The following is a 243793-nucleotide window of genomic DNA, read 5'->3' as shown; positions in this document are numbered from 1 at the left end:
GGTTGCCCTCAGATGCCCTGCCCCTGCTGCCACGTCCTGTGTTGGCCCCTCCCCAAGGCATGTCTGCAGTGGGGAAGCTCGATGAACATGCATGCACTGGAACTTGCAAATATGTTCAGAGAGAGCATTCAGGAGGGGCTGGTGCAGGGTGTGACACTGGGGTCGAGGCAAGTGAATGCAACCCCACTCTTATGTTTATTGTTTTGTAGCCCTGAATGCCTGCATAAGGTCTTTCCAATGTGGCCTGATTTTCCCTAGTGTGCCAGGGAGCATTTGGTTAAAATGGTGCTTAGCTGGCATAGATCAACACTGGCCTATGTGGCAGGCAGTAAGTCTGTTCTATGATCAGAAGGTAGTAATGAACTATGGGCACTTCCAGCTGTTGCAACACACACACAACTACATTGGTCCCTTATTTGTCTGACAAATGCAATGAAAGCACACACAGAGCACACTGCCTTGTTTGCGAGCGGTCAGTGGTGTGCATATTCTTTGTTTTACACACACAAACACATTGAGATAACACAAATTTCTACACACACAAATTTTGTGACGTGCCGACATTTTGCAACTTATGCATATTACTGTATTCTTTTTTGTGTTTTGAGACAGGGAAGGGGAGAAGTGTCTAAGGCAGCCTTCTATCTGTGTAGGTGACACATTTCACTAGTGTTATTCACAAATTAAAGAAGAGATGACACCACCACTGTATACATGAACTGACGTGGTTTTACTGTGTTGGCCACTCACTTAATTTGTATATGCTAGTACAGAATAAAAATGCAAATTTCTGTCTCTGCCCCACTGGCAGTTTTACACACCTGCTCCACCACTTTTTGTCCTCTGAGATGAGGTTGCCATCCTTTTCTACTTTTCGCGGTCAGAATGCAGTTATTAAAAACACTCAGTTGATGCGAATGAGAGATTGATGCAAAACACAGAATGAGGTGTCGATGTGTTTCACACAATAGAGAACAAAGGGGGGAATGTGTTTCTTGGAAGCAAGGTGCCTCTTCAATCAACGAATGGCAAGGGAAATCAAATACCATCACTGCTTTCTCTAGTAGCGTATTGTGACCGGTCATTAACGTTCAAGCAAATACTTGTCATGATTTAAACTTCAGTTTGCAAACAACTTGGAGTCGTGCATCTTACAGGCATAATGTATTCCGTAAGACTATGAAGAATGCATAATGTTGGCATAGAAAGAGAAGCTGTATGACTATATATGAAGACAACAACTACAACTCCCACAGCACTGTCAGTGATTAATTTAAAAATATTCAAGCATAATTAAAAAAAAGAGAGGAAAGCTGAACTTATTCTACACTATAAAGGAGTCGTATAACTCAACCTAATGTTGACTTTCCTTTCCTCCAGAGTATTAAGCAACTGTATACTTAATTTCTCCAACCAAGTCTTAGTTAATTATTTGCTGTTTAAACCTCCAGTAGTTTTTTAAGGTTTGGAGGGGAAACAGCCAGTTTTATTTATTTCTCCACCATTCAATAAACAGTACCATGTAGACTATCTCCTGTGTTAGAATAGTGTTGTCTTCACATAAGACTCAAATAATGGTATTAGTCATTCATTTCCTTGTACACATACACCCTGTTGCGTGTTGACAGGTTTATAAGGATGCAGTGGCAGCCACGGGTGCTGGGAAGCTCCTAGACGACAGCCTTTGAATCCTTGCAGTCCTGAGCAATGGTGCCTGAGTTAGTCTGTTTATTGTCTGCGTTTTCTCCCAGATGCTTGACTTGTCTGAAAGATTAATACATTAACAAGAGCGGTAAGGTCCAGGGTTGCACATCTTTAAGACATTTTTATTAGCAGATGGCACATGAGATTCAAAGGTCACCGCAAGGGGGGACATTTTAAAGTGAAACAACAATATTTATGTTCACATACTATGCTGGTGAGATCATGTGGTAAATGGTTCTGATTAAATTAGTTTACAAATAGCCACTATATATCAGCCTCTTGCTTTTCTCCAACATCGCTTGCTTAACAAAAACATGCTCCTGTCTGGGGTTCAGCCAAACCAGGTTCAGGTAGAGGAAGAGGAATACCACTATCTACCCATGCCCGGTGCACAAACAATTTCAAACTTTTGGTACATTCATCTAATATTATAATCAATCAATCTGTACGCTCTGTATGTGATTGTTTCTGATGTCTGCATCTGCATACCTAAAAACAAAACAGAAATGACACGCACAAAGGTAGAGCAGGTGGTGTATTTAACATCCTTCATTTAACTCTAATGTAGTACAAAGCTAGCGTACTTCAATTCTTTTTCTCATCTATAATATTGCAGGCTTCACAAGGCAGGAAGCTTATCACAGCACTTATGTCACAAATCAGAAATACATGGAAATCTGGCATAATCTGTGGGATATATTATTTGCAAATAGAAATGTGAAGGGCCAGGGGGAAATGGATTTAGGTTCCCCCCACCCCCATTTTTCATAAACAAATTGAGAAAACAACTAGAAAATTTATTTTTTAAAAAGTTTCCCTGCCGATTCTTCCTCCCTGGGCTTCACAGCTCTAATAGCAAAGCAACAAAATTTGCCTTGCTCTGCAGTTCTTCACAGACTGATATTTTTTAATGCCCACTATGCGGCTCAGGTGAGAATTCTATACCCACCTCAGAATACGTCCCACTGACCTCAGTGGAACTCAACTCTCTCTTGACATGTATAGGATTGCACTGTCAGAGGTATTTGACCAGTTCTAGAAATTATTGCGGCTAAAGGAAATATGATGTGGACATGGAACTTCTCCACCCTCAATTATGTGTAAGAGACAGCAGCCTCGATGAAAGTGCAGCTTCCTCTAGTAATGTGAACAGGGAGCTTGCTTGCACAGCAGTTCCACAAAGGTATTGATCTGTTTGTGCACATCAGAATGCTCAGTATTCTAGATTATTGAGAGGTGGACCTTGTGAAGTGCTTAAATGAACGAAACTGACTCCAAACTATTAAGGTCAAAAACCAAATTCATACTACCTGCCCTCATCTTTATATGGGATCTCTCAGCTGCGAAGAATAAAGACGTTTCTAAAATATGACGAATTCACAGATTTCATGTATTTAAAAGCCCATGTTAAAGAGGATGGTCAAATTATTTATTTGTTATTTAAATTTATACTTAGCACACTAAATGACCCCAGTTAATAACCATCCAAAGTAATTCTGAAACCTACTCTCAGCAATGGTGCCAAATTGTTACAAGGTTTACATGACTATGAGATCAGAAGAGGCCACGTATTTTGGAAAGATCTAAGTACATCTACACCATTCATGTAAAAAGTCCAGTTAAGCAAGCAAACATGTCCCCAAAAGAATACTGTGAAAGTGGGTCTTACTTTTCAAATGAACCATTTTCAGGCTTTACAGTTCCTTCAAGTGGATCCAGTCCTTGTTCTGAAAACTGTTTCAAGGCACTTAAAGCTGCCTGTAACACAGAGGAATTAAAGAGAAATGATAGATACTGAAGTAGGCATACTATTAGCAATGAGCATGGAATGTTTTATGACATCAAATATGTATCAGGGACACAGTGGATGGTGACAAAGCTCAGGGCTATAAAGATACATTGAAAAAGAGATGGATTAGTGAACAAAGAGAATTCCCCCCCCCCCCCCCGGATGGTGAGAAAGACTGGCAAATACTTTTCTTTTCTGTGCTCAACTTTGCTTTGTACCTTAAAACAAGCATCCTCTGTATAAAATGAAGCAATCTACATGTCTCTAGATTACCTATATCCATACTTCCTTGCTTCTTATGCTACTCTGAGGCCCAAACTAGCCAATGTGGCAGACAGGGGCATAGGAAGAGGGGGCCGGTCCGCCCCGGGTGCCATCATGGAGGGGGGTGACAAATTACCAAGGAACAATTACTGCCCTACTGGGCGGTTCATAAAAAACTTTTTATAAAAAAAATGCCTGCTCCAATGGTCTTATCTTACTACACAATGGATTATATAGCTATATATGAAATTTCATGCATATCAGTTAATATCTTGACCCTCCTCCATGAAAATAGCTATTTACTTGGCCGTTTTCCTATGTCGTGAAGGCTGAAATTTCAATTCAGTGGAGCAGGGTCAGGGATGGTCTAGTTGAGATTCCTGCATTGCCCCAGGGGTTTGGCTAGATTGCCCTCAGGGGTCCCTTCCAACTCTACAATTCTCTGGTGCAGGCTTGTGCAGGGTTTTAGGTACAAGTTGGATGCAAGGGGTGCATAGGATTGCAGCCCGTCTTATGCACCGTCGGCTTGGGAATAAGTCCCACTGATCATGATGAGACTAGATTGCTGCTGTGCAGTCCTGTTTTTTTAAATAAATGTCTTCCTTTTCAGATAATACAGAGCATGGTGAAATCACAACAAATAAAACCTCCCCTTCAGTAGTTTCAAGCGCTACTACAGGTTCCACATAATATCTGTACTGCATTGTTTACTGTGACAGCACTGGCACTTTGGAATTCCCTGCCTATTGCAACAAAGCACGTGCCTTTGCTAGACTCTTTTTGGGCACCTGCTAAAAGCATTCTTCTTTAGGCAAGGATATCTAGATGCTTAGGAAGTTGAAGTAATTTTAATCTTAATATTTTAGCTTTTGCATGTTTTAAAGTAGGATTGTTAATTTTTCCTGATTTTACTGTTGTGGTGTTTGTTAGTTTTTTGTTTTAGTAAACCACTTCGCAGGTTTTAAAAAATAAGTTTTATTAAATAAATAAACAATAAATATAAATAAAATAACACAAGCCAAAACACAATCCATCCTGTAGATTTAAGTATCTGTCCACAGTCGCCTACTTGTTATCAGAGGCCCAGAATCCACATTCCTTTGTAAGAAAATATGAAATAATGTAAAACCATTTTTGCAGGCAAAAAATATATATCAAAAAAATCAATGGGGGGGGGGCATGACAAGAAATTTTCTGCATCGGGTACCACCTGATCTTCCTATGCCTCTGGTGGCAGACATGGGGTTGTAACATCAAGGGATGCAAAATGTGACATCACTTAACTGCAAATTCCCTCACCCTCTCAGGTAATAGCCAATGAAGTGAAGAATAGGTATGGCAGCTCACAATGCAATGATGTGATGCAACACATTTTTTAATAAATGATTTTAATTTTCAAAGTTCTATAGTAAATCAACAATAAAAACATATAAAACACATGCACACAACCCACACATACAAATCAACATGAGAGAAAGGAATAGAGCTTTTCTTATTTCTGTTTAATGGTTAATATGTTATGCCTCCCTCCTGCGACCTTGAAAACTATCATGCCACAATGAACTGCGTGCTCCTGGTGGCATTCAACGTGGTCTTTCTCTGTTTGGAAACTTAATCAAGCCATACCAAGCTCCTTCAGACTGTACTTTAATGAGTCTTTCTGTGCCAAATCCTCATTGTTCCCTTAAAAAATGGACAGAAGTGTTAATTTTGGATGCTTTCTTATTGTTGGCACTAATAGTCTTTGGCACTCATCAAACACCAAACCTCAGAATGCTTCTACCTCTTCACACTCTCACAACTCCCACTATTTACAGCCTTTCCAACAAGAAGTACTACTAGCTACTACTGGAATACACACTCAGTTATGCAGGAGCAATAATAACATTCCTATATAGATATCCCATAAAATGAATGGGTCACACTTCAGGGAAAGCCTTCTTAAACAAATATGTCTTCAATAGCTATCTAAATATCAGCGCCAGGTGCTTGTCTTATTTCATCTGGCCACTAATTCCAGAAGGCTGGAGCTGCAACACTAAAAGCCCAGTTTCTACAGCATACTACACACACGTCTGGGGCATGCGGTACTCTTGGTTGTGCCCCATCTGAGGAGCGCAGTTGCTGGGCAGGAATATATGGGGCAAAGAAATCCCTCAAGTAGCCAAGTTCCATGTTATTTAGGGAATTAAATTCTAAAGCAAAATCTTTAACTGCACCTGCCCAGTAGCTTATTGACTGCCAGTGCAGCTCCCTCAGCAGAGGTGTTACATGGTGTCAGTGGGAGGTCCCAGCCAATAACCTAGTGGCTGCATTTTGCAGCAGAAAGCTCAAGAGGAGTCTCACTAAAAGCCCATGACAGTCATCCAATCTTGAGATTACCAGTGGGAGGGCCACAGCGGCCGAGGTACCTCAGCCCAGGAACAAGTGTAACTATCTCACCAACCAAAGCAGATAAAAGGCACTCCTTTTATAGATGAGACTCACTTTCTTTGCTGTTGGTAAGCGTTTTTTGGAAGACAGAAGAACTGCCAGCAAGGGAATACTTGCCTCATGGGGTTAGCAAGTTCTAGATTCAGAAGACACCAATGGTTGCCTGGGGGGGGGGGGCGCTGCAGGAAAGATGATGGATAAAGGCAGGATGCAACCTCAAAACCCTAGCTCCACAGGGACACCATGTTATTTTTCTTCATGTTCCCAGACTTAAATGTGATTTTTAAAAAAATTATGGAAATCACGTGAACAACACTTTCAGAGCCCCCGTGGGCTGGGATGTAAATGTGCTGGATGAAATTAAAAATATGGGGCTGATCATTCCTTTGCGAGCGATACCTTCAGTTCATTAATGTTGCCAACTCCTTTCATGCTGGGATCAGCTTAACAAGCACCACAATCATATTTCCCCTTTCCTTGTACAAACTGAAACAATTAGAGCTCTTCTCCCACCATTCCACCTCTTGCTGAATTCCATCAATGTAATATTTAGTATGTATGTTGGTATTTTGTGAATGCTAATCAGACGCCTGACCTTTCAACAACTTGTGGCACAGGCATGCCGGAAGCTCCATTTTAATCAGCTCGTATAAGGCTTATCACTTTTCTGGACGACAGAAAACAAATAGCATGTATGTGCTGTACAGAACTATCAGAGCTATATGCTAGACATGCACACTGCAGTTCTAGTGCAGAAGCTAAGAAATGTCCTGCACTTTAAGCCTGCCTGGATGCGAGTCCATCTGGGATCCATATGGCTGCCACACTGAGCTTTTTGGAACAAGAGTGGGGCATAGGCATGATAAATAAAAAAATTCAAAATAGGAACACTTTCCTGAACTATCGTCACAGCTGCTTTCTTTGCTATTTTCAACTGAGAGCAGCAAGTACATAACAAAATGGGATTAAAGATTCAACAGCTTCATTGTCGAGCTCCCATTAAATGCTTCAGGTTCTGTTCCTGCCGCACTGCTATTTTGTAGCTCCTTAATGAAATATTAACCTAGTTTCTCACGCTGTTTGCAGAATTCATTCATGGGAACCTCTGCTTCTTTCTTTACTCAGAACATCTATCTCTATGTCTTTGAAGGGAATGTCAGCAGCAATGCTGAACGAAAGCATTTGTTCCCGCTGAAGGAATGCCAAGGATAAAAAGGTGAAATACATCTATCTGACGAAATATTGTTTAAAATAAAAAACAGGGTAGGATTTGTTACAATACTTTAGATGACTGCCTAAAATTGCATCCAGGTAAAGCAGGGATGACCATGCAATAAAAAAGGTGTGGTCAGCATTACATTCTGCAATGCATCACTTAAGAGGTTTTCCTTGCAAAAGCTTGTGCTTAATTAAAGATATCTGATTTCTGAACCCTCCTCATGTTGCCGATCTTCCTAGATAAGTGGTTCATAAAGGATGTGGCATGCCACACTGGTATGGCAGGAGAGGATGGCAAGTGTGGCGGAAAGATTCAAGGACAATCAAAGAAACATTTGAAACATTTCAGTATAGTATAGTATAGTATAGTATAGTATAGTATAGTATAGTATAGTATAGTATAGTATAGTATATGGTGTGTTTTTTTGCAGAATATGGATACCTATCTTATCAAAATCAAGCATTGCTATGAGTTTGTTTCTTTTTGTTTTTCAATGTAATCCTTATCAATACAAAAAACTGGTGTGGAACGAGCAAATTCTATTCTGAAAGTGTGGCCCAGACAAAAAAGCATGAGAACCACTGCCATAGACACTTTCTCCATCATTAGAACTTCTTTTAACCTTTAAATGAAGCTGATATTTTGCACCACCATTGCACCACTTCCACCTTTGCACTATGAACTAAATTTCTTTTAGCAAAAACTAAAGCCCACCTCAAAGCCCCACCCCTTTTTCAGCATGCTGCACAAATGGGATGCAAAGTCTTTGTGCTTGGCCTGCCAGCCTCCGCTGCAAAGTGAACGAGTTAATTAAGGTTTTGTTCTAAACAGCAGTTAACATGCATTCTATCCTCTCTACAGCCCTGTGGGATAGAGCTAAGACTGAGAGAAAGCTGAGTGGTTCAGGATTTCAAAGGAAAGGCCCTTCTGGATCAGAGACGTATCCACTCCAGCATCTTGTTTCCCACTGTCAGAAGCCCATGGGAAGTCCATAAGCAGGAGATGAGGGCAATTGTTCCCCAGTGAGGGTGCTGATCTATTCCCTTATTTGACTACACTAACACCACACCACCCATTGTTATCTCTCCAGAGCATAATCTGATTGGTTCTGTAACACTATCACATTCTTTACACGATTCCTAATTTTTTTGCAGCAGGTGTTTTATAAGACCATATGCCCTCTCTCTTGATTGCCAGGTGCTGGCAGGTGGTGATTATTCTGACCACTAAATATTGGCAGGCTCTGCTTACCCGGAGCACCAGATATTGTTCAATGCTGCTCCCTTTATGGTCCAGCTGTCCATTCCCCAGTGTCACACAAATTCCAGGAGATCTGGTAATATACTTCCCCCTCATCCCCCAATGTTTAACTATGGAGAGATAGGTGAGGGAAAATGCATTGGGCAGCAGATTATAATTCTGCAGATGAATTTGGAAGCGGAAGTGTCTGAGGATGGGTAAAGCATGAGAGTCAAAGTCTGCATGGGCAGCACAAATGGGGAGAGCACTTGGTTCCTACTTGCAAGCTTCTTGTTGGCATCTGGTTGGCCACTTGGAGATGATGATGCTGGATTGGATGGAAATTTGGTCTGATTCAGCAGCGTTGTTTTTTGTCATTTTATGAGTATGAGGTGCTCTTGGTGGAGATTAAGTGTTGCACTGGATTCTGGGGTCACCAGTGTTTCTTGATCCTAAGTCCTGATGATAACTCATCTACTTTCTCAGGATGTTTTGCATTTCTGATTGAAGTTTGAGGGTAGGCTCACAAAGTCAGAGAAGTACAAGGACTGGACTGTTTTGTATGTTTGTACACTGCCTTGATAGTTTTATGGGGGTGACCTAGAAATCCTTTAAGTATAAATTAAAAATGACCTAATGGTCCACACTTATAAAGATCTTCAAAGACCCAACGTCATGCATAATTGTTGCTACACTTCAGATGAACTGGGCCTGATGTACACAATCCTTAAAAACTAGGAAACGCTTGCAAAATTAACAGCAGTGAGGGGATATAAGTGGAATAAATATCTGACAAGGATTTTAGCAGAGAATTGTTTTTCCGAAGGCTGAACACTTCCTCAAATGGATTTTTTCTCTCTTACAAAAGAGCATCTGCACAGATATATAGAAATATTTCTCTCCCCCAGAAGATTTTACAACTGCTTTGTGAGCAAAGCCCCATAGGTTATGAAACAGATGTCTTTGCACATTTAATGTATCACTTGTTTTCTGTGTAGATACAGCAATGCCAAAAACACAATGCCAACAGGATGCACTACTCTGCTCTTTGTTTGTCTTGGCTGCTCTTCCCATTATAAATATGTGTCTGGATCTGGCTGGAGGTGGATGTTTCCAATCAGTTTGGTCATTTTTAGGTTTCCTTAAGCCAATTAGCAATTAGCAAATCATATTGAAATTTGTTAATTTCTTCCCCCTCTGGTTTTCCCTCTGTGGGGAACTGGATAGTTTGTAATGACAATTTAATAACATGAGGTCATCCTTACACAAAGCAGTTGCATACAGAGGCTTGCTCTAGAAAAATGTGGTTTCAACTCACGTTCTTATGATAATGATTTAATGTTTTTCAGTACAATGTAGGGATATATTTCCTTCGCCTTTTACATCTATGTGACATTTCAGATTCTTCCCAAGATGTCCCTAAATGGTCCTCATGTGCGTGTCTGTCCACTTCACCTTACTGGGAGTGGCACATACTTCTGAAGACAGAGAACACACCTAACTTAATTCTTCATACTTTCCCCTTTTATGGAACGGACACAAATGCTACTAACTCAGCCAATCCACTGTTGTGGCTTACTGTCTCCCATTTCTCTATGGTGTGAGAAGCTACTGCCTAATTCTCATGGACCCATTCATTAAATGCTCTTCATTAGGGATTTTGACAGCCATATAGTAGGGGCTGAAGGGAAAGGATAAAAGAAACACAACTATCTCTTATAGGACTTCCACACTGAGAAGCTTGACGCCTTCTGGTGCTTACAGCCACTATTTATTTCTTTATTGGCTGTTTTGTTTTAGACACATGCCTCAGTTTTCTTGTAAGAAACCAAAGCAGCTAATAGTAAACAAGTTAGAACAACACCAAAATAATCAAAACAGAAATACAATAAACTTGGCGCCACATTGGATACAAGCCTGTATTTCTATCCTGCACTTGGGTCTTTTTCACTCCATGCCAGAACAGATTCCTTTGCACCATGCAGACTTCAGGACCACTCATCAGCCACCTACAGTTTTAGAAACCTTCTGAGCTGAATTAGTGGAACTTACAAGAAGGTTTCAGGGTCCTCTACTAGGATATTTCAGCCCTATAAATTCTGCCATGGCCCCCAAGTGAATGAGTTGGTCCTTTCCCAAAATTCTTCTATTTCATCCAGTACAGTACACATCTAGGGAGAATGGCAATTTGGTAAGTAGTAAAACCACTACTACACCTGCGAGCAAAGCGTATAGATCTCTTCTACAGAAAGTGGAAGAAGTGAATTTCTAACAGATCTGTCTTCTCAAGCCCCTGTCCATCATTTTTATCAGGGACATATTCATCTAACAGCCCTATTAACCACTGAATCAGACCACTGCATGAACCTAAGTGCTTCATCAGATAGTTCTGCTTTAGCAGAGCCAAGTCAATAGACTGACATCTGGCTTCAAATTTCTCTGTGGTTTTTAAAACAAATGATTTTGTTCCAATCCTGTCCTTTATGGGCAAAAATTAATTACTGGGGTACAAACCCTTGCATTTCATTGAAACAAATGATGTCCATGTTTGACTGCTTGAAAGGGCATGCGTTTTTCTTGGGGGCGCGGGGAACTATGCCTGCTTTTTAGTGTGCAAATGTAAGTAATTAGTTTCCCAAGAATTCCAAAGCGCCTTAATTTTTTGCACATGTTTTAAGAATTATTCTTGATGATATTCTTCAAAAAGGTCTGACTCTGGCCAGCTTCATTCAACTCATACTGCATTGTCCTAACACAGTGGTGTCAAGACCAAGTTTGCAAATTTATCCTGCCTAGAGGAAAATGTGGAGGCAAGGTGACAATTTAAAGCTGACACAATTTAGGGGGAGGGAGGTAATGGGTGCCAAGGCAGCACTTTATGTCCCTTCATCTGTGTTGGTCTCATGTAGGGACAACAGCAAAGATCAAATGCTCACCCCCTATGACAGCATAGGCTTGTTGGGAGTGGAGAAAGCAACAACAGAAAGAAGCAGAGGAAAAATGGGCACTGATAGATCTTCCAGCTCAGGGGTGGCTAACCTGTGGCCCTCCAAATGTTGATGTACTACAGCTCCCATCACTTCTGACCCTCAGCCATGCTGACTGGGGCTGGGGGGAGTTCGGAGTCCAACAACATCTGGATGGTCACAGATTAGTCATCCCTGTTCTAGTTATTTTTGTTTTGAAATCAGCAAAATGAGAGAATAAGAGAAACCAGTGCCTTACCCCAGGAGCACAGTGAGGGAATTCTGAAACCCTCCTTCACTATGTAACAGTGCTTGAATGACTAGATGGTACTCTTATTATTATATTTCCTACCTCAACAACCACTCCATCTCACTCCATGTTAACAGATTCCATATAATTCAAGTCTACAGGTTCTCTATCAGGACTCTTCCTATGCCACTAGCATTCTACGGCAGTCATGAAACCGAGCCTAGACATCAAAGTCAGCTCATAATATATGTCAGTTGCCTTTGGGTCTATAATAAATGAAAAATATTCATTTATCAACTACGTCTGTATTTCCCCCTGTTCTAAAATGAACACTCAAAATTCCTCACATATCTGTAAAAAGATATGGTTATGATGCCGGCAATCGCAAAACTGTACCTATATGCCTGGTTTAAAGGTGCAGGTTACTCATTGATTTGTCAAGTTGCTAATTAGGCTGAAATCTCTTACTTGCTTAACTGGGAGCAAATGCCAAAGCACTTCATAGGTTTTACTTCTGAGTAGACATGCAAAGGATTGTGCTGTTGGTCCCTTGCATCTCCATAATTCTCATTCTATGAAGACCAATCAGAAAATGTGACTTAACTGACAAACTGTTACCTGAATTCGCAACCACTGACTTCAGCAAGGGATCATTAACAGCCCTCTGTAACCAGGCACTACCATCCCCAGCTGATTAGATTTCACACAGACCGGGGTCAACATCTGTTTAAAAAATTAATTTCAGAATGGTTATTCACACTGCACAATGCAAGTCTTAATTACCTGACTTAAGCCCTTCCCCCCCAACTTGTTCTGTCCCTGTGTATATTAATCTGATTAACTCATGTAATTTACATGAAAAGGGATTAATGTCTGCACAAAGGGATCTTTAAACAGTGTGCACCAGGATGTGTGCAGTAGCTGTGCCTGCGAGAGAGGAGATGAAAGGGGAGGAGGAGAGAGAGCTAATGCATTTAGACTTCTCCTAGAGAGTACACATTTACAAATGCAACGTTTAAAACATTTAGGAAAGAGTGTGCTGCTTAGCACTGCCTTCAGGCTACATTACCCTATGCAGCTAACTTTTACATGGCAAATAATCTATCCAGATGCAAATCTGATTGCTGGCATCATGGGGAATTTTAAGCAAGGATTAACTGTTCTTGAACGGTTCCCCCCACTCCCATGTGTTAGGAACAAACAGGCTTTCTAGCCACATCAACCAAGAATGTCGTCTTCTACCAATTTCTTTTTGATTTACGAAGACAGATATATTGTTTGAATTTCCCTGCGCCCTCCTATTTTAATATATTCAACCCCCATATATTTTAAATGAATTTTGTGGAATTTGTACTGTCAATCCACAGAAAAAAAGGAAAAAGCCAATTGTTTCTACTGTCTTCCTAGTCCTTTTACTCTGACATTTGCATTTTGCTCAATGTCAATGGACAAAAAAGCCAAGGCGTATAAACCTTGACTTCAGAGTAGTGTGAAACACATAACGCTACCACCTTACTGAAGGGCTGGGAGGCCTCATAGGAGCCACATATATGACACCTTCAGGTCTGTGACAGGTTGTAATAAAAATGTAATAAAGTAAACAAAATAAAATACAATCCTTGAAACAGTTGTTCTAAGCAAAAAACAAAAAGTAGTCTGAAGAAAAATAATGATTTATTTGATGAGATTAGGTCTCATCTTTATCATCCTTGGCTTCTCCACAATCTGATGTGCACATAGAGCTGTCTGCCCAAAGGCAGCTGCATGAATTTTAAAGGTGGACCATTTACATATAAGTCAAAGTGCACATATAACTCTTGAATGGGACATTTAGTTATATAGTATGTATCCATTCCTTTCCTCCAGGAGCTCAAGGTAATGTGAATCATAGTGTATAGATAGGTCCCAAGTGGTTTATCATCCAGGCATCAATCAGATCCAGAAGTGCTTTGCTTCAGATAAATTCTTGTAGATATGCAGTTGCTGGGTATGTTTTATGGGTTTTGCAATGGTTTTATTGTAATGCATTGTTGATTATTCTATGCTATGCCTTTGGCTCTCTTCCCCCCGCCCCCGTCTCATAAAGACTTTCCCCTCCTTTTCTATTAAATTACTAACAAGCTAATGAGTTACTTAAATGACTGAACAAATAAATTCGTAATTATTGTTTTATGTACCTTAGCTCATATTCCAGAAGATTTGCTACAGATCAATCTTAGCCATGCTAGTTTTAGAAGGATTCCAGCCAAGCTCCCTCCGTGACATACAAGTGGTATCTATAGGGAAACATTCAATCACGACAATCCTCAGCTGCATTCTGAAATGGGCTGGCTTGGATAGCTCAGTCAGTAGAGCATGAGGCCATCTTAATATCAGGGTTGTGGGTTCGAGCCCCATGTTGGGCAAAATATTCCTGCATTGCCTGCAGTGGCGTAGCGTGGGTTGTCAGCACCCGGGGCAAGGCAAGTAATTTGCGCCCCCTAACCCGTGGATTTGCGCCCCCTAACCCATGGATTTACGCCCTCTAACCTGTGGATTTGCCCTAACCCCAGATGTTGCGCCCGGTGTGGCCGGCCCCCCCTGCACCCCCCACGCTACGCCACTGATTGCCTGGGAGTTCTTTCCAACTCTACAATTCTATGATTCTATGAGTCCTAGGGAGGACACATGGTGCCTCATACAGAACAGCAAAAGGCCAGTATATACAAGTTTTGATTTAAACAACAGTGGTACCAAACAAGTGCTCATGTGTATTAATATAATATGGGGGATTGGTTTATCATGAATATGGCCAGCAGCAATTCCCATTACTGTGGTGGTAATTTATACGGCCGTTTCACTCACAGGGAGTGCTGGCAGCTGTACCATGTCTATCTGATTCATACATTAACTTGTCTGTGTAAATGTGAGCCAAGGACAGCTGTAACTGCTCATGCGTAGAATAAAATATCTTAAGTAAATCTGTTTACTTGTAAATGTGTTTGTAGGAGGGAAAGTATTGGTTTGTTTTTGTTTTTGTTCTTGTTTTCATTATGTATTTTGCACATTTTGTATTTTTATGTTGCGAAACGCACTGTGATCTTCGGATGAAGGGCATTATACAAAATTAATTAATTAATTAATTAATTAATTAATTAATTACCTACCAACAACAAGAACAACAACAACAACAAAGTAAACCAAACCTGCATTTACGGTTTATGTGGGGCAGCTGTCCATATATAATCATGGACTAAGGTTCAACTAAAGACATGTGTGACGCTCTCCTACTCGAATTACCTGTAGTGAAATTCTTTCAATTGCTTTTGTACGCTGCACTATGCCTTATGAATGCCCAACAATTGTAAATTCAAGTCTGGCTCACAAAAGGGAATCAGTTCTTAAAGTTTTACTTTTTTTGCTTTGGCTTAATACCTTAAGTTGTAGTTAAATACAAATGGAAATGCACATTAGAGTCAAATTTTCAGTTTTATATTGCATGACTGGAGACTGCTCGGAGGAAGTTTTAATGTTTGATGTTTTATTGTATTTTTAATATTTTGTTGGAAGCTGCCCAGAGTAGCTGGGGAAACCCAGCCAGATGGACAGGGTATAAATAATAAATTATTATTATTATTAGAAACGCTATGGTGCACCTGTAGCAGCAAAACTGGACACGTTCATCTGCCCCACCAGCAATAAAACATGTCTCTCCCGTATCAATCTCTACAACCCCAGCACATGCTGTAACTCTCCAATGGTTTGACTTTACTCACAAAAGCTCACTCTTCCATTGTCTCCGAAGACAGACGGATGCCAACATTACATGTGACCTATTTACTTACTTCATTTAGACTGACTATTCTTGGTTTTCGGCCACAGTATATTAGTACATTAATTTGGTGTATGGAATCTTGATTATCTTGTATGTGGCTGAAAGTGTTCACCCCCACCAGTAGATTTTTGAAGATCAAGAATATTTCTAAAACTAGTACAGTGGTACCTTGGGTTACATACACTTCAGGTTACATACGCTTCAGGTTACAGACTCCGCTAACCCAGAAATAGTACCTCAGGTTAAGAACTTTGCTTCAGGATGAGAACAGAAATCGTGCTTCGGCGGCGTGGTGGCAGCGGGAGGCCCCATTAGCTAAAGTGGTGCTTCAGGTTAAGAACAGTTTCAGGTTAAGAAAAAACCTCCAAAACGAATTAAGTACTTAACCTGAGGTACCACTGTACTGTATGCAGTGAAGGATTCTGCAGGGCCAACTCAAGGCATTTTGCTACCTGAAGCAAAGGCGAAAAAGGTGCTTCTGTCCCATTCCACATACAGAAAACAACTGGACTGGCAGTTCAATCTTACATTAACACTAGCCTTAGGGCAGCATCCTTCACCGCACCTTAAGGCAGCAGGGTAGTTATGACGGTGCAGGACAGTCTGCACGGCACACATAGCTCTGTATTCCAACTGAACAGCTTGGTCAGAGGGCTCAGAAGAAACAGCTGAATGACTGCCACCATAACCACCCAGGCACCAGCTGTCAGATATGGTTCCCTCACCCTCCCTAATGGTAGGGCCAGTCCTGAAATTCTGCAGTCCCACCCAGAGGTTTTGCTACAAAACAGGCGGCATATATTTTTTGTTAGACAAACGAAGAAACATTGTTTTCATAATACTTTTTCTTCCCACCCATCCTCTTGCCAAACCTGATGTGTTGTCCGTATATGTATGTAGAAGGGGAATATTAACTAAGAACATTATCTGCAAGGAAGTAACTTTGTAGAGGAAGTTCATGTGAATGTGCTCCCGACAATGAATGCAACTGGCCCCCCCTCCGCCTGCCCTGAGTAGATGGATGACCATAAAGCAAATCCATTTGTTTTGCTGGGATGGTTTACAGAGGAAGATTTTGTACTATTTGTTTTGCTTTTATTGAAAGATAAAAAGGGGGGAAAACACACACATACACACACTATTTTTCACTTTAAAGACAGACAGGATATTATTTCAAAGGTCTATTTGTTTAGCTACAGATGCTTTTGCTCTAGAAACAAGTCTTTGAATATCACATTTATTTTAAGAATATATTAAGTTCAAGAAAAGGAGGATTACATGACTGTTCCCAGATGAAAAGACCTTTACGTTTAACTGCCTGTCAGTCTACACAGAGACAGGCACCTTAAATTATTTGTAAACAGCAGCACATGATTTTACCCACTGCAAATGACTTCCTGCTAAGATCCAATTCCAGATTAAACTTTTTACTGTGATGTACAATATACAAGGGTATTTTAATACTTAAATTTCTAGTGTTATTATCCTGCTATTAGCACTATGATCTTTACAATAATTATCTCACTTCTCTTCAGAAAAATTAGGTGAGGAAACCACGTCCATTTCATGATACACACTGGGAAGTGAGAGAATGACTTGTCCAAGACAAGCAAGAGAATTCATAGCTACCATACTTTTATCTTTTACACTAACACCAATTTGTTAAATTCAGGTTTGTTTCCATTCATGTCATCAAACTGGGCAGTTTTGGGTACACAAATGTCAGGAGCGAGTCAGCAATAAATCACACAGAGTAAGTGAAGTTAACTCTTTATTAGAAGAACAGGATCTGCTCAGGAGTGCCAGGCCTAATGAGCATAGAAACTCTTCTTGGGTAGGCCTTGCCCCTATGAGGCAGCTGTGGAGACTGAAGGTCCCCGCCTTCCCACAGCTGCCTGAGTCTCCTCCTCTCCCAAGCAATCTGAGACTAGGCTGGCGTGCCTGATTTTGCTCCTCCCACTTCATACCTCTCCTGGTCCCAGGAGACCAGGGGAAATGGGAACTTGTCGCAGCAAGAGGGGGAAGACACCCTTGCTTCTTCATCAGCCGGACTCATTTCTGTCTGTTGGCCTCCCTCCTCTCCTGCTTTTGCATTTCTCTCTGCCACATACTTTCACTAAACCCTATTACCTCTTCAGCTTCTGACATCTCCTCCTACCAGTCTGCTCCCTCTTCTTCCTCTGACCACTCATCATCATCCCACCACCAATCCCCTGGCTCTGAGCCTTCTTCCCTTGGGGGTTCCCCAGTTGTTGCCTCCCACTATTCCTCTGTGTCCAGCCAGTCCATAACAACAAATGGATTTATACTGCAGAACTGCCCCCGCCAAGTTAATGGAATTTTTGAGACCTCCACATATGCATTAAACAACGCATGAAGCTATGGATGAGGATATGGACCACAGAATTACGGCCCAACAAATGTGGTGTAGTGGTTAGGGTGTCTGGCTAGGACCTGGATGAACAGAGGTCACAATCCCACCTGGCCACAAAGCTCACTGGGTGACCTTGGGCCAGTCAGCCATTCTCAGCCTAACCTACCTCACAGGATTGTTGTGAGGATAAAATGGGAAGGAGGAGAACTATGTATGCCACCTTGAGCTCGCTGGAAGAAAGGTAGGATACAAATGCAATCAATCAATCAATCAATCAATCAATCAAAAACGTTCTGCTTCTTTCCTAAAGATGGCCATTATCTTGGCTTGCCATAATGGGTCACAGCAGTGTTATGATCCTACAAAGTGGGCATCTTCACTCTGCCTTTGATCCACAAGGTCTCATTTTTTGCCTTCTCAACTCTACATTAAGGTGACTCCAGTTGAGACAAAACTACAAATGAAAAACGCCCAAGTTGCTCTCTTTTACAAAAGCATAATGTTTGTTCAATTGTACCAGGCTCCTGATTAAAGGTCAGAAACAGACTCAGGGTCTCGATGAAGAACTGCTGTGAAGCAGTTAGCAGTGCAATTTTGTCCTTGATAACAGCTGATGACTTGTCTGCATCCCACTTCAACCTCTAACTGTTAGCTCCTTTAATGGAAGTGCCTATAAAGATCCTCCCTAAAATATGCTTTTCCAGCACACTTAATGTCTTTTAATGTCTTTCCAATTAAATCCAGATGTGAAAAGCTTAAGGAACAGTTCTCAGGGCTGAAAAAGATGACATAAATCTTGCAGCTGACAGAGATCCCACTGAGCTTGGTTGGGGAAACTCACAGAGGACTTGTTGTGGGCCAGGAAAGCTGCTGGGTATAAAGACAGATGTGTACACTCCTATTGAAAATGCTGAAATAAAGAAAAGCCTCCTGAAATAGACCAGGGCACTAAAAAACACTGTAAGCCCAATCCTGCAGGGTACAGAATGCACCCTGAGAGGTTGCGATCTCTCTCAATTCCCACTACCCAGCACAGTCAATTTGTACAGAGAGTGCTGAGCATTTCACAAGGGGAGGTCTCTTCTCTCCCCTCTCTCTAATAATGAATAAAAGGTCATCTCCTGCAGGATCACCACACACCGATTCCAGAAGGAGTATAGCATACTCTTCACTTCTCAGGAAGGGCTCATCGCCCTGCAGAATCCCATCCACTTAGCTCTTCCTCCACAAAGCAGGTTAGTGGCCTGCTTGCTTTGCTAAAGTTTACAAACTGCAATATTAATTACAGATTGTCACTAATCAGATGAGAATCTAGGCACTCCCAATGACTGAACAATGCCGCTGGGTGAGTGCTGTTTATGCAGCTGGCAACCACCGTTATTCCCAAAGCTAATTTTTGCCACAGTAAGAATTCTTTTTCCTCACCAGATGCTAAGAAGTGGATTAGCCCAAGTTATCTCCATTTAAAGAAAGGGGGAGGCCCACAAGTCGGGTTTTATACTGTTTCTTGGGGTTACTAAAGTTTTTGAACTGCATTATATTTTTCAGTGCTCTTCCAATATTTTCTGAATATTCTAACTAGGAATGTGACTGTGGGGAAATGACAGGATTTTTCAGAAGGGACATTATTTCTGAGTGGAAGTCCAGATGATCAGTGATGGCTTTCTAATGGAAAGAATGACATTGAAGACAATCCAATAATTTCATTTAATACCAAGGCCATGTGCCATACCTGAGCTAGGGCATGACTGGCATTGCAGAAACACATAATGAGCTGCATTATTAAGCATGGATTACTAAAACGGGTGACCAAATCTTGATTGTTCCTACACCTACTGTACCTAATATCCACACCAACACATTCCCATTGCTTAAGACTTGACAGTCTCCAACAACCTGAAACTATTTTAACCCTTCTCTCAACCTCTGTGGGATTTTGGCAAGGAAATCCCAAGAATTGCCCTGTTCTCCTTTCTTCGGGGTGGGTTCAATATATTTTGCTGCCTGGTGTGAGGGATAAGACGTACAGAAAACGTCTGGACTGGCAGCTGAATCTTACTTCAACAACGGTGACAGGATAGTGTCCTCCACTGCACCTGAGATGGCAGGCTACTTTAGAGGGTCGAGGGGAAAGGCTAGGGGGAAAGTTAGGATAGGAAGGAGGCTGCCACCTGAAAAGGTCATCTCACTTTGCCCAATGATAGGGCTGACCCTGCTTTTTTTTCATTTCAAAACAAAGACTCGCTGAATGAGCAAATGTGCAGGAGGCTCTCACAAAATGCCCATTGCCTGGCAACAATGAAATAATCAGACTCCAGAGGTCTGTGGTCACTCCCTGAATTTCCTGTGCTTGGAAAAACCATGTTACTCCCAAAGTGTTTGAACTGCATGTGTAACGGGAAAGAGCAGTGAACTGAGATATCTATTGTGCTAATGGAGACCACCAGGATGGCACTGATTTATGTATTTTCTTTACATTTTATGATACAGAAATATTCTCTTCTAATTATAAATTGCATTGCTCTGGCACACTGCCATTGCTTGGGTATGCAATATGCCACATTCCACATTCAGTCCACTATTCTTGCAAACATGATAGCAGAAACACTCTACAGCTGATTGTGTATAATCCAGCTTGCGAAACTGTTTGGGCCACCTTTAAAATCTGATAATGAAAATAAAAACACACACATATATATTTAATCAGTGGCATTTATACCAAAGGGCTGGACCCATTCTCAGGGGTCTTAGAAACCATATGCAAAGATAGCATTCCCTGTCTTTAAAGCAAGGATAGTGATATTTAGCAATCATTTTCTGAACTCTGCAATAATAGCATTCATCTTGGATTCCAAAAAAAATTTTTTTGTTTAAAACTAAAATGGGAACAAAGTTCTAGAGCTTTAAGCAGAGCCCACCCCTGATCTGTACTAATTGATAATACTAGTATATGTCACCTTAAAAGTGTCCATGAGTCAGAAGAAACTAAGAGCAGAATGGTTAGTATGTAGATATGGGATGACAAGGTTTAAAAGCAACATTTAAAGTCCTATATCCAGGACTTTGGCTGAAAAATAAAGGAAAGGGCACATTTGTTCCTGGTCACTGAATTTGTAACCTGGGTCTGCTGCTCCTGCTGCTAAGCTCTAACACATTCTCTCCTAACCCACAACAACATCCAGTAATCCTAACTTTTGGTGCTTGGTGGTTAAGAAGTGAATTTTCAGGAAGGGAGAAAAATTAAACAGGGAGACTGGCTGGCTAGTATCTCACTCCTTCACTGCAATGCATTAAGACAGCCAAAATTCTAACTTGTAAGAAAGGGTTCGTTTGATCCCTGTTTTTCAAATTAGATGTGGCAGGGTCTGATTTACCTTTCTTCTCCCTTGGAAGGCTCTGGCAATCTTTGGGGAACCCAAAGTGTACTATTAAGCTGGGTGGCTGCTGTTATCTTTCCCAGCCCCCACTGGGTGCAGAAATACTGAATCATAGGCTGGAGAAATGCTTCTCAGGTTTCAACCTCAAGGTGTAATTGCTCATTCAAGTCTCTTTAGAAGTTGCCTGCATCTGGCGCAGAAAAATGATCGGGATTGTTTTTCTTTCTGGAAGAGCAGAGAGAGACTGTGTATTTTCTCTTACTTTTTATAATTTTCTCTATTCGTTACTATGGCAGAAAATTTTTTATAGAAGAACTCTATACAGTACGACTCTGAGCCTTAGTTATCGAGCCTACTGTTTGGATCTCGTTACACTGTGTAACTTTGTAGACCTCCATGGTAGTTTAGCTGTAAGTTTACAAATACTTCAGGGTTCTAATCAGCCAAATGATTTGACCCAAACATATGTTGCCGCTTATTTGAAAATGGCAAAATATGCCTACAAGGTGTGTGTGTGTGTGTGTGTGTGTGTGTGTGTGTGAGAGAGAGAGAGAGAGAGAGAGAGAGAGAGAGAGAGAGAATGTTATCAACAGCTACAAAGAACACAATGACATACCCTGAGTGTTTGTTTTCATGGAAGCCAACAGCAGAACAACATTAGTTCCAGACAAAAATGAGTCTTTTACACACTCATTCTTACAGAGAGCAATAGTGTAATATTCCAAGAGAGGGAGGGAGCAAGAGGATTGATTGTCCATCCACTACAGCAGAAAATAACGGGTTGGTGACTGTTAACAATATAGTTAACTGGCCATTTGTAGGCCTGTTTTATACATTGCCCACCTTAGAGAGACATCACCAGCCAGGTAACAGATTTCCTTCAATATTTTGATCCTAGTAGTTTAGGAACTTTTCCAACTGGCAGTCAACAACATTTATTTGACACAGCTTAACTCCACAACTGCAGGCCTGCTTTTTCTCCATCTACAGTTACAGTCAAAAAAATAAATCGATATGTCCAAAACCATCCCAAGCAGCTGGCTTTTAGTATGCTAGATCTGTTAACTGCTATTTTATCATTCCTACTTAACACTCATTATTAAAGCCATTAATAATAGCTGGGCTCTTTTTTTTAATTAAAAACTGCTACTTTCAAAATCTGGCAAATTACAAAGCCACTTGCAATGTATTCCAAATATCTGCTAGTTGCAATAGTATTACAGATTTATAGGGTTTGAGATGGTCTGTAAAGCCTTATCAAACCCTTACTGCCTGAATTGCACCAGCAATCCCTATACATATATTTGCAAAACAGCGTCAAACCTGACTTTTAAAAATGAGAATATTTTTAGTTTGGATATTCATTTATGAAAAACAAATGTAGTGCTGGATGCTGATTTAGTTATATTTTGAACAGACCCAATGAAATTAATGAGACTTATTTAATCTTGACTTAAGTCCCACTGATTTCTACTCTAAGCATGGCTAAGTCTGGAACAAACCCACAGCTTTAATCAAGTAACCCTATATTCATATGAGTTCACATTACTTAGATCACATTACTTGATGTGTGAGATGTATTTGTTCAAAAAGAGGGAAGAAGCTAAATCACAGAGTTGTAAATAAACTCATTTTGAAGTCCATATAGAATAAAAACACATAGGAATAAGGGGAAACTGACATATACCAAGTCAGATACTTTTGTACACTTAGGCCAGTATTCTCTATTCTCAGGCTCTCTGGTAGAGGTATTTTATATCACCTGCTACCAGATCCTCTTAACTGGAGATGCCAGGATTTGAACCTGGGATCTTCTACATGCAAAGCATGTGTTCTACCACTGACACATGGCTCTTCTCCAAATCAGATAATTGTCTATAATGCAACATGACAATTCAGAGTAAAAAAATATTTACAAACAGCAGCAGCAGCCACCACCACCAGCAAGTTATTTAAGATATGGCAAGGAATAAAGCAGGCATAGGCAAACTCAGCCCTCCAGATGTTTTGGGACTACAACTCCCATCATCCCTGACCACTGCTCCTATTAGATAGGGATGATGGGAGCTGTAGTCCCAAAACATCTGGAGGGCCGAGTTTGCCTATGCCTGGAACAAAGGTATCAACCTTGCTAGAACTCCAGCCACATTCCCTATGATATGGTGTGTGGGCTTCTAAAAAATGGTCTTGCAATTTATTGGGGAAGTGCTTCTTTTACTAGCACATTTTAAAAGAGCCTATTAGTTGTATCTGCAGCTCAAATGACAGAGGTCTGAATGTAGTGCCTTGGGCTGAACCCAGTTAATCTGCCAGAAGCTTCGCAGTGTTTATTGTGTTCACCCTCACAATCACCCTGTGGAAAGACAGTGTGCTCATTCTCACAACAACTCTGTGAAGGGGGAGGGACCATAGTTTAAGAAGGAGAGTTTTGTATGCCCCAGGTGCCAAGTTTAATCCATGGCACTTTAAGTTAAAGGAGTTCATGACCAAAAAAAAAAAAAAAGAAGGCAGTAGTTTGACTTTAATAACAAGTACCCATGTTTGCTTGTTTCCTTTTATCTCTCCCTTCATTCCCCCCATTTTGTGTCATGTCTATAGGATTGTGAACCTGTGGGCGGGGCCATTGTGCTTTTCAATGCCTGTATAGTGCCTAGAAATTGACTGACAACAAAGGAAAAAGCCCCCAGTCCTCATAAAGCATGCACTAAGAACGGCACTAACATCCTAACAGCCTTCTGGATCATTTAGGTTCAACAACCTATTTTCTAGGGTGGAGGGTTCCTGTTATTGCTTTTCTTGTAAAAAATGTAGAATATATATCTAATTTACGCAATATATCCCTGTACTTTGGAAAAATCACAAAATCATAATAAAAAATGGAAATCAGAGCAATACGTTTGGCACCAGCTGGGCTGCAGGAGTTGCTGGAAGGAGGCGTATAAGGCGCCATCCAACTGTCTTAGGAATTCCACTCTGGATTTATGGAGGCTTTTACTCCTTATGATTTTCTCTCTGTCCTGAAGATACCCTGCAAGGCAGTGGAAGTTTATGATCAGTTTTCTTCCTCCTAGATGAGCTACCTTCCCAGATTGACAAGCCCCACCTGCCCTTAACTTCCCTCTACAGCACATGCAGATACCACCTTCTTGACCATTGGACCCACTATTGGTCTCATCCCCATAATCTGCCAGAGCCTGTGTTCGAAGGAAAACCATGTACGCCACCTTGAGCTCCTTGGAGAAGAGGAGGGATGTAAGTGCAACAAATAAATAACAGCACTCTAATGAGGTCTGCTGTCCACCATCACCAATATTCAGATGCATACAATGCTAACAGTCATATTAAACCCTATTCTCAATTACCCTGTTCAACTTCCTTTTAAAGCAATCTATAAACTCATGGTCATCACCACGTCTTGTGTTAGAGAATTCCATAAATTACTTATCCACTGTGTAAATAACTCTTTCCCCTTTTCTATCATGAATCTGTCAATCAATTTCAATGGATGATCAAATCTTAAATTCTACTATTATGGTATGGAAACAAGACATCTTTTTACAGTTTCTCCATACCATGGTTAATTATATAAACCTCCATCATCTCTTCCCCCACTTAAGTCACCTATTTTTCATAACAAACAACAAACAATAATGTTCTCTAACTCTCGGATTATTTGGGTTGCCCCTTTCAGTTCTTCTTTGATGGAATGATCAGAACTGTGCACAGTATTCCAAATGCAGATGGCACCTTAGATTCATATAAGGCCATTAAAATACTGGCTGTTTTATTTCCAAACCCTTTCCTAATAATCCCTGGCAAAGGATTTGCCTTTTTCATTGCTATTGCATAGTTGGTATTTTCACGGAGGTATACACTACAACTCCAAGGTCTGTTTCCTGCTTAGTCATCACAAGCGCAGATTCCATCAGTGAACATGAGATTTTTTTTGCTGTGATGTACACCGCTGTACATTTATTACACTGAACTTCATTTGCCACTGCCCAGTGACACATTTTGGAAATAGCTTTTTGGAGCTTCTCGGAGGTTACTCAGTTTTTTTACCATCTTGAATAATTTGGCATCATCTGAAAAGTTGGCTACCTCAATCCTCACTTCCTTTTCTTATAATACTAGAATGCAGGGTCATCAAGGAAAGCTGAAGGTTGGAAGATTCAAGACAGACAAAAGTACTTCTTCACACAGCCAAGTGTGTGTGAAGAATTTGCTCCCACAAGAGGCATTGATGGCTGCATGGCTTTAAAAAAGGATTGGATGAATTCACGGAGGACAAGGCTAACAGCTACTAGTCATAATAGCTATATTTTACTTCCACTGCTGGAGACAGTATGCCTCTGCATACCAATTGCTTGAAATCACAAGTGGCAAGATGTCCATCTTGTGGGCTTCCCATGGGCATCTGGTTGGTCACTATGGCCTTTATTCAGCAGGGTTCTTCTGTTATGAGCACATAATTCATGAATAAAGGTAACTTCACTAGTCCCAATATAGGCTTACTTACTTCCAAGGCAAGAATGTTTTTCCAACTCACTGCTTCCTGTTCTTCAGTTAGTTACTGATCTCTTAGAGGACATGTTTTCTTATTCCATGACTCCTAGATTTCCTCAGAAGTCTTTGGTGAGGGACTTTGTCAAAAGCATTTTGGAAATCTAAGTATATCATGTCTACTGGATCACCACTATCTGTATGTCTTTTGTCATTCTCTATGAATTCTGAATGTTAGTGAGGCAGGCTTTCCCTTTGCAAAACCCAGGCTGGTTCATTCCCAGTATGGCTTGCTTTTCAATATCTGGAGTGCGGAATCTGTGCCCCCCCCATAGACTATAACTCATCTAAGCCCCAGCCAGCATAGCCAATGGCTGGAGATGATGAGCATTGTATCCCAACACCATCTGGAGGGCCAAAGGTTCCCCATCCCTGTTCTATATGTTAATTCTAGCTTTAGTAAGTTTCCATTAATTTATACAGGACAGATGTTAGGCTAACAGGTCTGTAATTTCCTGGCTCCCCTCTGGCTCCCTTTTAAAAAATCAATGTTCTGTTGGTTACTCTCCAATCCTCCAGCAAGAAGGCCAATTTTAGTGACAAGTTGCATATTTTTGATAGAAGATCAATAATTTCATACTTGAGTTCTTTAAGAACTCTCAGGTGTATGGCATCCGGATCCAATGTCTTGTTAATTTTTAATTTGTCAATTAGCCCTAGAATTTCATCTCGTCATCCCTATTTGACTTAGTTCTTTAGACAAAGAATGCAGTTCAGGTATGGCTTTCTGTCCTGCATCTTTCACAATGAAGACTGATCTGAATAATTTACTGAACTTCTCTGCAATCATTCTATCTTCCTTAGCAATCCTTTCACACCTCTGTACAGAAGAGAAGCTGTCAGTAAAACGGAGAAGGAAACTATCTTTGACAATCTCCCTTCCCCCCGCAATGTCTCATAGCCTCACTCAATATGAGTATATAACTCTGCTCCAGAGGGTTGACAGATCCTAGGAACAGACTTTTTGGGAACATTAGTGCATGCTCTTAATTGACAGAAACTGTCCAACTACCTCTAAAGCTTGCCTTCAAATTCTGATGTAAGCAAAAATGTGCTGTTCATTCTTATGTTTTCAGCAATATGGTCAAATTATTTTTTTTCCACTTGCCTTGCTATCAACTCACATTTTCTGGGCTCCTCAGTTGGGCAACACTGCTAATTCCTAGGAAGACTCATTGCCTTTTATAGCTTCCTTCATTTTGTTCATTAAGCACTCTACCAGATTTGTTCATACTTTTCCTAATTTGTGACATACACTAGACTAGTCTTAAATGATGCAGCCTTGCAAAATGATTGCTACCAATTAAGCTTAACAATTTCCTTGTTTCCATGCCTGTAACAATGACATGGAGATACGAACAGATCAGTTAATTTTTAAGAATTAAGAGTTAGAAGTCTCAACTATACTTGCATGTATTTAAAAAATGGTGCTTTCAAAATTTAAACCTGAATCAACTATTCATGCTGACTATTAGCCTAGAAATTTATCTGTATTCCCTCAAGACTATTAGAATTATACCTAAATGTAATACTAGCAGCCTTTCCATGTATTGATAAGATTCAGATCTCTACATTTCACTTATCATGGGACAAGATCTGTCCAATTATGTCCAACACAAAGAACAAAGTTAACAGAGCAAATCAGTTTTGACATTCAGAAATGACATGGTGTTCAGTATAAAATAATTAGTTGGGAAAGGAAACCAAAAATAGAAGTAGAAGTGAACGTCATCCATTGACCTGAAATCAAGAGTCAAAAATCAAATATGTAAACAGATTAATTCACTCTAAAAATTCAAGCTCTTGCATGTCCTTAGTTAGGTAGAGCCTCAACTTGATTTGGTTCCCATATTTTAGTGAACAGTTTGCTGTTATTAACATATGATTCCCCCCACCTCACCACAAAATATCCTAAGCTTTAAGATGGAACAGCAAGCTAGACAGCTACCTACATTCTTGGTAAATAAAGGTTTCAAGATGCCTGATATTATTGGTCAGAAAATGGGGGGGGGGGTATTGGGTTGTTTTTGTTTTTGATTATGCAATTGTTGTTGTTTAGTCGTTTAGTCATGCCCGACTCTTCGTGACCCCATGGACCAGAGCACGCCAGGAACTCCTGTCTTCCACTGCCTTCCACAGTTTGGTCAAACTCATGTTGGTAGCTTCGAGAACACTGTCCAACCATCTCGTCCTCTGTCGTCCCCTTCTCCTTGTGCCCTCACCAACATCAGGGTCTTTTCCAGGGAGTCTTCTCTTCTCATGAGGTGGCCAAAGTATTGGAGCCTCAGCTTCAGGATCTGTCCTTCCAGTGAGAACTCAGGGCTGATTTCCTTCAGAATGGATAGGTTTGATCTTCTTGCAGTCCATGGGACTCTCAAGAGTCTCCTCCAGCACCATAATTCAAAGGCATCAATTCTTCGGCGATCAGCCTTCTTTATGGTCCAGCTCTCACTTCCATACATCCATTTCCAATTATGCAATTAGTGGTTTTATATTCTGATTTTAACCTGTAAATTGCCTGAAACCTGCACATATAGGGTGGTATACAAATTTGATAAATAAATATATCTGAAGGGGGGGAAACTTTGCTTTCCTCAAGATGTTAATACAGTTGTACCTTGGAAGTTGAACGGAATCCGTTCCGGAAGTATATTCAACTTCCAAAACATTTGAAAACCAAAGCACGGCTTCTGATTGGCTGCAGGAAGCTCCTGCAGCCAATCGGAAGCCCAGTCAGACTTCCGGGTTTGAGGCGTTCGGAAGTCAAAACGTTTGAGAACTAAGCTGTTTGAAAACCAAGGTACAACTGTATTTGCTGTATATCTGTCATAGGAATTTCTGCATGAAACTTGGTCTGAATGCTGGAAAAGTTTTGTATACAAGCTGAGAAATTAAGAAACTCTGGTTTTCCAATACCAACAAATGTGCAGAAGTCACTTGTGGCCTCTGAAACCTGATCAGACCACAAACCTCAAGTTAAAGTACCACTGCAGTTAGCCTTGGGAGCTACTTTAAATTTATTCATTTAGTTTGGTTTATCCGATCCCCTTCCTGAACTATTTTATATTTCCAAAATTACTGCAGATTTTAAGTGTGGCTTAGTATTTTATATTTGGCTGCCTTGAATCAGGTTTTCTAGAGTTATATCCATGACATGTTTGACATGAGGCAATCAGACTCAATATCTCCCCTCAAGATTCCCTTTTTAAAAGTATGTCTAATAAATGACTCTGCTTGGTGTTTTTCCATCAATACAGTCAATGAATAAAAGTCACAGGACATCAAGCTGAACGGAACCTTGCCCTGTACCCATTACAAGCAAAATCCTGATTGCAGGCTCTTATACTGATTAGATGCCATAGCACATAACTGGAACTGCAGAAACTGTGAGGTAAGGCTCACAGCTTTGTAATAAAAGCACCTACTTTGCATCCCAGAGTCAACCCCTACCACTATCAAAGGATATTGAGTAGTAGAGCTGGGAATGCCTCTACCTCAGAATACAGAAAGCTAGTTAGACTAGTCAATACTGCCCAAGATAGACTGTCTGTCTCATACAACTTAGGGTAAAGGCACCCACACATTCGGAGCAAAATGTCAGCTGAGAAGATTGAACAGTGCATACTTGTCCCATGTGTGCCTTTGTCAGGCATGTGTATAGATCAACACAGAAAGGAAAACCCAGGTATGTTCAAATATAAATAAGTTTGTGAATTTGAATTCTGATTTTTTTAAAAAAAAATCAGCAACACGTTTCACCTGATTTTCTTTAAAGCCTCCCAACTTTTTTTAAAAAATGCTTTGAATATTTGGCCTTAGTTGCCTTGTTAAAAAGAACGTGTACCCTAACAAAGCTTCTTTATTTCTAATTATTTTAATTACTTATCCCACAGTTTGGATCATGACTACTTCTATGTACAGTAGGGGCTTACACACTGTACTACTTCTGCATGACTGCTCCTCAAACAGACACCTCAGACAACCAGAAACAGCTCCTTCCTAATTGGAAATTGGGTTTCTTTGTCCTCCCACCACCACGTTTTTCTTCTCTCCTTCTTTGAAAAAGCTGAAGTAAGAGTAACTTCTCTTTCAATAGTTAGGCCTTTAAGCTAAGGAGAAAATGCTGCCTGCATTCAGATGCAAAAGTGACTTAAGACCTAAAATAAAGTCTAGGACTCATTTGTGTTATCTTTCAAGAACAAAGGAGGCTTACGTAAGTAAAAAAGACTTTTTAAACATTTGAGAAGTACATCTTCATTATTTAAATCCAATGAAGATGAAAGGATGACTCATACATGAATATCTATTAAAACATTTAAACTTTTAAAATGATGAACTCATAAGGTTGTGTGTATGTGAGAGAGTGAGTGAATGGGAGAAAGGGAGAATGAGAATATGAACATACTACCATCAGGAGAGCTGTATGACTGCTACCAAACGAGTCTGCTAGAAACAGGGTTAAATTCCAGATTTTGTTATAATAAACACACCAACACTTTATATCTTGTTAAAATGCTTTTCGACACAATGCATATCCCCAAAACAAAGCGTGCACATCATTAGAGGTTAGGAATGGGTGCAGTTAAGTAGAAGTGACAGTCAGGTTTCTGTCCAAAAATAAGGACAGTTAATGGGGAACTCTGGCAAACTCTTTTGAAGCATAGCAGAAAAAACCAATGTGACAATGACATGCCCTACAGTTCTGATTCACAAACCCCTCTGACATGACAGCTTTGCTCTTTGTATGTTGTGGCGGGGCGCAACAATAATGAGTAACTCAAAGAAAGTTTGTCTACCCTAATAAATTTAGACAAAAAGGGCACAAATGATTTAAAAGCAGCGACACTTGATTTATGAGGAAGCCAACAGAATACAGACTGCTCATTAGGCAATTGATTCTGTCAAGTGCTGGGAGTTCTCAGCACCCAGTCAGTGGAGTTCATTAGGTACCAAATGGATCCAGCACCTTCCCAGATCAGGCCCTATTATACCGTGCTGTCCTTCTAAAAATGATTTACCAGTTTTGCTACACACACACACACACACACACACACACACACACACACACACCTTAATTAAAGGCAGCATCTCTTCTTAAAACAAAGTTATGGAAGATAACAGTATAAATATTAGATGGGCAGCTCTTCATCTTTTCAACATATTTTATTTTGTTTCTCTGACATTTTGCTAAATCTACCAAAATCTACCTAACACGAGCCTAGTGAGTTATTTGTAGGCACCCAGCCTACATAATTATCATCATTTTGAGGAGTCAGAATTTGCTGGCTTGCCCTGTGAGCTTCTCTTTGGGATTTGCGTGTTTGGTTTCACAGTTCTTGCATTTTATTTGCTGGGAGAAAATTAACCCCCCCCCTCCCCATTAGTACTGGAAGGGAAGATATACACAATTTGAGGCTAAGTGCATGTTGCATTGACTCATGTGTAACAACAACTCAGCTGAACTTATTAATTGCAAAATACATCCATCCTAAAGTCTCTCCACCCTGTACGCATTTTGTCTCATTCGTGGCTTCTTAGTGTTAGCAACTTGTCACTTATAGACAGAATTTCTCTACTTACCATCTTGCCTGCCTGCCTCCATGCTTCCCAGCTTTGCCTGCCTGGGAATACCATGCCTCAGTACTACAACCGAAATATGACCTATTCTTTGTCAGGATGTTGTGCTTAAATAGGACACTTTCAGTTTGGGAAGACAGGGGAACAGCAAAAACTTGGAAAGGAAAGCTAACCATATATTTATGAAGGTGGCATTATAGCCATGCTCTTGATGTCACTTTGCACAGTTACATGACTCAATTCAAAGTTTGATTACAAGGGTGATATTATCACACGAGCTGCAAAGCAGAATCAAACATTAATTGTACTAAGGGCTAGCACATGATCAACTTGAACACAGATTCAGATCCATATGCACAATCCGGATGATGGCTGTAATACCTGAACAACTCTGGGCAAATACTGCTCCTTGTGGGCCTGAACACAGATCAATTTTTATACTGATAGGTAAATCTGGTTCTCAACCGTCACATACTCAAGCCTCCTAATTCCTGTTTTTGCTGGAAAGCTATGCACATTTCCTTCTGAGCAGAGCCCTCAAAGCTGGGAAAGAAGCAGAAGAGAATGCAGTGCTTTGTTCTTGCCACATTCCTAGACTTAAAATTGTTGGGACAAATTTACCCGTGATGTAATTCCACTGAAGTCTTACGCCCTGGAGGAATCAGGCCCCTGAAAGTTCAGGTGGCGATTCCAGGTTTATTCTATCACATGAGAGTGCTTATTCACCCGTTAGGAGCACCATAACGTTTTCATTCAACAGAGACATTTTTGCTGGATTCCCACCTCTCAACGAAGAGAAATTAACATGCAATCATGCATGAAGACGTTTGAGCCAGCTGCTGTGTATTTGAAGTACGCCCCAGGTTAAGATTAAAGCAGGGTATCGAGCCAAGTAAATTGACCTAACCAGCAGTTTTCTCTGAGAAGAACACTGAGCAGAACGATAATACCTCTCTTAATTTCCTTGCGTCAGCACCAAAGATAACATTTGATAGTAGCTTCACATCATTTACAAGGGAAAAGAAAATCACTTACACACACATAGGAAATTTTATCTACTCACTAAATTGGCAAGAGAAGCAATGAGGTAGCTGGAAATTTACAGGAAGGAATTAGAGGCAGGAGTAATGAAGACTCTATTTCCTTGTCTCCATCAGCTCCTTTCTCCTGCACGGCCTAAAAAAGATCTAACTCAAATAAAAGAGAAAATGGCTAAAGAGAGTCTTGTAGCCACAAGACACTTTTCATGTTGCTTTCCCTTTAATGAACTTAGTATTCATTGAGAATCATGGAGAAAGAAGCCAGCAGCGTAACTTCAAAATAGGTGCAGCATCAAGTTCCTTACAATGCCTTGCCAACTTGCTTTATTCCTGACCTTCAAACTCAAGTTGCCCATGCAATCAACACCTCATCATGAAAATTCACAACGATGAAAGCTTTTTCATAATACTGACACCTGCCTGTTAGGTATTAGATTAGAGGCCCTTTCATATCTTATATTTTTAGGTGCTCACCCACTTTTTACTCTTAAAAGAAGTACAATGAACATGTTTTGGGGTGGAATCAATCATACATAATGGCAAAACAGCCTTTTTTCTGTGTAATATAGGCGAATGGTCTCAAAGGCAACACATTTTCACAAAAAGATCTGAGTTCTTTGGCAGCCATCAGATCTTCGCTCATAGCAGCAAATGTCTAAATGCACTTTCTCGAAATACATACATACTGAAATTAAGTAATACTGTAAGAGTTCCATTTGCTCATCTGTTCTGCACTGATCAGGTTGCATTTGGAATAACGTATCCAGTCCGGGGTGCAACATTTTAAAAAGCACGCTGATACCCTGGAGCAAGTCCAGCAGAGGGTGAGCATGATTTAAAAGCCTGAGTTTGAAAATTAGTCCTCCTTCACTCTGTGAGCTCTCACATCCTTTGAGATCTTCCCTGAAGGCCTTCCCTCGAAAAATGCGGACATATGCACTAGCTTTGCTTCTCTTTTTATAAAAAAGGGCTGTTTGACTTGTGTTAATAACAACAATTTGTTTATTTAGTCATTTAAACTGCACAGCAAAAGCTCTTAAAAATATAGTAACCTTGTTTTGCAACTGAAGCCCAAATCTATCAAAGAGCCAGCATTTGAACTTTTCCATCAATCTTGCTCACTTCGCTGAAAATCAGACATGGTATCCATGATGTGATGGCTTCAACATTGTTGCATCTATTTTCAATTAATTTGTAAACATTCCTCAGCAACAAACAGGTACTATACTGACATCTCCAAGGGTCTCTTGTCCTAGTATTTTGTTACACTTATGCTAAAATTTAATCGTAACATGAAGGATTGTGATGGAGACACGGTATTTAGAACAAACTCATACACACATTAATCATGAGAAAAGTCCACTGGAAATCTATGTCCTCAACTGCTCCAGGGCCCTGGTCTGGAGCTTTTGGTTAAACCTGGACTGGAAACACTCCAGACTCTGCTCCACTGGAACACATAAAACACAGACTGGATCCTCAAAAATTCTAGTTGAAATTTGAACCAACAAAAATTAAAATCTTAGTGGAACATTTAGACCAATTAATTTGATTTCAGACAAGTACTTCATTTTTGTCTTACCTAAGTTGTTCTGTTTTCACATTTTTTTGAGTCTGCAGTTTAAAACCATGTGTAGACAGCCCATCAGAAAATGGCTGAAGTAATATGATAACAATAAAATGAAATGTGTGTAGGAACCACACATCTTGCAAAACTCTCAGGATCTTCTCAAGCATTTTTGCAATTCAAAGCATTTTCAATTTTGAGTCAAGCATTTTGAAATATGCTAGACAGCTAGACCATTTTTTTAAGTGCCTGCAGCCATTGTCGAGTTGCTAATGTCCCATGTAGATTTGCAGGGATTTGAACAGTCCCTGCAGCTTCTCAGTACATGGCCACAGAACTCAACACTAGCGCAGCACTGTGATTATTAAAGGACGTAATAAGGTGATTATTCTTTTCTACCTTTCCTGCCCAGATACCATATTATACATATTACCTGAAAATTATACAGAAAAAGTGGAAGATACACTTTTCAGATAAGCAGTTTAGAATATGCACCATTCTAGAATCTACTACATAGTAACTGGGCTCTTCTTATAATCCAGACTGTAACACAGGTATTAAAGCTGACAATCTGTGTGTAAGAAATATGTTAACATTAATCTTGTAAAGATGCTTCTTTACTGGAGAATACAGTATTATCGTCTTGCTACTTCAGGGATATAAAGCCATAATAAATTGCTTTAGGGCAGAATTCTAATGGCTAAAATGAGGGTAGGCAATTAAGCCATAACTTTAAAATTCACCATTGAGGTTAAAGGAAGAAGAATTATGAGGAAAAGGGCAATTGAATACTCAACGTTCAATCTAAGCCTTCGCTCCATCAAAAATTCAGTTACCTAAATAGTTTCTCACTATTTTAGTGGAGAATAGGCTTTAACAATATTTCATCTTTCCAGAGGAATAAGGAATGCTCTTCCAAGCAAACGCTTTACCCGGCTATCAAAATCTTTACTAAGAAAAATAAACTAATCAAGATTGATCTAAAGGGCCTCTCTGACGTTCACAAATTCCACATGTTCATGGAACAGTTTAAGAAGAAAAAAAGCAGAGAAAAAATGACCAGTATTTTTCTTTTAGATCACAATCTCTAACAACTGATTTAGAGTAAAAAAGGAACAATGGAATTTACAATGATTATTTCTGAGAGGTTAAAAGATATATTACCTTAAGTGATACACTTTAAAAATGCCATCAGATCTTCCTGCCTACAAAATCCTATCACTTAAGTAAAGTGAAGCAATTTTTATTAGTCAAAAAGTGTAAAGATGCTATTTAAAGGATTATGGAGCATAAAAAAATAATACGAATGTATTCAACTTGTTGGATGCACTGAGCATCTCTGCAAAGACAAAACTAGGATGAGATACCAACTGCAGAAAGAGAAGAAGGGTGGTAGTTTGGGGTTTCCCTACAGAGAGTTACGGAGTTAGCTGTGTGGCAACTATGTGGCATAATTCATGAATTATGTTGTGCAGATCCAAGGTATAATGGACAGACTGCCAAGACTTATCTCTTCTCGCACATTCATCTGGAAACAGATGACATCGCCAGGCGCAACTATGATTACATCAAATCTAGGTGGCATTCCTATAAATTCTTCCTGTAAAAGTAACAGAACTAGAAAAGGGGAGAGAAGAATACTTCTAGCAAATGACTGGCTACACATATTGTGTAGATAAGAGAGGTTTGGCTTATGGGGCTACAGTCTAACCTTCCTTAACAAAGCTCTCTCAAGCAGGAGATGGGGTGCACTTTAAACAACTGGGGAAATGTGTTTGGAAGAAATAAGTTAAACATATCAGCTTAAACAAAACCCTATAGGGCAGTGGTTTTCAACCAGTGTGACGTGGCACCATGGGGTGCCCTGAAGGATAGTCAGGGTGCCATGGACAACACTGGCCTCTGTCTCTCTTTCCTTCTCTGCCTCCTCTGGTGCCCTCTTGTGTCTCTGCCTCCCCAAGCCTTGCATGGCTGTTTGTTGCAGCAACCCTGGTGACAAGCTTCCCAGGCAAATGGTGCCTCTGGGGCTGGCCAGGGGGTGCTGGTTGCCAGGAGCTCAGGCGGCATCAGAGTAAGCAAGCAAGTGGGTGAGGGAGGCCAGCCAGCCAGTCCGCCAGCCCTTGCTGTTGGGAGTGGATGGAAAAGTGGGAGGCCAGGCAGGCAGGCAGGCAGGCGATGTGTGTGCAAGGCCTGCCTCGGAGCTGAGTGTCTGGCACCGAAGAGGAGCCTTCCCTTCATGTAGGCCTGGCCGTGCCTGCTGCTACCTACCAAGGTGAATAAGGTGCTGGCCTCACCTTCACCTCTGGCCAGTCTCTGTCGGGTCACTAAGACTGGGGACATCCTCTTCCCAGGCTCTTGTGGGGTGGCGTAAAGAAAGCACCTCTCTTTGGGGCGGGGGCAGCTCAGAGACCAGTGGCGACAGCTGCCTGGAGGACACACAAGGAGAGAGGAGAATTGAGGAGGCTGAGGGAACACTCCAATAGGGAGGGTGTTAAAAAAAGGGTCAGAGGCTGCCAGCTCTGCAGACAAGGGGTGACATAACTGGGCTCCTGAGTCCCACAGGGATGCCACAGAAAGAATGTAGTTGGTAGTTGTAGCCTTGGATTCAAGAAGGTTGAAAACCTCTACTATAGAGGATGGAGATGACTGACTGGTAAAGTACTGAAGATACGGATTTGGGGGCTACAGGAGAAACTGTGGGAGTTATGGGTGGTGTCTAGTAAATCCCACAATAAAATAGGAGACGAGACACTGGAATGTAATATGTGTGGCTTTTGACATTTATATATTAAAAGAGTCGTGGAAAATAAACAAGATTAACTTGAATTCCTAATAAAGGCAAGTAACTATGATGTGATTAGTACAACTGAGACCTGGTGAGATGATTATCATAACTGAAGTGTAGCAACTAAAGGATATAATTTATTCAAAAAGAATAAATAGAAAGGGAGGGGGGATAGCATTATATGTCACAAATGCATACATCTGCAAAAATTCAAGAAAGTAAACACAGTAGCCCTGGGGAGAACATCAGGGTAAAAATAAATGGATAAATAAAAATAACATTGAAGCTCAAGTCTACTATAGACTGCCAAGCCAAGGTGAGGAAGTGGATGATGCTTTCCTGAAATAAATTGCAGATGTTTCAGGAAACAAGATTTAGCAGTAATGTAGGATTTCACATCTCACATCTGCTGGAAGGGAAACTACACTAAGCATGATTTCCCAACAATATTATTACACACCTTAATGATAACTTCCTCCTTCAGAAAATGGGAGACAAGAATGGAGAGATTTGATATCAACCCAATGGAGACAGAGTAGATTAAAAAACTGGAACTCTGAGGGAAAGTGACTCTGCATTAAGCCCAACCATCTTGCTCTGCCAATGGAAAAACCAAAGACAGCTCAGTCGGGTAAAAGATTCCTGCATTGCAGGGGGTTGAACTAGATGACCCTCGAGGTCCCTTCCAACTCTATGATTCTATGAATGCTATGAATTACCTTAGATTCTAGGAAAGCTAATTTCAGTATACTAAAGGAAATGACCAGTAGAATTATCTGGTTACACTAGTGGGGGAAGGAGTGTGTGATGGGATCCTGAAGAATCACAAGCAATTCGAATGAGAGAGGAAAATGGGTAACACCTTAAAAAGCTGATGTGACAGCACAAAAAGCTCAGTGGTGAGCGAAAAGCATCCACTATGACAACAACACGTAGAAGAAATGGAAGGAAGGGCATGTTGTCAATGGCAAGTACAGATGACTAACCCAGACTCATAGGGACAGTGTCAGGAAAGATAAAAGTCCTGAACAAGCTTTTCTGCAAATGTGCTCTTGCACTAAACAGCTATATTAAAAATAAAAATTGCCCCGGAAAGTACACAAGTACCATAAGCTTGACCAAAATGGACCTCAAATTTTCACAAAATAGGATGGACGGGGAAGTACTAATTAAGGGGACAAGATATAGCAAAAATATATTCCACCAAGCAAAACCCACTGTGGGTGGGAAACATCAAGACAGATTTCAAAGGCATAAAATTGAAACCACTCATATGTGCACAAATGCGCACATGGAAAAAGTGACCCATGTATGCATGAATTTCTTAGACTAAATGCAGCCTTCATTATGTATGTATGAATTTGTTTTCAATCTATGTTGTAAGCCACCCTGAGGGCTGCTGTAGCTGAAAGATAGGATATAAATCTTTTAAACTAAAATGTTTAGATGTCATGTAGGTCTAGGAGCAGGTGGACAGGGAAGTACTACCTGTATACACATTAATAATTTTAAAATGTATCTGCATGTAGTTGTATGGATAGATACAGGATACTGCTCATGATATCACTCATGAGGAGCAATACAACCGGCTCCCTGACTGTGCCCAAATTAGACTAGAAACTCAAAATATAGTGAAGCCCCTTGCCTGCTTCATCCTCCCTCCAAAAAGCTAGTAAGTCTTCAGCCACATTGGTTGGCCAGGAGTGAAACTGACAGGCGATTTCTCCAAACCTTGCTTTGAGAATAGTCATTCTCACTTTCCCATGCACTACCCATGCTTGCAGGTTGAATGCTCCTTTATAAAATGTTTTTTTAAAGAAAAAGAAAAAGCAAAACCTTGCATTCCTGCCTTAACTCCCACAAATTTTATAAGTGGGCTGCATATCAAGCTATTGCCTTCAGACAATAATTTGCAGACCTACCCTGTAAAGTTTAAAATGTAGCACCCTTTAAACTAATTTTCTGAATAAGCAAAAAGTATTCATGGCCAGGATTAAACTTGCGCTCTCTCTCTCTCTCTCTCTCTCTTTCTTTCTCTCTCTCTCTTTCTCTCTCTCTCTCTCTCTGGGTGTGTGTGTGTGTGTGTGTGTGAGAGAGAGAGAGAGAGAGAGAGAGAGAGAGAGAAATTTCACAATATGAAGCTGCAACAGCTAATCTTTAACTCATTGAAATAAAATCTGAAAAATAAAACATTTAGTATCTGGCATGCAACATTGCCTAGAACACTAAGGATTTCAAGGTGAACAAGGAGTTGAATTAATATTATCTATGAATAGAACTCTACGAATGGATACTGAAAAAATAGAATTGGACAGGGTATCTTCTATTTAGTTTTAAATTCCTCCTCCACTTACTGCAACCCTATTCCCAATTTTCCACAATTTTCTGCTCCACTAACTTAAAAGTCATTTCCTTTAAGAAAACAGATGACAGACAACTTGAGTGACTGATTATATTGTGCCAACACTTTGTTTTTTCTCGGAGGCCTTGGTTTAAGAGGATGGATGTTAGTGTAAATGACAGAAAGGGAGCTTCACATAGGATTTCACTCCTGTTCAAAGACAAGCAAAGGCAGCCTCACTGAGGAGCAATCAACTTGACAAATGGATGCTGTTCAACCCTGTGCCTCCCACTGAAACTGGAGAGCCTGATTTACACAATATTGTCCCTATAAACTGAAAGAGCAGCAAATTCCAGACAGACTTAATACTGCTTTGCTGTATAATGGGTTGAGCTGATAATTCTTCCCATATAATGAAATCTGATAATACTGGGGAGGAAAAACACATAAGAAAGAATGGAACGCATTAATGAACTTGTAAAAATACACTTAAGACTTAACAAGATTGATAAAGAGAAAAGAAAATAGTTTGGGCCAGGAATATTTATATGTGGTTATATTACCCAGGGTTAAAAACAAGTCTCCTGATTCAGAAGGATAGAGTTCCTATTTACAACCGACAGTATATCTAACAAATAAAAGCACTTAAATATCAAAGGCTTTGAGCACACAGATGTGTTGTCCTAGTCTCTCCCCAAACAGTATTTTATTGATAAACTAGATCATAAAAAGAGCATTGAAGTTAGAGTTTCTTCACTCTCAATATAACAGTCCTTAATTAAATGTTTAAAGTGCTTCATTTTATACCTACTTGTTCTCCTCTACTGTGGGGAAAGTAATGTTGTCAACAGAATAAAACCAACAACAAAAACAGCTAGTAACAACAAATGAGAGACCATTCAATTGCTTTTCAGTCTATTTTGAGAGAGTAAATACCCACAGTATAACCACCAACATAATGTTATTCTGAACTACTTTTCACACATGTAGAAGCTGAATAATGCAAACTTCACATTCCTATTTATTTTGCTGTTGTCACAAATAAAATAATTTTTTGGGGGTGGGGGAAGAAGCCCTTATATAAACATTTCATGCTGAAGTGAATGGACCTCAACAGCTGCTGATTTGGTGACACTGAGAACCCCAGTGGAGCTGTCCTGCTGAATTAACGTCTTGGAAATGTTAAAAAGAAACTTCAAACAGACCTTGTTTAGCAGGTGGTCAAAGCTTTCTCTCTGTGGGGATCATGTGAAGACTAGCAGAAGAGTCACTCAGTCATGAATCAGACCTGTCAATAGTTGCCTATTTTCTCAACAGGTTTCTCAATCATACCCAAGAAGGCCTGCCTCCCACGACATCCTCCTGCTCAGTCTAGTCCTTTTATAAGCCACCGGATTCCACAAAGAGAAAAGGAATTTGTTAATATTTTACATCTGATCACTAATGAGAGCAAATACAGAGGACTAATGTGCAGCCTTTAATATCAGCTTGCTATTGCTCCGGACAAGAAGTCATTGCGAAGCTTTTCATTTATGACATAACTCTGTGGCGCTGCTAGTCTAAAGCAAGTATGAATGGATGGATCCCCAGCACCCATGGGCCATTTTGACAGGTGACCGTGGTGTCAGGTGACCCAACTTTAAAGTCGACCCTCGCAGGGCTTGCTGTAAATTCCAGTCAACAGATCAGCACTGACAGCAAGCCCTGCTTGGATCAGGGATCAGCTGCACTAAGTAGTTGCAGATGATCCCAGCAGAGCTTGCTGGCAGTGCCAATCAGCTGATCAGCACTTACAGAAAGTCCTGCTTGCTAATGAGCAATAATTAGTGCACTTTGAGGCTCCTGACTATTGCTTTACTTGCCCCACACAAGTAGGCATGGGGCAAGTGAGCATGGTTTGGGAAAAACAGCCTTATGGGCCAAATTAGCATCCATGCTAGGCCTTTAGCCTATGGGACGGAGGTTCCCTGCTACAGGTTTAAGGCATCTATTTCGATGACCTGTCCTGGGAGAGACAAGCATAGTATACACCCATACTATTACTGTGAGCCTGGATCTTACTGAGTTAAGCCTGTGATGGTATGTACTGCTTCAAAATGCAGGTGGGGACTCGAGTGGCTGAAAGCCTCCGAAAATAATCTCCTGCACACAGAACTCTAGATGTGTGAGAGAAGGTTAGGCCAAACCTCTTTTCCCTGACATCTAGTTCTCTAGTTCAGAGAGATTTTTCTGTATGGTGAAGTATTCAGAAGTTAAAATATTTTTTTTAAATGTCCATAATAGCTGGTTTGCCTGCCAGAGCTAAGACACAAAGAAGTGCAATTTGCAAATCAAATATAAGAATTTAAAGCACATAGATGAAGAGTCTCAAATGCTGCTAACTGGTTTCAGAATCTAATGCCTTTCATATCATAGCTTCAGAAAGAATCTTCCTGAGGAAGTTAAATCCACCAAGCACACTGTAGAGTTTAATAATTTCCAAGTGCCTCTGAGTGTCATGTCAAGCGGAGCTAGAAAGCAAAATTAGTTTAGTTTGATCATTCCAGCTGTACATCAAAATTTCTTCCACACTGCTGGATAACATGAAAGTGCAGCAGTAGCTCCTGTCACCCTTGGTTTAAAAACTTATGACATGTTACCTCAGTGCAAAGACTTGTTTAAATACTATCTCTATCATCAGTGAGCTTTATGTGCCACCTGCACTTTAACTTGAATTACCAGAACAGAGGATTACACAATCAAACAGAGATACCCATCAAACACAAATCTCCCCTCATATTCTATTTTTAATGAAACATGATAACTAGACACAAACACACAAAGAGTTCCCATAGGCTGTAACAAACAAAAAGGCACTTTTATGAGTATCACAGAGTAGTTCTGTAGACGTTTAAATTATTATTTGGATGTTTTAACTATTTCCATGTATTGATTTTTATGGGTTTGTGTATATTTGTGTAAATTTATAAATGAAAAGTAGTGTGTAAAAGTAAATATATAACATGTCTGTGGTGACTGCTGTTAAAAAAGTTTTTCTTTCCTTCTTTCAGAGCATTAAGAGCTGCAAATAAATTAATTTCATTGGAACACTTCTTGTGTGGGGCTCATTATTATTATTTGTTGAAGATGCTTGCAAGACATACAGCAAGCTGCAGAAAATATCACCAGTACATCAGGAAATATATTCTTTTGACGCACAACACATTTCCTAGATTAAGCTCCTATGCACCTCAATTGAAATGTTTTGAAGCAAATAACCTGTGCTTTATAGACTTAATGTGGGTGCAACACAATATGCAGATGGGTCAGGCCAACAAGGACATAATTACAAACTCTCAAGGCTAGAATCTTGTATATAAAACCATCAGCTTATAAAACTGAATCTTACAGCCATCTACTGATGCAGACTTCAAAGACGTGGTATAAACACATTGTTAACACTTAGGGTAGGATATAAAGAACAGTGACAGAGAACTTCTGTTTCTTAAACTGCAGATTTCCATATGTGACAAACAATTTCTGAAACCAGACATGTTTCAAAAGCAGCTCACGCTATGACACGCTCTGCTCTTCAAAGGAAAAATAGTCCAAAATCCAGCAGGGTATGTGAAAGCTCTTGGATGCGTCTAAAGCAGCAATTCACATCCCAGGATTAATGATGATGATCTATCAATATGAGCAGCTGGATCAAACTCTCAGTGTACTCTTTTCAAAGTCCTTGAAACATAACTTACTCTCGCTCAAATCTCAGCTCACTTTTGCAGTCTAACTCAGATTTAAAAACAACACTTCCCTTTCTTGTTAGATTCTGGAGTATGTGGACGTAATAACTACAAAGCCAGTGAGTTGTCAGTGACCAGACTTCTATGCCAGAAAAAAGCCCTCTCCCAAATTCCTGATGCAAACCCCCAAAGTATGTAAATCCTCTGACATCCACTATCAAATACTGAGTAGCCTGACTTCATATTTTGGTTTATTAAGCTGAGATATGCAAGAGGCATTTGCTGTACATGAAGTCCCTTCACTTCCCCCTTTGCATAAACCACAATAAAACCACAATGAACTACAGATTCTCATTTCTTCCAACCCAGGAACAATGGTTATCAGCTCAGAACAAGCCAGGATATTACACCACTAAGGAAGCTGTGTGTTTGGGCAAAATGCTCATGAATGTCACAGTTTAATAAACATTGTCTTCCAATCTTAAGGACTATTTTACTCTTAATAGTTGTAATGCAATACTATGTGGAGGAAGAATGGCAAAGAGAGAGAGAGTGAGAGCGTTAGCCTAACTCTCTAAAGTGACTAGTGTGGAAGATACATTTAACACCACATATAACACAGAAACAGTAAAAATAGCAATATGACATTATCCTACTGTGATTTCTAATGCCCTCCATATATACTCTGTCACTATATTCTGTAAAGGCATTTTGACTTCTTCAATCGCTTCTTTGTTCTGGTGTAGCTTCAGTATACAGAGCCTAACTGGCGATGTTCCTTATTCAGTTGAAGTAATAAATGCTCTCCAAAAAGACTCATTATGGTATCCTCAATCTATAGCATTAATATCCCTTATAAAATTTACAGTAGTCAGCAAACTGGAGATAAACTGGACATTTGACCGCAGTGACCAAAATGGCTACCCTTTTCTTTTCTCCAAGACAGCTATACTATTTCCATCGTTCTTAATTATTTTGGGTTTATATGTTTTAATAATGCTTTATGTTCTGTATTACGTTTTATATACTGTATACTGCTCAGATATTCTCGCAGTGCAAAGCAGTTTATATTCTGAAACATACATACATACTTTTGCTCTAATTTTTAAACATTCCTATCCTCACATTTTTGGAGAAGCTTACAAAGATTAATTCTCTCCAACTACATAGTTAACTCCTCTCATAGGCTGTATGTGCGTATGCTGTTTGCAGAATTGAGTAGGTGCCATAATGGGTCAAGGAAGACAGGAACAGTGGGTCCCTACAACTGGAGGAAAAAGAGGAGGTCCCTCAAAAAGAAAAAAGCAAGAAAATCTTGGGGTGTTTTTGAAAGGGAAAAGGCCTAAATCTCCCCAAAACTAGAAGAAAAAACCCTGGGGCTGAGCACGTGCAGTTTAATTATTTCTCAGTTGATGGCATTGGACAAGCACAAATAGATGGAATATGACCAATGCACAGAGTGGAACGTGAACAGCCACAAAGTATGGGGAAGCTGAGAGGAATGAGAGCAAACCATTTTTTCTCTTCAGCTAAGCCAGGGATTTGTAGCTTCTGTGGGTTTAGGGTGTAAACTGAAAATATTTGGGAAGTTAAACAAGAAACGGGGAAATAAATAATGAGAAAATTGGGATTGAACATGTCCATGTTTTTGAACATGCACTGAGAGGTAAGTGAACTAAAGACTGCTACAAGCGTTGAAAGGAAGGTAAATATATACAAGAACAAGACATTTAGTGTGTAAATTTAAGGGCACAGGAAAGTATCAAAGTGCTAAAAGGAAAAGAAAAGGTAGTTTTCAAAACAAACAAAACAAAAACGGGTAAATAAATATGTATAAAAGGTTGACAAGCATCCCTGTGAACCAAGATGTTATTTAAAATGATGTTTAATTAGTGAGAAAGCTATGTCGATAAAAACAATTTATTCATTTCCTAATAAAAATTGAAAAGAGGAGTGTATTTTAAGAAATATACCCCTCCACAATAGTGTCATGGCAGGCTTCCCTGCCCCCCCCAAAGGGGCTCAACTTGTGTAGTTTATTTTTAAGAAATCAGTTGCTATGATGGCTTGTTAACTTTATTTAGTAGATGTACAACTATCACAGTTTTCTAACTGTGTTCTTTTTCAAAAAGGGGGAGGAAAGTTTACACAATAGACGTGCTTTTCCTATTCCCAAATTAATTACTTTGAAATATCTCTCAGATTACATCAGTTTCTTGTTCACATTCATGTTGTAAGATGGCATCTATTGTGTATCATTAGTGATGCATTAAATTAGTTGTTTACATTATAAAGTCTAAACATAGGAGAATCTTTTGTGTGCGGTCTTCAAAGATTCATTGTCTAATAAAGCCTTCCGAAACAAGTAAAGTTGTCTTTTTTGTTTAGTTAATGCACCACTGGAGAACCTAAAGATGTGCAAACTTGTTGCCATCCACGTCTGAAAGTAGGGGAATATAAGAAGGTATTGCTATGAGGAATTCAGATTTTTACACACATTGCTTTTAAAAATAGAGTGCGGTCTGGCAGAATGCTGTAAGGACTGAGGTACAGCAGTTTTTAAACAGCATGTGTTTACATTTGCAAATACGACTTCTGAGCAAAAGGAAAAGAGGTCAGGACTGATTTTGATTTATCTTAGGCTATGAGCCTAGGAAGAACTTATGCAAGCAGGCTTATACTGAAGTCAGTACCTTTAGTACTGGAACAGTCAAATCACTTCTCACATATTTTTAATTATCCCAGTCAGCACATTCTAGTTATGATCCTAAGTTGCTCCTCGGTTTATGTAAGAGAGAGGGAAACTGCCCCCTCGTCCCCTTCCTCTATCTGCAACCTGCCCTCCCTGTGCATCATATTCCTGTTGTTGTTTAGTTGTTTAGTCGTGTCCGACTCTTCGTGACCCCATGGACCAGAGAACGCCAGGAACTCCTGTCTTCCACTGCCTCCCGCAGTTTGTTCAAACTCATGCTGGTAGCTTCGAGAACACTATCCAACCATCTCGTCCTCTGTCGTCCCCTTCTCCTTGTGCCCTCCATCTTTCCCAACATCAGGGTCTTTTCCAGGGAGTCTTCTCTTCTTATGAGGTGGCCAAAGTATTGGAGCCTCAGCTTCAGGATCTGTCCTTCCAGTGAGCACTCAGGGCTGATTTCCTTAAGAATGGATAGGTTTGATCTTCTTGCAGTCCATGGGACTCTCAATAGTCTCCTCCAGCACCATAATTCAAAAGCATCAATTCTTCGGTGATCAGCCTTCATGGATCACTGCCTTGTCGTGGCGAAGGGGCTTGAATAACTCAGAGAAGCTATGAGCTATGCCGTGCAGGGCCACCCAAGATGGACAGGTCATAGTGGAGAGTTTTGACCAAACGTGATCCACCTGGAGCAGGAACTGGCAAGCCACTCCAGTATCCCTGCCAAGAAAACTCCATGGACAAAGACAACAGACATCATATTCCTACCCACTCCCAACTGTTCCCCAAACTCCAGGAGCAGTTTTGGGCAGCAATAGTGCTGCCAGGACCAGACCTGCCTCAGAAGTACTCTGAGAAATGAAGGTGGTAGGTGCAACTGTCTGGAGCCCTGCTCTGACTGAGGCAGAACATGCCTGCTCTGTAAAGTTCATATTTTATTTTATTTTTTAAAAAGGGCTGCTGTGTCCGGATTTTCCTGGACACTGCTTCCGACTGCATAGCAAAACATGGAAGAGAAAAATCATGTTGAGAAAAAGGCAGCTAGTCTGCATATGCGATCCAGTGCACTACCATAAACAAGACCAGAATAAACAAACGGAAGGTTTGAGAGCAGATGTCTCTCTTTCTATGGATTTTTTTTTAAAAGGACATAATACTCCATAAAGCAGAAATTATGAAGTAAGCCGGTAGCATATCTTTCAATCCAAAACAAAATATTAGATATGAACTAGAAGCTTAAAGTACAATTCATAAATCTGGCCAAAGGATCACCAAACCAAGCATCTTGTTTTTGATTGTGGCTATGCAGTCGCTTTCTGGAAGGCAACAAGCAGGACACAGTAGGCAATAGGCCTTCCATTATGTTGCACACCAGCCACAGGTATTCAGCGGCATACCACCTTTGAATGTGGTACTTCCATTAAGCTACCATAGTTAAAGGCCATTCATAAAACCTATCATGCAGGAATTTGTCATGTTCCCTTAAAAAAAAAAAAGGTAATCTAAGGCAGTGCCCATAGCCTTATCTTTTGAAAGCAATAATGCATAAATTAAGTACCTGTTTTTGGAAAACTAGTTTCTTTTGTCAGCTCTGAATCTACTGCCAATCAATTTATGTGGGTGACCTTGAGTTCTAATCTTGGGGAGGGGCGGGGGGAGGGGGCTGTCTCTATTTTCTTCATATAAATCCCAATCATGTTTTCCCTCACAGTAATCATTTTTTTAACACTGAAAGTAAAAAAGCTCCAAATGCCTTAGCATTTCCTCAATGGCTGACCTTTCTGAGTTCTATCTTAACCTTTTTCTGAACTGCAACTAGAACTGTACACCATCTTCCAAATGAAACTACATTCCATAGATTTGTATAAAGGCATTAGGATACAGGCCATTTCACTTTCAATACCTTCCAGCATGGAATTTGCCTTTAAAAAACAAAAAGAGAAAAGAGAAAAACACGCCCACTGCTGTATCCTGTGCTGACGTTCATTGAGCCATCCACACAGCAGCAATGCCTCTTTCCTGGTTAGTCACTGCCACTCCACACACAATCAGTGTTTATTTACCTGGAAGAGACGTAAGGCAAACAGGCCTGCAATTTCAATCTCTCACTACAATCCCTTTTTAAAAAGTGAATGCTATGTTGGCGACTTTCCAGTCCTCCATTAAGGAGGCCAATTTTACTGACATGGTATATTTATTTAATTAAAAACCCTTAACGCCCCCTCTTCATTGCAAAAGCAATCTCGTAGCGGGTGCATTAAAATTCCAACTACAAAATATATAATGAACCATATTTTATTATTTTTCATTTATATTAATTTTAAAATAATAATTATTCCTTCATAATACGTATTATTTTAACTTATTTTAACAATATTCTTCGTAATAAAAACCTTACAAATAAACATCATAATAATTCAATATCTACCATTCTTATGTTTAGTATATTCTTATATTAAATCTATATCAGCCTTTTCTTATGTTCAATATATACCAGCCTTTTCTCACTTATTACTATTAAATTAGAATTATATACATGAATTATACACAAAACCTCCAGAATTATATATATCAGAAAAAGAAAAATGAGGAGCTGGTGGAGGGAATCAAATCGCATTTGAGCTTAGGAATGATAAAAAAAAAAAAATCATACCCAACTGTATATAGGGAAACGAACTGTCCAAAATTGATTCCTTCTATCCTCTGATGCTTTTGCTTTTAGATAAGAAGTGTATTTGGCAATCATAGCAAAATCCCATTATTTTGTTAAACCAATCTTTCCAGTGAGGCAGTACTAAAACTTTCCAGTTTTCCTGGTCCATTTCTTGCTACTGATGTGTTTAAAGAAATTAAATTATTTGCTTTCTTTTTTTTTTTTTAGCAATATGCTCCTCAGATTCTTTTGTTGCTGTTGCTTGTCAGCTAACATTTGCTTTGCCAGGGTTTGTGCTCTATTTTCAGGCCCCACCTCCCTCATCAATGGCTTGCAGTACCATGCAGGAGACTCCTATCAGGAAAAACAAACAAACATACAACCTCACCTCAAAGTGGAGGGAGCAGTGTCTTGCCCCTTGGCCTTTATCTCCCTATGATGAATGGGGATTAGGATTCCCTCAACACAAGATACATCCGGGGAAGGGATTGCTTGTTAGATGTCAAGCAGTCTGTCAGTTTTATTCTTATTAATGATAATGTTGATGGTGATAATAATAATAATAATAATAATAATAATAATAATAATAATAATAGTAGTAGTAGTAGTAACTTGTTCTGGTAGCTCCCATAATAGGCTGGGAAAGCAACTCAAAAGATATATAAGATTAAGAAGAGGGGCAAAGTGAATGGTAACTGCATTTGGTAACACAATTTGTCTCGAGGCAGCAAGCTTTGGAGAATGTGAGGGGCCTGGGCTTGAGGGGGAGGAGATGGCTCCAAGCCACCTGCCTGCTTCTCCCATGGTGAGGCCACTTCATCGCTAGTTTAATTTTAAACACCAGCCTAAATTATGATGCTTTAAATTTTGTTGGCATGAGCCATCTCCTAGCAACTTCTTTACCGGCCAGATATTGGTAGCAGTGGAACAAACTGTGCTCCAGCCTCCCTCCTGCTTCACAACTTCAGTTCCTCCTCTATGTCAACATGACAAGGAAAGAATGACACACAGGAGGTTCCTCTGTTTGTAGCATCCAGAGATCCCCCCCCCCCACCCCAAGTTCTGGTGGAGTCTTTTGTGCTAGCTTTACAGCTGCCGTGTATTTGTGACAATGCAAAAGGTTTCTGGGATTCATAATAGCTATTATTACTACTCAGACAGCACAACATCCTTGTGCAGCTGAGAAGCAGGTCTAGAACTAGTCATCAGAATTATAAACATGGTAGTTAAAGAATGGCAAAAGCATGGACTTTTTGTTATTCTTCTGTATGTTTATTAATGAACTAGATTAGTTTAATTGGTACTTCTGATTCTGACATACCAGATGGCACATGATCATATGCACATACTGTTTTTACAAAGGGTAATGAATGCTAATTGTGAAGAAGTCTCAACAAGTGAATTTATAACCTAGAATCCTACAATTGTAGAGTTGGAAGGTACCCCAAGGGTCATCTAGTCCAACCCCATGCAGTGCAGAAATCTTTTTGCCCAGCATGGGGTTTGAATCCATGACCTTGAGATGAAGGGTCTCATGCTCCACCAACTGATCTATAAAGAATTTTACAACTTATCTGTTGTTGTTTTTAAAAAAGTGAGACTAGTTACAAATTGAAGTCACATATTAGAGAAAGAAATGTCTGTAGCACACCTGTTTCTAACATCTGAAACCACTCTACAGCAAAAAGAAACTGAAGTTTCCTGCATTTAGTTGTTTTGCCTTTGGGTATCAACCAAAATAATTAGTCAGCCTGTCATTGTTTGGTAGCACTTGGATTTGATAACAGAAAACACTGGTATATATGCAATTCAACGTGATGCATGTTGAGGCAATTAGCTCTCAAACTGCATATACCTGTCTCAATCAGGTGGCAACCTGAGACTGTTTCTTGTCAAAACAGGATTATTGGTTCCAAATAGCAGAAATAAGAAACATGCTAAAGCTATAGCATTCCAAAGTAAGTAACACCCATTACAACACACTACAGAGTTATGAACAATTTACATAATGAGAGCTCAATTATACACAAGGGGGATTCTTTAGCATGTACCCTCAATAAATAAAAATTCCTCATATAACCTGGGTATTATGGAAAGGTTTCTAGGGTGGAAATCAAAAAGGGTTGAGGTGTGGCATCTTTTGAACTACTGAATGAAAACTATAATTAAGCCCATACATAAGAAGCCCATACTATGCTGCACTGGGCCCTCAATCAAGGTAGCTCCATCATCACTGTCATCTTGACAAGCGTTAAGGAGATCTGAGGTAAAGTATATAGCAAGGGAAAGAAAATGGAGTTTCCGTGCGCACTGGCACTCATCGTGGTGTTCCGTTGCGCCAGAAGCGGTTTATTCATGCTGGCCACATGACTCGGAAAAGCTGTCTGTGAACAAACACCGGCTCCCTTGGCCTGAAAGTGGAGATGAGCGCCACACCCCATAGTCCAATCCGACTTAACTTAACAGTCCAGGGTCTTTACCTTTTAGATTTACATAACAAAACACTGGTCTTCAACTGCTGGACCGGGACACATTACTGGGATGCAGCCTTATCTACCACCACATAAATATAGGGTGAAAAATTACAAAGTATTGAAGAGATTGAAGAATACTGCAGTAGAAGATAGGGAGAAATGACTTCTGTATGGGTTCATCCAATCTGATCTGCTTCAACCTGGGCAGAAGGAAAGAGCATCTCAGGAAAGAAGATGACGACTGGCAGTCTGGCCAAACTGTTTCTGAAAAGAGATCCAGTCCTCTTGAGGGAGGGCTGTTTGTTTCTTACTGTGTTTCAGCACTGTAAAGTAGTTGTTATGGCTGAAGCCGGATGCACTTGTTCACTGCTACTAAATTCTGAGATTTATGTTTAGCCTATTTATAACAGAAAGGTTGGCTTTGAGTGCATCACACTAAGTGGAACCAGTGTAGCAAAAAACAATTGTGTAATCCATGAGCCATGCAATCTTGTTTGTCCTGGGTAAGCCCATGACGTGGGCCATGCAATTTCACTTAGTGACGGGGGGAGGGAATGGGTGGCAAACAGGATCTTGGCAAGATAACAATTATTTATTACACGGCAAATGCACAAACTATTGTAAATGCAAAATGATCAAGGAAATGCTGCATAAGTTTCTGTGGGTGGAACAGATTTCTATACTATTTATATAATTAGTTTTGTAGTTGAGCAACTTCGCTGAGCAAGAGAAAAACAGGTCAAAGGCACAAAGAGTGGATCAGCGAGCAGCAGAGCTGAAATTTGGTGTGCATATGAACATTTGCAACGGGTAGTACACACTGTGAAAGTAATACTTCTTACCACTGAAAATATTTTAGCTTTGACCAAGATCAAACAACCAGGTAAACAGAACAGTATTTATTAGGAAACTGAGAGGAAGGCTAAGTCTGCCTGTGTGTGGCAGTGGGTATGTGCATCGGGAAGAAGTGTACAGTAAGAGAAATTACACATGTGGGAATCTGTACTCTGAGTGGCAGGAGAGATGCACAAAGCAGCATACAGAGAAGGAGGGATTGTCCCCTAATGTTTAAACTTGCCAAGCTTTTCTTAGCTGAAGTATAAATATCAGAAGAAGACAGGTTAATGCCACTGAGGGAAAGTATAATCACTAATTTACTTATCTAGGGGGAGTTAAAACGATGTTGCCCATGAACTATGTTTGAGTATCCATTTTCAATCAATCAGGAATTACTAAAATATGGCCATCACATTTTGAATGCTAAATCTTTGTGTCCTTCCCTTTCTCTCTCTTTATTAGCACCTATTTTTGGTAGGAGCCCTTTCATGCTCAGAGGGGGCAGGTTTTCTTTTCCAAAATTTTTGATCTTGGTTGACAGAAGAAAGGGAGAGTCAAAACATCTTACTTTTTGAACCAATGCAAAGATTTTTCTCATAATTCTTTCAGTTCTTTAATAATCAAATCAAGATTGAAAAAACGATTCTTGGATATATACAAACACACAATCTCTCTCTCTCTCTCTCTCTCTCACACACACACACACACACACACACACACACACACACCCTTATTGACACTATTTCTCAAACAGCATATGCTGGGGTCATCAAAGTTTGTTTTTAAAGTGGTGTTTCAGTACCATCACGTAATATTGCATCTTGTTAGCCTTTGCATTACTGTAGCTATTTCCTGCCGGCCTTACATTCCCAACTATTACGGTGCTTGCTCAGAACAGGTTTGTATCAGTTTTTGTAGCTTCTGTGGACAAGATACCACACAGAACTAGAGTGCCTTGCAAGAACGCCACAGAGTACTGTGTCCCTCCCTACCCCATGGTGCAACAGCCCTTGCACAGGAGTGCTTTGCCACATAGGAGCAGGGGACTCAGTCTGGCAAAGGAACATAAAATGCAAATATATCTGCTCACAATGGCTGTAGGTGCCTGTGTCCAATCATATAAATTCCCAAAGCAGAATTCTGTTTCGTAAAACAAACAACCACCCCAGAGCAAAGAGACTCATGGTTTTGTGCATATAGGATGTGCTTGGACTTAACTAGGTGGTGCCAGCCATGTTTTTCTCCCCCTCTTCTTTGTAACACCATTTCTAGGTAATGTGTGATGTGAGGGCACTGCACTGTGCATTTCCCTGCCCTCACCAGTGCTTTGCCCCTGCAGCCAACAACTAATGAATGTGCTTACCTAGACATTAATATGCAGGCGAATAGAGACAAAGTGGTAGCAGATCTCTCTCCTTTCTCCGTCTCGCTAAGTCCTTTTGGTTTACATTCTAATTGCATATGGGATGTAATTAATAACTTACTTGTGTGGATGAAGTATTGAATTCTACGCAAATGGATGGTTTTTGTATGCTGTGTGCCAGAAAAAGCTCCAGCTGTTGCCAAGGAAAAACAAATGCTCTGTCATGTATTTCCTACACATGAAGTAACGCAGAAATTAACTTAATATGAAACAGAAGACAAAGGATAAGAAGAGTCTTGGTGTATTATGGCTTCTATATAAGAATACCAGGAACATGGCAGACAAGCAGAAATAAAAGACCATGACGCACTAGGCATATGTAAAACCATACTGGATGGCAATCATAACAGGAACGCTTTGATTGAGGGACAAATTTTGCGTGGAGAAAGGTGAGCTTTGTCAAAAGCTTTTTATACAATTTAACTTCTAGTGAGTCAACATGACTTCAAAATATTTGCTGTACTTACTCTAACATTATCAAAGCCATGTCCAATACATTCTGAACATGGGGAAATCTGCATACAAGGTGTCACTGGTTGCATTCAGACATAATGCTGGCCACTAATCATGGTTGGAGACATTAGATTATGTATGAGCTATTCACTAGTGCACACAGCCCAACACCCCAGCTTTGCTCCGCCTTTCCTCCTGGTGGGGAAAGAAGCCAGGGAAGGCTGGCTCATCATTAAGTCTGAACCTGCAGTCAGGTGTTATTGTTTTTAAAGCATGATTGGGAAGCCAAAGTTTCTTCTGAAGGTCATAAGAAGCTGTTCAATTTAAAAAAAAAACCTAAAATATAAATAACTATCACTTAGGATGAGTTTACACATCCTGAGATATGAAAATGACGTCTCAGTATGTTTGGCAATGGAAAAAAGGTGTACTAAACTTTAGGCATAAATAGGAATGGAATTAAAACAGCAAGAATCACAATGTCATTGTGTAACTGTACGGTGTAGCTACACTGATATTGTAGAGCTAGGGAAGAACAACTCAATTGATCAGGAGGTGAATAATCTTTCCTATAAGTAAAGGCTAAAGTGGTTGGGGCTTTCATTTAGAAAAAAATACTTAACTAAGAGGAAACATAAAAAGGCTTCTACAATTTTTAAATACGTGGAGAGAGAATTTCCACTTTTATCATACTAGAGCATGGGGAATCTTACAGAATTGGCAGTAGATTCAGGCTAGATAGAAGGACAAGACATTATAAACAACATGAAATTCATTGCCCCAGGATGTGGAGACAGTTATTAGCTTACATGGCATTCAAAACAATTAGGTATCTTAATGGGTGACATGTCTATCAACAGCTGTTTTCTGAGATAGCTAAAAATGGAACCTCCATCCTGAGAAGTATATATAATAATTAGCAATAGCTGGGGACAAGCCACAGAGCCTGCTCTTTATCCCATTGTGCACAGAGGATGGTTGGAAAGCAACATTTGAACTCCTGGCCTTTGGGGGCCAGAAACATTTTAACATGAAATCAAGCATTTTTAGGGAATATACCAAGTGTCCAAGGCTGTGTTTAGGCTATAAGGCTTCATATTATGCACCCCTCTTCTTCTTCTTTTTTTTAAAAAAGGTCTTAAATACCCATCACTATGCACAAAACTTGAATAAACCCTTTTTCTAGCGGTACAAATCTTAGCAGAGTATTCACACTTCTATGACAAATGAAAGAAAATAGTTTTGGTATTTTACTACGTACTGTGAGGAAGCAGAAGCTAAATAATTACAATTCCATTGTCTCATAATAACTTGTTTCTTTCAGATTCTTGAGAAATCCCTGAAGACAAGCTTAAGATATTCAAATGCTTAACCTAGGTGTAGCTCGTGGAGATAAACATTACAATAAATAAACAATCAGTTAAGTCTTATTTATACCTGGTCATGGCTGGCTTCAATGCAGCTTCCAATACCATGGAAAGTCATCTGCACAGGAGACAGTGTCAAGCAGGTCATGCATTCTTTGCCGTTTTGTCTGTCACTGTAGTGTGCCTATAACAGAAGAAAGTACATCATCTTGGTAAGGTGAAGCAAATCAAAGTGTGGATGGCTCTGCCCCACCACCACTTCAACACAAGCGGAAGAATAGCAGGGAATGAAGAACTTGACCCTCACAGTGTGTCCTGGCTATGGCTCTTTACTTGGGGAATGAGAAAAAGCCACGCTCAAGCAAACTAGCTAACTATAAGCTAAAGTGGAAGGCAAAAATCTGTGAAAATCCAAATCAACCCCTGCTAGCACAAATTGATTTGAGAAGCTTGAGTAAAACAGATAATGCTGAAGGTCAGTTTCTCTAACTATAGCTGAGATCACCAGTGTACGTGAGCAGCATGCATGTTTGAATATTGTGCAGATCTGTATCTCGCTCAACACTTGATGAAATCTTCCGGCTTCTTTCACGTATCGCCCCATCGCATGCACACCAAGTAGGCCTGCTAAATTGCTTCTGGCTCTTTGCCAAAAAAGAACATAATACTAAACTTAGGAACTTCATACACAGTGGTTTAACTTGGAATAATCAAAAGAGATCCGAAGGCATTTGAATTCCATATCTAAACATAAATTCATGAACAGCTTTCTGATAGTGAGAGCTGTTGAATGGACTCCCTTGGAAGGTGGTTGGCTCTCCAACCTTGGAGGCTTTTAAGCAGAGGTTGGATTGCATCTGTCATGGACGCTTTAGCTGAGATTTCTGCATTGCAGGAGATTGAACTAGATGATCCCTGGGGTTGGTTCCAACTCTACAATTCTATGATTCTACTGTTACAGTGGTACCTCAGGTTACAGACGCTTCAAGTTACAGACACTTCAGGCTACAGACTCTGCTAACCCAGAAGTAATACCTTGGGTTAAGAACTTTACCTCAGGATGAGAACAGAAATTGTGCGCCGGCGGCACGGTGGGCCCCATTAGGTAAAGTGGTACCTCAGGTTAAGAACAGTTTCAGGTTAAGAACAGACCTCCAGAATGAATTAAGTTCTTAACCCGAGGTATCACTGTACAGTATTAAATGTTTCAGGCATTCTGATGTGTGTAGTACATTGAAGTTAGACTCTCATGTTTTAGCTGTTCGTTTGAACAGCCTTAAACATCATTTTAATTTGTTTCTATTATATGCAGGAAAATATCTGTCATTTCCCCATCTACATGTATCAAGGGCACAGAATTTGGTCTTTTTGTACTTTAAATATTAGTATATCTTTTTCTCATATTCAGTCTTTTAAAAAAGATTAGCTATTACTTTATCATTATTTTGTGCTTCACCACCAGTTTTCCCTATTATAATACTCCAAGTCTGCTGTTATTATGCACACACACATGCACCCACACCCAGAGAGAGAGAGAGAGAGAGAGAGAGAGAGAGAGAGAGAGAGAGACACCATCAGCCAATGAAAACTGGGCATGCTCTATGGCCACAGAAGGCTGATTTTCTTGTTCCAGAGCAGGGTGGAATGACAACCAGGAAAACCAAGGGGACAAGAATGGCGTATACTTGGAGAGGGCATGGCTGGATGGAATACTTAGCAGGAAGAGTTGACACTGCAACAATTTCTTGTAGGTCCTATTTGTCAATATTATTTATTATCACTATCACTAACCCATTACAAAGCACAGTCTTATTTTTTTCCTTCCTATGGTATGTGTATAGTTCAGATTTGGCCATATTTCATTTTACCATGCAGCACTTTGAATCCATTTTTTTTGCGTACTGATGACACATTATGACCTTGTAGCATATGCATGAGAAAAACCTCAAACAGCAACAAAAATACCAAATATGGTATCTCCTGAAGTAAAGTGCAGCATGTTCTCCAGGAAGTAAGTTAATGTCTTTATTTAGAATACTTATATCGCACTTTATATCCCAAAAGGTTCTGAAAGCAGATTGCAATAGTTTTTCACAATACAATCACATTCAAGTGCAGGAACAGAAATACTTTTTTTACAGACAAACATACAAATAAGGGCTTGCTTGTCTGTAGCCTCGCTTGCTTCCAGATGCTTTTATCTCTGAGGCTTGGTGAGCACCGGAAGTGAGAGGGCCAAGCTAACCATGATTAAGCACGTCTTCTGGGTTCAGACATAATGCCAAACCATAGTTAAAGAAAGCCAGGGTTTATAAGCCAACAATGAATCACGGCTTCACACTGTAGTTTGTTGCCAGAAAACAACCCGGGGTGAGTCAGCAGGTCTGAGTTCAGACATTCAATTAAAACACACTTTGGCTAAAAAAATCATGGCTTAGCATTGTCCATGAACCAGAGCAACTACTCAGACAGGCAAAAGCTTTTCATTTAGCAACATCAACTTATGTGCCCATTCATTTAGTGAGTAACTGACAGTGATAGGCAGTGTTAGAAACTGACATATGAAATCTAGCAGCTAAATGGCACCTTAAACCTAGATTATAGGTGCTACAACGGAATGTCTAGGTGTCTCAGCTGAAAATGAATGAACTGCATCTATGTTCAATTTTCAATATTCAATATTATGTTCAATTTTCACATGGTCTAGTCCTTCCCCTGCCCACACCCCTAATATACTTAAGAGGGTCTCTTCTCTAGTCTTCAGAGAGTAGATTGAAGTGGGGAGGCAGAAAAAGGTCCTCCTTTCCTTCCACACTCTGCAGTTTTAATCTGAGATCTTAGGCGCAGTTGTTGTTGTTGTTTAGTCGTGTCCGACTCTTCATGACCCCATGGACCAGAGCACGCCAGGCACTTCTGTCTTCCACTGCCTCCCGCAGTTTGGTCAAACTCATGCTGGTAGCTTCAAGAACACTGTCCAACCATCTCGTCCTCTGTCGTCCCCTTCTCCTTGTGCCCTCCCATCTTTCCCAACATCAGGGTCTTTTCTAGGGAGTCTTCTCTTCTCATGAGGTGGCCAAAGTACTGGAGCCTCAGCTTCATGATCTGTCCTTCCAGTGAGCACTCAGCGCTGATTTCCTTAAGAATGGATAGGTTTGTTCTTCTTGCAGTCCATGGGACTCTCAAGAGTCTCCTCCAGTACCATAATTCAAAGGCATCAATTCTTCGGCGATCAGCCTTCTTTATGGTCCAGCTCCCACTTCCATACATCACTACTGGGAAAACCATAGCTTTTACTATATGGACCTTTGTTGACGCAGTACTGCTAATTAAACTCCCTGTCACAAAATGTGCCTAGAACAATGGGAGTTTCGTACACTGGTGATAGTACACCTGATGCATGTAGCCAGTAAGAAATAAAGGGAAATTTAAATGTGCCAAGACAATGTTTGATACTGCTGTAAAGTTACTCCTTCTATCTTAATCATGAGGCTATATACATATACAAGTCAAAAAGATGCTTAAAATCACCACTAATTTAATTCTGCAACAATGCAATCTACAAAATAAAAATCACACACAGATGACTGTGAATCTCAGGAGGTGTCTGAAAAATGTTACCTCAGCCTGCAATTTGGATTTCAAGAAATAAGCCAGTATGTCATACATTGACTGAAAATAGTGAAGATCTACGTGAACCAGCATGTGTACTTAATTTTACACACCAGAATTTGCTTAACTGCCAGACACTAGATCCTGGAGTTCCTGTGCCTAATGGCCAATCCTCACTCAGACCACCTGGCCCTGTAATTTTTTTAAACCCCGCTCCGAAACACACATGTCCACAGCTGTGCAAGCCAACTGCTTCCTGCTGAGGTTCCCAAGCATGTCACCCTCTTCTGTCCACAGTTCTCAGTGTTTCTGTGTCTTAAAAGATACCCAACCATCTACACTTGGCTCTGGGGTTGTTGGCTTCCTTTCCTGGTCCATCCGATTTGTCTCTCTGCTCCATTTTAGTTGCTCTACCTCCCCCCACCCCCTGCGCTTTCAGGATCCAATTCTGTATTTGTATGTTCCTGTTTCTCAGTAGAAGAAACCCCATTTGCAAATGCAGCAAATGAGGAGAAAATATCCCAACCACAGGCTTCAGCATTAGCAGTGCTGTGTTACATGGCCGACACACAAACCTTTCTGGAAGTCCAGTCCTGCCAAGCAATAAAATAGCTCTGCAATGAAAACATGCTTACCACTAACTATGAATTAGAAGATTTGTAGGTGAAGGGTTTTGTTCTTAGGAGGCAGCCATTTATTACTTACTGCTCTTGGCTGTAAATAATTAAAATTTATGCACTCTATTGGAAAAAGCATTAGCCGTCCATTAACCAGATACCAACGAGATTAGAAAAAGCTAGTTATGTGAAGAGATTTTCCCACACCAAAGCTTAGCTGTTCACAGTTTGAAAACACATTTCTGTCTGGTTAAATGCTTTCTTCCTTTAACATTTATTAGCTTTAAAAAATTATTTTAAAAGTCATGGGTGACAGTGGAGTTCATGTATCCAACCCTGAAACGTACCCTGTATGATTCAAAGCACCAGCAGGAGTTTCAGAAAGCTAGACAGAAATAAACTGGTAATAAAATGCCCCTGTGTCCTGCAATGCACAAATCTCTGCAACTGACAGGCTACTGCCATTTGATAGGGAGGGAAGGTCCCTTTTATTTATTCAAAGAATTGGAAAGTGCCCGTCCCTGTTACTGCTCTTTATTTATTAATTTCGCATGGCCTTATATGTAACAGGAACCTAAACAATTGATTAGTGGGGCAATATTTTTGTAGCAGCACCAATGGGAAACAACATTGATCCAGCAACCGGGTCCTACAATGCCGTGCAATGGTGCAGATTTATATCTTGGCATCCTCAGGTGAGCTTCCCAATCATCATTTGGGGCTAGGGAAATAAAGAATAAGAAGGTGACCCTAAGCTGATTTAGATGTAATGGCAAACCATGGTTTGGTACTGCACGAATGAGGCTGCAAGGACCCTCATATGCACACGTTCCCTTCTTACACTCCTCCTCCCCTCGTGTAGCGCAATATGGCAACACCCACAGTTAGCAGTTGCCAGCCCAGGGATGTAGGTCAAGTACAAATCATAGTCTGGTAGTTTGCTTGAAGCAAACTAAAGCTGTTTAAGTCAATCATGGTGCATGAAAGGATGAAGAAGTCCAAAGTTCCTTCAAGGCTCATTTAGCAGGATATCATAGTTTGGTGTTAATGTCTGAATTAGCATATTGTCTTATTATAATTCATGAAAGCATATTTGCCTTCTCTTCATCTCTCCTTTACTGCTCTCATGGGATAAATACAGTGGTACCTCGAGTTACAAACGCCTCAGGTTACAAACTCCACTAACCTGGAAGAGTTACCTAGAGGTGAGAACTTTGCCCCAGGATGAGAACAGAAATCGTGTGCCGGCGGCACGGCAGCAGCAAGAGACCCCATTAGCGAAAGCACGCCTCTAGTTAAGAACAGTTTCAGGTTAAGAACAGATCTCTGGAACAAATTAAGTTCGTAACTAGAGGTACCACTGTAGTTACTTTCACCTTCCTATTGCACATGAAATAATTCTCCTAACATGCTTCTCTGGCTCTTCCTCCCATCTCCACCCCACATTAAATTACAAACTTTATCATGCTCGTGTCATATAAACTTGCTAATTATCACATAAACACTACAGGCTGTGACTTCAATCTTATGCAGATAATTCAGCCACCCTTAAGAAAACCCTCTCATTTCAATGGGACTTTTAACACATCAGGTAACATGTTTCAGATTTGAGCTACGTGAATGGTGGAAGGAAAACGGCAAAATAAGATATAAGGAAGTAATTTCAAACTATTTACAATTAATGCTAATTTTCAAAAGTAGTGAGAGATAAAGGGGAAAAATCTTAGGCTGAACTGGCTTCATATCACATTAAAATAGCTTTAAAAACAACCTTGTTTCCTGCAATGCTGAAGTTTCTTGATCTATGGCACAACTAAATATAGTATTTTACTAATCTCACTGGGGAGCTGGCTAACTGCTCACCCCCTGTGGTAGAAGTCTAAGGAACACATGAAAAACACCCACATTTAAGAAAGACCCCTTCCTAGATCATTAAACAGTAGATAAAGGCCTGAACATTTACATGTGATATATAACGCAATCATTGTGTCAAGAAAACATATGTTTGATTAGTACGCCTCAGGTTCATTAATCGCTGTGTCTGCCTCACAGTGGTGAGCAGAGTTTCCATTGTAGCTACTGCATAGAAAGGGGAAGATACGCAGCAGCGAAAAGACTGACAGCTCTACACTCTACCTTACAGCATTCATAACACGCTTCCGCCTCAAAAAATCTGCATATTAGCTGCAGGAAAATGGATTTAAACACTTATTACAACACAGAACCTGTCTCTAGAAATTATATAATTCCTACACCATAGTTAGAAGTGCAAATAAAGGAAAAGATAAGTTTGCTTCAGGTACTTAGGATAAAAATGAAGCCTGTGCTAGTGCAAGTTGTAAGCACAACCAAGTTAATTAAATCTGCATGCCTATATAAATAGTGCTAAGGATGGAAGAAAGACAGTCCTTAATTTGTGGTGTTACTTCAACCCCTGTGCTATGTCCAAATAGGAGGGGGGAAGCTGAATTAGACTAACCTTGCTTAAAACAAGAGCTGACGGTCAGAGAGATAACCAGGAAGCGGTACAACAGATCAAAGGAAGCTGGGCTGGCAGGAGCAGAGGTACGGACTGTGATTAAAATGATAAATCAATTTTATAGGGCCCAAAACCTTATTATTTACAGAATGGATTTATGAATGAATGGATTCTGACATTAGCAATTCCAGATCACTGGGAACTGCTTTGAAATGCTATACTAGACAGTTATTTAAAATCCAATATGTTTAGCTGTTCATAAAAGTAGTTCAAACAATCTCCAAGGTGGTCTTGTCATGCTGCAGATGATACAACCAGAGTCCCTTGGAGATGGCCGGATCCTGTGGAGCAATGGGAGGAGCTCAAAGAGTTGGAGCTGCAGGACCCTAGGGAGGGTTCTAGCAGGGTAGGGAAGGTGGAATCGCAACCCCCAAAAGTTTCTGATGCCCTGAACAGGGGTCTAGCCGTCTGGGAGATGGAGATCTAGATCTAGGGGAGAGACTGAGCAGGTGGTCAGAAGAGCATTCCATCCCTACAGCATTGGATATCTTAGTTTAGCACAACATGCTATACAGCTACCTCTGGCACCTCCTCAGGTTAGTGAAGATGTTCCCTGTTTAAGTGAGGCAATGGAGAGCAAGTCTGATGCTGAGCTGTCTCTGACTCCACCTCCTTCTCCATGGACACAGAAACGCCATCACCAGAAGGAACAATCCTTGCAGAGCCAAGCAACTCAAAGAAGTGCCCACTTGCTTGCCCTGTCTTGGAACTCTTGCTGCAAAATAGCGGTGCCCACCATGCTCTTCAAAGGGAAGGCTTAAGGGGGTGGTGGTGTTGCTTGTTGGATCAATGTGCTAGCTTGCACTTAGCTATATATCTGAACCTATTATATACCTGCTGAACCTTATAACCTGTAGTGTGCCTTATGTACTGATTTGAGCATTAAAGCCTTTGGCAGAATTAGAGTGGGGAGTTCCGAGTTCCCTGTTCTGCAGTGAGGCCAAAGATATATCCTGACTGAGTTCTATCCAGCCCTTCTGCCAATCGGTTCAGGGTGCTGTACATGATTTGCACCTGGCTTCATCCTTCCAACAGCCCTGTGAGGTAGTGGGGATAGTGACTGGACTAAGGTCCCCAGAAATAATGGTATTCCAGGTCTTAATGCAACACTAACTGCTACCCCACACCAGCCCTCGTTAAATTTAAATTTAATGTTGCCAAAAATATGGTGTTGGGCATTGTTAATAAACAAAGGGTAGAAAAATGGGCAACACGGGAGCTGTGAAAGAGTACACTTATACTAATTATTCAGAAATATGGACCTCTTAAGTAGTTATGTTGAATGCATATGGAGTCATCTGACAACAAACAGCACAATCATAACTCCTGTCTACTCAGAAATGAGTCCTACTGAATTCAATGGGGCTTACTCCAAGGGAAGTGGGGTTAGGATTGCAGCCTTAGATGGTGTACATACAGACAGAACCCTACATTTTATTTAGATTTCATAGCAAAAGAAAAATATAGAGAGGCTGCCAAGAATGTCTAGAGACGTAACACTGAACTCCTATTCCTTTCATCTTGGGAATAAAAAACAACAACCAAAGAGATAATAGCAAGACCTGTTTCAAAGCCTGCTAATTTTAGGTACGGACAGCATTTCTTTTTGAAAGTATGTATTTCAGCTGAATAATTATGGCAAGCTGAATCCAATATCTGTGAAGAATTAAGGCAGGTTTGGAGAATAAAAAAGAAATCATGTTTGAAATAACATTTTGATTTCTGCGTCAGTGCAAATATGCTTACACCTGCTCTTAATTTTCTTCTTGGTTATGAAAGCTGTTGTTTGCCCAAAGTGAGGAGGAGAAAAGACTGTGTGTCGTGCAAGTAAATCCAGAAACATTCAAACCAATGGGCAACTGGTGTTGATCAGTCTAAGTTTTGTTCTTAGAACTGCTGAAAAATATGGTGTTAATTCAATTACAGCCTCACAACATGACACATACAAAACACAGCTATTTCCATCCGTGCAAAGCATCCCTGTTTCATATTGAATATACTGCTGTTTTTTGTGTGCTTACATGTCAGAATGACCTTATTTCCATCAGAAGCTCATCTCTGAAAATCTGCCCTCTGTAAATCTAGATTTCTCACTTCAGGCAGCCCCATTTAATGGTACTTTCTTCCTTCTAATCTGTGTTTCTCGCTACTTTTTCTTTTGAAAAATTACCCTGGAAAATCAAAGTGCAGATTAAACCTGAACAACTAAGCACCAGGCTACGAACAATTGAGTGCCATACTTTTTTTAGTTCTGCTGTAGCAACTCAAGCCTTCTAAACTTTTGGCATCTCTCCAGTGTAAGGTTGGCATCTAACTTTATCAAGGATTTACTTAAAAGAACTTGGCAGGGAGCACAGGCTGCTTTGTTTAGTGCTGGTTACATTATTTTGAGAGGTCCTGACAGCTTTAGAGCTATTTTAAAAAACTAAACAAAAACCAAATGTACTGGTTTTAAAAATAATGTTTGGATTTCTCCAACTAGAAGGCTAGTTGTAGGAATGTGCTACAATGTGTAGGATTGTAAAAAATAAGGCAACAGCATTTCATTCATTCAGCCCTATACCTTAGTTTATGTATACATGATCCTGCCATTTCTATGCATCTGCCATTTGCTTTTCCTGTTTGGCAATAGTTAGAACACGAAAACCCTGTGTGTCATTTTTGAGACAAAAAAATCATGTCAAGTATTACAATGCTTTTAAGTACAAGGAGTTGCTGCTTTTCATAGTGGCAGCAATGGATAAGTAATCTGGATGCCCATTCTCTGCCCCGCCCCCAATTCTCTGATTCTAGAATATTGAAAATAATATTTGTAACTTGACCTTTATTTATCTATTAAAAAGATGCCAAGCTATCTGAATACTTGCAAGCTATAGAGAGCTGCTGAAATGCTTCCACAGCAATCATACTGTGACTTACGATTGTTCACACATTACGTACCAGCAGAAGGTAGGAAAAACTACTTGGCAAATCCTCCGAGGTTTCAATTGTACTAGGATATGTTTCAGTCTGACAGGATTTGTACCAATTCATATTCTATTCTTTTCAGCCCCAGCCTTTTCAGTCCATCATGCTGACTGGGATGATGGAAGTTTGAATCCAGCATTGAACAGAAGAGAAACTTCAGTAAAAAGAGTACAAAATCTTCATGGAACCCACAGGCTGAAAAACATGCATCCCTCAGTGTTCAGTTGTGGCTGGTGTGTGCACCTGAGAATCAGATATGTTAAGAGTGAAGTGGGCCAACATTCTGAAGATGTTTAAAAAGTAAACATAACATCAGTGTCACAGTTTGCCTGAGGTATCATAGATGACTGGTATATTTAAGGATCCCCCCCCCCCACTGCAATAAATGCAATGTGTGTCCAGCAGAGAACCTGAGGTATCTGACAAAAAATGCCCAAAGGTCTTAGTTTGACAGTCATGCTTGTCTGTACCATTAAGCTTTGGGTAACCTATTCTTCCTTTTAGCAGCTATCTTTTATCTTTTCACCAACTGACTGCTCAGCATAATATACAACATACATTAATACCTTGCTGTCATTGCCCAAAGCAGACCAAAACAATGTCTTCAGGAGGAAACCAGAATGATACTCTCCTTCTTCTACCTCAAACACAATGTTGGTGCATTGCATAGGGATCTGTCACATTTCCATAGGGGTAATCCATTTGAAAAGCCCAATTCATGAAAACTGAAGTGCATGGTGTGCAAAACTGGTGTGTGTAGATTATCCATTTGAAGTATTCATGTGTTGAGTTCTTCTTGTGGCAGCCCAAACATAAACATGACATTCCAGTGTGCGGATATCAGATGGACCTGGAAATGGAGGAGGTGGGCCAGAGAAGGCAGTCCCTGCCTCACATAGAAATAAAAATATGCATGTTGCTTATTTTTCAGTTCATTAACTTAGGAAAACTATGGTAATTGCTCCTTTTGCAGAAGTTTGGATTTCAGAGGGTCAACAGCACTGCTCTGTGATACTTCCTGCTTAAGTTTATCTGTATCGTAAGAAGCAAACAGCACTGAGTTCATGCATCTTTCAAAATCAGTCCAAAGAGATTCACTGTTCTTGTAAACATCTAACAGAACCCGATTTCCTTTCTGAATAGCACCTATTTTTTCAAAGCTAAAGCATGGAGGAAAGATACAACACTGTGTTTAGCATATGTCAAATACTACCTTATACTGAAGGTTCTAAAGGGGGAAAAGTTTAGAGCCAGCTGATTGATTAGACAAACGCTCCACAATTTATTTATTTATTCCTGGTATTGGTCATCCAGTTAGATGAAGTACAAGGGACTGATAACCTTTCCTCTGTGTGCTAACAGACAAATACACAGCAACATCTATTTGTAAATGCAATCCCACACACCCATGAAAGAAGGCAACTTCCTGACCAGCCTCAGGAATCAAGGTTTCTGGAACTGGGTACAAACAGCCATAAATTCCACTTTAAACAGCAATGTAATACCTGAAGGGTCTTATAAATCTCAAACTGCAGAATGATGGATGCTTTAACTCTCTAATGCTTTGGTAACATAAAACTTGAGGAGTAATTAAAGATAATATGGATCACTATACGCATTACTTGACTTATTAGCTGATTATTCACAATTGAGGAACCACACACTGAAAGCTCCACAGCACTCCCTAAGCATCACCCTCTGTAAACGACCATCCAAGTAGGAACGGAACCACCACTAAATACTGTTGCCCACCCCTAACTTGAACAGCAGCTCCAGAAGGATACCATGGTTGATGGCATCAAAAGCCATTCAGAGGTCAAGGGGAATTAACAGGGGCACATTACACTTGTCTCTCTCTCCCAACAGAGGTCATAGTACAGGGCAACCAAAGCAGTTTCTGTGCCAAAACTGGGCCTAAACTGACTGAAAAAGTTCTAGAATATCAGTTTCCTCCAAGAGCACCTAGATGGAAGACACTCAGAAATCAACAAATGTGAAATAGAAAGAGAGCTGAAATAGTGTGATCTGTTCATACCCACAATGTGAATGTATGGATTGAATCTTAGGCCAAATTCAGATGTAGTAAGACATTGTAGAACTAGGCCTTCACGCAATATAAAAATGTTTTATTTTCCAGATTTAGGAAATGTGGGCATACTCCACAGAGAATATCACCTGCTTACTAGGTCACAACTTAAAACCACTGACTGAAACTGAATGGCAACAACTGGAACACAAGGTTACCACTTTTTGCTCTTTACACTGTTTTTCCAGACCATGTTGAACCACCTACAGTTATGAAAAAGATCCCAGGCTAGGTAGAGCTTTAGGCTAATCTATCTTCTTCTTCTTACACTCCTGTCACTATTGATGAGCTAAGAAGTGATATTCACTCAAGCAGACTTATTCTGAAGTGTGCCAGAGCTGGATGTTACATTTTCTAAAGAACAATGGTGAGAGGTAGAAAAAGAACAAACGTAGTAGTTGCACTATATGGCACATTGCATGCATTATACATATGAAAATAATCTCTGCAGGTGGAGAACTGTAAATAATTACTTAACTATTCACAGATTACCACTAGTCTTAACCTCTGAGAAGGTCATACTTCCTGATACTCAAATGAGGGGGAGACGAGAGGAAGGGGAAGGAAACTCTGATAGGTGCTGGTTATACTCCACTTATGAGGTTAATTTGGAGCAAAGGAAATGCAAATGCTGAGCTTCCCATGGATGTCTTCCAAACAAAGAAATACAAATTGCATTTGTGTGCATATCTAAAAACAATTATTGGAAGACTGATCCAATAATGCACCATCTAAGTGCACCAGTTTTAATTTACAGGGGTGGGGTGGGGTGGGGGGAAATCAATCAGCCAGAACGCTTTGAAATAAACTTCTACAGAAGGCCATCTGTACCCCTCGCATCACCATATCTTATTGAACTGATTGCCAGATCGGGTTTATACCTGTACAACTTCAGATACCAGGTTTTGTAGTGAATTACTATAACAGATTTCAGATGCTCTACTCGGTGAAATCTGCTGAATTGGTACTGCAGACCTTTTCTAGAAAATGTGAATTTTATACAGAAAAACCATGGGGATATGCAGTGTTCCCTTCGTCTCTAATATGAAAACTCAGGGCTCCAGCTAACCTGAACAAAGGTTTTGTAGGGATGACGGCTTTTTTTCTTTCCTACCCTCCTGACACTTCCCCCTGCTTTCCTATGTAGTGCTACAGAGCTTAGGCTTGGTGCTGTCTGCTATCCTTAAACCTGAGCACTTTGTTGCTAAATATTGGGGTGAGCATGTTTATCGGTGGAAACAGTGGCCCCCTTTAGCCTCCATACTTTCCTGTATAGTATAGGGTAGGGTTGGTATTTTGTAACCCTTATTACACTCTCTCCCCACCCCCCCACCCCCAAAAACTATAATCCTGACCTCCAGGATACTTACTGTAAAGTTTTGATCAAGTCAATGCACAGAACACCCATGTGTATTTTATGCACATGTTTGTATCATTCACATCTAAAATGGGAATGCAATCTACCCTCCAACAAAAGGGGAGGAATGTGAAACCTCACCACAGTACGTTCCATAGGCCCTGCTGCATCTCATTTGACCCTTCGCAACACACTCCAGCTAATTTTCCTAGTAAACTATAGCTGGATTGGACAAGTTAAATAATATTCACTATTAGCTGCCCAGAGCACTTTGAAAAAATGGCCTATAACATTTTAAAAATAAATCATCAACATGTAGAACCAATTCCACTAGATATTTCAATATAAACAAATGATTTGGGGTATTTTATTTGCACTGTAGCTTTTAAAAAAACTTTTTTTCTGTTTAAGTTATGAAGCAATGAACAAAATTGCAAGTAAACATTAAAATAGCAGCGCTTCTTTTATGTGCAGCTCATTTTGTTTAATAAGCCTCCAAGCAAGTGGCTTAAATAATAATCCTAAACCTGAACAATAAGAATGCTTTATACAGATACTGTAAAATTTGTTAAGTACTTGGCTTCATTAATTCGAACTGAATCAAAGTACAGCACCGCTCTTTTAATAACAGAGCCCTGTAATAATGGGTAATGAATAATTTAATAGACTTGCCTAGCATGCAGTGTATGTGTGTCTCAAATATTGATGGCTTGTAACATATGTGTGTTTTACATATATATAATGAATACAGAAAATTAAAGCTTAAATAAAAATACGTATTTTTAAAAGGTATATCTTCTAGTTGGACGTTGGAGACCGTCCAATTAGGTTTTAAAAAATTAATATACTTATTCTTATTATAGTAAACAATGCCTCTTGGGAAGTAGTTCTTTTATTGTTTAGTTAATTTTTTTGAAATATGGAATGTGTACGCTCAATTGTCAGTGTGGAACAAAGATGTGTTTATAATTAAGAAATAGACATTTTAATGTTTATTGTTCTCAGCAAGCACACAGGAACTAATAATTTGTCTAAAGAAAAGCCACAGACAACTCTGAGGCATTCAAGGAGTATGAAATAAGCGCTATCCTGGTCAATGCACTATTTTCTTCTCTGGTAAACCTGTGTGATATAACTAACCTGTAAAGGGAAAAAAAAGGCTTTTAAGATCTTGAACAGAAAGCGCTTTCTGTAGTGAGATGGTGAAGAGACTGGTGATAGGCACTTGACAGCCCACTAAGCCATTTCCCACAGAGATTCTGTTCAACACTCTCCTCAGTGCTCAGTGATCCAGCACAGAGCTTCATGCTCATTCCAAAAACTCAGGCAGCCAAGGTATTAAGCTGAACTGAACAAAAGGGGTGCGGGTAGGAAGCCAAAATCACCAGTTTCTTGATACACTGAAGAAATAAGTGGGAATTAGAGAGAATATCTACTGAAGTTCATGTAGAATGACCAGCAGCAACCTGGGCAAAAAAGGAAACAAGGATTCTATTTTTCAAGACCAATCAAGAATTGGGGGGCGGAGAGGGGGGGCAAGTAGATAGGAAAAGCACAAACAATCAGTCCCTAGTAACTGTATCTTACAGCTAAGGAAGTAAGCAAGTTGGTGAAAATGTTACTATAAATTGTGTTTTCTCTAATGAAAATAAAGCACTGAAAGCAATTCAACAAGATGTGAAAGAAAGATGTAAGAGATAATGAAAACTTTTGAGGATTGAATTTCCTTTCATCAAGATTTGTCTGATCCTACTATATGCAGATGAACTGAGGGACACAAGATATCCACCTCTAACTGGCACGGCAACTCAGTTAGGGCAAGCTTTCAATGTTTCTCTTTCCTAGCGCCAAGAAAGCCTGAAAGTATATAACTGATTTATTTTTTTTAACAGAAGCTATAATGTGAGTGTTAGCAAGTGCAAGATCTGATTTCCTTCCTTTGGTTTTAAACGGGTTCTCTTTTCTTTTTGCAAACCTCAAACCGTCCGCCAGAACACATCAGGAGCCACTTTTAATTATTCACCACCACCTCAAAGGTTAAAAAGCAGCTTTAGGTTGGTTAGAAAAATAAAAGAATCCCTGCTGCACAAGCAAACACATTTTTTGAAATAAAAGGGGCTAGTTAGATACATGCCAATACTTCTTATGATGGAAATATTTAACTAACAAGTATACATTCCCCTTCTGGGTTAGGTACTTGAAAAGATGATGGGGCAGCTTCAGCCATGCTTGGATCTGTGTCTAGGCCTGGTGGGGGTGGAAATGGCCTTGGTTGTCCTAGCTGATGATCTTCATTGGAAGAAGGGCAGGGGAGTGTGACCCTGCTGAAATTTATTGGCTTTTCAGCGCTTTCAATACCACTTACTGTGGTATCTTCTTTGACTCCCTGAGGAGATGGGGTGCAGTGTTTTTCCGTGGTTCTGCTCTTATTTCCAAGGGTGGCTCCAGAGAATAGCACTGGGTGACCTCTGATGGAAAGTGCTGAGAGAAGTTGGTTCCATATACAGAAGTTGTAGAAATGACTTGTTTTTGACCAGGTTTCACCTGCCTTCAAGTTGTTTAGTTTGGGGGTGCTCCTTGAACCATCACTGTCACTTCAGGCCCAAGTAGCCTGGGTGGATAAAGAAGTACTTATGCTTTGCTTCAGTTGGTGCACCAGCTGCAGCCATTCTTCAATAAGATACCATGGCTATGGTCACTCAGGCTCTGACAACCTCCAAGGTGGACAACTGTAACATGTTCTACATCAGGCTGTCCTTGAAGATGCTCCAGAAATTGCAATTAGTGCAAAACGTGCTTGTAGGAGTAGCAGGCCTAGTACATAAAACCCACATTTAAAAACAAGTTGACTGGTTGTCATTTTGTCTTCCAGCCCAAGTCAAGGTGCTTACACTTTAAATACCTGAATGGCTAGGTCCGAGGTATATAAGCGAGGAGAATGCCTTCTCACATATCCATCTGCCCATCCTGTAAAATCAATGGATGATACCTGAACTAGTGGTCCCTGCACAGGATGACATATGTAGTGCTGGGGTCCATGGAAGGGCCTTTTCAATGGTGGCTCCATGTCTGTAGAATACCCTCATCACCAAGGTGTGCCTAGTGACATTGTTGTTTTTCTTTATGAAACAGGTGAAGACACACCTCTTCTACCAGGCTTTGTGAGGAGGGCAACTGTGACTGAAGTAATTTCTAAATATTTTGAGGATTGTATTTTATTACAAGTTGTATCAAAACAATTGTTATTTAAGTTCTTGTTGTCAATAATAATAATAATAATAATAATAATAATAATTTATTATTTATACCCCGCTCATCTGGCTGAGTTTCCCCAGCCACTCTGGGCGGCTTCCAACAAAGATTAAAAATACATTAAAACCCTGTGGCCTTTTGTCACAGGACAGTATTTAAATTAATACCAAACCATTATATATTCTTCCGTCCATGCTGTGCATGATTATTTAGGAGCACTATAAGCGTTACTTCCCCCCATCCCAATGGAAATCAAGTTTCAGGTGGCAACAGACAAGACAGTAACAAAATCATTGGAATATATACAGGATCCTTTGACATTCTTACAACTCTAAATCTTATAAATAAATAAATAAATAAATAAATAAATAAATAAATAAATAGCTAAAGTAATTCTGCAGATAATGGCTATACAATGCCTTTTATTCAAGTCCACCCATACCTGAAAGCCTTGGATCCTTGCCAGATATTCCAGTTGCTTTGAAGGTTGCACCGTAGAACAAGGGGCAGTGACTGACATTCCTTTCAGTCCTATAGCTTCAGCAGTGGGAGATGTTCCGTTCATGAGCAGTTCCCTGGCAATTGTAGCTGTATTATTAGTGGCAGGAGATCTGCTGAAGAAACAACTAGATGCTTGGCTCATTTCCTTGGAGGACAAATAGTTTACAGGGGTACCAGGGGATGCTTTGTTGCGGCTCGCTTCCATTTCTTGATAAACATCAGGAGAGAGATGGAGTATTCCCTTTGGTGCTGAAAACAAGAACAAAGACCCTTTTTACTCTACCTGTAATTGTTTAAATATTACCAAACAGAACATTGCCAGTAAACACATTCTACTTTCAGATACCTCTTATTGAAACCATCAGTTTCATCCTCACAAGTCTCATCATTGTCAATCATCATCAGTGATGATATCGTGGCATCTGTTTCTTGCTTCTCTATGTGGAAGATACACTTAAATTTTAGCCATCTTCCAGAAATGCATAATAATATTATTATGCCATTTTTCAGTGCAGGGCAGTATATATGAGGCCACATTCACACATAATGCCAAACCTGAACAACCCCAAACAAAACATCAGGCTTCAGCCTCCCACCTTCCAACATGGTTGTTGGGAGATTTCCCCACAGCTTTGATTTCCTTTTTCCTGAGTCCTGGCTTAGAGTTATATTTGAACCAGGCATCCTGCTTTAAAATAAAGCTGGCTGATTAACCTCAAAAGAGAGGGAAGACAGTACATCTGACACTTTACTTGGGCTCATTCAGGTTCAACATACAAATGCAACAAGGTTTGGATCAATCATTTTGGGGTTCAATGTTCCACCCAACCTTTGGTGGCCCATAGCTCACTGGCCTAGCACAGGTTTTTCTGCAAAGCTTCTGTGTTCAGTACAGTGGTACCTCGCAAGACGAATGCCTCGCAAGACGAAAAACTCGCAAGACGAAAGGGTTTTTGGTTTTTTGAGTTGCTTCGCAAGACGAATTTCCCTATGGGCTTGCTTCGCAAGATGAAAACGTCTTGCAAGTTTGTTTCCTTTTTCTTAAAACCGTTAATCCTATGGGAAACCGTGCTTCGCAAGACGAAAAATTCGCAAGACGAAAAAACTCGCAGAACGAATTAATTTCGTCTTGCGAGGCACCACTGTACTTCACTTCTTCAGTTAAAATGATATCAGAGAGCAGGGCTGAGAAAGACATCTTCCTGAGATCTTGTGAGAGCTGCCAGTCACAGAGGAAACAATACTGGGCTAGATGAAGGGATCTGATTCAGTTTAAGAATCTTCAGGGCACAACATATTAAATACATCACTTTAATAAATGCCTGAAATCTGTGCCTTGCTCCTTCTGTCGCACCATGACAATCAGAAAAACACAAAACTTTTGTAACCGAGATGGTGAAATACAGTGGGAAGTAATAGATATATGATTTCTGCTGGCATATTTGCAGAGAAAATCAAGGGACAATGCCAATACAGATGGTGAAGGGCTCACGTTTCCTTTGAATGTGGCCTAATGCAAATCCAGTCTCCATAAAAGCTCTTCAGATATATACAGATGCAACATTTTAAATAGCAGGACATGAACAAAATACATGTATTTGTTCAGAAATAATAACAGAAGTAATATGGTGAAAGAAAACCCATTTAAAATTCCAGTACAATACTATAAACCTTTTCAAACCACATCAAAAAGTACAGATGTCTAGTCCACTGATGTAATATCACTTCAAACAAACATTTCACATGCTCTCTCAGCCTTTTCAGTGTTTTTACATGATCCACCCAAATATCTAACTGCTGTCTGGAACAATAGTCGGGAATTCGTCCAGATTACTAATCTTTTTAAATGTTAAAACAACTAATATGGAGCATAGGATGAATAAAAAACTCTCCCACATAATATACCATATGTTTTTCAATTGTATCCACATTACTGTAATAACATCATTCAATTAGCAATAATGACAAGGACTTTCCACTTATGTAACACCTTTTGTTTTGAGGATTTGGAAGCACTATACACGTCAACAAATTATGTCACACAATACTCCTTTGAGGTTTCTGCCATTCCCATCTACTACCAACAATATTTATAAAAATAATCTCATGTTTTAAGTAACATCATATAATAACATTTTCCTGTATTTCCACTACTATCTATAAAGGGAACAAAATAGGGGTTTCGCTGCAGAAACTATAAATTCTAGTTACTTTTAAACTTTATTTTAAAGACCAGTTAATGCATTACATTATAGCTTTGCAATACTTAAGTTGGTGATTAAGAAAAACCTTTCAACTTCCTGGTTATTTCTTTTTCAAACATACTGGCTTTTGATCATAAATAGCGAACTGTGTATAACTGTATATCAATTTTAATATTAAATAGGAGGATTATGTCTGTGACACAGAGTACTACATGAATAGTATCTTACTTCTTCTAGATTAGAATAAAAAAATGTTACAGAAAGTTTGAGGAGCACTTATAGATTGACCCAACCTTTCCCTACACATGGGGAACAATAGGAAGTGCCTGCAGCCACTGAATTTTCATAGACCTGTAACATTAAAGACTCCTTAAAAAAAATTAAAATACTAAAGTTTTCTTTTAGTGGCTATATTAAAAGCATTTAACTTTTACTAAACAAAACACACAACAAGAAGAAAAAAGCCTAGTACAGTGTTACCTTGGTTCTCGAAAAGAATCTGTTCCGGAAGTCCGTTCAACTTCCAAAAACGTTTGAAAACCAAGGCGCAGCTTCTGATTGGCTGCAGGAGCTTCCTCCCCTCAATCAGAAGCCGCAGAAGCCGCATCAGACGTTTGGCTTCCAAAAAACGTTCGCAAACCGAACACTCACTTCCAGGTTTGCGGCATTCAAGAGCCAAAACACTCAAGTTACTACAGTCACTTGGTGACTACAGTCACCAAGGTATGACTGTAATTGGTTTATTTCCATAACAATGAATACAACTTGTGTAGGTAAAATGCTTTGTGACATGTTTATTTATTTAAAACATTTTTAACCTGCTCCTCAGTCAAAAAGGCTCCCAGAGTGGCTTAAAGGTAAAGGACCCCTGACCATTAGGTCCAGTCGTGACCGACTCTGGGGTTGTGGCGCTCATCTCGCTTTATTGGCCGAGGGAGCCGGTGTACAGCTTCCGGGTCATGTGGCCAGCATGACTAAGCCACTTCTGGCGAACCAGAGCAGCGCACGAAAACACCGTTTACCTTCCCACCGTTTACCTTCTACTTGCACTTTGACATGCTTCCGAACTGCTAGGTTGGCAGGAGCAGAGACTGAGCAACGGGAGCTCACCCCGTCGCAGGGATTCGAACTGCTGACCTTCTGATTGGCAAGTCCTAGGCTCTGTGGTTTAACCCACAGCGCCACCCGCGTCCCAGAGTAACTTACATAAGATCAATTTTAAAAAGACAGGCTTTTCACATAGGCTTGTAATATAAAAGACACAACACAGTCTGAAAAAGGCAGGAAAATGAAAACAACCAAACTAAAGGTAGCAGTTCTAATGACCAGTTAGAATGGAAATAGGTCAGCGAAGAAATGAGCCAAATGAAGCTGGTCTCTCAGCGGAGCAACTATCAATCCCCACCCCCATTTAAGAAAGTAAATAGATACATATGTATGAAGGTCTGTATACAATTATATTAGAAAAATATGCAGACTGGAAAGACAGTGGTAATCACTCATTATTTAAAAACTCTAGAGAGGTTTTCTTGAAACAGTAGTCTCAAACGCAATCTTTTGTTTCAAAAACTGCTTGAGGATTGCCTTGCTGGTTTAGAACAATATTCCACTAGTCCAGTGGTTTTTAACTGCATTTTAATTGCTTCTTTTATTTCTTATACTATTGTGTTTTATTGTATTATAATTTGAATAATAATATTATTATTCAAACTGCAATACAATGTAATAAATAAAAGAAGCAATAAAATGCAATTAGCTATCAATATGAGTATTGAATGTGATCAAGCTCATTCATGGCGCTATCAAGGAAGTCCTGCTCTAGTCCACCATTCAGTTTCCAAGAACTGCTAGCCAGATACTACTGGAAACTCACAAGCAACAGGACACAAGGGTGGCAGCTATTCCTAATTGTTCCCAGCATCTGGTATTCAGAAGATTACTTTCTTATAAAGTGAGGTCCCAATTCAAAATTAACAACCACTGACAGACCTCTCCTCCATGAATCTGTCTAATCCATTTTTTAAAAAACCATTAAAATGTTTGCTTAACAGTTCTGCTAACCATTTACAGAAAGAAAAAAGAAAACAAAATGCAACCTGTATGCAACCATACTAAGTTATAGTCTCGCCACAAGAGAAAGAGGACGGAAAGTTACTTATGAGCCTCAACCAAGGAGAAGTACAGAGACTGTGCTGTCATCGTCTGCGTCTCAGAATGGTCTGCTTTTATAGGACCATTAGTGACTCCCCCCCCCCCCAGTATTCATAGGACAGTAGTCTTCAAAAACACCTACCATGTGGTAGGTTTGCAAGTTGCTGTTATTAAGAAAATGGTCAGAAATTACACAATCTCTGACTTTACAATCTCTTTCAGAGTTTGACTAAAAGTCTTGGAACATATCAACTACAGCAATCCAAAACGTATTTCTCAGGATGTGTACACAATTTGTGCAGTCAGATAGAACAGAGTTTTGGACTCACACATTGCCCCTCCTTCCTCTCCCCACACTGGCTCTTGGCAGGAATGCTAGACTCTGGTTTGTGATCCTGATTTCAACTAAAACTCATGATTTGCTCAAACCATAGGGTTGTAACCAATGGTGTTAATCTACTGATGGAAGACATCTGTGTTAAGAGGGAAACAATTTCCAGTAATTTCCCCTCTTTCCTACAAGCTTCCGACAGTCCCCCTAAATCTGCTCCAGAGGGCACCCAAGGCTTTGGAGCAGATTGGGGACCTGCAGTGGAAGATGTAATCCCACCGCTCCTCATTCTACTGATGTACGCTTTCCAACAGTAGGGTGATACCACTGGATACCACCATAGCTTGTCACATTCAGATGCAACAGCAAACTATGGTTTGTCAGGAACATAGAAAGATTTAGAAATCGTAGCACAAGAAGTTCAGGTCTATTCTAATTATGCCCATAATATGAAACCATGGTTTGACAATATGATATAATGCACTTTATGTTTAGTATATATTTAATATATTCTGAACAGCCTCATGGGGACTCTTATACAGAACTGTATTGCTGAAACATGTTATTAACCTGAGTCGTGATGAAATAATTCCAAGCATTTCTCTATTCAGTCAGTAATAACAATCAAATTGTCAGTACCTTTGGTACCATCATAAATTAATTTTCACAAAAAGGCACAGAAAATACACTCTGAGGCACCCTTTCAATAGTAATAGAAAAGAGCAGAAATACAAGCATGAAGACATTGTGCTTATATGCTCATATTCAGTTTGCACGAAATGCCAGGCAATTTAAACTCTTGAGAATGGTTTTCAAGTATCACTTTTGGAATTTCCAAGAAACATCCATGAAAAAAAAGGAACAGCAAAACACAAGAATGTGATCACAACAGCCATCTACAACAGTACTGGTAAACAGAGTGGCTGTTCAGTCGCTATTTTACCAAGAGTAGACAACACAGTAAGAGTGGGAGAGTCAGGTTCAACTGCAGTTCACATGTATTCTGCTTTTTTCACGACACCTCTGCCATTGCTCAACTGAATTCTTCTGGAATACCAATGGCTCTGCTATTTTTTACTTAATGGGCAGTGAGTTCAGGTAGCAGCACTCTACAAAGAGTTTTGAAGAGTGATTCACATTATGTTGTCATCTCAAATATTTTCTGTTGTGTTTCTGCATTTATTTAAGACAGGTTAACACTATCACCTCCCCCAGTATTTATGTGTGACTTGCTTAATCAGAATGAAGATGAGAAATGGACATTATACTGAAAACAGTGCTGACAGGTAGTATCTGCACTCAGATGTGCATTCCAATGTGCACATCTAACCAAGGACTACAGTTTCTGATCCAGTAAGCCTTTGTGTGTGTACTTCTCCTTTAGCAGAATGGAGGCTTATACAGGGCTCTGGCATGTCTTTTTGTTTTCTAATATCTGGGTTTTAAGGGTTTTGGGATAAGGCAGGGTGAAGATCAAGATTGAGTGCACTGTGGCTTTGTGACCTGCAAGAAATAAATCCACTAAGCTAAGTCTGTTGCCTTTTTTTTTTAATCTTTTAGACACTAAATTATACATCTTAGAGAAGAGGCAAAAAGTGTAGTGGTAATGGATTCAGTTCCTTAAGTGGAAATTCTAGGAGTGTCAATGACAGCAATGGTAATTACTGCAAGTATTATAAATTACATATTTGATGGTGCTGTTTCATTAACAAAATATCTGCATCATCAGACACAAAAGGTATAACATCACAAAAACTGGGCAAACCCAACAGCATGGGTGACTCAGTGAAATGACAGATACAGCAGAATGTAGTATCTATTCGTAACTAGCTTGTGCTGATAAAGATATGTCTCAACACTACGTCAAAAACTGTGGGAGCCAAGGGAACAAGCTAGCAAACAAAACTGAAGAAAACTGATGCATGCAAGTTTATGGTAACAGAAAGAAGTGGTAGCAATAATCTTTTAATGTAAGAACTGACAGATTCACTATGGTTCACTATGGTCCATCAATCTAGAAGAGGAACATTCATGTCTTTGTTCAAGTTGAAATGAAAGACAGCTTTAGGTAGAAAGCTGAGGTCTGGTCAAAGGATGCACAAGAAAGTTGGATCATGATTCAAGGCAGCCAGTTTCTTAACCTTGTTGATAGATATAGTCACAACCAAAAAGGCCATCTTATTAGAAAGGAGCTGAAGGTCACATATGGTTGAAGACAAGAGAGGAAGCCTTCAAATCTCATCGTCTCTGTCCAACAACATCTGGAATGTCACAGGTTTCCTGTTTCTGTTGCAGGTATGAAGAGTTTGCCCATGCAGGAGGACAAAATGAATGGAAGACACAGGTTCAACAGAATCTTCCAGAGAAGGTTAGCGTGTGGATGAGAAAATATACAATATCCTTAAATCTGTGAATTATATGTAGAGACTGACATGGGATTGGGCATAAATGAGAAAGGAAGATAGCCATTCTGGTTCGAAAGACAATACATGTTCCAAGATCTGGAAGGTCAGACAACAAACAGAGCCAAATTGTTTTATAGAAACAAAGGAATAGAATCAAGTCTACAAAGATGCATAGGAGTGTCTAGTTATCGATGCACATGAAGTAGATCTGGGGACACCTTCAAAGTTGATGCATTTTCTATACTCAAAAGCTTATGGATCAGATATTGTGATGTAGGACTCTATCCCAGTTCTAGAAGAACTGTTCCTGCACTGTGGCAATTGAGAGGAAGTTCCCTTGAGAGAGTTAAGAGGATACTGTGGTCAAAGGTAGATGCTAGATGTACCACTGCACTATAGGCACCTGGGCCATAAAGAAAAATGTTTTTTAATCACATGCATTTGAAATAAACAAATCAGAAGGATAAAGGCTTAGCTAATAGAAAGGCAAGGAAAATAAAGCTCCAAAGGCACGTAGAGGCAGGAATTTTTTTGAGAGATACAGTTCTCAATGCATTTAGAAGAATGTACCAATCCTACCCATCAGAACATGGGTGGAAGAATTTTCTGCTGCCCTTAGATGGGAGGGGCAGGGCCAAGAGTGCAGACTCCCTAGCTGAAGCTCTTGAAGGTTTTGGCAATGGCTCTGCCCAAGTGCAGAACACAACTGTGGGACCTCAGAGACCAAAAGAGAAAAACACTGAATCTTTGCAAACAATAAAAAGCTCTCAAGATAAACTAGCAAAACACAATTGTAAAAAAGTATCACCCTGCCTATCAGCTTTGACTTTCTCATATAGCAAACATAAGGAATACATTTTATTCAATCTTGAAGTGACTCATTATCATCCATAGAAAATTCACAAGTGTTAAATTAGCCACAGGAGGGCTCCACTAACATTCCCTGTCCCTGGATCAAAAGAAACATATGGAGACGTGCAAAAGAGAATTCACAAAATTATTCAAACACAAGGTCTATAAATGTCAAACAAGTATGTTTCTCATTTCAGATGAAAACCTATGAGCATGCAAAATTTCATAAATAACTGCCTTAATGTACTTGGTTTATCAAAAAATATTAGTAACTATGAAGTAAATGTGTATGTTCTGACACTCTTATTAAATTATTTCCCCTCATATATTGACAATATATTTCTAGGGGATTTTGGTAAACAGTGCTTAAAATTGTTTTGACATGGCTTCTTACCTGGTACTGTCCAATAAACATAAATTGTTATATTCAGACAAACTTAGATTTGGAAGAGGGAAAACCCTATGACATGAATATCTGCTTTTCTCCATGCTTATTCTTCTTTGTTCCTTGGGAGTTCATTAGTTCCTGCTGGCTGTTCACCACCTGAAATCATAATCATCTGTTTGTGACATCACAATTAGTTACTGTGAAAATGATTAGTGTGTCACAAACAGATGATTATGATTTCAGATGGTGAACAAACAGCAGGAGCAGATGGACTCCTAAGGAACAAAGTTCCTGATTTCATGCAAAAGTCCAAAGTAATAAATGAGTTAGGGAAGAAAAACAAGTGTTTTCAAATAAAAGGTTTTCCATGGTTTTGGATTTTCACATGAACATTTCAGATGTAGACTGAATTTAATCCTGATGTATATTAAGAAGAACTTGTTTAAACCATGATTCTGATTAACTATGTTCTAATGTTGTTTTCAATTTTAAGTTCTATCTGATGTACTTTTAGAAGTCACATGACCTTGAAGAAAGATTATTTTGAACACTGATTGTGATATAACCAGAGCTAAACTGTTTTATTCTGGGTTTTGATTTTTTGTTTTTCCCTTTTTTGAATGGGCTGCCATGACTATTTGACCCTAAAGTTGCAATCCTAACCCCACTCACCTAGTTATAAAACCATTCAATTCAACAGAACTCAGTTCTGTTTAGACGTTACCAAACATTCAAAAAGGAGAGAAATAGTAATCATGGGGGGCTTCAACTTCCCTGATATCTGTTGGGATTCAAACTATGCCATTGCTGACAATTTCATTTCCCAGAAGATGGAAGAACCAAGAAGGGGGTCCTCTATCTTGGACCTGGTCCTCACCAACAGGGAGGAACTGATTGATGGATTGGAAGTACTCGGAAACTTGGGAGGAAGTGATCATATTCTCCTGGGTTTCAGGATACAGAGGCAAGGGAAAACTGAGTGTGGTCAGAGGAGGGCAACCAAGACAAACAAGGGTCTGGAAACTAAGCCTTATGAGGAACGCTTGAAGGAGCTGGGTATGTTTAGCCTGGAAAAGAGAAGTCTGAGAGCAGATATGATAGCCATCTTGAAATATCTTAAGGGCTGTCACATGGAGGAGGGAGCATGTTTGTTTTCTCCTGCTCTAGAGGGTAGGACTTGAACCAATGGCAGTTGCAAGAAAGGAGATTCCAACTAAACATTCGGAAAAACTTTCTGATAGCAAGAGCTGTTCAGCAGTGGAGCAGACTCTCACGAGAAGTGGTGGACTCTCCTTCCTTGGAGGTTTTTAAACAGATTGATGGCCATCTGCCATGGATACTTTAGCTGAGATTCCTGCATTGCAGGGGGTTGGACTAGATGACCCTTGGGATTGTCCAGCAGCGCACCTCAGAGACCAACTAAGTTTGTTCTTGGTATAAACTTTTGTGTATCTGGAGAAGTGTGCATGCACACGAAAGCTTATACCAAGAACAAACTTAGTTGGTCTCTAAGGTGCTCCTGGACTATCTATCTATCTATCTATCTATCTATATATATATATATATATATATATTTGCTTTCGTAGATTTTCACGGGTATAGGTATGCAGGTTTTGGTGTCCTCGGGTGTCTTCCCGTGTAAAAGTTGGGGTGTCTAGGCGACGTTTCGACGAGGTCTCACTCGTCATCTTCAGGCTGGTGCTTTCGGCTCCAGTAACAAGAAGCCGAAAGCACCAGCCTGAAGATGACGAGTGAGACCTCGTCGAAACGTCGCCTAGACACCCCAACTTTTACACGGGAAGACACCCGAGGACACCAAAACCTGCATATATATATATATATATATATATATATATATATGAGAGAGAGAATATGAGAGAGAGATTCTATGTTCAGGATTGCACTGTAAATTATCAAGTGATTTTTTTTTTTATTTAAAAGGTTCCCTGTCGGTACTGGAAGGTTAACTATGACTTCCATGTTATAAAGAGTCTTTGAAGATCTATACAGCATGGAAACACTACTTTAACAAAAACACATTTTAAACATTAGAAAAGCTACAGAAAATGGTAGTTACCTTTCCAAATTAGCTTTCAGTTTGGAAATGGGAAGGTTTCATTTCCATGGATGACTGATACTTCTTGCAGATGGGCTTTACTCTACTGAAGCCCTCGCAATGCAAAACATGTATAATTCTAACTGACCTACCAAAACAGGTTATTGGAACTAGAGGTCCTTAAAAGATATTCTGAGGACCATTTTATCTTCCTACATATTATACTACTATAGCAATTTCTTTGCGAGTCAGCTGCTTAACCTGTTTTATTTTTTGTGATAAGGGCACAGGAGCAGGGCCAGGGGGAAAAACGGTGTCAGAGTTGGAGGCACTGAACCTGGACTCACTTCAGCTGGAAATTTCATGTAAAACTTTTGCAAGAATGCAGTAGGGGACTGACAGGTACAAGCCCACAGTTCCAAGCTTCTCTTATTGTGACAGACTGGTTGTTCCAGCCAGTCTAAACTCTGTGGTTAGACCAACACCCAAGAAGAGTGTCATGTATGTTTGTTTTTTATAAATGCCATAAGTGCTTTTGTTTGGATTGACTAAAAGCTAGGGATCCTAAAAGCTACAGATTCAGACACACACACACACACACACACACGGACTCTTTATTATCAGCATAGAATGCCTAAAGGAATACAGATCCTAGGTTCCCTGAGAGCAGGTCTACATAGTATGAGACAAACAAGGGATTCCCAACTTGTGTTTGATTCATAACACTAAGGTGGACCTGTGAGGATATGTATGAGTAGATGATGGGGGGTGCTTAATCCTACCTTTCTTCAGCACACACAATCTCTCCCTTTTGGCCATGTTTTGTTACAATTCTGATTCTAAGACCAGAAATAATGCCGGCAGGTAGGAAAAATTACTTGGGGGGGGGGTGAGGGAGTAGTTGCCAAGGAGAATCAATGAGTAGTTGCCAAGGGGGGGGGGGTGTCAACCACCCCCCTATTTCCTACCAATCCACCTTTGAAAATGCCCCCTTCACGTTCATTATTTGGTAAATACACTCGTTCCTGAGAGACACCACTGTTTTCCTCTGAGGTAGTATGTAGTTCCACCCTGGGCATCCATCTTTTCTACGGCCAACAGATACATTCTATGGCATAGTCATTTTTTTTCTTGGTTCTTTGCAGAAAAGGCCTTCTTGGAGTTCTGGCACCAATCACAACACTCTCAATACCCAACAGTCACCCTAGATATTGCAATTAGCTTTTGTGGGGTTAAATCTATCTAACCACCCATCTCCTATATTTCAACAAAACTGTGCTTTGACAAGTGTTCTGATCTATAATGATGAAAAATATACAGTGATTTTAAAATACTGTTAGATGTTATATAAACTTATTAATTATTTTTATTTATTTTATTTATTAAATTCCTGTACCGCCCTTCATCTGAGGACCACAGGGCAGTTTACAATATCAAAATGTGAAAATGCATAACATAGCAACAAGCAAAAACACCACCACAACCACCCCAGTTTTAAAGGCCATAGATGGTTTATTTAGCCAAAATTTAAATTCAATATTGACATGAACAAGTTAAGCATGTTAAAATGTAATGGGGTGAATTCTGCTTAAGAAGCAGCTGTTACACATATGCACAAGCCTGGCCTTAATCTGCACAGACATGTACTAATCTATATTCTCCAGATCCATTAAAACTGGTCTTTCACACCCATAAAGCCAGCTTCAACTGGATTACCCGGTGTCCTGTTTTGAGATGGGTGGGGCTCAGGTGTATCAGGAACTCTTATATCAGAAACTAACTATAGTCTTTTCAGCTACTATTAACACAAGATGAACTGGATCAGAAACATAAATTTCCAAGGTACTTTTTAAGCTTAAGAGTTAGGGTTTTTGTTTTTACTTCTTTGCCAGTGTCTCAGAGGTTGTCAGTGATGTGCATCAGGAAAGACAGCTGGATGAAATGTGTGAAGCAGTAAATGTTCAGGAGGGCCAAAGGGAACCACAAAAATGAGGAAAGGCAAGCAGAAGGAGAAACAATGATGTCAGGAATTTGAGAGAAGCCGGAAGAAGCTTCATTATAAGATTAGAGGAAATTATGGCAAGTTTGAGGACAGAGTAACATTCTTGGAAGAAGAAGATGGACTAGGGGCAGATACCTGGGAACTGAAGTTTCAGAGCTACAATTCCTAGCACTCTTAACAAACCAGAGTTCCCTGGATTCTTGGGGAGAAGTTACGTGCTTTAAACATGCATTGGGGGTACTTTAAATGTATGATGTGGATTTGCGCTAAGAACGTTCAATATCTGTTCACCCAAATTTTAGTTCAAGCCATGTTTTTCCACAGGACCAAAGATCATCTGTTTTTAAAAACCATGGCCTCTAGAGAATCGTTTAAAATTTGTGTATCTCAAAATGAATTCATTGGGAAGAAATTACAAATGCTTCAGGACATTTTCCCAAGCCAAGAGTTCTTAGACTCAGTCGGATGATTAGGTCTACTCACACAACCTTTGAAACGGGCAAGAGAACTTCATTAATGATCTCTATGGTTTTACATATGCTCTGGGAATCTTTAGAAGTCAAGCCTTTCTAGATTTCCACTTCTCAGATGCCAACCATCAAGAGCAGAAGGACAACATAAAAACATCAACAAACCAACCTTATGGAACAAGCATAACTGATACCTCTACAATATCTGAAATTTTGTTCCAGTCTTTTACCCTTCAATCATAATCTCATGTTCAGATTGCTAGCCAAAGACTAAAAAGTGGAAGGGGGGAATTAATAAAGTATTAGGCAACGCACGCATTGCAAAATAGAAAAGAAAAATATTGCGATGTACCATTTCACAAGCACAACATAGGCTACCATCTTTCTTCACAAGACTATAAACCTTAAAAAAAAAAGACATATACTGTACCAGAAAAAATGTCCTGGATAAACTAACATTATCTATAATAATTTTAAAATGGTAGTTTAATGCGGAGCAGAAGGTGAGAGAATATTAAAAATGAATGAATATAGAAATGTCACTTACTGTTATTTGCTGATTCAGGATATTCAACATTTTGGCCATTCCACCCCTTGATGTCACCTGGCTGACAAAGATAAACAAGAACAAAAATGACTGCATGATATAAAGCATAAATACTGTGAAATAACATTTCAGTATACATAGAAATTTGTCAGCAGGGGTAGGATGTTTAGAAAGTTCTGCTGCACTGTTTTATCAATAAGAAAATCAGTAGAGTCCTGCTGGATTAAACTAAATACCGGTATCCATCTTGTGCAACACCCTATTTTCCACAATGGCCAACAGATGTCTCTGAGAAGCCCACAAATACGACATGAAACTGTCTCCTGTTTTTGCCATCCAGCAACAGGATGTAGTTAGCATCCATCTGTCTCAAGAGACAATATGATACGCCTCTAGGTCTGAAGTCAAACTCTGCATTAGCACAGAAGTGACCTCCCTGGGGGGCAAGCCTGGGCAGTGTGTACTGAGGTCCTGGGATGCACAGATGACAAGACCTGCCTCTCGGCCTCACTGATGTGGTCCAAAAGAAAGCAGAGCAATACATCTGGCACCAGCTGGGCTGCAGGACTTGCCAGAAGGAGGCGTACAAGATGCCATCCAACTGTCTTAGGGACTCCTCTGATTTGTGCAGCATTTACTCCTTAGACTTTTCTCCTCCTCAAGGCAGTGGAGGTTTAAGATCAGACTTTTCCTTCTCCTACATGGGTTACCTTCCCAGGTTGATGAGCATCACCTGCCCCTCACTTCCCTCTACAGCACGGGCAAAAGCCAGCTTCTTGATTGTTGAACCTACTATTCGTCTCGTCCACTCAATCTGCCCAAGCCTGTCTTCTCATGCAGGGGAAGTCCCTAACTCACCATGATGTGGCTGCTACTTCATACTGACAGCTTCTGGGAGCCACAGGTGAGAGCTGAGTGCAGACTGGGAACCAAAGTTGGGCAAACTACCCCAGAAGGAGCACGATGTGTCTCCCACCAGAGATACTACCTCTCTCCTAACACCCCATACGCCCTGGGAACAGATACTCAGAAACATTGTTCTTTTGCAACAAGTAGTCATGGGTGCCCATACTGCTTCTAAATCTGAAGCTGATAATACAGTCATCATGACTAGTAGCCACTGACTGATTCTTCTTCCACGTGTTTGTTGAATCCCCTTCTAAAGTAATCTAAGCTAAGGGCCATCACCACATGTTGTTACCACAAATTCCATAATTTAATTACGCACTCTCTGGAATTTCCTGTCAATCTGTGTCATTGGATGGCTCCCAGTTTTTCTCCCAGAAGGAGGGGAAAAAACATATTCTGTATCCACTTATTCAATGCCATGCAAGATTTTCATGTCTCCTCTTAATGGCTGTTTCCCCCTTAATCTAAGAAGCTCCAAGCACTGTAGATTTTCTTGGTTAGATAAAGTTATTTAAAAGCTTTCAGTTGACCAAAAAGGTGTCCATGATTAAACTGGGCAGCATTTAATACAAATGTTTATAAGAACCATACAAGGCAAGCACCATCTTAGGAGGTGTTACCCCTTGTCTCTCAAATTGCAATGGATGCCTTTTCTTCTGTGATGCCTGCCAGGACGCATGCATGCGCTGTCTGACAACAAGCACAGGTTCGTTCCTTTAGAAAAAAATATTTTAACTCGTATGCAATTTTCATATGCAAATGTAATAAATTGCTTAATCAATTATTAATTCTTTAACAAGGCAACAGCTCTACTTGAAAGGAACTCATTTTGTTACTATAATGAATTTGCTCAGGGGTGTGGGATCACAATTTGATCTACCACAAGATGTTTGAGGACTAGTTTTATTATCCTTCAGTAGCAGCTCTTGGCAAAATCCCATATATTACACTATGGAAAGGTTTCAGTTCAGAACCGTGTCTGAATGTGCTTGGAATAAGGATTTAGATGGATGCAGGCATTGCATGGGGAAAGGGTTGTACTCTGTGGTAGAGCACACACTTTTCATGCAGAAGATCCTGGGTTCAATTCATCACAATTACGTCTGAAACCTGCTTTCAGGCAGACCACGGGCAGGGAAAAATTTCCAGTTAGTGGTCAGATACTAAGATCCCCAAGCTGCACAGGTCATTTTGACAGGTGGGCAGGGCTGCCTACTTATCAAACAACTGACATCAGGTGAAGAAGCATCTCCCCTTGCCAGGAAGCACTAAAAACCAAAAGAGGCAAGGCTTCAAAATGATGGTGAGAGCTTCCACCCTCAAACCACTTATCCTAAGGATCTTCAGAGCCCCAGAGTTTCTCCACAGAAGACACCTAATCAACGCTTCACTCTAATGCAGAGCTTTCCAAATTTTTCATGTCGGTGACACGCTTTTTAGACCTGAATCATTTTGTGACACAATAATTCAGATTTACTAGCAAACCAAAGGTTAAGCAAATCCAGCCTTGGGAGGAGCACAGGGAGTGTTTGCACGAAACCCCTACACACTGCAGCTGATGACACACTAATGTGATGCGACACACAGTTTGGAAAGTTCTGCTCTACTGAGTAATAATAATAATAATAATTTATTATTTATACCCCGCCCATCTGGCTGGGCCTCCCCAGCCACTCTGGGCGGCTTCCATAAAAACCAAAAATACAGTAAAATCACATGTTAAAAACTTCCCTGAACAGGGCTGCCTTAAGATGTCTTCTGAATGTCAGGTAGTTGTTTATCGCTTTGACATCTGCTGGAAGGGCGTTCCACAGGGCGGGCGCCACTACCGAGAAGGCCCTCTGCCTGGTTCCCTGTAGCTTTGCTTCTCGCAATGAGGGAACCGCCAGAAGGCCCTCGGCGCTGGACCTCAGCGTCCGGGCAGAATGATGGGGGTGGAGACGCTCCTTCAGGTATACTGGACCGAGGCCGTTTAGGGCTTTAAAGGTCAGCACCAACACTTTGAATTGTGCTCGGAAACGTACTGGGAGCCAATGCAGGTCTTTCAAGACCGGTGTTATATGGTCTCGGCGGCCGCCCCCAGTCACCAGTCTAGCTGCCGCATTCTGGATTAATTGTAGTTTCCGAGTCACCTTCAAAGGTAGCCCCACGTAGAGTGCATTGCAGTAGTCCAAGCGGGAGATAACCAGAGCATGCACCACTCTGGCGAGACAGTCCGCAGGCAGATAGGGTCTCAGCCTACGTACCAGATGGAGCTGGTAAACAGCTGCCCTGGACACAGATTTGACCTGTGCCTCCATGGACAGCTGTGAGTCCAAAATGACTCCCAGGCTGCGCACCTGGTCCTTCAGGGGCACAGTTACCCCATTCAGGACCAGGGAATCCTCCACACCTGCCCGCCTCCTGTCCCCCAAAAACAGTACTTCTGTCTTGTCAGGATTCAATCTCAATCTGTTAGCCGCCATCCATCCTCCATCAAGTATTTTACAAGGACTGTGTCATGTGGTTAACTTTTTAAAAAAACCTTCTTGAGATCCTGCCTCTTTGCTTTGCTTTTGGGGTTTTTCTTTTGATGCTGTCTCTTACGAGCCACTGCAACAGAAAGCTAAATCTAGGTACAGCAAACTGGGAACACATCTACCCACAGCAATGAGACTGAATATATTTAAAGTCTTAGGTCAGGGATGGGGACCTGTGGCCTTCCAGATATTGCTGGACTACAACTCTCACCATCTCTGACTCCCATACCAGCTGTGGAGGTGGAGCCCAACAACATCTGGAGGGCCACAGGTGCTGAGGGAGCGTGAAGATATCCCACTCCTGTATCAGGTATAATTCTTACCTTTTCCATCTGTTCTTGAAGTGGAGATGAGGCTTTATAGCCAAGCTGTAGCAAGATTGCTTCAGCTGCATTTCTTTTTGCTATCTTCTTGTTTGGGCCTGTACCTGTTGTAATCTCGTTTCCTACCTTGACCTAGTAAAACAGAACAAAAAAGCATTAATAATTATAACAGTGTTCTTGGAAAGTAAGAGTAATAATATACTTATGCACAGAAGCACTTCTGAAGTTTGTGAGTGTCTTAAGACACAAACACGTATTTGAAGTTCTTATAGTACTTTTCTACTGAACTTGTGAATCAAGAGAAATCCGAGTTCAAATTCTTAGTCACAAAACTAACTGGTGACTTTCAGGGGTCATTTTCTCTCAACCTAGCATATTTCATAGGGTTGCTATGAAGATAAAATGAGAGGAAATGTACTGTATACCTGTACAATTTGAAAGTTTATTTCTTGGGAAATGTGTTTGATCACACTTACATAATTTCAGAATTTGGGAGTTCAGCTGCATCGTACAGAATTATTATTTTTTTGAAGAAAATAAGTCTTTCCTCAAATCAGTACAAATGCAGCAATCCTGTACACTTTCTGCTTAGCTGAAGGAAATAAGAGGGTTGATATAAATTATGTATTCACAAAACAAAAAAAATCTGCTATCTATCCAATCATGAAAAGCACTCTCTGTGCATTCCTTGCAACTAAATGTTTATTTCACTGCAAACGTTTTGCAGTGTTTCTGAAATATGGTGAGGCTCAGGGTTTGTCAGACCTGTGCAGGTAGGAAGTCCTAAAGAAAGTGAACTGAGATTAGGGCTGCAATCCAATAGACACTTATTGGGGAAAAAGTCCCACTGAACATAAAGGGGTTTGTTCCCGAATAGACATGTATAATTATGCTACAAATGTAATGTTTTGGTTTAAAAATAAAATAAAATTAGAAAACTACAATGAAGTGAAAATTAATTGCATGATGCATGAACTGTTCTTTCTCAGACCTGTAAAGCTGGTTTAGGTATTATTGTAACCTCTATCAAGGATTAAAGGTCTGACTACAAAGAAAAAGCTTGCTGAAATTAACTTTGGGAACAGAACACCAACTAATGTCATCAGAGGTTTTCTTCTGTTTATCTAACGGTCAGCATAAGTAATTGGATCCATTTCATCACATCTAAACTTGCTCTTTGTGTGACAGATAAAAATGAACATATTATCTCTAGATACTTTATTTCCACATTCAATTAGAACAAATGAAAACATGGTTTAGGCACTTTATACAAAAGACAATTTACTTTGATAAGTTTGTGAAGGCCATAATAAATCTTGTGGGACTCTGTCTCTGTCTAATGTGATATGATTTTAGCATGAAAATTTCAAAAACAGTATCATGTGTCTTAGGTTACAAAGTTTATTTACAACCAGTAGAAACATCTCAACTAAAAGAAACAGGCAGGATCAAACTACAGTCAAACAGCTTTGTTGCTTTTCATAGGAGTTTCAAACACAAGCTTAATTCTCCCATTGAAATCAGCAAGACCTGAAAATGCAAAACTTTGATGGGAGTGTATTCTAACTAATGTCCCTTCAAAGAGAAGGCATAATGTGTAATATGTCTATAAAATTGTCAGTATCCAACATCCTTTCTCTTTTTCATGACCAGATAGAAGGGTATTAGCTTTTGTGTGTGTGTGTGTGTGTGTGTGTGTGTGTGTGTGTGTGTGAGAGAGAGAGAGAGAGAGAGAGAGACAGACTGCAAGTGGGACAGACAGATAACAGCTTTTCTCCTTTCCTCCTATATTCTAGATTGATTATGGCTAGGGATGCCCTCTCCCAACTGCAGTCAGCACTGCACTGGAGAAAGATGAGAGTTGGACTTGCACCCATCCTTTGCTGCCCAGTAATGGTGGCTTATATGCATAGCTGTCAACTTACAGATTTGAAAATAAGGGACCTGCAGCCTCGAAAATAAGGGACCAGCAGCCAAAATAAGGGATTTTCAGAGCACAGGTATGTTCAACTTCTGAGCCCCTCAGAGCCAAAGGCAGAAAGCCCAGCTAGCAGCCAAACAAAGCCTCAAGTGGTGGTTCCCACAGCACAGCAACCCGGCAAAGGCAGTGCAGCAAGGAAAACCACCATCACCTCTCCGCTGGGAAGTGCTGAGCAAAGACGAGCCCCCAGGCAATGCGGCCAATTTCACTGGCACAAGGCATGCAAGCTCCACCCCCCAGTCGTTCTTAGACACCTTATTGGGTGAGCAACGCAGCCAAGCAACACAGTTGGAGCCTCCCTCCTCCCTGGCTGGCAGGGAGGGAAGGAGAGGAGCTGCTTCCTTTGAAACCCGGGAAATTTAAGGGACATCATCAATAAGGGACAGCAGCGGGACACAGCGCTGGGATAAGGGACTTTCCCGCCAAATAAGGGACGGTTGGCAGCTATGCTTATATGACAAGCCAAGGCAATTTTCATCACAGCCCTCCCCCCGTCCCCCTGCAACAAACCATCTGACCAGTTTTAGCTATACAACAGGGCCGGGAACCTTTTTGGCTCCAGATGCTAGATCCTTAATACTGACATCACATTGTTGTGGGTTCTCCTGCCCACCTGTAAAATCGCTTGTGAGTGGGATTCCCAAGTATGGGAACTGCAGTCAAAAGAGCATCGCCAGACCTATGCTTTGTGAGCCTTCCCACACTTCTCCTTGCCATCCCTGATGTTGGAGGAGGGGAGGGGGATGCTTGTAAATGGAGGATCAAATGGAATAGGAAGGACTGTCTTAAAGCCCTTTGCAAAAGTGCCCTTTGAAGTAGCTCTGTGCCTCTCTTTTAAGTAAGCATGTCAGTAGGAAGTGGAGGAGAGAACAAAGAAACTTGCATTATACAGTGCAGGCTCCTTTCTCCTCTCCCTGCCTAATAAAAGAAGTGCTGCTTCAAAGAGCTCTTTTGCAAGGGGCTTTAACCCCACCTCATCAAATGATCTCTCTCAGTTCTACAACTCTTGAAGTTTTGAGATCGTTTAGGGTGTGTTGTCAATTTTATGACTGTTGGGGGGGTAAGCTTTACAGTATTGACTGATTCACTTTTCCCTGGACTTGAAACAATAAACTGCTTGCTGAGTCTTTTCTGTACACTGCAGATAATGTTCAGCCTCAATCATCACACTAGTCTGGTGCCGTGTTTTCCACCACTTCTCTGATGAGTTGTCTCTAGTGAGCTGTTCTTTCCCATTCTGAGTTTGATATTTTTATAATGAAGAACTTGTAAATGCATTTGCTTATTTCCTCCTCCATCCAAATCCATTATCCTTTTATGTCCAGTCTTTTCAGAGTGTAAGTCTGAGCAGGGACTGGCTTTGTTTTCATGATCTGTACTGCCATTCTGGGAGTCTTTTTTGACTGAAGAGTAGGATAAACAATATTTAAGCAAATAATAACAAGAGTATGATTACTAGCCAGCCAGCACTGAATGCATCTTTTTTACTTGTGACTATACATTTATATTAATGCAACAACTGAATTCAGGAATATTTATGTATGTGTTTCTTCTAATTTGCAACATGTCACCAGCAACAGGCAACACAACAGACCAGACTTAGCAATGTTTGGAAACAGAGATTCTTGGAACATGTTTGGCTGTTTATGTTTCCAACATTGTTTTATTAAAGCTTTCCATATATGCACAATTTGTGGTTCTGCATCTTTTTCTGCTCTTTTAGATGTGGCAGCCATTTATGCTATGACACACCCCGGGGCAACCATTTTGTGAGTGATGCCCACACCACATTCTCAGAATTCCATATGTGCCCATGGGCTCCCCAAATCTGATAACCAGTGGTTTCAAACATTTGGAAACATTTGGATACTTGTACTGATGTATATTTTACATGTAGGTTTGTGTGCTAAAAATGCATCCTTTTGGCAGGGATAGCTAGTTAAACACAGAGAAAAAAATAAATGACAGCACTGTTCCTCTCTTTAGCTAGCTTCTATAGCAAGAAAAGTTGAACAGAGAATGACAAAAGAAGTTTTAAATGATTATTTAAAACATTTGAAATATTATACTTGTGTTAACCTTTTTTCTTCTTATTTTGTCAGAGTAAAATAAGTAGAGCAAAAAGCACCAATCTGAACACAATTTGAGGCACCTGCATAACAAACTCTCGGCGACGAGGCATTCCCCTTTCTGAAATAAGAAGATACTCTGGTTCCTTTTCCCTTTTGGCCTGTTGAATCTGAGCCAGACGGCTAATGGGGTTCATTCCTTGACCATATTCTGGTCCAGTCTAAAAAGAAAGAGGAAGAAATGAAACAGGCTTTGTTCTAAAGACAGTTATAAAGTATGTTCCTTTGCGAAGGTGCGTTCTCACCCATTCCACTTCCAACAGTTTACATCCGTTGAGAACTCCTGAACACATCTCCACAGGTGTCATCATATGAAAACATAGCCATACAAGTGGCATCCGCCCATCTTGCTTATGCACAATAAACTATACCTGTATAATAACTTTTTTCAAACAACCACAACATTCTCATATGCATACTGCAAGGAGGAGTTCAGAAGTTCTTGCTTTCATTTCCTGTTAATGGCAGCTTCCTTTTTCATTCAAACAGGAAACTGTGGTCAGCATTAGCTATTGTGTGTCGAAACAAGCCAGTTTTAGAAACCAAGGTTTGACGGTTTGCACAGCACAATGTTTCAGGGACTTTCTGGCTTTCTCTCGCTCTAGAGTTTGAGGCCTGGGGTGCCTGAATAGATGTCTTCTCTGATCCTACCACCTTCCACTAAAAAACAAAACAGAAAAGTTGCCTAACCTCTGCCTTACATTGCACAAAGAACTGTGGAGTGCCTTTCCCAAAATATTTTTCATTTCAGCTTTCCATACTCAATAAAACCTCCCAGATTTGCACCAAGGCATTCTTGCTCCTTGAGTTTCCCTCAGACATCATTCCAAATTTATACAGAATATAGAAACTACTTAGGGAACCCACCCTTCTGAAGGGTTTTGTCCATTTCAGTCCTTGCAACAATACTGTGAGCTTGGTGAATTTTACTGGACCACTTATAAAGACAGGAAAGGAGAAAGGTCAGAGAGATTAGCTTTCCTAACATTACACAACAAGACAAGATCGAAAGATAGGTTGACACTCGCCCCACCACCCCCAGACAGCCTATATAAAGCATCCCCCATGATAAATTAAGTGTAAGGTAAATGCTTGCTTGATGCAGATAGCTATCAAACCTGATAGTGTGGAAGTGTGCGCTGGCAGTAACATGTGCAGGGAGATTAAGGCACAAAATAATTTATCTAATGCCATATGTGTTTGGATCTTATGCCACAATAGTAAGGAAGAATTTATAACTGAGGTATGAATGAAGTTTGCATACAGACTTCAGCAGTGATCTGCAAGTCAGCTAAGCTAAAGATGTTAAATGTATGCTAGTTGGTAATTCAAAATGTAACATGTTTGGTTATAGGTCACTGCACTTTTAAACAATAAACAACTGTATAATAAAGACAACACTAAAACACACACACACACACACACACACACACACACACACACAACAAAAGTGTGCAAGTTACTTAAATAAATATGAGCTACCTGACCAATATGCAAACCATAGATATCATTAGGATTTCAATAAGGACTATATAAATGGAAAAATAAAAATCCCTCATATGAACATAAGACGAACCCTACCAGATCCAACCAAAGGCCCATCTAGTCCAACATCCTGTTCTTCCAGTGGCCAACAAGATGCCTATGGGAAGCACATAAGCAGCTCTCTCCCCACTTGTTATTCTCAGCAGCTAGTATTCATAGGCCTATCACCTTTGACAATAGAGGTAGTGCACAGGCATCCTGGCTAGTAGCTTTTTATAGCCTTATTTTTTGTCGTGACTGCAACACACATGTACTGGTCCATGTGAGAGTAACTGAAGCCTCCATTGCTACAACATGTCTGCCTTTGAATGCCTCCTTGGTTTAACTTTCCATCTCAAGATTGCTCTGGGCGTTTTGATCAGGTGGACGATAGTATGTTCCCATTACTAAATTACCCCTGGGGCCCAGGATTGCCACTCACAGACTGTACCTTTTGGGATTTCTAGTTTGTTGGACTCTATTCAACATCCAGTGTGACACTACTTCCAGAACACCCTTCATTGATCATCCTAAAAAGTTCATAGATAACGATGTCCCGTTGTTTGCTTCCATTCCACCAGGTTATGCCCACTATATCTATGTTCACTTCAGCTCACCCATCTTGGCTCAGAAGCTTCTGGCATTAGCACATAAGCATCTATAATGCAATGTCTTTCTCCTAATGTCTCTGGCACATACATTTTGCCCTACAGCACTTTTGCTTCTTTGAATTGCTATAATATTCCACTGCACTTTCACTGCCCAGTTTTACCCATCTCCCATTTGAACAATAAAAAACACATGATTTTGGATTACTTATCCAGAACTGGATGATTCTCTGCTCCTATCGGCTTTCTCCCAGCTGCTCTGTCACCTTTTTTTTATTTTAAGTGCCAACAGTGTACTTCCGTTCCTGTTCAAATGAAGCCTATCCCTTTTTGTACATGCCCTGATCATCCCAAAATGTTCCCCAATGCCTAACATCTCCAAACACCCACTCCTGACACCACTGTCTCATTCATATCCTGAGCCTCCTCAGCTCTGCCTGTCTTGCAGGCCCTGGCTAGCATTTCAGAGAAAGCCACTTTGAACGACCTGGACTTTCAACCTACTACATAGCCATCTATTTTTTTTCTCCTAGAAAAACAACATTTTCCCACATCCTTGGAGCCAACATGCCCCACAACCATTGAACTCTCCCCAGCCCTATCTACCAGCTCATCAAGGCAACGTGTAAGATCTGTAACCCTTGAACCAAGCAGGCAAGTCACCAGGTTGCCTTCATGCTTATCAGAAACACAGCTATATATGTCACCAGTGAATGAACTGTCCACTACCAAGAAGTCGCACAGGAATATCCTTGACATGAGTTAATAACCTGCTCACTTCCCAAGGAAAAAGCCTCTTCCAAAGGATAATTTCTCTCTTACTCAAAGTGACACCCTTCTTCCCTGAGACTTCAGAGCCTGGAAGTGCTATGTCGCTATCACATCCCTGAATGTCATGTTCAACAACCTCTCTGACCACCTCAGTTTCTTTAGGTCAGCTTGTTCTCTGAGAGTCAGGGCCTCAAATATTGAAGTCTTATTCTTCATTGTCCAAACAATACTTGCATTAATAGAGTATATTTATCAGAAATGGGCTATCATCTGTTAATCCAAATGATAAACATTTAGCAAATTTATGGATAAGTTGTTCTAATAGCTTCAGTAAATTGCTTCCAATAGTGACAGCTGCAACAAACGTGTCTCTCTCATGTCGGTCTCTACAGCCACTGTTGGAGCTTAACTCTCCAATGGTTTGGTTTCACCCATGAAGGGGCATTCTTCCATTGCCTCCCGAGACAGACGGATGCTGGCCAGCTTCAGTAAAATTAAATCAGCTTATAGCCAAACCCTCCAGATTTAACTGTTTGCTGTTGCTTGGGCTGCCTTTCATCAAATTTAGCTTTGTGATTTTCTTTAGTAATTAGAGCTTGTAAGCTGGGTAACTGTGCTGAAAGAATCTGAATTCTGAAAGCACCTGCTTTGCATTGCTGCATGCAACTTAACAAGGTGCAAGGAAACATCATTCATGGTGAAATAGTTTTAACTGCTTTACTGCATAATTATTTTCCTCCTGACCCTCCCCTCCCCCCGCCCAAACCACCCCAATAAAATAAAATCAGGTAGGGAAGGGATGCTTGCAAAATCTTTTGTGGAGATGAGAAGCTAAAAAGATCGTTTTTATGATGCTGAGCCGAAGTGGTAATGTTTCACAAATTATATAGGGGATGGCATATGGCTGACTTGTACAACACCTGAGTTTGATCAGATTTAATGCAGATAAGTCTAACTCTAGCCCTTTCCCCGCTTTCAGGAGGAATTTCGGATGAATACACAAATCAGGACCAGCCCCTCTAGACTGAAGCTCATGAATCCTAGAAGAAGCAATAAATCCACTGCCACCATGAATAAACACTCCATTTAAGAAACTTGAGCTCACAGGAATTTAGGAGGTTAAGAAAGAAGCTTCATTACACCACTAGAAAGCACACTAGTATCCTGTAACAGAAAAAACAGTTTTGATGGATGGGTTGGTTACCATTCAACAAGTACTTATGGACATGATAATTATAAGGCAACTAGGACCTGGATCTGCAGTGAGTTCCTGAGAATCAAAGAGTTATATCACACAACTTCTAAGTAGTGATTATTTTAAAGTGTGAGCAAAGAAAACCAGCTTTCAATCCGTGGAAATTTGATTCTTTGAATTCACTGCTAAGAGCAATCTTTGGTTAACTAATGTAAAAACCCTGAACAGAAAAGTTTACACCTCCTTCAGACACAAAGTCTTAGATTCCAAGACTGTGTGAAGGAGCTAACTTTGACAAATTTCATCAATATATATCAAAGATAATCTGACTCAAGATCACCTGGATTTCTGCCCCCCCCCCCCGTCATTTAGTACACTAACAGGTATTGTTCTGCTGTAGTTCCATGAGCCTTTTCTCCTTTTAGGGAGGGCACATGCTTTGTGTGCTGAAGGTCTGAGGTTCAATCCTTGGTATCTTAATAAAATTATAATAAAAAAAATCAAGTTCTAGGTAACACGAAAGACCTCTCCCTGTTTCAAGGTGCTGTCAGCACACACAGGTCATCCACAGGGCAGGAAGAACGTGAGGCACGAAATGCAATTAGCTTTTATTTACAGAAAGTAACAACAAAGCAGAGTTACTCAGGCTCGACTTATTCAGCTGGTGACGTTGCTGGAACTGACCACTGCTCCCCTTCTCTTCAAGCCTCTCACTTTGGATCCTCCCCCCAAGCAGACGAAGGCTGTATCAAGGTAGTAGGCTTCTCCTCTGGGCCTGTCTGGCTCACTGCTCAGCAATGTGCAGGTCTCTCTTAGACTGAGACTGTCCTGCTGCTAAGTAGCCAAGGAAACCTCTGAGAAGATAGTGAGAACCAGGATCAAGGAGGAGGGCAGGCAGATGACACCAGCAGGTTAGCAGGCAGCCAATATAGGTCTGAAGTTCAGGAGCAAGAATCAGATCAAAGCCTTACAGGACCATGGACAGATCACTGGGTTCAAGGAATTTGTTCTTACAGAATCCTAGATCCAAACAATGACTAATATATCATTCCAGGTCCTGAATGTACTTTTGAGGCTCCACCCCCAATGGTTTAAAAGCATAGTAGTAGCCCTTGGGCCAAGATGCTAGCACTTTGGCACCTTTTCCATAGTCGTTTTGGTGCCTGCTAAAGATGTTCCTTTGTCCACAAACCTTCAAAAAACGTTATCCAAGCTGATATCTGTCTTGGATTCGAACTGATTTTATGTATGTGCAGTTTCAAACTGATTTGGTGTTTATAATCATTTTTTTAAAACCCTTCTTATACATGCAAATATATATATATATATCTGCTTTATATATGTTATAGTGTAAATTGCTTCAGGGTTCCTCGTGGGAAGGAATTTATAGCTGAAATTTATAAATAATAAGGCAATAGGATGCAAGGCATTCTTGGGAGGGAAAGCAGCTGGCAGGAGAACAATTAAGCACCTCTTCCACCTGTCAATTTACTGAAAATTGAACCCTGCCCCACTACCACTCTGCAGCTGTTCACAGGTGACCTTGGTTCCAGGGTCTGGGCCTGCCACCGAGCATCTGGTCCAGCCCGCCAAATTAGCTTTTCAAGTGCTGTTTTCATAGCCAGATTGGTGCAGCAGTATCGGGCGGATGACAAGGCTGCAACGAGCATTTTGCTCTTGCTATGATCCAAGGAGTATTGCTCAGCTTTGTCTATAAACTTTATGAGCCCATAACAATCTAACTGGATGCAGCTGGACTACTTTGTCTCAGCACTGGAACATCTTTTAAAAAACACGATAAAGGCAAAAAATAGCACAAACAAAGCTACTCATCAAATGGGTATCATAAAGGCAGCAAAAACAAATGATGGATAGATTTTATACGAGGACTGCTGTCTGGTGGCACAAACATACTTGGGAAGGAACAGAGCTAGAAGCATCAGTGTGTTATAGCGAGCACACCTATTAACAATAGCTACCTAACTTTTGAGATACAAAGCTCTGTTCTGTCCTTTATCTTTATTTAAAGTGAATAAAAATGGGAAAGGCAAATGATTAGCTTACTAAAAGGTCACTTTATTTATTTTCAATAATTAGGTTTGTCTTAAATGAAAAGCAAATGTTTAAAAACCCAGTAATGATGTCTGGGTTTATAGAATAAAATATCATATTGTATCATATAGTATTATGTTTTTGGCATTAGTACTATTTGCAATTTAAGGCAAAATATTCTAGTATAGAAATAGCTGTTTCCTGGGCCCAACTGTAAGATACATTGGCAGCCTTTCAAAGGGCTGTTTGTAATGGAGAAGGGGCAGAATGGAATGGGGTGCTTAACCTTCGCTTGTCACATGCTTCCCCCCAGACGTTTTCCTCCCCTGTACTACTGCTCTCTACCCATGGAGTTCCAGAACTGTATGTGCGAGCAGAAGTCGGATCCAGAATGAGATGCATATGCAAACCATATGCAATGTTCTGTGGAAGTGACTAAAAGTAATCCTCAACTTTAAAAAAGCCACAGGTGTATCTTCCTGAGCAAAATAAAAATTGCACTACATACATTGCAAACCATAAAAGGCAAATGAAAGCATTAAGTTTGGCAACTTCTATTATTCGAATGCATCATTACCTTTAACATTGTTCTGGGGCGTTTTTTAAAATGAAGCTTTGGCTTTTCGATCACAGGAAGAGGGGGAAGTTTCCGTAGTTCTTGCAGGACTGCTATTGCGGCTCGCTTCTTTGACAGTTTCTTGCTGTTTCCTTCACCTTCTGCAGAGAATTCTCCCACTGACACTTGGGTAACAAAACTCTTCATATGTGGTGGTCCACTTTCCTTTATTACCTATCAGCCAAGACAGGACATGCGAATGAAATGATTATAGGATTCATTTCTATTACAGAAATTTGTCCTTATTATAATTATTTGTATGGAAATACGGTGAGCAGGAATAGGAAGATTAACAACCAGGTGTGTTAAAGAAGGCTTGATAATGTATATTATGTCAGAGAGTAAAATTTTACCCCCTGTAGATTTTCATTTCAACCAAACAACGCCTTTCTTAGATTATAACTTTTTATAAGAATCCAATCTGCACAAAAACCTGATCGCAATAAGCTCATTCGGCAGTAAATCCCACTGACTTCTACTGAGAGAGCCAGTGCAACATAGAGATGAAGAGATTTAACTGTGAATCAGGAAGTTCCAGGTTCAAACTTTGCCTCTTCCAATGAATTCTCTAGGTGGCGTTAGGCCTCAGTTCTCTGTCTGCAATATGGTGGGGATGGTGAGGATAAGATTGCTGACATAATGTACAGGGCTGTTGTGTGGATTGCAACTAGATAGTGCATGTGAAGTGCTTTGAATACATGGACATTATACGCAAATGTTGCCGAAAAATTTATCACCTACTACTTATACCATCCCCTCAGACTGTTTGCTTGCTTTGGAAAGGCAACGTACAGCTAAGAGAGTGTGAAACAGAGATAACATAAAAACAAAGTTCTAAGAGTCAGTGTGTTCAATGGAATAAAATGAGTTGGGACATGTGAGTTGTTATTATTTATTGTATTTATCTATTGCTCACTACACAAACTGCCTCAAAGCGACTTATAATTGTAAAACAATTTGTTCAAAGATATGTTGTAAGGGGAGCTATGAGGACCACAGAGTGGATTCAGAGATTGCCTTTTGATGGTGAACCAATGCGTGTCTAGCACCCATGCCTGGCCATTTTTAAAGACTCTGAAATGGTAATAAAAGACCAGCGAAGAATAAAAATACTCAGTGGGCTTTCCACTGATTCTCCCCTATAAACACCTCTCCGCACATATTAGCAAACATGAGCTTTCCAAGGTAAGTACTACCCTGAGTATTATCTACATATTGTGGTAATGTTGAGACTTTTGCCTTGCTTTTGCAAAACCGTTCAAAGTACAAATCCTGTTGCATGACACCATTTGCATATGTGGAACAAGTATGTGCATGGCACAGGAAGCCACTATTGCTGCTGAAGAGATATCACTTATTGCAGTACAAAATGTGACTTGCCTCTTCAACAAAAGCTGCAATGGAGAACTCGAGTAACCTCTGGCTGTGCATGGCTGTCTGCCCCCCGCTCCTTATAATGGCCACAAGCCAAACCAAAGGGAAGTACTTTGACTATATATTTCCAGTAATGGATGCATACTCATATCACTGACAACAGCTAACTCCATCTATAGGAAATTTAAAAAATAAATAAACTATATTAAAAATTAAACTAGATTTTGATTAGTTGCTTTGTACAGAAAAGGGAAGGTGGTGGCCACTGTTCACAGCAAAGATGAATTGCAATGTTGGTCTCAGAATTTTCCGTCTAGAGGGAAACATCCCTTGTGGTGCCTAACAGAAAAACGGTAGGAGAAGCTAAGTATGCTCACTTTACTGGCTTTTAGGCCCTACTCCAGACTCCATTGTAAAGAGAATGAGTTGTTCCACTGGATATGTAGCACACCGTGTTAGGCCCCTATATAAATGACAAAATATCACAATTGGTAAGGGAATGCTGCAGTAACAATGCCACAGCATAAGTGAATATATACACAGTACAGTCATTGGAAAGATTAAATTTAGTTGTAAAATAAAGCTTCTGCTGTAACTTGAAATGTGAGGAATCTGTCAACATTACCAGTGTTTCACAATGATAAATGGAACTTTGAATGTAGCTGTCAGCCAGAAACTGCTACTAAGACTTTACTCATAAGCATTCCAGCACCATTGACTATGTGCATCACCTGCTGTGTTCTTGCCATGGGGAACTACTGGACAATGCTTGTTACATAACTAGTGACAAGTAACACACTCCCCCACCCCCACCCTGCACCACCTTCCCCATCTGGCCAAGTGCTATTCTAAATAGGTTTTTAATATATATATATATAGAGAGAGAGAGAGAGGGAGAGAGAGAGAGAGAGAGAGAGAGAGAGAGAGAGAGAGAGAGAGATAGATTGTTTTTGGATATGACAAAAGGATATGTAAACATGTCACATGAATGCTTGCTTCTCCCTTAAAAAAAACATTGTACAAGATGCTCCGTTTCTTCACACCACTCAGCTGTCATTTCCCCAATGCTTCCTTATTTTAAAATTTTATTTTCCTTGACAAATGTGAGGTCTTACTCTGGCACTAGAGCACATATGTCCCATGTGTTTTGTTTTGCACCGAAAAGGAATGGCCCTCCACAGTGCCTGCTCTGGTGGTAAATGCTACTGCTCCTTCAGGGGCTCCACCACGATGCTCATACAGTTACCAAGCCAATGAGTAGGGTGAGCGTTGAGGTCATGACTCAAGACCTATACAAACCTGCAAAATGAGTGCATGTGGCGCATTCCAAAGCAGCAGCTGCGGGGCGCACACACTGTGCTTCTTGGTATCTTTTGCACACGGTACCTTCCTCTTCAACTTGAGCATTATGTTACTGAAGAACCTGTGAAGTATGCTCCTGGTGTCCCCCCCCCCATTGTGTGTCTCTGTGTGGCACATGGATGATGACTAACTGGAGAGCTGGAAACAGCAAGAATGGCAACTCAAGTATGTGGCCACCAGCTCTGACAACTTTAAAAAAGAGATTAGGGAAGTTATTGGAGGATAGATCTACCAAGGGTTATTAGTCATGCTGGCTATAATCTGCCTCCATAAATGGAGGCAGCCCCCCCGGGATCTTTCAGGAGGAAGGGTGGAGTAATAAATTGAATCAATTTTCTTCTTCTTTGTGGTGAATACCAGTTGCCGGAGAGTAGCAAGAGAGGAGGACTATTGCCTTCAGGCCCTGCAAGTGGTTGGCCACTGTGAGAAACAGCTGGACTAGTTGAACCCTTAGTCTGATCCAGCAGGGCTCCTTTTATGTTCTTAGAAGAACAGCATCAATAGGCAGCTGGAGAATATGACTAAGGTAAAACTTTGATCTTTAAGTGTTTTATTCCAATACCACATCTCTCATTAAAGTGTTTTACAATGTTTCTAAAAGATGTTAGATAACAAACCCTAACTCCACTTCATCAAGCACAGTGAATGGGATTAGGCAACACTGTAATCCCTCTGGGCTAAATATTTAGGGCAAGATTGTGCCCTCAGGCAGTGCTGCTGACATCAGAGGGCAGAACTTGGCTCCTAGTTACATTGCACACCCCACCCATTCTCCAGATATTGTGCAAGTCTTAAAAAGTTGTTTACACGAAGCACAAAATATCTTTAACTGTTTGCTGGCTTACATAAGAGCAATGATATAATGTTGTCTGTGGTTTTTGTAACCCAAAGAAAACGAGGGCTGCTTTGCAACTATCATGTGAACAAAGACATCTGAAAGCTTTAATGCATGCCTGGTACAAAATAATACCGGCAGTTCCTAAAGTAAAATCCTATTACAAACACCAAATCCTGTGGCCTATTACAAAATGATGAGTCACTGCATTGTTTCCAAATATAGGGTCTGGGTTAAACCTAAATTCTGACAGTGATTATGCTACCTTTTCTTTGCAAGATTTTTACCTCAGAGGTGACTGCTTTGAGTTATCAACTAAATTTTGTCATGAATTTGCAGGAGGCTGATGCAAAAGAGAGGGTACAACTTGAGACCATCTAATGTTGCAGAGAGCAAAATATTCAAGGAAGCCTCTTTTAAAGCTTTATCTGGTGTTCTTAAGGACAGAGTAGGAGCCCAGGAGAGCAGCAGTAACTCATGTCCTAGAGAAGGGATATGAAGGGAATAGGTAGGAATGCCAGGCTGTTCCATCATCAGTTAGTGGGGATCAAACAGACTTCTACCCTCTCTGTTCCAAGGACAGGTAGCAGCACCATCTATTTGAATTTACGACGTGTTATTGCCTGGAGTGTAGTGCCTATTTCTGTTCGCTGTGGTGTGTGATGTGAGGCACCACTACAGCACCACCCCTGCAGCTGTGATAGCACTGCCGCATGCCAGGATCAGTATGGGCTGCGGAAGGCAGTGGCAACGGAAGCAGTGGACTGGTGGTGGCAGGGGTACATGCAAGTGCATCTTCATTTGCTGGTACTTCCCCACCCTTGCCACTGTCCTGCTCCATCCCGCCAGAGCCAGAAGGGTGGTGCAGGTCAACATCATGACTGAGGATATAGGCCAAAGGAATGAACTGCAGCAACTGCCAGGTCTGGGTGAGGAGCTGCAATATCTGTCTTTCTGTAGCTGAGTAACCTGCTGCAAAGAAACAGTTTCTCAGCTTCTTCTTTTGCCTTTCCCATCTTGCTTGTTGTATCCCGTGTCCCTATTCCCTCTGTACCCCATCTGACATTGATAACAGCTTTGTAGTTAAGTAGCCACGGATGACAAGGAACTCCATGCAGGTGAGTTTATGGAATTCCATGCAAGCAAGGAGGTATGGCATATTGGTCTCTCGCCTATACCTAGAATAGAAACCAAGTGTGCTACAAGAGAAGGGGGAACCTACATCTGTGCCCAGCATAGAAATACAGTGGACAGCTGCAGGATGGATGGATCTCTCTTACCCTGTCCACCAACTCACAACAGGCTACTATTATTTTTTTTTTATTATCACCTAGTAACTTCAGCAGACTTAATTCACAAGACTGATGTATTGCATGATCTGAAAAACGCTTACTCAGAATAAATCACATTGATTTGGATCCAGAGTAACAGTACAACCCTAACTATGGCTACTCAGAACTATATCCTATTTAATTCAATGGGGTTTGCTGCCAGGTAAGTGGGGTTAGGATAGGAAAGTTAGTTGCACCAAAAACAACATGACAGAATTTAATCAACGATTAACCCATTGATTTAATGGGTTCTACATGCAACCAACTTAAGTCTGCATCTAGCCCATTGATCTCCATAGGACCTACTCCCAAGTAAGCCTTGGCATGTCTCTCAGTATCTAACATATTCGTTCCATCTGAGAAAGTATTTCTGCTTGTGCAATGGAACTTTCCCCCTTCTCCTCCCACCATGAGGCCCCTAAATCTGTTCTAGGTTTCCTCCAACTCTCTGGATCCTTAGGCTGATGGAACCAATTAGTTGGATACCCACACACATCTTGGCAAAAGTAACTTTTAACAAAAACTCATAGAATACCTGTTCCTTATCTGCTAGACAATGTGAAACATTATTCTCAATTAAGCCAAGGGTCAAACACCCAGAGCCTCTTGGGAACCACATGGCAGGAGCACTACCTTCCTGTCATAGGCCTTCAGGACCAGGGCAGCAGAGCTCTCTACTGAAGGTTGAGAGGTAAAGATTGGATGCGGTTATTGCTTAGGAAGGTAAAATAAGCAGGTATCTGTATATTTGGCCCAGCTCCTTCACGTCCACCCTTCACTCTCTAACGAATGAGCCAATTTAATCAGCATTTTAGTCAGGGTGCTCTGTTATTAAACAGAGTGCTGTAGTTGGATATGGAACCCTCAGCCAATGCCCACCTTAAACAGTTGTTGTAGGTATAAAAACAGCAATGCCTAGGAAAATGTTACTTAAATAAGAAATAGTAACTATAATATATATATACTGTAGTTCATCAATGAAGCATGGTGCACCAGGCAAAAACATATCTCTACCCACACACAAACGGAAACAGACTGTCTGTAAATAAAGATTTAAACCAAGAGGAAGTTCAAAGAACATTTTGACTCCTCAGTCGTGTATATACTGCAGGAGGAAAAGTAGAAACAAAAAACTAATGGTAAGGACTCTCTAGAATGGACCAAATAGCAGCTTCGGGGGTGGGGAATAGAATGCGGTAATTATATTTAATTTAATATTAATAGAAATTACTTGCCATTTGGGTTGGATTTGAGAACAGATGGGCTCTATCCCTGTGCAGCTCTCATAACTCCCCCTGCCCAAAACAGTCTTCCACCCTCCAGAGTAGATTTTTTGAGGGAAGGCATATGTCAGGGAACTGCCATCAGTGCCAGAGGGAGAGAGCAAGCTCCAGAGGGATCCCAGAGAGCGTCCCGGGATTGGGAGAGGCAGCCCATCTTCTGGGGAAGGGAATCAGCTTAGCTCCAGTGGAGAAGGGGGGCAGATGGGGGAATCAGAGAGGCGGTCACATGACTCCTTGCCGGGGACCAGCGGGGAGAGGAAGGGTCCTCCGCTGCCTACGCCCTCCTTGCGCAGAAGGCTTCCGCGCAGGGAGAGGAGGAGGAGACTGGGCGTCAAAGAACTTCTTTGCTGGAAGAAGTTTAAGAAACAGCCACTGACGGATTCTGCCAGCGATTGAGACAGCCACGGGTGAGTGGCTGTCCGGACAGGAAAGGTTCACTCAGGCAACCCAGCCAGGTGTTGGCACAGGCTTACGCACGAGCAACCCCTAGAACCATTACAGCATAGGAAGAACGTGTCCAGAGGAGGGCAACCAAAATGGTCAAAGGTCTGGAAACGATGCCTTATGAGGAACGGCTAAGGGAGCTGGGCATGTTTAGCCTGGAGAAGAGGAGGTTAAGGGGTGACATGATAGCCATGTTCAAATATATAAAAGGATGTCACATAGAGGAGGGAGAAAGGTTGTTTTCTGCTGCTCCAGAGAAGCGGACACGGAGCAATGGATCCAAACTACAAGAAAGAAGATTCCACCTAAACATTAGGAAGAACTTCCTGACAGTAAGAGCTGTTCGACAGTGGAATTTGCTGCCAAGGAGTGTGGTGGAGTCTCCTTCTTTGGAGGTCTTTAAGCAGAGGCTTGACAACCATATGTCAGGAGTGCTCTGGTGGTGTTTCCTGCTTGGCAGGGGGTTGGACTCGATGGCCCTTGTGGTCTCTTCCAACTCTATGATTCTATGATTCTATGATTCTATGATTCTAAGCTGGAGGGGGGAGGGTGCTAGTGAAAATACTCTGGTAGGGCAAGTATGGCTCCAACCCATTATTTTTCTCTTTTGTATGCATGTTCAATAAACATGTATCTAGTAGCACTGTATTTGACAAAGTGCCTATAGGGAGGGGCAAAGGAATTTCTCCCTTTCCCCCGTTCCCAGATATTATATATCCAGCAGAATACAATGTCAAACTTACCTCAAAACTGACAGGCATGCTGCGCTTCAGTGCAATTTCAAATACTACACTGATTTCTGACTTGTTTGCATCTTTTTCGTCTTCCATTTCGTTACCTGGCTCTCCATTCTGGTCAAGCAAAATAAGAAATTTTGATTAAAGCAAAACAAGACCCTGAAGCATATTCACTAAAATGTTCATGCAAACAAGTACATTTGCAGCCACTTTGATCAAGCAGAGGCGGCTTGATCCTGGGTAAAAAAAGAAAAGTGGTCCTGTTCTTTCAGGGCATGGAGTTTATTTTAAATTCTTGTGTGGATGGGTTGCTTGTTCACAAAAGTCCAACCCAAACAACAGGCTGAAGGCTCAGTCACTAATTTCTGTAAAGAGTATGCTGTTGGAAGGCAAGAACACAGATTTAGTCTGTGACCAGTACAGATAAACACTGTCAGCCTGTCTACAAGGGGAGAGATAGCAAACTGCCTTTAAGCAGAGTTTAGCCAGCGCAGCCATAAAACATAGCCATGGTTGACACCAATCATGGTCTGAAAACTCACTTCAAACCATGGGTATGCTTCCTAATTTGTGGACAGTACTTTAAATAGTTTAGGAATTCATCCATAATCCTTAATCTAGAATTCAGAAAAATCAACAATGGTTAGGTTGTGTGTCTGCATAAGGCTTCCGCAGCAGAAAGCAAAGCAAATGTTGATCTATGAGCCATCAGCTGCACTTTACTCAATGGTCAGACGAAAGCTTAACTGGTGAGCCAATGTATTCCTTTACCTTCAAATTATTACATTATAAAAGCAGACAGAGGCTAAACAGGGACACAAGTACTCTCCTGCATTATTTATAGTTATTGGCACTGAGCAGCAATAACCCTTGAGACTCTTTCACATAAACTTCCTTACCACCAAGAAAAAGCAATAAAGGAAAGGGGATGGATGGATGACTGGTGGTTCCGAAAGATCCATGGTTTACGTGTGAGTCTCATCACAGTAGTAAAGCTCTTGGCTATGTACTCCCTTCTCAGGCCTCACTTTGGCTGCTTGGCAGAAATAATTTGGCAGCTGTACAGCAGTTCTTTCATGAATGCAGGTTCGTGTTCCCATGGACTCCTCGTTTTCCTCACTGCTGTTTGCGTTGTGCTTTCCTCAAACTGACACAATGAAGATTCAACCCCATAAAGTCTCAACATCCAGTGCCTTAAAAGACTCTGCGTGTCCAACGTTGTCCAATGTTTAGAAGGCTCTTGTTTGTTTAGTACATAGCTTGTGCCTAACATGCCACAGCACGTAGAGGGACTTTTCATCTATCTGCAGCTCTACAGTGCACACGGTCTACCACCTCAGCTGCCCTGTTTCTTGCTGAGAAGTTTTGTGACTACTCTGACCAGCTACAAAACTGAAGGAGAGCCATGCTCGATTTCTGCTGGAGTCCAAGGCTGTGACCAATGGAGGAACAAGACCTTTTGGAATGTTAATGCTGTGAGCCCCTCCAATGTAAGCTCAGGTTGTATATATGTGTAAATATGTGTAAAGACATGTGCAGAGGAGGGCAGCCATGATGGTTAAGGGTCTGGAAACCAAGCCTTATGAGGAATGGTTGAGGGAACTGGGTATGTTTAGCCTGGGAAAGAGGAGATATGATAGCTAAAGGGCTGTCACAGGGAAGTTGGGCAAGCTTGTTTTCTCCTGCTCTAGACCCAAACCAATGGATTCAAGCTACAAGAAAGGAGATTACAACTAAACATCAGGAATAATTTTCTGATAGTAAGAGCTGTTCAACAGTGGAACAGACTCCCATGAGAGGTGGTAGACTCTCCTTCCTTGGATGTTTTTAAGCAGAGATTGGACTGCCATCTGTCATGTATGATCTAGTTGCATCACATGAGGTTGAACTAGATGACCCTCCGGGTCCCTTTCATACAATTCTATGATTTTATGATTCTATGTCTAGAAATGGAGCAACAACAGTGGTAGTCACAAGGCCCTGTGGGGATAATAATTCTGGATTTCAGAGATGTTATAAGGACTGTTGAGAGAATATTTGTGACATTTTGAATATTTGAAATATGCAAATAGTAAGCGTTATTCTATGAGCAGGAGTCATGGACAACCCTTTGTGCTGAGATCAGCAGTGGTAACAAAAAGAATCACTTCTTTAGATTTATGCAGCCCACTGCTGTCTTCTCTGTCAGTGCCCCCTCAAGGTCTTGCACACAGCTCTACTGTCAGAGAGCCTTTTAGAAAAACGGCAGTGTGAAATGCTAGAGAATGAAAGTAGAACGTTCCCCTCATCCCAAAGTATTATATTGTGTGATATAATGCATAGTCTGCCTTACACCACTGCTTCTTTCATGTACATTAGCTTATTTCTACATGTCTGACATTTTGAAAGCAATCAAAGGAAAATCTCCAAAGATGTAATGCAGCAGGTGTTGTTCTTAACTAAGTCAGATTGAAATCTATGGGATTTAAATTCCTGTTGTCCTATGACTATGAATGCAACCTGATTTTCTACATGCTAGTTAGCAGCCAAATTCCAGGGCTTAGGGTCTTCTAGGTCTGATTACCTAGTAAGCATGCATAAGATTTTTAGTCAGAGCTATCCTTTGTAGGATTATGCCACTTATACTCAATGCTTAAATACAATTGCTCTATATAGATTTTTATCTATAAAGGAGTGGTGTTGTTGAAAACACATCCTCTGTATCTTCTGACTAAGAGTGATCACTCAGTGCTATCTGCCTTTTAAGCTACCCATGGCCAATCAGGTCCAACCAGGGCTATAGTGCCAGGGAAGGAAAGGGTTAATTCCTTTGCCTGTGCCATCCCCATTTTAAATCACCTGCCCCTCTACTGAATCTGTTTTCCCCACGATAAAACTTCTTTACTTCTATGGAGCAACTATGTTTACTTCTATGGAGCAACTAGCAGCTTCAGGGGGAAATTAAATTGGGAATATGGCATGGCGGGGGTGCCAGTGGTATGCCATTCTGTCCTCATGCCATGGTCTTGATCTGTTTTACCCTGCCCTGCAGTTTTAACTGGGCATCTTGTGCCTCAATTAGGTGAACTCTAGTTGTGCTTTAGATTTACCTATTCTATCATTCCAGACCTTTCAATCTGCAATTTAGATTTCAACCAGCTTTTATATGTTCATTTACTTTTACATAATTTTTTTTTGCATTTTGTTGAATAATGAAAGCGTTGACTCTTACAACTGCAAGCCTGAGCAAACTAATGATATACCAAGGGACTAATAGACTGAAAGCCTAAAACCATCTGACAGCTGTTCAGAAGCTCAGTCAAACTGACTTTGTGATCTCATTCACATGCACAAGATTTCATATCAAAATGTCATCATTTGGAAAATGTGGAGTTATTTTTTTGGGGGGGGGCGGAATTCCTCAGGGTAAGGAGTCAGGTCTAGCTAAACTAGAACTAAGTATGTATGATTTTTATTTTATTTTATTTTGAGAGAGACAAATAAGGGCACTTCTGCAACCCTTTGGTTGCAGGGAATGTCAGTGTAGAATTAGAGATCTTTCCTCCAGGGTGCATCAAAGCTGGTATTTTCCCAGCATATGAATTGCAATGGATGGTTCATTGTTTATAGGGTTGACTGTCAGGTGTGACTGTCACAGAACTCAACTGGATAATACATATATATTACTGGTGATAAGATACAACCTACACTCCCATTCTCTCAGATATTTGGCATTTTTCCCCAAGAGACTTGGGGTCTTTTCTTTTTTAACTTTCCTGAGTGATTAGTTTTCTGGTCTACTGCATGACAGAGCAGCCTTGCCCAAACTGGTGCCTCCAGATGTTTTGAAATACAACTCCCACCACCAGTCCCAGCCAGCAAGGCACCACCTTGGCCATGGCTGCTTTAGACCATAACAAGAAAAAGAGTCACACAATCTTAAGCAATGCAATGTCTTCCATAACAATGACTCACAACCATTTGGAATACGTCCTAACTACTCGAAATAAAGCACCTTTCTAGAGATAAGAACATCAACAAATATAGAGCTACATGGAGAATTCCATCTCTCACCCTAACGAGAGAGTCAATGGGCTGGATTTTAATTCCACTGTGGAAAAGGATTTCCTCGGCATCCCTATCACCCAATCTGCTTCTACATGATTGGGAAGCCCCTAAGAATGGTGCAGCATATGATGCAGGGGCAGCAAATGGAGCGTAGTATAGGCAGAAATTAAGCTGTAAGAGTGCATAGAGTTCAACCCAAGCACTCGAGTCACTGTGATAATACTAATGATGTTGAAGTGCAGTGATCTCCAACAGGAAACTATGCTTCATGTATGATATCCTAATGAGGCCTCGTCTGATCTCTCTCATTTCGATGAACCTTTTGTCCCTGATGTAATGCTTTTAGCAAGGTTGAGGGGCTTGGAGGATGTGTTGTAGTGGGGCTGATAGGGAAGTGGGAGAGGCAGGCTGAAAACCTCTTTTTCTAGTTTGGTTCAGCACAAAGGGGACTGGGCCAGAACTGAAATGCGGTAAAACTTTTCAAGGAGCAGAAGGTCACATTATTCATTTCAAGCTCTCCCCGGCTGAGATCCCATGCCATCCCTAATTAGGATGGTTCTTTTTTACTTTTTAAGAAGCAAAATGTGCTGATGGCCTCAGTTACTGCAAGCTAAATAGAACTGATATAAAAAGGTTGACCAAGGAAAAAACAAACATGTCTATTCTTCCCACAAGTTCTTCCAAATTAGGGCACCAGTTTACGGAGATCTTGCTTACTATGGCTTTAAGAAGTGAAGGCGCAAATCACTAACCTGAGGTAATTTGGGGGGGATTGGCTCGTTCTGAAGTGCCTGAAGAGCCTTCATGGCAGCATTGTGTCTAGCAGCTTGGCGAGTCTTCCCTTCACCCAAAAATTCATGGTCACCCACAGTCAACTGGACATAGAAAATCTTAGGCACAGGGCAGTGATATCTAGGAAAAAAGTTATGGGAACATTAAGTCCTCTTGCAAGTCAAATTCACACACCATACAACTTGCAAACACTGTATGTAAATTATATTTGAAAAAGCCAGTATTAACATTTAGCTACAACTTTTAGTCAATTTATCAGTTAGGTAAACCAATTAAAAACCTTTTAATTGATTAAAATGTTGCCATGGATAGACCTCACAGCAGATGTCAAAATGTGTTTTAAATGCAAAATAATTTGTTTTAACTTACAAAAACTACACACAGCAAAGCTGCCTTACCACTCACTGCTTTCCCTTCCTCTGATGTTTCCAGTGTGTTGTATTTTAGATTGTAAGATCCTTAGGGCAGGGACCTGCCCTCTTCTATGTGGTAAACTGCCATATACACTGATGATACTATATAAATACTTATTAATAGTAAAATCTTCTGCAGAGCAAACTGGAAGTTACATGCAAATCTACATAGAACTGCATATAACATTCAGCTACATCCCCCGCCCCCCGGTAACTTTGGCAGATGGTGATGTGCAGCAGGAAAATGGTGTTAGGTGACACTTAACAGTTTCCTCAATGCCAGTTGTCTGCTTCACAAAGCTCCCCCAACTATATTCTCCCTACAGAGTTCCAAGTGTATTTTGTGAATCGCAAACATGTTGTTTGGAATCTTGTGGGTTTTCACTTTCTGTATGTTTTAAATTATGGTTTATATTTTTTAATGATAATTTTATTTTTCTATAAACCACTTTGAGGTTTCTTTCTATAATCAAGTGGTATATAAAATTTATTAAATAATATTAAATATAATGAACCAAGAAGTCTGTAAAACACCCTCAATACATTGGGAATGCTTTTAATAATAAATAAACAACTGCACAATCATACGCATGTTTACTCAGAAGCAAGTCCCGCTGTATTCAATAGGACTTACACCCAAAGTAAGCATGCTTAGGACTGCAGCCTAAGAACTAATATATATATTCTGAGAATACGGGAGAGCTATTATACTTATGACAAATGCGTAAGGAAGGGAAAACAGCTAACAAAATGAAGTAGCCTGCTGTCACCTCAAGCATGCCAGAACTAGACAGAAACATTCAGAGCCAAGGTAAATTTTTTCCTTCCTGTTATGTAGCTTGAGATCTAGTCACTGTGGGGATTAAAGCTTACTTTCCTTAAAACATGCCCTCCTTTTCATTTTTGACTGTGTATCAGCTGACTGTTGTTCTCTAGATTATATCTTGGTGTATGACAAGATTTTTTGATTGCTTGACTGCAATCAAACAGTAGTTTGGTTGGATCCTCTTTCAAAGGGATCTGGATTTTTTTAGCAAGTGGTAAGAACAAAAATACCTTGTTCATACAGGTTATTTATATATCACACCTTTCGAGTGTCTCATTAGGACAGGGGAGGTTCAGGTTCAAATCTCTACCAGCTACAAAGCTTACTGTGTGATCTTGGCCAAGTCATTCTCTTTCAGCCCCATCTACTTCACAGGGTTGCTGCGAGGATAAAATGAGCAGGGCGAAAGGACTATGTGAACTGCCTTGAACTACTTGAAGGAAATGCAGGGTACAAATGTAGTTTGAAAAACAATTCTTCCAAGGAGTCTGGGGCAGCAAATGTGGGTTTCTCTAAATTTTATCATCACAATAAATTTGCAAGATAGCTACTTGTTCAAGGTTTCTGTGTAAGATTTAGAGCTGAGTGGAGATTTGAAGTTGGAGCTCCCTGATCCAAATCACACGCACTGTATATTGTAGGCGGCCCAGAAATCTCTAGGAGATGATGCCTAACACCAAGTCACAATGTTGATGTTTTTCAACCCAGTTTACCAACCTCTAATGGGAACAGCTCTCCAAAGGCCTTAGGCTGAGCTCTTCCTCAACTTTGTCATCTGCGATTCTTTTAGCTAGAGAGGTCTGGGAATGCCACACTTCCAGTGAAAAACCAGGACACTCTACAGGGTAATAATCATATGGAACCTGATGGTTCACCATCACTCTGTGCAGGCTTTATTTCAAATCTGAATTCTGCATCTATAGCTCACTACCCAAAATAACAACAACAACAGACTTGAGACACAGATACACATGAATTTCCAGAGCAACAACCATGCAAACCTTGGATCAGTGCCTAGACTCAAGAGGTGGGCTGAACGAGGGCCAATAATCTGAGACTGAAACATGGCAAGACTGTGGATGAGTGGTCCCCGGGTCTGGGAAATTGACCAATGACCAGCTCTGAATGGGTCTAAAGGAGCAAGTCGGTAGCCTGGGGGTTGATTCTTGTTCCAACACCATCACTAGCACCACAGATGTCTTCAGTGGCTAGGACTGCATTTTATCAGCTTCAGCTGGTGAGACAGCTAGGGGCAGTCTGGGACCAGGAGAGTTTACACACGGCAGTCCATGCACTGGCAGTCTCAGTACTTAATTTTGCAATGTCCTTTATGTGGAGTACCCTTCAGCCTGCTCCAGAAGCTTCAGCTGCTGCAGAACGTGGCAGCTCGATTACTGATAGGAAGAGCTTCCTGAAAGCACAAAATAACTGCTGTGGGAACCGCTATGGCTGCCTGTCTGCTACTGGACCAGGTTCAAGGTTTTAGTACTAGTGTATGAAGTCTTAAACAACTTCGGACCTAGGTACCCTACAGAGCACTTCACTCCTTATAGAAGTGAAGATAAGTGAAATCACCAGGGACTGAGCTTTTGAAGATGCGCCATGCCTCTGAAATCAAACCTCTCTACATTCAGCACACGACATTCATAGTAGTCCTGCACTGTAGGATACCTTCCCAATAGAGGTGAAGAAAATGTCAACACTGTACAGATTTCAACATGCCACGAAGACATGTTCACTTCAACAAGCATTTTAGGAATGCTAATTTTTTTATCTGATCACACTTGATTTTTGTTATTCTGCATTTTATTATTTGGTACTCACTTAAGAGATCTATGGTTATTGGCAATTTGTAAATATTTTAAATATTTAAATTATTAAATTAAGTTCAATTAGTCTGAGTATAACTTACACTGACTACCGCCCCTCAGTTAGCATGCGTCAGTTAGGCGTCTATTTTTAGCAGACCACTAGTATCACTTAAGAACGGAGAGTATTAAGCTGGAAATCAGCTTTAAAACTATGACCTGGCATGCAAGGTTTCAGCCATGAGTAAATGTTTACAGCTAGTTCTTAACATCTAAAAACAGGGGTTCATAACATGCCTTCAAGTTGGTGTGATCAGGCGCCATTGTAATTATATAAATCGCAATGGTCTGTTGACAATTACAAAACTCATTTTGGTTTGCCACAGAGGCAAACAAAATTTGTGTTCATTATAATTTTACTGGCATATGATGTCATAACATATAAGCACGCTGAAACAATCTGGTTCTTTTCCAGCCAAAATATTAATTGCATACTAAGGATCCCTTAGGACCTCTCCTTGTATGGCTATCAAATCACACTCACACACACCACACCACAAATAAAGTATTACTGTATCAGGCATTTTTTTTCATATTGCATTTCCTGTATTTTTGCAGATGGCATAAACATTCCTAAAAGAGTGCTTGCCTCTAGAAACCTCTTAATGAAACAAGTAACATTACAAGCTGATATACAGGCTGTGCACATTTAATTCCTCCTTTTCCATGCAAATTATATTTGTCAGTTTTGTGTTATAAATAACTTATATTAAGCATACTGATTGCTCCCTTCACAATTTTCATAACTCCCTAATGACTTTTTGTGTAAATATGTTGGGTTGAGCCAAATGTTCTCCAGAGAACATTTTCAGCACACACAAAAAAACAGACTTTCAAGGGCCTCAAAAGTTTCACCAGAATATTTTTTTAGCACAGGTTCCCAGCTATGCAACTATTATGCATAGCTTGTTGGATTTTGATGAAATGACAAGCTGTAGTTAATTTTTAAAAATTTAGGTAAATGCTTCTGATCTCATCAAAGCAATGTAGAAGTCCAAAGCTCATTGTAGCTCATTCCCATAGTTATGATGATGATGATGATGATGATGATGATGATGGTGATAAATTATTTGTACCCCACCCATCTAACTTGGTTGCCCCAACCACTCTGGGCACCTTCTAGCATATATAAAAACATAGTAAAACCTTAAACCTTAAAAAGCTTCCCTATAGAGGATTGCCTTAAGATGTCTCCTAATATATATATAATTACTCAACTCCTTGACATCTGAGGGGAGAGCATTCCACAGGTTGGGTGCCACTAACGAGAAGGCCCTCTGCCTGGTTCCCTGTAGATTTACTTTTCGCAGTGTGGGAACTACCAGAAGAACCTCCGTGCTGGAACTCAGTGTCTGCGCTGAATGATGGGGGTGGAGACGCTCCTTCAGGTATACAGGGCTGATGATTTATTATTTATTAATTATGGATTTATCATAATATCCAAACCACTTTAGGGTAGACAAAGCATTTTTTAAATTCCAAAGTGTTATATAAATAATAAGCACTAGTAGTACTAAAGGTAAAGGACCGCTGGACGGTTGAGTCCAGTCAAACTTGACTATAGGGTGCGGCATTCATCTTGCTTCAGGCCGAGGGAGCCGGCGTTTGTCCACAGACAGCTTTCCAGGTCATGTGGCCAGCATGTGACAAGCATGACTAAACCGCTTCTGGCAGACGGAGGACTATGATGAGTCCCAGAGCACATGGTAATGCAATTTACCTTCCCACTGAAGTGGTATCTATTTATCTACTCACACTGGTATGCTTTCGAACTGCTAGGTTGGCAGGAGCTGGGACAGAGCAACAGGAGCTCACCCCATCGCGTGGACTAGTAGTACTATCCCCCTAATTCAGTAGTTTCTAGTCTGAAAGAAAAATTATTCAATTAGCATGGTTTCTATAACTCATCTATGCTATCATATGTTTTTCTGGAACGGGTATAATCAATTTATATAACTTCCTCTTCTGTTTGTACATACCTGGAAATCTTGTAAGAGCGTGATTATGTCAATTGTTACAGCAAACAGAAGCAGTTGCTTAAACTGTCTACCCCAGAGATAGGCAGGTTAGGTCTATAACCTGTATTTCGCTGATCAATAAAATCTGATGTTGACCTTGGCCAAGGCTTTACAAATGGAGGTGGGGGATGTGGAAAAAAAGTTACGGTGATTATAAAAAGGATTGCAATTAAGTTTTGTAATGTACTTCAGCCATATTATATAAAGCAAGGAATTCTAATGTTCCCTATGCAAAGTGGAAAGACAGAACATCCAAGTCTCTTATCTACTTCAGCTCTTTAAAAAAATTCCCATGAACTGCATTACTCTCCAGTCTTAACAGTCTGCAGAGTGGTTAGTAAGAACATTTTCCAAAAACTCATTAGAGTCCAAGAACATAAACAATGCTGCATCTCTAACTGTAGCATCATCTTTTCCCTACACTGAAAAGAACATTGCATTTGACAACACAGTGGCCATGTAAACAAAAAAGAATGAAGTGCCTCAGCCACTTAGTTCAGTACTATATTTACCACTACTGATGCTACAGAGATAAAGCTAAGCCATGCAACTTATTCAGATGGTATATTATACAATCTATGTTATTAAACTACTTGAAAATCAGGGAACACAGATGTAGGCATAAACAACCAATTCTCCAACAGAGAGGGGCAAACAGTCAGATGCCAAATGGTTTAATCAAAGGTGATGGCCTTTTCTTATCTATTACCGTAATTAGCAAGCTAGAAAAAGGAGTTTAGACTTAGAAAGCAAATGAACTGAAGAAAGAATTATTCAAGACAGTTAGCCTAGTAATAGATAAATGTGCACTGTATGTGCTCACATGGAGTATGACCTGAATTTTACGTTTTACATTTTGATGGTACAGGGAGCAGAAAAAAGGAGGAAAGCAGTAGGGATGATTTAGTGCAGCTTCACATACTTGGGCCTATTTTCAGTAGGTAGGTAGAGACTAAGGAGTTAAGCCAAAGGCTTCACAGAAAAGGTGGGTTTTTTTGTGTGGACAGATTTGAAAGGCGGGAGAGAGGTGGTGTGATTTGTCCCAATACTATGACCCACTGATGAAGTTTTGGTTATGAAATCCATAACCAGAATTTTTCTTCACTCATCTTCATGCCCTCTATGCTTTCAAAAGAACATAATAAGGCTAGAAAGCACTTTGTTTTGTCAAAAATGTACAGCATCCATAAAGGACCATCCTTTCTTGACAGACCCATACAAAATGCTTCCCCCACCTCTGGAGCCTTAATGCTAATCACTATCATCCAATGTGATAGCTACTGGCAATGGCACAGCACATCACCTGCAGGCTCCCTTGCCACTGTGCTCCAGGGACCGTTTTCTCAAACAGATGTTTCTGCTTTTTAAAAGTCACAGGAAATGGGCTGACTTTCCCCCTTTTCCTTTCCTAGAAACAAGCACTAGCACAGCTGTACTCCACACTTCCCTTAAAACAATGTGGGGGGGGGGTGCGCGCGCGTGGGAAGTGTATGGTAATGGAAAGCAAGGCAAAATAAAAGTTACTGTGCAGATAATTAACAACTATTAATTCAATTTAAAACCTAATCCAATGATGGCAGTGCACTGAAGCCGAGTTGGATGACATAGAAAATGAAGAAACACAGTTATTTCTCTTTCTGTAATCGGAATCCTGCTTCATACAGTTTTAGCCTAAGGAACTTAGATGAAGGAACCAGGTTCCTTGCTTTTCGCAACCAGCTGGTTACTAAACTGAGCCATCAGGACTTGCAGTACAGATTTTGCTCTCCTTAAAGGCATCCTGGTCAGTCCAAACCCTGAATACACTGACTGGACTTTAGTGACTCTCCAGGCCTTTAACTGAGCAACACTCTTTCTGGCCTTGTGTTCAAGCATTGATTCACTACTCCCTAGCCTGATTTCCCACTTCTGGCCAGAACAGAATTTATGGAGCAACATGACGATTCCTAAAGCAGGCAGCTAATTGGAAGGGATCATCAAAAGAGATACCAAAAGAACAAGGTGAACAGGTTGTAAATGAATTGGGGGAAAATGTCCCAAAGTCTTTGCTTTACCATGGCAGGCACACTGTCATATCCCATTTCACATAATCATTGGAAAAAGATCTAGGGGTCTTAGTAGGCCACAAGCTTAACGTGAGTCAACAGTGTGATGCAGCAGCAAAAAAAGACTAATGCTATGCTAGGCTGTGTCAACAGAAGTAAGGGCAAACCCGGGGGGCGGGGGGCACAGATGCCCCTCCTAAATCAAGTAAATAAAAAAAAATCTTAACTGACCAATTGTGTCGCAGATAACTCAGTTTTCCCACCCCCACAACATAAAGCTTGCCCCTGCTAAAATAAATCATGGGTATGCCCTTTAATAGATGTATAGTGTACCGATCAAGGGACCACACCTTGAAAGCCTGAGTTCATTTTGAGCTTTGGGCCACCTCACCTTCTCCCTGAAACTGTTGGCTACTTTTGTATACTTCTCCTTTGTTTTTTCTTCTTTCTTCCATTTCTTGTACATTCCCTTCTTACTTTCCAACATATATATATAAGATCCTTATGCAGCCACACCCTTTTCTTTAGGTGCCCCCCTCTTTTTCTTGTTGGAATTGTCTGCCTTTGTGCCTTCAATATTTTACCTTTAAGAAACTCCTATCCATCTTGGACTTGCTTCTCTTTGAGTATTTCTGACCATGGGACTTCACACTCAGCTTTCCCTTGCCTGTGTATAATAAAACCTAAAAGGACATAATCACTTCCTCTCAAGGTTCCTTGTACTTCCACTTCATCGAACAGTTCCTCCCTGTTGGTGAGGACCAGGTTCAAGAGAGATGACCCCTTGTTGCTTCTTCTACTTTCTGGGAAATGAAATTGTCAGCAAGGAAATCGAGGAATTTGTTGGACCTTACATTCTTGGCAGAGTTTGAATTCCAACAAATATCAGGATAGTTGAAGTCTCCTATAACTACTATATCTCTGCTTTTTGAAGGAGAATGGCCAAGCATCCATTATAGGCAACTTTTTGTGCAACAAGCTATGTTCAAAAACTACAATAGGTGTTCCCAGATAAATGTGCTAAAAGCTCTGTTCTTATCTTAAAAATAAAGATCAGAAGCCAAAGCTTTAAGACTGCCAACCAGTCTCTTATCTCAAAAGGACACTGTCCCTTTCCCAAAATATAGTTGCATAAGGAACACATATTGGGATCTACAGAAGGGCTCATGGCAATTTAACTTGAACAGCATTTGACTCAGACGACACTCCCCTAATCCAAACAGCAGCTCCAAAAATAAATTAGAAAGTTACCCTAGCATTAAAAATGTTAATATCTGCAAGGATATACTGACCACCTTAGGTATAGAAAAGGTGTAGTATAGCAGATGAATTAGCTTGAGCTTTCTGGGATGCAAAGGATTTGTGACAGAGTATGATGAAACACTACCCCCAAATATTGGAAGCTTTTAACTTGTTCCATAATTTGGTTATCCAGAACTGTGCTTAACCCAAATTTAGAATAGGATAAAAGTACTGCATAAAATAGGACACACACACACACACACACACACACACACACACACATCTCCAAGTTTTAGCAGGTGTCCGTTTAGGTCATTTTCAAGATCAATCAGAAACAGACTGAACAAGGTGGGGCAAGTATACATCCTTGCCTAGCTCCCTTGGCCATGGGCATATCTTAAGTAAGCTGTCCAATTGCCACATCTAATTTGTAAAAGGCTATTGCTAGTGGTACCTCGGGTTAAGAACTTAATTCGTTCTGGAGGTCTGTTCTTAATCTGAGGTACCACTTTAGCTAATGGGGCCTCCCGCTGCCGCCGCGCAATTTCTGTTCTCATCCTGAAGCAGAATTCTTAACCTGAAGTACTATTTCTGGGTCAGCAGAGTCTGTAACCTGAAGTGTCTGTGACCTGAAGCATCTGTAACTTGAAGCGTCTGTAACCCAAGGTACCACTGTAGCTTGAATTAAGGGGGTGGGGTCTTTTATCAACAAGAATGTCATCTAACAATGTCACTTCTGCCACAGCTTGCCTCTAGGGATAGAATCAAAAGGTGCCTTAATATTCATGAAGCCAGTAAACAGCTCCTCTTGCAGGGGTCTTGGATATTTTTTAACAAGGGGCAAAGCACAAGACAGTAGGTAAAGGGTTGAGTGGTTCTCTAAATGCTGCTTGAAAATCAGTAAGTATATTCTGATTCCAAAAAAGTAAATTAATCTATTAAGAACCTAGGATATAACTTTGCCATTAACTGATAGCAAACTGCTAAGTCTCTAGGTTTCTGAATCATTAGCTTGACCCTTTAAAAAAAATGAGTACTAATGGTGCTCTCTTCTAGCTAGAAGGGATCATATTAGAACTGCTTATTGTAGTAATAAGGGCAGTCAACAATAGCTTATACACTTATAAGCTCTGCAAGAATATAGTCAATTCCTGGAGTCCTTTTCACTCTTCAACTAATTATATTATACTGTATGTGAAACTTCTTTCGGAGAGACTGGGTTCTATTTTGTGGGGCTGCTAATACAGAACCATAAAGAGGGTCTACATTGGATGCAAGGCCATCTAGGAATGTAACAATGGGTCTAAAGTGGTCCTCCCAGACCTGTGCCAAGATACAACAATTTAGAACTTCAGATCAAGAGCATAAAGCTCCCAAAGTCAGCTAGCAGAAGGTTCTAGAGTCGTTATTAAGAGAAGCATTCAAAAGCAGCAACCATGAATCACTCTGACACTTTTTATGAGACAATAAGGTCTGATTCCCCCCCCCCTCCCGTTGAAAATAGCTTGGGGAAAGATAGTTTTACCCCAATTTCCTGTAAGAAATATAGGAGCCTCTTAGTGCTCTTTTCATCAAACTACGCTCATCAAACCATTGGATGCTTCCAGATTTATTGGGACCAAAACTCCTGGGAGAGAGATTTTGTTTGTGTGTTATGACCTCCTGGAGAAGTTGTATTAGCTTCTCAATTGCCTCTATAATGGTAGTAGAGGGTTTCTCAGACAATATTATAGATTTACGTAAACTGGGCCGCTGTGACAGAGCTTAGTATCAACAAGGTGACCATTTAGTTCTTAACTTCTGAGGGCCTCCGATTTGGTGAGATTGGATTGGTCACAGTGTTATGACAGTCAAGGTGTTATACTCTCATCCATTTTAATACTTTAAGAAAACTATTATGAGACAAAACACTATAACTACTCTATTGCTAAGATTCTGAAAAAAATAGATATGAAATAATAGGAAAGTACTTGAAAAAGCTTTTGTGTGAGCTTTCTGCAGTCAAAGCTAAACACAAATGACAAATTCATACTGCCCTCTGATGGCCTAGGAGAATTATTCTACGTTGCACTACTGCAGCCACTTGACTATGTCATTATGAACATAATAACTCTCTCTCTGCATCTCCTGTAGATATAGTTCACAGTTCTCCAAATATGGAGACAAGCGAGGACACTGTAACCTGCCTCCTTTCCCATATCTGGTTTCTACATTACTCCAGCTGTGTGGAAGCCATCATAAACGTTTTCATGTGACACCATCTCTAACCAAATCTAACCACATGAGCTAAGCAAATCATGCCCTCAGATCACACCAAATCTCTTCTCCAATCACAAAGGCACAGGGTAGCATTCTCCAGGAATTTTCTTGCAGCTGTGTTCAAAAGTGAAAATAAATCATGGGGAACAGATTGACAGCTACTTCAAAATTCACTGTACATAACTGTATGACAGGAAAACAGCCTTCTGCCATAGGGTTGGTCATATAGAATCCCTCACCTCCTCAGAAGAACAGAGAGGCAGGTAACACTGGGCTTACTGTGTGGTCAGAAACTATGGAGAGTTGTCTTTCCATAACATAACTTTCCATCCAAAGTAGTAAACAATACAGTATTGCATGACATGAAACCCCACAGGTTTGTTTTGTGCTTAATGAAAGCAGCTTCATAAGGCTGTGATTTTGAGTAGAGATGGTGGTAGGGCTTAACCACCTGTAGTTTCCCCTGCTCAAAATCATCCCTCAGTTGCAGATCCATTTTACAAGGATAATTACAGATTTGAACCCAAGGAGGAAAAGTCAGTGGAGAAATAATTACATGCAGGTGCACCACCCCTCGGCTCAAAATCACAGCCTCCTTGCTTTTGATTTACAAAAAGGCTGTTGGATTTTCCTTACATGCAGTTTGGGTGTAATGTGTAGATTACCCTGTAGTTAGTCTCCTGAGAAGCACACTAGCTATTCGTACATGAAAACTGAATGCAAAGGCCTTTTGTTGTTATTTTAAAAAGGTAGGATCATTGGATCTGCTCATACTTCAAAAGCATACCTCTGCTAAATAAGTTGGATACTAGTTCTGATTCATTCGTGGGTTTTGTACGCCCAAAATTTGAAGAAACCAGGAGGATGCAAAGGACTGAATGAAGCCCAATGTCCTACCCCAACAGAGACATGCTATTCTTTTACTATACTTGCACTGGCTAGTGGGGTTTGAATAGTGACAGCTTTCCCAGTGCATCCCTGAAAACAGACTGCCTACTACAGAGCAGTAGAGGGCTAAAATTCAGTCTTCACCCAACCTGCACAGGAGTCCCAGTGCAGGACTGCCCCTTCTTACCCTATATGCACACCAAACCACAGTCAGGGTGCTGCATTCAAGAGAGTAGGCTCACACTGCAAGAAAGTCCCTGTAGGGTAATCATCTCTGAATGACCCAAGCAAGAAAGCCAAGCTACATGCTGCAGGGACATTTTGTAAGTGTTAGGATCTCAGTCTTTCCAATTCATTTTGTACTTCAGGAATCTGAACTGGACTATTCTGAACTCCCCTGCCAGGAACATTCCATGTTTAATGTTTGATTTATTTATTTTCACTTAAAATATTTCTATCCCACTTTTCTGCTTCTTCCCATCCTGCTCTAAACAGGCTCATGTGGTTCCACATTCTTCCTAGGATTGTCAGGGAAAAGCAAGTCCTTCAAACATTAGCTTAGCTTGCCTTCTCTGGTGGACAGTTCTCCAGATGAGTTGCAAGTTTCAATATGAGAATTCACTACCAAGCCCTTTATGGCTATCTTTAGAAATATTAGCCAGGGAAATGGCTTGCATTGAAGGGTGCATGAGAATAAGGCACTGGGAGGGGGAAATGGAAGGAGGAGTACATTTCAAATCCATCGCCACCCAAATTATTTGCACAGAATCTGGTAACATTTTCCACTTTGGCTGTACTAAGAAACCAGCTGCTTTGATAAAAGAATAGCAATACTTATTTTTTAAAATTCTACACTTCCATTCATATGCAACACAGTCCAACCCCCTGATCTACCATGCTGGAAGAATGGGAGGCAGATGGAAGCTACCAACAGTGTTAGCCAATGGAAATCCCAAAATGGGGCATTTATGGGGGTGGGGTGGGCTGGCTCAGGATCTAGCAGATCATGTGCTGCCATCATGCGAGAGCAACAGGACTGATCTGGGTCTCTGATGCACCAACCTGGGAGTTGGCACAGTGAAGCAGTAGGGCTGTGGGTACACACTGGCTGCATTGCTTCATCAAACCTGCCACTCTCCCTGCTAGGAGTTATGACTGCAGCCCTAACAAAGAGATTAATCAACTAAAGAGTTGCTTGATAAAACTGGGAGCGGCAAACATAGCTCCACTGAGGCTGAGCCACACTTGCTTGTTTTATTTTCATTTTATTTTCTGGGGATGTTTGGGCTCTAGGGTAGTATATTTTATAAGGAATGAAAACGTAAATATTATTCTAAGAATCAGTAATTTTTGTTTATTGTATGTACTTCCTTCAATGTCTCCAAAAGCATATATATTGATATTTGCAGATTTATTATTAGTATTATTCTTATTATTGGCAGATTTAACATATAAAAAAGAAAATGAAAAATGAATACACAGCAAATGGTTAATCAAGCAAAAGAAAATCTTATCCTGTGCCACCTTGATTTATTTAGACCTCTTAACATCTATATCCCTTCTATCTTCTACCATGGGATTCAAGACAGTGTACATAACATTCCCAGGTGGTCTTCCATGTAGGAAATGACCAGATTGACAGCTGCTTAACACAGCAAGTTGGCAGCAACATCTGTCTTTTGACCATGCCCTGGGACCACTGTGTGGGAGATCTCTTTTGCAGTAATGCTATAATTATTCTTTGATGGGGGGGGGGGTCAATTAACCATTGGTGGGGGAAGGCAGAGAAACTGATGATCACATGCCCTTAGATGACCAGGTTACAAAACCATAAAGATGTTAATAATGCCTAACTGGATCAAAATGCTTAGAAAACACAACTGTCTCCTGGGGGTTGGGGATGTTCCCAGATGGAGTAAGGGTGTTCTGTGACCTCTATTGCCAAAACTGCTCCTACAGATCACATTCATAGGCTTTCATAGGCTTCTGAAGCTTGTGAATTGCAATCATATCAACTTTTACCAGAAAACAAATTCAGTGAGACTTACTTCTGAATAGTCATGTATAAGATTGTACTGTCAGTCTTTAAAAAAATGTAGAGACCAGCTTGAAAATGAAAGCTTTGCTATTCTCACATAACAGCTGTTGAGAGATCACATCCATTCTTAGGAATGTCTTAAACGGGAGATTTGTAAAATGCAGAATTGCGGTGGGGTTGTTTTTTTAAAAAAATAATAAGCCAAATGCTATCCAGTAACAACATCTGCAAACTGAAGAATGCCATAAATATCTACTGGGATGGACGAACAGTTCCGTTTCCTGCTAACTTTCCAGATGCAGCTTCTCAATCTCATCCAGAAGGAAAGGGAAATTTCAGAATTCAGAGCACACTTGAAGCAGATAAGATGTCAACTAATGAAAAGCAAGAAGTAGAAACGGGTGGCTAAAAAGCTGCCCTGAGGTTGCTTTCTGAAGGGCAGTCAGAACCAGGAAAATTAAAGGAACACTTGAAAACACACAAACCTCTGATTGTACATGCCTCGAAAGTTATAATTTGCTCTGTAGTTTGGAACTGGCTTTTGATCTAATGGCCTATAGATGGCGGGCTCTCCTCTTTTCATAGCAAGACCATTCAACTCCACTGTTGGGGTAATGCTGCCTGTCAAAAATAAGAAGATATAACCAGCATTTAAGAAGTGAAATAGAAATACAAAGTTCAACACTGCTTCCATTTTCAACTTAAATTATTAGTGGTTAGAATGCAGAACTGGCTTTTAAAAAATCAGATCTAGATTTGGGTACAAGATCTACAGACGTCTCAGGCATGGAGACAGTCTTGTTGGATTCATTTATTTTTATATGGTTTTCAAAAAATATTTATAGCCTGTCCATTATCCATTCAGATACCAGATTTTTACTGAAACTACAGAAGGCAGTAAGTGATCTGCATCCTCTACGGCAGTGTTCCCCAACCTTGGGCCTCCAGCTGTTTTTGGACTACAATTCCCATCATCCTTGACCACTGGTCTTGCTAGCGAGGGATGATGGGAGTTGTAGTCCAAAAACAGCTGGAGGCCCACGGTTGGGGAACACTGCTCTACGGTACATTTTCTTAGCAATGTTTGTATTAAAGTGCTAAGCAGGATGGAGCAAATGATATTCCTACCTAGATGGAAATCTTAACTATGTATGAAAGCACAAAGGATAACAGGTATATTTTGCTCCCAATAAAGATACATGAAAAAAGCAAGCATGAATTGGTTTCCTGGGGGATCTGCACTCACATGGCTATTCCTACATCCCTGTGCACAACTGTAGCCAACAACTAGCTTTTCTCACTGGGTGCTTTTGAGACTCCTAACCCCAATCCTCACACACAACTGGCCTGCTGCCAAGTTCTTGACACAACCCCTCTACTGCAGAGGTGGGGAAACTGGATGCAGCTGGTGGCTGGCCGGATCTTTATCTCCCTTATCCCCTGCAGGCCAAGTTTGTCACTCCTTTGGCATCACAAAGACATCAGGTGATCCACTTTTGCCCAAAGTTTGGAATCAAACCATGCAAAGCCACAGCTCTGAGCTTTGCAAATGCCAATCATCTGTCATCTACCCACCACTAGGTTGAGTGGCTTTCTCTGCAATGGCCTCACGACTTTTGAATTCATTGCTAACCAATGAATTAAACTTCAGAGAGGCCTTAAAAACTCACTCATTTTCACTAGCTTATTCATAAGTAACTCTCTGTGCTGCTATTGAGTTCCTTCTCAATAGCAAATGGTTTTGTGGGGGGAAAATGTGTTTTATTTTTGAACTGAAAGTGTATGTATTACTACCAGGTTTTATAAATGTTTGTATGTGTTAAAGAAGATTTGGTATTCTACTTCTGTTTTACTATTGTTGGAAATTGTAGTTTTATCTGGTATTGCATAAGCTGCCTTGAGTATGTTTTACTCATAGTCTATGAATACTTTAAATAAATAAAATGTATTTGGTTTCTAAAATTCTTGCATTTTCTGCACAAGTAGCACCCAAGACAGCTTACAGAAGCAAAACACAAAGAAATGCAATAAAACATTTTAAAAGCAGTGTGGCATTGTAATATCCTACAAAACTCCTCCTAGTGGTGTAGCAATGAAAACTACTAGAACATTTGCAAAGCTAAGCAGGGTCTAGTATGGTTTAAAAATTGGATGGGAAACTGCATGTTGTGATTCATGCATTGCACGGGGTTGGACCAGATGACCCTCAGGGAAATCTCTTCCAACCTTACAATTCTATGAAACAAGTTTCACATCAAATTTCTTTACTGGGTGGTCTTCCATGTAAGAACTGAATATTGTGAAGCTACCCTATATACAGTGGTACCTTGGGTTAAGTACTTAATTCGTTCCGGAGGTCTGTTCTTAACCTGAAATTGTTCTTAACCTGAAGCACCACTTTAGCTAATGGGGCCTCCTGCTGCCGCTGTGCCACCAGAGCACGATTTCTGTTCTATCCTGAAGCAAAGTTCTTAACCTGAAGCACTATTTCTGGGCTAGCAGAGTCTGTAACCTGAAGTGTATGTAACCTGAAGCGTGTGTAACCTGAGGTACCACTGTATAGGATAACTAACACCAGAAAGGCAAAATAATACACTGTATTAGACCAACTGACACTCCACACAACACTTTATCTTTGTAATTTGCACAGAATAATTTTGTACTGATAAAGAGAACTATTTATAAATGATTATTATTATTTGTTAGTTTAATTTTAAATCATCCTACATCCATTTAAATCATGCAAGGCATAACATGTCAATCACATGAATACAACACACAATAAAAACAGAACTTTGAAAAATCTAAAACAATCATTACAACATACACAGCAGAAAACATTAATAATGACAATAATGACTAATATTCATGCTTAGTCTACAAAAAGCCTGAATGAAAAAACACAGCTTGAGTTGGCATCAAAAGGTAGCTACTGAGGGTGGCAATCATACTTTCAGAGGGAGGGTGTCCAACAGTCAATGTGCCAGTACAGAGAAGGCCCTGTATTGTGTCACCACAGAAAACAGGCAGCACCAGCAAACTTCCTTTGCCAATCTCAACAGATGTACTGGGAAAGGCAAGGCATTCCCAATATGCAGTGAAATACACCCCAGAATGTAGTAATCTACATTCTGAAACAAATTCTACATTCAGAACTCTGTTAGTTCAGCTTTGGAGAGTCTCAAGCCTTATTTTAATATAGATCAGTATGAAACTGCTACAGTAGTAAAAGTTTTATCATCTCATTTTGACAAATAAAGCAGAAACACACATCATTTTATTTGGTCCTGTCATGATCTTACTATACCAACAGAACTGTTACTAGCGGTGCTTTTCTGTCAAAAACATAGTTTGCTTTCAGAAAAGTGATATAGTAGATCTGATGTCCCTCCTTTTGCAATTTAGCAACATGGGTTTTGAATCACAGGTGTTCTACAGCCCTCTGCTGGTCAAACAGTGCAAAATGTATAACCAAACGCATCCTTCGCATGTACTTTCACATGACACCCTCTTGCAAAGACATGAGTTAAAATTCTTCCTTTTCTAGCTTTATTAAGATAAATAAGCAGTTCAAATGTGTTGATTTTGTGTCTGGTCATTATTCCCTCCCCCAACAAATTAATGCAGTTCAAATTAATGCAATTTACATACTTTGGAGCTGAATCTTGCAGAAATATGAAAGCTCAATAGCTCTTGCTATGGAAATAAAATGAATAATTATGCAATCTCATGATAAGAGTATAGTTTTTCATCATTCCGCTGATTCCTGTTTTCCAGCTTCACTTATGGTTGCTATATACCGCAGCTGAAATGACACTAACCCAGGCTGAACACATTCATGAATATTGTGGCAAGTAGAATGGTGACTTACCTGGATTATTATTAACATTGTTTTTGGGTGGCCTAGGTGCTGGTTTGGGGAGGGTAGTTTCACTCAGAGCTTTGCTAGCAGCAGAATGATGAGCCTTTTTAATACTGCTTCCTTCAGCATCCCATGTCTGCTCTCCAAGAGTCAGCTGCACCGTGAACATCTTCAAGGGCAAGTAAATAAGGTCAATGTTAGCAAGAGCAACCCTTGTGAAATATGTCATCTACTCTCCGGAGATTTTGGACTGACTCTCATCAGCCTTAGCAAGCACAGGTGAGTAGTGAATATATTACCTCTAGTTTACAAACACCAGGTGTATCTGCATGTGCCATTCATATTGCCTACCGCCACTTTTTTGCACGGCTGATGGAACAACTTCAGAACTAATGTGGGTGGCAAATTTCCCACTCCCAGAGTGCAGATGTCCTTGGAAGCACTGCACAGAGCTAAGGAGGAAGTAAGAAGAGCAATGCTCTTCCCCACTTCTTCTTTCAGCTGAGACTAGCAGCTGAGCAGCAAGCAGAATGATCAAAAGGGAATGTTAGGGAAAGAGGAGCAACCTGTGAGACTGGAGTGGAGACCAGGGGGAGAATCATACACAGACAAAAGTCAGGACCATTGAAACTGATCCTCTTGAAATGGCTTGTTTTCACCCACACCCACCATAAACCACAAATCACATTAATGAAATGTAGAAATCATGGGCCTGGTATTTGCCAGTACTGCCATGGCAGCAAAACAGGGAGCAAAGGGACAAATCCTTATAGATCCTCGTATTTTTTACTATCAAATCATAGGTCACCCCTGTGACCCTGCGTTCTGAGACTTGTTGGTGCTTTTTGTCTTCCTATGTAAAAATGAAAAAGATTGAAAAGGGTCTCTGCCTTGGCTCAGTGTCACAGTCTGCCAATTTAAGCTTTAATTTGATGGTGGCTTTGGAAGGGCGCTATTTTTTTAAAAAAAAATTCAAGGCAATCTATTTTAATCCTATAGAACTGAAGGAAAAACAAAGATCTTGTGTATGTTTCTGTACGTTCTGTATGTATCTACCAAAGCAACCTTGTGTTTCACCCAAGTTTGGATGCAAAACTATGTAACAGCTGGCATAAGGTTAGATACTAAGGTGCATCCTTCTGCTTATGAAAAGAATTTGAATCTAGCAGATGCTCCTGCTGCCAGACAAGGGAGAGAGATTTTTCCTGACTGCTCCCTTCCCCTTGTGCCCCACCCCACCAAACCTCCCATGCTGTTCTGCAGAGGGCACAAGGGACTGTAGGGGAAGGAGCAATCTGAGAAAATAGTCTCTTCCACAATTTACTAGCAAGTCCATCCTGTGAGCAAAGTTCCACTCTGGGTCACTATGGATCCAGATATGTATGTGCGTGTACACCCTACAATTATTTTAAGTAATGTACAAGCAGCTACACACCAGGCAATGGAGGGGAGCGATAAAGATCTCCAAATAAATATTCCCAAGGAAGAATGGAGTCAAATTTTAATAGCCAGATCCTCTTTTATTGTATCAACCAATTATAAAGCCAACTGCATCAAAATCACTATCTGGTGGCACTGGTTTCCCTGGAAAACAGGATCATGAAGAAGGCAGAAGATGGAAAATGCTGGTTTTATGAAGTCACGAAAGGGTATTTCTTCCATTAGTGGTAGGGTGCATTAAAACAAAGCAGTTTTGGAACTGCGTGGTTGAAATCATAAGGGAAAGTTTGTACAACTGAGACATATTAAATTGCTAGCAATGTTGAAGACTGGAGTTAATTATGTGTGTAGGAAAGAAAAAAATCATATATTTAGTGTCAACTCAAAAGTTATAGAACTGCAGGGATGTTACACTCAGCAAGGATTACTCTGTTCATAATCAGTTCTAATGGTAACAAATGGCATATACAGTACAATGGAAATGTATGAAGTTACCTTGGCATGAGCAGGTCCTCGTTCATTCAAGAGCTTATACAGAGGTTGAATTCTATTGAAACGTGCCAGCTCATTTACCAGACACATTGGAGTTTTCTCTTTGGGGTTTGCCATGTTATCTTGTAAAGGAACTGTAAATAAAATTGATACAAGGTTGTTTTTATATGGAAACATCATCATCAGTTTGTAGAAATAGTAAAAATAAATAAAAATCTAGCTAAAACTTTGGAAAACAAATCTCAGACACCATGTTGAAGAAAGAACTGAATTTGGATGGTAACAGTCTAAAGGTGAGGATCTTGTACCTAATGTATTTTTACCTCAAGCATATGAATCTTAAAATATAAGGTAAAGGTAAAGGTACCCCTGCCCTTACGGGCCAGTCGTGTCCGACTCTAGGGTTGTGCGCCCATCTCACTTAAGAGGCCAGGGGCCAGCGCTGTCCGGAGACACCTCCGGGTCACGTGGCCAGCGTGACGAAGCTGCTCTGGCGAGCCAGCACCAGCGCAGCACATGGAAACGCCGTTTACCTTCCCGCTATAAAGCGGTACCTATTTATCTACTTGCACTTAAGGGTGCTTTCGAACTGCTAGGTGGGCAGGAGCTGGGACCGAAAGACGGGAGCTCACCCCGCCGTGGGGATTCGAACCGCCGACCATGCGATCGGCAAGTCCTAGGCACTGAGGTTTTACCCACAGCGCCACCCGCGTCCCTTTCATCTTAAAATATATGTTATATAAATTCCTTAATGTTAAGTTACCAATTACAATCTTTAATTTGTGTATTGCATCCAGACCCGACCTGAGTCACATTCTGCTCATGCAATTCTCCCACTGGTGGAAAGAGGGATAGGAGAGGCAGTTTTCGCAGATTCCTCCCCCCCCCCCCCCGCAAGCAGTGGCATAGCTAGCTGCTTGGGCACCCAGGGCAGTGCAAATGTCCTGCACCCAGGGGTGGCGCAAGCCACCCACGGAGTAGGGCAAGCCGGGGCAGAGCACACTGTGCAGAACCTCCACTGAGTCCACAAGCCCCACGTTGCCGTTTCGGGCAGTGCAGAGCCTGCAGGTGTCCAAGTCAGCGTGTCATTCCCAGGAGAGATGTGTGGCTTGGGTGTACTGCAGGCCAGTGATGACACCCGGGGCAGCCCACAGCCACCGAACCCCCCTTCCTACGTCACCACCCGCAGGCCCCTAAAAATAAACTGCTACAGAAGGCTGGAGGGTCTACCAGAACAGCATGAAAGATGGCATGGGGGGCACTACTACAGAAGGGAGTCGGCTTCCATTAGCAGAAGGGCAAGTCTAGATCTAACCCATTTTTTCTGTTTATTGTTTCTCCATTTCTAGCATCTCCTCTAATCTAAGCCTTTTAATCACTGCTCCCTGAACTGAAGAAAGCTTGGGAATTACTAATATTTTATTCCTCCTGTGATTTCATTTCTCCTCCTATTGTTTATGTTCATTAACAACACAAAATTTCATTGCAGGTTTACTTTTGGGGCCAGTGTTTCAGTTTACAAGGACAGGAACAATGTTTTACTTACAGAGCTACAAAAGAAATAACACTTGCTGCCAAAAAAAACAAAAACAAAAAAGTCTTACTAGACATTTTGTCCTAGTGTAGAAAACACACTTGGATAACTTCATGCAGTTTTAAACGTTTCAGTAGAAGGTACAGTCAAGCTGGGAGAGAGGTGAGTTCTTTTCAGGGCTTCTATAGTGCCCAGGAAACAAAACTCTACTTTAAGCTAAATTCAGTAAAAGCAGTGAAACTGCACTAATTGTGTTTTAGGTGCTTCTGAGTACTTCTTTCATTCTGTGCTCTTTGTGAATCACTTATTCCAACCCCCCTAACACGGATAACACAAAAAGAAAATACAATTTAAATCCGCCACCGCCTTACCCTGTGAGTTGCTAGAAGGTATGGAATCCACCTGACCAGTTGTGGAATTATTACAATTGACAGCTGCTTCTGGAATGGATCCATTCACTGAGGGCTGAAGAACCACTGAACCTGTTGCTGTTACTGATGGGGTTAGCACTGCTGGAGACTGTGGAGATCCAGAGTGATTTGGTGTGGTCTGCATCATGACTTGTGCCATTGATTTTTACTGAAGGGGGGGAAAGATACACCAAAGTATTAGTATTATTTTGTGCTTCTTTCCATCCATAAGGGAAAGCACAAATATGACCAGAAATCCAACTGAACTGTTCAAAAACGGTTTTCAATTAAAGAAATTATCAGTCTTGGCTGTATTAGCTACGTCTTTCATATTTTCAGCTCTGATGCCTGGGCCAGACCAAGACATTTTGGCACCTGAGGTGAACCACAAAATGCCTCCCCCCCCCCACACACACACACACTGCCAGAGAAGGAGGAGTGAAGACCTGCATCAGGAACAAAGTAGAGGGATAAAGATCTACATCGGGATCTGGTGCCCCTGCAGATCCTGCTGCCTGAGGTGGTTGTCTCATCTTGCCTCATGGGTGGGCAGGCCCTGTCTGGTGCTTTACACCAACTGAATAGACTCTTAAGGGCACCTTCCATGGGAGAGCTTATTGGTGGCTTCTCCCTGGTTTGGAACTTTTTGCACTCGAGGTCTGACAAAGCCTGAATCACTTGTGTTTGTGAGAGGGGATGTTATTGTTTTGTTTTTGTGCTTTTATCCTGTATTTTTATTTTGTGAACCACCCTGAGATCTTCGGATAAAGGGGAGTATATAAATTTAGTAAATAATACAGCCGTACCTTGGATCTCAAACACCTTGGCTCCCGAACAAATCGGCTCCCGAATGATCAAAACCCAGAAGTCGCTAATCATAACCCCCATGTAAATTGTGGGCTTACTGTACAGAGTTTATCATTTCCTTCAACTAAGCAGTAGCTGTCAATCAATGAAATCCTATGCACCTCTACAAAGAAGTAAGTTTCGCTGAGTTCAATGGGACTTTCTACCATGTAAGTGCATGAGACTGTGGCTAATGTTTTCACTGAAAGGCTCTTGAACCACCTGACTAATTTGCAACAGCAAGCATGTTATTCAAAAGACTATTGCATGTAGTCAATATTTAAAGAGCTGGAGGTAAAGTTATTGGTATTGGGCTAAAATGATATCAGCCATTGGGTCATGACATCTGGCTGCTCAACCAATGGCATCAAAACTAGGCAGCTGAGTAGGCAGGTCAGAGGTCAAAAAGATTAGAGTTAATAAAAATGCAACCCATCATATTGATGTATCATTTGACAGTTTAACAATCAGAAAAGTAAAGATGATAGTGGCTTGCAACAATGTCCCAATTCATTTATTCTGTCTCTCTTTCTCTCTTATGAAAGCTGTCCAAAACTCCTATAAACCAAATGTTTATTCCATAACTTTTTGTCACGAACTATCTGTGACTGACACACATTTTCACATACTGCACTGCCCTTACTAAAGTTCATGTATCACTATGTATTTTAGCAACTTAAAATATTACTATGACCAGATGTAAAAATGTTTTAATGGAATTAATCAGTTCAGAGAGTAAGCAATATTAAAGCACTCGTAACAGCTAATCCAATAGAACTGAAACTGGGAGAGATGTCTGAAACCAAACTATTAGTGGATTAATTCAAATCAGTATGTGAAATTCCTTCAGCCTCCTTGCCCTTTCACCTTTCTGTCTCATAGTACCTCTTCTGAGTCCTCAAGCATGCCCAGCATGCTTGTCCCCAACACTGTGTGTATAATGAAAATGAGCTAAAGGACAACTTTTCCTCAGAAAAGCTGGATTGCTTTGCTTATAGGCACTTGGGAGTATTTATAAACATTCCAGGCCATCACACCAACTTAATCAATTGGTGTCAGATCATCACTAGCACAATACAAATATATTTTTACTTGGTATTTTTTTCCTTTACTAATTGACTACACAACATATATCATCTACTTGCAAACATAACTTTGTATGATCTTTAAAACCCTGATCTTTGAAAACTAATCTATTCATTTACTTTCATTTCTAAATTACTCGTTCTCTTGGGCATTACAACTAAATATCAGAAGACACAATCCCCTTGTTGAAGCTATGTAACCTGGGTGCAGTCAGTACCTGTATAGGAGATAACCATCTATGTAGACTGTCTTGAGCTCCATCATGAAAGGTGGGGGAGAAGTTTAAAAAATGAAAGAAAGCCACTGATGCCTTCCTGCATAAACTTCTGTTTCTCAACTTCAAACTCAATTGCAACTCCATCAGATCTAACATGGCAGAGTATTATATAGGTGAGGAGGTGGGCATGCCCCACATTCATTTAGGGTTGCTGGTGGGACTGATGGGCATTATGGATTGCAGGGGGGCAACTTATATCTGCAGAACCAGTTGCAGATGCTGCCAAGCAATGGACCACTGCATTCTACATCAGGGGAAACTTACATCTTTCAAGGATAGGTCCTGTGTATGATGCTTTTTTATATACTGATATTACATTAATAAATGTAATATCAAATTGGACCTGCTGTAGAATGTAGTCACCCATTTCCAGGCAGCATCTGCACTGGTTCCGCAGATATAGGCTGTTCCTCTGCAAGCCATAACTTCCATCAGTCTTGGTGGGCCACTTAATGGTTTTCTGCCCATTTTAACAATTGTATTTCACTGTGCTAAATGATGTATTATTTTTAATTGTATTTTCATTGCTATTTTTGGTTCTTACATATTTTGTACTCTACTGTATTACAATTTTAACTCCATAGAATTCAAATTTTAAAACAGTAAAATACAATAAAGAAGTGCAAAAATACAATTAAAATCGATATGAAATGTGATGGATGTACAGTTCCCGTCTTTTAACCACAAATCTACAAACATGCCATGGGCCAACTAAATGAGGCTCACAGACCACAGTTTGGGAATCCTTGATCTACGCTGCCCTGAGCCTCTTGGAGAAAAGGCAGAATACAAATATAATGTTCATTATTAAATAAATGGCCCAAGGCATAGTACAAACAAAACATGGCTACAACAGAACACAAAATCACATGAGTAGGAGACGATGATAGGACAAGACATGCATTAAGTGTTCAAGTAATTTATAGGTGGTGCAAGTTGCAGTCAAATGAAGAATTCAAGCCATGCTTCCTCGGGTCAGAAGCCTCCTGCCTAACTCCACATTAAAGGATGAACCATGGGGATTAAGAAAGTGGAGAAAGTGGCGAATCAAGGGTTCCCTACGCAGTCCCTGGACTTGGGAATGAGCTGTGAAGATCAATACAGCTTCCACTAGGTGCCGCAGCAACTGAGCCAAAAAAAAGTCACACCCTCTCTAGGGACAGCCATGGAGGAGGAAGAAGAAGAGGCTAGTTTTGGAGGTTTTTTAGCTAAGCAATGAAGGGGTCCAATAACCAGAGCTCTGCGGCCCAATAGAAACAGGTAGGTATTTATATAAAGTGGACGGAGAACTTCTTTCCCTTTTGGGAGTGGGGGGCATCCCTTATTTCAAGGCACGTCCATTCCAAGGAGGAGGAGAGCGTTGGGCTCTTTCTGGCTGCTCAGGCGTGCTCTTTTATTTTGTGTTTGTTTTGCCTTCCGAGAGCAGCACGCTGCTCCCCGGGCGGCCGTCCCTCTCACCTGCGCGCCTCGTCCGCCCCGCAAGGGCGACCGACCAGGCTCAGGACGACGACGACCGAGTCCCCGACCCGCCCGCCTCCGGGGCAGAGCGGGAAGGAGGGCGGCAAGGCAGGGAGGCGGCTCCCCTCACGCCGCGGAGGCTCCAGCATCTCCCGAGCCCGGCGTCAGCCGGTGCCCTCGCCTCTGCTCCCCCCCAGTCCCTCCCGGTGTCCCGTCGGGGCCCGTCCGGGCACCCCCCGCGGCCTCAGTTACCTGGTTCCCAGGGACACTTTGGAGACGCCTCCAACATCGGCAAACACTAAAGAGAACTGACCCCGCCGCCGCGCCTCGGCCGCCGCCGGCCCCAACCAACCGCTCCGCCACCCCCCCGACGGCCGGCCGCGGCGCTAGGCCCGCAACCGCCGCGGCCTGCTCGCCGGTGCCGGCCGCAGAGCCACGGCCTAGAGCTCCCTGGACCATCCCGCTCCCCGGCCGCCGCGGCGGAAGCCTCCCCGCGCGCGACCCCCGCCGCCGCTCCCCCCCTCTCCTGGCGGCGCAAATGGCCCCGTCCGCATCCCCTTCCCTTCGCGCCGCCCGAGCGGCGGTGGACTCGCTGCGCCCCCCAGCGGCAGCTCCGGGCACCGCAGGGCTCTTTCCGAGAAACGTCGCTTTGGTCCGCCGGGTTTGTGGCCCCCCGTGTGGGCAGAAACGGAGCGGGGCTGCTAGGCGCTGGCAGCCGAGGAGGCGCCTGGCTGCCACTCGTTGCACCTGCATCGGATCCGAAACAGGAGCTCCGCTGCAGACTGAACGGACTGCGCTGCGTTGTTCTTTTTCTTCCTCCCCCGCCCCTCAATTGTATGCAAGCCTTTTGAGGATCAGGCGCAACACTATAGGCAAAGTAGATTTACTCTTTAAGAAAAGTAGGTAGTTGGAGGCTGGAGGTTTCAAGGGCTCAACCCAAAACAGGCTCCCCTCAAAAATAATATTCTGCTTCAGCAATTAGTTCTCCACTGTATTTTGTACAATTTATATTTTTATCCCACATCCTCCTCATTTTATCGCCACAACAACCCCGCAAGGTAGGTTAAGTGGAGAAGGGCAGTGATTGGCCTAAGGCCACCCGGTAAGCTTCATGACCTTTAGAATAGGGTGGCTCCCCACATCCCACCCCAAGGCTTGAACTATTTTGGCAGCAGAAGGGGAGAAAGAAAGCAAACGTACAGTAGACTCTGTGCTGAGGGTGGGTGGGCTGAGCCCAGCATCCTGATCGGGATGCGGATCTCCCCCTTCCTGTTCATCAATCAGTCATATGATCATGATGGTGATGATAGTATTAATTAATACAGTGGCGTAGCGTGGGTTGTCAGCAAGTAATTTGCGCCCCCTAACCCGTGGATTTGCGCCCCCTAACCCTAACCCCCAGATGTTGTGCCCGGTGCGGCCAGCCCCCCCTGCACCCCCCACGTTACGCCACTGAATTAATACTTTTATTATTTATACCTGAGGGGGCATGGGGAGGATGTCTTTCTGTCTGTACTGCCTGCTCTCGATGGGGATGCACTACCCTAGGAGCACATCTGTGGTTTGGAGGTGCTCCTGGTTTCAACACTGTCACTGGAGGCTCAAGTGCTTCTGGGTGCCTTGGACTTAGTGGCTTGAAGTGCCTTTTCCCATCTCTAGCTGCTTCACCAGCCATGGCCCCATTTGACTGGGCCATGGTACACCAAGCTCTGATGACTTCCAGATTGGATTATTGCAATGCGCTCTACATGGGGCTGCCCTTGAAGATGACCTGGAAACTTCAACTGGTTCAAAATGAAGCAGCCAGATAGCTAGCTGGGACATAACCCCCATTTTAAAGCAGATGGATTGGTTGCTTGTTTGATTCTAGGCCCAACTCACTGAAGTGTTTAAAGCCCTCAACAACTCATGTCCCAAATTCCTGAAAGACCGCTTTCTTTCCTACAGACCCCCATCCCCATGTGTTAGGATCAGCAGAGCGGGTGATAGTAAATTGTTTGAAAGCGTTTTTAACACTGTTTTAATTGTTGCAACCCGCCCTGGAGCCTTATGATTAAAGGTGGGTAACAATACATGTTACTAAAGTTGCATGTAGAATCAAATGACTTAGGAGGACTAGCCAGGGGGCTGCTGCCATCTTTCAGAATCTGATATATGAGGCAGCCATCTCACACTCCCTAATGGTAGGGCTAGTCTAGAAGGAAAGGGCTCTGCTTGACAGAAAACTGTAATCACTAGGACCTAGCTAATGACAGGCCACTCTGAAGAGGCCAGGCCCTTGTATTGTCTCCCCCACCCAATCTCCAAAGTAGTTCTAGATATTGCTTCTCCATCATTCTCTCCTCCATCAAAACCCAAACTTTGCCAAAGTACCGTATTTTTCACCCTATAGGACGCACTGGCCCATAGGACGCACCTAGTTTTTTTTTGGGGGGGGGGAATAAAGGGGGACAAATTATCCCCCACCCCCCAGCCGCGGATATCTGCCTGAAGCGCAGAACTCCCGCGGGCTCCCCAGGCTTGCTGATAGCTTCCTGAAGCCTGGAGAGCGAGAGGGGTCGGTGCGCTCAGCAATGTAACTCCTACTGAGAAGTGCAGTGCTATGTCCAGTAATGGACCTGTACACGAGGCTCTAGTGATGACTTCTGATGAACGTGTGCCAAAATATAACTTTTGCAGAATTAATCGAGTCTATGTAATTTTAACAAACAAATCCATGCATTTATTAAGAGCACTTCTAAAATAAATATATTAGGGTGATACCTAATTAATTTGCAGAGCAGACACATGGAAATCAATGGACTTAAAATTATTCAAGACTACATTGATTTCAGTGGGCATGTCTTCCTCCTCATTTTTCAATTCATTGTAGGTTTGTCCTATTTGATAGCATTGTGTTTATAAAATAAAGAGCTTTAATTCTATATTTAACTTGCTTCAGTACTCTTGCCCAGCCATACTTTCAGATAGCAACACTGTAATTTCAGTTCTGTGACTTTTTTCCTGAAGAAAACACCTCCCTTGTTTTTCTGTCACTGCTATAATTCCTGGTCTTCCAGACTTGCTTGCTGAACCACACAGCTGAGAAGCATTTAGTGGACAGAGAGAAGCCTGATAACATGGGTCCAGTTGCAGGCATTAGGGCGTCATTCTCAGTAAACATATTTCTTAGGCAGACTTGTAGCATACATTATCACTAAAAGCCTAAAAACAATGTAAGAATATGAAAGGTTATAATCCAGCTTGTTGCCTTTGCTGTGTATCTCCTTCAGTAAAGAGAACAGATCCTAGGGAAATAAGAAATATGAACTCTAACAAGGAACATCTTTTTAGTACAGCAAAAGACTGCATAGATATCTGCATGCCTTCACAGATGTAGGCAATTTATGGGCTATTGTTGACACGAACTATATCCTTATTCCTGAACAAAATTAGAGTTCTTAGTATTGAAGTTGTCATCCTTGTAATTGGCACCTAGACAGAATTGGTGCTCTGTTTGAAAAAGTACTTTATTGAGGAATAGGAATGTTTCAAACACAGATAATTTTGTACATAAAGAAACAGACTACATCTCAATAAATTAGTTCAATTGTTCTGCTTGCAGAAAATATCACAACTGAGTTGACCTTCTAAAGAAAGGATTTTTCAGTGCAATTGGACAATTTACACTGCAAACCTAGCCCCACGTATCTGAGTGCAAGCCCCGTTGAAATCAGTAAGACTTGCTTCTGAGTAGACATGGTTAAGATTACACTGAAATTCTACACATAATTACTTAGGGGGTAAGTTCTATTGCACTCGATGGAACACCATTCTGAGTATGCATGAATGGGATTGCACTTCGTGAAACATCATTGACAATAGTCTAATTATCTCTTCCTTTCTCCAGTTTTACGTTCAAAAACATTCCTAAAGGTTTTGAAGAACAATGTTTTCATGGCATGAATTTTGAACTGTTTTATTACTGACCAGAACAGACAAGCAATTTTACAGTTCTACTGCTCAACTGCTGCTTTTCTGCAAGTATACCCACAGGGCATTCAGTACATTAATGAAGCCAGCACTAGACAAGACCTCCAATTAAAGTGAAATCATTTGCTTACCACCTCATGCTTTTTAACCCCCACAAAAGATGTGTGTCCTCCTGCAGTTTTAAGGAACACACACAATTCAAAAGGTATTTGTTACTTCAGACACGTTATTCTCAATAATTCAATCTGCATGCATGCTAACCCTCAGATGCAAATTGAGATTCTATTTCTCTTGAATTGTAAACTGTTCCAAGTTCTCTTTAACTTGAAGAGACACTTCTTTAAAAAATATATGAGTTGATGTACTTAAAAAGAAGTTGAAAGGAAGATTCAAGCGGATTAACTTAATTGAAAGGGCTTGCAGGCGTATTAAAACTGCAAGAACTAAAGTTCAGATAAAAGGTACACCACAGGTTGTATGAAAGGCATGACGTACAAGAAGTTGTCGGTATAGTTAACAAGCAGAGTCTGTCAAGGATACTTTAAAAGAAAGTCTTCATTGGAAGGAATGATAATGTAGGGCAAAGCCAGGGCTGGGTGCACAGATTTTGGCAAAATACATACAAGTTGACAGGCAAGTGGGGAAAGGGAATCTTAGGAGCACATTGTGTAAAAACATTAAGAAAGAAAACAACTCATTTAAATGTATCAGAATCAGGAAATTAGCCAGGGAGTTGTTAGGATCTTAGAGAGCAAGGGGGGGGGGGGATATGTTGAAAGGTAATACAGAAAAACTGAACAAAGTATTTGCATCTTCACTGCAGAAGTGGAAAGGTGGATACTATATATGGACAGGTTTCTTTTCCTGAGGAGTGAGTGAATCTGAAGGACGGAGTCAAAGGTGCCAAGAGAAGCTGAAGGAGTTACTGATGAGTTAATGATTAGCAAATCTCCAAGTCTGCATATCATACAGGAAGAGATCCAGGAAATAACTGAATAGTTATTTTGATGTCTGTTCCAGGTAAATTTGGGTAACGTATTATTAAAGCTAAAATTAGTAAACATATGTAAGTACAAGTCTTGCTGCAGAATAAGGATGGCTTCTGTAAAGGAAAGGCATGCCTTACCAATATGACAGATTTCTTATGAATCCCAAAAAGCATGTGAATAGGGTAGAATTCCAATGTGAAGTTAGCAGTGATCTAGTAGAATTTCTAAGTAAATTTAGCAGTGACAGGATAAGAAGGCAAGTCCTTGTATGGATTGGCATCTGCTGTGCTGGTACAGAGCAGGAAGCAGAGAGGAAGAGACATTTTTCACAATGAAAGGTTAGAAGTGACGTCCCAAGATGATTTGTATTGACACAAATGGTTTTAAAATAAGTCCTGTGGAGATAGGGATGAATAGTGAGATGGCCAAGCTTTCTGATCACATCAAATTATTCCACGTGATAAAATGAAAATGGATTGTTAGGAGCTCTAAAAGGACTTCTCCAAACTGGGAGAACGGGCATAACATAGCAAATGCAATTCAATATGAGTGCACATTGGGTCAAGAGCGCCTAACTTCACCTGTTTGCTTGGTGTGCAGCAACTGTTAAAAATGCAAATCCCATGCTAAGGAGTATCAGGAAAGGGATATGAAAAATTTAAAATTCAGTATTATGTCTTATATAAAATCTATGGTTCAACCACATTTAGAATAGTGTGAACTGTTTTGGTCAGCTGTTTTCAAAAAGAGCAACACAAAGCTGGGAAAGGGCAGCCAAATGATCAGAGGCTGGAGCACCTTTCCCAATTAGAAAGCTTAAGTGTCTGTGCCATTTAAGTTTTTTGGGGGGGGGAGTTGATTAGCAGGGAATAATAATAATAATAATAATAATAATAATAATAATAATAATAATACCCCACCCATTTGATGGGTCCCAGCCACTCTTTAAAATTAAATATGTGTGCAGATAAAATGGGTAGAAATAAGCTTTTTTCTCCCATTTCCATAATGCACAAGGTTATCCAATGGTATGGATTGGCAGAACATACACAGTACATATTAATTCATGGAATTTGCTGCCATAATATATGGAGATGACCAGCAGCTAAGATAACTTTGAAAGATGTTTAGACAAGTTAGTGGAGGATAGGACTGTCAATTGCTACTAGTCATAATGGAATATGCTACCTCCAGGTTTGAAGACAGTTAAGTCACCAACTGAAAGATGCTGGGGGTGCAACGCTAGAAGTGAGTTATTGCCTTCATGTCCTGCTTGCTGGCTAATGCAGGAGATGGGATGCTGGATTACATGAGCCTTCGGTCTGATCCTGCAGGTCAATTCTTATGAAACAATTTTCATTGCTGAAGCAAGTAATTTCATCCATCACAAAAGCAAGAAGAACTTCATTGCTAATATGAAGTCTTACGTTGGTGATTGCCTATTCCTGATTTAAATTAAGATTAATAGTATTTTTAGATAACAATCAAGTTCTTTGAACACAGCAGTAGCGTAAAAACACCCAGATACTTAATTTTTTGTTTGGTAATTTGTATTTAATCCATACTGTGATATTTATATAAATGAAAATATGTGCATGGATTGTTTTTAAGAATGGACATTAACATCCTTTTAAACAATTATTCTGTAACATAATCCACAGTGTGGGAACAATTACATTAGTCTTTTAGATGGACAAAGTAATCTAAAGTTTCAGATCTATGAAGGTGTTCCTTCACTGTGGATTAAGAGAACAGATTGACATGATGAATTATGTAAATCTGCTTTGCGGAAGAAAAATATACAGTTTTCCAACATTCCTTAGATGATTTATGCAAATATGAAGATGCTGATTAAATATTCAGTGGTTACTGCTCATGCATACTATCAGTATGTATACATCTCATAATGGATTGTTATAAATTAATTTACAAGTAAAAATATAGGAGAAAATTATAAAGAGATATACACCTTCCAATCCCTCAGTGTTTTGTTTTTTTTTTTGGCTTGAACAGAAATTGAAGAGCAATAGTTCTCATTTTTTAAAGGAGGACTATGAACATCTACATACAAGTTTATACCCACAGCATCTATTCACTTTTGATTAAGAAGCCAATAAAGTTTCCCTCAAAATAGAAAACATAACAATTTATTGTTTAAAACAGCCCTACCAAATTGATAGTTTGCAATTCAGTGCCAATACAGAACACTTATTTTCTTCCATTTGACTTGTACCCACCCCTGAGTTTAATGATTATATTTGTTTTAAATATTAGAGAAGATACAGTAGTATGTACATATCTATAAAATTTGTAAGTTACAACACAGCAGTAAAAAAAAACGCTAGAATATCTTCAGCCAATCCTAGTAGGTTCTTTTAAGCTAAGCTGACCTGGTTCTTACTTTAAAAATCAAGTAAGAGTTGTACTCAATTCAGACATTCATTTATTGACTACTAGGTTTGATTTTCTTTTTAGTGCAATAAGGCAACATTAAAAAGAGCTTTGAAATAGAAAGTTTGCATATGTGTAAAGGTAGTAAGTTTATAAAAGACACATCAGTGCTTCCTAAAAAGACAGCCTAGATGCAGTATCATAAAATTACACAGAGGTGAAGAACAATTCACTATTGTTTAACAATTGTTTTTCTATATAAAAGGTAAATCTAGTTGTAGGCAGATCTTTGAAGGAGAAAACCTGGAAAAATTGCTATGGCTGTATGGGACAAGGTAAGAAAAATATACTTTTGTCTAAACTTAAATAAAAAGATCCACACTTTTTTGTCAAAACAGTTCGTCTCTGTCCAAAATGTATTTCTTCCTTTATAGTACAGGATTAGAAGACAAGATAAATGTTTACAAGGTAAAGAAATAATTTACAAGAAAATATCTTCTGACAGCTTTTCAGTGAAAATATTGTTTTGTAACATTCAAATATGACATACAACACAACAAAAGAAACAGTGAACTCAAACAAAAAAATTCAAACGTATAAATACATGAAATATTGTGTAGGCAACAGGGCTCATGCTGAAGGCTAGTATGAAATAACAGTGTGCAATCTACTTGGAAAACAGCTCTAGTGTACATATTAACAAGCCCAATCATGGACTGCAGCAAATTCAGTTTTGTCACTGCCGTCTGTTCCCATTTTCAGAACAAAGTTTGCCTTGATTAAATCACCCCTACTCTATTTTATTCATACCTTTGTTTCAGAAATATAATACACACACAAAAGGTATCCATTTTACCATAGGGCTATAACATAGTACGTACCTCTCTGCTGATATAACTTGGGGGGGGGGGGGAGGAATTCATTGTGAAAACATTGAGAGTTCAGTAAATATGCAATGATCTTATTAGTTCTTTAGCTAAGCATGTTTCAACTCACGCTGCTAGTTTTTTGATCACAGTGCACAGAATCCAAATCTAAACAATTAGGTGGCTTTCAAAGTAAAGATAGGTTACTTTATAATACCAATATACTTACAAACTTTTTATAGGCCCTATCATGCATCTAACTTTTCTTGTGGCAGGGGTATAAGTTTCCTGATACAATCTTTTGCCGGCAATGGGTACACCAAAAACCGTCAAGAAATTCTTATTATTGCACAATACATGAAGACCTGGAATTCTCCCAAAAAATTTAAAGATTGAATTCTGACATTTTCTAACACCTGCATTAATACTGTATGACTAAGAAAAGCACGTCAGTAGCATGGACTGAACCAGCGATCAACATGCGCCCAGAATGCACACCAGTAAAAATGCAGTCAAGGGAAGTAGTCTTCATTGCCTATTTGTCACTTCCAGTCAGAGGTTAAAAGTTCAAAGACTGAATGATCAAAGTGCTCATTTTCTCAGTAGGACTATCTTCTGTTAGGAGTATCACAAAATGGTGGCATCAACAAGTGTCATCTTTAAAGCAAAACAAAAACAAAATTATGTACTAAACATATATTGATGTCCAAAATCTACAAAATTATTTAAGGCCAAAATATCACCTACCAGCACATATGGTAACAAGGTCAACATATATTGATTTGCTTGTTCAATAAAGAACCCTGGAAAATTATGAAAACCTACACATTCTGGAAAAACAGACCACATAATCTGAACCAATGTATTGCTTTGTTCTGTTTAAATAAATTAAGGCCAATATGCAAAGAACTATGAACCAAAGCAGATTTTAGGCTTGCTTTTCTTCAAACAACAGTTCATCCCTCTATCATTGCCATGGGACCTAGATTTTCAAGGAAAAAAGGTTCAGAATTCCGCTAGGTTCTGCTCTTGATCTTTCCCATCCAAGTCCAGCCACAGCAGATATTATTATCCCTGATAAGATACTCTGAATGCTTTTCTTTCATTACCCTCCTGGCTTGCACAGTGGAGAAGGAGATTTTGAAGAAGCACACGGGGAGAGGAAAGGGAATTGCATAAGTGGAAGTCCTCGCGCAGTTGGATACAGTCCAATGTAACTGGTACCCATATACATCATGACCAGCAACTCCTTACATGCACCTAAAATAAAAGCTGACTCTTTGTATGTGTCACAACTTGGCTGGGGGCTGGAAGGGTTCTAGTGTTATGGACTTCTTGAGTTGGATCCAAACTGGCCATTCCATAGACAGAAGGCCTGTTGCATTTTGCAGAAGGGACAGAGATCCAGAAGAAGCTCCCTGCTGGTGGAAGGGGGGGAGGAACTAATTATTGCCAATTCCCCTTCCTGCTTCAGTGTAGCCATGCAATCTCTCATGTTATTCCAGAGAATACCCCAACCCCCAAATTTTCAGGAGGCACAGGAAAGCAGAAATTAGTAGAAATTGCCTCCTTGCTTCCTCTGGTAAAAGCAGAATTCCACCAGTTAGCTGCAAGTCCAGATCCAATTCAATCTCTGTGGATATCGGAGGCTTATTTTTACACAGGATACATGGGTGGCCTTCAATGAAATTTTACTCAGAGCAGACCCATTGGAATTAATGAACATGACTAAGTTAGGACTATTAATTTTAAAAGATCTACTCTGAGTAAAACTCAGTTGAAGACCACCCAGGATACAAAGTGCTGCCTTATATCAAATATGATAGTACTGTGTCCACTCACTGCCAACAGCTTTCGACAATGTCAGGCATAGGTTTTTTCTAACTAAACCTGTTACTAATGCAGCAAAGGACTGAACCTGGGGCTTTCAACATAGCATGCAAGTGCTCTACCATTAAGCTATCAATCTTCCTCACATACAGTATTGTGTTCAGTAAAGCAAATCTAACCACTGTTATTCCCAGGAACTTCAAATGCTCTTAGATGCATTGCTTATTTCTTCAAGGTCAATACATACCATGATACCACCATTTTGTTTTCTTTGGATTCTTGTTACATGTTCTTACATAAAATGAATTATCAGGTGGTCGTCTCTGCAATAAAGGCCCATCAAATCAGTATATTTCTGATATACAGTATAAGATTATACATACATGCAAAAAAGGCATTCATAGCAATGATAAGCGAACTTGACATTTAGGAGCTTTCTTCTTCTCCAACTCTTGCCAGCTTGAAAAGTCAAAATACCCTCTGATTGTGCTGCAAACTTAATGGTTTTTGAAGCAGAAAGGGTTATTTTACCTATGCAATAAAGATTCAGTGGAATAAAAGTGAACTTGAGATGCATGATAATCATGTAGGCTCTTGTCTTCGTTTGCGCATAATAATTTTTTAAAAACTTTTAAGGTGCTATAATTTATATTTGCTGAAATAAACTAACATAGGTTAGCATTCTAGCATTTGTCTGAATAGACACCAAATTATTATTCAATAAAATGTTTGCATACCTTACAGTGCAATAATCTATGCACATCTACTCAGAAGTAAGTCTCCCTGAGTTAAATGGGGCTTTTAATCCCAAGTAAGTGCACTGGAGAGCAGACCAAGTGCATTCTGCTATATTCCGACACTCCTTTTTGTTACATGAACTAATTCAGTAACTGAAATTGGTATATACACTATTCAGTCTTAATGTTTGTTATTTACTGCATTAGAAAAGCAATTGCCTTTCTTCTACACAAAACCTTATTATTGCAGTAACAGTTACTCAACAGAAATATTCCCCCCCCAGTAAATATTGACTCATTTGACCTTCAGTTCCAGCATATCACTTAACTTAGAACTACTAAACTATTCCATCACGCTTAGAAAGGGAAAATTAATAAGTATCAATAAAACCTCAGTTTTAGAATGGGAGGTTTTCGTCGTATCACAAGGCTATTTCTAAAGACTTACCTTTTCTTTGCAGCTGGAAAGCATGCTAATAATGCTAAGACAAACTGATTGCACTGAAAGAGCTGGAGACCAGTCTTCTGTTAGAATAGATAAACAGATATGACCATTGCTATAAACATGAGGATGAATGGGAATATTTTCACCAGTAAACATGACCTAAAAATAAAATAAAGAATTAATATATTAGCATTTTATTGACAGTCTCTCTCTCTCTCTCTCTCTCTCTCTCTATATATATATATATATATATATATCACCTATGATTTACTTAATTTGAGAGGGAAATTACACAGTTTATATAACTTCCATGTTTTATGACATCAATCATTGGACCAAAACATATGCCTTATGAAAAGACATAATTTCAACCAAACTAAATAATCCATACTCATTATTCCTTTTCCAAATTTGGAAAAAACATCAATTACATCCTACTTTCCCTATCTTGTAATATGTAGGTTTTAGAGTCTATCACTTGGTCATCCACTATGTAATAAATGGGATTTCACTTCTTCTTTTCCATATACAATAATTCCTAAGGTATGATTTCAGATCTTCTTTTATTCCATGCACACAACACAGATTTTGCTATTTCTTTCTTTTGCCCAAGATAAGGATATTGTTTAATCATCAAACTGGTTGACCACTTGTTACACAATAAGGTGTCCAATCAATTTACATCATATTTAAATACATGAGCAAAAGTAAAAATACATTATAACATCAACACATTCACATAAAAGCACATGCTATTCATGAAAAATACACAAAGCTTCTCCTCACCCTCAATAACAAAAGCAGAAAACTGTGGCAGCACACTAATAGTGAATAATGTCATCATGGTCTAAGAAAAAAAGGTACGGTAGTATTTTACCTAGCACCAAAAAGATGTCAACGAACATGCCAGGCAGACCTCATTCAAAAGCAGTCCACAAAAGGAAAGTCCTTAACCAGGCCCATGCAGAGGGTTGGGCAGCTGGGTATACATGCCCTGGTCCTCAGAGGGCTAAGCTAGCTTAGGGGCCCCACCAAGGACTGACTGCTTTTTTGTTTGAGTTTATAACTTTATTCTAATATAAATACAGGTAAGTCACAGAATTTGTGCAGCATTTTTTGGTTTCAGTGAAAAACAGCTAGCCATGTTACATATAAACTTTAATCCAGTTTGCTCCTGTTTAATCCAGTTTGCTCCTGTTTAGCAAGCCATTTTTAAGTCACAGGCACGAAGGCAAATTTCTGAGTGCTAAGGATGAGGCATAAAGATAAGGCATGGTTCACAGTCAATTGCTGGAACAAGGAATGCCACTCAAAATGTCAATATTATTTGCCATGGTGGATAATTAGGTGCTCAATTTATGGCTAAACTATTCTTATTGCTCGGGAGACAAAGAACAAACAAGTGAAATCTTCAATGATACATTGGGCAACAAATATTAGTCATAATGTAGAAATGGATGTACAGGAACGTTTATGGAACGTGGATATAAAATTTACAGCATGTTATAGTTCAAGAGAAAACTATATGAAAATGCTATATAGATAGCACCTAACACCTAGAAAATTGGCAAAAATGTATAAATCAAAATCGAATATGTGTTGAAAATGTAAAGAGAAAGTTGGTACCTTTTTCATATGTGAATGGTACCTTGCAATAAGCTTACTGGGAGATTATGTAATTATGTAATTAACTGAAAAAGTTATGTAATTAACTGAAAAAGATAACATTTATTTTTTAAAAACCCAAAAGCTTTTTTGAGAAATTAGGGGATCAGAACTATCTAAACCGTATATAAATTTATTTATGTATGCAGCCACAGCTGCAAGAATGTTATGTGCCCAAAAATGGAAGGAAGAAGAGGTCTTGACATGAGAATAATGGATACAGAAGTTAATGGACTACGGCGAAATGGCGAACCTACCAGGAGAATAAGAAATCAAGATAACATTTTAATTTTTTTTAGAAAGGAATGGAAATGGTTTATTGAGTATTTACAAACAAACAGTAAATAGATTAACACATTGGCAGGATTAATGTAAAAACCTGCAGTTTCAAAATATATATGGGAATAGATATATAAAATAATATGTTGAGATAATTTGGAGTATGCAGGAAGATGAAAAGAAATGTAAAGAACCACAGAAAGAGGGGGTAGTGAGTTGGAGTTTGAAATGTTAAAATTATGATTGAATAATTGTTGTTATATACTGTATATAAATGAAAATTATAAATAAAAACAAAACAGCACTTACTGCCAGAAAAAAACCCACTATTCTTATTGCTCTCTGAAGAGATAACACAATGTGTGATATCCAATTGTAGCATCCCACTTATGCACAGAGGCCTTCCCCTTCCCCACTTCAGCCTCCCATGTAGTGCCAAAATCTGCTCCACAGGATTGGGCAACCCTCCAGAACAAGGGAGGAGAGAAAAAGGGAAATTCCACAATATCTGCTGGAGTGGCAATGAGTTTCGCCCAATGAGTTGTAATCAATGTATAATCAACTTTTGCTACACAAGAGGTTTAAAATTGAAACTAAATATATGATAGTGTAAGTTACCTGAGGAGAGTCAAATGGATACCGACTACTGAATTTAAATAGCAGCTGAAATTTCTCCCCTTCATATAATGTTCCAGGAGCACCTTCCATGTCTACAATCCATCTTTGGAAATAAAATAAATTACACAACACAGAGAAAAAAATTAGTAACTCAATATATCTAGTGGAGGTTTTGAGTTCTAGTTTGCAAGCAGCTGTTTCCTACACTGAAAAGGGTCTTCTTTTAATCTCATAGTGGCAAAAAGCAACTTTCAATGTTGAGGAAGGTCTAATGCTTACAGAAAAAAATCTTTAAAAGTCCCATTGCATGAGCTAATCCTTGGCCATGTTTAAAGGAAGTCTCTGAATTGTACATTCAGTCTACCACCTCCTGACAGCAGAACTGTGCCTGATATCAAATTTGGACTATAACCTTTTCAAATTTCTAATAACAAATAATATTAGCTATTTCATAGTGGGAGGGGTAGACAGGTAAATTGCAATTCTAGCAAGAGCTGCTTTTGTTTAAATTGTGAATATAAATTGCAAATTACTGTCCTGGTGCACTTTTGACAAAAATTATGAATACATTCATAATTAATCAAGAGCAATGAAGATTTAACTTTATTGAAAGTTAGAGGCAATAGCAAGAAATCTTTTGTGATGCCAACCCCAAAACCTGAACTTCTTATTTCATGAAAAAAAAAGGCTGAAGGATTCTCAATATTCACAAAACTACCAGAACCACATACCATTCTTTTCTATAAAAAGGGATGCCCTTGTAAATCATGTCTCCAAGTGAGCAATGTTTGTACCTAAATCACTTGAAGCTGACAGCACCAGCCAGTCACCCATGCATTGCTGAAAGCAGTTCCTAATTCAGTTGTGTAAACTATGTGTACAGTTCTGAATATTGGACACCTTGATGCTATACTGACAACTGTGTCCACAGCTCCCTTCAAATAAGTCAACAAACATGAACACAAATATTTATAGAATACAGAACAATTGTCCATAGGTTTTTTGCCCTTTCACTTTATAATTATTTCAGTACCTCACATGAAAAGGTAGAAGAAAGAAAACCTTTAAAATCAGTCTGCATTCCAACTGTGGAGTTTTGTGACTCCATTTAGAATGAACAGCCCCAAAACTAGATAAAAAGCAGAACGTTCTTAATTTATTCATTTAAAAATGCCATCTTGGGCATTTTTTATGGAAAGGCAGGATATAAATATAACAAATAAAGAAAACTTCTGTAACTTTACTGCCACCCAACTATTTTGAGAGTAACAGAACAGCTCCAGCTGCTGATTGTGTGAATCCAATACTTACTATAGACTATATCCAATGCTACAGCTCAGCAGGCACGCGAGACTTCTGCAAGCACAATGAACTTCTTTCTCTCCTGTTTGCTCCCTTTTGTCAAAATCTGCTTCAGAGGGGTTAGGGGACCCTTCAGAGCAGACCTGGGGGCACATGGCCTGAGGAGAGGAAATGCAAATCCCATTGCACCAGCGTAACCCTGTGCAGTAGCACTGGATACAACCCCATATTTACACTATACCATACTTGCAAATATATTTAATATAAATGCATAGGTCAATAACTATGTATAAGTATACTATAACAAGCTTGCAAATATAATTAATGTACATGCATAGGTCAGATATTGTACATCTCACAATTTTTTAAACAGTATATTGTTAGGAAAACACAACATGCTGCCCATTTTCAGTTTCACCTAGAAAATAAATTATGAAAATGTAAACACACTGACTGTGTAATTGAATTCTGGACACTCTTTTCATTCAAAGTCATTCCTGGCGGTGGGTCATTCTGTAAAGCCAACAGTTCTTTCTGTAGCCTCTTCTAAAAAAAGAAAGGAGGAGGAGCTTTTTAAATATTTCATAAAGAATATATTCCTTTCAGTTGTAACTGTTTGGTACATATTACTGCTGACCAACAAACAGTATTCCAAAAAGCTTACATGATACATGTCAAAAAATTATAAAAAATATTCATATCATAAAAGACTGACATGTGTCAATGCTAAGCCACTGGTCTAAACTTTTAATTCTGTATGACATTTCTGGAAACATCTTCTGAGAAGTGTAACAACTTATTTTCCTTTGGTACTATTAATTCCATATAGTGGTGTATAGCATTAATATTCGGAGTGATGAGTAGCTTCTTTTTAAAAAAATGTAGCCAAGTAGTCAAGAAATGGAACACAACCTCTGCATCGCCAGTGGAACTTGGGACTTGTATTTCACAAATAGTCACCCATACTGTATGGATAAACCACATAAGAAATGGAGGGACTTTCCGCTTTATGGCACAGGGAGGTGGTGTTCACTGAGAGTTTTGAAGGCCCTGAGTGTGCCTAAACTATTAAACTATTGTGGCCTGCATCTGGAGAGTCTCCTTTTTGAACTTCAGTCTCTTCAGAATTCCTTTGTTACAATGAGGACTAGAGATTTTATTTTAAAATTTATCTCAAGATTTTACTGGGTTTAGAGATTAGGCAAAGCAGACTTCCCTTAATATTGGCATTCTGGCTTTGCTTAAAGGTGCAGGAAGCCTAAAACAGGAAGAAAAGGGAAATACTATTAATAGATGCTGCCCTGGAATCTTCTCATACTAGGAAGTGGGGTGGGGGGAATTGAAATCCGAACCACCAACACAGCATGGTTAGGTGGCAATGAAGAGTTTTGCATAGTGATGTTAAAAAAAAAAGGTTGCCAACATATTTTATTGTGTTGTTGCTATTTTAATTATTGTTTAACTGAAATTTTGTACTTTTTCTGTTTAAATTAACTGTTGTACTCTACCCTGGGACTCCAGCATAAAGAGTGCATGAAAATGTACATAATACCTTGTAAATTATACTGCAATCCTAAACCATGTCCTAACTCTATCCATGTCAACTCAAAAGTTTGTCCTATTTAATTCAATGGGGCTTACTACTAGGTAAGTGAAATTAGGGCTGTGCAGCTTAAACCATGGTTTGGATTGTGGTGTTAGTCACTAACTTGCAACTGAAGAACACACAGTCCTTCTGTTCATTTCAGGTGCAGGCTTTTAATATGGAAAGGAACTGTACATTTTATGTTAATGAAGCAAACATTGGCAGGTTGCTACATTGTAAAAGAAATCCCCAAACATAAGCGGAAGAGGAAGTTTTCACAAATTTACATTGATAATTGGTACTGTATTTCTGTTTCTAGAGAACAGTAGCAGCACTAGCAGCAGTCACAAGTTACACACAAGCTGCAGAGACAAGTTTTGTCCTTTACTTATAGGTATTTTTAAAAAAATGCTCGGGCTTCAGTTGTTCCCCAATGCATTCTCTTATTTTATACTGTATCACAGACCTACTCAGGAGCTACAGAAGTAACAAATGACTAATTTGTTTACTTAAAACAAGGGGAAAGAATTCAACCCCACCCTTTTTACACCCAAATTACTAGGTTATTAGCAAAAAGAGAATCTTTAAAGGAAATTAGAAGCAAAATGAATGGATTAGTACAAGTTTCTGTAAAAGTCGAATACAGTATAAAATTATTAGACAGTAACAAATTAGACACAATTATGGCAGCCTTGAAATACAGGGTCAGCAACTATGAAAACAGGAAAGCTGGAAGGTAAAAATTAAGGTTATCCTGGTACATATCATCCCTTAATTTCACATGGTGAACTATCTGTGCCTTCTCTCTGCCCTACCTCACATTCAACACACTTTATTCAACACACTTTATTAATAAATTTGCTTTACTTTCAAATGCAAAGCAAGGCATGATTTGTTCTCATGTAAGGACACCGTATCCATAGGGAGACAGATCCCTATAGAGCTCAGACTTCTATTTTTACCGCACAGCACACATACACAGGTATTACTATGGAGAATGGAAGGTCTGCAAATGCCTACCATATCCCACCACCACCACGGTCACTTGAGAGCACAGTCAAAGTTGAATGGAGATATGTGATATGCACACAGACTTCCTATTCCCTGGACTGCTGAGGTGGGTGTGAGGAGAAAACAGATTCCAGCAAACCTTATAGAGATCTCTTCTCAAAGGCACTGTGTCCTTCTAGACTCAAGGAAATAGATTTTGCCACTGGAATGCAATCACAGTTTTATCAAATATTTAACACTAAGCATTTGGCATATATTTAGATCATGTGCTCTAACATGCAACATGAAGATGACATATGCAGAAGTTTTTAAAGCACTCTTTGAAGTGGCAGCATAGTTTAGAACTGTTTTAAATGTGCTTTATTAGTTTTTAATAATATAATAATAATAATTTTTATTTATACCCCGCCCTCCCCAGCTAAAGCCGGGCTCAGAGCAGCTTACAAGCAATAATAAAAACAAATTGAATGATTACAACTTAAAAACAAAATTAAAATACAACATTAAAATATTGAAACATGAAAATATTAAAATGTAGCCTCATCGCAGGAGGAGAAGGAAAGAAAAAAGAAAGAGAGGGAGGGAATAAAATTGGCTCCAAGCCAAAGGCCAGGCGGAACAACTCTGTCTTACAGGCCCTGCAGAAAGAAATCAGATCCTGCAGGGCCCTGGTCTCATGAGGCAGAGCGTTCCACCAGGCTGGAGCCAGAGTTGAAAAGGCCCTGGCTCTGGTTGAAGCCAATCTAACTTCCTTAGGGCCCGGGGCCACTAGGGTGTTGCTATTTATGGACCTTGAGGCCTCCGTGGGGCATACCGGGAGAGGTGGTCCCGTAGGTACAAGGGTCCTAGGCCGTGAAGGGCTTTAAAGGTCAAAAGAAGCACCTTAAATCTGACCCTGTACTCTACCGGGAGCCAGTGCAGTTTGAAAAGCACTGGGTGAATATGCTCCCATGGTAGAGACCCCGTGAAGAGCCTTGCTGCAGCATTCTGCACCCTCTGGAGTTTCTGGGTCAGCTTCAAGGGCAGCCCCACGTAGAGCGAATTACAGTAGTCAAGCCTGGAGATGACCGTCGCATGGATCACTGTGGTGAGTCCCTATTGATTTCATAACAAATGCCCATGTACCTCTTTGAAAGACAATGGAAAGTTACCCTTTCCTGCAGGAAAAACCTTCCATTTAGTTTCAACTCTCCTTTTTCTAGTCAAATCGCTCAGAGTGAATGATAGCAGGCCAATTTAAAGTGGCCTCAGATGAAAAATTATTGGGCTACAGTTCCCATCTTCCATGACTACTAGCCACGCTAGCAGGGGCTGATATGAGTTGTACTCCAACACCCTGACACATTTCAGTCTGGCTAGTTCTGAGAACGAGACTGCCTCAGATGCCTAAGTATACAATCTAAGCAAGCAGTTGGTAGTGGGGAGGAATGTATATTTGGCTAGACAGTATCCTTGATGGGATGGTTACTTTTACGTCTTTTTCATTGATATTTCTGGAAGTTTTGCCTGCTGAGGTAGTACAATTACACACACACACACACAGACGTTTTGTATTATTATCTTGCTTTCATTTTTGTATATTTTATTCTGGAGTTCCACAGTGAGGACATTACTATCAGCACCAGTTGTGCCTACATTTGGAGCAGCCCTGTGAGGAAGGTTTTGAAAACCAGTCCTACTGCAGGACACCAGTGGTGGTGACCCAGAAGGGGACAGCACCAAAGGAGGTTGCCTTTGGGACTGGAAGGCATGCCCATTAAATATGTATTTGGATAGGCAGGGAGGCGGGGGATACTGGAGCTGATGGTGTTACCTTTTGCAGAGTCCTAGGCAGATGCAGATATGACAGTGGGAATTGGAAAGGTCAGGTGAAGGGAAGACAAGGCATTGCATGCTCTATCACTTTCAAATCCTTCCTTTAACCCTACATTTCCTGGCACACATGACTGCAACTCATCAAGCTTGCAAGTGCTTCTCCTGAAAGCTAGGCTGATGAATGGTAACACTGCTGCCATCAGGATTTAATCCTGGATGAAGATGCTGATTATTACAGAGATAGGTTGGATGATGGTGGTGAGGTTATCCTCTCCCAATTTGCTTACTGAGTTCCACTGAAGGCTTATGAAGCCAAATGGATTCCTGAAGTCCTTTTGGATTTTCCTACTGACATGCCTGGTGGTTCTGTCATGGTCCTGACTGATCCTTGGAATAGAAAAATTACCCATTTATTCCCAAACACTTATTTGTAGAGTTCAGCTATCTCTTTGGTTTCCAAGGAGTTGAGAATGTAACAAGAATACAAACATAACAGCCTAATCTGTATTCAGTGGCATCTAATAGAGCAATTCTTGCTCTATTACAATTTGTCAAGGAAGGAAACAGAAACTTTGGTGATCCACTGTGACTATTATGCAGATAAAATTACATGCATCCATTCCAAGTTGGACTTCATTTTTCAAACAAAATGGGAGATGTCAGATGCTGTGCATACCTTTCAAACTGTTGGCCAAGATGACATGGACACTCTCCTTGGAGAAGACCAACATTGTCTATACTTGAACACTGTCCATCTTGTCTGTTTAAAACAGCAAGATTGTGCATGTTTAGTTGGATTTCAGAAGTACTGTAACCAATATCATTTAGAGGAGTGGCTCCCACATTTATGAAGCAGGCCTCTGGATCAAGGTGTGATTTCACTGGTTACATTGCTCATTGCATCACCTACATCAAACAGGCAGTGGATGCAATCAAGCTTGAAACAGTGAATACATGCTGGTGGAACTTGTGGAAGGAATGCACACACAATTTCAAAGGATTTCCAACCATTGCCATTGGGGTGGAGAACATTGTGCAGATGGTCAGGCAAATGGGTGGTGGTGGTTTTGTGGACCTCATCCAGGAAGAAGTGGGAGAACTAATTGAGGGTCAACAGGTATTGACTATTGAAGAGCTAGAGGAACTGGTCAGATCAAGTTCAGAATGTGATGATGAGGATGGCAAGCATGAGCCAGCAATTTTCTCAACTCTTCTAAGTGATAAAGCACACAGATGATCCGACTGCAGGGTTTGACCCTTCCATGGAACACAGCCTCAAGATCATCCATGGGATTACAGATGCTCTCAAGGAAATGTTTGACAAGCTCAAGACACAACAGCAGCAGCTGCCAATCATAATGTTCCTCACAAAGAAACCACCAGCAGCAGCGCTAGATGTGGCCATGCAACCCACATCTGGATCTGAACCACAACCAAGCACTTCTGGCTACCAGTCAACCCCCTGGTCCTAATATCATCTGAAGCATCATCCAGTGACAGAGAGGAATGTGGTTTCACATGTCCAATTACAATGAGTCAGTTCTTGACATATGTTCAAATCCTAAACTGTTTAATCCTAAAATGTGTTCAGAGCATAGCATAATCTCATAGTGCTACATCATATTATTAGGTGGGTATTTCATGATGCTACATGCATTTCTTATTTTCCTTCAGCTGCATTTCATTTCAGTGTATTATACATACACTGTGTGCGTACATACCACACACACACACACACACACGCCACATCAGATTTTTTTAAAATAGCACAGTTAAAATTAAGCGAGAATTAGTCGCCCTAGGCCATCTAGCAAACTTCATGGCTGAATGGGGATATGTATCAATGTACCATCATGCATCCACTGCACTAAGATTAGCTTACTTCCTGCTTAGACACCACCTTCAATTGCTAGAACACAAGTTAAACTGCTGGTTTTTAAATATTCAAACATTATTGTTTTTTATTTGCTTAGTAGGAGACTTGCATGCAACACAAAAGAATAAACAAAAGTTTAGCTCTCTAGGCCAGAGCTTTCCAAACTGTGTGTTGTGACACGTTAGTGTGTCAGCTGCAGTGTGTAGGTGTGCTGCACAATGTTCGCCACAGTCCTTGGGATTGGAAAGGAGTTAGTTTCATCACCAATTTGCTTGTAAAACTGAACTGCTGTGTTGCGAAATGATGCATGTCTAAAAGTGTGTCACCAACATGAAAAGTTTGGAAAGTTCTGCTCTAGGCAATTAAACTGGTGCAGTGCCATAGAAAATGCAGAATTCTTTTTTAAATGTGGCCTCTTTGGGCAATTTCTTGCTACTAAATATCTAGTGCCCCATACTAGATACAGTAGAGAAGACCAAAGTGGCAAGCCCTCTCCTGAGATACAGTATACCCTGGGAAACAGGGAAGTGACACCAATAATTGAATGAATGACACATTTAAATTAAATATGTCATCAGATGAATTATTCCCTAAGACTGAACGGAATACAAGAGTGTTCAAGAGTGCTATACAGACATGAAAGCTGGAAATGATGTTACAGTAAATACCTTCACTTGATTCTCTGATCAAATTGCCTAGGGAAATAAGGTATCCCTAGCATATTATCCAAAAGTTCAATCAATACCCCTGACAGCACAGTATCCACAATAAGAAACAAGAGCTAAATTTCACAATGCCAGAAAGTTACCAAGAAATTAGAACAAATACAACACAATTTCTATTGTAACTAAAAGTAGTGCACTTTAACGATCACAGAACTGAGAAACTTGCAAGTTCTCATTCTGCAGTGTAAAAGCTAAGGGAAATGTAAAAGAAGCTGAGTGGTAGAGATGGAGTGGGGAGAACTCACAAAAACATTAATGTTCTGTGAATCCAAAAAAGGCTTCATTTAAAAGAACTATTCTCCAACTGCTCCAACGCAGTTTTACAAGTCAAATTCTTGAAAAAAAATCGGCAAATTTAATCTCCAATCTGGTATTATTTAAACTGAATATAAATAAGGTTTAGATTTTTGTCTGTCCATCTGTTTGGAACATTAGATGCCTGTTATGCATGTTTTGTTTAATCTTGCTTCACATAATTAAAAAATATCCTTTGTTCTTTGATATTAAAATATGTAGTTACTGTATTTCTTATATTTTAACATCAATTCTAAATTGAAATCACATACATATCGTCCTATGTTTTATATTTTATGTAGACTGCTCAGAGGTTTTGATGATTAAGCAGTATATAAATCCTTGTTTCTTTGTTTTAAAAAAAGGCGCAACACTGGATGCACTGCTTATTTCAGCTTTCATCCAAAAGCAACAGAAAGCCCAGTGGAACATTAAAAGACATTAGTATTGTAATATGTGTTTTTCACAGGCAGCCCTATTTCATAGGATGATGTACTTGTCTAAGCTGGTCAAGCTTGTAAGTCCACCTCTATGGGTTGTAGAGCCATTGAAGACAATAGGACATGACTGATTTCAACGGGTCTATTCCGAGTACAGTGGTACATTGGTTTACAAACTTCCTGAAGTCCGTTCTTAAACCAAATCATTCTTAAACCAAGGTGTGCTTTCCCATAGCAGTGGGGGACTCAATTTACAAATGGAACACACACAACAGGAAGTGAAACATGTTCTTATTCCAAGGCAAAGTTCACAAACCAAAACACCTACTTCCAGGTTTGCCGCGTTCTTAATCCAAGTTGTCCATAAACTAAGCTGTTCTTAAACCAAGGTGCCACTGTATAACTTTGTCTACAAAGGGCTGTAGCCCAATACCACCACACGAGGTAATAATGATATAAATAAATGGTGCTGATTTGTTGATTTCGTAGCCTAGCATCTTTCCTAAACTGCTTCTCATGCACCATCACATCAGTAATCCCACAGAGCAGCTCTGTGGTGGGGCGAACTGGGTGAAGGACAGATCTGAACAGGAGATTTCACACCAAACAAGCTTGCTCTCCTTTTTGAAGTCTGAAGGACAAGGCACAATAGGTGAGAAGGGGGTGGGTGGGGGGCGGAGCGGGAGAGAGAGAGAAACGTCAAAGCATCAGGCAGAGGACGGCGCTACCGTCGCCGCTTTGCTTCCTAAAGCAAAACATACAGTGACTAACGTATGCAATAAAAATAAAAAAAGGAGAAGGACGTCAGAATGACTTTCCACACTTCCTGACTTTGAGCGACCCTCCTTAAATCATCCCCTCATGGATCGCCACCCCCCGCCCGCCAAACAACCGCCCCGTATCAGCCCTGCACTGAAAATCACCCTGAAGAAAAGGGAGAAGTTTAAAGGGAAACCCCTGAGGTGCGACTAGACCTGTCACAGCAAAAGCCAGCAAGGCCCATTCAGCTCTCCGGCGCCGGCGCCTCCTCCTGCCTCCCAAGCAGCTGCAGCAGCAGCAGCAGCCCGGGCCAAGCCACCCCAGCCCTAAACCACACCTAAGGGGAGAAGAGCCGGGGGTCACGCACCTGCTGGTTCCGGGTACCGGCCCAACCTGGAGCGCGCGCACCTACAAACCCCCCCCCCCGACCCCAAATAAATGCCCGGCTCCTTTTGCCCCAGCTGAGGGAAGGGCTTCCCTTCGGCCTCTCCCAAACCCCTCGCTCGGCTCCCAGGCTCCCCTCGCTCCGGCGCCAAGTTCCTCATACGGGGAGTCCCTCCCGCCGCTCGCCCAGGAAACGCCACAACAGCCGCCGCTTCCTCCTCCTCCTCCCCGGAGCCGCATCCACAGAAAGCAGCGCAGCAGCAGCAGCAGGGGCACGAGAGGAGAGCCGCCCCCGCGCCAACCGCCGCTCTGCCCTCCCTCCTCCCCCCGGCCCCGCCGCCTTCTTTCCGCCCCCCCCCCACCCTGTTCCCCCTCTCTTTCTCCCCCTCTACACCTGGGGACGAAAGGACACGCCGCCCCAGCCTGGCCGCCGCAAGCTGCTCACCTGCATAGACGCCATGATGGATCCGCCTCCCTCCCTCCCTCCCCCCCTCTCTCTGAGCCGCCGGCCCGGGCCGGGAGGGAGAGAGAGACAGAGACAGAGGCGGAGAGACGCAGCGCGGCGGCGGCGGCAATAGCGCCGGCACCCTTTCCTCGCCTCCTCCCCCACACCCCGTCCGGGTCACGTGGGCGCGCCGGCCAGCCCGAGGAGAGAGCGCATGCGCCGGGAAGAACCGCTGCCGCGGTCGCTTCCAAGTAGGCGAGAGGGACAGTTCCGAGCGGACGTCGAGAAACCCCGTCCTTCGAAAAGCGGGGCGCCAATGTCGGCTGCCTGAAACGGTTCTCGCCTAGATCGCCTTTTTCTCTCATTTTTTGTGGTTGTTTAATCTCTGCTTCCTATTAAATCGAAAATAAAGGCGGCTTACAAAAATTAGAAACCCAGTTTTTTTATCTATAAGATGCCCCGAGTCCGTCAGGGGAAAAGGCGGGGTATAAATAAACATATAATTATAATAATCTTAGGTGCTGAGTGCCATCCTGGTACTTTCCTGCAACCAGAGGAAAACGTTTAAGGTGAGGGTTTCTAGGAGCAACCCAGCAAAGTAAGGCAGACCTCCTACAATCTTGTCCCTGTCCTTTAGGACAGAGGTGGAGCAGCTGTGGCCCCCAGTTGTAACTTCCGTGGTCTGTAGTTGTGCAAATGCTGATGATGAAGAAGAACTACTACTGACAATACGGTTCATGGGTGGCGCTGTGGGTTAAACCACAGAGCCTAGGGCTTGCCGATCAGAAGGTCGGCGGTTCGAATCGCCACAATGGGGTGAGCTCCCATTGCTCGGTCCCTGCTCCTGCCAACCTAGCAGTTCGAAAGCACGTCAAAGTGCAAGTAGATAAATAGGTACTGCTCCGGCGGGAAGGTAAACGGCGTTTCTGTGCACTGCTCTGGTTTGCCAGAAGCGGCTTAGTCATGCTGGCCAAATGACCCGGAAGCTGTATGCTGGCTCCCTTGGCCAATAAAGCGAGATGAGTGCCGCAACCCCAGAGTCGGTCACGACTGGACCTAATGGTCAGGGGTCCATTTACCTTTGCCTTACTGATAATACACTTTTAAATTCATGTATTTGACCAGCACTGCACAATTAAAATAATATTCTAGCCTGAGTCTAAGTTTACTTAGTGAAGTTCTACTGTATTCCATAAAGTTATCAAATAAGTGTACACAAGGCTACCTACTATATGGGAGCCTTTACAATTTCTACTCATGTCACATTGCTTTTTGCAAACTGTTATATACTGTATGCTATCTTGTGATTTGAAACACAAGAATGACTAAATCCCAATTCCCCTGTTGTTCTGCAGGGTGTTTGATTTTTATATTATTAAAAGTAAATGAGATGTTACTCTGTTTTACACTCTTACCTGCTGTAAGAAAGAAACCAGGAAGTACTGTGGTGGCATTCATATTTCTTGTTAAATATTTCTGTATATTAAAAAACTCAGTGTACATTCCAAGGAATCTTGTTCAATAGCTTTCACCCCAGCTGTTCTTGGTCTCCAATTTATTAAAAAGCACCAGCTAAACTCCAGTCGGTTACCTTTCTATGGTTTGTGATTAGTTCTGAGGGACTTACTTCCTACAGAAAGAATTCCAGCAGTGGAATCTGATTGTATGCATGTTTTCTCAAAAAGTTAAGCCCCCTGTGTTGATTAGGACACACTTCTCTATGCACAATTACTGAGGAATAAGCCTTATGCAGCACAGTTGACTGCTGGGTAAACAAACACTACATGGGCCTTCATGGCTGCAGTCCTAAACATACATGGCAGTTAGCTCCATTGAACTCAGCAGGGCTTAAGTAAATACACAGAGTATCAGGCTGTACGTACAACTGGCCGCCTGTAATGAAAAAGCAGAGAAAAGAAAAATGAAACCATTAACTTCAATAACAAATAACCTTTCTCTTTTTGAAATGCTACTTACACTGAATATATTTAGATGTGATTTATTATAGAAATAGAACATATGCTAAAAGTGTGGCTGTCTGGCTTATTGTGAATGCTTCATTCCTTTTAGTTTTCTGCAACTTTGAACCTGACAAGAGACAGAGAGTTTTATTATCCTTAATAACTGCAAATATCTCTTCTGCCAGTGTAATGTCAGTCCCATCAAAATTTGAATTTGGGCAGAGAGAAAGTAGTCAGAGCTAGGGAGTTAAAAATAGGATGCAGCTGCGGGATGGAGGGTGCAGATATTGTTTAGGAGAATCTAGTCCGAGAATAACAGTCATGCTAAAATGACAAGCCCAGTTTGCTGGAGGGGGTTATGGGGGAATGGATATGTACTTCTATATGGTGGTTTTGCCCTGTTATTTAGTCTTTCTGGAAGAAAATATTTTATGAAATAGGCTAGTTTCACACCCCAAACTTTATTTACGGACCTAATGATGGTCCTAGTAGTAGTATTGTTAATTAATATGATCATCCAACTTTCCTTCTCCAAAGTCACATGGTGTTAAAAGTAGTTCTTCACACTGGATTATTCACTCATTTTAATTCTTTCAATTTCCTGTCAATATGTACACAGAAATTGACAGGTTTTATGTAATCTTACATTCTCTGTGCATTCTGAATCAGTAGGGCTTCTAATACAACCAGAAAAAAACGGTCTCTTTTGTGTACAGGTGATTTAAAAACATTGTCCAAAAAGAAATTTTCCCCATGGAAAGAAAGCACTTATAAGAATAACCATAATTAATGGCAAATGACAAATAACCACACCTGGAAATTGCATGATAACCTTATGTTTATGCAGAAATACATTCCACTGTATTCAATGGCTTAGATCCCAAAATAAATTCACAGACATTTTCTATTACTTCCTCTACCCTGCAGTCACCTGCGGTTCCCCAAAAGCCTCTGGTAGGTAGACTCATTGAAATAAATGAACTTAGTTTCATTATATTCAATTAATCTATTCTTCATAGAACTAACATTGGCTACAAACCTTTACTTCTATAAATTTCCTGAAGTAAACTTACTTTAGGCTCCAAGCCCAATTTTGGGCAATCCTCCCCTTTCCTCAACAGCCCTTTACACCCCATCCCGTTTTCAGAAGGCCTCTGACCCTCCAAAGAGGGTCTTCGGTGCCTGGGCAGGTCACTGCAGAGGGGAGAAAGGGACAAGAAACTTTCTGTGAACTTCCTTGGGTTGATATATATTAGGAACCAAGCCAGCTTGATTTATGCCAAAGTAAATGTGCATAGGATTAATTTTTAAAAGCTGAAAGTAACCCCTGCAATGCATTTAATTCAAAAACATGTACCTCAACTTCAAAAGACAAACAATTCCTTAGGCTCCTAAGACTGCATCTTTTAAAGTCAGAGTCGGTTTAACAATGGGTTCATGGTAATACCTGCTCACCAGTGCTTTTGTGCAATATGCCATCTTCTCACTTACTCATTCATACATATAGGGAATGAGACAGAGACAGTGAGATTTTTACCTCCATTTTCCTTGTTTTAAAATGAGGTCACTCTGACAAAAAAGAAAAAATCACAAACATCAAAATGTTATTACAACACAGAAAATTCCATGCTATCTGTTTTGATACTACTAAGTAGCAGTGTTCTGTAAAACTAAATTATTGCCAGAGGTTTGATAGATCTTTTTCTTCCCTTTTCATTTCATATCAGTCTGTGGCCAGGCTTGTGCACAGCATTTAGTGCACCACCTCCCTGCAGCCCCCCTCCCTGATATGCTCTGGGATGCACCCGGGTGGGTGGGTGGGCTGCAGGGGCAGGAGAGGAAGGGGAAGTTCCAGTTCGTAAGCAGAAGTCTGTTGTGCAAGCAGGCTCACACCACTGGATGTCACCCTATGTGAAGCTTTCAAAAATATCATAGTTCTGCTGATGTTACAATATTATTTGTACTCAATTAGACATTTTATGAAATAATATATAAATTTAGAGATGCCAGGTATGCAGAAAGATGCTATGCACAGAGTGAACATGTGATGAACTACAAACCACACTGATTAATCAGAATGTAGACCCAACCACTGAGCTGGGCATGAGAAAGGGTGGGGGAATGGACTCACCTTCATTATTTTTCTCAGATCAGGTTATCTAGCCTTTCATGGCTGCCAGAACACACCCACTGTGAAACAGTTTTTCTGTAACTCTGGCATAGAGTAAATAGCACCACCTACTTTAATTAAAGGATCTTCTCACTGCGATTACTCAGTCCTTTCTTTCCCATACATCAGATGGAAAGAGAAAAATCAAATTAAATCCAATTTATCTGTACTCTCTAATTTGCTGATGTACTCGGACATTCCCCAGAGGTTCTTGGAAAGGAACACAAGCCTACTAGGAGAGGCTTTTATAATCTTCATAACTCCAGTGTGGTGTAGTGGGTAAGAGCAATAGACTCGTAATCTGGGGAACTGGGTTCGCGTCTCTGCCCCTCCACATGCAGCTGCTGGGTGACCTTGGGCCAGTCACACTTCTCTGAAGTCTCTCAGCCTCACTCACCTCACAGCATCTTTGTTGTGGGGGAGGAAGGGAAAGGAGAATGTTAGCCGCTTTGAGACTCCTTCTGGTAGTGATAAAGCGGGATATCAAATCCAAACTCTTCTTCTTCTTCTTCCTTCTGCCCTTGTGTCTCTGTGAAACCTGTCGTGCATCAGTGTTGAAATAGGACCTGGAAGACTAGGGTTCAAATTCACATTCAGTCATGTAGCTCACTGGGCAACTTTAAGCCAGTCAACACTTGTCAGCCTAACCTGCCCTACTATGTTGTTATGAGGATAAAATGGGGCAAAGTTATAAGCACAACCTTGAGCTCCTTGGAGAAAAGGTGGGATATACAGTGGTACCTTGGGTTGCAAACACTTTGGGTTACAGACTCCGCTAACCTGGTAGTACCTCAGGTTAAGAACTTTGCCCCAGGATGAGAACAGAAATGGTGCGGCGGCAGCAGGAGGCCCCATTAGTTAAAGTGGTACCTCAGGTTAAGAACAGGCTCAGTTAAGTTCATAACCCGAGGTACCACTGTACCATAAATGCAATGACAATACTGGTTGGATTTGCAGCTGTAAGCTGCTTGTTGGACTGGAGAAGCTGCTCTCTACCTTTGGCTTCTGAGTTATTCATTCTTAGGTAAGTTTAGAGTAGGCAGCTCCGAGAGCTGTGCTGCTAACCCAGAGGCTTTATAAAACCAGCCACAGCAGCACAGCAGTCCACCCCCAAAGACAATCCCTTCAATGGTGCTGTGGTGTGGTCAGCTGTATTGGTTTATGTCCATACTTAGTATGATAGTTGTCCCAGGGCTGGGCAGGGTGTAAGACTGGTTCAGTTCTGTGGGCTTGGTACCCCTGGGTGAGAGACAGGGGGATTTGGTTGCTTCTCAGGTAAACACTGGATGGCTTGATTGTTAATTTGGGGATGGTGTACCAATAAGATTACTGCTATCCAGTTGGCATCCCCCATTCTGACGTCCCAGCCATCCTGAATATTACTGCAGCTTCATCCACCATAAACAATAGCCTGTTGGTGATGTCACTGAATACCAGGTTGGTTCTTATTGTGGATGAAGAGGGCAACCTACCATACACAGCTGAGAACTGGATGGAAGAGCTAGGCAGCCCTGACCTGACGCAACTCTACTCATCTGGGTATTCTGTGCAACACTAATCCAGACAAGGAGAGGGGGAGGCATTGACAACGTTCACAAAATCACTCTTCCGCACTAGGAAATCTCACCACTTGGGAGCTGGAGGTGAGTGCCTGCATGGAGTCATGGAGACAGGATGAGGATACTGTTGTTTAACTGTCCCAAGCAGCCTCACTAAACTGAGCTGGCTGAGATAGTCTTCAGTGTAGTCTTGAAGGAACCCAGGATCATGTTCCTTGGTGATTTCAATATCTATACCAAGGACACCTCAGGGCTGGCAAGGAATTTCATGGCCATCATGAAAACCGCAGGATTGTTTCAGATTGCCTTTGGCCCAACACACACAGCTGTGTGTAGTTACTCTTTGTTCCTAGTGAACAGAGGGATCATCTGGACATGGAGACCACTTCCTGGTGATGTTTGGACTTTTGCCAGCGGTCCTACTCTACCAGAGTTGGTACTGATTTTGATGGTCCACCTCTGGAGACTAATGGAATCTGGTAGATTCCTGAATGCTATGGGAGATTTTCCAGAGCACTGTCAACCTGTTGAGGCCTTGGTGTCACTGTGGGGTGGCAAGCTGAAGAGAGTCCTCTTTGGTGCTGCAGAACCTGCACTATGCTTTGGCTTACCGAGGAGCTATGAATAGTAACCCAGGCTGGAGAACAGGTGGTGGAAAACTATCTCTGAAGCTGATGAAACACTACAGAATTCTGCCTGTCAGACAGTGGTGAAGAACTACTTGACAGCCTCCACTGTGTCCTCAGCAGTGCTGTTTTGGGTGTTCTGCTGGCTGGTCATTTCAGAAGTGGTGGGTGGCCATCTGAAACACTCAATAGAATGCACCGAGCCGTGTGCACAGCACTTAAGCCATTCATTGGATGCTGTAGTTGCAATCCCAGTTGAGGTGCCCAATGTAGTCTTACCATACTTTCTGGGATCAGTTTCAGTTTATGCAGTCTGTTGATGTGAACAGGACCCTTGCAATGATGCAATCAGCTTCTTGCTCACTTGATCCTGACTGGGGGAAATCAGTCTGGTGGATTGACCAGGTGGGTCCAGGATACAATGGCTGTGTTCTTAACCCTGTTGCACTTAAACAGGTGGCAGTGTGTCCACTTTTGAAGAACCCCACCCTGAAGTCTTTGGTTTACAATTAGAATCCAGCTGCAAATACCCACTTCTTGGGCATGGTGGCAGGGTATTGGCGGATGGATTGCAGGAGTTACTGGAAAGTAAGAATTAGCTGGACCCATTTCAGTCTGGGTTCAGGTAGTCTTGGGAAGGGACTAGCTTTGGTTGTCCTGATGGATTTCCTGTATGAAGAGTTTCTGAATATTTCCATAGTTGTCATATGACTATCGTATCCTCCTGGACCAGATCTGTGGGATGGGTATGGGGTAAGAGAGTTATAGTGGGGTCACTCCAACCTACAGGGCCATGTCCAGAGAATAGCACGAGGGATTCTGTTTCAGACCACATGATCCTTTTGCTACAGTGTGCTACAAGGCACTAACTTGTTTACATGGAGCCATTAACTTTGTGCTTTCATTTGTCAGGATATAACCATATACATTAATGGATTTTGTGGTGGGCAAAATCAACCCTGGGTCTATCTGGAACTTCAAGGAACTACTGGAATTGCAATCACCTGTGGTAGCAGGAGTCCTTAAACAGTTGCACTTCAGGGTTTTTTATGTGGAAATATTTTAGGGATTTCATGATCAAGCCCTATGGTTTAATGGTGTATTAAAGAATGAACCAACAGAAGGAAATCCAACATCCAACTTGTATATAGTCCTAAAGTTACGGACTTTTGTGTGTGTGATTTCAGCCCTCAAGTACAACTCACATGGTCCGTTCAACTTTGCCTTCAAGATTTTACAGCACTCTAAGTAAATAACTCAGTTTCAAAGGCCACACTGGAAATATAAGGTTCCTATGACTGTTGTAGATAGCAGGCCATAAGCACTAGACAAAATTTGTCTATTTAGCTTAGTCTTCAAGGATGCTACTGTGATCAAAGGTTGGTAATGCTATGTCACAAGTTCAGAAGCATACTTCATCTTAAATGTTAATGAAATTGATTAAAGTGCCAATTATGTATTTATTTGTTTCAATTTGTATCCTGCCCTTCACCTGTAGATTTAATTTATCTAGCACCAGCCATGCTAAATGTAAGTCTCAAAGACTGCCACTATGCTGGGCTTGTTTCAACAGAAACATAGGTAGAAGACCATGTTTCATAAAGAAAAACAAGAATGGAAAATTTATCTCCATTGCAGTTCAGGAAAGGATGCATGGATTTTAAGGGTATGAGATTAAGATTGTGCAGATGTACACTATGTAGTAACAACTCTTTAAGTTAAATGGTTTTAGAGTGGGATAAGCTTCCTAACACATGTAGGCTTAGTTTGTATCAGATAAAATGTATTCTACTACGTTATGTAATCTACTTTCATAAATACATGGATATTTGTATAGCTCATGCAAATAACAGAATCATTTTATCCCACCTAATTCACAGCATAGCTGTTTCACCTCTTAGTTGCTCCTATGGAAATTATATATTCATCTCTCTTTGTTGGGCCAGTTGCATAGCAACTGTAGTTTGCAGTACAAGGAGGCTACATCTCACTAACAATGACTGTAGACCTCAATGGAATTGTGCTAGTTCTCACATCATCAAAGCGTGCCAACTTAAGAGCTGTTGGGAATAGAGTATATTTTGAAAGAAGCTAAATTCCTTCCATAAGGTATATTTTCCACCTGAATAATTTATAGTTTTCTACTCATCTAGTAAGGAAGGAAAGAGAAGCAAAACAAGTTTTAAAAATCAAACCGCAGACAAGAAAGCATATTAAAAAGAGAATGTAGCAATATTGTCTCTTGTTCATGCTAAACTTCCAATAAACATGCCCACCTGGAAAATGAATACAGTAGATGAACAGAATCATCACTCTGCCTTTCTGGGAAGGAAATAAGACCTTCGCTTTTCCACCCTTGCCTAGAAAAGATAGTTAGGGATTTTGTGGCAATGCAGGACCGGTCCTAGGCCATATTGTGCATACATTATATTACGATGCGGCAGTTGTCTCTAAATTTCCACTCACTCCACGCATAAGATGCTCCTATGTTGGCAACTCTAAGCCAAGGTGCGGAAAGCAATTCCAGAGAGTCACTATAGTCTCAAGAAATCAGTCCTTGTGGACTAGAAGAAATGACAGGTGAGGAAATTCTTGCTCCTGTTACAGACACACAAACAAACAAACAAACAAACAAACAAACAAACAAACTAAAAGGGGAAGAAGAGTACAACTTCCCCCATTCCTACCATACTCAGCTCAAAGTAACTCTGAGCTCAGTGCAAATGAAAGTACAAGCTGAATGACAACCTAAAGAGCACTGTCTCTCTGTTCACTTGTGTTTACTCTAAAGTGGTGCCCAAAGACTGCTACCACTAGGAATACAACTCCAGGGTGAGATGGAGGAAACAGAGGTCTGTACTGTATTTTTCTTCCCCACTAACTCAACCCATTTTGGTAGGCATTTTGCTAATACAATATGAAACAAAAGTATAAAATCAGTAAAATATTCAAGATTTACACAGGGGCAAGTATCTACAACAAATCATTTTACTGCTCATGCAACCAAGGCAGGTGAACTAATAAAAATAGTCACTTAATGCACTCTTTAAAAGTTTCATGATAACATTAATTTCACAATTTAACCTGTAAGCAATAAGAGATTAAAATCACTAATTCTCATGAAATCTACATTCACTTGGTTTCTTCTGGATAGTAATCATAGTCTAGATCACCTTTTGTCAGCAACATTTGATCTTAAGCTACAAAAGCTGGAAAGGGCAACTTTTGATATTTTTGTCTTGCAGAGAAGAGTAACTATACTTTTGTACATCTATTAAAACTAACAAGTATGAGTATTTGACACATAGACCTTATCTGTAGACAGATCTGTGAAGCGCTGGGCTTTAATTTATATTTAATTTAATGGGATCCACACATCAGGGAAGCAAATGTTTTCAGTGTCTATGTGTATTTGCAACCGATTCTCTCTTCTGCAACAAATGTTAAATATAAAAAATGTTCCAAAGTTATGGGTTGCATAAATACCTCATTACTGTGGGGGAGTCACTGTGAATGGTTCTTCATGGCTTAGATGCACAGCTTGTATTCACAAGGAACCATGCGTTCAGCATTTTGGAGCCATTTTTGTAGAACTCACTTTAAGTTGAGGTCAGACAGGCCCCCTCCCGGTTGAACCTCCATTCTGATTTTATAGTTTTAACACATTTTTATTTCTACTGTATTGAGTTTCCTATAACCACTTAGAGACGACTGTGTTTAACCATTGTATTATCTTTTGAAATAAATAAATATTTTGGAAAGTATCAGTATTTCGGAACAAAGGCACTGTCTGACGAAGAGCACTTGCTCCATCTATCAATCGACTGACCTAACATTTTTCTAGAGAGGAGGATATAACTTGCTATTTAAGACAAACTTGCATTTATGCTGTCCAATGCTGTGGTTAATTATTAACCACAATTACTAAGAAGTAACTGCAGAGGATCTAGTCGAACCCTAAGTTGAATTAATTAAGAAATACAATTTCTGTTATGGAATTAGAGGTTCCCATTTTTCACATTTGACATTGCAGTAGTGAATCATCATTTTTACAGCATCAGCAAGTACATTTAAAAACATACTGGGAGTAAACATGACTTACAACAGTGAAAAAAATCCACAACAGACTTCTAAATGAATGTAATAATACTTACCAATATTAGAAAAAAAAATCAAGGAAAATGAAAACACAAGAACATCACAGTTAACACCTGCTAAAAGCATAACTATATAGTGGTACCTCGGGTTACAAACACCTCGGGTTACAAACACTTCAGGTTACAGACTCTGCTAACCCGGAAGTAGTACCTCGGGTTAAGAACTTTACCACAGGATGAGAACAGAAATTGTGCGCCGGTCACATGGCGGCAGCAGGAGGCCTCATTAGCTAAAGTGGTACCTCAGGTTAAGAATGGTTTCAGGTTAAGAACGGACCTCCGGAACAAATTAAGTTCATAACCAAAGGTACCACTGTATAATGATTGAACACTGAAAATTGAGATAACATAAAAGACAAAGCAAAAAAGAAACCTTAAAAAAAAATCTGCAACACAACCTGGTCAGAAGTAAATCCAACTGTACACAATGGGGCATACTCTAAGTTGATATAGAACTGGAGTCTTAGCTGGGATCTGCTCTCAGAAAGCACTTCTCTAATTTCAATGGGTTAAGAGCATAAAAAATAGAGTTCTGTCATCACAAAAAGGATAAGGCAAAGTCGTCCACTAAATTAGCATGTTTATTCGTCAGTTGGTAAGAAGTCTGTTACTTATGTAAGCAGCAAAACAAAATCAGAGCACGGATGATTCCTATGCAAAATCACTGTGAGCAATAGCCTCTGCAGTGACCATTACACTTCTTAACCAAACATACAGAACATGCCATATGAAAAAGTTACTAACTGAAATACGTGCATTAAATATTGGGAGAAAAAAAGGTTTACATTTTTATTATAATTTACTTTAACAATCTAAGAAGTTTGCGGCCATCAGCAGTTCCAGTGCAATTTCAGGTGCAATTGGAAATTCAGGGATCTCTGTAGAGCTGTTAGTGTAGCGAACCTTATAGGTGAAATACATGCATACTTTGGATAGGACGTGGGAAGGAATCTCTCTGAAATTCACTTCATTTGTTTCATTTTCAGCAAATTGTCCTGTGTACATAAAAAAGACAAATGAACACACAGATCTTTCTGCAAGTAAACATTTCAACAAAACGTTGTGTATGATTTGGTAGAGTTCTTTGCCAGTTGAACCTGAGCATTTTAAGAATGCTGTATCTCCTTTATGCTTTAAAATTACTTCAATTTTGACCAGCTAAAGAAACAATATTTTTATTTTATGAATATTTTCTTCAGAAGAATATTTTAACAATATTTATCCTACAAAACCAACTCTTACGACAGTTTTCACGTCAGAAGGTACTAGTGGGCTGATCAGAGTGAAATCTTGAACATGACAGAAGCTGTAAAAACAAGTTAATCAGGCAGTGCCCTTTTCAGCACTAGTACAAAGAATGACAGTTAGTTTTGGGCACTCAAACGGATTCTGGACTTCTTTTTTCTTGAATGGTAACCTCTTACCCAACTCCACCCCACATACATGAACATGTCACAGAAAAAGTAGCTTCTGAAAACTCAGGGGAGTTCTAAAAGGAGTTTTCTACATGACAAATAAATGCTGTTCAAAGAAAAAGGAACTAGTCACACACTTCAGGTGAATGAGAACCCTTAAGTACACTTAAATTAGTTCTTTGGAGCCTGGCCATTGTTTACATACAATCTAAAAATTATCAGAGGACTACGCCAAAAGAAAGCAGTAAGTTGGTTAAGGAGAAGGTTGGCTGTCATGGATTCTACTTATTCCATTTTGAGAATTGATATTTAATTTCCACATCAGTGACCTTGCTTCAAGTTTGGTTCTGTACTGTTTGATGTTTTTTATTTATTTATGATTAGTTTTGTATTTATAACTAGTTTTGTTATGTTTGTGATTACAGTGGTACCTCGGGTTACATACGCTTCAGGTTACACACTCCGCTAACCCAGAAATATTGCTTCAGGTTAAGAACTTTCCTTTAGGATGAGAACAGAAATCATGCTCCGGCGGCGCGGCAGCAGCAGGAGGCCCCATTAGCTAAAGTGGTGCTTCAGGTTAAGAACAGTTTCAGGTTAAGTACGGACCACCAGAACGAATTAAGTACTTAACCTGAGGTACCACTGTATGTAAATCTTTTTATGTTGTAAACCACCTTGAGCATGGTTTTAACTATGGAAAAGTGGCATACAAATAAAATGATGATGATATAACGCTAAGCAAGAATGAGAGAATGAGGGTACTTAGTGGATAAATTTTGGCTGCTTCACTCCTCCTCATGCCATCCGGAGCTAAGCAATGGTTTGGCTTAGCATTACATTCAAACAAACAAACAAACAAACAAACAAACAAACAAACAAACAAACAAACAAAAAAAACAACCAACCATGAGCTGTAGCCAAGGTTTGTTCTGAAAAGCGACAAACCACAAGCCTGGGTTTGGATAAAATGCTAAGCTAAACCTGTTTGGGGAAAACACCCTCACAGAGCAAATTTGAACCCCTGGCAAGTCAAGTTTCGCCTGTGGACCAACAGTTTTCTCAAACCACAGGGCTTATAGAAAAAGACATGGATTGAGCATTGCAAATGTTAATCTATTTTGGCTTTTCATCTTAGAACTTTATATTAGAAGTCCAGACCAAATTTAAAAGGTGACATAATATATTCATATATGCCAGTTAATTTAAGGAAGCCATCATATAAGTACTTAAAAAATAGTTCTAAAATTTGACAATAAGTATGGTTTTAATATGTATGTCTCTACTGTTGTATCTCAACACATCCCTGCCTGTGACATATTCCGTCAAATGATTTCACCTTATCTTATGTCTGGAACAGTTTCCCAAAACATCTCCATGATGCTACCTCACATGTTTCTTTCATACTTCCTTCACTTTCTCTGTGAAGACTTTGGCACAATTTACTAGTCCCCATATACAACTGTAATTAAGCCTAATTTAGGAGGCAATGTTTTTTTGGGATGCAGCTTATCTATTATTATGAACTGGATTTTATTGTTAGCCACTATGTCTATTTTTTAATGAAAAGTTGAGATTTCCTATCATTTCCCCTTTCACTGATATCTAGAAGGTCCATGCCTCTCATTCTCTGCAAAGTACCATGTGCATTGTTATATAAATAATTGCTATTCATAATAACAAGAACGAATGAAGTATTCAGAGTCTATTGTTCTTTCTACAAAATATGTCATTGATCAAACTATTATAGACCTCTTGGGTTTATCACCCACTTAAAGAAGCAAAGAGGAATTATATAAGGAAAACAAACTCAAATCTTAGCTGAGAAAAGATACTAGCCTTTGGCACTCAAGCACAGTGGTGTGCAAGGGTGTTTCAAGTGGTCAGTATAGATAAAGGCTTAGATTACAAAATATGTTTATTGTTTCATGTACATGAAGTTGTTGGCCACATTATCTTTGACAGGCATAGAAATCAAAAGAAGAAGAAAAGTGAGCTTCTTTAATTAAGAAGCTGAAAATTTGGTTTATTCTAGTGCCCACATCACAAGCAACAGAAAACCACAATGAAATCCAAATGCATGCCTTTTTGGGGTAAGCTACGCTATATTGAACCTACCTGGACCACTCAACATAGCTTTTATTGTTCCCGATGTGAGTGCATGCTCTCTTTTAACTATGAACTCATGGCCATCCGAGGATATCAATTTCACATACATTGCATCAGGGCCTTCACAGCCCCCATATGTCTTCTCTTCTCCATCTATAATACACAATTATTATTCTACTTCAATTCATGTATGTTAGAAAGCGTAGGAATAAATAAATGAGAAAATATTAAATTTCATTTTAATGTTTAATTATATGTTAAATTAAGAACAGTAAATTAAGAAATGCAAGAACACTAGAAACAACAACACAGTCAAAGTGCTCCAATAACTTTTTGACCAAAGACTCCTGAGCAAACTTAGTAGTAGTGAGATAAGAGGAAAGATCTTCTTGTGAAATCAGCATCTGGTTAAAGAACAGGAAGCAATGAGTTGGAATTCACAGACAGTTCTCACAATGAAGGGATGCAAGACATGTCTGCAAGGATCTATGTTGGGATACTTAACTTGTTCATGAATGACCTGGAGTTAGGAGTGATCAGTGAAGTGGATGGAAGAAATACAGGAAGCTACAATATACCAAGCAAGACCAGTGGTCCGTCTAGCTCAGTATCGACACATACTGGCAGCAGCTCTCTATGATTTCAGACAGACAACAGGCTTTCCCAGTCCTACCTGGAGATACCAGGGATTGAATCTAATACCTTCTGAATGCAAAGAAATTGAGGACATGCCTGGATAATTAGTACTCACACCTGAGTGATCAATTAGTACTCAATACCTATGGCCTTTCCCCGGTCAATGTTATTCACTGCAACTAGGTGTAAAGTGAAAGACTTTGGGGCAAAAAATCCTAACTTCATATTACACTGTTGGGGTCTGAGTTGACAATGTGGAAAAAATAAACACTCAAAAGAAAAATGCATGTACTTCTATTCTTCCATTATCAGAAACACATATGCAACAGTCATGCATGTACACAGCACTCTTCCTTTCTCTCCCACACATAGATACATGCAGACACATTCATACACCAGACATGCAGGCACACATAAATACATTTTCAGCATTTCCAGGCTTCTTCACTCCAGCGCTGGAAGATCTCTAAAGAGTCGGCAGAGGGGTTTAATCACCTGATCTTGGCACTATGCACCATGGTGCTAAGCTCAGAGATAAAAGTAGAAGGGAGTATTTCTCTCCACTCCCACTTTGGTGCTGGGGTTAATGGAAATGCTGCCTTTTACTCTGAAAGAGCAGGCAGAGGGCTTATCTCCAATCTTAGCACTGAGATTGGACATAAGAGACAGCTCTGTCTGCAATTTAAGGCCTTATGTTCAAGCTCCATAAAATGGCATGGGATGACTAGGAAGTGAGTGGGATCTGCTGGAACAGGCCTAGTTGACTAGACAAGGATGTGGCTGACCAGAGGCTACCTACCACTGCCACAGACATCTGGCTAGTCACAGTGGGAAACAGGATGCTAGACTAACTATGTCTTTCTTCTGATCCAGCAGGGCTCTTCTTCTAGCTTTTATCTCCTTAGTTGCTCAGCACCTTTTCACATTGGATGGGTGCTGATCTACTAATCAGAAACCCTTGAATCTACTGAAGTGTTTTCTCATTGATGTTTAAACTCTGTTAACTTCCTATTATATCAATATAAAAATGCAAGATTAGCAACTTCACCTAGAAACAAGGGAAATATTTCCTTCATCTCAGCATTGTTGATAGAAACTAACAGAAAGCAGTTGCAGGTGGCTGGTGCATTATTTCGACCAAATGGCTTTTGTTCTTTGGTATAGTACATGTCATTTGGAACTCTTCCTTGATAGAAGCTAGGCATTAAATACATATACAATTTCATGCATTAAACAAGTAGAAATAAGCTTTACAGCACAATGCAGGGCAGGTCTACTTATAATTAAGTCCTAATGAGTGCAATGTCATTTATTCCAAGGGATTATAGGATTGCAGCCTTGTTCTGTTACTTCCCTTGCCCCCATATGCCCCATTCATTCCAGCCAGTTATCAAGTATACTCTAGAACTTCCTGGGCTTGGTTTGTAGGGACATAAGGCAGCCACTTTGCAAACACTAAGTAGATCTCGGTCTGATCTGTGCTAAGAGGTATTCCAGAAAAAAGAGTTATGTACACAAGCACTACAAGTAATTACAGAATTGTAGAGTTTGAAGGGACCACAAGGGTTATCTAGTCCAACGCCCTGCAATGCAGGAATCTCCTTACCCAATGTGGGTCTTGAACCCACAACACTGAGATTAAGAGTCTCATGATCTACCAACTGAGCTATCCTGTATTGTTGCTTTCAAGATGTCATTAAACATTTTACTAAAACATGGAGAAAATAAAACTAGGCATTTATGATATGCTTTCAAAGCAAAGGTTGTTGCCAGAGATATTTTTCACAGTACACTTACCCATCTCTTCTTATCAGATGGTTGGTTCTTTGCCCCTAGAGCCTTTGCAATAATATCTGAAAACAAACAGAAAAGTACATATACATTTAAGTTCATCGCTAAAAGCAAAACATGTGGATTGGTGGCAATGTAAAAGGTCATAAACGGCAGTCCTTTCTATAGTTGATATTAAAGTTAAATAAAAACATGACTCAGCTATGTTTACTGTGCCACATTACCACATCACATGTAGACCAGTGTTTTCATTAATCAGTACCAACCAGTATGAGATCAAGGTCACCCAAAACTTCTTATTGACTAACCAATCCCATGACAATTTCCAGGAATAACCTCATAATCTCATCTGGGTGTTTTTTGGCCACAAGACTCCAATTCAGATCTCAGATCCAATTAGATAGGTTAACTTTGGGGCACTGTCTGAATACATGCCTAACAATGGCTTTCTACCAAAGTATTTTTTTGGCTTATTGGAACTACTTTTTCCTCAGGTCCTGCTTGAACCAGATTCTCACCCCAAAAGAGGTAAGTTATCTGAATTATTCATACTTACCTTTTTAACTTCAAGACTAGATTACTGTGATATAATTTATGTGGAGCTTTGCTTGAAAAGAGTTAGGAAATTTCCAGTGGCCCAGAATAAGGCTACCCAGATGTTGGCCACGGAAAGCCAAGACAGCATATAAGGGTCTTCACTGGATACGAGTTGCCAGGCTCTACTCAAAATATTGGTCCTCAATATAGTCTCACGGTCAATTTTTAAGGCACTGGCCCTCCCAGAAATAACCACTCCCTTAAGTTCATTGGGCAGGTCCAGTAATAATAATGATGATGATGATGATGTGTGTGCATGTATATGTATATACCACCCACCTGATTAGGATGCCCCAGTCACTCTGGGAGGCTCCCAGCAAAAATAGTAAAAACATAATACAACATTAAACACTGAAAACTTCCATATATGTTATGTAATTTAAATGTACTAGTTTTCTATTGTCCAACAGGACTGATTTATCCTTTGCTTTTGTAGGTAGGTGGATGCCTTTTATTCTACCTAGCTTCTATAGACAGACAGACTTTTTCATAATACAAATTTAGTACTAAAACAAACAAACAAACAAACAAACAAACAAACAAACAGTAAAATTTCATTTTGAATGGTTTATTAAATTATATTATTTAGGTGCTTTGGGGTTTATTTTTGCTGAGAAGTAGCAATAAACATTATTTCATGGAGACAAGTTATACTTCCTATGAGCCGGTAAGCACTCTTTCAGGGTGCAAGGGAAGAAACAATGAAAGAAGGGACAATCACATGTGCCCATACAGATAGGGATTGGAATCACCTTTATAGTCACTTCCTTCCCTATTTAAGAATACAAGTTAATCAAAACAACAAAATTCACTGTTGCACAAGAGGACTTTGGCTCACACAGTGGACCTTCCCTTTCTCCCCCCCCCAAAAAAAATAAATTCTGGATGATCCCCCAGCATTGGGGTTGCAGGGAAGAAAAAATGCAACACAAACACACAAAACTGTTTCACTACCATCTCATATCACAAATCAGCCAAAGGGAAAACACACCACCATCAAAAAAACACTTAAGACTGAATGACCTACCCTTCTACATTAATGAAACTTTGGGTCTTGGCCACTTTCCTGCCTAGTCATGCCACTCCTATAATGTCTCTTCCCAGTCTCAATGGAGTTCTTAGCTAACATAATGGCTACTACACATTTCACTCCCACCAGTGATCAACACCATACTTGGTTACACCCATGTTTTGAAAAAACAAAAAACTTTCCATTATTGCAAAGGAATAATATCTGACAACTTATGCAAGTGCTGAGGAAGAAATAACAGAGCAGAAGAGGGAAGGTTATTTACAACCAGCACAAGCCTGCAAGTTTTCATGGATGATGTAATTAATGGTTGCTATATCATGTTATTCCAAAAACTTATGAGAAGCCCCTTTTGTTTCCTGTCTACATTATAAAGAATTAGGTGTGCCCCATGATTTATTACAACTCTATAAAAGGTCCCACCACCACATTTCTAAAAAGATATTTAATTGTTCTGCCTACTATTTTATGGAAGAGCATCAAAGATATAAGACAATGCATTCTTTAATTTTGTTGACAGTGATAAAAGATAACAGAAATAGGAGTTTTGACCTTTAGAATATAAACCATCTGTATGTTGTAAGTAGCATAACATCCACCAAGCTTTTTGCATAGTTTTGCAGATATAACAATCTGTTATCTGCTACTTTCCCACACTGTGTATCTGCTAACATTCTTGTATTCAGACTACCAATTCCCCACCCAACAAATGCACTGCAAGCAGATCTGCTGGTACAAGCTTTATATTGTAGTTATTCAAAAGGTTGCTGGATACCAACAGCTATTTAACACTTAGGCAGCAGATTTTCTAAGAGTAGCTTTGCTGAATTTATCATGGGGCAGGGAAGCATATGAAGGTCTCTTTGAATAATCAGCATACAAGCACACTGATTAATATTCTGTTTACATGCTATAATAAATATCAACTGAAATTAAATTTAGAAACAAACTAAATAAGAACTGGAATTTGATCAAATTTGTAATGGAAAATAATATTTGGGCCACAAGATTATGGGAACAATCCTATCCCATAGCAAGATCTGCAGGGATGAGTGGCATTATGATCAGGCAGCTCTCCGACTGACCCTGGAGGCTGCCAGGATGGTAAGGCTATGCCACCTTAACTCCCCCATCCTTGGGTCAGAGCTACACTGCCATATCTCCACTTCCCAGCTGGAACCCAGCAACTGAGCTTCCCTTGCAGATCTTAAAATAGCATAAGCCCTGAGAATGGGGTATTCCAGGAGTGTGGTGGGGGGAAGACCAGAGAGGGAGGATTTGGGCTTAGTCATGTGACCTGACAACCCATTGTAAGTAAAGCTAGCAAAATGGGAATTTTACCTCAAGCAATATTTTAAAGGCTTATTCTCCGTCAGGCTTAGGCCAACTCAGCCAGCAGCCGCCGTTTTTGAATGAATATTGGATTCTGGTGTAATTTATGCAGGTTTAATTTAAGCTGGGTTTACCATGCACCGGTTTATTGTGTATAGGACTGCTACTATATGTATGTCGCTTGTAAAAACTGTCCCCACTACCTGGTACAAAAATTAATAATTTTAACTCATTGTATTCTCAAGCGCATCTGAAAGAAGTTTTGTTTTGATTGCCGATTAATTCACCCACAAACAATGAACTGGAATTTGGCTAATTGTGCCCAAAACATGTGATTCATTATTTTTATGGCAATGCAATGAAAACTATGCCCACTCATACACAAACACCATTAAGATTAATCATATGAAAAGAGGAAGTCCTGGAATTTCTGAAAGAAAATTATTAAGATCTACTTATATTGTGATCTTTAGAATACAAGCAGCAGGTGCTACATCAAAGGAGCTTTGAACCAAAACAGTTAGTCATGAACAAAACAAAAAAAAATCCTTCCAGTAGCACCTTAAAGACCAACTAAGTTAGTTCTTGGTATGAGCTTTCGTGTGCATGCACACTTCTTCAGATACACACTTCTTCTGTGTATCTGAAGAAGTGTGCATGCACACGAAAGCTCATACCAAGAACTAACTTAGTTGGTCTTTAAGGTGCTACTGGAAGGAATTTTTTTTGTTTTGACTATGGCAGACCAACACGGCTACCTATCTGTAGTTAGTCATGAAGTGAGCTCCCCTCATTTACTAGGCCATGGGCCTGGCTCTTGATAGCCCCACCTTGAACGATAAAGATGGATATCAGACACTGGTCCTTTCTAGTGGTTACACATTGGTCAAGAAACTCTGTTTCTCTGCCTATTCAGCCGGTCCCTCCGTTAACCGATTTTTAAAGCAACAAGAAAAAACTGCTTTGGGGTGGAAATAACTCGAGTTCTGTATTTTTAATTCAGGTTGTTTTGTGTCAGAAGCTGTTTTAAAATAACAGCAAGAGCCAGCCACTTGGGAACCGAGGCTGAAAAACAGGGGGGGTTCACTGCATAAATAAAGGCTGATTTCAGGTCACTCACTCCATGCCTAAACTATACACAGACAGTTACAGATAGGTAGCCGTGTTGGTCTGCCATAGTCAAAACAAAAAAAATTCCTTCCAGTAGCACCTTAAAGACCAACTAAGTTAGTTCTTGGTATGAGCTTTCGTGTGCATGCACACTGTGTATCTGAAGAAGTGTGCATGCACACGAAAGCTCATAACAAGAACTAACTTAGTTGGTCTTTAAGGTGCTACTGGAAGGAATCTTTTTTGTTTTATACACAGACAGACTGCTTTCCGAGACTTGGGACGTGAAGATCCCCCTACCCGGCGGTATTAGGAAAAGAAGGGTTAGAAGCCACGCAACACTGAAATCTGGGAACACTCGGGTTTTAACTGATGAGGAAAAAGAAGCGCGACAGTGAGAGGAAAATCCAGACGCGAGATCATGTGGGATGAAAAAAGCGCAGGCCGCATGGAGACTGTGATGTGGATGTAGCTTTGGGTTCCTCCTCAAGGCGGTGGGACTGAGGTGGCCCTGGGCTCTTTCGACAGAAGTGGGCCGTCTGTTTCGTATGTGGGGCGGCGGCGGCGACAGGGGGAAGAGCCTGAGGCAAACGGAAGAGTTTTCGGGGGGCGAGTCGGGGTGGAGAAAAGGGGGAGGACGAAGTGAGGCGAGGACGGCGCAGCGCAGTTAAGAGCGGACAGAAAAGCGCCGCCCGGCGAACGCGTTCGGTTCCCTCAGGCTCAGCGGCGCCTCGGTCGCAACGGGATCTGCTTTTCACCCGGCCTCTTCCCAAAGTCAACAGGACGGGAGGAAAAGGGTCCCCGACGGCAGTCACAACACGCGGAAAGGGAAGGAAGGGGTTTGCCGGTCGGCCCCACCCGCTGGCGCTCCCCCGTCCCCGCTCACCTCTGCCCTGCCAGCGCCCGAAAGATATTCGCCGAGTAGCTTCTCAGGCCCCTCACGGTTCCAGCCGGGACAACCGCCCCCCCTCTCCGCCCCAAACCACTTCCTTTCGGTCACAGACACCGGTTTCCGGTCTCCGAAGTGGACGCGCACGGAAAACCATAGAGAGAGGGAGGGGAGAGAAAGGCTGAAGTAGCGCCCCCTGTAGTTCCCCTCTGATTCGACAATAACAAAGAGGTTGGCGGCACCGTAAAAAGATTGGTTTTGAGTCTTTGAGGCAGGGTGATCTGGGGTCACGAAGAGTCGGACACGACTAAACAACAACAACAATCTGTAGCCCTCCATATGTTGCTGAACTCCCAATGATCAGGAATGATGGGAGTTGCAGTCCAACGTTTGCATCTGTAGTTTAAGGTTCCAGAAGGTTCTGGCTACCTTTATGAAAGCTGATCTAGGCATTTTTAATTTTTTTATTTACTTTTGCGCTACAGGTGGGAAGGAGAAATTCCAGACAAGCAAAAGGAACATCCCATTTCCAGGCAATGGGCGTGTCACTATAGTGTTTTAAGTTTATAAATAAAGCATAAACAATATAAACAACTCCCATCGCTTTATTGGGGAAAAACTTGATATTTGCATCCTTGAGATCACGGGGCCACAGTTCCCGGTAATTTCTCCTGTGGGATTTCCTTAGTTGCGCAAGTTCTTTCTATCTACGCAAATGACAAGGGGGCGGCTTCAGTCTTACACTGATGAGCCCAGTATACCCATGTCACGGGATTTTAATGCTATGCTATTGCAGAAAAAGGCATGCGCTCCTCATCCTTCAGTCTATGCAATTCGTAGAATAGTGGCCCGGGAAAACCCCAGCCGCGTCGCGTCTGCGTGCCCGTGGCATGCTGGGAAACGTAGTTCGCAAGAGGCTGCTTCACTAGAAATAGCCAGCCGCGCATGCGCACACAGCGGGGTGGCGGCATGCGCACACATCGGAGTGGCGAATCCCATGGGAGGTAAAAGACAGATACAGGAACTCCCTCTGGAACGGAAGAAGCGGCAGGCTGAGTGAGGCGCGGTTTCGCCACCCGGAAGGGCTGAGCTGCTCTCGCGAGACTTTGCAGTATGTCAGCCGCCGCGAGAAGGTGGAGTTTTGAATCCTCCTCCAGTGGCGCCCGCTAAACCGTCGCGGCAACTGGAATCCCTTTATCGGGAGGCCGATCTTCTGCAAGTTTTACTCGGAAGTAAGTCGAGCAGAGGGGGTTGGGCTGGCGGGCGAAGGAGCCACCAGCTGTCTTGGTTCTTTTGCGCAAAACAAAAAACAAAGAGTAGTTCAATGCAGAGTAGATCCATTGATCCATGATAACTTGGGTTCATTGATTTCAGTGGATCTGCTTCACGTGTAACTTAGTTGGGTGCAATCCTACAGGGAAACGAGCCTCGCCGCCCCGTAAAGGATAGACAGATTTAGGCTGCAGTTCCGTGCACGCATAAGCTGCCATTGAACACAGTGGTGGGTTACTTTTGAGAGGGTATGTACAGAGTTTCATCGTTAAAGCTGCAATCCTAGACACACTTGAGAGGCCAAGTCCCCTGAGAGACTTACAGTCATGCACAGGATTGCGCTGCTAGGCTGCAGCCCACTGCACACTTACTTTGGAGTTAGCCCCGTTGAACAAAGTGGGGCTTCCCTCCGAGTAGGTGTGCGTGCCTAGGCCTGCACCGCTGTTGTGGCAGTAGCATGTCCAGAGCTGCATTCCTTTTGCATAAAGTAAGCCCACCACTAATGTGGGGGCTATGTTCTGGGGTTCACACCTAAAGCCAACGTCTTGTACTGTCACATCACATTGGGTTCAATGGCGCGTGGGATTGCCAAAGTCTCTCTCTCTCTCTCTCTCTCTCTCTCTCTCTCTCTCTTTTTTTTTTTTTGCTGGACACCTGCCCTTTTACAATTTATTTTTCAGCCAAGTGTGTAAAGCTGAATACGTACAAGTTAAAAGAGTGTAAGTTGTGGGCTTACTGTACTTCATTGGGAGTAAATGTTCATGGATGTGGTGCTAATTGAGATCCGCCATTGAATGTGATGGGGTGTCCTGTCAAACACATGTAACTCGTAAGTATTCTGCCTTTGTTGAAACAGGAGCCAACCTTCTGGAGAATTTGACATCTGGAAAAAGTTAATCCTCTGAGGCCACCAGGAGCTGACTAGGCCATGCCACACTTGATCTGGTGGTGTCTGACACACAAAAGCTTCAGCCACAATAAAATATGTTGGTAAAAAGGAAAAAGTCTAATACGGCTGTTGTTTAGTCGTTTAGTTGTGCCCGACTCTTTGTGACCCCATGGACCAGAGCATGCCAGGCACTCCTGTCTTCCACTGCCTCCCGCAGTTTAGTCAAACTCATGCTGGTAGCTTCGAGAACAGTGCCCAGCCATCTCATCCTCTGTTGTCCCCTTCTTGTGCCCTCCATCTTTCCCAACATCAGAGAGTCTTCTCATGAGGTGGCCGAAGTATTGGAGCCTCAGCTTCACAATCTGTCCTTCCAGTGAGCACTCAGGGGTGATTTCCTTAAGAATGGATAGGTTTGATCTTCTTGAAGTCCATGGGACTCTCAAGAGTCTCCTCCAGCACCATAATTCAAAAGCATCAATTCTTCGGCGATCAGCCTTCTTTATGGTCCAGCTCTCACTTCCATACATTACTACTGGGAAAACCATAGTTTTAACTATATGGATCTTTGTTGGCAAGGTGATGTCTCTAACTTCCTTAGTAGGAACTTCTTCTACTCTGCTGGATTTACCTCTGAGTGAGGAACGTCCCAGTGCATCCACCCAAACAGGAGATGGACAGCATTCCATCAACTTTTCTCTGGCAGCATTCCTGCTGGTGGTAACCAGCAGAACCCCCTCAAAGCAGAGTGATTTGGGGCAGGGAGCGGCTGAGCATGCAGGATCTGCTGAATATTGTGCAGACTGCTGCTATTGTGTGATGGCAGTGGGCTCAACTGGGCCTTCTTGCTGTCTTAGCCTGGAAGCTAATGCAGCAAAGCAGCATTTTTTACTGCCAGCTCTACAAGACAGTTGAGATTATCATTAAGCAATTACTACAGTGTTTTTCTGCATAGTGTTGACAGGCAACTACGGGTTGGCTAGTTTGTAATAAACATGCAAAATTACGGTATATATATTCTATCTAGCAAGTGAAAAACATGTATAGTTTACTGTATTTTTTGTATGTTCTGTTTGTCTTTTTTTTTTTGCAGAACTTTACTTAAAAGTATATTTTCTGTTTATCACTCTATACTTTCGTTTGCTACAGATATTTTTGAAGCCTATTGACAAGCCTCTACAAATATCCAAGGTTGAAGACTGATCTTGAAATCATGGACTGCGGTCCCAAATTTGTTGAAACTCTAAAGAGGATTGGCTATCCAAAGGCAGATTCTCTTAATGGAGAAGACTTTGACTGGCTGTTTGAAACACTGGAAGATAAGTCATTTCTAGAATGGTTTTGTACGACATTGAATGAGAGTCATACCTTATCTGAAGAAGAGCTGCAGTCATTTAATCTGCTCCTTAAATCAGCAAACCCACTATTAGAAGAGGATGCTCTAGATGAAGCGCTGAAGACATGTAAGTCTCTTGAACTTAAAACCAACAGTTGTGATGAAGACAAAGAAGAAAACCTTAAAATATTAGAGGATGAGCTTCAGACCCTTCAAAAAAGGAAACACCTAAAAAGCCGTCGTCGGAACAAGCTTCAATCAGTGGCCTCAGCCAATAACCTTCTGTGCCTGAAGCTGAAAGACACAGGAGAGGAAAAACCTAAATCCCTGAAAGAGGCGCAGGGAATTCTCAATGCCATGAATACAAAGATAAACAACGAGCTGCAGTCTCTTACTCAAAAAATTGGAAAGCTGACCTCTTTCTTTGCTGTTGCATCCAGACAACAAGAATTGGAACCTGCTCCTGTCCTTTTAGCCCAACTTCCCTTAGATAAATACTTGTGTCAAGAAGAGCAAAGCACAGCAGCCCTTACTTTGTATACAAAAAAACAATTTTTCCAAGGTATATCTGAGTTGGTTGAAAGTTCTAATGAAGACAATTTCCAGCTTGTAGATATAAGGAATTCTTTTACTTCTGATGAGAGCAATGATGTATGTGAGGATAGGCAAGAGCTAACCAGGTTGAAGATGGCTTATGTTTGTGCTCGGCATCAGCTGATTCAGCAAGAAGCTAAGAATCTAAGCATGAAATCGGGTCTCCAGTGGGCAGAGGATAATATTTGTTCTTTAAAGAAGGTATGTATTGAAGATGATGATTATTTCACAACCAGACTCTTTGTCACTGTACAGATACTGTATAAAGAGTATGGGGTGTAGCCAACAAAGCCATTGCTCCTGTTCCCTGGAAAGAAAGGAGAAGTTCTGTTGTATGAGCAGAGGTTGGTGTGTGAGTGCCATGGCAATTGGACTTTACCCTGTCAATGTGAAGTTGAATCAGTTTTAAGTTTTTAAAAATTCTATTTTAATTTTAACCACCAGGCTATTTTTTAAAAAAGCAACTTAAATTGGATTTTATATATCTCTTTAATCAGTTTTTAATTAATGAGACTGTAACTAAAATGGCATTACAGGTTTATTGTTGATAGCTATAAAATTATTGAGGTATTGAGCCTTATTAGTATTATTTTCTAGAGAAGTATTCTGTTTGTGTATCTGTCTAATTCCTAAAGTAACGTTTTGAATCTTTTATTTATTAATTTTTTTTCTTCCTTTATTAAAGCTCAGTATCTGAATTTGGAACTTGTTAGTGACAGAAGGGAGACAGTAGAAGTGTATGGTTTACAGGATCTGTTTGTTTGTTTGTTTGCAGACTCCTGGAAAAGAAAATGTTGAAACCAGAATTTCTAGCCTGAACAGCGACATTACAAAACTCAAAAAGCACTTGGCTCAAATAAACAATGAAACTCTACCTTTGCTAGTAAAGGAGGATGCAGAGCTATTGAATATGCCTGTGGTGAGGGGTGACTTTGATTTACAGATTGCTCGACAGGACTACTACATATCAAGACAAGATCAAATTTGTAATCAGTTGATCAAACAGAAGGCGTCCTTTGAACTTCTTCAGTTGGCTTATGAAATTGAGTTGAGAAAACTTAGGGATAATAGCCGTCTCCTGGAAAATATAGTACAAGATCTGAAACAGAGCAGTAATACTTTGGTGCAGGTACTAGAAACAATGTCAGAGCCATCAATATCCCATCATAAAATACCAAGAAACACTATTGATTCAAAAGATACTACTGCACAGAGGTAAGCAGTTGATTATTGATAGAATTATGAATGTCTTAATTGAAGTCTATTGTGGAAAACTAACTAATCCTAAATGTAGAAGTAAGTTCCATTGAAATCAGTGGGTTTTTCAAAAAGATAACCACTCTGAGCCAGCATAGTGATTTGAATGTATTGGGTTGGCCTTTGCTGATGATCTTAATTTTTTATACACATAAATGTTCCTGGCCTTAGAATGTTTTCAGCTGCTTCTGATGTATGGAGGCATGCCTTCTCCCAAGCTTAAGCTCAACAAAATTGAGGTTTTAAGCCTGGATACTTGTATTTAAGCTGATTATCAAATTAGGAAGTCATGCTAACTGAACCTATACGGAATCATCATGCAGAAGCCTATTTAAATCATTGGATTTAACTTATTTTGGGGTTGGGATAACTTATGTGGTTTCTCATATGAATTAAGAATGTGTGCAACTCTTGCAACAATTATTTCCTGTGTAATGGGCTGTATATGAGAGAATTAATTGGACCAACTATGGTCTCATAATTTTGTTATTTTCTGCAACTCCTTTACAGAGTTACAGAGAGAAAACAAAAGCTACTGTTGTGCTGCCATACTTAAATGAACAATCAGTTTCTACAAATGAGTTTTACTGAAATAATTGCATTGATCCCCCTTTATCGTGTATTCGGGCTGCTTTTGGAAGATTCCTTGTACATCAGCAAATCTTATTTCTTGTTTTCAAGGCTGTGTCAACTTCTGGAAGGAAGTAATTCAAAGCAGTTGTTCAGAACATATGAAGGCCTTGAGCAGATGGCTGAAAAATTACATCTAGACACAATGTCAGTGGTTGATCAATTAGCAGTATCTAGCCAAGAACAAATTCTTCTGTCAAAGATGGATGCTGATCTAGGCTCACTTCGCAATTCTATGTACTGTGGAGGAGAAAGGGTCTGTCTTAGTAACCTGGTGAGTAACTGGATTAGGATCAGTTCTGATTGTTGTTGTATAGTGTGCTTGATAATACTTATCATTTTATCATTTTCATATTGAACACCGAGAAATCTGCATGCTATTTGCAGTGGGCCTCCACAAACAAGGTAGACAGAAGTGAATCCTCCTGAAGTTCTGAATAATTACTGACATGAACAGTCTAGCCCAGGTCTGCCTTTTCTGCTGCTTGACCATATTCACTGCCAACAGCTGAGGCTCAGGGTAGTGAGCTCTGGTATATACTCTCTCCCTATGCTAGAACTGGACACATGGCTGTAGGAATAGGGAGTGCAGGATAGCTGGCCAGCACCTTCCACCTCCTCTCTTAAGTTCCAAACTACTCAGCCACCACAGGAGAGAGGTGCTGTCTGTGCTCAAACCCTTGTGGGATCCTTTCTCTGACTACATCCAGCAATGGAACTTGTCATATCATCAAGCTTTCCCATCTTGTCCATGTTTTGATAGGTGCCACAGGATGTGCCTTTTGGCTCTGACCACCTAGCTAGCCAGAAGCTGATTTTTTTGTAGGAGTTGATGCCTTCCGAGAAGACAAAAACATCTGAAGTCCTGCACAGTTTTTCTCTTTTTGAAAACTAATTGGAACCTGCAAGAACTGACCCCTGTGAGTTCTCTACATGAGCTTAAGGGGCTCAGAAGGAAAGGGTTTATGGCAACCACAACTAACAGCTTGGTGACAGCTGAGCCAAAATTCATAGATCCCTAATCTAGGTCATAAATTTGGGCTTTTTAAAGGAGCAAACTTTAAAAATGTATGGCTAGTAGCTGCTGAAATTTGCAAGAAGATAGTGTGGTGGTTTTCTACTTCAACCTGTTTTTAGAGTACACATAAACTGATCTTGTTGTTATTGTATTTGTCCCCATATTTAGGAACTGGCTGAGCAGTTTCACCAGCAGGAATTTCTGTTGAATAAACTGAATCTTCTTATTGTGGATCTTCTCGCTGATATAAAGGCTAAGAAGAAGGTTTTGGAGAATGATAAATTACAACAGATGGAAAGAAAACTGTGGGTGTACTTCTTCAAAGATGAAGAATGCTTGAAGAATGCTGTGGAGAGAATGGAACAGCAGGCCAAGACTCAAGCCTTGTCTTAAAGATTAAATTTTAGATATGTGTTTGAAATGTTTTTTGTGTCTTGTACTGAACTTTGAAATGTAACAAATGGAGGAAAACTCAGAAAAAGGCTTTTCCTGCAGCATCAGGAAAGCACGAAGTGTGTGAGGCACTCAGTTACTGAATCAGGCAATTGTGCATCTTAAATAGTTCAAGTATGGAGGGCAAAAATAATATGAGAAATGTCTTCAGAAGACAAGGCCTAATTATTTTAAGTTAACTGAAAACTATCAAGAAACAACCAATGTAACAAACAGAGGGGGAAATCTTATGGTTGATATCCAGCAAAATAACTCAGAGTAGACCTGCTAGAATAGTTCATTAATATCAATGGGTCTCCTCTGAGTATGATTTAGTTGCATATTAACATACAGTAGCTTGCTACAAGGCTTCCAATATTTATCATACTGTTTTGGATGAGAAAGTTTATCATATTTTATCATACTTTATTTTATGCAAAATATTTTATTTTATGGACAAAAAGCACCAACTCAGAATTGGAAGATAGTTCATTCCTCAGAAAATTGGTCCATTGGCCTTTTCTCTTTCTTTCTAGAATTAACAATTCATCATTGCAGCATTGCTCTTACTATGTAAACCACATCTTGTATGTATATAAAACATTCCAAGTATGCCTATTTTTGCCTAATGCTTGTATAGCTTACATTACCTACCACAGACTTTACTTCCCTGATGTTCTGTAGAATACCTTACACAAAGACCCCACTGCAGTTAATAGAATTGTCCAACACTTAGCTACAAGTAAGCTCTAAATGCAGCGGGACTTACTTCTGAGTGGAAATATATAGGAAGCACTGTTAATATACTGTACTTAATGCACAATTAAGGATTGTTGCCTTTAATCTCAATACTTAATTCCCATAAACCCTATAGAGTTTAATATTACTTCCAAGTTAAGTGCTTTTTCAATTAGACTGTAAATGTTGATATGATTGAAGTATGATTTAGTGTTCTAAGTAAACCACTAAACCAACTTGGGCTAGTCACACTTCTCTGAAGTCTCTCAGCCTCACTCACCTCACAGAGTGTTTGTTGTGGGGGAGGAAGGAAAAGGAGATTGTTAGCTGCTTTGAGACTCCTTAAGGGGAGTGAAAGGCGGGGTATCAAGTCCAAAAGTTTTCAACTTTTTTGAATCCACGGCTCCCTTGACCAACTATACTCTTTCTGCGGCACCCCTGTGGGGCTCAGGAGCCCAGTTATGTCACCCCTTGCCTGTAGAGCTGAGTGTCCCTCACCCTTTCTTGAATACCCTCCCTTGTGAAGTGTTCCCTCAGCCTCTCCTTGGGAGTCCTCTGGACAGTCATTGTTGCCGCCCCTGGTCTCTGAGCTGCCCCACACCACCCCAAAGAGAGGTGCCCCCTGACACTGCCCCACAAGGGCCTGGGACTTGTCTGTCCATTACCAAAGCAAGGGTTGGCAGACTGGCTGGTTGGGCTCCCTCGCCCACTTGCTTGCTTACTCCGAGGCTGCCTCAGCTCCTGGCAACCAGCCCAAGAGGTAGCATTTGGCAGGGGAGCTTGTAGCCAGGGCTGCTGCAATAAACAACTGTGCAAGCCTTTGGGAGGCCGAGGCATGAGAGGGCATCGGAGGAGGGAAGGAAAGAGGGACAGAGGCTAATGTTGCCCACGGCATCCCTGACCATCATTCAAGGCATCCCAGGGTGCCATGGCACACTGGTTGAAAACCACTGGCTTAGGTCATTAAGCCCTAATTTGTCAGAATGTTTTACATTTTAAATTATAACCCACATTGGATCTGTTGTTAATGTTGTATCTGACCTTCACCATAAGATCCCAAACAAATTGCTTGCTGCTGAAATACTCCCATTTTTTTTTGCTGTTTGGGGAATACAATTAAGGAAATGAGATTTCAGTATCTATTCATCCCACCATAAATATTGGGCCATGAAAAACCACACATTTATGCTGCAGTGAACACAACACTATTGCCAAGCAACATGACCAGCCAAATCCCTCAAGCATGTTATTTCTGGAAAAACTGATTTGTCTACAAATAAGGAACTTAGTATTTAAATGCCACTGTGCTCTTTTAAAAAAGTCTTAGGCCACCTCAGATCATGTTTGTATTACCTAGTGTCTGTTTCGAATGACGTGTGCCACATCTGAAAGCAGCATCTGAAAGTTTAGGGAAGTTTTTAATGTTTGATCTTTTTTCTGTTTTTAATATTCTGTTGGGAGCCGCCAAGTGGCTGGGGAAACCCAGCCCGATGGGTGGGGTATGTACAAACAAACAAACAAACAAATGATGATGATGATGATAATAATAATAATAAACAACTTGGTTATTTATGCCAACCTGGGCAGAGCATTTCCCAATACAATACCATAGATAAAATGGCCCTGTGGCTTTATTTGAGCTGCAGCCCTGTTGTGGAATAAAACTACTTTGACCTAAAAACTGAAAACATGATGGGATACTTTGGAACCCATGCAGAATGCTTTACTAAAAACAGTGCAATTCCATGTGCTTGTGGCCTCTTGTTCTCTATAAATGTGCAATTTGCTCAACTGGTTCCCCCTCCCCTTTCAAATTTGATAAATAGTAAAACATTTTACTAATGTTATACCTACTTGTTTTTATGTTTCGCTTTTTTACTTTGTATTTCACTGACCAAAGCACACTTGGTGAGAAGGTGGGATAGAAATCTAATTAATAAAGTTTACTCGCAATTGAGCCCCATTATGCTCCATAGTTCTTACTCTCCGGATCTTGATTTTAGGATCCCTTCCAGAAACAGCAGGGCCTTTAAAGACTAGAAATCAGAATATCATTTCTATTCTGTGATATTAAGCAGGGTCGGGCGGACTTCAGGCTTACAGGATCTTTTGTTTTGTTTTGTAGACTAGAACTGGATTCTGGTTCCCAAAAAACCAAAAAGAATCCTGAGTCCAAAACCAAAAGTGATGGGAGCTCACAGCCTTTTCACCCAATAAACCCAAACTTTCTTTAGTACAAATTAGGGCGGGAGCGGGGGTGTTGTTGCTGCTGCTGTCCGAAAGAATCCTTGCTGCAGGTGTACTAACAGATCCCGATTTACCACCTGAATGGCCAGAATTCCAGGCAGGTTTGTAACCAAATGATCCCGCTTTCCTAGCGAACGCCTGTCTTAAAATCCACGCGTGAGAAGCGAGCAAAGGCGAACAGGCTCTCAGCCCCTCCTTCCCGGCCAAGCTGCACCGGAAGGGGAAGGACCGAGGCGGCGGCGGCTTTGCTTGCCCTGGATCCGCCTTAAGCAGGGAAGGACGTGGGGTTCAGGAGATGCTGCTCCGGGCTGGGGTTCGCCTTCGCGCGCCCAGCCTCCGACTGTGGCTGCGAGGCGCCGGGAGATGTCACGCGCTCCTGCTTACCGAGAAGCATCCTGGAGTCCTGGAGCCGGGCCGGCGCTCCGTGGCTGCCCTATGCAGGCCGCGACTCGGGTGGCGTGGAGCCCCGGGATCTCTCTCCGCGATCGTGGGGAGCGAGCAGGTGCTGCCGCGTGGACCGCTTCTTTTTCTAGTGGTAGTGTCCCGGGAGTGCTTGCTTTAATTCTGAAGGGGGTCAGGTGACAGGCGGTGGATAGTTTACTCATCAGATGCACTATTAGCCAAGCGCCATATGATTTATTGAATGGTGCATGTAGATATAACAATCTGAAACTCAAAATCCATGTTTATCTGTTTTTGTTGTAGGTTCCATCTCTCCACGTGCAGCCTCTTCGCTGCTTCAGCACATCCTCCCTGCATGAAGATTCTGAACATGGCAGATTAGTTTATCGTGGAAATTTGGCAAAGGCAGTGCTAGGTGAGTATATTAGGGTTAGGTGTCTTGTTATGTTTTGGTTCTAAACACTCTGAAGTATTTAAAATTACTTTTCACTGGGAACTGGGACCCTCTGTCCACCAGAAACTTGTGTAAAGGACGTAAGTTGGAATGCCTTGCTTCTATGGCAGTTGAGGATTTGCCAAGTGAATTTGATAGCTGGTGTGTGTGTGTGTGTGTGTGTGTGTGTGTGTGTGTGTGTGTGTGTCAACAGTGCAGCACTGCTTCTCCTGGCCTTTGATATGCCTAGTGGCAATTTGTCACTCTCTGTAGCCCAGGGCTCCATAATAATAATAATAATAATAATAATAATAATAATAATAATAATAATATATTTATACCCCGCCCATCTGGCTGGTTTTCCCCAGCCACTCTGGGTGGCTCCCAACAGAATATTAAAAACATGATAAAACATCAAACATTTAAAACTTCCTTAAACACAGTACATTTAAAGCACATTCTGCCCCCCTCCCCCAAAGTCATAAGAACTGTAGTTTGTTAAGGGCGCTGGGAATCGTAGCTCTGTGAGGGTTAAACAACAGTCATATGATTTTTTTTGGGGGGGAGGGGAAGTGTCTAACACAGTAATAGCTGCCCTTCTGAGGATGTATGGGCTCACAAGCTATTTCCAGTCTCTAAATATTAATTTGTCTTTCTCTTGCAGGCGTGAAGTTCTTCTCTTACTCTACCAGCATGTTTAGTCTTAGCATGATACCTATTATCTTCTACAAAACTGGTGTGCCTGTAGACAACCTTCCCTTGCAAGTTATGTTTTACAGTGTTATAGGATTCTTTACATTTGTAACTCCAGTTACTCTGCATTTGATTACAAAGGGCTACATCATCCGCCTGTACCACAAGCCTGAAACAGACACGTACACAGCTATTACGTATAATGCTATTTTGGCGGAAAAGAAAACTGTGTTCCATCAAAAGGATGTGAAGGTTCCCGACATCAGCAAGATGTTCACAACATTTTATGCTAAAACGAAATCAATGCTTGTTAACCCTATGCTTTTTCAATATCCTCAAGACTATAATCACCTTATGGGTTATGACAAGCCCTTCACCTTTGACTTCGAAGAATCAAAAGAATCCAGCGAAGGGAAATAGATGTTTCTGAATAAAATGTGTGTATACGTGCAGACTATTCAAAATTCTTTTATAGAATCCAGGATGCAAAATCCCATAGCAGTTTTTTTCTTCGTTAAAAGTAGTTTGTTCAGTAAAAGGAACACAGATTAAAAAGAATAAAACTGGAGTTGGTTACAAAAGGAATTTACATAAACGGGATGATGTTTGGTCGATCTTTGATTAGCTTAAGGCTTGCTTTTAATCATACGAAAGAGTCTTTTGGTCATCTTTGGAAAATCAAATTAAGCCAACATACGCATGAACTCCTTACAACCTCACGCAGCTCTTTTACCCTTTATTCAAGCAGGGAAACAATTCAGGAAGCCGCATTAACCGTGGTTTTCCATTTCCGATGTAACAGGAATGACAGTTAATGACTTTCCAAACAAGCCAGGATTCAGAACCATTAACTATAGCTTCCTGTGCAGATGGAACAGTTCTTAAATTGCTGGGAGAGTGCATGGTTAAGAAAGGGTTAAGATTTTTTTGTAGCTGAAAACCTCTTTGGTCTCAAATGTTAAGAATTGAATATCCTGAAAAGAGTCTGTATCAAGGAATGCACAAGTGTTTGCTAAGATGTCTCTACCTATATAAACCACTAGAGGGACTCATAACTGTAGCATTGGTGAAGCCTTTGAAAATAGCCGCATCTTTAAAGACTCTTGACATAAACAAGCATTACAGGCAGCTGTATAATAATTCCAAGAAGTGGAACTATTAACACAATATTTTTCATATTATTTTGTAGAATTATAAAATGCAGCCAAATGCTACTGATGTGTTATGCAATAAAAGACAAAAGAAACGTACTGAATATGCTAAAAATCCCAACAATTTATATGATATTACGGTTAATATTCCATAAATTTATGGGGTCACAAATTAGGAAAAGTCTTAAATTTATTCAGCAGCTACCTAAGTATCAAGATGCTAGGTGCTTGTCTAACTTCAAGTAACTGATTTCAGAGAGTTTGACCTGCAGCACTGAAGGCCCAGTTTTCTAGTACAAACTAAGCACCCCTGGGGCATGTGATACTCTCAGCAGTGGGCCTTGTGAGCAGTGCAGTTGCTGGGCAGGGTTATATCGGACAAGGTGGTCCCTTGGATAATTTGGTCCCAAGTTGCTTATGTCTGTAAACACCTAAAACCAAAGTCTTGAACACTGGTTGGTACCATGCTGACAGCCAGTAAATCTCCCTCAGCAGACGTGTTACATAGTGTTGGTGTCAGGGACTGGCATGACACTGACGAGTGTGCACTGGGGGAAGGAGGGCTGTGATTTGTGGGAAACTGGACCAGCCAGGAGGCCAGAGGCAGGGGCAGCTTCTAGAGCAGGAAGAAACAGGTCAGACAAGAGCTAGGCGCTTCCCCACCTTCTCCTGCACCACTGTCTCTCAGAACCAGGAAGGGATTGAAAAGGGCTGAATCGAGGAAGTTGCCACAAAGGCACAGACTGCAGCTGTGTGTACATAGCCCTTTGGGGGAAGGTATATAAACTGGTGGAGGGGGAGTGGTCCCTTGCATAGAGTGGGAACAGCTGCCAAGATGTTAGAACTGGTGTGTGTAGGAATCCAGAGCTGTAGAAGTGACTATTATCTTTTGCACTAAAGAGTTAACTATATCTGCCTGTGCATTCCTTTGGCTGGGAAATGCCCTTGACAGTTGATGGGATGTTCCAGTCAACAACTTAGCTGCTGCACTCCAGCTGCAACTTCTAAACTAAGCCTGGAGGAAGCCCTACATTGAGCACATTGAAGGAATATCATCTTGAGGTTGCCACAACGGCCAAGCTATCTCAGTCCAGGAATGGCCATAGGTCTCTTACTAACTGACCTGCTACAGAGACCTGCTAAAGGGCAGGAAACTGCAAGAAGGAAGTAGCAGGAGGGAATGACTCGTGGTTGTCTGTATACTAATGCACAGAGTATGGGAAACAAGCAAGATGAATTGGAGCTGTTAATGCAGGATGGCAAATATGACCTACCGTAATAGGCATTACTGAAACCTGATGGGATGAGACTCATGATAGGAATGTGTCATAGACTTATAGGGGATCTTTCTGGTGGGCACCAGTGTCTACTTGGATAACTAGTTTCCTGGGATTTCTTATAAGTTAATAGTGTAGTTATGCCAATTAATGCGTATAAGGAAATTCCATGTGTCCCAGTAGCGGACCTCCATTTTGGGGCCCCTGAAGCTTGAGTGGTCATGGGGCCCCTTCACAACCAGCAGTGAGGTCTGGGTAACCCCTGCTTTCTTCAGAACACCTTTACAACATCTGTGCTACTGACTCTCAAACTTTGGGATTGTAAAAATATATGCAACAAAAAATTGATCCATTTGAATCATGCAAGTCAAATTGAGTCTACTAGATCCCCCCAAATTAAGCAACGTGGACCCCTTCAGGACTAGGGACCCTGAAGCTTAAGATTAATTTGTTCCATAGTAGATCCACCCCTGGTGTATCCTAACTATATCAAAGTCCAGAGATTTCATAGCAATAATATGTTCTACAGGAAATGTTTCTATGCAGGTGCTCTGGGAAAACAATATTTTCATACATAGCGTGTACCTGAATAAATAGGGACGCGGTTGGCACTGTGGTCTAAACCACTGAGCCTCTTGGGCTTGCTGATCAGAAGGTCGGCGGTTCGAATCATCGCAACGGGGTGAGCTCCCGTTGCTTGGTCCCAGCTCCTGCCCACCTAGTTTGAAAGTATGTCAAAGTGCACGTAGATAAATAGGTACTGCTCTGGCGGGAAGGTAAATGGCGTTTCCGTGCGCAGCTCAGGTTTCGCCAGAAGCTGCTTAGTCATGCTGACCACATGACCCGGAAGCTGTCTGCAGACAAATGCCGGCTCCCTCGGCCTATAGAGCAGTGTTTTTCAACCTTTTTTGGGCAAAGGCACACTTGTTTCATGAAAAAAAATCACGCGGCACACCATTAGAAAATGTTAAAAAAATTAACTCTGTGCCTATATTGACTATATATAAAGTAATTCTCTTGAATAGGAATCAAATAAACACAAAGAAAGTATTTTATAATTACTTTATTATGAAATAGTAAGTAAACAGAAATATGAAAAATTATAAAATACCTTACTTTTAAATCTTTCAAATTTTTTATTTTTTCCCACGGCACACCAGGCAACATCTCGCGGCACACTAGTGTGCCACGGAACAGTGGTTGAAAAACACTGCTATAGAGTGAGATGAGTGCCGCAACCCCAGAGTCATCCGCGACTGGACCTAATGGTCGGGGTACCTTTACCTTTACCTTACTCAGATCTAGAAATATTTTCTGAATTTCTTTTTAACCATAACAGTTTCACCTACTTACCTTTTATCAACTACACACACACACACACACACACACACACACACACAGAGAGAGAGAGAGAGAGAGAGAGAGAGAGAGGGGTCATTCCGCTTTATTAGTTCTGAAATGCCAAATCACTGCACTTTTATTGTCTGGCATTTGGAGGACACAACAGAAGCAGTACAAAAACAACAACTCTTGAATAACTGTGATATGAAATATTATAGGATTTCAGCCGCAAGCTATAGGACAGGCACAGATGGGAGGGGAAGCAATATGTGCACCCCAAAACCTTTGCAGGCATTGAAAGCAGGGTTATGCATGAACACCCTGGTACCATCATGAGCTTAGATGATCATGAGCAACTTCCTCATTTGATATTGTGAGACAAACACGATGGTTCACTAGTTTTCTCTTTTGCCGTTTTAGAATTCACTTCTTGAAATGTAGTTTTGTCCAAACTAGGTTAGGTATAGATAATCAGGCAAAATTAGGGTATTCTTCTTAAGCAACTGGGAAAGGCTTTCAAGCATTTGAAGTGCACCTTCTGTAGAAGCGTAATTAAAAACGACAAGGGAAAAAAAGCCCCTGAAATCACATGTCTGAGGGTGGGTGACTAAGCGTAACTTTCTTCCTCTTAAGTAAAAATGATGCAATACCGTCTTGTATCCTTCTATGTGACCTGCTCTCGAAATGGTTTATAGACATAGAAACATGTTCCTGCTTGTTATGATTCTCTCCGTTTGTGGATTTACTGTGGCAGAAGAAAGACACCTGCTTTGCAGTTCAGACGACGTAGACATTTTATATTCCAACTGCAGTAAGTAAAGTATCAGATGGCTCTAATTTCCAATAGCGTTTGTGAAATAATTAGGATCACTTCCCCCTTTCCCCCTTTCCTCCAGGTGTTTTCATTAGGATTGCACATATTAATTTCTGTCTCCAATTTCCATTTATTTAAGTAAGACAGAAAAAAAGAGTGTGTTGCAAATAACGCTGGAGAACAACACAAATAATTGCTGGCTTTTATAGTTTTCAAGGGAGATCAGCCATTGCTTCTTGGTCCTAATATACTTTGGTGGTATCAGCGATATTTCACACTTGGCACATACTAGCTGAGGGCCAAATTCAGTTATTTTCATGCATCTCACGTCTCTTTAAACAGTTGCAAATAGCAGTTCTGTGGGGGTAGGGGTGTGATTTGAATGTGACCAGGCCAGGATATGTGCATAACTCTTTCTACCTGCCTCCATTTCCCCCCAACAGAAGTCACACACACTGTTATTTGCTACATTATGGAAAAAGTTATGTGTGCATGCTAATGTGACAAGCAGCAGTTTAAGGGAAGCAATTTTCACAGGGGAAAGTGTGTATGTGTATAAAGGTTTACACCCCTCGCCCTGCATATCAGTGCTGATCTGGGTCGGCCTCCCCCGAGGTGGCTGCCATTTCTAAAACTTCACACAGATCAGAGATGCTGGTGCCTCACCCAGTTTGTTTGTCCCTCTGTGAGCCTGTAGACAGCTTCCTCATTCCTCATTCACCATCTTAACACTCTGTAACGTATTATCATTGGGCCTCTGCCAAGCTCTTTCCTGGAAACTTCTTCCTCTTCCTCTTTTATGACTTTCACTTGGCCTTGATGAAGATATCATGCTACTGCTATTGTGTGTCCAGGCAGAGACCCCCCAGCCCAGAGAGACGATCAGAAGGAATAATGACTCGTGACAAAGTGTTATGGAATAAAAATTGGCCACAACTTTATTAAACCTTTCAGATGTAGGAAGACCTTGGCTTAGGCATTGGGCGTGTATCTCTCCCAGCTCCATCAGCCGGGGGAACTGGGGCTCCTCATGGTGAATGGGAGGGTGCACAGCAAGATGCTTGTGTATGCTGGCAGCCCACCCCATATCCCTGCAAGGTAGGGAAGTTCACTGACAACCTTTCAGTGTATGGCCAGTGACTCCCACATACAAACCCCTTTAAGAGGGGACCTTGGAATTGCCGCCCTGGGGGGGGGGAGGTTGTGAATTCACTCCCCCCCCCATTAAGGGAAGATAGACTAAAGGATTCCGCGGTTGCTGTCAGCTCCGCCTCCTATTTAAGCAACTGGCCCCACTTCCCTGTGGTGCTGATTGGCTGAGGTTAGGCGGGAACCTCCAATGATTAGCACAGGGAGGGAGGCCAGCCCAAACAGCTGGTGGGTCCCACATGACCAAGGTGCTGTGCGTGGTCCCACAAAGGGCACCCACAAAGGAAGGTGTGAGCGCTCATTGTTTAGAAAGTACAGGTGGTTAGCTAAAGGAGTGCTTAAAAATATTTATGTGGATAACCATAAAAGGGTGGCTTCACTGTATATCCAAGTGCATGACCACAGATCAATGGATAAAGTAGCACAATGCAACATGGGTGTCTGTAGTACTGTACTCCAGTGTGATCAGGATGAAAAGCCAGAGAGACAGAGCAATGCTTGATTTCTGTTTGAATCCAAGGCTGCTGCGATGCGAAAAGCAAGACCCTTTTGGAGTGGTTTTTAATTTTTTTTTAAACAAAACTGATTCCTTATTTATTTTATAAGCTTTTTAGATTTTGAATATACAGCAGACATTTTCCAAAAAAACCCAAACAAAAACTCTTCCCTCAGGGAAAACACTGTACAGACTTCCTCTTATCACATGATTTTGGAAAGCTTTATGTGCTTTGATTTGACCGTTTTGGAGCGTTAATGCTGCGAACCCCTCCATCATAGTCTCAGTTGTATCTCTCCCCCCCCCCCTCTGCTGTCCTTCATTCCAAAGGAATCTCACACCTCTCAGAGATTGGGGTGACGTGCAACAATATTAACTTCAAAGGTGAAGTGTGTTGCATTTTGCATTTCAGCAGAGGCTCTAATAAGGAAGTTCAAAAGTTTGTGCCATTTTGTAATGAGATTTGCAACATTATTAAACTTTCTTTGTTACGCAGGTAGAGGCCTTCCAACAAAAGACTTCTCCTTTACAGTAGAGCCGTGTTCACTAAAGGGTAATAGAAAATGGCGGGGAACTCTTTTCTGGATTCCAAGTAAGATATATTCCTATTTCAAGTAACACCAAGCTCATTGCTTTACATTACTACGAGATGCACTTCAACCTGAAAGTTTTATTCATTGCTGGGCTGTATTAACTGGTGGCTTTGTACTTATGGGAGGTTGTTCCACGGAGGTGGGGTGGGGATCTGATTGCCATATCCCATACTGCTTGGGAGGGGTGTGTCTCCCAATCTCCAGAAACACTTTTTGGGAAGGGGTGCTAAGTTGAGGCAGGGTGTATTAGTGAAAATCACGTGCCCTGCCTTGCACTAGTGATACAAACTGTTGCATAGAACTCCAGAAGGGATGCTGTTAAACCTTGGGCAGAAGAAGAAGTTTATCACAGCTGCTCAAGGACAGAAAGCAGATGTTGAAAATCAACTCACAAATGAAGCCATTTTGTCCTTAGGCTTTTAGAGAAGATTTTATCATCATGTGGAGGTGGGAAGGAGAGACATTTGGCATGAGCCAATCCCACTTCCATTGGTTTGTCCATACATTTCACATAATTTACTCTGGATGTATTCTTATTTTGTTTGTTCGTTTAGAGGTTCTCTGTAATACTGAAAGCAAAGCAACCTTTTGTTGTTTTCTGGACATTTTATATTTGCTAATGCTTCTGAGAGCCAGGTATCCTTAGTGAATTTTCAATCCTGCGTTTGCTACTGAAAAGGGAATATGGGAAACAATTACACAATGGGAGAATGAAGCTTTTATCTGTTCCAAGCTGTGTGTGTGAAGAGGTGGAAGTATGAGGATAATAGTCTACAATTCATGTCTCATTCATCTAGATTATTACACAAAATACATTGTAAAAATTCCTTTGGATTTGAATGAGCTCAGAAAGTGTTCTAGATCACAAGTGTATTTTTGCCTTCCCTGAGAAAGCCATTGAATGTTGTCAAGATTGTAACTGAAATTGTTGCCATGTAACATGCTTTATTGTGTTAATTTTTATAGGGGCTGATTTAACCATTTTGAGAGCACATGTAAACATATGGTCTAAAGGGTTTGAAGCCGTAAAATGGAAAGGTACCCTTTGCGAAGGTGTGGATGATGGCTATACATTTTGTGGAGCTCTGAAGGGAGGTAAGAGTACATTATGGCACCTTTAGCTGACATATAGGGTCTGCATTTGCTCTTAGCTTGAAATCCTGCACAGGCTTTTCTAAGTCTCCTGTTTGTTTGTTTGTTTGTTTGTTTGTTTATTTGCTAAAGGTATTTGGACAGTTGTGTGTCCAAAAACTGGGACACATGCAGAAGACATGCAAAATCTTACAGGGACGAGAGTAGGTCTTACATGGGGCCATCACTTTTCCCCTCCATCACACTTTTCTAGATCTAGCCGGATCATAGCAGAACAACAGTTGTGACTTTTAAGTCTTTGCTACCAGGCTAAACTAATGATATAGTCAGTGGTAAAGTGGGGAAAGGGAGCATGTGCTTTGCCCACAGAAGGGCCCATGTTCAATTCCTGGCATCTCCAGGTATGGCTGGGAGGTTCTCCTGTCTGAAACCATGGAGAGCTACAGTCAGTGAGTGTAAGCAGTACTGAGCTAGAGGGCTCAATGTTTTGATTCAGTGTAAGGCAGCCTCTCCCTCATACAGGTAGCTACCTTCAACTGATTCTCATCCCAGCCTTACTCTTCCATCAATGACTTCCATAGGGCTAAACCAGTATTGCACTAATTGCTATGTACAAGGGTAGTTCTATGTTAGCAAACATGCGCCCACAGCACTGTGCTAGGGCACATTTTCAGTTCATGTGGGATGCCATTAATACCATAGCAACTGGCCTCTGGAAAGTTGAGGCGTGGCCCCTCTCACTACTGGCTATTTTTGCTTTTTGAAAGGAAACTCTGGGACTTGGGAGACTTAGGGAAGTTAAACAGATTACTCCCCCCAACAAAAGAGGGTAAAACTGAAGATGTATCAGGAGACAGGATTCTTTCAAGAAACAGTAAATTTATATATTAAATTCAGTGGATGTTACAGGTTTCTAAACAAGATGGAAAATGTGCAGCTTATATTTACTTCAGTTCCTTAAACCAAATTGTAGAGGTGTTACAGTTTAGGCCTTAAAACTTAGGTTCTGAAACAAGGTGGTACTTTCTGTCAGTTTTCCAATATTCTATAAATCTCACTTCTGAGGCTCCTCTATTAGATGCTACCTCTCCTCTACATTTGTTCTAGAAATCCCACCCACTGAAGAAATGTGTAAACTTCTTAAGGTACAGATACAGTATTTGTATAATTGTAATTTTTTTCAGCTTGTAAACCACATTGTGTATATAGAAAGGCAGTATACAAATGAAAAGTGAAATTAAAAGTGAAATGAAAGAATAATGGGATAATGTTGTTTTTGTCATGCTCAAGTTCTTGATGATTGTTCTTCTGCAGAGACCATAAACACAACTGTGAGAATCAGTGGTAACGAGCCAACGTATGAAGAGGTACTTTATGAATCAAAACTTGATAATATAAAAGTATTATGTATTATTATTATTATTAATTAAATTTCTATACTATCCTTTATCTGAGGATCACCGAGTGGTTTACAATATAAAAATATAAGAATAAATAGCATAGTAACAAACAAAACAATACTGCCCCCCAAGTTCAAAAGGCCATAGATTTGACTCATTAGAGTCAAAGGTCCGGGAGAAGATATGTAATGAAGGCACCAGGAGAGCCTCTCTCTTGAATGGAGTGGCTAACTTGGTGTTATGTATAGGGTGTGTCATTTTATGGGGTGAAACTCAATTTTTTGCAAATTTTTTCTGTGAGGGGTCTTAAAAATATGTTTTTGGGTGTGAGGAATTTAATTCTGCTATTATTTTTGTGATTAGACAACATTTAGCAGTGCTCATGGTTTGTTCCTCTCCAGATAAACCACAAATGGAAACCAAGCTTTGTTCTTAGCTTACAACTTGTGTTTTGTTTAAGATCGGGGTCACACATAACTCCATGGTTTATTCCCAAGGGAGGAGGGAAGTGAGTACAATTAATCAGCATGCACCAGCACAATGGTTAATTCACAGTAAACTATAGTTTATTTTAGACTATGTCTTGCCATGACTTGCAAACAGATCACAGCATGCAGTATGGCATGCACCAACTTCTTGAATAGCTTTCTGCTTCAGATTACAGGAACAACTGTTGGCTTGCTGGCGAGCCCATCCTTTTGAGGATGGAGGCTGCTTTCCATTGACATGAATGAACAGTTTGCTTGCCTGGGAGTGTCACATGTACAGATGAATACACACAGGGCTTGGTTTAACTTGCCAAGGACTATATTGTGTGCAACCACTTTTATGAATACTCTGATATGTCAATACTGTGTTACCTAACATTCTGGGAAATTTTTCAAAAAGACAAAAACCAGTAAGTACCATATTTTTCGCTCTATAAGAGGCACCAGACCACAAGACGCACCTAGAAAACAAGAAAAAAATAAATCTGAATCTCAGAAGCCAGAACAGCAAGAGGGATTGCTGCACAGTGAAAACAGCAATCCCTCTTGCTGTTCTGGCTTCTGTGATAGCTGCACAGCCTGCATTCGCTCCATAAGACGCACACACATTTCCCCTTACTTTTTAGGAGGGAAAAAGTGAGTCTTATAGAGGAAAAAATACGGTAATAATACAAATGCTTGTTGACGCATTGGACCACTGACTCACTATTCCGGAATCCCCTGAAATATCAACTTGAGGCAACTTCAGCAGATAGTTCTAATCTAGCCCTCAGCTCCAATGAAATCGCTGGGACTTAAGAATGCACAATATAAGCACCTTTCACAATTACAAATTAACTCATTTTCTTTCTTTTAGGGAGAATACACAATTGTTGTAAAAGCATTCGCTGGTCATCACAAGGAGCTGATAGCTTGCCTGAATTACACAATCATCATTAAACAGCCACTTTCAAACTAAAGAAGTTCTTCTCAACCATTTCACAGCACAAGAGCTATTTCCCAGAGAGCAGTGGAATCAAATCTAGTCACAGAAAAAATCAGCTGAAAGGTTCTGGTTTTCCAGGACTGTTGTCTGAAAAATTAGAAGATGAAAGCAAATGTTCATTTCTATCACCACTGTTGCTAAAGGCTGGTTCTGTGTGTGTGACATTTACACATATGCACACACACCATATGAGTACACACATCTGTGTACTCCTTGAGCAGCAACTGGTTGCTTTCATAATTTACTGAACATTTTTGGTATGTGATTAAAAGTACTGCTGTGACTGCCTTTTCCTTCTTGTTATCTTCCCCACATCACTCTCTGCTAATTCACCAACAGCTTGTATAAAAGCAAGTATAAATGCAGGAGGCCAGAGGACTAAGCTTTGGGCTTAGCACACCCATTTTGCTTTTCACTGCCCTTAGAACTGCAACATAAGCCAAGGTGCATGTACAATGTCCATGCGACATGGTCAGGTGATCTGTGTGTCATACTGCATTTTGATTGGATCGTCTATTTTAACTGCTTTGAGACTCTACTGACAGGCTGCACACACACTATACAATTAAAGCCCCCCCCCAAGCAGCTTAGGAACCGTTGAAAATATCACAGGCTTCCCTAGGGTCATGATGCCTCTTGCACATCCTGCAAAGCTTATGATGTCACTTGCTGAATTTCAGATGCCAGCCATTCTGAGCAATTCAGATTTTGTGGCCAAAACTGAATGAGGAATCCTTAACAAAGGATCCATTGCAGAGAACAATACATTTGTGTTTGATGAACAGCAGCAACAAAGCACGTTGCGGTAAGGGAGCGTATAGAAAATGGCGACATCACACCCTGTTCCGCTTACCGCTTTCCATGAGGATGAGAAAGCCAAGGCTGGTGCTTAATTTCACTTTTCAATGCTTCCTTTGTCACACTTCAGAAGAAACGGAACAAAAGAGCATTGTCTCAATGAACAAGGAATTATTGATGTTCCCTGTGCATCATCTAGCATCACAGTCTCTGCTGCAACTGTGGGTATTCCTTTTTTCACATTAATATGTCACAGCCAGGTGGTTTCTAGTGAAAGAACTCTTAAGGAATGCCGGAGTTCCTTTGAGGAGACAACAAAGAGGCTTGTGACAATGAACAGATTTATTGTGGCATAAGCTTTTGTGGATGAGAGCCCACTTCATCAGATGCCTGAAGTATTATCCTCAGCTGACAGATGTACTCATAAACAAACGCAAGGATAGAGCAAACAAATATGAGCAGTGAGTTCCAAAGACCATGGAGACCAGAGGTACAGTCTGTTACATTTCAACACAAAGCTGAAATTTATACAAGAGAAGTCAAGTCTTTGGCAATACCTTTTGCCGTATATAACATTTAAAAAAACCCCTCACACAAATATACCATAGAAACAGTACCCAAAGCAACTAGATAGATGTTCATTTTGTATGTTTTTAAACCTGGAAAAGATTGCCAAAATAAAAATACCTTCCATTGTTTCTGGAAAGTACAGATAGTGGGTGCCTCTTGTACCTTACCAGGGGTGCTGTTCCACCAATACAGCCATAAGTGAATACAATCAAATGCATTTGTAAATCTAATTTATCAGTTTCAGACTGTAGTCACGATTTGATGTTCTTTTTCAGAATAATGGTGATGTGAAATTTGTTGCAAACTAGAAACAGAGTGCCTGGGAGACTCCTGTTCATTTTTAATGCAGCCATTTCAATGTCCTATTTTGATGCCCATTTCTTATTTTGCATAAAGGTTGGTCTGTGTGCCCAGAACAGAATACTGAAGGACATGCTTGTCAGGTGACTTATTCACAGGGTGGTTTGCAAAGTTACGAATGAAATAATAAAATGTGACATCCAAAATATAGAATATGTTTGGAAAACAGCAATCATAAGCAGCATACAACAGAAAAGACAATAAGAAATAATAACAATGGAGATAAAGTATTTTCTTAGCATCGAGAAAGGTAACCGCGTGGGGCCACATGAGCCTCCCTGAGGAGAAAGTTTTGCATGAAGGATGACATGACTGAAAATAGTCCTAGTTGCCATGGGTCACCTCAAAAGGCAGAAACAATTGGAGGAAAGCATTGACAGACGAACCTGAGTGCATAGGGAGGTTAATATGGAAGCAGGCACACACCTGAGACCTGATGTTAGGGCAGGTACTATAAGAAACTGTAACAGTGCTGCTACTACAGTGCAGTGGGTATCAGCACAGAGCTGGCATCTGGGTTTGTTGCAGTGGCTCTTCGCTGGGTTTATGTGACTGTAAAGGAGACTGGGTAACCGTGAGTAATGCAGCTCGCTCTCTGGACTGTGTTCAGACAATGGCGATGCACACACCCCTCTTCACTCTGTATTCAGAGCGTCTCAACTGCTGCTTCGGACACAGTTAGCTATCATCAGTTTCCATCTCGTATCTATCCCCTCATTTCTTCTGAAATGCGTTTTGATGCATTCCCCCCCCCCCCCAACCACTTCGATCTGAACCAAGAAGAGGAACAACCTAGCTGTTTTCAAAGCTGGCAATGTGGGCACAGCCAATATTCCTGGCAGTGAAGTTGCAATTTGCTCTGTAGCCACTAGGCTGTGGTGTGTTTCACTGAAATGAAGCTACGCTCACAATTTTACTAACTTTCAAGCATGCATGGTTAATTTAAGGAAATTCATTTGCAAACTTGACTCCCCATATACAACTTAACAAACCAACGTGGGGACTGTGGGTGATGCTACATCCAATCATGTTTGCTTAGAGAGGTTAGTTCTATTATTCTAGCCACATGATACATAAATAAAAGAAGAAGTAGGTGCACATCTTCCATGGTAAGTGAAAAAGACACTCAATAGTATGGCAGGAAACCAGCCAAAGGAACTTCAGCCATTATTGCCCACTCTAAGAATTATTTTCCCTTAGGCATTCATGGTGTGTCGTGTTCAAAACACATATTTCTCATCAGTAAAGGAGCACACATATTCACAAAGTGTCAAAAAATGTATATCACATTTTTATTACTCACGTTACCAAAACATCAACCATTTTCAAAAACATTTAAATTAATCCAAATCGACAGACCTAGCTCTTGGGATAGCTAGCTCATACGGGGACAGCAAAAGAGGTGACGTTGTCAGGTGAATTTGAGATTTAGGTGCACATTCTGGACATGCTATTAATCTGCACCCACAGAAAGAAAATATGTATTGTACTTACAGTTGAAGCATCAGTTAGTTTCATGTATCAGAGTGTTTTCTGTCAAGAACAACAGCAAAAGAAACCACCAGTCGCTGATGTCATCAAATGCATGGGGCTCCTTACAGGCTCATGTCACTCCAATGTTCTTGGTAGAGTTATGTGACAGGTGCTTGTATTTTCAATGCGTTTCACTCCTGGGTAAAAATACACTTCACTCAGTTGTGGGTCACACAGGGTGAATGGTTCCAAATGTAAGGGGAAAGGTGCTGGGAGTCTGGCTTGCCTTTGAACTCGGGGAGTTAATCAGAACGATCCTGTAGAATACTTGGGCAAGCTGCCTTCAGTTATGTGTGAAGGCTGAATATATATATATAAGCCTGGCAGGTGCCTTTTAGAAACCAGCAAGCATCTTAACATTTTAGGTGGATGGAGGCATGACGATTACCGCTGAAAACGGCACAGAACCTATGGTAATGTCACGAAATTTGCAAAGAGAAAGCTATAGGCTACCTTTCCCCCACCCCACCTAATGCATGTCAGGAAAAGCATGCAAAAGAATACAAACAATAAATGTGTAGCCTGTCATTTCAGATAAGCATGAAAAAGGCCAAAAGCCTTGAAGATAAACTGCTGCACAGATGACTCAGTACAAACCTGAGAAGGGAGGAGAGACCAATTTCACTTAAAGTGTAAGGCCTACTTAAGCAGTAGCTTTCCATCCCTTCCATTGCTTCTGCATATCTGGCAATATAGCTCTCTTTAGCCTTCATGGACAAGAGTTAAAGGAGTGAGTGTCAAAAATACCCTTATCAATAAATGTGAAATTATAGGATGCGTTGGGAGCTAGAATACTACAGAATACAATATTTGGTTCCAGTGTTAGCACCTGTCCAATTGGTATACAACTGGATTAGAAGCTTTCTGGAAGGGGCCACACACAGTGGCGTAGCGTGGGGGGTGCAGGGGGGGCCGGCCGCACCGGGCGCAACATCTGGGGGTTAGAGTTAGGGGGCGCAAATCCACGGGTTAGGGGGCGCAAATTATTTACCTTGCCCCGGGTGCTGACAACCCACGCTACGCCCCTGGCCACACATCCCCCATCCCTGATTTATCCTATGCAGGTTAGAGCTCAACGTCGAGCCTACCAAGTGGCGATAGCGACGGCGAAGAAGACCTTCTTCGCCGCCTCTATTGCATCTGCAGAAAACAGCAGCAGGAGACTTTTTCAGGTGGTTCACAATTTAGCGGAACCACCTGCGACATCTGGGCCCAGTATGGGCCACATGATCTCCTGCAATGATTTTGCAAAGTTTTTTGCAGATAAAATCGCTCAGATTAGGGAAGAAGTAGACTCCACCGTGGGAGCAGAGCCAGGGCGGGAGAGTGCTAGAGTCCTGTCTAGTCAAGTTGTGTGGGATCAATTCCAACCTGTTACCTCCGAGGATGTGGACAGGTTGCTTGGACGAGTGAAGCCAACCACCTGCCTCCTGGATCCTTGCCCATCCTGGCTTATAAAAGCTAGCCGGGAAGGACTGGGCGATGGGCTTCGTGGGGTGGTGAATGCTTCCCTCCGTGAGGGAGCCTTCCCAGACCCGCTGAAAGAGGCGGTTATTAAACCGCTTCTTAAAAAACCATCTTTAGATGCGGCCACGATGGCCAATTATCGCCCAGTCTCAAATCTTCCATTCTTGGGCAAGGTGATTGAGCGAGTGGTTGCTGAACAACTCCAGGCACGCCTGGAAGAAGCGGACCATTTGGATCCCTTCCAGTCGGGATTCAGGCCTCATCATGGGACTGAAACTGCCTTGGTCGCACTGGTTGATGATCTCCGGCGGGCTAGGGACAAAGGTGAGAGCTGTTTCCTAGTTCTGCTGGATCTCTCAGCGGCGTTTGATACCATCGACCATAACATCCTTCTGAACTGTCTTGAGGGGCTGGGAGCTGGGGGCACTGTCATACAGTGGTTCCGCTCCTTCCTCCTGGGCCGTGTTCAGAAAGTGGGGGGGGGGGGATGAGTGTTCAGACCCCTGGGCCCTCACTTGTGGGGTGCCTCAGGGCTCTGTCCTCTCCCCCATGCTTTTCAACATTTACATGCAGCCACTGGGAGAGATCATCAGGAGGTTTGGGCTGGGTGTTCATCAGTATGCGGATGATACCCAGCTCTACCTCTCTTTTAAATCAGAACCAGTGAAGGCGGTGAAGGTCCTGTGTGAGTGCCTGGAGGCGGTTGGAGGATGGATGGCGGCTAACAGATTGAGGTTGAATCCCGACAAGACAGAAGTACTGTTTTTGGGGGACAGGAGGCGGGCAGGTGTGGAGGATTCCCTGGTCCTGAATGGGGTAACTGTGCCCCTGAAGGACCAGGTGCGCAGCCTGGGAGTCATTTTGGACTCACAGCTGTCCATGGAGGCACAGGTCAAATCTGTATCCAGGGCAGCTGTTTACCAGCTCCATCTGGTACGTAGGCTGAGACCCTATCTGCCTGCGGACTGTCTCGCCAGAGTGGTACATGCTCTGGTTATCTCCCGCTTGGACTACTGCAATGCGCTCTACGTGGGGCTACCTTTGAAGGTGACCCGGAAACTACAACTAATCCAGAATGCGGCAGCTAGACTGGTGACTGGGTGCGGCCGCCGAGACCATATAACACCGGTCTTGAAAGACCTACATTGGCTCCCAGTAAGTTTCCGAGCACAATTCAAAGTGTTGGTGCTGACCTTTAAAGCCCTAAACGGCCTTGGTCCAGTATATCTGAAGGAGCGTCTCCACCCCCATCGTTCTGCCTGGACACTGAGGTCCAGCTCCGAGGGCCTTCTGGCGGTTCCCTCACTACGAGAGGTCAAGTTACAGGGAACCAGGCAGAGGGCCTTCTCGGTAGTGGCGCCCGTCCTGTGGAACGCCCTCCCATCAGATGTCAAAGCGATAAACAACTACCTGACATTCAGAAGACATCTGAAGGCAGCCCTGTTCAGGGAAGTTTTTAATATGTGACATTTTAGTGTATTTTTTATCTTTGTTGGAAGCCGCCCAGAGTGGCTGGGGAAACCCAGCCAGATGGGCGGGGTACAAATAATAAATTATTATTATTATTATTATTATTTACAAGAGTACATTTTGTGAGACACAGGTCACATTAACACCATATTTTTAAAGCACATGACTGAGCTCAAAGGATCCTGGGACCTTTAATTTACCCCTCAGTGGTGTAATATGGGTTGCCAGGGCCCAGGGCCATGTGGAGGGGGGGCAAGGGAGGGAAACAGAGTACGCATGCACATTCAACTGCCTAACAGCATCTGCGTCACCCAGGAGATCGCAGCCACAGAGATAAGAAAAGTTGTTCCTTTGTCTGGAGAGGCCACTTGCTTGTTTGCATGGAGAAGCCATTTTCAATGCAGCTCAGTGATGGAAGTTCACAGTTGTATTGAGGCAGCACCATGTGTTGAAATGTTGCGGCCCTAACAATTTTGTGCCCTAGATAACCACCTCCATGGTATACCACTGTTAACCCTCACACAGTTACAATTCCCAGCATCCTTAACAAACCACAGTTCCCAGAATTCTTGGGGGGAAAGCCATGTGGTATAAATGTATAGTGAAGATGTGACCTCAGGCTGCCATTCTAACTCTACTTGTCATGGAGTAAGCCCCACTGAATTCAATAGGACTTACTTCTGAGTATACAAGGATCACGTTGTCAGAGATCAGCAGCAGTTCAGCTCAGGATAGCCATTGGTGGACAAGATTGTCCACATCCAACATTTGTTGACTCTTGGCTTCTTTTGAAGAAGTATAGTCTCACTTTTGGCAGACAAATATATTTGCTTTACACTGCATTCCAAACATGCAATAATCTAAGACAGACCTGCAGAACTTGGGATCCATTATGGCAAACTCAGTCCACTAGCAATGTCCCCATTTCTGCCATTCCTGGCAGGCAATAAAAGCAGGAAGCTTATTAAGCTCAAAACCCCACAAATTTGATAGTCATGGCGACCATGCTCCCCTTCCCTTTGTCCCTCCCCTGGTTTTTAACTTCATACTGCAATAGCCCTGCTGCCTTATCTTGAGCCTTAAACTTATGGTGCTTTCAGAGCATCACAATTTTAGGGTGAGATTTACATCCCAGCAAACTTAGGCTGCACAATTAAAGCTGGTTTGGAGCCTTTGCAGAACAAGCCCTACAAAGACTGGAGTTTTTTTTTTGTGATAAGGAAAGTGATGAGAAAATACATTAGAAGGTGTGGGATAACAGTTGCCTAATGCAACATGGTCTAATCTCTCCACAAGCAAATCAGGATAAATGCTCATTAAATAGCCAATGTTGTTTAATCTCTCGGGGGGGGGGGGTCAAACTCAGTGCTCATTAAATTGGTTGTCTGCAAGTGGCTTTAGAGAAGAGGCAGGGTTTATCTCTGACAGTGTTGTGCTTCAGAGACACAGTCACACCCGCACAATACATTTAAAGCATATAACACACACTGTTCTCTCCCAAAAAATCATGGGAACTGTAGTTTGCTACAGATGGTGGGAACTGCAGATCTGTGAAGGGGTAAACTACAATTCCCAGGATTCATTGCAGGAAGCCATGTGATTTAATTGTGCTTTAAATATATGCTGTGGAAAAAGTACAAATCGGAGTTAGAGGTCAAACCCTGCTCCTTCTCCCTGAATCTTCTGTTCATCCCATGAACAGAACTTGGAGGAAAGATGGGGTCAGTGGCAGTAACAAATAATGGCTAGCTACCAATGTGAGCCAAACCTTGTGGTCACTGATTCAGCCCCTCCTGGTCAAATGTATATTGTGGGTTGTGCATTTTGCACACTTACCTAAAGGAGCAGTTCCTATGCAACCAATTTTCTTTTGCTTATAATTTTTGGGCATTAAGGCTATAATCCTGTGCACACTTATTTGGTAATAAATGCCATGGTGCATTTGCACTAGCTAAACCAGATGCCTTCATCTGCCCCAGCTGCAATAGAACATATCTCTTCTGAATTGGTCTCTACAGTCACAGCAGGCGCTGTAACTCTCCAGTGGTTTGACTTCACCACTGATGGTGCACTATTCCATTGTCTCGAGACAGAAGGACGCCAACAACAGTTGAACACAGTTGTGTTTACATCCAAGAAAATGTGCACAGGAGCAGGTTACATAGCTCCATTCATTCTTGGAAGGTATTTGACATATGTGAGCAACTTGAAGAATGAGAGAAGGAGTGTTTGGCTGCATTAGTTTGGGGTTGTGCATAAACTTGATTGTTTTGAGTGACCAGGCAGGTCTGAGCTTGGATTATGTAGTAAAGCAATGTTTACAGAATACAGTAATGAAAGTGCCAGATAGTACATTTTTGCATGTGTTTATCAAACACTCCTTGGACTTTCCATCAGCTACCAAGAGGAAGAATGAATAATTTCCTGTTTTACTACTAACGGAACCCTTTCCAAAGGAAGTTCTTAGCCTTTATTTCCTCATATGATTCTTTCCTATGACCTTGTTCATTGTATTGTTCTGAAAAAAAGATGATTTTGTAGCTGAAGGATGTTTATGAAAATGAAGCCACTGACAGTGGTTAGACTATCATCACTGACTTTTATTGAGCATCCATTCTGTGTTTTATTTTTGAGGGTGGTTTTATGACAATGGGCATTCATCCTGCATTCATCCTGATTTGCTTGTGGGGTGTTTGTGTGTCTTCATTTTCTATTTACCCCACAAATGCATTTCCCTGTCACTTTCTAAACTGCAAAACTGCAATCTAATCTAATTGCACAGTCCTCTGGCATGCACTTGAATCCCTTCCTGTAAAATACAACACACTTGCAATCTCTTATTATCTATATAAGTGTATTGTTATAAAGCAATAGCTCAATCATATTGCTCAGAAGAACTGAGAGGCATCACCATGCACAACTATTGCATTTACTTTAAAATATTTGAGTTTGGTATTTGTTATTTCCCTCCATTATTGCAATTCAGGGTTGGGTTAGTGCAGCCATGGAAGGGAATTGTACTATATTGCTGTTAATGCAGACTGAAGCTTTCCTCTGCTTCTGCAGATGCAAGCATGATCGTGTACAGATATTTACTGCCAAGCAAGACCAAAGGGCGTGATAAATAGATGTTCAAAAATCAAGTGGAGCAGTTCTACGGAAAACACTTTAACAATAACTGGGCGAATACTGCAGAACAGTTTACAAAAAATTACATGTATTGTTGGAAAAGTGGAATACAAGTAATAAATAAAGTCAATAATTAAAATGGAACTACTGTACAATACAACTCACCATAGTGGGGAATAAGACTATGACTGAACGACCAGTGTACCTACTTAGTCTACTGTTCAGATGCTAACAGCGGATTGACACCTTTCTCCCCCTGTTCTTCCTTCTTACAGTTCTTTGGTCCACTGATAGCTCAGCTGGTTAGAGTGTGGTGCTGATAACACCAAGGTTGCAGGTCCGATCCCCATAAGGGACACCTGCATATTCCCACATTGCAGAGGGTTGGACTAGAATGGTCCTCATGGTCCTTCCAACTCTATGATTCTATGATTTCCATTTAAATCTGACCTGGACTCAGCAACCCTTCAAATAGAGAACACGTTCAGCTAAAGGACTGTCCTCTGAAAAGGAGGCTGCCTGGTCATCCTATTTGGTGTAAAGACGAAGAAACAAATGCCAGCTTTTGAACACTTCTTTTCTGTTCAGAGTTTATACCATGAGAAGCAATGCAGTAGACATCTGAAGTGCCTAACGAAATAATGTTCACAGTGCTTTCGATATAAAATGCTGTGCAATAAAAACAACTAAAATCTGGTGCTACTTGCAGGCTTCCTATCTAATGCTGCATTTCTTTCAATGCACAGTAGGTAAAATGCGCTGCCAAAGAACATGAAAAATATGTGTGTAACCTGGCCCCAGCCATTAGCATGAAGATGTCAAATGTCCGGTAGATAAGCGTCTGCGCAGTTTGTACTAACTATAGTGCCAGGAAAGGAAATAATAATTCAGTGAAAAAGGAAATGAACAACATCTGCTGTCTCAGAGCTATCAGTTCAGACTTGTTATCAAAGCAGCAATCCTTGTTAGGATTATTAGATTATTATAATTCATTGTATTTATTGAATGGATTTAAACCTTGCCATAATAATAATAATAATAATAATAATAATAATAATAATAATAATTTATTATTTATATTCCACCCATCTGGCTGAGTTTTCCCAGCCACTCTGGGCGGCTCCCAATCGAGTGTTAAAAACAATACAGCATTAAATATTAAAAACTTCCCTAAACAGGGCTGCCTTCAGATGTCTTTTAAAAAGAGGATAGCTGCTTACTTCCTTGACATCTGATGGGAGGGCGGGCACCACTACTGAGAAGGGCGGGCACCACTACTGAGAAGGCCCTCTGTCTGGTTCTCTGTAACCTCACTTCTCGCAATGAGGGAACCGCCAGAAGGCCATTGGCGCTGGATCTCAGTGTCCGGGCTGAATGATGGGGGTGGAGACGCTCCTTCAGGTATATAGGACCGAGGCCATTTAGGGTAACAGATTGGAATTGATCCCATGTAACATGACTAGACAGGACTCCAGCACTCTCCCACCCCGGCCCCGCTTCCACGGTGGAGTCTACCTCCTTCCAAATCTGAGAGACTTTATCTGCAAAAAAAACTTTGCAAAAGCATTGCAGGAGATCTTGGGGTCCCTACCAGGCCCCAGTGACGAAGGTGGTTCTGATAGATTGCGAACCACCTGAAAGAGTCTCCTGCTGTTGTTTTCTGCAGTTGCAATAGAGGCGGTGAAGAAGGTCCTCTTCGCCATCGCGAAGGCACTTGGTAGGCTTGACATTGAGCTCTAGCCCGTGTCCAGTCTGATTCAGAATGAATCTGCGTGAAACATTTCCAGGATGGCTTATCTACACAGTAAACTAGCATGAGATCAAATGAGAGACTCATAATTGCTTATAAATTAGAAAAAAAGACGTGATTGCCAGCTTGGAGATCTGCCAGTGCTCCAGTGCTTATACAGATAACTTTAAACCTTAAATATGTGTAAAGTCATATTTACATGCACATTTAAGGGTCAATCTAGATGTGACAGGGGAGATATCAACATTTTTGTTGTACTAATTAGTGGCATAAATTCTGAACATCAGTAAAACGAAAGCCGTAAAAGATATTCATCATGTATCATTTCTGTTGCATTTAGATTGACCCTTAAATATGTGTGTGATTCAAATGAAATACTGTTTTTTGAGAAATATATACATCTATATGCACTGTGTTGAATTCTACACATATTTAAAGGTTTAGATGTCACAGAGGAGATGTGTGATCAAGATTTTTTGCTGTTTCTGCTTTATTAATGAGTAGCATGAATTTTGAACACCAGTTAGATGAACAGAGGAGTCACCATCAATCCTAAAGCTAACTTTTATCCATTTCCCTCCTGAAGACCTGGAGGTCATGCAAACTTTGGTATTCCCCCCCCCCCATACGTTTAGAACAGCAATAAATAAAACCTATTCAGTACTTGATTACATGCTGTATTCACATTATGAAGTTATGAAGCTCATACTGAATCACTTATTTGCTTCATCTATTGAGTAGCAGCTCAGCATAAACAACTAAATCTAAGGATCTGTGGAATGGAGAAAATCACACTCACTGGCTCCACCTATAAACTCCCATGAGTTGCTTGGGTCTTCTGATGGCAGGCCATGCCATGACCCATTTTTAAGTCTCTGTGACCCCTAGAAACCGTCTCCTCCAGGCCACTCTAGCCTAGATTTTTGTCCTTGTTCCCGTTCACCACAGGAAATCTAGAAGTGGACTTCCTGCCTTTCCGGTTCAGCACCTTGCATCCATCTTAATCATGGCTTTCCATGGCAAGAAGAGTAACCCTCTTCTCCTGCCACAGGAAGGAAAAGCAAAACAAAAGGGCTGCACTGTTATATATGGCAGGCTGGTTTAAGCGGAGTGTCCTTATAGGCTTATATTTGACATCCTGTTCTAGGGAATTCTCTATTGGATAGCTAGACAACAAGGCATCCAGCATGCCAAACATACTTTACATATTGTCCTAAGAGACAGCTGCAGAATCACCATTTCTGCCCGCTGTCCAGTCAATGAAAATAGATTTTCAGTCATTCAGAGGGGAGTAATATTAAAGGCTGCTGAATGCATCTTCTGTTTGCTTGTGAATTACAGGAAGAAAACTAAAGAGAGGAGGTGCCAAAAGTAGCTGCAAAGCTGGTTAGCAGCAACTGCCATAGTCCACAAGCTGGAGATTTCTGTCATGCATAGATTTCATTGTGCTTCCAGCTTTCCTGTTCTCTTTCATCAGCTGGGAAATGTTAACATGCACTCAGGGTGGAGTTCCATAGGACTCTGTGCAACACTGCAGCTCCACCGGCACTGTGCCCTGCACATTCTCAAAAGCAGCTCTGGGGAGCCCTTCTGGAGCAGAATTTGGAGATGTGCAGGGGAAGAGGAGGAGGAGGAGGAGAGGAATCAGCTCTGTAGCTGGAAACCTTGTATTAGCAGTGTTCCCAGCCACTGAGAGGCGTCTGAGCACATTCACCTAATGCACTTAGAATCCTGTTCAGACCTTCTTGTTGAACACAGGAAGGTCTAGAGCAGAGTCAGCAGGCAAGGGACATGTTGGGGGGGGGGAGTGGCCTGCATATATACACCTGACCCACCTCCCCATTTTTGCCCCAGACACGTGGAGAGAACTTTACTGTAGATTAAACACAAATTATTTTATCACCTAGGGAGAACAGAAAACAGGGAGGGGAAGGCACACATACTTACTCTAAGTGACAACTGAGAAATCTCGGGTAGGATAAGCAGCAGATAGTATGGAGAAGCTGCTTCTACTAGAAGATTACATCTTTGAACCAGTTAGGAGCCTGAATTTCTTTGAATTTGCCACAAATCAACTAAGGTTCCTGCTTGAAATCTTTAATTCTTAACGCTTTTCCTGTCAATGAAAATAAACATGGTGCAGTTTTAACATTAAGTATTGTTTCTGAGCAAAACCTCATCTTTTAAATACTGTGCACATAATCACTCATGATCCAGATTTGGTTTTTGGCTCAGCAAGATGCTTAACTTATTAACAGGATCCCTTCTAAGATCTTCCTATCCCCCTGCCCCCTACAACAGTGCCATAAGCATCACATCCCTTGCCTTCTGCCAAACCATTTGGGGGGGGGGAGGGGGGAAGGCTACAATTGAAGTAATGCAAATAATTGACATCACAATCATTTACCTGTACACTAAAAATAAGTCCCATTGAGTTCACTATAGGCCTAGTAAAAATTGTGCTACAAGGTGTACTAAGCACAGGAGATTGCTCTCAATCCTTTCAGGTTTTGAATGAAAGAATTAGCATGCACTTGTAAACAACAAATAAATAAAAGGGTAAAAGAGGGGGGTGTTAGCACTTAAAAACACACACACATCCTAATGGCCTTTTATTAATTAATAGCAAAATAAGTTTCACACATCTTCAAATATGATTTACATAAATTAAAGGGCTCAAACATTCCACATTGTAATATAATAATTGTTGACAGCCAACACTAATTCTTCTGTACTTGTAATCATTTTGTAATAATTCTATAGGATACAGTTATTGCAAAAACTGAACAAAATTTTGTACCATCTTTTTGCTAGTTAAGGGGGGGAAATCAAGCAAATGCCCATCCTACTCTAGTCCCTGATCTGCGTGAAAAGACGCCGCCTGCTATCCTGTCATCCTGAAGTCTGTGATCTGTGTTGCCAGAGGAACCGATTGGAAAGAGACAGGAGAGGTTTTAATTAGAAGAACAGAATTCGTACTGTCACTTCTCACCATTTTTAAATCCAGGAGGTAAATGAAACATGAAATTTGGAGATCCTGAGATTATGAAAACCATACCAAACAACAGCATTTTCTTTTACTAACTATACAGATCCCACCCCCCACCCCCGGCTTTGTGAAATTTGGCCTATCTCCTAGAATTCTCTGGGCTTTCTCTTGCTTCCCCACCTTTTCTCTCTCATTGCCACTCTTTCCTGGAAAGTCTGCAAAAACATGTGGGGTCCCCCCCCCCAAAACTTCAGACAAGGGACTGATGGCCACCAACCTAGATGTCTTTAAAAGAGGATTAGCAAATTCATTTAAGAGAGGGCTATTGAAGGCTATGTTCTCCCTCCACAGTTGGAGGCAGTAGTGCTTCTGAATACCAGTTGCTGCAAACCACAGGAGGGGAAAGCGCCCTTGTGCTCCAATCCTGCTTGCAGGTTTCCCACAGGCATCTGGTTGGCCACAGTGAGAAAAGGATGCTGGACTAGATGGGCCATTGGTCTGATCCTGAATGCTCTTCTTATGATAAGGACCGTCATGGAAATGAGACATGAAAGGTGTCACTCTAGTTTGGCATCATGCCATGATTATAAACATGTTTTACATATTTGTGCTTCTTTGGTTTTTATATTTCAGGGTCTTTGGTACATCCCACCAAGCTAACTCAAGATTTCCATAATGTGACCTTTTCCATGACCACGCACTCCCTTAGAAATGCTTTTAAAACCCACTAGTAGTTTGATATAGTAGGCTTAGGTGTGAAATTGACACCAACACTGGAGACAGAAGGAACTATTAAATAAGATTGTTTATTAAAGGATATTATGTTCCAAAGAAAGCAGTGATATTTACTTTGGAGCCTTAAACGTGCTTAATTGCAGTTTGTAAGGTCTCAAGAGACAGGGTTGCTGACATCAGCCTCTAAAAGGTTTTTACCTCAGGCCAAATTCCCTAAACCTCCACTTCAGCCAAATTCACTTACAACCCCATCCAGCTGCTGGGTGTAATCTTCCTCTGACACCAAAGCTCCACCTGTTGCACTTCTGGCTGCTTGGACAGCTTCACTAGTTTTCAAAACTTGCTTGTGTAACATTCTTCTGCTGAGACCTTAATATAGGGCAACCTCTTAGCCTAACACAGCTGCCAGGATCCCTCCTGATCTCCAGAAAGAGGCTTCTCCAGGTGAGGCTCATCTGTTGCACTCTGGATGTGCTGAACTCCACGGTTTCTCCAAATGCAGGAAACTCAACTGCATCACCAGAAAGGAAGAACTTAATAACCAGGCCTAGGCTTTTCTCACACCTCCATATTCAAGCAATTTATCCAACTGATGTGTTTTTCTTCCCCACTGACCATTAACTGCCTTTTCTTCACTGACTAGAGCTTCAGCCAATGGGGGCCTGTTGTTTCTCAAACCAATCAAAATGAATTTACCTGGTCTATAAATACTAAATGTAACCAACATTCTCCTTTCAGAACTTGTCACCAAGCAGATACCGCTAAACAGTAACAGGACAAAGGCTTTTGAACCATCACAGTCACACTCTGACATCATGGGAAGTTACAGGAATCTTTTCCAAAGCACAGAACATATACACAGCACTGGATACCATGAGCAGCATTCAAATAAGTTAAGGCTCTTTATCAGACAATGCACCTGCTAGCTCATCCTGTTCACTGCTGTATGTTTCACCTTAAAACTGAACATGCAGCCTGATGTGATGGATGCAGCAAGCCACAAAAGTTCCACAGAAACTATATTCTGATACCTGTTCTGATGTATATATGGTAGCCCAGGAAGATGGCCCCAAATGGCCTTCTATTGTTTGTAATTCTATTGCCAGCTACACTCCGTGGCAGAGGATCTGGTCTGCTTGCAAAAGGCCTTAGGTTCAATTCCTTGCATCTCTAGGTAAGGCTGGGAGAGAACCCTCCCTGAAACCCCATGAAGAGCCACTACCAGTCAGTGTAGACAATGCTGAGCTAGATGGGCCAATGGACTGACTCAGTATAAGGCAGCTTCCTATGTTTGTAGATAAAAAGGCCTTCTGACAGTAAGCCACTGTGTGTTTAAGTACTTTAAACATCCAGGCTCTAACATGATAACTGCACTCTTGAGACAAAGAACATTATTATCTGCATCTTCACTTAGGTGTACTTTGCATTTATAGTGCAACCCTAAGTTAGCAAAATACAAATGGAGCCTGACTGCAGAAAGTAAAATGCCATTAAGATTTTACTGAGCAAACTGGACAAAAACAGCTTATGATCTGAGGAGAAACAGACAGGCCTTATTTCTTATTTCAGCATAGTGCACACCATTGCTGCTTAAAAGGGAAGCTTAGATAGTCTAGTTTTAGCCTTTTAGTTTGTAATCCAGGATGCTTTAAGGCAGACTGGATTCTCCTGGTATCCCACCTTTCTTCCCCTCAAAACAATACTAACACAAACAGTCTTGTAAAAGTTAAAAATAACATTTACTCACTCAGAATTCTTGTTGAAGAGTAACAGATACAGTCTTTTGTTCTGGCAGGCTTAAAATGGTAATCCAGTTGCAAAGACATACTTTAGTCCAGTTTAAAATGGAGTCTGAGCTGGAATGAGGTCAAAGAGCAAAGAGCAACTGCCCAGGCAGGTGAGGAGATTATATATGGCTACACCCTCCCCCTGTCAGGGTACAATGGGAGTGGCTCTGATTTCTCTCTAGCAAATTTAGAGGAAAACTCTTTGAGCTTCGGCTCCTATCATGTGCCTATCTAGCAAACATGCACTGCTGCTTTGACTGCACTGTAAATATCCCACAGTTCAAAGGGAACCAGTATAGGATGCAGTTTCAACATTGGAGCTTCTTTGGAGCAAAACATTATTTTTCTTAGTGCAAACACAGAATATACCCAATCCTCTTTATCCTTTTATTATAAACATGTTGTGTCTGAATCCTGCTGATCCTCCAGATTAATACATGTGGAAGTTACACATGCCTGTATTCAGATCCACCTTGACATGAGAGGCAATAGTTTTCAGCAAATACCAACAGCTGGTGCAGGTGGTTACTAAAGCCCTCCTCAACACATTGTGCTGCAGTGCTGGGTTCTCATAAGGTTAAAAAAAGACACATGGGTGGAATATGATCCTTTACGTCACCAGTTCTTTAGGACACTGAGGCAAACGTTTGAGCAGAGAACAAGAGCTCCTGCATGAGGACTGTGGTTAATGCCATTTTTCCATTTTAAAAAGGGTGCTAAAACAAAGAGAAGCCAGATATGCTGGTCTAACACTGCTGGAGGTCCTCCTGAGCACGCCTTTTACCTTGGCAGCACTACTCAAGTACAATTTGTCTGTGAGAAAAATCTGACACTTGTAAGGCAGCCAAAGCCTTCACAAGCTGTAGTGCCAGCTGCATCGGCCTGCCTGAGGCACTGAGCAAACCATCTGAGCAAGCTGCAAGGAAATCTCTGCCACACAGTTCAGGGACATGAACTGGATACATTCCCTGAATGAGCTCTGTTTATATCAAGTGGCAGACATTTTGTATGATTATCCCCCTTCCTCTCAATTTTTACTTCCTCTCAATTTTTATAAAAATAAAAAATATTATTATTTTAAAAGGACTAGCCTGTAAAAGAAGATGATGAAAGTGTTGTTGTTGTTATTATTATTATTATTATTATTATTATTATTATTATACTACTAACTATCACTATTATTAGTAGGAGTCGCATTAATTTAATTAGCCACAAGGAAAGATGTGAGTTGAATTACTGTGTGACCTTATTACAGCTTAGTGATCTTAATATGTTTCTGTGGTGAACAGTCAGGAGCCGGAGTGTGTTGTAATTAGCTCTAAAGAGCTCTGACAGGATCGATAATTTGCTCATTGATCTTTTATATCTCAAAAGCTGCTTTGCACCCAGAATTAACTATCATATGAGCTGAGCTGTGTCCAAAGAAATCACTAGGTACATTCCTAAATGAGGCAGCTGAGTGGGGATGGGGAAGAGAGTGAGTGAACATGATGTCTTTCATGTCCAGAGTTGAGATAAGTTTCTCTTGTCTCCAGCCAGTCTGTAGCTGGCAGCAGCCAACTTCAAAGATGCTGCCCTCATCGCTTCTGATCCGAAGCAGGGATTTTCTCCTTTTTGGTGTCCCTCTGCTCTGAATAATTCTTCGATTTGGACACACATTGCTTTCCACTTAAAAGCTTTTGGCAGGAGCGTGTCTTTCTGAGCACACTGGCTGCTGGGTAGATGAATTGGTGGTGTGTAGTGATCAAGGGAGAGAGCTTGGCACATGCAGTAGATAATGCCTAGGAGTTCAACTGAAGGACAAAAGGGAGACATAATATCAGGCCACAGACTGGGAGATAGACATTTGGCCCCTCGTGAGTCTAACCAGCAGGGGACATACTTGGAAAGTGTACAGCAAACTTCCCACACATACTGATTGTGGTCCCAGCCCTGCCTTTATGCCCATGGCAATATCCTCGTGTGTAACTACGGTATATTTTCATGGGTACAGAGTTGCAAGGCTATAGTTTGTGTGACAAGGAAGATATTTGTATTTGCCTTCGAATGCTTATATACTCTGTTGCCATCTACATATGAAGATACAGGCCTCATTCACACCAATCATTTAAAGCACTTTAAACTGTCATGGCTTCCCCCAAAGAATTCTGGGAGCTGTAGATTGGTTATGAGCGCTGAGAGTTGTGAAGAGACACCTGTTCCATCCCCTGAGCTACGAATCCTAGAGTTCCCCATTAAGAGGGATTGGTTGGTAAACTACTCAGATTTGTAGCACTGTGAGTGGGACATGGGTCTCCTAACAACTCTCTAAACCCTAAACAAACTACATTTCCCAAGATACTTTGCGGGGGAAGCCACATCCAGTGGTGCGGAAAGGGGGGTGCGGTGGGGGTGGTGCGCCCTGGGTGTCTTCCCTCAGGGTGTGTGTGACAAAATCCACCCCCCCGGGTGGATCACTGCCGCACTGATAGGGATGCCCATAGGGGCAGGACAGGATGTGCGACACCCATAGGGACCGGGCGTGCCATGGGGCCTCAGCCGCCCTACAGTTGGGGGGGGGGAGGCAGCGGGCAGCCGTCCTTATGGGCGTTGCACGGGCCCCGCCCCTGGGCACCCCTCTCCAGGTGCCTCGAGAGGCTTCCTCTGCTGCTGGCCATATCAAACTGCTCGAAAAGTATGGTGTGAAAAGTATGGTCTAAGTATGGAAAAGCTCTACTATAGTTGAATTCCACTTAAAATCGCAACAAACCAATGGCTACTATTCAGGCACAATGGGCAGTATTGAACTAAGTTTTACTCAGAGTAGACCTGTTGAAAGTAAAAACCAAAGTTCATTAGTTTCAGTGGTTCTATTTTGAGTAAAATTCAGTAGAATATATATGCCTGGGAAACTTGGCACTGAGTTTCTGCCCTACTTCAAAATAACTGCTAGTTTCTAAAATCCTTTCAAAATTGCACAGAATAGATCCAGGTCATCTCCGGACATAAGGCCAAGCATTTTCAGACATATATTTTGTTGCCGGGGGCTTACACTCTTCTATGAGATTCTCTGGGGATCCTTGTATGCCATCGTACATGGATTTTTCTCCCCATCTACTAGATTTGCCATCCTTGGCTAAGCACAAAATGCCTGAGGGCAGCTTCATGCACCATGTTCCCAAAGCAGCAAAGAAAACCCAGCAGGAGAGAATTCCAGAGTTGGAGGTTGACATCACTATGGTGCTGAGTTTCCAATTTCCACACTAGAGATTACGGTAACTTTATAAGCACCTCTTATGGCATCCTGCACCTATGCTTGGCATATGTAATGCGGTTTTAGTTTGCTTGAAGTCATAGAATCACTTTGGACCAATCATTTCAGGGTTAATGCATAAATGTCACTCAAGTCTTAGAAAACTTCCTGATTTTTTGGGGGGAGCAATGATATCAGACTGTTGCCTCACATCATTAAGATCAGTTATTATCAAGCCAGACAAAAAGAAGAGGGACAAATGTCCCATCTGCCCAACAGCTTGTAAAAAACAACAACCCTCATTTATTACCCACATTTCTTCTAAGTAGCTCAGTGGGGCATCCAGGTTATTTAGTGAACTTCATGTCTAAGAGAGGATTTGAACTTGGCTTTCCTCATTGCTAGCCTGCCACTCTAACCACTACACCACATTGGCTCTCACATACATGAAAGTAGTTTTAAGAGCCTGTTAACATAACCTGCTTTCCTTAAATGTACAGTGGTTCCTCGGGTTAAGTACTTAATTCGTTCTGGAGGTCCGTTCTTAACCTGAAACTGTTCTTAACCTGAAGCACCACTTTAGCTAATGGGCCCTCCTGCTGCTGCCGCGCCGCCGGAGCCCGATTTCTGTTCTCATCCTGAAGCAAAGTTCTTAACCTGAAGGACTATTTCTGGGTTAGCAGAGTGTGTAACCTGAAGCGTATGTAACCTGAAGCGTATGTAACCCGAGGTACTACTGTATGCTGATATCTTCAGTTGAGAAATTGTCTAACTCTCAAGAAATGCATACAACGTCAAGGGAAAATGTACAAATTATAATCCTTTGGCGCTTTCCATTTACACAGTGTTTTACAGTATAATTGTGGGTTTTTTTTGGGGGGGGAGGAGCCAGTACTCACCATGAAATTGTTATAGTAAGAGCCACATTTTTAACATTGGGGGGGGGGGGGAGGTGCCAGTACAGCGTACCCCTAGAAAAAAAGCACTGGCTTTGCCAACCCTGAGAAGTAGGTTGGTATAACGGCAATTTTAATTTGATGGCAAAGCAAGAGAACAACATGCCCAATAGCTCCACAGCAGAGGTGGAATTTGAACTGAGCATCCATAGAGCTTTCTGAGCTTCAACCAGGCTGACACAGATTTTGGGAAGTGAAGTTTCTTTTAAAGAGAAAGAAAGAAAATAATACTCTAGTCTAGAAGAATACTCTAGAATTTAAAAACTCATTTTAGAAAAAAAAAGACACTGATAAATTATCTTAGAGTTTGAAAATGCAGGAAGGGTTTAATTTATTTTCCACTGCAGAGCAAATAGGAAATAGTAGGACATTTTCCAAGATGTTTCAGTCTGGCTCCAACATCCTGCCTGTCTCAAAATAACTCTTGCTTTAGCCTGACTGAGGAAGTTTATTTTCCTCAGATCCTGTCACATACTGCACTGTGCTAATCAGAAGCATAGGTTGTAATTTTTTAAAAAAGCATTTGCATGGTTTTCTATGAACTGTAATAAAATAATTAGGAACAAAGGAAGCGCTCTGATGTCATGTCGTGTATGAATAAACCTTACCTTAACCTTGTTGACTGAGAAGCAGCCCCACAGATGCAATTATTGATGATGATGATGTAAATTTGTATACTTCCCTTCATCCAAAGATCACAGGACAGTTCACAACATTAAAGTACAAAATGAGAACACAAAAGACATAATACAGTAAATGAAAATGAAAACAAACCAATAATCCTCCTTCTTTCCTTCCTAGCAATAGTGCTCTGAACGATGGGGGGGGGGAGAAACCACAGCTTGGGAGATGTACACATCCTATGCCTTTAGAAAGCTAAAGGTTCACTTCCTGGTACCTCCACTTAAGAGGGTCAGGTAAGAGGTGATGGAAATTTATCTGTGTGCCTGAGACCCTAGAGAGCCGCAGTCATTGTAGACACTACTAGTCTTGATAGATAAAGAATCTGATTTGTCTCATTGGATCAGTGGATCCACTGATATCAATGGATCTACGTTAGTCTTGTTTGTTGATTTCACTGGGTCTGCTGTGAGTAGGACTGACATAAGAGGCAATCTTCTGACCTGATAGAAAGCAGCGTCCTATGGTGATTGGAGTGATTTGATTAAAAAGCTTTCCACCGAGTCTTGTGCTACAGTGCAGTCCCACTCCAAAGTTAATAAGACATCACCTACTGTGTTATATGAACTGAAGAAGTCTGAAGGAATGGATTTTCTGTTTTTTAAATGACAAAGCGCATGAGTGGTAGAAAAGGGAAGGCTCTTATTGAGAGAATCCCCAGGGAAACTTCCAAGGGATTCCTTGATCAAGTCTAACAATATGGATCGGCTATTTAAGTTTAAATGCATCATGATATAATTTTAGATCTGGTAAACTGAAGCTTCCATATTGGTAAACTGAAGCTTTGATACGTACCTGCCATATGTATTCAAACCATTCCCCCCCCCCCGGGGTGGGGGTGGGGACAGGGGTACGCATACCCCTAAACATTTTTGAATCTTTGTACTTTTGTCCATTTACTGTATTTATTTCCCCCAATTTGAACTATAAAATGGTGATGTTGAGTCAAAATGAGAGTAAAGGTAAAGGGACCCCTGACCATTAGGTTCAGTCGTGACCGACTCTGGGGTTGCGGCACTCATCTCACTTTATTGGCTGAGGGAGCCGGCGTACAGCTTCCTGGTCATGTGGCCAGCATGACTAAGCCTCTTCTGGTGAAACCAGAGCAGCACACGGAAACACCATTTACCTTCCCGCCGGAGCGGTACCTATTTATCTACTTGCACTTTGATGTGCTTTCAAATTGCTAGGTTGGCAGGAGCAGGGACTGAGCAACAGGAGCTCACCCCGTCGCGGGGATTCGAACCGCCGACCTTCTGATCAGCAAGTCCTAGGCTCTGTAGTTTAACCCACAGCGCCACCTGCATCCCTAAAATGAGAGTACCCCTAAACATTTTTTTAAAGAAAAAAGCACTGATTCTAACCCTTTTTTCTTATAAGGGCTGCTGGAAGGGAAAGCCCTAGTACATAGAAGTGATCAAAATCAACATTTGTCATTTAGCTACATGGCCATAATGATATTTTCTGACCTGCTTAAAATATTTTTGTTTCACTAGCATTTTTACAGAATTAATTTGATTTAGTGTTAATAATTTGTTCTGTATTTTATATTATAATTTTATGATGTTTCAATGATTTTATTTTATACTTCATTGTAAAAATGCTGGCTGTTATAAATGTTCCTTTAAACAAATGAACATATAAAGTGAAACAACTTGTTCAGAAAAGAAAAATGAAGAAAGGCGCTTGTTTTATACACAGTTGGCTTGGGGGTTTCATATTTGCTTGTTTTTTAACATATCACTCAACTCCTGGAAGCAGTGTGGGCTTGGTATAATTTAGAGTAATCATGCTTCTTATATGAGCTTAGATCATGCAGGGTTTAAGAGAATTAAGTGGCGTTATCAACTTATTATGTTTATAATTCTGCTTCGGACAAGGGATTTTACTTATAGATCTTTTTTTAACCCAAATGTACTTTGCACCATTCAAGTCCAAAAATCCAAGCCACCCTTTGCCGTATAGATGACTCTTCAAGTGACGTACATTACCAAGCAACTCAGCACTCTGCAGATTTAAATCTGATAGGCAATAACAGGTGGTTGCTGTGCTGATTAACCTTGGAAAGATGACCTCCCAAGGGACTATTAATTTACATCTGATGGTTGTGAGATAAAGTAAGGGTTAATTAAGGAGCTGTTCCCACAGGGAACAGACGATGTTCAGGTGGAAAGAAGAATAAAGTGATGCAAAAGCAAGCAAGCAAGCAAGCAAACAAACAAACAAACAAACAGGGCAAAAAGAGCTGCCTGAGACTTCAACATGGTGCACAACTGTGTGTGTATGCAGAACACCCCACTGTTGGGGAGAAGTTTTATATCAGTGGGGCCCTGCAATCTGGGGGGAGAACAGATCCACAGCACTATCCAAATTACTGCAGAAATATTAGCAAAGGATTCAAGGCAAGACATGCATTCTGAGTGCCTCTGTAGCTCAACAGACCCTAGTCTGAATCTTCCTCGTACCTTCTTCTAGTATAAGGTTCATGTCTTTTCTGCTAAGGTTCTGGTTTAGTACCCTTAGTTTAGATCACTTAAGCTTTGAGAGTTTTGTCATGAATTTCAGAGCAGGGGATAAATTCAAATCCTCATCTTTAGGTAACAATTTTTATTTTATTTTTTATTTTACATGGGGATTTCTGATTGAAAACATCAGCATGGTTCTATGACCAGTTTTAGAGTTTTACATGAACCAAATTCTGGGGGCTCTTTTGAACACCCAGACGTCCAGAGATTTATTAAGCTCAAGCCAGCAAAGTGTATTCTTAGCAGGGATTTCATTGCCAAGTGAGAGGACAGCATGTCTGCTGGGCTAATTTGCTGCTTGCAGTGATAACTATGAGCATGTGGGATGGGTGCCCCACCCAGGCGAAGGAATCTTAAGGAGAGGCAATTCTGCTTCAGCCAAGGGATTTTGTTGGCTCCATACAATTCAGGCAACATAAAGGCATTCTGCATGGCACTGGAATAGTTGCAGAGGGGGGGATTAATGACAAATCTTTTAAAAGAACTGTATTTACAGGTTTCTTTCATTTAGCTCAGTAGCGGCCAGTGGCGCTAGAGTGGGTGGAGTTGCATTGCTCTGCTGACTTCTCAATGCCTCATGTTGCTGCTGGTTACCGAGAGGGAGAAGAGGTGGGGCAAGCCAATAGGGAGAGCTTGGCATCGTCCGGTGCAGTGGCAGAGCCAATTCACCCCTGCTGATGCTGCACTGCATCATGCCAAGCTCCCCGATACCTTGCCCCTTGCTCCCGCAGTAATTGGCAGCAAAGCATGATGTTGGGAAGCAGAGCAACACAGCCCCAGGTGCACTGAATCACTGGCCACTACTAATACAAGCCTATTTCATTTTGTAGGTCATAAGAACATAGGAACCAGTCTTGTACTGAGTCAAACCATTGTTCCATCTGAGAGGAGATGTGATAGTCATCTTCAAATAGCTCAAGGGCTGTCACATAGAAGATGGAGCAAGCATGTTTCCTCCTGCTATCTAGGGTGGGACCTGTACCAATGGATTCAAGTTACAAGAAAGGAGATTCCAACTAAACAATGGGAAGAACTTTCTGACTGTAAGAGCTGTTCAACTGTGAAATGGCCTCCCTTGGGAGATGGTTAACTCTCCTTTCATGGAGAGTTTGGATTTGATATCCCGCTTTATCACTACCTGAAGGAGTCTCAAAGCGGCTAACAATCTCCTTTCCCTTCCTCCCCCACAACAAACACTCTGTGAGGTGAGTGGGGCTGAGAGACTTCAGAGAAGTGTGATTGGCCCAAGGTCACCCAGCAGCTGCATGTGGAGGAGCGGAGACGCGAACCTGGTTCACCAGATTACGAGTCTACCGCTCTTAATCACTACACCACACTGGCTCTGGAGGTTTGTAAGCAGACGTTGGATGGCCATCTGTCATGGATACTTTAGTTGAGATTCCTGTATTGCAGAGGATTGGACTAGGTGACCCTAGGGGTCCCTTCTAACAATTCTATGATTCTATCTAGCTCAATATTGTCTGCACTGACTTGTAGCAGCTCTCCTGGCTTCTAGGCAGAAGCTCTTCCTGGGTCTACCTGAAGATGCTGGGGATTGAAGTTGGGACCCTCTGCATGCAGAGCAGATGCCCTACAACTCAGCCATGGCCCTTCCATCCCTGATCATCTTGGGGTTTATCCATTATAGGCAACTGTCAGGGGCTCAGGAGCAGAGGCACAGGGGAGAGAGGAAATGGAGAGCGAAGGGGAAGAATCTGAGGGCAGCGTAGGGGAGTATGAAAGTGGCCCGAGAGATTCCATGAGTCTCTCCAGCGAATCAGAAGATTCCCAGAGGGGGGCGCCAATGGCCAGGGCAAGGGGGGTCCCAGGAGGGACACACCAGAAGCAAGGGGCCAGCGGGGACTCCCAAAGCAGCAGCGGGAGAGCAGGACCAGCTCCTCCACCAGAGCGTAGTGAGGGGGAAGAGTCACATGTATCAGGGCCAGCTTCTCCTCCAGCAGGGAGAGAGGATGAGTCAGGCGTGGCCACGCCTCCATCGCAGAGTGAGGGAACGGAGGGAGAGTCAGGTGCAGCTAGCCTCCCCGAAGGGGGAAGCAGTGACAGGAGCAGTGTAACGGTCAGGAGGAAGGTGGCCGGCTGAGCGCGCGCGCCAAGTTCGAATGTACAGACGCGCGGCACAGCAGGAAACCCGGATTGGGAACCAGGTCCTAAAGCCCGCCGGAGGGAGGGGGAGGACTCAGGAGACTCAGCGTCAGAAGAGTCTAGGAGAGGCGAGACCCCAGCGGACAGGCGGGCCCAGAGGAGAAGAGAGCAGAGGAAGAGGTGGAGCAAGGCTAGAGTCTTAAACTGGTGTCTGGGGGGAGGAGATTCAGACGGAGCTTCGGCGGTCTAGAGTTTGAGACGTAGAGCTGCGCGCCGCGGCTGTGAAAGCGAAACTGAGCTTCAATAAAGACTGTTTTATATAACAACGAACTGGCGTTGGTCCTTTGTGAGCTGGGACCTAGGGCAGCTCTGACAGCAACCTTTTTTTGAAGAGAAGTACTTATTATGAAAAGTTGCCACCCCTTTCTATCTTTACATGGATAAATATTTGCCGTCAGTGTCAGAACAGTTACAAAGATGCTACTACCAAGCAGAACCTCCATCCTAAACATTTATCGGGCTGCATCCGCAAAGCACATGGAAGTTGCATCACTGTTTGTAATCCCAGTGCCTAGTTTTGTGGGCACAGCAAGTTTGAACTTGAGCCACAGTTCGCCGAGGGTAAAATGGTCAAGTGGGGCATATCCCCAAGGGTTGAAATTCAAATGGTTGTATCAGCCCTGGAAGGACAGATCGTGAAGCTGAGGCTCCAATACTTTGGCCACCTCATGAGAAGAGAAGACTCCCTGGAAAAGACCCTGATGTTGGTGAAGATGGAGGGCACAAGGAGAAGGGGACGACAGAGGACGAGATGGTTGGATAGTGTTCTCGAAGCTACCAGCATGAGTTTGACCAAACTGCGGGAGGCAGTGGAAGGCAGGAGTGCCTGGTGTGCTCTGGTCCATGGGGTCATGAAGAGTCGGACATGACTAAACGACTAAACAACAACAACAACAAAGGGGAAATGGCATGTTTAAATCTAAGCTTTCCTGAAGCGAGAAGGTTTTTTAACTCTCAACCTCAGCCAAGAACATGCAGTGGCGATCCTTTCTGCCCTGATCCTTCTGGACTGCCCCAGCTGCCATCTACGTGGGTGATGTCAGCAGTGCAGTGTGTGGGCTCTGTGGGCATCACGTTTCCCTCCGGCTGGGCAAAAGAATGTAGCACTTGCTTGGCCAAAGCAGGGAACTGAAATCTCATGGAATGATATCACAGCGTAAGAATTCTCCAGGCAGAAACTTAATGGAGAAGCAAGCCCCGAGTTTTATGCAGTCAGCATCCAGTCAAATGCTTCCATGCCGGCTTGCTGACTATAAAGAGCAATGGGGCAAACAGCCAGGAGCAAATGTAGCATTCTGAGCTCAGTTTTCATCCAACATCCTGCTTCAAATTTGGTTTGTAATCAAGTCCTTTTCTTTAGTCAGTGTGTTCTGTAGAGTCTATTACCGACTCCGAGCTATCTCAGCGATTGAGCCTGGCGTAGATTTTGCAAGCTCTGTAAATGAAAATGGTGGTGTTGTTCTTTTGCCAAAGACAGACATTTTAGATATTACAAAGGAAAGGTGTCTAGGCTAAATGCGTTGAAGGAAAGCCACCAGCCCTAGGCCTCCCTGACACCTGCATGTTCAGCATGGCATTGAAAGAGAGCCTATGACCTGCTTCTTGTGTAATTTATTTATTTTAGTACATTTGTATTCATCCATATATATCAGGGCAGTTCACAACATAAAATACAATATAAAAGCACGAAATAAAGGTAAAGGTAAAGGTACCCCTGCCCGTACGGGCCAGTCTTGACAGACTCTGGGGTTGTGCGCCCATCTCACTCAAGAGGCCGAGGGCCAGCGCTGTCCGGAGACACTTCCGGGTCACGTGGCCAGCGTGACAAAGCTGCATCTGGCGAGCCAGCGCAGCACACGGAACACTGTTTACCTTCCCGCTGGTAAGCGGTCCCTATTTATCTACTTGCACCCGGGGGTGCTTTCGAACTGCTAGGTTGGCAGGCGCTGGGACCGAGCAGCGGGAGCGCACCCCGCCGCGGGGATTCAAACCGCCGACCTTTGGATCGGCAAGTCCTAGTCGCTGAGGCTTTAACCCACAGCGCCACCCGCGTCCCAAAAAAGCACGAAATACATAAGGATAAAAAAGAACGAAAACCACAAACCTGTAAACACCTCCCTCTCCGCTTAGCCTAACCATGGCTTAGGCTGTATACACACCATGCACTGAAAGTACGTGATCCTCCCCAACAAAAAATCCTGGGAACTATAGTTTTTTTTAAAGGGAGCTGGGAATTGTAGTTCTGTGAAGGATAAGCCAGGGTTCCCAGAACACTTTGGGGAAGGTCAGGTGCTTTAAATGTATGGTGAATACTGTCAGGAGGTCCTACACATGAGTAGGAATCCGGCAGAGATCCTAACAAATACATAGCCTTAGTGTAAATGAGCAAATATTTTGGTTTCCCTAGAAAATATTACAGCTACTTTTCATCTTCTCTGGCTGTACTGCTGTAAACTAGGCCATTGATTCATTTAGCATTATGTCTGAACCCGGGATCATGGTTTATCTTGCGCTAGTCAAACCATGAGCTGCATCCAAGCTTTGAGGTATAACTTACTGCCTCTGGTTTCTCCAGGAGAAACAGACCAAGAGGCCCGGTTTGGATATAATGCTAAGTTAAACATGTGCAGGAGACTTTGTGACTGGGGGCTATAGAGTTGCAAAGTCTAATATGACCTGAGGTTTATAAAAACCAACCTCCAATGGTATGTACAGAACAACAGGGGTGGCATGAATCATGAGAGAAGCAATGATTGGCTTCACGATTTTCCCCACATCGTGATTTTTTACACAGCACAAACACATATAGTTTTCGTGATATATCATTATGTTGAATATAGTGGGATTTTGGTTTTCAAAAAACCCGGAAGTAACTTGCTTCGGTTTTTTAAAGCTTTTCGGAAGTCGAATATGCCACATGGCTTCTGTATTGAGCTTTCTGTAAGGAAATGCTTTGGTTTTTTAACATTTCGGAAGTTGAATGGTCTTCCAGAACAGATGACGTTCAAAAACCAAGGTACTACTGTATTATGAAACCATTACCACGATGTTAACTTCAAACCGATTTGGGATGGTGTATAGATATATCGCCCAGCCCTAAAGCCATGTACAGTGGTACCTCGGGTTACATACGCTTCAGGTTACAGATTCTTCAGGTTACAGACTGCGCTAACCCAGAAATAGTACCTTGGGTTAAGAACTTTGCTTCAGGATGAGAACAGAAATCGTGCTCCGGCGGCAGCAGGAGGCCCCATTAGCTAAAGTGGTGCTTCAGGTTAAGAACAGTTTCAGGTTAAGAACGGACCTCTGTAACGAATTAAGTACTTAACCTGAGGTCCCACTGCAGTGGTTAGAGTAGGTGTGAGGAAAAAAATCTAACCAGCAAGTTGGATCCTGTGCTCCCCACACCTGTGAACCACTATGACAGATCCATAAGGCCACCCACCTGTCAATGCATAGGATTTTGCTGTAATCCTTACAGCACAATCTATGCACTTAGCTGAGTGTAAACCTCACTGAACAGTGTATTTGCTGTAGAATTAACAGGCATTGGACTGCATTGTAAATTGGCCTAATGCTTGACTCTCCAACTTTCTAGATGTCATATTGACTTGGTAGATATAACCCACTTGTCTGAGTAAATGTTCAAGCCTGGGAGCTCCATCTTACAAGATACTTCAAATGTAGTGGAATTCAATAGAATCACTGGCATTTTCTTGACAAGTCATGTGCAATCAGAATGAATATGTAGCTTAATGGGTAAAAAAAGAGCAAAGGCAGCAAAGAATACTACTCAAATCAGCATGCCTAGAATCTGAAGAGAAGCCTTTGTGGATTTCTGTGGTTATTGATCCAAAAGAAAGGACACCTGGAGGGTGAGAGGATGATGTCACAAGGGAATGCAGCCATATGAAAAATGGCTTGTACAGCCTCTATACAAATAGAGACAAGAAATTTAGGGAGGTTAGTGGGAGTTGCCACCCACCCCATGTTTAAAACTGCACGGTCCTATTTGTATAGTGCACCAATGTTCTCTGGTTTAAAACATCTATACATATGTGTCCACAGGAACAGGAGTAGAAATTCCTCCTTCCTTTTGTACCCCAGACTTATAGATTCAGGACTGGCATATGTAATTTGGCATTCGTAAGAAAGCTAGAATGTTCCGTTTTCTTTAAGGCAGGTGGTCTACTCATCATGAAGCCCAATTCAAGTTGTTTTGGCTGAGATTCCTGTGCAGAGAATAGAAATTAAAATGAAACAGTTGGGTAGCATCAATTCTTAACCAGTGCCCTGCAAGCCTCATAGTCTTAGGAATGCCTGTTATTGTGACTAATGCAAACCGATAGCCCCTGTAATCTGATGTTGCAAGCCTGGAGGCAATTTGTAGCCTACTTTAAATAAATCTGTGGGAAGCAACATGGATAATGAATATCTCCAGATATTCCCTTTCTGGGAGAGGGGAATATATGTTGGCATTAATGAGGGGAGAAAAAATTCAATGATATACCACACACGAGCTCAAAAATGTGGCTCAAGACAGAATGCAGCCCTGGATTTCTGTGTGTGTTAGGTTTATTTTAAAAAAATATATATGAGTTACAAATCAACCTACTTATTTCCCAAGAATTGGAAACAAATGTGTGTGTGTATACCCACCCATCCACACCCATTACCACTATTTGTCCATCACTATCTCTGCTTCTATAAGATTATATATTATTGCTGCATGCACCTCAATCTCTGAGCAGCAAAAGTCTCCAGGGGTTCCAGTGTTTGTCCAGGATTCAACTTCCTTGGAATGAATGCCAATGGAGACTGTGGTGTCATTATTATTATTATTGCTATTATTAGTATTATTGCTAACATACTGGACAGTGTTTTCTTACACATACATACAACCTGAGCATAGGATGCAGGGGTTCACAGCACAAACACTCTCCCCATTGCCTCCCCATTAGGTTTCCAGGGAAACACCAAGTCACAGCTTTGGGTTCAGCACAAAGCACACACACGTGTGCACACACACAGGTGCCCTCTTGCCTTATTGTTTTCCAACCTAGAATGTTGTGGCATCTTGCTAGGTGAGATGGAAAGAATCTCACCCATTTATCTCCACAGCAACTGTGCAACCTCTTTGGACATGCAAATGGCTGTACTAGCCAAATAAGACTAACACCTTAACAAAGGAATTGGTTTGGCAGGTTCAGCAGCTTTATGCCTTCTAAATATTAACCTCACCGACACAGGGTCATTGGTTTGGAAGGTACCCACAGGTATCCCCCAGTTATCACATGAGTAAAATACAGTCAAATTCCCCTGAAACAAATGAACTGGGAAAATGTATTGTTTCTTCCATAACACTGTAGCTTTAAGCAACACAACATGTTGTAGTAACCTGTATAACTTGAGGATAACCACCCACTGTTACCAGGAAGGGAGTCAAGTGTGCAACTGCTGAATGAATGGACAAGCCCAAAAAGTCAAGAAAGAGCTGCACTGAACAATTGGTTTAGCAATTGGGTGTCATTATGTATTATTGTAGGAATGACAAAAGTATATATTATTGTTTTAAAAAGCACAAGGTATGTCTTTCAGCTGCTGTGGCACATAGCAATTAGGAGATAGGGTTTTGCAGCTCTGCAGAAAGCATAGTCTCTAATTCCAGTTGACACTGCCTAAATTAATTGTACTTGATCACAATGGAGCTTTAGAAGTCTTTAAAATGTTACCTTTTATATCCTATAGCGCCACCAAAAACACTAGTCTCAGCAGTCAACCACAATAGTCGTTCTACCTTTTCTTTTCCTTGTGCTTCCTTGCATGGTTGAAAATCAAAGCGTTTAGATTAATGCATCATTTGGTGCGTAGTAAATAAAACATAAAGGGCAGGATAAAATGCTACCTCCCGAAGCAGTGAATGTGTTCATTTCCCTGCGGATATCCTCTAGCTCTTGGGGCCCCTTCAAACTATAATGCAACATAGGAAACACTGGAAGAGCAAAGGCTGGTGCCAGACATGTCTCCCATGGCTAGTTGCAGCTTTCTAGATACTCAAAATAAACATGCATGATGGCCTATGCATGACCTTTGCACTTCTCCCTGAAAATCTTAGCTGTGGAAGGAGCTGAGAACATCACTGGGGGGTTCAGGCACACTGGGCCACATCAAACTTGAATCAGACCTCACAGAAGTGTGCAGGCAGAGCTCAAACAAAGGAAGGCTGCATGTACAGCTGTTGTGCTTATGCAAGGTTTAATCTTTCCCCTCCCAATTCACTAGAAGGCAGACAAAATAAAACCCCAATGAACGATAGGTGCTGCCCTAATAACTCTGGTGGGTGGGTGGGTGGGTCTCTCTTGCATGGCAGTTTCTATAAAGGGGCTAGGAAAGACCTAATATAAAATATAAAATTATTTTTATTAAGGTCCCTAAATATAAAAAAAGAAAATGCATACATACAAAAAAACACACAAAACACTATTTCCCCCCCAAACACAGGATGGGTATGAGATCATGGATAAATCAGAATTCAGACAATTTGGTTAAAAGAAGAGGAGAGAAGTATAAAGACCAAATATATCTTATTATATAGTCCTTCTCTGGCCACTTTTCTGAGTCTCTTATGGTCATTTTTCTTCAGGGCTCCAATAAGACCATCACAGAATAGTGATGTTTCGAATGTTTCAAATAGTGTCATCTGTATTAGACCACTTAGGATTGAGATAGAGGTGTGTGTATGTCTATGTATAGTTCAGCATTATATGCCACCAAGGCCGTCTGAGCCTCAAGCAACAGCAATGGGTCCAGAAGTACTCCCAAGCTGCATACCCGACTTACTGTATTGGCCCGAATATAAGTGGCACCTTTTCTCCAAATTCTCACAGCGAAAAGTTAAAGTGTGGCTTATGCAGTGGTACCTCGGGTTATATACGCTTCAGGTTACAGAAGCTTCAGGTTACAGACTCCACTAACCCAGAAATACTACCTCGGGTTAAGAACTTTGCTTCAGGATGAGAACAGAAATCGCGCGGCAGCAGCGGGAGGCCCCATTAGCAAAAGTGGTGCCTCAGGTTAAGAACAGTTTCAGGTTAAGAACGGACCTCCGGAACGAATTAAGTACGTAACCAGAGGTACCACTGTATTCCTGACCTTCCCTTTCCCCCAAAGGCTTGGAGGATGCTTAGGAGCAGTGGGCGGGCTGCATGCCATTGCTCCATGCTCCTGGGCTGCTCGGGGGGGGGGGGGGAGGGGAGTCGCACCGCTTTGCCGGTGGCCTCTCCCCCAAGAGCAGCCCGAGAGCATGGGACAACAGTGTGCAGTCCGCTCGCCGCTCCCAAGCCTCCCTCAAGCCGCCAGAAAGAAGGGGGAAGGGGGAAGGCCGCCGGCAGAGCAGTGCGTCTCCCCCCCCCCCAAGAAAGCAGCCCAGGTATTGTCTTTTTTTCTTTTCCCTCCTTCAATCTTAAAGGTGCAGCTTATTTGCGGGTGCGTCTTATATTCGGGCCAATATGGTATACAGCATCCATCACATTACCGTATTGTTAGAAGAATGAGGCTTTTATTATAGAAAATTCTAGCAGGATGGAACAGTATTCCTGCCCCCCCTCCAAGCTTCATGGGCAGATATAATTTTCATGCTGGCATCACTTTTTAAGCAAGGAGCAAAGCTACATTCTGATGCTTGAAAAACAGAGTCATAAATCTTCAAAGATCTTAGGCTTGCAGAGATATTATGCTCCGGTATGCTGGCATACTGTGAAATGCTATCTGATGATGTGTTACAGGAGGGTGTGTGTGCCATCATGCTGACGCCAAGTGCAGAAGTGTGAAAAAAGTGAACACTTGTTTTGGAAATGTAAGGGGAGCAGCGGTCAAGGGCCGTGTGAATTTCCACCTGGATTTTGCCTTTCAGGGTAATTTCCTCCTTAAAGGCTGCCAATTTACTTCTTCATTCTCTAATACGTCCCACTGCCAAAAGCTGCAAACCTGCCGAGAAAGTTCTTTACGAGGGAAGCTGATTCATTCTGTGCAAGACGATTTTCTTCTGCTTCAGTATTCTCTGACTCATCAGCACCAACTTTTTATATTTGCAGATACACAAATCCTGTGAGAGCTGGATGCTGAGCTAGAAATGCCTTTGGTCTGCTCCAGTATGGCTCTTATGTAGTAGTAGTAGTTGTAGTAGTAGTAATAATATTATTAAAATGAATGAATGAATGAATATTCATCATTTATACCCCACCCATCTGTCTGGGCCTCCCCAACCACCCTGGGCAGCTCCCAACAAAATACTACTACTACTAATAATAATAATAAAAGCGACAAAATATCAAACATTAAAAACTTCCCTAAACAGGGCTGCCTTCAGATATCTTCTAAAAGCCTGGTAGTTGTTGTTCTCTTTGACATCTGGTGCGAGGGTGTTCCACAGGGCGGATGCCACTACCGAGAAGGCCCTCTGCCTGGTTCCCTGTAACCTCACTTCTCGCAGCGAGGGAACCACCAGAAGGCCCTCGGAGCTGGACCTCAGTGTTCGGGCTGAACGATGGGGGTGGAGACGCTACTTCAGGTATACTGGGCCAAGGCCGTTTAGGGCTTTAAGGGTCAGCACCAACACTTTGAATTGTGCTTGGAAACGTACTGGGAGCCAATGTAGGTCTTTCAGGACCAGTGTATAGGGTCTCGGCAGCCACTCCCAGTCACCTGTCTAGCTGCCACATTCTGGATTAGTTGCAGTTTCTGGGTCACCTTCAAAGGTAGCCCCATGTAGAGTGCATTGCAGTAGTCTAAGCGGGAGATAACCAGAGCATCCACCACTCTGGTGAGACAGTCTGCAGGTAGGGTCTCAGCCTGCGTACAGATGATATGATTAATGTCTGCTTTCTCACTTTGTGAATACCCATTCCAAACAGGAATTCCTGAGCCAGCTAACAGAACTTATCTCAGAGACAGAAATATCATAGTGTACTGAATATATCTTTGAGGGTACCACTGACATCCTTTTACACATGTGCTGCGTTTTAATTTAGGCAGACTGCAATTCATTTAAAATATTCACTGACTGTAAAAAAATGTCTGAAGCTCAATGGGCTCTGAGAGGAATGATATATCTAAATGAGTGTCTGGTAACAAACTTTTTTTGGAGGGGGACTCAAACTGTCTCTGCACAATGGGAGATACAAAATAGGAAAATATGTTCTAATTATATAAATGAGACACAAAGAAAACCAGATAAGGCCATTGTACTCCATGCATTAAAAATAGATTAATAACCACCAGAGTGTGGCATATTCTAACTTCATTTTTAGTAAAGATGGGTATATGGAATAGGTCAGTGTTGAAGGGGAGGTGAATGGGACCAGGGAAAAGGAAGATGGTACTCAGGTTATTAACCCTTTGGTAGCCATGTAGCTGAGGGCTAAAAGTCTCAATTATTTTCAGCTGTTCAAGATTATAGCAGGCCACTCCTACTTTGCGTCTGGTCACCCTGTTGACTAATCAGGTAGAAATGTTATCATTACCTTTAATATTTAGTAAATTTATATACTGCCCTTCACCCGAAGACCTCACAAGATAAGGGCCACCTGATATACTGAAATATTAGCCTCCTCCTCTATGCACCTGTAAGATCATTTAGATCAGGGGTGAGGGATCTATGACTCTATAGATATGGCCATGCTGGCAAGGATTGACGGGGCTTGGAATCCAACAATATCTGGAGGGCTGGCCACAGATTCTCCTGACTTGGCTCATCTGGGTTGCTGCACCTCACGGGGCGCTGACCCCAAATGGGCAAATACTCTTCCCTTCCATTATTCATCATCTGCTTTCAGACATGTTGTAATGATACATATCTTTCCCCCGGCTTCCCCAGACCCGTAACATTGTGATTATTGAATTCCTATTTTTATCTGATTTTACAGTACTGCTGTTCTGGTTTTTATGTGGTATCTATTTTTATGATACAGTTTCTTTGTTTTAATGTTGTATTTTTGTAAGCTGCTTAGAGGTTTTTAAAGGGTAGGTTCGAAGCATCATAAATAAATAAGCTAAACACAGCAGTACTTACCCACCTAATTTTTAACATTCTGTTTGGTGGCAACTGATGGATAAAAACAGGCACTTTAATTGGGGAGAGAAGCAGCTGCACTCATTTTATAGTGTTACACTCGATCCACTCTGATTGGTGTGGCAATTCCAAGGCATAATGCTTCTGTTGATTTGGTTTCCCTTTGGAAGGAGGGCACTGGAGGGAGATGACGTTTCATAATTTTTGAGTTTGTTTACAAATATATAGCTTGATCATAGGGGGAGACAGCCAGCTTAAGCATTCAAACAGATCTACTTACGCACATCAGATTTTCAGAAAGAAGCAGTCCCTCAGAAGGTACATCCCATAGCTTGCTCTCTTCTTGTCACTTTCTCAGTGGCTGTGTACATAATATACCTTTAAAGCACATTCAGAGTGCATTTTCTTCCTCAGAGAATTCTGAGCACTGTGGTTTGTTGGGTGTGCTGGGAATTGTAACTCCATGAGCGGTGAACTACGGTGCCCAGAATTCTTTGAGGGAAAGAATGTGCTTTGAATCTGCTTTAAAGGTTCAGTGTGTGTCCTCCAAAAACAGTAGCCTGACTTCTGAATATCCTTATTTGTTCTCCTCACATCTGGCTTGCCCCATCTGTCTGGCTGGAGTTGAAGCAGCAGGGTAAGTCATGCTCCTCAACTATTTCCTTGGCTTCTGGGGATATTCCTCTGTAATTCCCCTAACAGAGGATATGCCCAGCAATTTTGCCACTCCTTATTAAGGAACATTTACAGTCATTCTCAACCTATTAACCTTCTCCTACTCACCCACCCCCATCTCACAACACTATTTTAGTTGAACCTGATTATATGGCTGCTGTTGCTAATAGTGAAGCAAATAAATCACATCCCAGCATTATAAGCATATATTTGTATGTTTTTAAAATAGTTCTTTTTAAAACGAGTTTTTAAATATTTTATGTCTTTGATTATTCTGTTGTTCGTTATCAAAATACATTGAGACTGATCATGGGGGATTGTTGTATACTTCCATCAAAATTAAAATGCAATTCAGTATTATCTGATGTATTCATTTTATCCAAGTATTGTTAATACTACAATTAAACAAAACCACACATAAAGATGTGCTCTCATATCATTAGCTACACACACTTCTTCATAGCTTCGCTCCTTAGGGGAAAAAATACCAAGGAACTTCAAAAGGATCTTAATACCCAAATAATCCTACCTATTTAAAAGAGGCATTTATAGAAATAATTAGCTATGCCTCGTAAATAATCCACTGACATTTACAATAACCACCCTTACTGAAGCTTGGAATAAATATTTTGCTGCATACAAAGCTATAAATAACAAGACTGATGTCAGACACAACTTGAAAAGAATGGAAACTTGGGTGAACAGGTTGTACAGTGCTAAGCTATGCTTGTATGTCTTTTGATTATGGAAACAGCAACAAAGCCAATGTCAATGTTTACCAGAGGAGGTGACTAGTAAAACTAACCAATAATGAGGTCCAGTGGGTGACTATAGTTGATCAGATGTTGAGACGTCTATAGTCACTGATCAATCTCACTGTTGTTTGGTTCTACTGTTCATTCCTTTAGGGAACCAAAATACTGAACTTATTTCCCTTTCCTGTTCAACCAAAGGGGATGCAAACACATATGAACATCTAAGCATGCAGATTTCATATAACCAAGTCTCCTTTGTTTTCACTGGTGGCTGGTGCCCACTGGAACTGGTAGGGTGGAAGAGACAGAGAAGGCCAATAGTAGGTGAAGCTAGATCTGGGGGATTCTCATTCACACAAAGTTTTTAAGCAGAGATTGGATGGCCATGTGTTAAGGATTCTTTAGCTGTGGTTCTTACGCAGGGGTTGGACTAGATGAGCCTTTGGGTCCTTACAATTTTATGATTCTCTGATAATGACAGGCCAAGACAGACAGAGGCAATGACTGGCAGAGGTGACTAATTC

At 41.1% G+C, this 243793-nt stretch overlaps 6 protein-coding genes and 1 long non-coding RNA gene across 17 annotated transcripts; 4 read left to right on the top strand and 3 right to left on the bottom strand.

Moving 5' to 3' along the window:
* Positions 1-711: 711 nt before the first annotated feature.
* On the bottom strand, positions 712-137498 carry STAU2 (staufen double-stranded RNA binding protein 2). Of its 6 annotated transcripts, none has more exons than XM_028736687.2 (15): positions 137344-137497; positions 133386-133593; positions 131484-131614; positions 129558-129717; positions 126172-126307; positions 112050-112209; positions 107257-107364; positions 99846-100058; positions 93142-93279; positions 89009-89140; positions 85258-85318; positions 71793-72100; positions 54994-55107; positions 3374-3462; positions 712-1764 (listed from the first exon to the last, which is right to left on the bottom strand). In XM_028736687.2, exons 2-15 carry the CDS (start codon positions 133582-133584, stop codon positions 1671-1673), a joined length of 2043 nt encoding a protein of 680 aa, XP_028592520.2. In that variant the 5' UTR covers positions 133585-133593; positions 137344-137497; the 3' UTR covers positions 712-1670. The 6 variants fall into 6 exon arrangements, with proteins under 6 accessions (XP_028592520.2, XP_028592522.2, XP_028592524.2 ...); XM_028736689.2 differs by lacking the exon at positions 137344-137497 and adding an exon at positions 137092-137230; XM_028736691.2 differs by lacking the exons at positions 712-1764; positions 3374-3462 and adding an exon at positions 12483-12587 and having other exon boundaries at positions 137344-137498.
* On the top strand, positions 136662-145671 carry LOC114600508 (uncharacterized). 4 transcript variants are annotated; one of them, XR_013393893.1, is made up of 2 exons: positions 136662-136893; positions 141887-145671. It is a non-coding gene; the product is annotated as an uncharacterized LOC114600508 (long non-coding RNA). The 4 variants fall into 4 exon arrangements; XR_013393891.1 differs by having other exon boundaries at positions 140981-145671; XR_013393894.1 differs by lacking the exon at positions 136662-136893 and adding an exon at positions 137678-138149.
* Positions 144842-161680, bottom strand: UBE2W (ubiquitin conjugating enzyme E2 W). Its single transcript, XM_028736695.2, has 6 exons — positions 161520-161680; positions 152640-152731; positions 150884-150986; positions 148325-148480; positions 147387-147462; positions 144842-145966 (listed from the first exon to the last, which is right to left on the bottom strand). Exons 1-6 carry the CDS (start codon positions 161532-161534, stop codon positions 145953-145955), a joined length of 456 nt encoding a protein of 151 aa, XP_028592528.1. The 5' UTR covers positions 161535-161680; the 3' UTR covers positions 144842-145952.
* Positions 161681-172555: 10875 nt separating this feature from the next.
* Positions 172556-183046, bottom strand: ELOC (elongin C). Its single transcript, XM_028736686.2, has 4 exons — positions 182899-183046; positions 177950-178005; positions 175526-175669; positions 172556-172987 (listed from the first exon to the last, which is right to left on the bottom strand). Exons 2-4 carry the CDS (start codon positions 177951-177953, stop codon positions 172797-172799), a joined length of 339 nt encoding a protein of 112 aa, XP_028592519.1. The 5' UTR covers positions 177954-178005; positions 182899-183046; the 3' UTR covers positions 172556-172796.
* HAUS3 (HAUS augmin like complex subunit 3) lies at positions 178343-190944 on the top strand. Of its 2 annotated transcripts, none has more exons than XM_028736685.2 (5): positions 178343-178471; positions 186209-187190; positions 187765-188204; positions 188928-189150; positions 190063-190944. In XM_028736685.2, exons 2-5 carry the CDS (start codon positions 186273-186275, stop codon positions 190285-190287), a joined length of 1806 nt encoding a protein of 601 aa, XP_028592518.2. In that variant the 5' UTR covers positions 178343-178471; positions 186209-186272; the 3' UTR covers positions 190288-190944. The 2 variants fall into 2 exon arrangements, with proteins under 2 accessions (XP_028592518.2, XP_077789034.1); XM_077932908.1 differs by lacking the exon at positions 178343-178471 and adding an exon at positions 183893-184133.
* Positions 190945-193534: 2590 nt separating this feature from the next.
* On the top strand, positions 193535-195424 carry TMEM70 (transmembrane protein 70). The gene is made up of 3 exons (XM_028736684.2): positions 193535-193813; positions 194017-194128; positions 194811-195424. Exons 1-3 carry the CDS (start codon positions 193607-193609, stop codon positions 195257-195259), a joined length of 768 nt encoding a protein of 255 aa, XP_028592517.2. The 5' UTR covers positions 193535-193606; the 3' UTR covers positions 195260-195424.
* Positions 195425-199248: 3824 nt separating this feature from the next.
* LY96 (lymphocyte antigen 96) lies at positions 199249-207219 on the top strand. Of its 2 annotated transcripts, XM_028736682.2 has the most exons (5): positions 199254-199419; positions 201564-201659; positions 202627-202755; positions 204067-204119; positions 205497-207219. In XM_028736682.2, the coding sequence occupies exons 1-5, from the start codon at positions 199293-199295 to the stop codon at positions 205596-205598; spliced, it is 507 nt and encodes a 168-aa protein (XP_028592515.1). In that variant the 5' UTR covers positions 199254-199292; the 3' UTR covers positions 205599-207219. The 2 variants fall into 2 exon arrangements, with proteins under 2 accessions (XP_028592516.2, XP_028592515.1); XM_028736683.2 differs by lacking the exon at positions 204067-204119 and having other exon boundaries at positions 199249-199419.
* Positions 207220-243793: the final 36574 nt, after the last annotated feature.

This window comes from Podarcis muralis, chromosome 8 (genome assembly GCF_964188315.1).
Source record: "Podarcis muralis chromosome 8, rPodMur119.hap1.1, whole genome shotgun sequence".
NCBI lineage: Eukaryota > Metazoa > Chordata > Lepidosauria > Squamata > Lacertidae > Podarcis > Podarcis muralis.
This window is presented reverse-complemented; position numbering and strand designations above follow the sequence as displayed.

What these genes read in the sequence shown, in the direction of transcription:
- STAU2 (XM_028736687.2), bottom strand. Translation starts at nt 133,584, where the DNA reads ATGGCACAAGTCATGATGCAGACCACACCAAATCACTCTGGATCTCCA. An exon ending in GAGGACCTGCTCATGCCAAG is followed by an intron (nt 129,718 to 131,483) that starts GTAACTTCATAC and finishes TTGCCCTTGAAG; the next exon opens with ATGTTCACGGTGCAGCTGAC. An exon ending in TTGAAGCCAGCCATGACCAG is followed by an intron (nt 3,463 to 54,993) that starts GTATAAATAAGA and finishes TCTGTGTTACAG; the next exon opens with GCAGCTTTAAGTGCCTTGAA.
- UBE2W (XM_028736695.2), bottom strand. An exon ending in GTCCAGAATTCAATTACACA is followed by an intron (nt 150,987 to 152,639) that starts GTCAGTGTGTTT and finishes TTATTTCCAAAG; the next exon opens with ATGGATTGTAGACATGGAAG. An exon ending in ATCCATTTGACTCTCCTCAG is followed by an intron (nt 148,481 to 150,883) that starts GTAACTTACACT and finishes TTTTATTTTTAG; the next exon opens with GTCATGTTTACTGGTGAAAA.
- ELOC (XM_028736686.2), bottom strand. An exon ending in AGCTATGTTGAGTGGTCCAG is followed by an intron (nt 172,988 to 175,525) that starts GTAGGTTCAATA and finishes TTATGTACACAG; the next exon opens with GACAATTTGCTGAAAATGAA.
- HAUS3 (XM_028736685.2), top strand. Translation starts at nt 186,273, where the DNA reads ATGGACTGCGGTCCCAAATTTGTTGAAACTCTAAAGAGGATTGGCTAT. An exon ending in AAAGATACTACTGCACAGAG is followed by an intron (nt 188,205 to 188,927) that starts GTAAGCAGTTGA and finishes CTTGTTTTCAAG; the next exon opens with GCTGTGTCAACTTCTGGAAG. An exon ending in GGGTCTGTCTTAGTAACCTG is followed by an intron (nt 189,151 to 190,062) that starts GTGAGTAACTGG and finishes CCCCATATTTAG; the next exon opens with GAACTGGCTGAGCAGTTTCA.
- TMEM70 (XM_028736684.2), top strand. Translation starts at nt 193,607, where the DNA reads ATGCTGCTCCGGGCTGGGGTTCGCCTTCGCGCGCCCAGCCTCCGACTG. An exon ending in CGATCGTGGGGAGCGAGCAG is followed by an intron (nt 193,814 to 194,016) that starts GTGCTGCCGCGT and finishes TTTTTGTTGTAG; the next exon opens with GTTCCATCTCTCCACGTGCA. An exon ending in TTTGGCAAAGGCAGTGCTAG is followed by an intron (nt 194,129 to 194,810) that starts GTGAGTATATTA and finishes TTTCTCTTGCAG; the next exon opens with GCGTGAAGTTCTTCTCTTAC.
- LY96 (XM_028736682.2), top strand. Translation starts at nt 199,293, where the DNA reads ATGGTTTATAGACATAGAAACATGTTCCTGCTTGTTATGATTCTCTCC. An exon ending in CATTTTATATTCCAACTGCA is followed by an intron (nt 199,420 to 201,563) that starts GTAAGTAAAGTA and finishes TTTGTTACGCAG; the next exon opens with GTAGAGGCCTTCCAACAAAA. An exon ending in TTGTGGAGCTCTGAAGGGAG is followed by an intron (nt 202,756 to 204,066) that starts GTAAGAGTACAT and finishes GTTCTTCTGCAG; the next exon opens with AGACCATAAACACAACTGTG.